At 46.8% G+C, this 284,686-nt stretch overlaps 7 protein-coding genes across 31 annotated transcripts; 4 read left to right on the top strand and 3 right to left on the bottom strand.

Annotated features, from left to right (window-relative positions):
- The first annotated feature begins 44,885 nt into the window (after positions 1-44,885).
- On the top strand, positions 44,886-49,405 carry SLC35C1 (solute carrier family 35 member C1). Its single transcript, XM_054827069.1, has 2 exons — positions 44,886-45,530; positions 47,346-49,405. The coding sequence occupies exons 1-2, from the start codon at positions 44,987-44,989 to the stop codon at positions 47,903-47,905; spliced, it is 1,104 nt and encodes a 367-aa protein (XP_054683044.1). The 5' UTR covers positions 44,886-44,986; the 3' UTR covers positions 47,906-49,405.
- CRY2 (cryptochrome circadian regulator 2) lies at positions 45,472-72,635 on the top strand. Of its 2 annotated transcripts, XM_054827067.1 has the most exons (13): positions 45,472-45,530; positions 47,346-47,402; positions 52,806-52,914; positions 56,440-56,582; positions 63,986-64,170; positions 65,492-65,580; positions 66,654-66,794; positions 67,284-67,595; positions 68,640-68,791; positions 68,932-69,134; positions 69,618-69,707; positions 70,200-70,341; positions 70,828-72,635. In XM_054827067.1, exons 2-12 carry the CDS (start codon positions 47,395-47,397, stop codon positions 70,337-70,339), a joined length of 1,572 nt encoding a protein of 523 aa, XP_054683042.1. In that variant the 5' UTR covers positions 45,472-45,530; positions 47,346-47,394; the 3' UTR covers positions 70,340-70,341; positions 70,828-72,635. The 2 variants fall into 2 exon arrangements, with proteins under 2 accessions (XP_054683042.1, XP_054683041.1); XM_054827066.1 differs by lacking the exons at positions 45,472-45,530; positions 47,346-47,402 and adding an exon at positions 49,673-49,906.
- A 3,940-nt stretch (positions 72,636-76,575) lies between these two features.
- MAPK8IP1 (mitogen-activated protein kinase 8 interacting protein 1) lies at positions 76,576-101,467 on the top strand. Its single transcript, XM_054826872.1, has 12 exons — positions 76,576-76,689; positions 83,731-83,836; positions 90,554-90,787; positions 94,657-94,738; positions 94,959-95,834; positions 97,009-97,084; positions 97,540-97,712; positions 97,997-98,106; positions 98,245-98,367; positions 99,389-99,459; positions 99,854-99,952; positions 100,407-101,467. The coding sequence occupies exons 1-12, from the start codon at positions 76,604-76,606 to the stop codon at positions 100,477-100,479; spliced, it is 2,109 nt and encodes a 702-aa protein (XP_054682847.1). The 5' UTR covers positions 76,576-76,603; the 3' UTR covers positions 100,480-101,467.
- On the bottom strand, positions 101,453-103,437 carry FREY1 (Frey regulator of sperm-oocyte fusion 1). The gene is made up of 4 exons (XM_054826875.1): positions 102,311-103,437; positions 102,035-102,108; positions 101,713-101,923; positions 101,453-101,579 (listed from the first exon to the last, which is right to left on the bottom strand). Exons 1-3 carry the CDS (start codon positions 102,544-102,546, stop codon positions 101,787-101,789), a joined length of 447 nt encoding a protein of 148 aa, XP_054682850.1. The 5' UTR covers positions 102,547-103,437; the 3' UTR covers positions 101,453-101,579; positions 101,713-101,786.
- Positions 103,438-103,589: 152 nt separating this feature from the next.
- Positions 103,590-111,163, bottom strand: PEX16 (peroxisomal biogenesis factor 16). 2 transcript variants are annotated; one of them, XM_054826873.1, is made up of 11 exons: positions 110,992-111,163; positions 109,671-109,706; positions 109,331-109,407; positions 107,926-108,059; positions 107,514-107,620; positions 106,935-107,015; positions 106,343-106,495; positions 105,931-106,003; positions 105,511-105,630; positions 105,237-105,301; positions 103,590-104,108 (listed from the first exon to the last, which is right to left on the bottom strand). In XM_054826873.1, exons 1-11 carry the CDS (start codon positions 111,146-111,148, stop codon positions 104,050-104,052), a joined length of 1,062 nt encoding a protein of 353 aa, XP_054682848.1. In that variant the 5' UTR covers positions 111,149-111,163; the 3' UTR covers positions 103,590-104,049. The 2 variants fall into 2 exon arrangements, with proteins under 2 accessions (XP_054682848.1, XP_054682849.1); XM_054826874.1 differs by lacking the exon at positions 110,992-111,163 and adding an exon at positions 109,871-110,060.
- On the top strand, positions 110,080-135,781 carry LARGE2 (LARGE xylosyl- and glucuronyltransferase 2). Of its 3 annotated transcripts, XM_054826869.1 has the most exons (16): positions 110,080-110,214; positions 116,612-116,766; positions 128,890-129,063; positions 129,367-129,623; positions 130,029-130,111; positions 130,388-130,511; positions 131,051-131,222; positions 131,402-131,506; positions 131,765-131,877; positions 131,989-132,114; positions 132,267-132,422; positions 132,530-132,693; positions 132,977-133,255; positions 133,573-133,719; positions 133,884-134,079; positions 134,202-135,781. In XM_054826869.1, exons 3-16 carry the CDS (start codon positions 128,946-128,948, stop codon positions 134,397-134,399), a joined length of 2,238 nt encoding a protein of 745 aa, XP_054682844.1. In that variant the 5' UTR covers positions 110,080-110,214; positions 116,612-116,766; positions 128,890-128,945; the 3' UTR covers positions 134,400-135,781. The 3 variants fall into 3 exon arrangements, with proteins under 3 accessions (XP_054682844.1, XP_054682845.1, XP_054682846.1); XM_054826870.1 differs by lacking the exons at positions 110,080-110,214; positions 116,612-116,766 and adding an exon at positions 126,677-126,782; XM_054826871.1 differs by lacking the exons at positions 110,080-110,214; positions 116,612-116,766 and adding an exon at positions 128,567-128,770.
- An 8,701-nt stretch (positions 135,782-144,482) lies between these two features.
- On the bottom strand, positions 144,483-274,583 carry PHF21A (PHD finger protein 21A). Of its 21 annotated transcripts, none has more exons than XM_054826500.1 (20): positions 274,017-274,577; positions 261,724-261,849; positions 261,428-261,646; positions 242,121-242,161; positions 237,504-237,639; positions 233,302-233,334; positions 231,185-231,250; positions 172,008-172,208; positions 168,129-168,383; positions 166,244-166,330; positions 163,732-164,028; positions 161,892-161,990; positions 160,758-160,809; positions 159,851-159,930; positions 159,333-159,393; positions 156,728-156,891; positions 150,182-150,337; positions 148,255-148,330; positions 147,823-147,926; positions 144,483-145,940 (listed from the first exon to the last, which is right to left on the bottom strand). In XM_054826500.1, the coding sequence occupies exons 5-20, from the start codon at positions 237,555-237,557 to the stop codon at positions 145,686-145,688; spliced, it is 2,040 nt and encodes a 679-aa protein (XP_054682475.1). In that variant the 5' UTR covers positions 237,558-237,639; positions 242,121-242,161; positions 261,428-261,646; positions 261,724-261,849; positions 274,017-274,577; the 3' UTR covers positions 144,483-145,685. The 21 variants fall into 21 exon arrangements, with proteins under 21 accessions (XP_054682475.1, XP_054682473.1, XP_054682476.1 ...); XM_054826498.1 differs by having other exon boundaries at positions 261,437-261,646; XM_054826501.1 differs by lacking the exon at positions 274,017-274,577 and adding an exon at positions 273,288-273,598 and having other exon boundaries at positions 261,437-261,646.
- Positions 274,584-284,686: the final 10,103 nt, after the last annotated feature.

Raw genomic sequence — 284,686 nt, 5'->3', positions numbered from 1 at the left:
GGGGTGGCATGGAGGTGCCACCAGACCATTTGCCTCTTGGGTTTGGCTGTTGGAAGGATGCACGCAGCAGACAAAATTGAAATTAAATGGGTATGAGTATGAAGAGCTGTCGATCGGGGCCACCAAAGACTTCCTTGGATTAACAGGTCCTTACAAGGTGTTGCGTATTGACATCAAGCACTTGAATTTTAGCATTTTCATCCTATCTAGTGAGCCAGATCCACGCTCCCGGACACACTGCCTTCCTTGTTTGGCTGGGATCAGAGCAAAAAGCCCATGTAAACAAACTTTCCTGTCATCCCAAAAGATCTCACTTCCTTCTCTAGAGGGTTTGTTTGGGTTCTTTTGTTTTATTTTGTTTCTTCCAGCAATGCTTTTTATTGGGAAGGAAAAGAGCTGCTGCCCATAAACCACCCCAGGAAGGATGTGTAGCTCGCACAGGTTCTGTGGTAGTTTGCGACTCGCAACATGCATTGCTTTGGTGAGCAGATGTCTGGGAGGAGGAGAAGGCCAGGAGCTTCCTTCACTTGCATAGCAAGGTCTTGGTACACCTCCTGTTTTGGAGATCACTTTCCTGAGGAGCATTTGGCAGCTTGTTTGTGCAGCAGGAGGAAGGATTAAACATGAGCATCATCACTGGTGCATCTGACTGAAACCCAGGGACCCTTGATATTTGAACTCAAAAGGAGGAGCCGTTACAGTGTGTGTCCCAGGCAGGTCTGGGTGCTCCTTGGTGCTATCCCTCATCATTACACACCTCCGTTGCTTCAGTGCCTTATTCCCTCCCCGGTCCCCGCTTTTCTACGAGGGTTGGGGCAGCCAGCTGTGCCCATCAGCAGTGCTGGCACACACGTGCGTGGCATAAGGTAGGAGAAGGGGCTCCTTGCCCGGGCGGATGGGACGCGGCTCCATGGTGTGCCTGCAGGTGACAGCCCGGGCATCGCACACCCCAGCGGTCAGGGCAGCTGACACAGCACCGCTGTTTGGGGAGAAATCCTGACCGTCCTTGGGTTTTTGCCAGAACAGTTTAATTGAGTTTCCTCGGGGAGAAGCATTTCCATCTAATTTAGCTCTTAATTAACCCTGTGCACCCCAAAGAGGCTCTGCAACCACTTGTAAATTAAATATGAAAAGCATTATTTACCTAGGAATAGCAGCCTAATGGCTGCAGCTCTGACGTTTATAGCTGCTAATGATGATGGATCTAGAAGAGAGAAGTTGGGAAGGGAGTGGAGGGGAAGAGCTTCTTCTTTCTTAAAAGATACAGAGACAGATGTCTAAGGGCCATGTTCCTGGGGCACAAGTGGACTCTTCAATTAAAAACTAATGTGAAAGGAGCACAGGGAGGCTGGAGGAGTATATTCCCAATGTAATAACCTGCATCCTATACAGTGTTTGGTGCGGTGAGCAGTGGGGCTGGTGTTGCAAGGCTTGTGGGAAGGAGGAAAGTAGAATCTGCTCGGCCTTTTTGTGGCTGATAGGAGCCAAAGAGAAACACTAGGAGCCTTTCGACCCTTCTCAAGGAGAGGGTGAAGGAGGAAGGTGTGAAGCAAGGGCTGATGCACTCGCCTCTTGCCCCTGCAAGCCCATCTCCAAGCCCAAGTTTCACCCCCAGCGGGGTGACTGCAGGGGTCAACTCGCTTAACACAGGCTCTGTTTGTTGGCATCAAAAAACCCACATGTCCATGAGTGGACCCACCTCTCAGGGGCTCAGAGGGAAAGAAAAACCAGGAGAGCGGCAGGTCGGGGCTGGGATGCCTGGGGGCTGGCTGGTAAGCGGCCAGTACAGCTGAGGGGCTGGGGTGCCAGGGCTGTGTGAGCCAGCTGGGGCTGAAGCAGCCCCGGGAGCCTCCGGTTCGGTGTCTCATTAAAGCTTTCCACTTCCTATTTCGTCTCCGCTCAAAGGTTTTGTCCCATTTTGCAAAGCTGCCATCATTTTCAGCGGGCGCGAGGGCTGAAGCCAGCTGCCTGCCTTCTGATGTGGGGAGGTTTCTTCCCGGCGCAGGTGGAGGATATTCCCGGTGCGCCGTTCCCCCGGGGCTCAGCGTGGCTGGTGCTGCCAGGGGTGCCGAAGGGTACGCAGCTGTCATTTGAACCAGGACGGGGGTGGGATAGTGTGCATGGGACAATGCGGGCCAAGTTTGGGACAGTTTCCCTGCTATGGGATGCTCTGTGCTGAGAAGCCTTAAGACTGTCAAAATTTTGCAGGTGCAGGGTGCCAAGGAGGAGAGTTTCTGCTCCTGAAAACTTTCCTCGTGCCCCCTTCCCGTCAGACATTCATCAACCTGTTCAGCAGAGCAAAATTAACTCTTGGTAGCAAGGCCCAGACAGGTAGGAGCAGTTTTGCTGCCCCTGGGTTGATGCAGTGCCCCCAGCAGCGGCTGGGGCAGGGTAAGGAGTGAGGCTGGCAGAGCAGGCATGGGGCAGCCTGGTGCCCCGGGGGTCTGGCAGGCACTGGGTAGCTGGACCCCCAAGCACAAGGCTTCCCGTCACAAAATGTTACCGTTAATAGTGATTTTCTGGGTTTTGTTGATATCTGTATGTGTTTATCTAATCCGGCATTGAATCTCATTGAGTTTCTGGTCTCGAACAGCTGTTTCCTGGGGAAAAAACACCGCCATTTAATCTCACGTAGGGTGAAGTGGCATTTTCCTGCCTCGTCGCTGCGTCTCACTGACCACCCTCCTGCTCTCCTGCTAGGCATCAGGGAAACCCAGCTTTTCCCATTTTCTCTCTGCCACTTGTTATTCTGTAAGTCTCCCTTGTGCCTCTGTCCCCGACAGCTATAGTCCTCGTCCCTCGGGCTCCCTGCTTGTCTTGGTGGGCCCCCCCTTGCAACCCTGCCGCGCTCTCCCTGCGGCATCATGCTCGTCCCCGCGCTACTCGCCATGTGTCGCCCAACCCGTCTTGGTTGCATCGAGGCTTCGCCAGCTGCTGCTGCACCTCGAGCAGGGAGTGTGGCCTGAGCTGTTCCCGGGGCAGCCTCGGCCTCCTCTGGGGATGGTAGAGAAACCCTCCCAGGTTTACTAAAATTGCACATTTTATCTTGCCAAGTGCATTTCTTTGTGTTTATCAGCATTGATACAATTTGTCGCTGTGGTACCTGCCCATACAGTATATTTGGGACTCTCTGAAGCTCCTTGCTGTCTCCTGTGCTCGTGAATCACCTGAAGAAGTTTGCACTTGCTCCTATCTCTTGCCTCCACTCCTCCATCTAGACCATTAATAACACCCTTGCACAGCAGGAAGCCTAGCACGCATCCCAACTTCACCCCTGCTAATCTTTTGCTGTTATAAACCTCAACTATTTATCTTCTCTTGTTTGGGACTCCTTGCCAGTTTCCCACGCAGGAAAAGACGGTGCCTTTTGCCCCCGGCTAATTAGCTTTTTTAGCAGCCGTCTGGCCAATCTTTTGTCAGAGGAGCTCTAAATAAATAGCCACTTCGTTGTTCTGCATCTGCCGCTGGGCTGATACGTTCAGGGAAAGCTGGGAGATTAGTGAGACATGATTTTCCTTCGAGACATGCACACTGGGCTGTATTATGAGATGTTCTGTTTTTAATTATCATTCCAATCAATTTGGTGCACACAGATGTGCAATTTACTGATCTGTAATTCCCCAAATTACCCCTGGAGGCTTCATTTTTATTGTCAGTGTAACACTTGCTACCAACTGTCTGTTGTTTGTTTTTTGGGGGGAACGTTTTCTTCTTGTTGTTTTTTGTTTTTACACCTTTAGCCATCTGCTCTCCAGAAATCCATTTTGGCTCATTTTTTTCTTTCTTGTTACCGGCTGTAATTTCTTGTTGCCAGGCGAGGTTTCGATTTCCCCATTCGGGAGTACCCCCATGTGCTGCGACTGAGCTGCAGGAACCTGGAGTCTGTTCTGGGTTCTGGCAGTGATTTGATCTGCGGTCAAACCCTTTCTGCTATAACCCCATCTGGGTTTCCCTGCTGTAGCAGGCAGACATAGATCCCACCGCAGCTCCAGGTATATGGCTTAATTAATTAGTGCTTGTGGAGCGTAGTCAGTAGGTACCGGGAAAGATGAACGTATCTTAAGTGCCCTCTTTACGGAGATAGGCAATCACTCCTTTTGTGGAGCTGCCAGCATGGGACGGAGGCAGCTCATGGGGCTGGCAGCCGGACTGTCCGTGGGGAAGGAAGCAGTCGGCTGTGTCTCCTCGAGGAGACACAATTTCCTCTCAGGAAATTGGAGAGCAAAGCCAAGAAACACAGTGGGATGGGGGAGTTCACGTCTGGCCAGAGAGCCTGCTCTGCCACCTGGGGCACGTCCCCTGCAGGGATGGGTACCGCCCGGGCAGACCCCTCTCCCAGCCGTCCCTGGACCTAGCCGTACCCTTAAGCCCAGGAAAGGCCTCTCTACATCCCAGCTCTGAATCCGTGTCCCCAGGGCATCCAGACCCCAAGCTGCTCTCCCCGTACTCCCCCATGGCACAGCTCACTGGCCACGTGCTCAGCACTGGTGTCCTCCAGGACATGCTTCATCACATGCTGCTGGGACGCCCCGGGGTCCCGTGGGGTGCTGCAGCCCTCCTCTGCATTACTCTGTGAGTGGTTAATTATTAATAACAAATCCTTCCAGCCCCGCTCTGACGTAGGGAGCCACAGATGAGCTTGTAGCCCCTTGGGTCCCCCATACGGGGCTAAGGTGAGGGATGTGGGGGAGCTTTAAATCCAGCCCTTGTGATGATGGGGGACCTGGGCTGCCAGCGCTGCTGGGGGCAGGGGGCTGCTGGAGAGGGAGATTTAACAAGCACAGCGACCTGGCCTTGGCAGTGCATGCTAGGCTGGAGATAATCTCCATTTAATTCTCTTCCAGATAATCCAGTCTCGGATGTGGTCCCATGCTCCCCGACCCATTAATCCTATTGCCACGGAGCCTGTTTAATGGGGAAGCTGGTGAGGGCTCCTGTGAAACGGCTTGGAGCATTCCCCCCCCCAGCTCTTTGTCTACCCCTCTTGCCTCTCCCATTCCTGCCTGGCATGGATCTGACACCAAAATTCCCCCTTTCTCCCTCTGTAGCCTCTTCCTAGCTCTCCTTCCTCCCCTCTGGCTGAGACACCCGCCCCCCCAGTAGCGAGAAGCAGGCAGGGAAGGGGGATCTGGTTCCCAGACAGATTTAGCAGGCAGCTGCGAGGTGATCTGTCTGGCAACACAAGCTAGATGCCGGTTTTGCAAGCCTTGCTCCGCTTTGATGGGCACAGCGGGGAGGGGGAGAGCAGAGCAGCCCTCCCTCGTGCCCCAGCTTTTGGGTAGGAGGCTGGCGCACAGAGAGGCACCTGGACAGCAGTGGTAAGGAGAGAGCTGGGAGGAAATAGGGGTTATAAAACTTAAAGCAAGATCTGATGGAAAGGGAAGTGGGTTTATGGTACGAAATCTCTCAGTGAGTTGATCTGACATGCTCAGCCTCTCTGACTCACAGATCCCCTGGGTCAATACTGGGTGTACATGGAGGAGAGGGGACGCTGGTCACTGAGCCCTTGCCGTGTGTCCAAGGTTCCTCTGGATGAGTGAATAAAGCCAGTTTTCAGACAGATCTTCTCTCTGTTAGGAGCAGTCTGTTGCTTCTACCTTCCTGTAGGGCAAACAGAAAGCAACCATGCTGTGCTGCGCTGCAGCCCCCCTGCCATCCTCCTCGCCAGTGAGCGGGTCACCTGTCCTGGGGCCAGAGCAGAGCACAGCCGCCTGGGCTGGGTCCTCCTCACTTTGGTTGACTGCAAACACAGTCATCCCTCACTGTTCCCACTGGTGCTTACGTGCGTTTGAATTTGTCTTTCCAGGGGAACAGGGTTGGAAACGTTGACCCTGAAGGTGCAGATACATGTTCACGCTACTGAGGGCTACTTGAGGGGTTTCCCTGGGTGCCTGGTGAGCACTCTGCAGCTTGAAACCTTCCTCAGGGACGGGTTATCTCTTTGCGAGGGATCCGCGTTAGCTCGGCCAGGCGGAGATGGCCGTGTCTCCTGGTGACTTGCCAGGGCTTGCTGGGTCGCCGCCAGCCCACAGAGGACTCTGACCCTCCTTTGTGGCCGTAAAAGCTATTTGATCACGAACAAATTGTTCCTGGGAGGCATGCAGTCAAGTGGTGTGATCCTCAAGGGATATGAGCCGTGCCCAACTGACAGCCTGCACTCCTTGTTGGCCTCTCACCGTCCTCCAAAAGGCTGGTGGGGCTTGGATGCTGCCATGCCCCGCAGGTTCCCAGCGGGAGCCTTTACCCCCCGCTGAATTTGTAAGCGAGAGCGCAGATGTTCAGGTCCTTAGAGTCAGACAACAGGGAAACAACCTGTTCTTGTTCCTCTTCATGCTTTCCTGGGCTGACACTAAGGGCAGATTCAATCATTTTGGGCCTGGATAGAAAGCAGAAAGGTGAAGCGTCCAGAATTGCCTGGGAACAGCCGTGTCTTTTCTGCATTGCCCATCACCCTGCGTCCCATCCTCGGTGGGAGCAAGACCATAGAGAAGTCGGGGCCACAGGATGGTGGGTTCAGTGCAGGTTCCGAGTGGCTCCCAAGATGCTCCTTCCCATCGGCTTTTCCTGCAGTGCCTCTCCTTGGCTCTCCAGCAGTGCCCGCAGAGCCGGAGCCCTACAGAGGTGGTGGGTGGCTCTGCTAAAACCATCTTTTGAACCTGAAGTTTTGCAGGGAGAGACTTCATCTCTCACTCTTTTGCTCTCCCATGCATATTCAGCCAGAAAAAGTGCTGTTCCCCTAAGGTGAAATGCTAGGATATTAATTTTCTGAAGTTCTCGATAAGCTATTGAAGATTAATTTTAGGGAAAGCCGGGGGATATGATGGATTGGAGCCCAAGCCTGCTTAAATATGCAATATTAAAAATTGATCGTTGTCTCTCCTTGTCATACACCCTGCCCCGGTGTCTGGGGCAATCCCACAGTCTGACGAAAAGCCAGGAAAATACTCAATAAGCCCCACGCCCAGCTGAGTGCAGATTTTAATAACTTGTGTTGCCATTATTATTTTTAAAATTACTTTTATGATTTTCTGTTTTGTTTAATGCCTGCCTCTGTTGTATGGATTGGCAACTGGGAGCTTGGGAATCCTCCTCTACCTGTCGGGCTGTGAAACATCACCGCCCAGCACAAGCTGCTTCTCTGTCCTCCCCACCAGAACCTGCCGTGGGGCTGATGCTCCAGGCAACCAAGGAGCCATGGTGAGGACAGCCCACAGAGGGGTGGGGAGGGTTGGCTAGGGAAGCCAGCCAGGCTGGTTCAGCCTGGAAGACCTCCAGGCACCATGCAGCATCGTTCACGTTTTAGAGGCTTGCCCAGAGCTTGGCTGCAGCGGGCAGCGCTTGGTGCACGGAGGGGAAGTTGCATCTCTCAGTTTTACCTTGCTCAGTAGGGGCCGTGGGGCAATTAATCCTTTTGCATCACCACAGCATTGTGAGTGTTGACTCTGACATTTCTCAGTTGCAGAGAAACAACAAAATCTTGCCAAAATGTTGGAGTTCATCAAAGCAGCGATGAACTCTTACATGTATTTTTGAGATTGGCTGCAAAGTTAGGGTCCCTCTGCAGTGTAAAGTCTAAGATGACTCTATCAGGGCACTCAGCAGCGAGGAGAAAACTCTGCGGGATTCCTCTTCATCCCTGTCTGGCTCTGGGGAGTCCAGGCAAAGTCAGCCTGATCCACTCTGATCAGAAAGCTGCTGACATTTTTTTCCTCCCCACAGTTAAATGACTGCGGGAGCAAGGATTTGATGGCATTTGCACTTCAGAGAGCTGCGAGGGGAGAAAGCGGGTCCCGCAGAGGGTGCAGGGAGAACAAGAGGCATGGTGTAATCTGGCATCAGGGTCTTCTAACCAAGTTCAGTTTTCTTCCGTTATTGCCACTAGATAAGCAGCGCAGCGATACAGAGATACTGCAGTGACTGATGGGACATAATGCTCTTTAGGGCCAGTTTGACCACTGGCCACTCCTTAGCCATCCATCGGGGGTGAGCGAGTTGCAGCTGGACTGCAGAGGCATGTGTGCAGGGCCCTAAGGGGTGCGATGTGACCCCTTTTGCCACGCATCCCCCGCGATGGGGTTAGCACAAGGAGCCACATTTGAATACAGAAGAGTAGCACACTTGAGCAAAGAGCTATTATTTGCCAAAGGTCCAATCTTCCCTGATTTGCACTTGGGCTGTAGTAGCACTTGTCCTAATGATTCATCCGTGCTCTTCATTGCAGCAGGCTGACAGTGAGGGATGAGTGTGTTTCTGCGGCTCCCAGGGGTGCGCAGGCTGTGCTCGGAGTGCTGTGCCCCTCGTTAGCAGCCCCTGCAAATGGATGTATCCAAAACAGCTGCCCGGCCAGTACAAAATCGATGCCACCTGGCCTCCGTGGCTGCGCCCAGCAGCGGCCATCTCTTCCTCCTCCATGTCCGGAGGACCAGGAATGGGGAGGCCCAGTAGAAAGCCACGACAACGGGAAGAGTGCACCAGCAGCAAGTCCTAGTTTGAATGCACAACCAAAAAAATGATCACGGGCAGTGGTTTCAGGTCACTTTGGATGGTGCTAGTTCAGGACATGGCATTTTTATGGTTACATTTAACAGTGTAATAGAGCACAATGCTCTGCAGTGTGACCTCCTCAATACCCGGCAAGTTGGGCAGGCGTGCTAATGATGTCCTCTTGCACAGATAAAACCGTCTGCAAGTACCCTGCGGAATTACCAACTCCGTCCTCGCATTAGCAGCTGTGGGACTGAGTACAGTGCTGTTTTCCACCACTGGCAAGGCCAGAGAAAGGGAGAAAGACAACAGGAAGGGATGAGGAGTGTTGGGTTTTTTTCTCTCCGCCAAATGCAGTTTTATTTCTGCATTAAAAATTTATGGAGCCCTTCATTTAATATTTATAAAGTGAGTGTCTTGGTGATAAATTACTAAGGAACACAACAGGGCAGCCTTGCTGCTCATGTAGGAGTGCCCGATGGGGACTGGGAGCTCCCCCTGCATCCAGTCTGCCTGTGCCCTTTGTCCAGCATCCCTAGGTGTAGCTGGGTTTGTAGGACTGATAGAGCTGCAGGGCTGGGAAGGAGGCTGTCTCCTTCCCCCAGCCAGCCTTCAGGGTGCCCAGACTGAGCTGGTGTCTGATCTGGACATGTCCAAACAGGGGAGCGAACTGGGAGCCCATGGAGCAAGACCTGAAAGGGCTGCATGCTGTATGGCACCGATAAACTCGGTACCGAGACGGGAATGCAGCTGAGTCTGTGGCTCCTGGGTCCTGGCCCTCGCCCCGGCACAGCAGTGCTGGGCTGAAAGCAGCTGTACACAGGTTAAATGCCCGTCATGATCCTGCTCCTCTTGGCTGGCTGCACCAGTCGGTGGAGACTCTCACTAGCTGGCTAAGCTGCCTCCTGGGCTTTGGCATCTCTGCAGCTGGGATCCCGGGGTCCCGTTGCGTAGAGCTATAGCTCAGCAGCATGAGGTGGTGTCACCGCTGACTGCATTGTCCTGCCTGGAAATGCCACTAGGGACTGGCACCTGTAATCTCCAGTATGGCCCCTGCTTTCTCCCCTCCACCCGCAGCCATGAGAGAGGGGCTGACGTCTCGCTGCAAGCCATGAAGAGCTGTGAGATACCACGGAATGGCATGGCAAAGGGTTTCCAGGCATCCTGCAGCACCCGCTGGGGACAAGAAAAGTAGAGGTCCAGGTGAGACTGGAGAGCAACCGTGAGGAGCTCTGGCTGGAGAGAGGCTGGGCTGCCACGGGCTAAGACAATGAGCATCTCAAGGTGACCTCAGCATCCTTTGAAAACTGGGCTGGATCAATGCAATCGATCCTCCTAATCATTTCCTCTCCATCAAAGCATGGAGTAAAAGCCCTGAGCTCACAGGCAGCCCACTGGCCCCATGCCACAGCATCCCAGGGGCCAGCCAGGAGCCCAGGGACACCCATCTGGGAGAGGAGAGCCCTTCCTGGTGGATGGGGACCTCTGGCACCCCTCTGGCTCCTTGCTGGTGTGCCAGAGCTTGCACCCCAGGGGGAAGGGGTGCGGGGCAGCTGCCCCCAGAGTTGGGGAAAGCACATCCCTTCTATGTTGCTTCCCCCATCCCCAAGATGGGTTTCCTAAGCTGGGGCGGTGGAGCCGGCAGGGGAAGGGAGCGGCCATGACGTTACCTGAGCTCTGTCTCCGATCTCACACAACAGCAGCCGCCCATCCCTAAATTTTCGTCCTGCTGCTGCGGGTGTAACGCCCCCAGCCAGCGCAACAGTGAAAGCACCAGCGTAGGCAAAATATTGGAAACTACCTGCGTTTCAGCTACAGAGTCGATGGCTGCTCTGGACGGGGTTAAATGACACTTCCCCGGAGCATTTCAGGATCACTTGCTCCCTTGCTCAAGCTCCCTAACTAGGCCCAAGGAGGCAGGGAGGGAGTGGACAAGGTGGCCAAAAGCAATTTCAGCCCTTCAAAAGAAATAACTGGCATGTAACAGTGACAGGAAATTGTGCAATTAGTACAACAGGGCAATGTCAACAAGCTCTTAACGCCAGTTGTTATGGCAACACCAGGGAAAGAGATGTCGGTGCTGGAAAAATCGAGAGACTGAGAAATAACAACAGGAGCAGCGGCAGCCAGGACAGCTCTGGCTTTGCTTGCAGGGGTCCAGGGCACGGCAGCACCCCGGCAGCACCGCAGGGCCACGGCCACTGCCTCGAGGCCAGCCCCAGCCCCGTGCAGGGTTGAGGATGGGCAGAGGTAGGGGACCTGGTCCAGCAAGCAAGAAACGGGAGCCATCAGCAGGGAAAGGAAAGGCTTTCCCACCTGCAGCCCCGTGAAGCTCTTCCCTGTGGCACTGCCTTGCAGGAGAAGCAGCCGGAGCAGCCCGCGTCATCCCTGGACATGAGCGTAGAACATCAAACGTCTGAGAGCTGGCAGCCCTGGCTTGGCTTGTCATGCTAATAAAGTAGCATTGAGTGAATTGCGAGAGAGAGAAAATTGAGTGGTTTTCTGCTAGCAAAATTATGGTGCTTTGGGTCTGGCAGCGCGTTCACTAATCCTGGGCAAATGTATGACTAGGCATGTTGACAGGGTGAGTCTCGCGTGGCTTTGCAGGCAGCTGGCTCCTTTGCACCCATGCCGGCCACAGCCGGGCCTTTGTAGCCCCCCGTGTGTCCCCACTTCAGGCTGTCACCTTGCCCACCATAGGGCTGGCGCAGGGGAGAAAAGGGAGGCAGAGGGCTGCCTGGGAGGCAGCTCAGTCCTCGCTCCCTGCTTGGGCTGTGTCACAGCCATACCTGCGCCAGCCCATCCACCTCGCTGATCAGACGCTGCTGGTGTGAACCTGGGCTTGCCTGGTGATGGCTGGGCTGAGGCTGTTACTGCTTGGTGTCACCGACCTGGCTCTGTGCCCCTGGCTCACCTATGGTGAGGTGCTCGGCTGTCTGAGGGGGCTGTGATTTGTGGGGTGCACATCTGTGGTATCTCGGGAGAGAGCCATCAGTGCTGGAACTTAGGGTGTATGCAAGCCTCTGTGATGCTCACCAGTAGAAAGGTGGGGAATTTCTCAACACCCACAAAATGTGCCTCTTGTACCCTGTCCCAAATATGTCAAAATGGGAAGGCTTGGACTTCAGCTTACTGGGGCGTACAGCAGCTCCCTCCCTCCCAGTGCTCCTGCCTGCCAGGGCAAGTCCATGCAGCAGGGTTCCCCCAAGAGCCATCCGGACTCCTCTACAGTCATGCCCTCTGGTTTACCCCAGCATAAGCCAGCGTATTCTCCTTTCTCAGCATCAGTATTGCTCCTTCAGTACCAAATTTGGTGCCTGCAATGCTAAGCAAAGGATTCAGGTTAGTCCCAGCTCCCTTGTGTGTAATAGATCTTTTCAGGGCAAAAAGGCCTTTGCAGTAGGGGCAGGAGAGACCCTGCGATGCTTTCAGAGAGAGCCAGGGCTCCCAGAGTCACAGGGAGCATCATCTCTTGCAGCTCAGCTCTTGTCATTGCAGGGCTTCCAGGTCTTCTCTAAGGCTTCAGAAGCCAGAGGGGCAACCGAGTCTCTGACACAGCAGTAGGATGCCGGTCCAGGGAAAGCTGCTGCGACATACCCATGAAAGCTAAAAGCATATGGCTTCAAAGCGAGAAACATCCTGAGCCCTTTGGAAAGAGCTGAGCGATGGGAGGATCAAAGCACTAGAAAGAATTGTGTTTTGTTTAAAACTGAGGTCTTAACGGCAGCTTTTGAGTGAATCTTAAGAAAACGTAATGGGATCTCTTAGAAAACAGCAATACGAGCCTTGCAGCTGGTACAATGAAAAAGAGCAAAGACCTCCGTGCTATTTGTGAAATGTTATTGTCCTTGTAGCAATAGTTGAGTTAGTCATTCAAGTAATTTAGGATGTTGGTAACTGAGTTTTTGAATGTGAGGAGGTGCTTTTCTGCCAGCTGAGAGCTCTGTGTTGTGCTTCCATCTGACCAGACGGTAACACCTTTCCTCATTCCACAAAGCATCTTGCCATGGGAATGCTCTTATTGATTTTGCTGGAGCCATTTGCAGAGCAAACACTGTAACGTGTCTGTAAGGAGGCACAACTGAGTCCACAGTGAGCAGGAAGCTTCTATAAAGCTAATGAGCTCCTAATGAATGTGGCTGATTACCCGATGCTCTTGCCTGTAAATGCAATAACAGCGTGTGTGATGGTAGATGACTATAGCATCGCTTTGGAAAACCTCTAGCACTAATTCTTCCCAAAGATGGCAGAATCATCAGGTTTCTGTGCTTCTGGGCCTGGCGGGGTGCAACGTGGTTCGTCGGTCCACCATGCAAGTTGGAGCCGGGTGATGGAGCACGATGGTGGAGCGCAGGCAGGTGGAGAAGGAGTTGTGCTGCCTCTGCGCCTCTCTGCAGCTGCCACATGTTTCAGAAAGGAGAGACTATTCCAGGGAGGTAACGGGGAGCTTTGATAAGCCGACTTCCCAGCCCAGCCCAGCTGCTAGGAAACATCTGTAGAGCTGTGGCATGACTTTCCCTCCTGCCCGACTGGCTGGTTCCTTGCTGGGGACCACAGTGAGCATCCCACGTTACCTGTCGCCATTTGATCCCTCACTGGTCTCCTGTCTGGGATCAGAAGTGAGGCAGGAGTGATCCCATGTCTCACTCTGACCCCCAGCACTGTCTTGTCTTTGCCTCCCTCCTTCTCTTTGTCCACTTGTGCCTAGATCCTGAGTTATCTACTGGGGTTATTTAGGACTGAGAGAGGGAGGCTTTCTCCCCTCCCAGCCCATGCTGAGCAGCAGTGGACAGGAGACACCGCAGCCGCTCCAGGAGAGGAGATCTGGCCTGTTAGCCCATTCCTCTCATCCTTGGTCCTAGTGAGGCACTGAGGAGAGCAAGTCTCTGATGCCATAAGCAGCCCTGGGACACCTGTCCCAACCTGTGGGGGAACAGGTCCCATCATCTTCCTCCTGAAGACACCAGGGTTTACCTGCTTCCTGACATCTGTACCAACTCTCTAGTCTTCTAAAGAAACTGGCGGTTTTGGAGCATAGCTCGTTGCACTTTCTGAGATGTCTGCCTTGGGGTAACCTCATTCTTCTCTGGTGGGAATAAGGTGAGATGAGTAGGCTGGAGAACATGCGTGACACAAGCATGGGCCGGAGGACAGCACATTAGCAACAGGAGGCAGGAGTTGTCCAGCAGCAATCCCAAGTACACCTAGTCCCTGGCTCACCTGGGCTAACTTCAGGGAGGAAAGGAGGAAAAACCTCTATCGAGGTGGTTGATTCTTCCCCAGAAATTCCTGCACTCCTGTTGCCTGTGCACCTCTCAAAGGGAGCAACCCTGCAGCGGCCAGCATTGTGTGTGCTGCCAGGACACATGGATGCTGAAGGTGAGTGTGGCACAAGGCACTGCTCAAACATCTAATGTCTCTTTGTGCTTAACCCTAAGCCCAGGAGAGGTCAGAAGCACGGGGCACCTAGAAGGTTGGAAAGGGCTTGCTTCTCTGGCAGGAAAATCTCAGCAAGAGCTTTTGAATATGAACACTTACTGTTTGGGCAGAGGAGGAACATGCAGAGAGCACCAGAAATAGGACATAGGACAGAGCCCGTTGCCCTGGATTTTTTTGCAGGATGATTTTGCACCCTTATGTGAAGTTGTCCAGAGGCTGCGAAAAATCTGCAGATTGCGGGAACCATGTCCATGAATCACTGGCTTCGCAAGGGCCAGGAAACACAAGGTGAAAATTGTGAAAATACACAGTGAAAATAGTGCACCCAGTAGGACTTCCCTTAATGAGTGGTGCAAAGGAGGAGCAAGAAAGTGATCTGATTTACCCATCACAGCGTATTTCAGCATCCCTGCTTTTGTGCCTCTGAGGCAAGCACCTCACCTCCTTCCCCTTGCTCCAGTGGTCAAGGTTTCTGATGTCCTGGCTTTCCTTCTTGCTCCCAGCTCCATTACCCAAGTCCTTTGACCAGCCAGGGCTGACCTCACCTCCTCCTTCATTTCTTTGGGTTGTTACCTAGATGATACCTGCAGGCAGCAGAGAGAAGGCATGCCTTCTCCCAGCCATGTTCCTGAGCGGAGTAAGTTTAGCTCCCTTGGCTTCCCCTCACAGTCTTCTCGCTCCTTGGCCGTACTGAATATATACCATTTCTGTGCTGCCTCCTTTGATTTCTTCCGGGGAAGCCTTTGCCAGCAGTGGATGCGTCTGATTTTTCTCACTCTGCTGTGGCAGCTTTGGAGCCGTCGAGATCCCTGGAGACTCAGCGAGTCTTCAGACAGTCAGAGGAGCTGAGACCCAGTCTCCTGAGACATCTGAGCACAGCACAGCATCAGCTTTTTGATACAATGCTATCAAGACATTTCTCTGTATTTCTTTTTTTGCAAATCAATAGAATGGAGCTGGTTTCCCTCCTGCTGTTGTCAGGGGCTGTTGGAGAAGGAGGTGTTTTCATTTCAGATCTTGAGTCAAAGAATAAAGGAGGAGGAGAAGGTGGGGGAGAGGAGGCAGGAAAGAAATATCAGGACGATAAGGGAGATCTGCTCACAGCTTTTCCATAGGCCTGGCCCTCTCCGGGCCATGGGAGGAGGCAATCAAAGGGCGCTTGCCTGACAAAGGAGATGGTGCTGGAAAGCAAAGGCTGAATGGCTGGAGGTGATAAGAGCAGGCAGAGGGGCTGCAGGGGCCTGGAACACACTGGTGAGCCCAGCGGGGACCTTTGCACCAACAGGCAGCAGGACTGGGCCAGATGGGGCCGAAGAAGCGGGCTGGCTTTGCCAAGCCTCTGACCAGATGCCTTAGGCCAATAAACCAGCGTGGCACAAGCTGATTTCCTCCTGCCACCAGTGCAGGTGAGGTATTGGCTTTACCCCGCTCCCAGCTCTGGGGGGGCACCTTGCTGCACCCGTAATGCCGTGCAAAGCCACACGCAGGGTTTCCCACCAGGCTGCAGGCTCCTGACCCGGGGTCCCGTGCCCTGCCCTACCACCCCAGCCCACCCTCCAGGGACCCCAGCTCCCTTGGCTCGGGACCCACCTCTGCCTGCACTTCCCAGGTCCCAGTCCCCACTACTGCCCTGGAGCGCTCTCCGTCAGGGACTGCCACAGGGACCAAATCGTTCAGATATGGGGATGCTCCAGGTTATCTGGATGAACGCCCACATTGGCCCCAGATAGTGCTGCCAAGCAGCTGAACCCAGAGCAGGATCTAGCCCCATGCTGATGTGGGTTACAAGGCCAATGTATTATTCTCAATCCCCATCAAGGCCCCTCTTCGGGTTGGCCTGTGATCATTAGTATGAAAAAATACCCTGGGCACATGGTGCCCTCTGCAGAAATAATCCTCCTCTCCTGCTTGGATCGGCTCCAAGCTGCTGCCCCACCAACTATTGCAGAGCCTTCTGCAGGGGTCCGCTTTGTCCCAGTTCTGGTTTGCCTGGATTTAATCTCTGCCCCATTAAAAGCACCTTGAACTCAGACCCCTGCTGAAGCCCTCCTGGCACGCTCTGTGTCCATGCAGGTACTGCCTATTCACTCCCCTGGCGTGTCCCTCAGCACCAGTGGGGCACAGGACCTTCAGCCAGGCTGCTGCTTACCCTGTGGGGCATCTCAGCAAGGACCTCGTCTTGCCTTGGAACTGGCTGGAAGTGCGGTGATACCAGTAATGGATCCTCAAAGTCTTGCTGTATGTGCAGGGAGCACGTCAGTTGTTACCACCTGTATTTCCAATACTGCCCATACTTCTTCCCTGCTCCCGTATGCATAATCTCCTCTGAGTTCCCTTTGTTCTGCCCACCGCACGTTCATTTTAAATTCATCTGTGATTTCCTCTAGCAGCTTCGGGCACCCAGACCTCTCTGCTCCATCCCACGTGAGAGGGAAGGGAGCGAAGAAGGATGCGGGCACTTCCCCTCCTGCCTCTCTGCACTTGATCCCAGCATCCTGGGAGCAGATCTCTCCCTATCCTCCCCACAGAGGGTCTAAGAGGCTTTTAATTCCCCCTCACATGCGCATGCACTCAACTCTCTGCTAATCTGTGATGCCATTTAATAGCAGACCCAGCGAAGGCTGGGCGAAACTTGTGAGTCATTAATTCAGCTGGAACGATGAGCTAATGAGAGGAACCTTGTGAGCTTCCCTCCCCACTCCTGGTTGCTCGGTGCATATTAATCTTCCCAAGCGCATGTGCCGGCAGCATCCCCGGCAGCTGAGCACACTGCTGCGTGTTTGCTTTATGGGCCGTTGTTCCCCGTGCCCAAGACCTCTGCTTGACTTGCTATAGTTCTTCCCAGTGAATTTGTTCCAAACCAGATGATTTAGTGGCACACGGAGACCTGGAGATGGCAGGGGGAGGGCACACACATTAATGAAGTCCCTGTTAGCACTCGTGTGCTGTCGCGTAGGCAGGGGCACGGCTAAGCCCCCAATTCCTCTTTGCCTGGTGGGACTGAGTGTGGTCGCTCCTTCTGCAGATGGTGAGAGCCTCTGGGGTACGGATTTGTCCAGCCGGGCTGGATGACGGCAATTCAGCTGCTGTGGGGCAATGCTAGCATCACTGAAGTGTAATTAATTCTGCACGCCACCCGGGGGATGAAGGGGAGTTTGAATACAGAGGCCATAAAACTCTCCCGGGTGAACGCATCCATCTTGGTTTGAGCTTTGCGAGCTTTCCCAGTTGTAAACCTCCTAAAAATATTCCCATGGAGCCACAAATTCCCGTGCAGTAACTGTAAGGCTGCTGACAAGAGGCTCACTTTTCTTAGTTACATTTAGAAATAGTCCACAGCACCCTCGGGGTCCATTGACACACCGCACACACACCCCCGCTGTAAACCACCGACCTGCAGCCTGTAGAGGAGAGAAATGAGAGGGCAGCGCCGTGATTTCCATCCAGATAAAGCTGTGCGCACCGAAGGTGCCAGGGCAGCCTATTAGTTTAAAACCTACTGCCTGCCATTATAAACCTGGCACTGTCAGGCCAAGGGCTGTGTGGTCCCTGGGATGTTGGAGCATCCCAAGGGGAAGCAGGCAGCTGCCCCATCCTCGTCAGGCTCTGGTGCGGGACGAGGCTCGGCACGTGGTGGGCTCCACGTGCACGTTGCCTATAGCACGGTTCTCAGTTTATCTTCTCACTGTAATTGTTTGATTTGTCTTTAAAGGAAAATTTCAGAGGGCTTGGTCAGTAGGGCAGCAGCTGTCATTGCTGGAAGGATTGCTGCTGGGTCACAGCCTGGGCCGGGGGACAGAAGGGAGTGTGGTTTGATGTCATCAAGCGACAACCCAGTTTTAGGTTTGAGCGTGGGAGTACTCTGTTTCTTCTTCGAGCTCGGATGGCTGCTGTTGCCTCAGCCCTAGGAGCAGGATGTATTTAAATATTACTGCTAATTGAGAATATTTTAGGTCTGTGTTTCTCCTAAAAATTAACTCTCTTGATTTGAAACTCTTAAGTCGAGGCATAAAATTACCGTCAGTTAATAAACCCCATGTAAGTACTCACAAAATGCACATTTATTGCTCAAAAGTTAATGCTAAGCCAACAACTCAGGAGGTACCTAAAACCTGGAATGAAATACAAAACCAGAATTTGGCAACAGCAATGGGCTCTGTAAGTGCGGCGAAAGGACTGTCCTCAGCTCAGGGATGAGCTTGGTCACATTTGAGAAGCTGCAAACCACCGAAAGCAGAAAACCTCATTTTCCACCCTTGTCTTAGCAGTGACATCTGCAAGGTTGAAATCTGTACTGCTGAAAATCCTCAAGGACCCCAGAGCCAGAAACCAAGCTGAATTCATTAACTACCTCTAATGCTGCCTTTAATAAATTGTATGGCTTTTAAATACAAACGTATTTTGAGAGACCTTTTTTGTCCTGTATCTAGGACAGGTAAGGCAGGCTTATAAAACCAAGCGTAGATTCTGAGTTTGCACGTTTCAGTTAATTACCATCCAAATTAAAGCTTATTCAACTGATGAATTTTAAAAAAAAAAAAATCAGCTAGTGAATAAATGCAATATTAAGCCTTTCAACACAAAGTGGGGAAAAAAAATCTGAATAAATGTTAATTACATAATGGCTCTAATAAGCTGGTTTAACTACAATGGAAGCTGGCAAGAAAACAAGTACTGGGTTTTGCTGACCAGCACCAGTCTGCTTGCTTTAGGAAAACAGCAAAGTAGCTCAAATGTGAAACAAGATTAGAGTGGATTATTTAAAGGCTTCCTGTTTACAGGTTTAGATCAACTTGAACTGAAATCAATTCATCCTTCCTGCCTGGAGGGGGTTTGCTCAGGAAGACGGCAACGGCGGCAGATCAGGGATCCTGGCAGGTGTGATTCCCCCTTATTCCCTCGTCACTTCTCTCCATAGAGGGGTGTTTCATATAGTTTATATTAAAAAAAACCCCAAACCCCCCAAACCCCCCCCCCCAGACTATGAGATGAGTGGATCATCTATCAGTACTTCTATGGAGGACAGATTATTTAGCAGGGCATTTCCATTGAATGGAGGAAGCCGTAGCAGCTGGATCATGCCACGGAGCCGCACCGCTGGTGATGCCCTTGCGCCGAGGATGCTGCCAGCACGGCACGAGCAAAGGCAGCCCTCGCCTTTGCAAGGAGGGAAGCGGGATGCTGGGCACCTGCCACCGTCCCCTTGTGCCCCAAAGCCACGGAGGAGCGGTGACGCCCTTGCACTCCCTGCGTGCCTGGGCAGGAAAGAGCCCCCTCCTCGCCCCCCCTTCGCAGCGCTGCTGCAGATGGGGCTGGTGTGACAGACAAATCCCCGGCGCCCCGGCCGTGCCAGATGCCTGGCACATCAGTGTTGCTAAGTGAGGAGAAGTTTTAACACGTTGATTAATGCCCTGACTCTGGGTGAGTAATTAGAATTAATGTGGGATATCAAATCAGGAAATCAGGCATTATTAGGAGGAATTAGTGATTTATTTTCATTTTACGCCTGGCTCACCCCAATCCCCCAACACAGACGGGGGATTTGGCAAGAGACGAAGCTCCTTACTTACAGCATGAGGCGGGAGAAGTAAGTGGCGATGGGAGGAGGAGGAGGAAAGGGGAGAGTACAGTTCCTGCATGGTTAATTGCAAAGTCTCGTCGCAGCCTGCGATTGCTGTGGGCGAGATGCAGAGCGGCAATGAGGGACCATCATCGTGACTGCCACTCGGGGTCTCGGCAGCCACGGCTGGAAGGACGGTGTGAGCCCAGCAGCCGCTTGAGCAGGGAAGTGCCATCCTGGCACAAGCCCTGGTTTGCTGGAAGTGCCATCCTGGCACAAACCCTGGCACTTCCCTGCTCTGGTTTGCTTTTGCTCTTATAGACCATGGATGGGAAGAACATTCCAGAGGCAAATCCACGCCCCTACAACAGGGACAAGGCAGCAGGGCAAGGCAAGGATGAACCTCACTGATGCTAATGCTGGGGGTCTTGCTCCTCAGAGGGGTCCTGCTCTGGCACAGCAATGGGGACCAAGCAGTTTCAAGCTGCTCCGGGCTGCCAAGCCCTTGCCCAAGCAGCCTGTCACATCGCAGCTGGTTGCTCCAAAGCCGCTGTCAGTCAGCACGTGGTTGCACGCTGGCACACCTGGCTGACAAATGGCTTGTGGCAGATAGCTTCCCAAGCCGCCGTGGGATGGGAGCAGGCTGGACATCCCGAGCCTGCAGCCTGCCTTTAGTGGTGCATGGGAAACGAAAGGGGCAGGGGAGTGAAACAGTACAATTCGGGACCCACGGCACCCGAGTGGCTTGATAGCAGTTGCTCTGAAAGGGGAGAAGCCAGCCTAAGGATGGAAGTAGAGGAGCCCATGGGACTCCAAGGCCAGCCTGCCTCAGCCCACAGCACGGCAGCTGATGGGGATGCCACGGCAGCAGCCCTGCTGGGAGGGCAGTTACTGCTCAGGGGACCCCGGCAGGCAGGGACGGGGTGCGAGCCCTCCCAGCCACAGCGGGTTCTTCAATCACACAAATAAGAAGATGATGTTTCTCCACGGCTCGTTGATTGTGTCTGAGAGTGAATTTTAATTACACTGCCCAGGCTCAATAAATCACAGGGGCAATTAAAATTGCCGTTTGCACTGACTAATTGCTCTGGAGCATGGATTGTGGTAAGATGTTAAGCTGCTTAGCCATGGTACAAGGCGGAGATGCAAAGGAGCAGGGTGGATTTGAGAGGGAGCAGGGAAGGGGGATGCAGGCAGGGGTGATGGAGCCCACCCATCTTCCCCAGCCCTCGTCCCACATTCTTGGTTGACTGTGTGATTTGATGGCTGGTTAGAAAAAAGCCCAAGGAAATCTCTGCAGGTGGCAGGGCCTTTGAAGTGCTTGGCTCATGTGTGCTGGCTATGTAAACCCGGTGCCCTGGGCCACCTTCTGCCCGCACCTCTCCATACATACGTCCCTTGCAGCTCTAGCAAGCACATGCTAGAGTTCATCCCTTCTCTTGGGGGGCTGGCTCAAGTCGCCCCAGCTGCTGGCTGGCCGGCAGAGGTGTCCTGCCTACCTCACTGCTCTCCCCCTGCGTCAGCATCACCATTCCGCCAGCCCTGGCACAGAGAGGAGAGCGTGAGGCTGGGGAAGGGGCGGCCAGTGGTAACTGCTGCTGAGACCCAACTGCTGCGTAGGTGGGGAGCAGGGGAGTGGGGCAGCAGTAGCTGCACCCCTGGGAAGAACAGCGAGAGCATCACCTGCTTGGAAGAGAGGACCCGCCTGAGCAGCCCTCCTGTGCAGGACCCTGAGCCCATGGGTTTGCTGTCAGCCAAGCCCAGGAGGCCACAGAGAAATTAACAGAGTTGTATGGGAATGTCAATGTCTGAGGGCAACAGCTCCTGCAGGACTCGGTGGATGCCGTTCGGTGGTCTGCTCCATGTGCGCTTATAGCAGATGAAGCTCTGACTTGCTGCAGCCCTGCAGGGTGCCTCCCTCCAAGGAGCTTAAGGAGGTCTTGGCCCCACAAGGAGGTAAAATGGCCTTTGCTTTGCTGTGATGGAGAGGGACGTGGGGAGCAGGGAAACACACGAGCTCCCAGAGTGCCCAGAGGGCCTCTGTCATGCCTGGGACATATCAGCAGAGCCTCCTAGGAGCAGGACATGGCCTGGAGCAGGACATGCTTGCTTGGTGGAGCAGCAATGATGCTGTTTCAGATGGCTTCAGCATCTCCAAATGGGGCTCCCTTTCCAGTTTGCATGACCTCAGGGTTTAACTGCAGTTCAACCTCATTTAGCTGGGACCTAACTGGGCTACTCATGTTGCAGAAACCAAGGTAAAGCTTCATTACAGGTTTGGCACACGGTCTCTCTGCCTGTGCCCCATGGGTGGGAGGTGAAGTGGGTGTACTGACTCCCTTCTCCCCCTGCCCTGGCAAACGTCTCCAGGAGCAGTGCAGATGAGCACTGCTGTTGCACCCAGCCAGGGAGCAGGAGCATCTTCCACGGGTCTCTCTCCTCCTAGACACCTTCTGCTGCAGAGCCACTGCTGCCACATGTTGACCCCCATACAGAGAAACTGGCACATGGCTGATGATTAAAACCTCCAAGACAGCACAGGCAGATGGAGACTCCCCCCGGTTCCTAGCTGCTGGGGAAAAACCAGGGTAAAAGGAGGAAAAGTCTGCCTCTCCCGGGGTGGGGGTTATAGGCTACACCTCGGTACAGTAACACTGCCACTACAGATGATCATCCCTGTTGCGCTTTTGCATCTCAGTGCCGGTCTGAGGGAGGGGAGAAGCCCCGGGGGCTGGCAGCAGCAGCCAGCTCAGCCTTTCTTCCTGGGAAAGAGCGGGGAGCTGGCCGGAGGGAACATGGGTACAACACTGGGGGGAGCTGAGCGCTGCACTGGAGCCTAGGCAAGGGACACAGCCGGGGGCAGCAGCTCTGGCTAGGGGGGCTTTCCCACTGCTGCACACTCACCACCCCAGCATCTTCCGGCAGCATCCTGAGCACAACCCGCCTTGCTTGTCCTCGTGCAGCATCCAGCCCGCCCCAGCAGAGCCGGTGCTCGGGGGATGCCGTGCAGAGCCAGAGTCCATCGTGCCCGGGGCTGTCTGGCATGGGAGGGGATGGGGCTGAGCAAGCAGGATGAATCCACGGCTATTTGAGTCCTGCACGTCTTCGCAGGGACACAATAGCAAAGCACGGGCTGCCAGGCCAGAGGAAGTGCACTGAACATTGTCACCTCAGGCCACCAAAGACTGCAACGGGCACAGAGCTAATGAAGTACAGTGATAGGAGCAGTGGAGGGACCGGGAATGCTTGGAGTGGCATGGCAGGAGGTAAGGAGCCAGCCACAGTCCTCCTCCCTAGGGGGCTGAGCAGGGACCAACAGCTGCAGCAGCACCCCACCAGCCTTTCACCTTCCAAGCTCTGTATTTTGGGGAGAGTTTAAATGCTAACAAGCCCCAAGCTGGTGGTGGAGTGGGAGACCCAGCACTGGAGGAGCCCCACTGGGAAGAAGAGGGGGGTAACCTCTGGTGGCAGTACCCCAAAGAGCTCCCCTCCGTGGTCAGACCCATTTGCAAATTCATCTTCTCAGGCGGGAATTTTAAGCGGGATTTTTTTCACTCTTTTTTTTTTCCAAGACAAAAATGTCATTGGTATAGTTCATAGTACCCCCTATAGTATCTCAGCCATATTATATTGCCTTTGATATATCTCATGTGCAGCATACATCCCGGTAGCAGTGGGAGGAAGCTACGAGAGCGGTGTTCAATATGCACAAAGCTGTCTCTCAAGAAGTTTATCTTCACCAAAAAAGGTAGGCAACCTTTCTATGTCTAATTGCTTTGAGTCTATAAACAGGTAAAAAAAACCCCACTCACTCTCTCTCTCTCTCCTTTCTACTCATTCGCCAGAGAAGCGAGGAAAGCAAATAAGCATAAAAAGAGATGCAGAGCCAGAGTGGCACAGTCAGGCTGCGTAGTGCAAAAACCGGTTGCTCTTCTGGAGTCCCTGGTCATTGCAGATGGAGCCTGACTGGCAGGGCTCAGCCTTTACCTCGTACCTGGGTTTTTCACCCCAGCTGAAGAGGCAGTCGAGCTCCTGCTCTTGCGCAAGGCAAAAGCAAGGCTCAGTCAATGAGATGCCCAGAGAAACCAGTCCCTGCCCTGGCACACAGTCCTGCCTAGACAGGCAAGGAGGAAAAGCTGTATTTGGCAGGGCGTGAAGACAGCAAGAGTGCTGTCTCCCAAGCAGGAGGGCTTGGGAGGTTTCAGCCCCCATTAAGGTTCATTGACCATGCAGCCAACGCTCTCCGAAGAGGCATAAGAGATTACAGAGCTGACTGCTAAAATGCAGCCTGCTGTGAAGCATCACACAGATTTACATGTAGATTTTCATCAGAATTGAGATGTATTTGTTTAATTAGCACCACTGTAACACAGGCTTGGATGGAAAAGCTTCACCAGGGAGTCAGGTTAATGCGGAGCTGGACTCCAGGCACCCCAGGAGAGCAGGCTGCAGCCAGAGACTGCTGCGCTGGGACGGCTTGATCAGTCCTGCACAAGCAGCCAGGAGAGGCTTTCCAACGTGGTACCTAGCAGGGCAATTGGCTCTTGGCTTGGATAGAAGATGCTTTAGCCCGAGGAAGAAAAGCTAGGAGCTATTGCGGCAGTCTGCAATCCCAGCCCAAGTGCAGCAGAAAACAGAGGTTTTTCACCAAAAGCAGCATATGTCACTCATTCAAGTTAAATGAGGCTTAAAAAAAACCCAACAAAACACAAAAAACCAAATGAAAACAAAAAAAACCCAAAACAAACCCAAAGAGAAAGAAACAACATGTCTTAAGAATAGTCTGCTCTCCCAGCTGGTGTCTGGGATGTTTCATCTCTGCCTCAATACACCCCAACCAAACCAAGAGCAGGAGCGACACGGTGAGTGCTGTAACCTCGCCGTGCCAGCCCAAACACCGGGACACCCTCCGGACCGAAACCAGGAGCTGCCGCAGCTCCATCTGAAGGGGCAGGGTTGTCCGGCTGGGGTTGCAATGCTCTCCCAGCTGCTCTGTGGTAGCACCGACAGCCCCGTTACGCAGCCGCACTTGTCAGCCATACCAACAGCAAACAGACACTGAAGATTGTGCCTGTGCCATAAAAAAACGCCACAGATGTCTGCATGCAAATGTTTACCATGTCAGGTGTTTCCAGCCTTGCAGAAGGAAACAGGGCATCTGCTCTGACCTGCTGGCAGAGCAGCGGGATTCCTGAGGCCTGGGCTTGGGTGCAGCTGGTGAGGGGCACCGGTGGCCAGGAGCTGGTGAGGGCGACCGGTGGCCAGGAGCACAGCAAAGCTGGGGCGAGGGAGGGAGGCAGTCCCGTATGGAGGGGAAAGCCCAGCGCGGGAGGATGTGAAAGCACCGATGGGACAGGGCAGAGGGCAAGGGGCAGCAGTGCTGGTCCTGGCTGATGGGTGCCTGCTGGCTGTGGGACCGGCACCGTGTCCTCCTCCGGCTATTTACAGGGAGCAGCAGGGCGGCAGCTACTTTCCCTGGCTACCTGGGAGGGAGGACTTGGGTTTCTGCAGGTGCTTGGTTGCCATGCTGACTCCTGGAGAGGGCAGGAAGGGGCCAGACGGGTTGTCTTGCCCTGTGGGTTTTAAGTAATGAGGCAAGATACGCCTGTGAGCTCAGTGATGGATAGAGAGTGGCATTAAATGGGACTGGATGCCTGTCTTTATCTTGTCTCTAGCCATCGCGGAGGGGGGTGAGCTAAATGCTGAGCCCTCAGGCCTTGGGAGCTGCTCTCTTCTGCTGGCCTGGGGGCAGGTAACGCCAGCAGCAAAGCACAGGAGGGGCTGGGGGCATCGCAGACCCCACAGCCCTCTTTGCTCCACGGTGCTCTGGAAGCTTCCTTCTGAAATGAAATATATTTGGAGGTCTTGTTGCCCAGGCTTACTAAAATCTGAAATGTAAGTCTTCCTATGTGGTCCCAGAAGCCATCAAAAATTCAAAAGGATTTGAGGAAGCACAAGGCAAATCAAACCTAGCTTTTTATCTGGGCTATTCTACCTCATCATATGGGGCTAAAAGAGGTGACCCCTGCCAGTAACGTCCCTGTAACCCCCTCTCCCCGGTGCTGTCAGCCCTGATAGAATAGAATCATGGAATCTGTTAGCTTGGGGAAGACCTTTAAAAGATGTTTAAAAGACCTGATGCTGCGGGGACGGGCTTGGCTCACTCGGGCTGCAGCTCCTCCCAGGGCAGCACTCCGGGGGGAACCCAGCGTGGCAGAGGGTGGATGGGGCAACCCCGAGTGTAGTCCTGAATGCCAGCCCTAAGGCTGGGCTCTGCGGAGCTTTTCTCAGGGGCTGCCATCCCGCCTAGCACTTAGGCTGCCGTGCTGGCTGCCTGTCACCAAGCCCCTCTGCTTCTCCTAGTCCGGGGGCTGGGATGGATTTGCCTGCTGTCGGACACCAGTGCCCTTCTCCCCCTGACTCCTGGGACCTGCAGGGCAGACCTCAGCCAGCCCAAAGCAGAGGGCTGCTCAAACAAATCCCCAAGGAAGGGAGCAGCAAACACCACACGGGGACAGGTGAGGGGGCCAGCACAAGTGCAGAGGTCCCCAGCTGCATCCCAACGCCTTGCCTGCTCCCTGGCTCCGGGATGGAGCCCTGCACCGGCTCCCTCCCGCTCTGCAGAGCAGGGGAGAAGGCACCGCAGCGAGCTGGCCACGGGCGGGAGGCTGCGGGCAGGCTTTGGCACCGGCAGCGGCAGGCACACAGACAAAGCTGGGCTCCACCGTGGCAGATTGATAGGTGTCTGGCGGAAAACGTCCTGCTGATAGCCCGAGAACAAAACGCAAACAGGGAGAAATGACAGCTGTTCCTGTAGCTTTTCCATCATCTCTGCCGATAGCAGCCGCGGCGCCTGTAGCTGCGCGATTGATGCATCTCCAGGGACTCCGGGAGCGCGGATGCCACAATCAGGAAGGATAAAAGAATTGCTGCTGGAACCCAGAGGAGACTTCGGATCCTTATCAGGAACAAAAAGGACATCAATCTGGTGCCAGCACAGGCCTGTCAGACACAACCGCACACTCAGCAGCCAACCCAGCAAGGCTGGCAAGGCACGTCCATCGCTGCCAGGCGCTCCTCCCCACCCAGGACAGCTCTGCTTCAGCCAGGCAGCACCCAGGGCAGCGGCACCCAGACCCAGCCACTGCTTGGCCAAGAGGCGGCCAAGGAAATCCTTGGCAGGAAAGATGGGGAAAACTGAGCAGAAGACAAGCCTCTTTGGAGTGCCAGCTGGCTCTGACACGGTTGGTCCTGCAACCTCACGCAGCTCGACAGCCCAGCTGGCTACCCTGCCTTTCTGCACCACGTGAGCCCCAGCCTGAGCTGCGGTGCCTCGTGGTTTGTCCCCTGCTATCTGGCCCGCTGCAATCCCAGTACCCAAAATGTATGGGACTACTTTATACAGCACCGGCAGAGGTAAGCATCGACCCCTCAGAGACAGACAAAGCCAGCATTTATCTCCCCTTTAGGTCTAGCTTCTTGACACGCGAGGGACAGGGACAAGGCACATAGTGCTATTGGTTGGAAAACACTCAGTTGCCTGTGTAAACTGGTCTTCCGGGGCTTCCAGCCAAACTCTGCTGCGGGAAGCCCAGCTGCTGCACCTCTGACCTGTGCGAGGGGCCTGGTACTCGCGTGTTGTAGCAAACACGCAGCATCCCTTCAGCTGCCACTGCCTCCAGCTTCTTCTGGGGCAGAGCACACCAGCCACTTGATCTCCACGCCGCTCCAAACACGCAGAGGTTAAAGACAGGCTCACAGCACGGTCTGTCCCCTGGCACGGCCAGGTGCCCAGGCTGGCACAGGTGCCTGTGTCATGGGTGGCCAGGACATCTGCGCTGGTGGGAGCTAGTGTTGGCTACGAGGATGGAGGCTGCTAGCAATGGCTCTGAGGCTGCTTTCTGCAGCATCCATGCCTCCCGCAGAGATCTCCCATCCCCAGAGCCAGGCATGGAGCTTCTCTGCTAGCCGGTGGGCCAGGACAGGGCTGAGGAGAGCACAGCTGCTTGCAGGGCCATGCTAAGCCCAGTCACCCACTGTTCTCCACCCCGAAGAAGATGCATGCCACCAGGACCACCATCCCCATAAAGCCAAGGAGAGCATTGCCATTTAAAGAGGTATTGTCCTGTGACAGCTTTTGATGAAAATACAGCTGTTCCTTAAAGTCCATTCCCTGCCTTGCGGGGGGAGTAGGACAGCACATCAGCAGCCTGCTCTCAGCTGCTCCCCAGCCTGCAGGCTGGCTTGGGGACCATGAAATGCTGCGGCGCAGGGGCATCCTGGGATGTGCAGCTACTGCAAACCTCTTATTTAAAGTTTCCTGGTCATGGTGATTGGTAGCAAAATCGTAAGACTTGAGTAGCAATAAGGAGCTCTGATTTCTAGCAACAAAGGTGTTTTGTTTGGCTTGGTGCACACACGTACGTACACACAGCCCTCATGCGTGCACGGCCAAAGGGGAAACTGCGCTGATCAAGTTAAGCATGGCGAGACCTTGCTACGGTGCAGAGCAAATACTAATGCCATGTAAAGGGCTCTAATTAGTTTAGAAGCGAAGCCCAGTAACAGTTTTCAGCATCTTGAGGCCATTTAAATCTCTGATGCTGCTGCCCTCTGGAGAGGGCTGGAGATGCTTCTCCCTCTCCTGGAATAATGTTTGTCTCTGTGATTCTGTTTTGCATGACTACTTCAGATGATGCAGGGCTACTAGAGAGCTGAGCTCCAGGAGAGGAAAGGTTTTCGGGATGGGCTTGGCATGCTGCAGCCCATGCAGGGCAAGCTATGGTGGGGAAGGTAGTAGGACATATTTTGAAAAATCTGAGGATTTTGGGACAAGGCCTTGAGGCTCACGGCAAGCTGGAGAGCTGCAAAGGGTGGATCTGGCCAGAGCCAATGTCTTACATGTGTAGCCCCAGTGCTGTGCCTTTCTCAGGACTTGCTGTTGCTATTGCAAACCCAGCTCCCGATGGCAGGAGATGCTTGCCTTGCTTTTCTCTCTCTCCCACCTCACTTCACTTTTAAATAAGCTTCTATCCCTCACTGCTTGGAGGAATGCTTTGAAAACCTGACCCTGGTGCACCCTAAAAGCTCAGAAAGCAGCAAGTAAATAAAAAGAGTGCTTTCTCTTCTGACTTAAAAAAATCACATTTAAGAAAAAAAATTCCTAACCCTTTTTGCCCTGATACAGGAGAAAATTTTTTCCTCTCTTCTTTTAAGGCTGATGCTTCTGGGAGATTTAGGGTTGCGGTGCCAGTGCAAAAGAAGCCAGTGGGGCTTCTGTGCCCCTTTCTGAGGATGCTCAGTTGCTGCCGGTGGCTAGCTAGTGCTGTCGCCCACCAGCCAGCACTTGGTCGCTGTGGGAGACCATCGCACTGCTCTCACTGACATCCATTCCTGCTGGAGAGCTTCATCATGAGCGTGGGGGACAGCCACAGAAACCATGCTTGTGCCAAGAGCCTGGCCACACTTCTCTGGCCAGGGTGACTTTGCTCCTCAGAGCTATTAGCCAGGGGCTAATGCACTCACCTCGAGCTCTCTAGGTGGTCCCCATCCTAGTCCCAGGCACCTGTCCTGGGCACACCGGTATCTGGCAGAGAGGGCATCCAGCCCTCAGGGCATCCAGGATCCAGGCAAGGCTGGATGAAGGTGCCCTCCATGTCTTCTCCCCACTTCTGCTCGTCAGCTGTAAATGCTGGCAGGAGATCTCCAGCTGGAAGTGGGCTGCGAGCCACTGGCAGGTAATTGCTAAAGCAAGCAGGGCTGCATTAATTGAGATGACGGCAGCCAGCAATGTGCTCTCCGTTAGTTTTGGCTCTGCAGCAGCTGGTGGAGAAGCAGAAAACCCAGGAGGACCAGGGACAGGATCCATTTTGCTACAGTGATGCTCCAGGCAAGGGCCTACAAGGGGGCAGGAAGGAAACCTGCCTCTCCCCCTCCACGTGGTGTTCTGAGCCCTCATTAGCTGCACCTCCGCCGTCCGCTGTGGCTCCACGCCATGCTGGCATGAGCTGTGCCATGTCCAGCACTGGAACTGGCTTTGCTGATGTGCGCTGGGGGATGCCTGCCCCGTGGACTGTCCCGCCAAAGAGATGCGAGAGCCTGAGGCAGGCGCGGGGTGGGAGGCAGGCAGCCGTCTGCGACAGGCATGTGCGTGCCCAGCAGGGAGGGGGGAAGGGAGCTGCAGCCCCACCTTTTCGCCCCCTCTCCTCCCACCCGTGCTAGAACCGTGCCTTGAGGTACGGTGGGCCCTGGGGGATTTTGCAGCACCCTGTCCCCAAACGACTGGTCTGGTCGCTGCACAGGGAAGATGTTGCTCGGGCAACACATGCGAGTGGGAGAAGAGGGGGGCGATGCAGGCCAGGAGTGAGGGGCGTTAGCAGAGCTGAGCGGGGAGCCCAGGGCTGCCAGGCAGAAATTTGGCCCCCCCAAGCCAGAGGATGGCCACAGACCTGGCTGGCTGAAGGCGCAGCAGGATGGAGGAGAGCAGCACAGCTAGATGTGATCCAGGCCCTGCTTTCTGTCACCTCACAGCCTCCTCCCTGTGACTCCAGACCCTGCCTGGGGCCACCCAGCCAAGCTGCTAGAGCAGGGACGCCGTGGCTTGCGTTGCCGTTTCAGGCCACCGCTGGTAAGCTCGGACTTGCCAGCCCAGAGGGCTGAGCCTGCCAGGGCAGGATTCACAGCGTAGACCAAGACTTCTCAGGAGGAACAAGGAGCTGCAGCCACAGCAGCTGCTGGCTGCAAAACAAATTGGAACGGAACAGGCTTGTTGCTGTGGTTTGCCTGCAGCGGCAATGAGATGAGCAGAGCTGTCGCAGGGTGCCCAGACGGTGGGCAGCAGCCAGCCACGTGCCTGTGCCACCCTTCCTGATGGGTGTCACGGGCTGGGGTGCCCTGGAGATGGGTGCTCCTGGAGCAAGCGTGTCCTACCTACCGTCACCACTGCCCAGAGAAGGCTGCCACCAAGATGAGGGACCCTGCCCTCTACAGGGACCAGGAAACAGCCCCAGCTGCCCAACAATGGGTGCCGCAGAGATCCAAGCCACCCTAATCACAGATGTTCCTTTGACCTCAGCCATGATGCTGCCCGCTGAGCTGTAGGGGAATGGTTCAGTCTAGGGCTTTAGGATAAATGGTGCAGAAAACCACCTGGTATCATCACTGTGGGGCTTGAGGGCAAGGGCAGAGCCCCTCCGCTGTGTAAGCAAGAGGCTTGTAGGCAGCAGTGTGGTCCAGAGATGCTCTTCTAGCAGTCTGCCTCTTCCATGCCCTGCACAAATGGGCACGAGGAGGGATACCAACCACCTGCCAAAGTACAGGCACCTCCTCTGACCCTGACCGCAGCAGGGGTTCAGGGACTCCAAAGGCAGACGCCTCAGCTGACTGTATCATGGGGCAGGAAGAGGGCCATGCCTCAGGACAGCTTTACCCACCCCCCCCCAGAGACCTGCTCCTGGGTTGGGGTGTCTCACCCCGCTGCATCCTGTAGTGGGCCAGCCAGCGGGGAGAAGGGAGGAGTCAGATGCGGCTGTTATGACAACAGAAACTCTCAAGATGAAAGGAATGGAAAAGGCACTCTTTAAAGCATGTTTCCATGGCAACAAGCATCTTCAAAGGCCTCTATAAAAAATGAAATTAAAAAAAAAAAAAAAGGAGGTTTCTGTAGAGGTGGGGACTTCTGTGAGCTGAGCTGCCGCAGGTGCTTTGGGAGTTAAATGAAGAACCTGGACCCTCCTGGGAGGGGATGGGGCCAGCCCTGCAAGGCAGAAAGAATGGGGGGAGCTGAGTTTTGCAGCTCAGGGGCTGTGTTGTGCCTCTTTGTTCCCCCATGTTTTGGGGTTTTTTGCCTGCTAGGCCTTTGCTCCATAAGATGGCCAAGTCCAGCAAAAAGGACAGGGAACAAATAATCTGGTGGAAGCCGAGAGGCAAAAAAATGCCTGTGCTCTTGCTCTGGCTGTTCCAGCCTTGCTTTCCCTACCAAGGGGAGGGCAACCCCACAACATCCTTGCTGCAAGGGCTTGTCGGCTCCACACCTCCCAGGGACAGGAGGCTGTAGGCGATGAGCTCTGGGTCAATGCCGCAGCTGGGAGCGTGCAGCGTGACCGCCCGCTGGGGACAGGGATGTGGCAGCGTGGCCACGGCTGATGTGACAGCAAAGGGCCAGCTGCCCATGGGAGCTGCAGCAACAGCCTGCTCTGCCTGGGGGTGCGATCGAACAGGATGGGATGGAGCCAGTGTGGTCAGGCACCAGCTCCGTCCTGCACGATGCTGAACCTGCTTCGGGCCACATGCGCTCCGGTGCTACGGGATCTCTGTAAGGAAAGTTGAAAAGACTTTTCCTTCTTCTTGGCACATGCCCCTTGACTAGAGAAGCATCAGATGCTCCTGGAGGTGCATGAGCTGCTGACAAAGGCTGCAGTGGGCATCATGTGCTGGGGGTGTAGGCTAGTCAGACTGGGCACCGCAGTAAATGCTCTCAGAAAGGGGCTTTGGCCTGCTTTGCATTCTTCCCCCCTCTCTCCACAGGGAGATTTGCTCTAGCTTTCTCTGCTGTGTGATCGCAACCCATGGGCTGTCTTTCCTCGTTCCCCAGGGGTGCTGCCTGGTCTGCAGCAGGGGCTGGCAGGGGTGAGACACCCCCCGCACACTGCCGTGAGCAGAAATGGGTGTCACGTGGGGCTTTAGAGTCATGAAGCTCGTTAGTGGGTACTGAGCTGCAGCCCCTTTCTCTGCTCTTACATGGTACCCAGCTATAACCACCACCCTCACAACCTTGTTACCAGGGACGCCAGGCACCACTAGCGTTGTCCCACCCTAAAAATTAATCCTCCTTTGCTTGCTCAGCAATGCTGAGCACTGAGTTTTCTTTTTTCTACTTTGGGATGGGGGGGCACAGGGGTGGTGGGTAGCAGAAGTGCACACTGATGCTGAACAGGTCTTGGCTGGAGGAGCTTTTTGAGACTGTGGAAAACCACAGGGGGTTCAAATCTGTAACAGTTGTTCAATAAAGCAGATGAAAATACTCATTCCAGATGGCCTATCCATCCTGGGTATTTTCAGTGTGGGATGCACTGAATTTTACCTGATATAATTTCACCTGTGGGCATTCTTCGCCTCAAACAAAAGCACTCACAATTAAAAGGAGGGACAATACTAGTTGCTGGAGCCCTGGCCCTGTGACTGCCACTGTTTTTTTACCAGAGTACTCCCAGAGAGGTGATCGACCACCCTGAGAGGTGATCGACCACCCTACAGTGCCTGGCTCCACATTGGCAGGGGTGTCCTGGAAGAGTGGGGGGCACCGCTCTGCTTTCCCAGCCCAGCTCCTTCTCTGCAGAGATCTGGACTTCTGTGCCTTATTTTAAGGCTGTCGCTCAGCTCGATGACTAACAAACTCTATGCTCAAATTATCCTGCTGCAGAGTAATGCTCCTAATCCTGTCAGTAGCCCCTTGGGATGCTGGAGAACAAGCACTTTCCCAAACCCACGGGCTCCGCAATCACGTACCTCCACTCGCTGATGCCTGATGCAATAACCCTGCGTACACTTCAGTCTCCTGTTTTACCAATGGATTTTGAGAAGTAACCTTACCTGGAGAACCCTTTGAGTGGGTTCCTTGTCTAATTGTCTGCAACAACACAGTATCATTGGCAAGTGGTACAAGGGAGTTCGGCCTCACACAGCATAACTGGCTAGAGGCAAATGGAAAAGGACAAGTCATAAAGCAGAAGTGCATTAAAAGGCCTCCTTCAAGTGTACAAGTGAGGGAGAGATTCCGCACAACCAAAAAGGTGCAGGTTAAAGGACTGTGGGAGCTGGCTGGGTGCAGCAGGGCTGTGCGGCAGAGCGTTTCCCTAGATCAGAGGTGGCAGCACAGGAGCACCCCAGAGCTTGGCACTGACCGCCCGGGTGTCCTGCGTGCCGCAGCAAGGGCAGGAGGCACCACAGCTCTGCTTCGGCCACTCTTAACTCCCGTCAACAGCTCCACGTAGTAAGGCCAGGGTAAGCCAGAGGCTTTGATTACATTTATCAGGCAATTAGAGTCACAACAGCCCTGTTAGCATAAAATGAGTGCTGGGGACCCATGTGCTGGGGAATGTGGAGCTCAGCTGGGGGGGGTGTAATGAGGGGCCCAGCAGATGATGCTGGGGAGACCAGGGTGATGCCATTCCCGGTGCATTGGGAAGCACGGGCAGGAGGTGAGCAGGGGACAAGATGCACACCGGCAGGCCTTGCTCCTCTTCCTCCTGGCCCCCAGCCACCTGCAGTGGGACCGGTTAATGCAGGACCCGTCATTGTGGGACCAGCTGTGCCCATGAGATGATTCCCCTCTGGCCTTTGGTACTTGCTTTTTTCCAGCCTGTCTGCCCTAGCTGGACACCCTGGGGCTCAGGGAGAACAGGGGTGGGGGCTCAGGGCAGAAGTTAAGTGCTTGTGTCTAGTGAGCAGCTGGGGAGGGTCTTCATACCCTGTGAGGGAGGAATAAGTGGAAGCAAGGAAGGGATGCCTGCTGAGGAGGGGAAGTTTTTCTTGCTAGAAAGGATATGTATATGGTTTTAAACAAACAAACAAACCAACCCCCCAGTTGGTTCTGACTATTTGGACCCTGTGCTAACCCACACAGAATGAGGCAGTGGGGATGCGATGCCCCAAGATCTGCCTCAGCCATCACCAGACTATAGGCTGCTCAGAGGAGCCCTGCAGCTCCTGGGTTACGTTACAGCAGCCAACAGCTCCTCTGTGAGGCGTAAGCTGGCCCTTTTCTGCCTTAATCCATGGGATAATTTGCAGGGTGCAACCTGCTCCGTGCATTGGAGCATGGCCAGCAGCCCTCTCGCTGCTCATATTCTGTGTTGTTGATGACCGCAAAAAGATAAAAGGGATTGCTTTTATTGCACCGCAGCAGGAGCGGTGAGCCACCTTCCCGGCCCCGTGCCCGGCCCGAGCCTGCTTCTGAGCCTCACACACGCTTCCCCTCGGCTGTCCCAGGCTCACAGCGGGACAGCCAGCAGCAGCTCCGGGCTGTGCGCAGCCCTCACCTGCTTTCCCTCTGCTCCGAGAGGTTTGGGAGGTCGGGGCTCCTCGCCCCATTTCCTCCCGCTCATTCGTGGGTGCGGGGTTGCCATGGGTCCTGCAATCCCTTTGTTAATATTCTGGGTGTGAGAGCATTCAGCATCGCTCCAACAGGAGTCAGAGGTTAAAAAGTACAAATATAATTATGGTGATAATGCTCCTGTGCAGCCGGGTGGAATGGCAGGAGAGGTGGAGGCTGGAGAGGGCTTTGCCACCAGCCTCCACTCTGCCCTGGCTTCCTCTGACCAGATATTTTTCTTCTCTGCTTGGGGCAATGCATCCTCGGTACCAAGATCCCAGGCCACAGGGAGGCTGAGGGCTTCAACTTACTAGTTTTGGGAGACATGGCACAGGAGCTCGTTTGTTCCCCTGTGCTCCATGCCAGCTCCTGTCCCCCCTCCATCGCTCACAGGTCCTTCAGGAGCAACAGAGCTGGGTGCAGGCTTAAAGCATCTACTTTTGTGTTTGCAGTGTGGTCTTCACACTAACCATATTCATTTAATAATAGCCACGGCCCCGTGTATTCCCTGGCAAGCTTGACCTAAATTCAGCAGCAAGGTTTATTCTGCAGCTTGCACTGCAGTGGATGGGAAAGTCTGCAGCAGCTGGGGAGAAAAAAACAAACGTTGAAAGGGGGAAGCTTGAATTGAATTAAATCTGAATCAAATCACAGCCATCTCCTCTGTGTTTCTTTAATTGGAAGTTCCAATTCAGTTTATTGTTCCCAGCTCCATCATTTTTAGTTTCCAATGTGCTGCAGGATTTGCGATCTCAAACAGCTGTGATTGTTGCGCAGGGAAATTTTGACTGCTGTGGTTGCTAGAAATTGGGCAAGGGCTGTGGTGTAGTTTGGATGATGGTTTATTAGGTTTCAGAGTTAGCCCTGAGCAGAAGATTCCTGCCTCTGTGAGTCATTACGGGCTTCTTCTTTCATCACCTGTGGAAGGTATTCACTGGGCTGATTTATTTTGTGTTATTGCCATGACACTCAGGCATAAAGGGCATAAAAAGGTGGCTTCAGCAAACTCCGTTCTCGGGGAACAAGAAAATAGCCAGGGCTTGATAATGACAAGCTAAAGAGGTCTCATGCACATGCCTTTAACCACCTTAACCCCAGGAGGGTTAGAGCAACGATATGCTTAATCCTGGCTGTTTGGCCAACACTTAACTTTGTTAGTCAGCTCCCTGGAGGAGGAACAAAGCTGCTCACGTATGTACAGCTCTAAGCCATTGGCTGTGCTCCAGAAAACGGTCCTCTCTGCTGCTGGAGAAGTATCCTCACCAAAGCTTTGCTTGTGCTCATTCAGACACATCCCCTGAAGGGATTAATGCTCAGCAGACCCCACCTGCAACATTTAAAGAAAGGGACATGCCCTTCGCTGGCTTCAGATGTGGGCAGGAGCCAGTTCTGGGAGCCTTCTGGTACTGCCTTGTGCTCCTGGGCAAGCTCAGGCTCTGGCACCTTCCTTAGCAAGGTCTTGGGTCCATCTCCACCATCTGCCTGAGCAGACAGCTCTGCAGTGCTGTAAAAGACTGGGAACGGAGCTGGAGGATGAAGAGGATGGCTGGTCTCATATTGCCTGATCAGAGCTTTACTCCAGCCTTGGCGCAGGTGTCTCGTCACCACCCTGTTGCAATCCTCCTGCTCAGCCTTTGGGAAATGCCTCTTCCCTGCTGGACAGACTGCCCCTGCTCCATCACCCCCACCTCACCATGCCATTGTGGCCCCTGGGACCAACACTCACACGCTGTTGGCTTAAGAAACCCAAAGCCATCAATTCTCATCAGGCAGCTCCCATCTCTGCTGCCCAGCACCTCACACCTGCCAAATGTTGAAGAGCTGAGCCCCACCGCACGGCAAGTGCCTGGGACCTGCCACCTCGGGCTGCTGGGGCACCATCCTTTGGCATGCATGGGGCACACCTGTGCTTCAGCTGCCTCAAGGATGGCTCCAAACATCCTCCCCTCTTCCTGGGCATCTCTTGGCGTGCTTTGGAAGAAGGGGGGTTTTTATTTGGCTTTGATTTTGTTCGCATTGCCAGGGAGGAGGAAGGAAATGCAGCTCTTCTGCTCTTCTCTGAGCCCAGGTGAGTGAGCCTCCCTGCCTCCCGTTATCCCCCCAGTGGGCAGGGGATACTGCCTTGCTCCTCAGAGGGACTGGGGTAGGTTCTTAAGAGGCTTTGAACCCTTCATCTTCATCAGGAGGGTGGCCAGACAGCACTGGGGACCCTTTGCAGTCCACCAGCACAGCCCAGATGTGCCCTGGGCCCTGCCAGGCTGTACGAAATGGCTTTTCTGGCAGAGAAAGTCCAATGCTGGTCTGTAAATAACCTGCATTTTGGCTAGAGAGGCAGAAAGGACAGGGATGGCTGCCATGACACTGTGAAGGAGGCAGCAGCTGCTGGATGGAGGGGTCCCACTATGGTGACAGCCCACTCCCAGGGAAACCAGCTGCTCCTGTGCTCGCAGGGTGCAGCAGGGAGGGAGGGAGGGTGCTGATGGGGCATTCTGCAGAGATGACCTGGCTGGTCCTCCCCAAAAACAAGTCAGGGCAAACCTGGGGGAGCCAGACAGGGATCTTCAGAGCCCCATTTGGGGCTGATGCTCTGCCTGTTTGGCCACCAAGGCAAGAGGACATCTCAGCCACACCAGATCCATCTCTCGCCTGAAAAGCCGATTTCAGCCTAACTGCAGAGAATGAAGCCAGAGCAAAGCAAAAGCAGAGTCACCCTTTGGTTTCTCCACCTGACCTAGCCTTAAAAACTCAATTTGAAGGTGGCATTAGGGAAGTAAGATATCGTTTATCAGGAGCGACAGATCCAATCTATAAATTAACATGCTCAGCCTGGGAGTCAGGAGGCAGAGATATCTATCAGTTCCTCCCCAGCAGGCTGACACAGGCACACAAATTTGGCCAGTTCCCCAGAGCAGCATCCAGTCTCCAGCAGGACTGAGGACCCAGAAGAGCTGGGGGGGCACGGCCAGCGATGGGGATTTTATATGGGAGAGCCCTGGAGAAGAACCAAGCTCCCATCTCCACCCCACACTGTCCTCCGTGACATGAGGACAAGAGTGCCCCCAAAAAAATGGGGTTCATGTCTCAGTCCAAGGGCATAGCATATTTTTAAATGCACTGTCAAGGCATTCAATATACGATGAGCTGCAAAACAGTTGCAGTTTGTTAGGGAAAAGCTGGCTATTTTAAGATACATCTACACAGTTCACCTCCACTCTCCAAAAACAAAGGATAAACCATGGAAATAATATTTGTTTTTTATGTAGGACCTACACAAACATAACTTTACGTATACACAAACTACTGTCTCTGTGCTCAGTAAATCTGGGGTTTTAAGGCTGCTCACCTCCCAGCCCTGGGAGGTGCTGGGTGACTTTTGGTGATGGCTGGCATGACTCTGCTGTAAAGGACAAGCAAACAAGGACATTTGCAACCATGTCACGAGGCGCTCGTCTCGCTGAATCCCTTTTCTACATAAAACCAGAGAGGCTGGGCCAAATGGTTGAAATGGGTTTGATTAGGGCCCCCGGCACGGTCTCACTCCCACCCCAGGTAGCCGGATCTCTGCATCAGCCGGTCCCCACAGGGAGGAACAGCCGGCGGGACAGCCGAGGGTACCGCTCCCTCCAAGGGACAGGGAAACAAAATGATCAGGGGGCTCAGATGGTGCAGCCAGGAAGCCTGTTAAAGGCCTCATAAATAAGAGCCCATGTAGACAGCAGGTACTGTGGGGCTTTATAGGCCTATAAAACACCCTGAGCTGCCACTGAGGCTGGAAGGGATGGGTAGGGAATCTAATTTCACAGGATTTAAAGCAGGTGAGAGAGATATAAATGTGTGTTTTTAATAGTAATTAATGCTGCCATTCAGAAGCACTTAAGCACGGGGTTCGGAGAGTTTCCAAGGGCTTGCCTCATAAATCACAGCCCACTACCTGCCCGCCCTGCTCCTGGGGAGCCAGGCTGCTGCTCCCTCGCCTGACCCAGCCACGACAGCAGGGACATTTCAAACCCCATGCGGAGAGCTCAGCATCGCTGCAGCCAGGCTGCTCCCGAGCCATGGCAAGCAGAACTATCCCCAGCCATCCCTCCAAACCAGGGGTCACCCTGGGATGGGTGCAGGGACACCTTCCCCCAAGGTTATCCCCTTTTCTGCAGAGCCAGAGGGACAAAGCAGCAGCTTCCTCACGCCTAGCTCACTGCTCACTTCTCTGCCATGGAATGGCAGTTTTCACCCTGCCTTCTCGAGTCATTTTGGCTGTGCAGGCAGTCAGGTCCCAGCCAGCTCCTTCTGCCTGGTGTGGGTGGAGAGCAGAGGCTGCCACAGCCCACAGGGATGCGGTGGAGAGTGGGGGGTGCACGGGAAACATGCAGGAACTGGGCAGTGTGTATAATCCGTGCTGTTCTGTGTGGTGCCGTGATTTCTAAGTTGACGCCAGGACCCTTGGGGTCTGATTTCATACCTTTCTTGGATGGTGACAGAGACCAGGTGCTTAGCAGAGAAGCCCAGTGTGGGCAGCTGGAGATGCGCCCCATGCCTTAGCATCCCCATGCACCCCAGAAAGCAGTTACAGAGCTCACGGCCTTTGCTGCGTTGTGTGCACCCACTCCTGCCTCCCACGGCTGCAAGTGGGCAGGTGAAGCGGAACAGCAAGGCCAGGGCTCCCCTCCACCCCAGCCCTGCCCCAGTCCTGTCCACCTCTGCCCGGTCCTCCCCAGTGCAGCCCCAGCCTTGTCCCAGCCCTACCTGGGAAGGCTCCAACCGTGTGCCAGCCCTGCCCTCTAGTGTCACTTCTGCCACAACCATAGTTTATAATACAGCTTACTCCCCCAGCACCTCTGGTGCAGATGTTCAGTTGGGTGTAAGGTGTGACTGTTTCAGCCAGAGCTTGGCTTTCACGCCAGGGGAGCAGGGCAGGGGAAGGATCCAGGCTCAGAGATTTGCCAGATGGCGATGCAGTAATTTGGGGGTGGAAGGAACTTGTCCCTGCTCATGGTCAAAGCAGGTCCCAGCCATTTCCCCAGTGAAGGCAGGAGCCCTGAGGAAACCAGGAAAGAACAAGACGGCCAGGAGAAACCTTCATTAACTATTTCTTATGCACTATTCTTCCACTTATGTGCAGTCAGATTATCCAAACTGGGGATTAAGCGTGCCCCAGATGCAGAAACAGTCTGAGATGTGGCCAAGTTAATTAACTGATGGGGCACCTGCACTGCTTCCAGAAGCAGCTCAGGTCTGCAAAGCCCAGGGCTGCTTTGGCGTGGCACAGAGCCCATGCAGAGGTCCTGTTGGACCCCACTGCCTCCATAAAGAACTGAGTCAGCATGACTGCTCCAGGGCCCTGGCACCAGACGTGCAGAGGCTGAAGAGCCCAGGCAGTGCTGGTGTTGATCCAGTTACAGAGCTGGTTTGAATCCAGCTGGGAGTTAGCCCCTTCTGGGCTGAGCTCCAGCAGACTCTGCAGGAGTCCCCCATGTCCCAGGGTCCAGGAAGGTGTCTGAGCTGGGTGCAGCTGGGTCCAAGCACTCTCCAGCTGGTGCCACCAAGCTGCTGGAGGACGGCACGTGGGCCAGGCACCGAAGCATCTTTGCAGCAGCTGCCTGGGCCAACAAGGTTGGTGCTCCATGTTTTTCCACAATGCGACTGCAGAGACATCTATTATCCTGCACAACAGAGAGCTACAGCAGCACTACCCTGCCATGGCCATTTCTCCTACGAACCAGGGAGGGTCTGGAAAGACACTGTATCACAATGGGAAATGCCAGTGCTAGAAACGGATATTGTCTGGGGATGATATTAAGAGATTTCTCTCTTTTCTCACCCCGATTCACGTTTACGACCGAGCAGAAAGAGACTTGATCCAGCTGTTCTGATCTGATAAATCAGGCTTGGATTTTGCGTTGGCCTCCTTCCACTGTATTAATCATCAGCAAATACAAAACAATGGTGTGACAGCTGAAATCTGTTGTTACCAAGCAATATCCGCAGTTCAAACTTGAAACCTTGAAAGCTCAAGCTAATTTTGCTGAGATACACAGCAAACCAGAGGAATCGCTAGTAGGTCCAGTAAAGTAATGCTCCTGTTACAGGTAAACCCTCCTGGGTTGTTAGTCCCTGCTTGGGTGCTGTTGTGGGGTCACACTGACTCTGACTATATGTAGGCTGAGCGCACACACACACGTATATGCGTATGTACAGATATACATATGTTTACATATAAGTTTGTCTATATATGTGCATGTATATAAGCTAGATTGATGTCTTGACTTGTAAGCCCCATACTTTATAAACATCTGCATCAAGGATGTTTGTATTAACTGGAAATCAGATCCCCAAACACACAAGGAACAATAAATCCTTAAATACACTGGAATGACCTCACTGCTGAGCTGGTTTCTTCCCTTGTCCCATTCCAGGTAGCGGAACAAGCCCTATTTCTAACCCCAAGGGCCTCTTCCTGAGACCCAGAAACACTCAAGACTGTCAATGTTTTCTCCTGCTTCATTTGCTATTCTACATGACTTACGAAGGGCCTATTCCCTCACTAACACACCGGTCGGTATGTCCAGGTCTCCTGCGTGGCCAGGAAATGCAATTTATGCTGTCTCACCACTGGGTTTGACCTACACCCCGAAGACTATTGCTATTTTATCAGCCAGGCTGCTGGTTATCAGCTATTTGCTTGCTTTCAAGTAGGTCATATAATTTAAAGGGGAAGGGTAGAGCTCTCCCCTCAGAGAAGCACTGCCTGACATATTTTAAAAGGTTTTCTGTTCACATAGGAGAGGATTAAATAAGAGGCAGGAGTGCACACGTGTGTGTGCGCAGGCCGGCAGGCGTGCCAGCCAGCAGCAGCGGGGCAGGCACCTCGCAGGACATGGGAACAAGGACGCTACCGAGGCAGCCAGATTTCCCAACACAAAGAACCAGTCAAAGCTGCTTATTTTCCAGCCTCAGACCTCCACTAGTGATAATTGTTTATTTTGAAAGCACTCAGGGAACATGAAGCAGCACACTCCTAAGCCAGAAATAATCCTGTGCTGGCTCTTCACGATATGTGCTATCATGTTAATATACAACCAGGCAGCAGGGCAGAAAAAATATCTAGGCATCGTCCGCATAAGGAAGTGAATTGCTGCTGCTATAGCATAACAAACACGTTCTAAGGGAAGTTAAATGTATTTATCTTCTCAAAAAACTAGGTTAAAAAGTAACTTCATCTGCCTGTAAGCACTTGCTTAAAAAAATCAGCAAAGCTGTAACAACATCCAGAGGTTGGAATCTTGAACCAGGCAACTCCAAGCATGAAAAAGAGTGTACATTATTTAGTGGGAAATAATCAACCATCAGAATAATATTGCTACTGTCCGACTGAATTCAGTATCCCTGGAAGTATTTTTAGATTGACTTTTTTTCCTAAAAGACCAGCTTTAATTCAAGCAGGACTTCATTCAGGGAAGCCCAAGGCTGGTGCTGCGCAGGAGATCAGGCTACATGTCACAATGGCTTCAATTAGCATTATAACCTGTTAATTATCACCTTTACTTTGAAATTTCTAAATCACCTACAGCTTTAAATCACCTTTCCCCCAAAGCAGAGCATCCCTGTGAGGCAGGTAGGTAGGCAGGCAGAGTAAGTCTGCAGGTCAGTTTTTGCACCTAGCAAGACTTTATTCAAAGCACTTGTCAAAACCATTGCCGTGCTGTAGACAACCTCTGCCTAGGGAGATTGACCAGCACAACTATCATAGAACTACCTGATTATTTGAGAGTAAATCACTTTTATTTTGGAATACACTGTCAACACTGGGGAGTTATATTGGCAGAGCTGAGAGAGCTATTCTGGTTAATTCTTCCATGCAGACGTGCCATACATGTGTGATAAGGCTGGAGAATAATCCCCCAGGAGAACCAACAAGCATTTTATTGATTGGGATACTTCAAACTTGTGTAGGACAAAGCAATTTTCTATGTGCTGAATGAATGGACAAGATGGGATTGAATGTTGGGTTTTTTCCATCTCTAATTTCTGTGCTTAGTTTAGAGAAGACATTTTGAACAACACACCAAGTGGCATAGGGGAGGAAAAATCTACACCTGGCTCTGATTCTGCCAGAGGTGCAGTCATACTTGCAACATTAGTGGTAGCAGAGGTCATTTCCTTGAAATTCAAGACAAATGTGTGATCCTGAAGCCATAGGTATGTGTAACAGGCCACGGGGACCTCTAGAATCAAGCCAGCACCTCACGCCCAGGCTGTTTGCTTTCTTTTTCTCACCCGACCGATGCCATTTACGGGAGAATCACTGGGCCAGGCACTGGAAGGAGGTGGATGGGAAAGGATGCAGGATAAGAAGCCTGCAGAGAGTGAGTGCGAGCTGCACTTCCAGCAGCAGGATCAAAACATGGCTGAGCTAGAGGGGACACCGGCTGGTAATTTCCAGCACATCGACAGCAGCTTTCCCTGCCTTGATGCCAGCCCGTCTGCAATCTCATGATCTCTGCTGCTTCCATGGCAGGAGCTCTCATGCCTCATGTGCGCTCGGGCAAACACCACGCACCGCTGTGGCTGTCCCGGCTGCCCGCGCAGGCAGGCAGAGTGTGGAGGTTGGTGAGGAGACGAGGCAAAACTCGCTTGGGGTTGCAAGTGCTCTACCAGGCTGGAAAGGCATCTGATGGCCCACCGCAAGGTGCAGGGGTGAGAGCTGACACTCAGCACATACCTAGAGCTCTCTGTCACCCTGGAATGGGCACTTGGGCAGTCCAGAGCAAACACCCAGGCACCAAATTTCTCTGTCCAGAGGGAACATGATTCCCACCAGCGCCCAGGTGCTGTTTACAAGGGAAGGGCTATGAGCAAACATGACTTCTTTTACTAAGCCAACTGATGCAGCTGGGGGAAAAAAAAATCAAGTGCGATCTCAAGAGATTTGAGAAAAGCACATTATGCCTGAAACATTTTCCATCCATGTCAACTGGTCTAATGAAATACATCATTTCTCTCCCCATAACCCCTGCCACGCATCTGTCCTTCACAACTGCAAGAGCATAGCTGCTAAGAGGGCAATTAACATTGCCGACCTTGCCTCCAAAATCCCTTTAATTGTGCTCTCTGTGAGTTGCTGGGCCCCAGGACATTGCAGCCCAGACGTTTTGCAGCAGTCTCAGCTGAAATAAGGAGCGTAGGATCATACCAACCAATGTTTGACACTGAGCTCACTGTTGCCTCCCCCGCCACACGGAATCTGGTATTAATTTTAATTTATTTTGTCCTATTTGAGTTTGGTATTGAAAAGGCTCCTTTGTAATAAAGCACCATTAAGAGAAGGTGGGATCTTTTGTCATGTGAGTATGGGCAGATGGGTCTTTTATACCTGGAATGACGATTTGGGACTGTGGAATAACCGCTTTATCAGGAGAGAGTGTGTGTACATCTTACCCCGATACCCACGCTACCTTGAAAGTAGTTCATTCCTGTTTTGCTTGCAATGCAGCAGAGCGGTGCAGGGTTCAGCACAGGCTGCACATCAGTACCAAAGTAGTTAATGGCATTGGCAGGGACATTCTCCCAATTATATTTTGAAGTAAACGCTGCAGGAAGAGCAATAAGACAGCCAACACTTCCCTGTACTATCCTTATGAGCTGTTTGCAGAGGTCTACTTCTTTCAGGTCGTATCGGGAAGGTTTAGTTTACCTCCACAAAAAAATAAGAATTTTTTTTTCTGTAAATAAGACTTAAACAGCAGAGAGCAGACCTGTACTTTGTGGCGGGCTGCGGGCAAAAGCCGCGTTAGAAAACCACTGGACATACAAGACCCAGATCCCGTTTGCTCCCACCAGCACACCGAGGGCACCGATGCGAGCTGGCAGAGGGTGTTGTTCCCCACACAGGGGCTGCTACCAGTTACCTCCCTCACACCCCGGGCCTGCCGCCCGCTGCCCAGCGCCGCCGGGCAAACACGGTGCCGGGCACCTTGTCTGGCTGCCATCAGCTACCGTGAGCTCCTGCTATGTCGCAGCACTTCCCCAACGGCCCAAGCCCTTCACCTCTGGCTGCATGGGGGAGCATAAGGAATCATGCCCAGTTGATTGCTCCTCGCTAAATTGCCCCGGTTGTTAATTGCCCTCGCTGACCCCAGCAGCGGTCCCCGCCATGCTCCGCTGCCTGCCGCCGCCCGGCCCGGGGCGGGGCAGCGGGGCCGGGCCCTCCCCCGACATGGCGGCGCGGCCCGCCGGCCGGGGAGGCGCCGAGCGGCGCCCGCGGGGCGTGAATAAAGGGCGGCGGGCGGGGCCACAGCGCTCCGGGAAGCGCGGGGCCGGCGGCGGCGGGTGAGCGGTCGAGCGGGGCCGGTGGGGGAAGGAGGAGAGGGACCGGGCGGGGGCTGAGGGCCGTCGGCTGACAGCCCGCGCCCGCCATGACCAGGGCGCAGCTGACGCGGACGGGGATCCTGCGGATGGCGCTGGGCGGCGGGACCGCCGACCCGCTGCTGGCGGCGGAGGGCAGCGGCGGCCGGCGGGCGCCCTTCCTGCTACGGGCCCTGCGCATCGCCGTGGTGGTCTGCCTCTACTGGTTCACTTCCATCGCCATGGTCTTCCTCAACAAGTACCTGCTGGACAGCCCCTCGCTGCGCCTCGATGCCCCCCTCTTTGTCACCTTCTTCCAGTGTGCCCTGACAGCCGCCCTCTGCCTGGGCCTCAGCCTGGGGATGGCCTGTGGGCCCCCCTGCTCCAGCCTGCCCACCCTCCGCCTTGACCTCAAGGTGTCCCGCAGCGTCCTGCCCCTCTCCATCGTCTTCATTGGCATGGTCACCTCCAACAACCTCTGCCTCAAGTATGTCGGTGTGGCCTTCTACAATGTGGGGCGTTCCCTCACCACCGTCTTCAATGTGCTGCTCTCCTACCTGCTCCTCAAGCAGACCACCTCCCTCTACGCCCTCCTGGCCTGTGGAGTCATCATAGGTGAGGGGGAGAGGGAGAGGGCTGCACCCACCCCACAGCCAGCCCTATAAACTCAGAGAGCTGGAGATGGGGTGTCTTCCCCTCAGGAAGCCACCCTTACATGCATGGTGGCTCCCTGGTGAGGTAACTCGGGGCTTGTGCCTTGCTCTGCCTTGGGCAACCCACTTTGCCTGTCTGGAACATGTAGGTAACTTGTGAAGAAAGCAAATTGCTCTTACTTGACCATGGCTGTCTTTTTCCTTTGAGCACTAAAATCTACCTGCTCTCTAATGAAGTTTAACTTGCCTTACCTTTTTTTTTTTTTCCCCCATAAAGGCCATAAAACAGCAGGTGCCTTTCTCCCTCTTCTCACATGCTTGTTGATTATTAACTTTGGTAACAATAAGTATTTATGTCAGCACCATTGGGACCATACAATGGAACCAGCCAATTCAGACAGGCTGAATGGATGTGATGAAGGGTTAGCTGATGAAGCCAAGTGTAAAACACCACCAGAAGGTCTGGCTGTGTGGTTAGGACATAGGGCAGGGCATTGACTGGCTTAATGGGAATTGCTTACAAGTCTCTCATTCCAAAGGCATCGGTAATGCCAGAAGCTACCTACCTCCCACTGGAGGGCCATTTAGATGCCAAGGGTGGTGAAATGTTGACTTCAGTCTGGTTCCAGGTGGACATGTGTTCACTTCGGTGCTTAGACAAGTAGATGGATTTGGATGAAAGTGAGACAAGAGAATCTCCTCTCTATAGAAGAGGTGAACAGGAACAGAATTACTGTTTTTTCCACCCAAGTGATGCAAACAATTGCCTTCAGCTAGTCTTGTGTTCAGATATTGCCCAGGACTGTGGGATCTGCCAGCCTTACAGGGTTTCTCTAAGACTCTGTTCCCCTGGCACCATCTTCTTTTGTTATGGGAGTATTGCCTCTATGCCTGTAGCAGTGTAGCTGGGCATCCTCTGTAGCCTGACAATAAAGCCCTTCTTGCCTGTGTGTTGAACCCATTTGTATTTGGGCTTAATTTAAAGCACGTTAGCTGCTCTGCAGGCAACTTCCCAGATAGCCTCCAACATGAAGCAGCTAATGGAGAGGCAGTGCAGTGCTCCTTCAGTAGCTCATCTACCATTTTGTTTTGCTTATGAGCTGGATGGGGAGAGATCTTCCCCTCTGCCCTGGAGATGCAAAGCCTGTAGCTCCTGTTCTGGAGATGGTTTTGGCTGCCTTTGCATTGCCCATCAAAGAAGTTCAACATGTTGAATATACTGCACTCAGTTTCTGCCTTGTGATTATTTTTTTATCAAGCTTCTTAATATTACATCCATGTGTTCACTATCTTTCCATCTTCTTTTCTGACCTATCTTTCCCTTCCTGTTAATAGTGCAGCAAAGCCTGTGAGGCCTTTTGGTTTTTTTAAACATTGAGGAATATTTATTACTACCTGTGTGTCAGTTGGCTGCCTTTTCAATTAAAAAAAAAAAATCATATGATCTCCTTCTGAAAATGACCTATATACAAAGAGTAGCTTTAACTTCATGGCTTTTTGGAATAATAGTTTCTAAACTCATGCTGCCTGCTCAGTTTGGGAATCACTCCTCTGAGACTGAATGATACCACAGTAAACTACTTGCACTCCCAAAATAAATCTTCCCAGGACACTAGCCATGATGCTTTGTGGGTTACTTAATAGAAAGGGGAAGCCCTTAAGCCTGTCTCCACTTGTGGTTGTGGTTGTTCAGTATAAGGTAGATGATGAATTGCTGACTGTATGTTTTGAGTCCTTCAGCAGTTGTTCAGATAATGTCTGATTTGTTTGGTTGCAGGTGGTTTCTGGCTGGGTGTTGACCAGGAAGGAGCAGAAGGCACTCTGTCATGGACAGGTATATTCTTTGGGATCTTAGCAAGTCTGTGTGTCTCGCTCAATGCCATCTACACCAAGAAGGTGCTGCCTGTGGTGGATGGTAGCATCTGGCGCCTGACTTTCTACAACAACGTCAATGCTTGCGTCCTGTTCTTCCCCCTCATGATACTGATGGGCGAGTTCCGCACCCTCTACCAGTTCGACAAGCTGGGGAGCCCCAGTTTTTGGGGCATGATGACCCTGGGGGGAGTGTTTGGCTTTGCCATTGGGTATGTGGCTGGACTTCAGATTAAGTTCACTAGCCCGCTCACCCACAACGTGTCTGGGACAGCCAAGGCCTGTGCTCAAACGGTGCTGGCTGTTATCTACTTTGAGGAGACAAAGAGCTTCTTGTGGTGGACGAGTAACTTGATGGTTCTGGGGGGTTCCTTTGCCTACACATGGGTGAAAGGGCTGGAAATGAGAAAGGTACAAGAGGATCCTAATGTCAAAAACAGCGAAAGAAACGAGACTGGTGTGTAGGCAGCTCCTGCACCTCTGTTTCTGTGCCTGGGGGGGTTAACCTTTGGTGCTCTTTTCCTCCTGGGGAGAAGAGCAGCAGGGAGCAGGAAAAAAATTGACCTGCAAAGTGTATGGGGAACTGTGTGAGGAACCAGAGCCAAAGACCTGACTGGATCATGTTTTATCCATGGGATCCTGTATTGGAGTTGGGGAGAGCATGTGTTGTAGAAAGCAATCAAGGTTTTTTGTGATTGTTTTTTTAAAATGGATGTTGCTATTGACCTGATCTGGGCAATTTGCATCTCTGGGAGGGTGGGCTCATAGTGGACAAAGACCGGGATGGGAGCTTTGTGTAGTTAGGGATCTAGAATTAACTAAATGAATGCAGTCTGAAGTTAAAAATCTTGAACCTCTGCTTAGGGAAGAGGCAGGTAGCCAGGATGTTGGGGATAGACTCCAGGAAAGTGTTCTGCTGTAAAAGGATTGGCAACAGCTGTTCTTCCTGTTGCCCCATTCAATGCAAGGGACGGTGAAATTCTCTCCCTTCTGTTTCTGTACAAGCCTGAGCAGCAGCAGTGCCTCCAAATCTCCTTTCCAAAGAGTCAGTATCACATCCTGCTGAGGTCTTCTGTATTTCTCTCCACCTCGTTTCTTAGTTCAGAAAATCATGCTAAGAATTGGGAATGAAATGTCTCATTCCTCTGCAACTTCCCTCATTCCCCCCATGAGGGGAAGCATGCTTTCTCAAGTGGCCTTTCTTGGGGAGGAGTGAGCTTGGCCTCTGCCTCTTTCAGCAACAGGCGGGAGAGGAAAAGTTACTCTGAAGCACTTGCTCCTGAAGGGTGGAGATCCCAGTTCATGGGGTTCACAACACTTGTCCTCTTTACCTTTTGGATCTCCTCTGGCATTTGCAGTTTGTCTTTTGGCTTATTCCTTTTAAACACAACCCCTCCCCCCTACCATGGCCAGCTCAGTGAATCCTTCACCCCCCCAAAAATCCTAGTTTTGCTCAGCTGTGTCAATCCCTTTACTTTTGAAACTTGCTGCTGAACACTTAGTTCTGTAGAAATCTCTGCCCCTCCACCTGGTCTCATGCAAGTGCCACCTGAGTTTGCTCTACAGCTGTGACTTCTGATCCCAGGTGTCAACAGCAACATCCTATAGTCAGCTGTGATGTCGCACCAGCTTTCTAAACCCCTAGCCCCTTGATATTTAAAGAGTTTATTTGAAGAGGGATGCTGGGCAGTTGATGTGACTGTTTCCTACCTTGCCCTGTGGATCATGTGTGATGTACCATGCCCCGTGTGTGGTGTCTGCCCACTCCTACAGAAGGATGCTTCATTTCTGCCCAGCATATGTTCCTATCTAATTTTGGGGGGCTCCTGCTCCAGGTTTCATGACCACAGGTACCTTCTTTTTGGTGCAGGGTGCCATTTGGGGTCCTTGAGTATATATATATTTTTTTTTTTTTAGGGGAACTGATATTTTTAATGTTGCATGTACTGACTTGTAACGGCCTAAACCTGCTGAATAAAGTCGGGGGTCGCTCTCTGGGTCTGATGAGGGGTGGGAGCGGCGCTTGCAGCGTGTATCGCCATGGATGGGGGGGGCGTGGGGAGGGACCGGCGACACCCCCCCCCCGCACCTAACTCCGGGGGCGGGGCCGCTAGGGGGCGGCAGAGCGTCTTTAGAGCTCCGCCCCCCGCGCGCCGCCCGGTATGGTCCCGCCGCGCTGATTGGCTGTCGCCGCGCCCGCGGCGACAGCCAATCAGCGCGGCGGGGCGGGACCATACCGGGCGGCGCGCGGGGGCAGCGGTAGCAGTTGGCGGCGGCGATGGCGGCGGCCGCCCCGGGCCCGGCTCCGGCTCTTTGCCGCTCGGTGCATTGGTTCCGCCGCGGGCTGCGTCTGCACGACAACCCGGCTTTGCAGGAAGCGCTGCGAGACGCCACTTCTCTTCGTTGCATCTATATCCTGGACCCTTGGTTCGCTGCTTCCTCTGCTGTGGGGATCAACCGCTGGCGGTAAGTGGAGGCGCCGGGCTCTCAGGCCGCGGGTGGGCCTAACGGGAACCGGGCAGACTTCGGGACGCGGCGGGACCGGAGGTGGGGAGGGTTTCCGCGGTAGCTGGAGGGCTTTAGGTGTCGAGGCTGGGCCGTGCCGGTCAGGCCGCCACAGCAGCGGGAGCAGCACACGCTGCCTTGTCCGGCCCGGTGCCCGTATTGCTCCCTCCGGTCCTCTCCGTGCTGGAGAGAGGTTGCCTTCCGCGATTGGCCTCGCCACGGTTTTCGCAGCGGTATTGCCTGATTGTGTGGGAGGGTGCCTTCAACTTTATGTAATGTCATTAGACTTTCTCCTTACAAGCTGGGCCAATGTACGAGAGCAGCAACCGATGGAGGTTTCGCTTTAGGAAACGCTTTTTTCCTGAATTCAGAGGCAAACGCATAGAGAACCCTGAGCTGCGTGTCCGCACCACGCCTTCCCCTGCCCTTCGGCTGCCGAGTGCGCGTAGGCATGTGCGCACGCCTGCCTTTTTCCCACCCCCACCCCCCAAATTTTTAGGGGAATATGCTTTGGCTGCTGCTAGGAGGGTGGAGATGAAGCTGTTTGGGCTCTATCTGCAAATGGGAAAATGTATAGAGAGTGAGTCATGTCTGGGCAGAGAGCAAGACCTTATGTACCTGTACCCAGTAACATTACATAATGCTGTTGTGTCAGGTCTTGGCTGCCTAAACATTTGGAAACCAAACCCAGGTAGGGATTCTCCTCTGCAAGACTCCCCTGCATGCAAACAAAGCAAATCTCCCCCTGCAGTACCCTATCAAGGGGATTCTGGACAGGACAGCCACCTGGCTAAAAATCCTTTTAGGTGCTCTTTAAAATGTCACGTGGCTGTGCCTTAGGGAAACTGTAGTTGTAACTGATTGCCTCTGCTGTGCACCTTAGCTTCATCTTAGAGGAATGGGATAGTGTGGACAATGTCTAAGCATTTCTAGAACCCACCACGGAGGATGGCTTGCACGTTGTAAATGTGCAGAAATGACCACAACGTGGATGTTCAAATTACAGAAAATTGTGGATTTTGTTACTGCTTAATATCCTGGGAGCCTGAAGTGATCTTGCCATAGACCAGACTTGCTACAGACAACAGCAGATAAATGCCTTTCACGTGCTGCTGTTGTTGCTAACTGTCCTCATTTGGAAGAACCGAAGCAGTGCCCCCAAAAGATTAATTCCTGATCCATTTAATCCTTGTTTATTTCCACCAACATTGCGGAGGGAGGGAAGCAGGTAGTGATTTTATGTTGTAGTCATGAAATATATCAGCAGGTGAAGTTTTAAAAAATCATGTTTTCTTGGAGGTGTTTACCTACTGCAGATGTCAGAAATTAGCACCACTCGCTATCAGGCAAAAATGTATTAGCAAATTACTTTTATTTACTGGAGTTTCATTGGTTCCCATTGGGATACTTGTCTTTGTTTTGCTTTTTTTTTATGCAGTTGCTTTTATTTAGAGTTCTGTGTTCCAAAAGCAAATGTTTGTGTTTACCTAGCTCCCAGAAATGTATCAGATTGAAAATCCCTTATTATTTAACTGCACAGCATGTGTAAGCCATATAGGACTAACTCTTGTTTAATTTTTAGAACACATTGGAAAATTGATATTTCTATTTAATAGATGGGAAGTGGGCTAGGGATAGGGGAGTGGTTTCTTTTGGCTGCCCAGATCTGCTTTTGGGTCTTCTGTACTGTGATACTGTGCCCTTCTTTCCATGAACCCCGAGTCCCTTTCTCCCTCAGGAAGTGCAGAGGAAGCTTGATCTATCTCAAAGCTTCCAGTTAGCATTATGGGCAGTGCAGTTGAGGAGGGAGGAAGTACCCAGTTTGCAGAGCAATTGTAGCTTAGCTTTCCTATTAGCTGTGTGTGGCCTTAAGGGAGCTGATGCAGATACTCATGTCTTTTAGGTCACGCTGCAGAGTGGGCATGTAGGGGAATGAGGGAGAGGTAGAGGCAGGCAGGCTCGCTTACAAAGGGTTGCGAGTTTGCCAGCAGTGCCATGTGCTGTCGCAGAGATTAAACTTTTAAAGCCGGTGTCTTTTGCAGAGTTAGGCAAAACAAAGTCAAGTTACATTGTAGATGAGGTGACTTGCGGCTGTGAAAGCAAAGGTGATTCATTTCATGTTTTATAGCATAGTGGGGGATCAGTAAGTCACACCATTAAATGCAAAGAGCACTTAAGTGCTTTTTTACAGTTTTGGGGTATGAAGGAATAGATTAACATCTTGGCATGCTCTCGTCTTCGTGGTGGAAGATAAATTGCAGTTCCATTTGCAACTATTCCAGCTATAGATAATTGTTGCCTTGGGAGGTCTTGCTGCTCAGTCTGTTGCTCCTGATGAGCTAGGAGTGCAAATTTCTCTGCTGTGACATTGCCTGTCTGTAGCCAAAACTGTAAAACTTGCACAGTTCTTGTAATAATTCATTACTTTCCTTGGAGTAGTGTATCGACATCTGTCTACTTCATATGCAAAACCCCTCTTGCCCCAGAACCCATGAAAGACTATACTGTTGGGAATTACATGGTTTATGCTTTTCTCCACGTCGTAATGTGGAGAGAGTAGCTGGCGGGGGGGGGTGCTGCCAGCTCTGAGACAGAACATGGGAAGGGGGTTGCAGGAAGAAGAAAATCCTGGAAACCTCTTGCATCTGGACAAGCAGAACAGGCATATGACTGGCTGGGAGCTGGCTGGAGCAGTTGGTAGACAGACCAGAGATCAATATGAATTCTTGGGTTTTGTTTCTTCTCCTAACTTTCAGTTTGATTTTGTGATGCAGGTTTGCTGGAGTTCCATGCAAATTCTCCTTGTTGTCTTTTAGCCATAACTGGACTAACACTAACTGCTGTTGTTTCTTCTCTGCAGATTTCTGCTCCAGTCCTTGGAAGATCTGGACAACAGTTTAAGGAAACTCAACTCTCGATTGTTTGTTGTGCGAGGGCAGCCAACAGATGTCTTCCCAAGGCTCTTTAAAGTAAGAGAACAAAGTAATTTTCTGGAACATAGTGAAGAAAAACTGATATCCCAGTGCTATCCTTGTTTTCACTCACTAATGACTTGCTAGTTGTTGGAGATCCCCTCAGCTTCTCTTAAACTATAACTAATTCTTCACTATAACTCTTCTCTTTAACTAACTTTATCCATAAGGGCCAGCTTGGAAGCCAGATATGCTCTTGAACTCAAACTTGCAAAGAAATTTAGTAGTAGGGTGTAATGTAGTACCAGGATGCTTGAGCTTCTCTTTTTGGATGGTGGTCTTTGCCTTTGTTTCTGTGAGTTGGGTCTCATAGGGTTGCGCTGTAACACACTGACTCCTCTGTGCTGAAAGCTTCTTCCCTACTGGCCATTTTCTTCCTGCAGCTTTTACTCGGGCAGACTGCTATGTCCATACACCTTTACAGACAACTGAAAAAGCATATTGATCTGTATGTGAATTGCAAATAGGGCTTTGTCTTAAAATTTCAAAATTCAGAAGCTTTTCTGTTAGCTGACCTTCCTTTTCTTCTGTTCAAGGCTGCATCTCAGTCAGCTCAGCAGCAGAATACAGCTTGGGTCCAAGCTTCCTGCTGATGTACCATTTACGGTGGTGAAATATGCAGTGACCTTGGTGGCTGATAATGGATTAGTGGAATATATTTCTAAAGTGATATGTCAGTGCTGTGGCTGTGGGAGAGACAGGGCTGGCAAGAGCATCTCCTTGAATATCAAGGTTCCTCAAGCAGTATCATTCTTCTCTGTCCTGCTCTAAGATTGTATTTCCTGTTGCCTTTGAAGCTTTTTGGCGGTGTCTTTGCTTGAGTGGCAAAGCTAAAGGAAAAAAACATAGTTCACAATAGTCTTATGAGTTGGGTTTGTCATGTGAACTGTACCTTACATATGATAGAAGTAGTGTCCCCAAAGCCTGCTATAGACCAGCTACTGAGAAGGAGAGGTAAACTTGAATCTATATCCTCCTGCTGTAAGTGGTTCTGATGTGTATTTTCTGGAGGAGAGCAGTACTGGGGAGGGGAATCAGACTACGCAGGTCAGAAGGGGCACTGATATTTATTTTGGCTTCTGCATGTTAACACATGACAAACTATGTGCTGCTTTTGGCCTTTTCAGAGTCTGGGTTATTTTTATCTTTTGATCTGCAAATAAGTTGTGGCTAGTAGTAGTCCATCCTCTCCTCACTTTAGTTCAAGTTATTCACAAGATAATTAAAACTTGGTTGGAGAAAAACACTTGCTTTGGTCAACAAACAAAAAGTATTTGGCAGAGTTTGGGGTTTGGAGAGATGGTTGTGGAATCAGCCAGATTTTTGCTTTTTTGCTGCAGTCTGTTTTGCCTGGGCAGGTGAATTGATGAATATCTTAGATCTGCTGTAACAGAGCTCAAACGAATGCGAGGGGGCGGTTTATGCTATTATTTGGTAAATATATGGCTTTCATGGGAATTCAGGCCTCTCCAGAGCTGCTGCACTGAACACTGAATTAGCAGCAACTCATGCTTTGCTGTCAGCTGCTGTGGAGAGGAGAGTTATGTCACATGTAGTAATGCAACACTTAGACCTAATATAATTTCTGCTCTTGCTGCCAGTAGCTGAGCTATCTTGTCGATAACAGTCACTGGAAAGGCACTATTATGCATGGATATCGTGAGGAGAAGTGTACTTGTTAGCTTTGCGTTAACCTTTGCAGAGGTTTTTTGTCTTACAGATGTTTGTTCAGAGGAAGTAACTTTACCTCTTTGTCCACTGAAGCTTGCTCACAATCCCTTTGGTGTGGGGTTCTTTTCCCCTACAGTTTTGCTTTGCTATAGGCTAGATACTAAGAGACAAGTCAGTCACGACTTTTCTTTTGTATGTTGGCAGCAATTTATTGTCATACAGTTTACTGTTTTCTGGTTGGTTGTGCTCTGCTTCCTGTGTGCTACTGTAGCACATAGAGTGGTGGGCTTCTCAAAACTGTAGGAAATACCTGAATTTTAAGTTTTGTAGTCTTACTTAAAATCTCTGTTAGCCTTAAATGTTTTGTTGTTGGTTTGTTGGGGGTTTTTTTCTTTCTTTCAAGGCAGTAATGTATGTTTCTTCAAGACCAAAGTCATCTTTTCCAAGCCTTTCAGCTGATACAGTCTGTCTTAAAAAGAAAAGTTTAAAAGGAAGCTGTTAAATCACATAGGAGCAGGGCAGGTCCTGGCACTTGTCTGTTTGACCCTTACTCTGAGTTATGGATGCTGTCATGTTCTTATTTTGAAAAAGGAGTGGAGGACTTCTCTGAGATGTATATTCAATGGTATATATCTGTTTGAATTCTCTGTCCTTCCTAATACTGATTTTAGGATTTAATCTGAAAGTTTAGAAGAGAACGGGGCTTGTACAGTTGTTTTCTGCTTCTAAATTCCCTTCCCCATCTTTGGCATTATTTTTTAATGTTTTTTAGTGAACTAATCACATGTGTTCTTTGTCCTTTGTTTCTGGTTCCAAAGTGGAAAAAACCCTGTCCTGTATAGACAGAGGCGACTTAGACTGTCTCACTTGGAGAATGTGGTTCACATCTTAGTTGTGTGAGGCGGTTTTTAAGTGTCTCTATAGATTTCTGGCTGTGTTTGACTAAAGTGTTTGCTAAACAAATCTGCAGGCTGCTGCTCTGCTTGATGGATGTCTCGGGAGGGTCGCTGTGGAAACCATTAAACCTCTTCTCATAGGATTCATTTTCTGAGGAAAACTAGGCCATAGTCTTTGAGAGCAAACTGTGCTCTAGAAAAGCCTGGAAGAGGCTGAATGCTATTTCATAAGGCCTGTTCCATGTAATCTGTGAGGGATCTATTAAAGGTGTGAAGATACAGAATGGGTGCTCGGCTTGACTAGGGTAAAATAACTCCCCAAAGGCAGAACTTTAATTTAAATCTGAACTGCAGTATCATACTCTAGTGTGCTGACCAGAAACATTCACTCAGTTGCCATCCTTTGTCCTGCATTTCTCACTACCCTGTTTTTTGCTGTTTGGGTTTGACATTGGTCCTCTATTATGCGATGGCTTTAAAGAGACATTGGAAAAAAAAAAATTAGAGTGCATTGTTTTTACTTAATGATAGTCTCCACATAAAAATATGGGGGTTTTGAATGGAACTTATATTGAAAGAGTTCTCTGAAATGTTTTCTCTGCAAATGCTGGAACAGGATGGTAGGGTTACTTTTGGACAGCACGTGCAACAAAAGGTGTTGTTAGGCTTGGGGACTGAGCTGTAACCTAAGAACATTAGTAGATAAGAACTGAAACCTTCTCTTGCATGTTTTAAACCTAACATTTAGGAATTTGCATAGTAGATGCAGTGTTTGCTAGAGCTGATGAAATTGTTGATTCTTTGGTTATCATGACTCCAGACTGCTGTTTCTCACAGGAATACTCTAAGTTTCCAGGACTTAACATTGGCCAGGAATTCTGACATCCTCATTCATAATTGTGCTGGTTAGAAAGAGTCTTCTGTTTGACAGCTGTGTGTATTGTTTTTCTTGCAGGAATGGGGAGTCACTCGTCTCACCTTTGAATACGACTCAGAGCCATTTGGTAAGGAGAGAGACGCAGCTATCATCAAACTGGCCAAGGAGGCTGGTGTGGAGGTGGTGATAGAGAACTCCCACACCCTCTATGACCTGGACAGGTACGGGGAGAGCAAGGGCAGAGGTGCTGCCTGGGCTAGGCTGGGATTGTCATGTCTGGGAAGGCTTCAGTCTCCTCTGTTACGTTGATTGCTATATGTTGATCGCTGTGATCCTGTGTGAGCCTAGAAGGTGTCAACAGGATTACTCTGCGCACTCACACTTTTGATTAGAGCACGTCAAAGTGCTGACAGTGACGTGAATGTACAGAAAGGTGTTGCCTCAAGCTTATTAAACTTTGTGCTCGACAGTCATTTAAGTTGCTCATCTGTGTCCTATTGATTGCTCTCCTTGAGCATGTCCTCACTGTGTGGACTGCTTTTTTTGCTTCATTGTAATAAAGACAGTTGAGCTGTTGTCTCAAACAGGTTATGAAGGCAGGGCTTTTAACTGATGGATGTGCCAGGACAGCTGGAAGAAGTAAAACAAGGTAGATTGGGGCAAACTTACCTTATTCTAAAACCTGAATGTCTTGTCTTTGTTGTGTATTTGCTGTGGGGGAGCCTTGCCTTTATGTTGAGTTTTATATACTTATATATGTAATCTCCATATATATATATATGATCTCCTTAAACAGTGGAGACAGTCTTTCAGCTAAGACTCTAAGGTATGCTTGACTTCAATCATGTTTCAATACTATTCTTACAGGTGGCTTGCTTTTTTTTTGCCTTTTTTTTTTTTTTTAATAGAGTCATAGAATGGTTTGGGTTGGAACGGACCTTAAAGATCATCTAGTTCCAACCCCCAATGGAATGTATGACTTGTGCTAGTAATAATGAATGTAGGTTTCCTCCTGTAAATCTTTAGCATCCATAATTTCCTATGGGAAGAAGCTTTACAGTTTAGTACATGCTGTATGGAAATGTTTGTCTTTGGAGTGAGGGGGATTCTTCTTGAACCTGTCTCATAAGCAGACAGTGCTTTCTAATTTTTGCATTAGCAGAGACCATCAATGCTTATTATATCCTCACCCCTTCAATGTCAATGCCCCTCACATCCTTCCTCATGTCATCTTTGTCTTTTCCAAGGTGGAGAGTCCTAGTTTACTTAAGTTTTCAGGTGGAATCTGTTCCATATATCTTCTAAGTTTTGTCACCTTTCTTTATACTTCTGGGTGTTTCTAGAGATGGACAGCAGTGGGGAAAACTAGCTAATGTTCAAAATGTAGGACTGACGTGGATGTGTATAGTGCTATAATGTTTCCTGTCTTCTAATAGTTGCTAGCATTCTTTTTGCTTTTTCTGAGTGCCGCTAAACACTGATCTGATGTCTTGGGGCTTCCTTCCAGAATGGTCATAGCTATTTGAGAGGCTGTTACTATCTAAGTAAGTTTAAGATTAAGATTGCATTGCCATGGATATGGAGAAACAATATGACCAACGTTGCATTTCATCTGATATTTTTTGTCAGCTGGTCATGTGCTGTATGGGGAAATTTTTTAATTGCCTTTCATTTTTAGCTATCCCAGATAGCTTCTTGCGTCAGTAAACTTTATCATCATGCTCTTTTTTTTGTCCCTTCCCAGGTATTTTATGAATAATGTTGCACAGCACAAGCCTTAGCTCAGCTCTGTGTAGGATTTCTCCCTCTGTTGGAAAAATGGATTCCTACTCTGTACGGTATCTCAAAGAATTTTCTGCCTGCAGGGACCTCTTCCTTTATCTCAATTTATCTTGGTTTCTTTTAAAAATTTTCAGTGAATGATCTAGTTGGATGGCTTCTGAAAAATCCAGGTAGAGTACATCAACTGAATCTCCCTTGCCCCAAGCTCCAATGTCACTAACAGATTTTGAGGCACAACTTCCCTTAACCAAGGCCAAATTAACCCTCCAGCATATTGCATATGCCCATGCATTCACGGATTCCATTAGTATTTTCTACCCATCTGCCTAATGCACATATCAGACTCTATTCTGTCATCCCTCTGATGCCCTTGAAATGCTTTTTAAATCTGCAGTCATATTTGCCTTTTTTATTTTCTTTATAGTATTTGTACAGTTTTAAGGCAAGTGTTACCTGCAGCAGCTATTAGTTTGGGTATTTCTTGATGTCCTTTACAACTCCTGGGTGTATCCTTGCTGGTCCTGGAATGCTGTTGCTGTTCAAGCATAGCTTTATTTTGTGGCATTTCTTCCTGACCTCCAAGTCTGTGACGTCCTCTGATATATTTCCTTAAAGGGATTCAGAGTGGCAACCTCCCCGAATACCTCCATAGTGAATACATGTGCAAAAAAAAATGCATGGTTTTTTGCTGTGGTGTTACAGTCTCTGCTTTTTTTATTACTTGATCACCTCTTGGCCCTATAAATATCCTGCAGTGTCTGTAAAGGGATTTTTAATTTTTTTTTACACTAATTATGCTTTTTTTAAAAAGGTTTCTCAAACTGTCATTTGGGTAGGGAGGTGCAAGGAGGCTGCTTTTGTGGCTTTTAATTTAACCTACCAGTTTGGGTTTTTTCTATCTTTATTTGACCTTCATTTTTCTGAAGGATTTTCCCTTCAATTATTTTTGATGATGCTATTCTTTAATTCTTTTGACTTATGTGATCTTTCTGAAATCTCTTTTGATGGGTTGTGTGCATTTGTTGAATTTTTCCCCAACGCCATCTTCAGATCATCTCAGTGTTGCCTGTTGGTGTTTTACATCTCAGCTTGTTCTTTTTGCTTAGCATGCTTCCTTACTTTTATGCAGTTCTCTTCTTGAAATAAAAGCTATCATGGTATTGTTGCACCTGGAAGGATGTTAAATTGATGCATGCCAAAGTCACGGTTAGAGCAGGCAAGTGATAACTAATGTTTTCAGCTATCCCTTAGCACTGCCTAAGACTAAATCATGAATTGCCATTCCTTGTGGGTTCGTGATTATTTGTTCCATGTAGCAGTCATTTATGGCAACTAGAAAATTGGTTTTTGGCAAGCAGCAGGGTGTGACAGCTACCCAGTCTGTGTGGAGGCAGTTGAAGTCTCCAGTTACTCTGACATTTCCTGGTTCTTGGCATCTCTGAGATTTCTCAGCAGGTGGTAATACAGTTTTAATATTGTATTTCTCCTGGAAGCCTCTCTCAGAGTATATTGCTTTCCAGTCGTGTTAACCAGTCTTTTAACTCATGGTATGTCTTGTCCCTCTGCTCAGCCTACTGTTTTGCCTGCATAATTAGTAACCTGGTGGTAGTGTCCTGTTTCTCGTCTTTCTTTAATCAAGTTTCTGATGAGATTGTCAGGCCTGGTTTTAAACAATTTAGGCTAATCTTTCACTTCTACATAAATGATTCCAGCAGTCCTTCTCTTGTTCCCTGCAGTGTATTCCTGGTACCACCACCACCACCTCCTTTTAAACGTTTACAAAGAGCCGGTTCAGTTAGCTTGTGAATTTGACTAGTTTTACCCAGTAGGAAGATTACAATATGCTCCTTGTTGGCATTGCCAGCAATAGCTGTGTGATTATCAGAGCATCTTTCCCCTCCTCTCCTCCACAACAAGGAGAGGGCTATAGAAAATCAGCATCAGTGCTGGAAAATACTCCTAAGAAAATCTAGGAATTCCTAGTCAAGATTAGTGATGTTCGGATTGTAGAAGTCAGAAAAGATAATCTCTTGGGTATCAGCTTAGACTACTCAAAGCCTTTACTTGACAATTATTCTGTCTGACAACTTCCAGCTGACAGGTTGTTTTGTCCCTTCTCTGGATCCGCCTGTTTTCTCCTCCTTAGGATCTAAATCCTCTGTAGTCTGCTTGCTGACGGTCAGCACTGTGGTTTCCATAATCCTGGGCAGGCCTGGGTTATTCAGGGGGAGTGGTTTAGGTCAGAAAAGAATACTGTGAGCTTGTATGTTTGTAGCATGCATTAGGAGCAGCTTTTCCTCAAATATGCTAGTCTAAGGCTGAAATGATAGTTAAATGCATTTTAATAGGAGCATGTACTAACTTAAAGGAACCAAGCGCTGGGGAAGTGTGCATACCTTGGTGGTTCTGCAGTTCATAATTACATTACACCAAAAAAGTGATTTATTTCCATGTAAGAAGGTTAAGTCAAACTTCTGCCTGCCATATCTTGTTATCCTCGTCTGTCTTGCATGGTGCTCTGGTGTCCGGTGTTTTCCCATTGTGCCGACACTTAGCCTGTCATCAAGTAAGTCACTTTTTCATCAAGTAAGTCACTTTTCCATCTTTCATCTGCTCATGTGTGTGACTGCAGAAGTTGAATTGTTTGTCCTTTGTCCAGTTTCTGTTGTGTGGCATATCTGTTGGTTATCTCTCCATCTCCTCTTTGAATCTATAGAAATACCCCTTGTCTTATGTACACATAGCCATACATGACTTCTGGAGCGAGGATTTAAATCAGAGCAATTGCATAAGCTGGTGAGGCTAACTAAATAGTCTGTGTGAATTGGTAGCGGGGTGAGTTGTTGAGCAGCCTGCTTGCTGAATGCTGGCAGCCAGCTCTTCCTCACGCGAGGAAGCAGTGGGGAGCACGCTCAGTCCTTTGCCAGAACCGGGCCCTGTCATTTGCAAGCAAGCTGAGGTGCCAGGTTTTTGAGGTGAGCAGCTTTCCCTAGCCCGGTAGCCATCCTGCTGGGGCACTGCTGTGGAGATGTCAGAAGCTGACACCTGTGAGGGTGTGCATTTGAAGTCTGCAGACACTGCTGTCACAGGTGACTGACTGTAGGATACCTTATAATCCTAGCGGTGCCAGAATTATGTTTGGTCGGGTTTTGGTTGCCTGCTTTCTTAAGGTAAAGTGTGACTGACAGTAAAAAAGACCCTCATAACTTCTGGCATCAAGGTACTACTGTCAGATAGTGCTTGGCAGTATATTGCTAGTCTTGTAGCACAGCCGTTTTTGTGTGCGCTCGCTAACACCAGAAAGGTTAGGTTTTGTATGACGAATACAGTGATTCTGCTCTTCTCTGTTCCATTTCAAGCAAACTAGAAAAATAACTGCCACGTGTAGTCTGTGAGTTGTGTTGGGGGGGACAGATGAAATGGGGGAGTATTAAATCCTGAGGAGGGTCCTCTCTTTTTCTGTCATTGGCGAAAGTCCTGTGAGATTGTACTGCCTGGGTTAGAAGGACAGTAGGAGGAAGGAAAGGACTCCTGCTTTTGGGGGGGCTTCCTGTACAAATCTTTGTACAGAAAGCTGAACAATACCTGCAGTACCCAGTAGGTATCATATAATATCCAATATTGTACAATACCAAATATTTGATACTTCTTTTCATGGCAACATTGTGAAAGGTTCAAATTTTGTTGCATAACGCCAGTGTCAGGTGCTGTGAAATGTGCAACTTGTCCTAGTGCTATCTCTTAAAGACTTGTGTCCCAGATCCAGTAACTGTCTGTTTAGGAATTTAGGAGCTGTACTAGGTAACTTCACTCATATTCACATTCTTGAGGATGTCAAATACAGACACCTGCAAGTCACAGCGATTTGCTCCAAGTAGCTGTCTGTTCCCAAAAGCTTTAGCTGTGGATGTGGGACATGGTATATAATAGCATGGATCTCAGACTGAGCTGCAGCCTGGGCGAAACTGTGGAAGAGGACTGAAAAAAGAGGCATTGTTCAAGAAGTAGCTTCCCCGCCCCCATCGGAGGCACCTTAGGGCAAACACGGTGCTGCTTTGTCACGTTTTCACTTCCGAGCTCTGAACTGCTCTGGAAACAAGGGAGCCTCGCCAGTGCTGTCACTGGAAATGCCTCGCTTCTCTTCCAGCCACAGAGCTGATTTTCTGGGGATCTCTGTGAACTCAGGGTCTTGTTTGGGGGCCCCAGTGCTCAGAGCAAGCCACAGAGAAGATTGTGGTGGGTAGTATCCATCAGAGTTGATAATCTCTTACTATCTCTGGGGTGGTATGCAGAGACAGCTGGCTGAAAAGTGTGTGAGGAGGAGCAGAGGAGATGCTCTCTGGTATGAAGGTACAGGACAGAGTATGTTGTCCGTAAGGCTCCCCTCAATACACCTGCTTGAAGGGGTGGCAGAGAGCAGTGTGCCCATGCTGTGATGATGTTTATAGCCTCACACTAAAAACGTACAGTGTTTTGCACTCTCTGCACATCCTGATTGCCCTCCGTCCTCTGTTCCGTTCATTAGTGTCTTTTTCGCCCACTGTTTACGACTTATAAGCACAAAACCGGGAGGAAACTGCAGGAGGCTTCATTTTTTATCTTTGCAACTGTGCCGCCTGTTCTCAGGGCTCCCCTTCCCTCGGCTGGCAGCGTGTAGGAGGCCCGGGCTCCAGCTCCGCGCCTGGCCTAGGTGGAGGCGGCCGCAGCGGGAGGCGCGGCGCGGGCCCGGCTTCCCACGTTGCCGCCGCTCAGCAGCGCGGGAAGCTGGGTCACCGCGGAGCACACGTGAGGAAGGGCTCAGGGCTGGGGAAGGCCCTGGGGCCGGCATGTCGCTCCTCCTCGCTACACGTGCGGCTTCGGGGGGAAGGGAAGGCACATGGCGTCTGCCGAAACGCTCGGCTTTAAGCCCGGCCCCTTGCATAAGCTGTTGACTGTAACGGGTGGGGAAGGCTGCTCTGCTGCAGCTCCTGTGTGAGCTGTGGGGTTGGCTGCCTCAACTTTATGTAATGCTGGCGATCCCTGTGCTGTCTGCTTTGCTGTTAACTCCTTCCTCTCCCTGCTGGAGAGGGGGTTAAAAAAAGGCATCTTTCACCCTGGGGAAGCTTTCCCTGCCCAGGGGACTTCTCAAAGCTTTCTGTCCTGGGAAAAATAAGACTGCATGGTCCTAGCAGGCTGTGGATGCTTAGTGAAGTAGACGAATGGGGAACTGTGACTCTCTTTTCTGTAGCCTGAGCTGACACAGGTGAATAGCGTGAGACAGGGCTGCTCGTGACCTTATGGTGTGGGGGAGGACAGTGATTTCTCTAATCAGGGGAGAGAGAAATGACGCAAACTGGGATTTGTCTCATCTGGGATGGGTGGAGGAGGGGTCACTAACAGGCTGGGACTTTTTCTGTCAGATGGGGAGGAAGTAAGGCCAGAATCAGGTTAGGATATTGCAAGGTGTCAGGGGAACAGATGCAGGTCTGGGGTTTGCCATCTTGGGGAGACAGAAAGGCAGTAATCAGATTGCTGTTTCATACAGGGGTCTGATGAGGGGCTCTGGGAGAGAGATGTGATGCTAAGCCTGATTCAGCTGGAGCTGGTTTGGTTTTTTTTTTTCCCATGGAGGTGAATTTGTGTGTGGAGTTTTGTTTTCTGGTGTATTTGGGGGTTTTGCTTGTTGGTTTTTAATATCCCTTTGAGGGATGCAGCAAGTGGAAGTTAGGTCTATAAGGATTTCTGTATCCAAAGTGAAAGGCTATTGTGAGCAAAGATAGTGGGATGCAGTTTGGCTGTCATTTCCTTGTGTCTTCTGTGGTAGCGAGGCTGTATTGTTTCACCTTGCTTATTTTGTCTCCAGAATAATTGAGCTGAATGGCCACAAGCCACCCCTCACCTACAAGCGCTTCCAGGCCATCATTAGCCGCATGGAACTCCCAAAGAAGCCGGTGAGCACAGTAATGAGCCAGCAGATGGAGACGTGTAAAGTGGACATCCAGGAGAACCACGACGATGTGTATGGGGTCCCATCCCTGGAAGAGCTGGGTATGTGTCGAGGGTAAAGGCAAGGTTTAACTGCCAGCTGAAATGGGATATAGTGAAACTGTTTCTGATGGCTGGCATGTGCCCAGGACAACTCCAGTGTTCTCATCTGACCTGGGTTGCCTCTAGCCATAGAAGCAGCCTGATGTTTTCAGTGAGTGCTGGACCTCGTGGAAACAGATCGCTGTCCCTTGCACTACTGTCGACACACAGCATCCACTTTAGCATTGCTCTGAAACATTTTGCGTCTGTCCTTATGTTCTCTGCTATACTGAGCATGTAACCACTGTATCAGTGTCTCATGTCCTCGCCAGCTGCTTTCCTCCTACTGCCATCTCCAACACATTGTGTAACAGACCTGAAGAGGTAAACTAACTGTGTACCAGGCTCAGATCATTTCATTCACCAATTTGGGAGCTTAGCAAGACACAAGATATTACAGAAGTTTCTTTCGCTCATCTTGCTATGCCTTGTGGTCCTGTATTTTTCTTGGAGAAGGAGGGTAACTAGAGAGCTGAGGCATGAGGAATGCAATGCCTACATCAGGGAAGTGAATCTAAATGCAAGGGAAGAAAGGATTAATGCAGAATACTGTCTGCGTGTGCGTGACTGGAGGCTCCGTACCAGCTTTATAGGAGTATCACCTTGTACCTTAAGGTGCAGCTTCAGCAGTCATGTAAAAGTGGGGGACTTCACAACAGGAGTATCCTAAGGGTTGCAGCCCTGGGTAGATCTGCTTCCTTTATTGTCTGGCCTAATACAAGACTGCCTGCAACCTTACACTGCTCTGCTTGCTGCCAGGGGAGGCTCCTCTCTCAGCCTAGAGCAGTGTAGGGTAACTGCCTTTTTACTTCCCATTTTGCATCAGTTCTTCATCACTAATTCAGTGCCTTCCCCAGCACTAGCTTTCAGCAGAATAGGAGCCCCACCAGGAGCAGCCAGGCTATCTAGTGAGCTGCCAGTGTCCATGGCAAGGTATTTTATAAGGCAGAGCAGTGGAGCAGATGTTCCTTTGCCAGCTGCTCTGGCCTTTGGAGCGGAGCCCTATGGATAGTGTTGACACAAAAGAGAGAGTGCTGGGTTATGAGCAATGGGAAAAGTCCCCAGACAGCTGCCTGAAGCATTGCAGGGAGAGGCCCTTGTAGTGCAGAGTCATGAGGCTCTCCCCATGTTCCATGATTTGCCTGCTGTAGAAGGACTAGAGCAGCAAGTAAGTCACGTTAGGCAACTGCAGTACGTAGTGTCTTGCTGTTATTAATGCTTAATCCCATCTATACCCTTTGTCGAGGTGTGGTTTCAAATCTTACAAAGTTTTTTCCCTCAGGCTTTCCTACGGATGGTCTTGCCCCTGCAGTTTGGCAAGGAGGTGAGACGGAAGCTTTGGCACGGCTGGATAAACACTTGGAAAGAAAGGTAATCCCTGTTATTTAAGTGGCGATTCCTGCAGGCTGTGCCACCAAGCGATTCCTGCAGGCTGTGCCACCAAACGAAAAATGTTGAGCATTGGCCATTGCCCTGTTTCCCTGCTCTTCCTAGCGATGGTCACAGCATTCATCTCTGGCAGGCGTGCTTGCTATTGTACTCCTGTGATCTTGGGTTGTGCGTGGAGCAGGGAGCTCCTGGGCTTCCTCAAACCCAAAGTAGTAGAGCAGTGTATTAATTATGCTGCTGTTTTGAAGTACCTAGGATTCTTTTGGTTTTACCCCTCCCATTTCCTTTAGAGGAGTGCAAACTTGAAAACTCCCCTTTAAGTTGCTCAGTCCCTGCCTACACACTGCACACCATCTCCTTTGTCTTTATCTGAGGTATTAGTGTGAGTATATGCTTGTAAAAGAATGCCTTCCCCTTGTACATCGGCCTGTTAATATGTTGTCTCACTGGCTGGCATTCCTTTAGCCCCTTACTGAAACACCCAAATTTCTTCTAGGGGGCATGTGTTCTTTATTACAGTGCACAAGGCAAATAATTTCAAAGTAATGCAAGGTGACCCAGCTGCAGAGACATGACTCAATTTTAAACCGTTTGTATCCTTTTAATGCTGGATGGCCTGGTGGCAGATGTAAGGATCAAAGCATAAATTCTTGTGCTGAAGGGGGAATAAACTGTCAACATAACGCTCCACAAAAAGGTCTGAATATCTCCAAATTTTCTTGTTCAGTGTCTGAAATGAGATAAGACATACCTGGACATAAACAGTGACGTTAGCCTATGTCCCTCGTAGTTCTTGGGGTTATTAGCTCCTGCATGCAAAGCAAATTTAGTCCTTTTCTTGTCCAAAATGACTAAGTGATTTAAATCCTGGAGTAAAGGTTTTGCATTTCTTGAATGAAGTGTGAGGGTTGGGATTGCTCCAATGGTGGTTGGAAGTGAATAGAAGACTGTGCTGACAGACCTGAGTAGCTTCGCCACCTGCACAGAGGTCTGTCCTTAGTAGTGTCCCTCAAAGTTGGGAGGTTTTTTGGCTCATTTCTCCTGAATATGTCTAGGCATGGGTTGCAAATTACGAAAGACCAAGGATGAACGCCAATTCATTGCTGGCCAGCCCTACAGGACTCAGTCCCTACCTGCGTTTTGGCTGCTTGTCCTGCCGTTTGTTTTACTATCGTCTCTGGGAGCTGTATAAGAAGGTAAGACAAAAGGTTCCTCTGGAAAGTGGGCTAGTTTTGAGCATAGCACGATGCTGGTTTCCAGACAGTGTGCCAGAACAGCTGCAAAAGTTACCGTTGCCTTTGGCTGTTGGGCTAAGCTTGTTACTACTGCAGAAGAGGCTCTTGGGTGAGCAGAGGTGATTCTCCTGTATATAGTCAAGCAGACCTTAAATCTGCTGAAACCCTGTTCTTCAGCATGGACTTGTGTGTCATGAGCTGTGTAGAGCTTTTTTCCTGTTAGTTGTGGGTCGTTCAAGTCTCTTGTCAGTATACTGAGTGAGCTAAAAGCAGCACTCTAACTTTACCATGTGGGGTTTCTGGTAAACGATGATCTGGAATGGAGCTCCTTTGTGGGGCTTGTCAGTAACTGACTTGGGAATTGTGTATAAACACATGGGTGGCGTACAGTTCAGCTTAGTGAAGCCAGTCCTCCCCTGCTTGTGAATACCCTTGTTCCCTTCTCCACAGGTGAAGCGGAACAGCACACCCCCCCTCTCTCTGTACGGACAGCTTCTGTGGCGGGAGTTTTTCTACACAGCAGCCACAAACAACCCAAAGTTTGATCGCATGGAGGGGAACCCCATCTGCATCCAGATCCCCTGGGACAGGAACCCTGAAGCTTTGGCCAAGTGGGCAGAGGGCAAGACAGGCTTCCCTTGGATCGATGCAATCATGACCCAGCTGAGGCAGGAAGGTTGGATCCACCATCTGGCCAGGCATGCGGTGGCCTGCTTCCTGACCAGGGGCGACCTCTGGATCAGCTGGGAGTCAGGAGTCAGGGTGAGTCTGGCATGTCCAGAGGCTTGCAGGAGGCCATAAGGAAAACAAAGTCTCCCTGGCACTCGCTGCAAGGATGGGCACACAGGTATGGCTTTTGCTTCGCATGTACAAGTTGCCTGGAAGAGAGGATTTGCTTAGCAGGCTCTTGGCCTGCCAACAGCCTGACTTCATTCTGCCTTCTGTCGTGAGGCTCTGACAGTATCGAGAGTCTCCAGTAATCGTAACTAAACGTTAGTGGGACCCACCAGTAAATATGAACTGAAGTTTTGGGGGCTTTTTTTTTTAAAGTTCTCTCAGTCCATCCGTTTTCTTTGCAAGTTCAATGTCACTTTATAACCGGACCTTTCTCCTCATTGTATAATCCATCACCATGCCGGTCAGGGAACGCTCCATGACTGTGAAATCTGAGTCTAGAGTCTCTCAAGGAAAGAGGTAAAAGACCCTCCTTTTGGGCCATTGGAAGGGACAGAGAGCTTGAACCTATCCAGTGTACGTACTACCCTACGCAAAAAGTGGAGGCAGGGGTGTCTTGTCACAAAGCAGAGCATAGCTGAAAGTTGGTGCTAAAAGCACAGTGCCTGTGCATGGATGTGAGCGAGTTACTGCTGAAACCTCTCTGCCTCTCAGTGTGCTCTGGGACCTTCAGAGGGGTTCTTCCTTCTTGCTTTGGTGCTTGTTCTTCTGCGCAGCATCTGCCTGCTTCCCAGGGTTGGTGCTTTGCACTTGTTACGCCTCCCAGGTTAGATCAATACCCAAGGCTTGCTGCAACACTAGGTAGTTATTTAGTGTGTAGCTGCATGAGAGATAAGACAGCACTTTATCAGCGTGAGCAGACAGCGTCTCTCGATGTGAAAGCATCAGGAAGTGAGATGTATTGACCAGCCAGCTGGCTTCAGCCAGCAGATTGCCTCTTTGCTGCTGCTCTGTTTCCTAGGAGCTGCTCTCCCAGCTCAGTGCCTGCCATTTGAAATAGCATCTTGGGTCCTTCCGCCACAATGTCCTGCCTGGGGAAGCTCTCACTGCCTTTTCCTCCAATTGCTGCAGGTATTTGATGAACTGTTGCTGGATGCAGATTTCAGTGTAAATGCAGGCAGCTGGATGTGGCTTTCGTGCAGTGCGTTCTTCCAGCAGTTCTTCCACTGTTACTGCCCCGTGGGCTTTGGACGTCGCACAGACCCCAGTGGTGATTATGTTAAGTGAGTGATGTGACTGGAGCTTCTTTCTTGCTTGTTCTACGGGCCTGAGTCATTCAGGTGCACGGCGCTTTCTGTGCATTGTGAACGCTGCAGTGCTGCACTTTAAGTGGTGTTTGTGCATCTTTTTACTTGTTTTGCAGGAGATATCTGCCTAAACTAAAGGGTTTCCCCTCGCGATATATCTACGAACCATGGAATGCCCCAGAGTCTGTACAGAAGGCAGCCAAGTGCATCATTGGAGTGGACTACCCCAAACCCATGGTGAACCATGCAGAGACCAGCCGACTGAACATTGAACGCATGAAGCAGATCTACCAGCAGCTGTCGCGCTACAGGGGGCTCTGTAAGTATCCACAATTGCAAAAGGGTGTGTCATTAATAGGAGATAGAATGGCAGGAGGAGGGGGTGATGATTTAAAATAGATAGCACTAGTGTCTCTGGCCAGTCCTTCCAAGAGGAAGCAGTCCCTGCCAAATCTGCTCAGTCGGTTTTCAGGGAGAGCTCCACAGAGCTCTTGGAGAGTAAGAGAGGGCTTTGATTAGTTTTGAGAGCTGGTGATGACATGGCACCATCCATATGCCACCAATTATCCATTCGTCACTTTGGAAAAAACATAGGCAGAGCATCCTAAATAAGTATGCTACTAGATCACGGTGTCTGTCTGTGGCCAGCACTGGGTTAGCGCAGCTCTGAACTCATCCTGCTCTGGGATATGGACATGCTGGTTGGTGATCACTAAGGTGTTTCCATGTGAAAAGCTTCTCCCGCCTCAAGTGTTGGGGTTGTTTTTTTTTTTTAAACTTTGATCCTCTTGCCTTTCTCTAGGTTTGCTGGCATCAGTCCCTTCATGTGTGGAAGATCTCAGCGGCCCAGTCACAGACTCAGCTTCAGGGCAGGGCTGCAGCACCAGTACAGGTCAGTTGGAGCTATTTGTGTGCTTCCGAGATAGTTTCACGTTGACTTAAAGGCTACAGGCACCTCTAATAAGAAGAGGGTGTGTAGCTAGGAAAACATAGATCACATTCACCTTCCTTTAGGCTTTCTTCAGAAGTCTCCAGTGAGCCGTCATTTCTAAAAGGGCTGAAGAAAAGGAGTTCATTAGAGTGAATCTTTCATTCCGTGTATGGGATCATATGCAGCCACTTAAGGGAGAGGTATAGATCCCTGTAGAGCTAATCAGGTATAATTAAGCTGTCCTCCATCAAAGGAGGATACTTTTGTGTTTGTTCTGGGGGACTTAAGTATTCTGTTTTTAACAAAATCTTTTCAAAAGTTTTCAAGGAGGCTGTGGTAACATCTCTGTGTGTGTGGGCACTGCATTCTCCTTTCTCCCAGCTCCGTGGCAGGTTAGGCTAGGGTGATCTAAAGGCAAGGGAGACCGTCACAATGACTCTTCTTCCTCTACAGTGATGAGGCTGTCGCAAGCAGACCAGGCTTCTCCAAAGCGCAAACACGAGGGAGGAGAAGAGCTGTGCACTGAAGAACTGTACAAACGAGCCAAAGTGACAGGCCTCCCCGCTCCAGAGATCCCTGGCAAGAGTTTATGATTGTGAGTAGCCCCTAGTGTGATCTGGCCTAAACTTCCTTCTTCTGGCACCTAGCAAGGCTCAATCTGATTTGCTCCCTGCATTTTAATGAACAAACTGGACTTGCTTGTGGAGGGAGATGGCTCCTAACTGTAATTCCGTAACCCTGTAATTTGGCAGTGGTCTGCCCTCTGGTTGTTTTGCTTTTGTTTGACAAGCTGTTAACTCAGTTGTCCAGCAGAGAGCAGTACCCTGTTGCTACAACAATCAGAACACAGTCGTTGATGGGTTTGCTCTAGTGAGGCTGCTTCTCCTTCCACAGAGTGGGTTTGCAGGCAGATTTGCAGATGTGGTGAGGGTACGGGCTAGAGGAGGGGAGCAAGCAGGTCCAGTCATCTGCCTTGAAATGCTCCAGATCCCAGGAGGGAAGGAGCTGGTTGCATGTTTTGCCAACTTTTCAGTATGAGGAGGAGCTCAAGGCAAATTCTGTCTTTTGCTTTCTCCTACAGCCAGCCACAGGCACCTTGCAAGTGAAGAGTGAGAGTGCTGAAGAGGTGACCAGAGAAGTAGGGACTGCTGCCACAGAGGGACTGGAACTTGTCATCTGCGACAGAAAATCTGGGGTCTCATATAAATGTGTAATTCCAATAGCTGCCACAAAAGGGCACTGCATTGCTTGTGCTTGGGAATATTTGGCTTTCTGGTCTCCAAAGAGCCATATATGTCTCTCCTCAGCCATGCCCAAAATCTGCCCACATTTAAGTGGGCAAGAGCCTCCTATCAACTCTATCTTGCTCACTCCTAGGTGTATCTTTCTTTTCTGACAATGGCTCAGCGTGTGTGACTTGATGCATTGATGTAGGGAGCAGCATCTGCGCATCTCAGAAATAGTGAATATCCTTTCTCATCACTAGTACTAGGCGGTGAGGTGCGGTGATTAATCCAAATTATAGTAGGAGTTGAGAAGGAAGCTGCTACAATGTCAAAAATAGAGTACCCATCCTGCAAGAGAACAGGAAAAACTCAGCGTTTCTTTCATTAGGCTAGACTGATGGGAATGTAAATACTTTGAGTAAATCAGGGTGGTACTCATGTGGGGTGGAAGCGAAATGAAGGAGAACTGTAGCACAGGAACAAAGAGATACAAACTGTACACTTGCAAGGCACTTAAAACTTGCCCTGCAGAAGAATCTCTCTGCTGCAAGGTGAGCCATAGTGCTGTTGCCTGGAACAGGCAGCTTCAGAGGGGGTTGGCATCTGGGCAGGAGGGAATCAGAGAGGGAGGAATTCTTCAGAGAATAAGATCATGCCTTGGTATGAGTAAAGCAGTCTCCCGGAAGCTTGCTGGCCCAAATAATAGGGGAGCTACACCTGACAGTATACTCATATACCTGTACCTCACACTCTGTACACTGCTCCTCCTTGCCATTTGCATTCACACTGGTGCTTTGTAGTCTAGCAGGACAATTGTGTAGCTCTCCTTGCTCTTAACCGTACACTCCTTGTCCTGGTCCTGTTATGTGTCATTTCAACACTGTGTTGGCAGAGCACCTCTGGTTGTCTTCCCACCTAAGAGGGCAAGGGAGGGTAGTACTGCAGAAGAGCCTCTCTCTGGCCGTTTTCAAGAGGGATTAGGTCAAGTAGCTAGTCTCATGCAATGGGCTGCTCTTGGCAAAGTTCTCATTTGCTGTCCGAAACCTTTCATCCCTGCCTGGCACAGATAGTGTGAGGCTATTTGTGAGTTTATGCAACTAACAGGAGTTGTCTCCTACTCTGACTGGGATAATCAGATTCAGTTTTAGAGCCCGTGTTTGAACCCAAAGCAACGGGACTGCGAATACAAACTGACTCAAATGTGTCTGGGATACCTGAAGTGGTTGAATTAGGTCTGTGAGTTAATTTATTGAATAGATGAATAACTTTCCTTCCCGGTCATCTCCCTGGGGCATTGGCCCTGGATTCCTTTTCCCAAGGGGAATCCATTGGGCAGACTGACCAACTAAACAAGAATCACTTTTCCTGCCCTTACTTTCTTAATGACTATTCCTAGAGTCTGCCTGGTGGATAACCCAGTAATCAGCAGGTTTTGTCTCCTTCAGTCTGCCCAGACCTTACTTCCCACTGTCTTGAGGGTGGAAAGGTATAAAGAAAAAGAGATCCTCCCCCCCATCTTCTGCTACAGAGAGAAGAAAGGGGAAAGACATGCACTTTGTACACTTAGGTTACAGAAATTGTGACTTCTGTCATTTGCAGAGTTTCATGCTTAGGCAATGGTCTGTAAATATGACTTTTTTATATATAAATGTCTTTAACCCTCTCTTTGCTGTCATCCAAATTATTTCATTTTGGTAAGTGACATTTTTGGGGCTGGATCCCTGGGAGTAAGGAGCCAAAAGGAGGGGAGGGAAAGTCTCCTAAGTGATCTCTTAGAAGGCTTTGTGGGTGAGGAGGGAATCACGTTTGCAAGGTTTCTGTCAGCACCTGTGATGTGGATGGTGGCACCTGGAAGAGCTGCAGTTCAGGTAGTAGAACTGGGGAGGACCTGGAGAAACACAAGGCCAGCCAAAGGTAAGGGGAAAACTTCCTGCAAGAAACCTGTTAAGTAGGCTGGGATTCATCCACTCAGATATCTTTTCCCAGTTGAAACGATAAAGGTGTGTGGAAACTGTGACAGAGGAGTTGGGGAATGATCGTTCGCTGTTTTCTGTAATGTATGGGATCATGTGTGTTGAATTAACTACAAGATGGCAGATTGAACAAGGCTGCACCTTTATGTAGATGTTTTTGTGGCAAGCTCTTCCTAATTTGTGGGTGCTAACAGTTTGACCAGTTCTTTGGGAAAGAAAAAGCTGTCAATAACCATTAGTGAAGATAGGATCTTTGTTTCAGGAAGGAGCAGAGGATTGCTGAAGGCTGAGATAACAAAGAGAGCATCACGAAATGAGTGCCAGTTTGGGGATTTCCATTTCTTGGAATAACAGCTGTTTTCTGGGGCTAGGTGGCAATACCTGACATGATACAAGCACCCCCAAAGCAGGCATGCGGTGACCTCTTCGCCTGGGGAGAGAGCAGTTGGGTTTTGATGCTGTAAGCACAGTGGCTTTCAGGATGTTCCCTGGGTGGTGTGGAGGCTCCTTGAGACAGAGAGGGTGGGCAATGGAGCAGAGAAGTGCTACAGAGCTATGAACAATGTGAACGTTGTTCAGCGCGGGTCTCCTGTCAGTGACTGAGCCTTTTCTCTTGCAGTTCTTCAGCCAAGTCATGAGCTGGTACTGAATACACCATGACTTAGCAGTCTAGTAACTAGCAACGCAGTCGGAGTAGAGTTCTGCTCAGTGCTCCTGTGTAGACCTGTTCCTGGAAAATTTTTTTTATCTTTGGAGAATTACATGTGGTACATTATTTTCTTAGTAACCAGCAAGACTTTAGGAATTTAGCCATGACATTTCTTGTCCAGATTTGGCAATGGGGCTGATTTAGAACAGAAGTTGCTACAGTCTTAGCTGTTGGGTATGTTCAGATACCACCAGCTAAGCGATTATTGCAAACAATCCAACAAAGCCAAGACACAATTTTAAAACATTTTGCGTATGTAAGCATTTAAAATTTGGAGCCTAATTTCTTCAGCAAGTTTAAGATGCAAAGGGCAATTTTTGAAGATGCAAATTAGAGTGTTTCAGAGCAGTGCTGGAGAGAAAAGGGCACATCTGGTCTATGAGGAGAGCAATGTGTACGGCGCGTTGGTTAACTGAGTGAGGGTACAGTCAAGGTCTGTGCTATTGCTGAGTTGTTCCCTTGTCTCTGGCAAGGACCTCGTGGGCTCGAGGAAGTAACACTTCAATGTTTGAAGTGGCTCGTACGTGACAAAAACCTTCTGAAAATAGCAGCCTGTGCCGTAGAAGATGAAGAGTCAGGATGACAGCAAACTCAGTCCAGCTTTCTCTACCCAGAGTGTAATAATGTTAATTAAACCTGGAGAGGTTGGGTTTGAGGCTCCTTCTCTGTGCTGGCCAGAACATCTGTTCTCCCTGTCAAAGGAATGACAGTGATGTGGCTAAGGATAGAAACTGGCTAACCTTGGATTTCTAGCAGGGAGTGACTGCCTGCTCCATGCACTGGTGGTTGGGGAGATTCCTTACCCTGTGTCTCTCCTATCTGCACAAAGAAGGAGCTGGAGTGGCTTCAGGAGGGGCTGGCTGAAAGGTTTGAAACTAGAAAACACACCCGGATATGAAGAGATGGAAGCCAGACCCATGGCCATTGGGGCAGAGGGGAAACTGGAGCAGTGAGAAGGATGAAAAGCAAGCAGAGTGCTAGTCTGGTATCACAACTGCATCAGGTGGCTCCGCTGGGGGAGAGAAGCAGGAAAACCTCTCTCAGCACATAAACTCTCCCCAGGTTTAACTTAAGCCTGAGAATTAATCTGATGGTCAGTTGGACAGTTGGAAAGAGACAAAAAAGACAGCAGATGCCTTGTGAGCAGAGACATGGGCCAGGACAGAAGCATAGTCTCTATTTTGCAGGAGCTGTACCTGCACTGTCCCCGAGGCCATGGGCTCAAACGTGTATAAGGAGATAGATGTGACCGCTAGCAGTGCAGCCAGAAAGGCCAGAGTGGGTGTCCTGCCAGGCCCCCTGAGCCAGAGCTGGGATGAAGGGCCTGATGACCAGACCGGGGGGAGCTCTTGGTGAGATGTGCTGGGGGTGATCTGGCTGCAGGAGGAGGCGGCAGCCTTAGCTTCTGCCCCAGGTCAGAGCCCAAACCACAGCCATGCTGCAGAGGAGTTGTTTTGGTAGCCGGGGTTTATGCTTTAAGATGGATCTGTGACAAAGCTTCCCCAGTCCCTGAATGGATGCCAGTGAGTCTCTTGAGTCCTGCATGTAAGACCATTCAGTCTGTGCATCCAAACTGCAAAGGGGACACCTACCCCCGCCTTGGGAGGCTGCCCCGGAGGTACCTGTGGTGGTGACCCTGTGGGTGTCTGCTTGTTTCCTCACTGGCCCAGGAGTAACATCTCTTTTGAGTTTGTCTGGCAAGAGATCAAGACTGACGAGTGAGAGCAGGGCTGTGTGCCTTGGAGGGCTCTGCTTGCTCTCCTCTGGAGGAGCAGCTGACGTCCTGGGTCTTGGCCAAGAACTAAAACCATTGCCTCAAAGACAGTCTGCTCCGTGGTTTGAGAAATGCTGATGGGACCTGCTGGATCTTTAAAGTTTGAACTGCTAGAACAGTGTCATCCACCCCATCCAGGACTGTCACAGACAGTAGCCAGGAGCACAGTGGGCATACAGGGAACACAAAAAGTTCTCCAGTTCAGGTACAGAAGTGACCTTGGGACCTAAAAATACTGATGGTGTCCACTTCTGTGCACAGCACAACCTGCACGGTTTTATGAAGGAGCCTGCAAAGGAGGAGAGGCAGGGGAGAGAAACGCTGCTCAGGCTGGCGGGGAAGGGTGGCAGCAAATAACATTCACCCAAGATAAGGTGTTCCCTGGGACCCAGCTGTATGCAAGAGTTGGGTCTGCCTGTCCTGGAGAGGAACCTGCAACGTTTTTCCCCCCTTTGTGCCTGTGGAACGTGTGTATAAGTTGACTTTAATGCACCTTACTGTGCTTGCAGCCCTGGCAAGCTTTGGTGGGAACAGGGTTTGCGCTGGTGCTGCCTGACCTGTTGCCGGCCGGGCAGGAAGGCGCAGCTTGATTTGTAGCTGATGCTCCGGCTGCCTCCAGGCATGTCCCTGCCGGAGAGGAGACCCATGGAAGTGGCCGTCTGTGTCCAGCCCCTCGCCGTGGGCTGCTGCCTGCCCGCTCTGCCGGCCCCACTCCCGAGCTTGCTCCCCCGGCCCTGGGGGGCTGAGCCCCGGGCAGGACACCCCGGCCACCATCCGCACCGGGGGCTCTGGGGCTGCTGCCGCCACCTGCGGCACATCTGCCGGGGGTAGCGCTGCCTCCAGCTGCGGGCACAGCTGGGGGGGCGATCCAGCTGCGGGCACATCTGCCCCGCCGGGGCTGGCGTTTCCCGGGGCCCGGGCGGTGCGGCTGGAGTGTGGGGTGTCGCCTCCAGCTGCGGCCGCATCTGTCCTGCAGCTGCCGCTGGGGGCCGCGGGAAGGAGCCCCCGGGCTGCCCCCTCCCCCCGACTGCCCCCCCCGCCCCACCCCCGGTGGCAGGTATGTCCCTCCCCGCCGGCACCGCCAGCATCCCCCTCCCTCCATCCCTCCTTCCCTGCCTCCTTCCCTGCCTCCCTCCCTCCCGCCCGCCCTCCGCCTGCATGGAGAGAGCCACAGAATGGCGGAGCGAGAGAAAGGAGCCGCATCCCCGCCCGCCTCCTCCCCCTTTCTGGGGCTGCACCTCGCCTCGCCCCCCAATTTCAGGTACCGGCCGACCTCCTCCCCCCGGGACCCCTGCGGGGCTGCCCCTGCCCTCGCCCCGGGCAGCGCTCCCCATCTGCTGCAGCCCCCCGCACCGCCGCGCTGGGCCCCCACCTTCTCCGGCGCTTCTGCCTCCTCCCCGCGCATCCCTTCGGCACCCCCACCCCAGACACCGCTGAACCCCCAACACTCTAGGCCTCCCCATCACTGCTTCAGCCCGCTCACCCAATATGTTGCTTCAGCCCCCCTCTCCCGCCCCCCAAGCCCCTGTTGGCCCTCACCCCACGTATCATTTCAGCTCCCGCCAGGCCCCTGCTCGGCCCCATGTCCCCCTCCAGCCCCTCCTTACCTGTCTTATCTCCTCTTCAAACGCCTCTTCCTTGTGAAAAAAAGGTCCATCTCTTTCTCCACCCCCAGGAAAGCCTTTTTCTAGCCCTTTCCTAGAAATCTCAGGTGCTCCCACTTCCTTCCCACCCCTGTGAAACAGGAGCGGTGGGAGAGTGCCAGAATTGATCCTCTCAGCAATACCAAGCGCTCCCATCGATTTGGGATGCAGGGGGCTGTCTCTCCTCCGAAACCCAGCTCACGGGGACTTCCGATGGCACGGGCCAGGCTACGATCAGCTGGAGGTGCCAACCTGCGGGGGCCGGGGGCTTCAGAGGCTCCGGTGCCTCCCCAGGGCAGCTCTGGGATGGGGATGTGCTGGGCGGGTAAGGGAGCGCTGCTCCGGCCCGTGGGTGCGGTGCCCGCCGTTGCTTGCTTGCCATCTGGGGGAGGCTCGATGCTTCTGGCGGCCGTGCCATCGTCAGCCATTGCTCCCCGCTTGCCTCTGGCACCCAGGGGTGCTGTGGGGGATCTGGCTGAGAAGGGGGGATCAGTACCGGCTGCTTTGTGTTGTGAGATTTTGGGAAGGGAGAGGAGGGGCTGGTCCACGCTTGGGGCCACGACTGAGCTTGTGCCTGCCTCTGGCAGGCCCCAGCCCCCGAGGCTTGAGGACCAGCGGGCCCCTGCAAGGAAGCAGGCAGGTGCAGTCGTGCTTTGGTGGTGTTCAGGCAATTTACCCCTGAAGGGCTCCTCTGCTCTCGGAGCCCCTTTTCCCAGTGGCTCTGGGGCTTCGGCAGCTGCCTCCTATTGCAGTGCTGCCTGTGAGAGCTGCTGGGAGCTGTTGCAACATGGCCGGGTAAACCCTGCAAATCGAGCGATTAAATGCTGCCTCTGGAAATGTCCACCATGGAGAAGGGGCTTGGCTACTGAGCAGGGGGCCGGAGGCTGAGCTGCTGTGCAGCTCCAGGCCTGTGAGAGGGTCGGGCTCGCCACCCAGCGCTGTCCTCGGTGCAGCGACTGTTCCTTGGGCACCCTCCCGCTCCCCAGCAAACAGCGATGCCCTGGGAGGGAGAGCGGGGTGCTGCTTCTTGTTATGCCTCAGACCTTCGGAAAGGGAGCCCAGCGTGCTGGCAGCGTGCCCTGGGGAAGAACCGATCTCCGTGGGGGAGGCTGTGCAGCCGCAGAAAGCTGGGGAATCAAGGCAGGGGTGCAAGATCTTCCCCGGGTGCCGAGCTTGGAACGTGAGCCTTGAAGTGGAAGGAGATGTCAGTGATGTTCCTGAGCCTGGGGCAGGGTCTGGCAGACCAGACGCGATGTTGTGGCGGGGAGCGGCGTGAGGAGGGAGCTCTGCTTGTGAAACATGTGTGAGCTGGCTTACGCAGGTCCTGCGTCCCTGCTGCGGGGGCTCAGCGAGGGGCCATCCCCCATGGCTGAGCTGGAGCCAGCAATGACAAGCATGGCTCAGGGTGAGGGCTCAGCCTGCAGCTGGCAGCGAGGTCCTAGATGAGCCCTGCCCTCTGCCCCAGCTTGCTCCCTGCAGGATGAGGTGTTTCTGCTTTTGTCCCCTCTGGTAAGTTCATCTGCTCTTCCAGCTCCCTGAGTGGCAACATGGCGGTACAAGTGTTAGGTGATCGGTTGGCTTGAATCAAGAGAGGACTTGGTCCTGGCCAGTGAGCGGCCTGATGGGCTGGGGTCTGAAGCTCTGAAGAGGCCAGGGATGGTGGTCTGGCAGGTCCTTATTGCCAGCAATGGTTTGGTGTTGTCTGAGAAAAGGTGGGAGGAGAAGGATGGTGAGGTGAGCCCTCCTTTAGCCAGGAGGACCTCCAGAGGTGGCTGCTCACCACAACACCACCATTTTAGGAGATAGCAATAAAAAAGTTCTTCTCACCCAGCTTCCCTGTTGTCCTTAATCCCCCTAAAGCCTCGCAGTGGGGGCTGCACCCCAATGGGGCTCCTTAGCATCTTTCTCTGGGACATGGTGTTGCAGCTCCTGGGGGTCCCGCTGAACAGGGGTTCCTTGGGATGATGCACAAGGGCCCGCTCCCCCGGGGCTGACACGCCGGCACAAGTATTAGGCGATGGGTTGGCTTGAATCAAGACAGGACTTGGTCCTGGCCAGCAAGCAGCCCAATGGGCTGGGGTCTGTAGCTCTGAAGAGGCCAGGGATGGTGGTCTGGCAGGTCCTCATTGGCGATGATGGTTTGATGTTGTCTGAGAAGAGGTGGGAGGAGAAGGATGGTGAGGTGAGCCCTCCTTTAGCCAGGAGGACCTCCAGAACTGGGGTGCAGCTGGGTGCAGGGCCCTGCAGTGCTCGCCATGCTGCCTGCCCCGCTGCCCCCAGGAGTGCAGCTCTAACGTAGCTGGGACCTGGGAGGTCAGTGACTGATCTCCTTGCTCTCCTTCTGGCTTCCCTAATAAAAGCAAAGAGCATCCACCTAGCTGCTGGGGCAGGAAGGCTCCGAGGGAAGGAAACCCTTAGGGAGTTATTTGCATGGGGCAGGAGAGAGGGGGAGCTACCCCGCTCCTCGGGGAGCCCTGTGGGAAAATCACAGCCCTTTCCCGTGCCTGGGAGCAGAGCATGAGGACTGCGATCAACCTGCTCCTGCTCACACACACACACGTGTGCTCCCTCACTCGCAGTTCCCAAGCATCCCGAGTTTATCAGTTCTCGTGCATTCAGCAGGGCTGCTAGCCTCCGGGTGCCTCTTGGCACATCCTTCAGTGGAGCACCCGTAACCTCTGCAGACGCAGGGCTCACCCACCCTCGTGGATGGGGGGGCAACCTCCCGTGTACCTGCAATGCCGTGGTGCCCACCTGCAGTGGCACGCAGGTGGCACGTGTGCCTCCGCTGCTGCTGCTGGTGAGGGAAGTTGGCCAAAATACCTGCATAGGTCCTGCTCAGGCTTTTACTGCCAGTGATGGAGCTGAGGGGAGCCAGAGCTGTTTCATTTCTCTGGTATTTTTTAGCCTCTTTGAGAAGCGAGAGAAAGGCAGGAGTGTTTCCAGCACAGGGAGTGGGGGGGATACCGGAGAGCCTTCCTCGTATCTCCTAGGAAGTCCTGGAGCATCCATGTGAGAGGAGAAAAGGGCTGGAGTAATACAGGGATAGAGATTTCTTTATTCACTGCATTAAGCGAGGAGGTTTCGAGCTGAGGTGCCTCCAGGCAGAGCTGATAGGGAAGATGGAGCCCTGGATACCGTTATCAGGGATCTGAGAGACAACGAACGCAGTATCACGAGTGACATTTGCCGGTGGCATGGCACTGGTGGGGTGAGAGCCAGCAACAGGTTAGCTCAGCAGAGTGCTCCAGGCCACCCAGTGCCCTGGACTCCTGCAAACATCACCCACCCGAATCTGGGCGGGGGCGAAGCCAGGTCCCAGGCAGCTGGCAGTGCCCGTCCGGCTGGTGGGAGGTGCACCCATCACTCACAGCCCCTGGGCTGGGGGGGCAAGGAAAGCTCCTGGGGTGGGTGCCAGCGTGGGGCAGGAGGGCAGTGCTGCGATGGGCAGCAGTGGAGCACAAGGCACGCTGCCAGAGCGGTGTATGTGTAGCTGGTGGGGAGGGGCATGTCCTGTCCCCATCTTGAAATCGGGGTGGGTGCCTCTTTCCCAGAGCTGCTTTGGCTCCATCCCGATGGGGCGAGGGATGAATTGCTCCGCAGAGGCTCAGGATCCGCAGCATGCCGGTGGGCGGCAAGTGGGTCTGAGAGGCGTGGGGGTGATGGAGCATTGTCTGAGGCCACTGTGCCAACAACTTGTCGGCAACACCTGGCACCCCCTCCAGGGAAGGGCCCCCGTTTCCTTCGGCAGTGGAAGAGGGGTGGGAGCTGGCAGAGCAGCTGACCAGGTATTTGTCTGGCCCTTGACAGGGGTTAGAGGTTGGGGAAGCTCAGGCACGGCCCTGCCTGAGGTGGGAGCAGGGCTGGGGGTTCAGCGGGGGCAGACGGGAAGCAGCAGCGCTCCCGGCACTGCTCTGTGCCGACTGGCCCTGCCCCTTGGCAAAGGCTGTCCTCTTGCTTCCCTCCGCTCGGGGGATACAGCCGGCTGCGATGCCGGTCCTGCTGTGCTGGAAACACTCTGGCCTTTGCGTCGGTGAGCGGCCTCGCTCTACCTGGCGAGAAGCCGGACGAATGCTCCTGTCTCCCGCAGGAAGGGATCCCGTCACTGCGGCGGGGGCAGAGCACCTCGTCCCTGGCTTGGCTAGCGATGCTACAAGGGCAGGAGGAGGAGGCCAGGTGGCGCGAGCATCCGTGCCGGGGTAACCAGATCCCCTGTGCCCGCTGCGGGTGCTGGGGAGCGGGTGCTGGAGCAGGACCAGGAGCCGGGCTGGCTGGCTGGCAGGCGGAGGCAGTCAGCATCCCCGGCAGAGTGCAGGGACTTGGCACTGGCTCAGCTGGGGAGGTTATTTTTTTTTATTTTTTTTTTCCCCTCCAGGACAGCTGATTCCATCTATTTTTAATGAGCTTCCCCAGGTTGCGCAGTGAGGAGACAGAGCAGCGCCGGCAGCCACAGACTGCGCTGGGGCAGGCAGAGGGGCAGCAGGCGCCCAGGGCTCGGCCGTCATCTCCCTCACTCCTCCTCGCCTCAGGCCTGGGGGTCTTTCTTGGGGTGGGAGCGTGTCCCCCAGGGAAAGGGGGTCCTCCTCAATGCAGCTGCCCTTGAAAATGGAGTCGAGCACCGAGGAGGAGAGCTGGCTGGAAGATCAGTGGGAGAAATGGTAGGGGATCAGCTGGGCCTCGGGGAGGGGTGGGCTGTCCTTGCGGGCGTGCAGGGGGACGAGGGGCAGCCCCTCACCCCTGGGCACATCGCCCTTCTCCGCAAGCAGTGGCCACAGGACAGGAGCAAACTTGGCACCTAGTCGAGCTCAAAGTTTTGCCGGCTGCACAGGGAGCTGCGTCACAGCCGGGCGCTGGAGCAGCAAAGGTGGCCGGCCACGCGCTGCTGCCCACCAGCATCTGCAGGCAGAGCCATTGCTGGACGCCTGTGCATCGTCTCCCCGTCCCCGAGAGCGCGGGCAGGGCTGCCTGTCCCCATCCCGGAGTGGGGGGCACTGCTGCCCACCCCAGCTGCTCCAGCAGAACTGGGGAGCCCCTGCCAGCCCCTCGACAGAGTTGTGCCTCTCACTGGGACTCCATGGCGCCTGCTGTGCTCCCGCGCTGTGGTGGGTGGAGGCCCCAAGCATTAGCAGCTGATGGTGTCCCACCCTGGCGACCTGCGTAACCGGAGAAGAAATTGATTTGTGCTTTGTGCTTCCTGCTCCGCGTTCCCTCCCGTGGGCAGCAGCAGGAGATGGGTGAGGGGGAGGGATGAGGGGCGTCTGGACACCCCACCCTGTGCTGAAGGCTGTGTCCGTGCCCCCCCATGGCATCTCGCAGGGGCTGCCTTCACCCCAGGGAGCCCACTGCTAGCACGGTCCTTGAACACACAGAGGGGAGATGCCACTTCCCCCATGGGCTCCTCCTGCTTCTTCCCCCCCGCCGGGGTCCAGGAGAAGGGAGGTGTTGCCCCTCCATGTGGTGCCACTTGGTGCCACTGCAAGGGAGGGGGGGGGCACAGTGTGCGAGCAACACTGAAAGCGAGTGTGGCAGCTCTGCAGGTCACAAAATACCCTTCTCCTTCCTTCCCCGCTGGTGAGGGCCAAGATGGAGAGGGGTGCTGAGCTCAGCACGGTGCTTCCACCCAAGCATCTCCCAGCCTGAGGAGCTGGGAGCAAATGGAAACAGCAGCAGGCAAAGCGGCACCCACAGCCAGTCCAGACAAAGCTCAGGGGGCTGAGTTGGTTGGCAGAGGACTTCTGAGCTGCGCTCTTTTATTTACCCCTGTGGTAATGAATAAGGGAGAGGAGCATTGCGGTACCGCCACGGAGAAATGTTTTAATGCACAGAAGCCAGGAGCACCTCACCGTCCCCCCAGGGATGCAAGCAAGGACGAGAGGAGTCCGCTCGTCAGCATGCTTCCAGCCGCTAAAAGGAAATCTCTGTGAACTTTCTGAAGGGGTGTAATGAGCCTGTGGGGCTGACAGCCCTAAAGGACCCCTGAGGCCACGCGGGCAGGCTCGGCAGCACCAATGGCCAATGGCCACGGGGATGCCCACAGTCACCCCAGGATTTGGTGCAGAGGGAAATAGCTGTCCTCTCTTACTGAAGGCACCTGGGCTGGGACATGCCCCCCAGTCATGTCTCAGGGGCTGGTCGTGCCATGGCTGGTGGGTTTGTGGTGCTTGCAAGGTGTGTGGGTCTTGTGGTCACCTGTCCCAGCGGGTCCATCCTCTAGCTGTGCCCTGCCAGGACCCCCAGCCCTTCCCCTCCCTGTAACCCCAGCCTTTGCTCCGCTCAGTGTCTGTGCCCAGCTGGCACAACCCCAGAGCCTTCCTGGGATGGTGGGAGCTGAACCCTCCTGGGAACACCTGGCTGTGCTTTCTGTCCCATCCTCTCCCAACTTGCACATCCCTGCTGGCTTTGGCCAGGTATGGGCTGGTTTGGGGCATGCTCCTCCTGCCTCCCCACAGCCATGGACCATGCCAAGCCCAGCCGTTCAGTGGGGACAGACCCATTTCCTCCGGAAGGAGCCCCCTTCCAGTCTTTCTTCCCAGAAAAGACCGGGAGAATTTCTCCTGGGGTGGGCAGTGCAGCTCCCTGTCTGCAGGCAGCACGCTGCCCTGCACCCTCCTGCCCACCACCTGCACAATGGGTGACCACCCCGTCTCTGCTCCCTCCAGGCTCACCCACGACATCAGCCTCGAGGAGTTTGAGGATGAAGACCTCTCCGAGATCACCGATGAGTGTGGAATCAGCCTGCACTGCAAGGAGAGCCTGGCCACCCGGGTAAGTGCAATGGGGATGGGGACAGGCATGGGAATGGGCAGAGCTCCCATGCAGGACCACCAGGTCCCCAGGCCAGTGACGCTTCCTCAAGGTGCCTATAGCCACGACCCCAGTCCCCTCTGCGCAGCAGTGCCCTCTCATCACTGCAGCACGGCGTGGAACCTTTCTGAGCCAGTCAAACATAGGGGTCGAGAAAGCATCTCAGAGCTGGTGCCTTTTGGTCCCCACCATTCTGGAGCAGTTTGAGTTCATTCCTCAGGGATGAGTCTAAGAGTTTGGGTGCAACTGGGGGCATGCCCCCCAATTTGAGTGGGATGGCCAGCGAGCCTCTGGCACCTGATGGGCATCCTTGGGAAGCAAGGACGTGTGCAAGGTGGCACCGAGGGTCCTGCCCAAGCTGTGCCTCCTGCCCCAACATGCATCCCTGGACCTGCAGGTGCAGCTGGGCTGGTGTGGTGAGAGCCCTCCTCCACTCACACGAGGCGTTAATTCTGGCTGCCTTTAGCAGGAGCCATCCTCAGGTGTTTCGGAAGCAGGACACCTGGCGCGCCAGTGAAACGGGAATGGAGAAAGCAGCTCCAACCCCAGCAGGTGAAATAAAAATGGGAGCCATGAAGCCCGTGCAGATGCTACAGGCAGGTCTCCCATCTGCCTTAAGCATGCTGGGGCACGCTGTGGAGACCCTGATGAGGTTCGCACCGCTATTTGAACTGCCCGAGAGGGCCACGGGAGCAGAAACATGGAGATAAACAGAATTACATTGGATTTGGAAATATGCAGGGAGTCTGTATTTTGCTAAAGTGTTTCATACTAAAGGGATGCAAATGCTGGAGGAGCAACCAAACAGTTTGAGAATAATTTCATGCCTCAGGAGAAATATTTCCTCTGCAAAACTGTTAAAGACACTGTGAGGAGGGGAAAGGCAGAGGAATTTGTCTCAGATTTAAGATTAGGAAGTGAGTTTGCGGTGTCAGGAATCCCTAGTTGCGGGCAGAAGGGTACAGGCAGCCCTCATGCTGGGAGTGAAAGTGTCCTGCCACTCTCCCTGGTCTAATTCAGGACCTTCCCAGCAGAAAGGTGGCTGCTCACGGAGATGGGGCTGCCACTCCACATCTCTACTCCAGCCACAGCCTCCTCCTGCTCTGCGACGTTATAGCCAGGGAAGGAAGGGGAGAGCCCGGGTTCGTGGGCTGTGTATGCCAAAAAAAGGAGGGATAACACTGGAGGCAAAACCAATGGCAAACCCAGTGCTGGGTGTCCACGAGCGCAGGGCCTCGGGAAGATTCTCCTGCCTGCGATAGGTAAGGCAGGCAGGGGCTGTGGGTGCGTTGCTGGACGCTTCCCGTTAGCCGTCCCAGTTCTCTTCTGCTTATAGCACCACTTGGGCTCTTAGGACAGGATTTATTTTTTCTTCACAGAGTGCCAGCCCTTAGCTGAGGTTTGGCAGGGAGAGAATAAGGAGGCGAGGGGACTTGCAGCTCGACTGCTGCAGCCCTTCCTCGAGGGTGAAGAAAAATAGACTGTTTCACCCACTTACAACAGTTTACTGAGGGGTTTCTGCGTCCCTGCGCCGCGATGCAGAGACCTGACCCTTGGCAGAGGGTTTGCTCGGGCTCCAGCAGCGAGCCTCGTGCCTTCCCCGGGGATGGCTCAGAGCTGGTTTGCGCAAATGCCTGGGTGCACTGAGAGCCTGCCGGGGTGGAAGGGGGATGCGAGGCTGCCCCCGGGGAAGCAGTGAGCTATTCATAAACACAGCAAAGGAAGAAGCCTACCAGGCTCAGAAAAAATGCCTACTAAAAATATGTCCAAGTGGTGTATATGGGACACGGAGGATTGCCCGAGGAGCAGAAGTGAAAGCAGTGACAGCAACAGCGGTGAGAGGGGCTTTTCAATCCCAAAAGTCGAAGGCGAAGGCCGGGGAGCTTTCCAACCCGATTGCCGTCCGGAGTGAGCTTGGGGCGACGGGACTGCAGTATCTGCCTGATGGAAGCAGCCAGGCCCGGAGGCAGCAGCTTGGCCGGGTCTGTGTGCGGCACGGGGGCCAGCAAATCAGTAATGACCCGTGGCCGGCATCAGCCAGCTAATTGCATCACGTGGGGATGGCTGACGGCAAGTCAGTCTGACGCTGGGGCCAGGGCCAGGGGGGCCCCCATGCCGACGCCCTGCCTGTGGCGAGCTCCCCGTGCCGGTGCCGCAGAGCACCCGTGGTATGTAGGATGGAGGGTTGGTCCCAGTCATCCCCGCAGTGCCAGGCGGCTGGCGAAAGCCCGGTGACGCAGCGAGGGATGCAGGGTGAGAGCGAGCTGCTGGCCCGCCGGATCGTACTGGGGCAGAGAGCAACGGGGAAGGGGAAACACAGGCTCTGGGGAGCGTGGTGAGCCACGGGGCTGGGGGCATCCAGCCGCTCCAAGTTTCCTGACGCAGCAGCAAGTCTCCAGAGAGAGGGGCAGGCACAGTAACTCAGCGGTGAGCGGGAAACCACTGGGAAGGAGCGAGGGGACAAACCCTGCTGGAGGTGTGGGAAGGCGGCTGCCGGATGGGGACGGCCGGTGACCTTGGCGAGGCAGGGGGTCTGGCCAGAGCCGCTCGGCAGCAAAACCCCGTGGCAGGAACGGGCGGCCGGTGCGGAGGTCAACATCCAAACAGAGGTGGGGTTTGGGGTTTTTTTTTTTTGGTCCTGGAAAAACAAAGATGACTTCATTGTGGGCTATTTTAGCAGCTTTCCAGAAATAGTGGCTTAGACACACAGAAACTGCAAGGAGGCGTAGACTGATGTTTGTGCAAGAGGGAACTCTATCCACCTCATGGACGGGAGACCATGTGCTAAGAACGAGGAATAATCCCAAGTGCGGCTGAAAAACCCCTTAATTTTAACAAGAAGTCCCGGAGGAATGAAAACCGGGAGCAAAGCGAGGGGTGCGCTGAGGAGAGGGCTCAGTGGAGGAGCAGAGCTGCCTTTGGGGGCTGGTGAATGGCAGGGCAGGAGTCCAGCTGGGGAGGAGCGGGGGCTGCTGGGGTGAGGGACACCACCCCTGCCTCACAAATGGCAGCAGTCAGGCGTGTTGAGAGGAATGGCTGCAACAGAAGTACCAGGCCTTTGCTTCAGGTTTGGCCTTGGTTTGGTGCCTTGGAAATCCGGGGTGAAGATCCCTAGTTTCAGCAAGATGGATCCCAGCAAACAGCCAGGCTGTGGTTAATAAAGGCTCGGTGCCTCATCTGCATTCCAGGAGCTGTGGAAAATGGTTAATACAGGAATGAAAAAAAAAAAAAAGACAATAAGAAGTACCCTTCTTGGAAATACCTGAGAGCATGAGAACAAGTGCCCAAAGGAAAAGAGCTGATTTAGGGCTGTGCTGAGCCTTTGTGATCTGCATGAAAAGGCCTGAACCAGCCATGAAGATACACATACGTGGAGGAAAAAACCCCAAACATTGTTTTTCCAGCATAATAAGACTGCTGGAAATGCCAGGCTTCCCCTTGATGTTCACTGTCTGATCCAGCGTGCCGCTGGCAGCAGCCACCCCCGGAAGGCCGGTGGGACTCACTGCAAAGGGGGAAGCAGCTGCAACGAGCCGGCCAACCTGCTGATCCGGGGACCGGTGGGGAGCCGGTTGCATGGGCTGGGAGCAAAGGATACAGCAGCGAGGCAGCTGCTGACTCCGGGCGGCTTTTCAAAGGCTGTCCCGTGAAACTGTCCCTGTGATCCATTGCCAGGTGCGGCTGCGCCAGGCTGGGGGCAGTGAGGTTTCTCCTGGCGCTTTGAAGCTGGGAGCAAAGCAGTCACAGCCGGGTGGTAGGGAGAGGGGACACAGTTGTCTCCGCTGCTTGGCAAGTCCCCTTTGCTTCCTCATGCTCATAAAATGCTTTTCCTAGCTAAAGGTTTTCTCGCTCTTCCTCCGACAGGGAAGGCTGCAGGGGTGGGGGAGCAGGGAAGAGCTTTTCGCCTGCTCGACCACAGGGGGTAGGGACCAGGGTCACTCAAGCATCATCTTGTGTATCACCGCACTCCCTTTGCAGGAGCCTTTCATTCCTTGGGGAGCGAGCAGCACCCGTCCCTTCCTGGGGTCGGCAGCAGCCCCCACACAGGTGGTTTCCCTGACTAGCCTGGTGCTCCCAGCACCTCGCAACTGCAGCAGGGCTCGTGCTGCTCCGGCCCCCCTGGGGCCCATGGACCTCAGCATCAGGACCATCAGAGACCAGCTGCTGGACACTGGTACTTCTTGCCATTGGGATGGCACCGTGTGGGTGGGAGGTAGCAGCAGCAGGAGCACGCTAGCGTTGTGGCCATCCCAGGGACAGACCTGTAATGGAGGTGTGAGCCTCCCCATGACTGCATCGGGATCTGGATGTGCATCTTGTGTACATGCTGCAGCAGGATTTGGGCACTGGTACTGCTCTCCCACGTGCCCTAATCTCTCCCACAGGCTGAAGGGACTTTGAGAAGTCACCTCACCATCACACCTGTGCTGAGGCATGAGCATACTCAGGCTGGCCTTAGGTTACATGAACTTGTTCCTAGGAGTCTCGTGAGGCAGCCTGTTCTGGTGGGGCAGCGTCCTTCCAGTTAGAAAGGCTTCCCAACATCCAGTCCCTGCCCTCGCTTTGCAGATCACTGCAGGTCCCACTCAGACGGTGAGGTGATCTATTGCTGTGTGGTTTCAAAATCATTTTGTTGTGCTACAGGCCATTAATAAGTACCTGCAGTGGTTGTAGCTTCCTCCTAGCTATTGAACTTGGAATGGCGCAGCCGTCCTAGGGTGCACGTTTCTTCAAAACAGGTACTGTTTTGCTTTTCTGCATCCTTTTGGGACTTTCACTCCTCCGTGAGTTTTCTGAGTGATTGCTACAGATACAGGATTACTGAGGCAGCATCATTAGCAGTGTAGGTTGAACATCACCAGCTGACTCAAACACACTTACCTTAGCTAGGTACGATCTATTTAGCCGGAATTTCCTCCCAGTTCTTTTCCTTTGCCTCTGTTTCCTTGTTAAAATCCATGTGATTTGCCACAAGCAACTGGTGTGACCTGCCACAGAAACAGAATTTGTCATATGAAGGCTAATGTTAAAAACAAGGGAGTTAAATGTTTAAAGCCTTGAGAGGACGGGTTGTGGTGGCAGTACTCCTCCAGGTGCTCACCCGGTGCCTGCCAGGACTGCAGCAGAGACACTGGGGTGAAATGGCCCCATGAGAGGGGTCGTACTGTGCCTGCAGCAGGCAGAGCCCTGCCTGCACTGGCTTTAGTCCAACAGTTTAGGAGCTGGTAGCACCGAGAGCTCTTGGAGGGGCTGCCAGAGCTGCTGGGGCTGTTACTTCTCCCACGGCTCAAGGGGCATCCTCCATGCAGCTGGAGACATGGATAGCATCAGCTGCAAAAAAATGCCCTTCACCTCTGCCTGCTGATGAGCTTTCCAGTCACCACAAAGAGCTGATAACACGGGGAATTTAACTTGCTAATGCCGAGTTGCAGCCTTTATTGCTGGCTGCAGCAACCTGTGCATATGCAAGCTCCGGTTACTGCAAGGAAGGTGGCTTGGGAAGGAAACCGCTGACCTTTAAACACCTGCAGCCGTGGGAGAACATCAGTGCCTCTTCGCCCAGCAACGCAGCCATGAGGGCATCCACTCCTCGCAGCCCTCACAGGCCATGGTGGCCACCTTGCTCCAAGGGTGCAAGAGGAAGGAGTGGGGCTGCTCCCAGTCAGAGCACAGCCGTTGCCAGCGGGGGACTGGAAAGCTAATGCCAGGCTGCCGGCTTGTCGGGCATCCCTTCTGCGCGGCTTCACATCCCGATGTGTGCAAATGCAGGGTGTACGAGAAGAGGCTCGCTCACGATGAGGAGGCCAAGGGAGATGTAGCTGCTGTCCCCAGCTGTGTAATGGGCGTTACAGGGAAGAATGAGCCTGACTCCTCTCAGAGGTGTGCGGTGAAAATGTCAAGCCCATAGAGAGAAAAAGTAGTAGTGGTGCAGCACTGGCACCAGTGACCAACGTGGCAGTGGGTTCTCTGTCCATATTCAGGTGTGATGGGCAAAGCCCTGAACAACCTGCTCCGGGCAGGGGTTGGATCAAACCTCTGACCAGAAAGATTGTATACTTGTATAGGCCCCAGGAGCCAGGACAGGAACCAAGAAAGGGCACAGTCTGCCTTGAGAGGAAGAATCATAGGACAGCCCAGGCTGGAAGGGACCTTGAAAGACCACCTGGTCCAACCTGTCGTGGTGCTAGATGAGATTATCCAGCACCCTGTCCAGTTGCATCTTGAAAATCCACAGCGATGGGGACTCTACCACATTCCTGGGGAGGTCGTTTCAGTGAATGATTGTTCTCACTGTAAAAAAAATGTCCTTGTTATGTCGAGATGAAATCTGGGTGTGCACGTTTGTGCAGTTTGTGGTGAATGTGATGGTTACACGTACCTACAGGCACCTGCCGGGAATGAGGTGATGGGGGTGTCCCGTCACCCAGGGCAGCGAGCAAGGACGGATGGTGCCCCAGATCTGCCGGGGGGGGGGGACGGGGGGGGACGGGGGGACGCGGGGCTCCCCGACCTCGGGAATAACATCTCTGCCCCTTTAAAAGGAAGAGGCCGCCGGGTGCCGATGCGGCGGCACTGGCGCCGGCCCCCCCTTCCCCGGCCCCGGCGGGAGGCGCGGCGCGGCGGCTGCCGGCCCGCCCGCCCTCCCGGTGGCCTGATCGCGGCCGCTAATCCCGGCAGGGCCATGTGAGCCGGCAGGGCGGCGGGGCCCGGGCGGCGGGCGGCGGGGAGGCCAGCCGGCTGCAGGCGGAGATGCTCCAGCTCGACCTCATCGACGCGGCGGGGGACGCGCCGGCCGAGGAGCAGACGGCGCCCGAGCCGCTGCAGAAAGACCCCCCGGCCGGGACCACGGATGTCTACAGGCCGAAGAGACCCACAACTCTCAACCTCTTCCCGCAGGTGCCTCGCAGCCAGGTGAGGACGGGCCGGGGGCGCCCGGGGCGAGCGGGCCGGGGGGGGTCCAGGGAGGAGGAGGGATGCTCCCGCCGCCGGGGGCTTTTGTCTCGGAGGGATGAAGGGATGGAGGAAGGGATGGATGGCGGGGCTCGGCGGGGCTCAGCTGGAAGGATGGCGGGGAGAGGCTCTGCTGCCCATCCCCGCAATGCGCGGCGGGGCGGCCGCCCCCCGCCCGGGGATCCCTGCCCGCCGCCGCCCGCATCTCCGGGCCGGTCGCAGCGCAGGCTCGGTCCCTACTGCAGAGCCGGAGGGAGCGGTCTGCGAGCCCGGGAGGCACCGGGGGGGGGGGACACGGGGACGTGCTCTCTCCCTGCCGTGCCGCCCCCTCGCACTCCGAGCCCCTTCAGGCTGTGCCCCCCGCACAGGGCACCACGCTCGGCGGGGGTGGATGGGGGGGCTCAGGGACCGAGTGGGTCCTTCTGCCCTCCCTGCTGCCGAGGTGGGGAGGGAACAGGCCGCGATGGGGCATCAGTGTGGCAGGGCTGAGCTGTGCCGCCAGCAGAGCCCGCAGGGCAGCGGCAAGGTGGGAGCAGGGAGGGGACCCCATGGGGATGGGGAGCAAATCAGGCATGTCGTAAGGAACGCGTGAATGAGCCATCTTGTGCCAGGGCACCATGCCATGGGGCTGGCGAGCCCAGGGGGGCACCACTGGCCAACAGCTGGCTGGGCTCCAGCCCCAGGCCCAGGCAGTGCCAGCCCCAGGGCAGGATGGTGACACCGGGTGCCCTGTGCCCAGCGATGGGGGCTTGGCAGCCTCCACTCCTGAGCAGCGGCGCCCGGCAAAAGAAGCATTAATGTCAATGCCCCGTGCAAAATTTGAGAGACAGAATGGCAACGCCCAAAATGGTGGCTGGGAGGATAAGGGGGTTCTGTTGTCTTGCTCACTCTCAGATTTTGCACGAGGTTTTGGATGGTTTTCCCCAAGACTGCCCGTCCCACACAGCCTTGGGGTTGCTGCTGTCTGAGGGGTGGGCAGCATTTTGGTGGCCTGCACACTGACCCTCTAAGTGGCAGCCAGAATCCCTTTGCCCCGTCTCTCCTGCAAACTTCACGAACCCACGCAAGGTGCGCGACGCGCAGGGCTATTTTTGCCACCCTCCTGCATTCAGCCCATGCCTTCTGCCAAGTAGGAGGATTTTCGTCGCAGTGACGTTCAGCTGAGGAGCATGAAGCGAGAGGCAGGTGTCCCTGTGGGTGACAGATGGAGAGTAGTCAGAGCTGGGTGTCACCAGCCCAGCACCGGCAGCTGATGCCAGCTCTCTGCCTGAGGCCATGGGTGGGAGGAGGAGGAGGAAAAGGAAGGCACAGAGCCAGGATGGGCGCCCTCGGGGCAGCTGGCACCGGGGACAAAGGCAGCATGGCTGGGGAGGCGGGGGAGCCCCACAGAGCATAATGGACAAGGGGACAGCAGCAGCCTTGTCCCACCCTGCGCAGGGACCCTGAGGAGCAAGTGGCACGTGGCAGCCACATCCATCTGGGGGGATGGGGGACAGCAGGACCCCCTCCTGGGCAGCTGGTCCCAACCAGTGTCCAGAGGTGACAGCAGGCCTATGGTGAGGGATTTTGGTGGGGGCTTTGCATAGATGGTGGGCTGGGGAGGTGGAGTTGATGGTCCTCTCACAGGGGGATGCCGGAGGCTATGGGGCCACAGGCATGGCTGGAGATGAAGACATGGGGAACAGGAGGTGGGGGCTTTGCCGCAGCTGGCAGTGGGAGCCTAGAGCCAGCAGGGATGGGGGCACAGGGCTGGGGCATGGCCGGTCAGGGAGGGCAATGCTGTTGGTGGCATCTAGCAAGAGGCAGAAGTGCTGGAGGCAAGATGGCTGTAAAGTGCTTGGGGTGCCTGTTCTGCATGCCTACCTTGGGCCAAAGGTAGACAGATACCCCTGCCCACATGCGGTGCCCCGAGAAGAGGACAGGGTGCAGGGCATCCCTTGAGGATCGACCTGAGATCTGCCTCCACCTGTGCCAAACCCTCCTGCACCCTCCTGGCCTGCCTAGCTCCCACCTCCTGCAGGTGGTCAGAAGAGGGACCATGGCCATGCATCCTCTCTTGAATGCCCAGCCTTGGCACCAGGCTGCTTTCCCGTGCCTCCAGCCTCCTCGTGCTGGGCAGGGTGTGCACAGGCAGGGCACTGTCCCACCCTCTGCTCCAGCTTCTCTTTGCCGGGCCAGGAGCTGGCTTGGTGATGTCATGGTTGCTGCTGGGCTCTCTGTGAGAGTCATCCCAGGTAGGTGGCCTGGGATGAGAGGAGCATCCCCAGCTTCCCAGGAGGGGAAGAAACAGCTGCTGGGACTGGCTAGGTTCATCCTCTGAGACCTTGTGAGTGCCTCTCCAACCTGGCTGGATGTTACTGACCCCAGAGTGCCCTGGCCCTGTGGGCTCGGTCAGCTCGGTCGGCTCTGCCTGCTGCGTCGCTGTCTCCTGTCCTGGTCCGGGCAGCTGGGCTGGCTCATGTGCTGGCCCCGTGGCACTTTGCACGCAGAGGCTGTCACTGCGGCAGCTCGCCTGGCCCGCGTCCCGGCCCATCGTGTCCCTGGGAAAGGCAAGCGGGGACGCGCCATTATTTGCCTTGGCACAGGAAGGGCTCACGGAGGCAGCGTTGGGAGGTCGTCGAAGCTCTGTGGTGGGGGTCCGTCTCCTCCTTGTGCGGAGGCAGGGATCTGGCAGCCGTGGTTCAGCAGCATGCGACTCAGTGGAGCTTCAGGGCAAAGACTTGCTTCGTGTTGGTGGGGAAGCAAAGTAAGCAGGGGGCAGCTCCTGCGCTGATGGTAATAGCTGCAGGCTGGCGATAAGGCTGTGAGAAAATCCAGGGAGTCCCAGCGGGGCTTAGTACTTGAGCAAAAGCTAACGGCGTGGAAAACACCACTGCTGCGGTGGCAGGGAGAAACACCCTTGCGGAGATGGGCAGGGAGGAGTGGTCCCCCATCTGCAGGAGGGCCCTTGTTAGCCAGGGGACCAGTGGCCTTTGGGGCTGGGGAGGGCTCCTCTCCCAGCCCTGCAGACACGAGACTGCTGCGGTTCCCTGTCCCCAGGTCTGACAGAGAGGCTGAGCACACCTTCCCCTGGGCACACACGTGTGTGCACATGCATGGCTGGCCACCCATGGCAAGGCGGGCAGGGCACAGCACCCACAGAAACTCACCCGAGCATGGGCAGCATGAGTGGCCTGATCCCACCTCACCTCTCCAGCTGATCAGGATTGATGTCTGCCAGTGCACTGTGTATATATATATGTGTGCGCGCATGTATAGCTATGTATCCATACATACACGGGTGTGTGCGTATGTATGCCCCTACATACACCCAGTGTGGATGATTCCAGTACCACGTGTCAGTCTATCCAGTAGCTGGCTCCCAGCTGGGCAGCAGTACAACCCCTGGCCCTCGGGACTTCCCCTGCTTAATAACATTGGGTGGTTTGAAGGTAGGCAAGGCCTGAAGGGTGGGAGCAAAGCACGCCTGCCCAGCCCAGCCAGGCTCCAGGCAGGCTCAGGTCTTGAATTTTTGGCTTGGGACCATCCACCCGTGGGCTCCTGCATCTGAGTCTCCTTGGGGCAGATGAGTACATCCATCCAGGTCAGGCTGTCTGCGTCCCGGCTGGCTCCTTGCCTGCTCTGCTTTGGCCACCACACCAGCTCTCGCAGCAGTGGCGTGGTGAGATGTGGGGCTGGCAGGGGCGGGGGGGTCCCCCGAGCACCACGTGCCCAGGCGAGGGGGGAGCCGAGCAGGATGCTGTGGACCCGGGGAGGGATGGGTGCTGCCGCTGCTGCGCCACGCGATGTTTACTGTTTGGGCTACAAGGCGGCTTTGTGCTTCTCCTCAGGACACTCTGAATAACAACTCTCTGGGGAAAAAGCACAGTTGGCAGGAGCGGGTGTCCCGGTCATCGTCCCCTCTGAAAACGGGTGAGTTCTCGGGCTGTTGGCCAGGGGCAGCTCCTTGCACCCCTTTGTGGCTCTCAGGAGCCTGGGACAAGTGGTGCTGGAGCAGGAGGTTGGGGTGAACATCCCACATGGATGCAGGGTGCATGTCCATCTTGAGTCTGGGTGGCATCCCTGGCCACCTTCCCTCGCAGGGAGCATCACCCTCTGTGGAGCTGTCAATGCTGCTCTCCTCCCCCTCCAGGTGAGCAGACCCCTCCCCATGACCACGTTTGCCTGAGTGATGAGGTCAATCACCAAAACAGCACAACCTCCACCAAAGACCGGGGCACGTCCACGGAGAGCCCGTGCCGGCGCACAGCAGCCACCCAGATGGCACCCGCCTGTGTCACCTCGTCCCGGCCACCTGAGAAGCAGCAGGCCACCAGCCGGCCCCCACCTCATGGTGCCAGCGTGGTGGTGGTGACAACAAGGGGTCCCGAGGCCCACCGGGACCGCATCCGCTACCAGACGGACGTGAGGCTGGAGGCCACAGAGGAGATCTACCTGACGCCCGTGCAGAAGAACTCAGACCCCCTGGAGACTGACAAGCCGTTCCTGTCTCAGTCCAGTGAGAACCGCATGTCCATCAGCTCCGACATCGACACCTCCGGCTATTCGGCCCTGGCAGGGAAAACCAACCCCTCCATCAGCGAGGAGGACGAGGTGCTGGACTACATGTCCTCCCCTGACAAGACAAACCTGCCCAGGGCCTCCTGCGGTGGGGGGAGCAGTGGCTCCCGGCCAGGGCACAACCTTCAGAGAGCCTCGGTGAGTTCGGACACCAGCGCCCTCTCCTACGACTCGGTCAAATACACACTGGTGGTGGACGAGAACGTGCAGCTGGAGCTGGTCAGCCTCAAGCAGTGCTACTCGGGCTACAGCGACGAGAGCGATTCGGCCACTGTCTACGACAACTGCGTCTCCTCACCCTACGAGTCGGCCATTGGTGAGGAGTACGAGGAGGATGCGCTGAAGCGTGACTCAGTCTGCCTGTCCGAGGACTCCACCCCCGAGGCAGACATCCACTTCTCCAAGAAGTTCCTCAACGTCTTCATGAGCGGCCGGGCACGTTCCTCCAGTGAGTGCTGGGTGCTGGGGGGAGGTGGGCTGGTGGCTGCCTGCCCGGGCAGCCCTGCCCATCCCTGGTACGAGGCTGAGGGCACACTCAGGGTCCCGCAGTGAGGTGGAGAGCCACCAGCAGGCACCAGCCCCCAGCTCTGCTTGCTGCAGCCTGTGGCTTCGTGTCTGGTGGCCGGGGAGGTGGGGGGGGGGGGGCTTGGAAAAGCCTTGCGACCTGCAGGTGGGGGAAGCTGGAGTACTGCATCCAGCTCTGGGGTCCCCAGTACAAGAAGGACATGGAGCTGTTGGAGAGAGTCCAGAGGAGGGGAACGACATTGATCAGAGGGCTGGAGCACCTCTCCTATGAAGACAGGCTGAGAGAGTTGGGGTTGTTCAGCCTGGAGAAGAGAAGGCTCCAGGGAGACCTTAAAGCAGCCTTCCAGTACCTGAAGGAGCCTACAGGAAAGATGGTGAGGGACTGGTTACAAGGGCATGGAGTGATAGGACAAGGGGTGATGGCCTTAAGCTGAAGGAGGGGAGATTTAGATTAGATGTTGGAAAGAAATTCTTTACTGTGAGGGTGGTGAGGCACTGGAACGGGTTGCCCAGAGAGGTTGTGGATGCCCCCTCCCTGGAAGTGTTCAAGGCCAGGTTGGATGGGGCTGTGGGCAACCTGCTCTAGTGGAGGGTGTCCCTGCCCATGGCAGGGGGGTTGGAACTAGATGATCTTTAAGGTCCCTTCCAACCCAAACCATTCTATGATTCTACGATTCAGGCTGCTTTTTTGGCTAGCCCAAGGTATGGCTGTGCTGAGGGTAAGGCTGGGTGGTCTCACAGGGGGACAGCATCCCTCCTGGAGTGTTCCCCTCCTCCCTGAGCCTGGAGAAGCACTGAGGCTGGTGGCATGCCCCGGCAGGGAGGGCATCCTGCAGCGCAGCCAGTCCCACAGTGCTGGTGACACCGGCTGTCACAGCTGTGTGGGGTGGCAAAGGGAGGTCGTGGTCCCAGCAGGGACCACCGGGCACCAGTGCAGCAGCTCTAGCTCTGCCTTTCTCTTGTGTGGCACTGCGCGGCTTTGTCTTAGCCAAGCCATCCCCCAGGACCATCAGCAGCCTGTTTGGCTTAATGTCCATCCCTTGGTTGTGGTGCTGACCCCTCAACATTGAGATGTCCCCCTCTGCCTTCATCCCCAGGTGCCGAGTCTTTTGGGTTGTTCTCCTGCATGATCAATGGGGAGGAACAGGAGCAGACCCACCGTGCTGTCTTTAGGTGAGCTTGCAGGTGCGAGCGGTGTCAGCCTCATGGAGCAAAGGTGGTGCTGCCCTCCCACCACAGTGGGGCCAGCCCAAACCCCAGTGTTTCCAGCTTTCGGGATGCCCCAGGGACCAAACCACTGCCCATGGCTCATGTCCTGCCCAGGAGCAACATCTGCCGAGGCTGCTGCAGGGGCAAGACCTCTGAGGGCAGCTGGGACCTCTGCGGAGCAGCATGAGTGGTGCATAGGGATACCCTTGCCTTAGGTACCAGGGTGCTGACACCTTTTGAGCCTAAACCTGCTCAGATGCTTTATTCAGCATCTCGGGTCCCCATGGGTAATTACACCTGCCAGGCTGCTGCCTGCCTGGGCCAGCGGCAGGTTTTGTGTTGCCCCTATCCCAGCAGTGTGCCAGTGAGAGGGCCACCAGTGCTGCTGGCTGGCCAGGTGCTAGTGCCTCCCTGCCCAGGTTTGTGCCTCGCCACGCGGATGAGCTGGAGCTGGAGGTGGACGATCCTTTGCTGGTGGAGGTGCAGGCAGAAGATTATTGGTATGAGGCCTACAACATGCGGACGGGTGACCGGGGCATTTTTCCTGCCTACTATGCTATTGAAGTCACCAAGGACCCAGACCACGTAACAGGTACCAAGCCTCTACGCGCAGCCTGCTGATGTCCCCCATCTTGTGTCCACCTCCTCTCCACTGAGAAGAGCCTGGTGCTGAGCAGGGGGATGGAGGGAGGGCCAAGCTGGGCAGCCCGCAGGGAGCAATGGGCAGCTTCTGGTGCGATGCCGGGACCTGGTGCTGCGGGAAGCCTTCCCTGGGCAGGGAAACACACAGGGGTGGGAATATGGAGCGGGGAGGTGGATCTCAGCCCACGTTCCCAGTCACTGGAGATGATCCCCGCCACGTGCTCTATCTTCCAGCTCTGGCCAAGAGCAGCGACTGGGTGGACCAGTTTCGGGTGAAGTTCCTTGGCTCGGTGCAGGTTCCCTATCACAAGGGCAACGACGTGCTGTGCGCAGCCATGCAGAAGGTAGTGTCCCACCCCATCCGTGGGAGCAGGAGCGCCTGGTCCTCCTGGCAGCAGGGCAGAGCCTCAGTGGGGAAGGGAAAGGGTGAGCCATCATCACTGCTCACGAGTGCCAGGGCTTTGTCTGTCTTCCCCCCCCAGATTGCCACCACGCGCCGCCTCACTGTGCACTTTAACCCACCCTCCAGCTGCGTCCTGGAGATCAGCGTGCGTGGGGTCAAGATTGCCGTGAAAGCCGATGACTCCAAGGAGCACAGCAAGGCAGTAAGTGCCCCACTCCCTGCTCGTCTTGTCCCTTCCCTGGCTGCTGGCTCATGCCCCCTGTGCTACAGGTCATGTTTGCATATGGAAATGGAGGATTTCCACCTGTCTAAGGCTGTGAGAAACACCATCAGTGGGGTTGTAGGCCCACTGTCAGGGTCCACTGTGCCTCACAGGATCCCAGCTTTGGGCCGTACCGCCGGCTGATGCCCTCGCAGCTGCCAAGCGCGTTGCTATGCTGGGATGCTGTGAACTGAGCCGCACCGGTAATCTGTCAGCTGCTCCTAAACCTTTCTGCTACTATTTTGAGTGGTGTCCTCCAGGTCTGCCCGGTAATCTCTTTAGCTGGCTAGGGCAGGCTGCTGATTAGCGTTCTGCATAAGTAGCCTAGCAAAGCGTGGCGAGATGCTGGGCAGAGGCAAGCAAGGGCTTTGCAGCAAGCTGTTGGGAAAGCTCTCCTACAGCTGGAGGATAGGAGTAGTTCATGGCTCCGAGTGCTGTGACAAAGAGCTGGGCTGCAGTTTCTACAAGTCTTGCCTGTATTTAGAGGATGCCATCAACTTAGTTGCTCTTTAAACTCATATAAATTATTTCTCATTTCTGGCTGGGACCCTGTGAATACCCAGGCTTGAATGACTTATTTAGTTCTAAGTTATCCATTCACCTTCTATCTGCTGGTATTTCTGAGAGCCTTTTTCGCGAGGGAGGAGGAGTGTGTGTGCTGGGTGAACAGCAGCACTGACTCTAGCCTGAGTACAGCCTAGCCCAGGGTCTCCAGGGAAAGCTGGCAGGAGCTGCTGGAGGCAGCCGGGGTGGGAGCCAGCAGGGCTGCCTGGAAGAGCACCCTGTGTGCGGGTGCTTGGGGCCAGCCTGAAAGCGCTGCTGGTGGCGGCCCAGGCTCAGGCTCCAATTCATTTCACTGCTCAGCCCAAGCACATATTTCCAGGGGCCAGAGACCGGCTGCTCCGCAGAGTGGGGGGAGGAAAGCTTTGACAGTTTCTCTCTCTCTCCCCCCCCCCGCCAGGTAAACAAGTGTAGCCATTTTTTCCAGCTGAAGAACATTTCCTTTTGTGGGTACCATCCAAAGAACAACAAGTGAGTAGTAAGGAGGTGCAGGGCAGCTCTTGACACCAGTGGCTCGGCATGGAGGCTTTGCTGCCTTCCCCCTCCCTGGGGGCAGCATGACTGGGGCTGGGAAGGGGAGGGGAGGCTTCCCAGTGCCCCGGTCCTGAGGGCTCCCCTTCCCCTGTGAGCCCCGCGCTGCAGCTTCATGCAAAAGCAGCGTTTGGATGGGAACTACATCCCAGCTCTGGGCATGGGCCATGGCAGCTGGTGGTCACTAGGGGTTGTGGGGGGGGGTGTGTGTGGTGGTGTGGGGGATGTGTGTGCAGGTCCCCCCCTGCTCAAGGGTGGATACACCTCAGGGATGCTGGGGTACCTGTGCCTGCCTGTCTGCTGCTTCGGTCACACCCGCTCTCTCTGCCCTCAGATATTTTGGGTTCATCACCAAGCACCCTGCTGACCACAGATTTGCCTGTCATGTCTTCGTCTCGGAGGAGTCCACGAAGCCACTGGCGGAGTCTGTAGGGTGAGTCCCAGCTGGGGGGGGGGGGGGGGCACTTACTCCCAAAGAGCAGGAGGAACAAGGCAGCCAGGCTGAATCCTGCCATCTCCCCATACATGTGGTGCTTGGACCTGGCCCCAGGCTCGCACCTCTTCCCTCAAATGAGAGGCTTGGGGCGAGAGCCAGGGCTGCCAGGGCTATGGGCAGCATATTCCTGACAGCACTGGAACAACTCCCAGTGCAAGGCTTTGCAGGCAGATGGCTGAAAGTCAGGCGCTGCGCAGGGGATCAGAGCAAGGATGGAGACCCTGCGGCTCTGATGGCAGCTCTGGGTGCTGATGCAGGAGGGGCCAGGAGCTGGGGGGCTGGAGAGTCAAACCAGCTCCAGAGTAGGGAGCGAGGGTGAGAAGGGAAGTGGGGCTCTGTGAATGCCTTGCAGGGAGGACACTGCTCAGCTTTGCCCGGTGCTGTGTTGCAGGAGGGCTTTTCAGCAATTCTACAAGGAGTATGTGGAGTACACGTGCCCCACGGAGGACATCTACCTGGAGTAGGGGCTGGCACAGGCACCTCCTGCACAGCCAGGGCTGCGATCTCGCCCCTTCCCCGTGTCGTGCATGGACAAGAGCTGCTTTGAGCCTGGAGGAGGAGCAGGCCTGGGGCAGGGCTCCCCGGGGCATGGAGTGCCACCTCTTTTCATGACTCCCCTTCCTCGGGCTGGGGACGGGACGGGATGGGGGGAGGGCTGGACAAATTGTGTTTATTGTACAAAATACTCTTAGTTTATTCTATTGGAGAAGCACCCGCTGGGTGCCCTGCCTGTGAGCAGTGGAGGGGTGGCCAGTGGTGTGCTCGGGCCCTTTCCTGCTGCAGGCTGGGGTGACAGCATCTCCTCCTTGTGACCATGGCCCAGCTTCCCGTCACATCCCTCTGGGGTGACTTTTAATGCAGTGGCAGAGTCGGACTCTCGCAGTATGAAGACACAGCAGCTACAGCAAACAAGACCCACGTGCCGGCTCACGCCTGGGAGATGGGCTTGCCCTGGGCGGGCATCACCTCCCTGCCAGGCCCTGGGGACAAGGCTGCTGGGCAGGGATGACAGAGGCAGCCCCAGTATCTCCTCTGCCAGAGGCGTGCCAGCACCAGGATGAGCTGAGACAGCTCACCCCTGCCTCTGCCCTCATCCCCACCCCTCCCCCCTTGTACCCGTTCCCTGGGGAGAGAGAAAAGTCCCCCCAATACCTCCCTGCAGTAACTACACCCCTGGGAGGGGGGGCCATTCTCTGCCCCTTTCCCCCTCTCCCCCCAGCTGCAGTGGCAGAGGCAGCAGCAGGGCTGGGCCACCCCAGGGCGGTGGGGCTCAGCCCCTGTGCAGAGCTGGGTCCCTGCCGGAAGCAGGGCAGGGAAGGGCTAAAGCCTGCAGGGAGGTGTGCAAACCACCGGGGAGGTAGAAGAGCTCTCCCGGTCCCTGCAGCCAGCGGTCTCTGTGCTTCAGCTGGATCTGCTGTGATGGCAACAACTATTAAATATGATGGTTCATGGCGCAGGGCTGCCGTGCTGTTTGTGTCCCACCGCAGCGGGTTTGGGCCCTGCCTTGTTCCTTCCCTTGGGACCCCAAGAGTAGCTGGAGCTTCTCAGGTTTGGTCCGAGATCCCTGGAGGCCAGAGATCATCATATGATGATCAGAAGGGACCTCCGGGGGGTTATCTGCTCCAGTCCCCACCCAAAGCAGGGCTTACACTTACACCCACACACACTCCCACCCCATTCCTACACTCCACACCTACCCTGTCCTGCAGCAGCAGAGAGCAGGTGGGGTGTCCCAGAGGCTGGGCTGCGGTGGGCACAGGGGCACGCTGGCTCACAGGTGGGCATCGTAGTAGTACTCCAACAAGTCAAGCTCATCACGCTTGCTTTTGCCAGCTCTGCGCAGCCCCGCCGGCCGCTCCCGGGCTGCCTGGGTCCTGAAGCGAGGCTGCTTGGGTTTGATGCCGTAATCTGACAGTAGAGCAGAGAGGCCAGGCTCAGCCCTGGGGCTGGGGACAACCACCCACCTGGAGAGATGAGTGCGTGGAAAGGGGATTTGGAGGGGCGAGGAGAGCACTGTACCATCCACCAGGCCGAAGTGCTCCTGTGGAAGCTCCAAGGGAGCAGAGAAGTCCTCAGGGACTGAGTAGCTGACCCTGTGGAGGATTACCAAGGACAGGAGTGAGCAAAGACCTTACAGTGTTCGCTCATGCTGGCACAAGAGCTCCCACGCGCTGCTTGTCTTCACCCAGCCCAGCCAGCTCTCAGGACTTGGTGCCACAAATGCCAGCCCATGCCTGGGCCAGGAGCCCTGGGGTACCTCTGCAGATACCGGGACTAGGGGGGGAGCGCCATCACCTCTGGCGCAGGGGCTGCATGGGAGCAGTCCCCAGCAGCAGGACAAGCAGCAGGAGCCAGGACTGCATGGCGCGCCCTGGCACCAGCTCCACGGTGAGGTCACAGAGGAGCGACCCCGGTGGCCCTGGGACACCGCTGGGTTGGGCAGGAGGCAGGCCCCCGCCCAGGCATTCCTGCCTACCCCCTCCCAGTACGTGAGCGTCTGGCCCTGGGCTGCCTGGTCCCCTCCAGGCCATGCCAGCTGCTCGCGGCCCTCCCTGCACAGGGTGCACATGCCTCCATGCAGCCACAGCTCCAGGGCTGCTTCCCGGTGCCTCACCACCACCCTTCACCTCTCTCTCAACCTCTCCAAAAGCAAACCCCTTCACCTCACTACCTCCCTGTCCCCAGGAGTGGACCTCCCCAACACTTTCCAGGCTTTGCAGCCTTCAGCATCTTCCTCTGCTTAAAAGCCCGAACACAGGGAGCACAGTCCCTCCCTCATGGCTTTTCTGTGCTGCTGCTACGTTACAGGGCGTTGCTACCAGCTGAGGTGGCAACACAGACCCCACATGCTGCCAAAGCCCTGTGGTCCCCCACTGCAGTGACCCATTGGGGGGGGGGGTATGGGGGTACATCCCCTATTTCAGGTGCTGAGGCAGGAAGGCTGTGCCCCAGAATCCCTCAAGGATGGCTGAGGTAGGAATGCTCCTGTCACCCACTTGAGAGCAACACACCTGGCAGCTTCCAGCTCCCAGGGCTGGCAGCTGCCTGTGGGACAACCACTGCCAGCTGGCAAGCCCTCTGTCCTGGCCAAGGGAGCCCCCACAGCAACTCACTGAGCAGACTGATGCCTCAACTGTCCACCAGTTAGCAGATACAAAAAGATGGCCATGGCTGTCCAGGCCTCTCCTGGGCCCTTTATGAAGTGTGGCACAGCAGTATTTGCTGAATTAATCTCATAATTTCTCCTCTGCCCTTGGCCAAGCCCCCCGAGCACCGGCTGGCAGCCATTCTGCAACCAGCAGCCTGCAAACTGCAGCTCCCCGTACCCCCAGGGGAACCCCAGGAAACTGGGGATCGAAGCAGGCACCTGGAGTTACAGCCACCACAGTCATCAGCCGAGCAACGTGTGGGGCCCTGCCTGACACAGGCCAGAGCAAAAGGCTTCTAAGGGACAACAGCGTTTCCCAGCACAGGCAACTGCAAAAGCTGCTATTCCTGAGGGAGAGACCTGTTGGCAACCAGCTACGAGGGGAGCCCAGGCAAACAGGGGAAGAGAGCTCCTTCAGCTCGGTTCTTTCCGTTCAGTCAGTTTATTTGACAGACAAGCCCGCTCCAAGCAGATCGGCCAGGCACAGCCAACACAAGCAGGCTGCAGGTCAATCTCAGCACCGTGAGGTGGGAGACAATGCTCTCCAAAAAACACTATGCTGCCTGGCTTTATTATAGTGCAGCCGTACAAAAGGAGAAAAATCAAGTGCTTAAAAAAAGAGAGGTTGTCCTGTCACCATCGCTGCAGCTGCAGAACTGTCCAAAGAGGTGGCCAGGGTCTCTCCACGCATGTAATGTCCATCATTCACAGATAGATCTGATAAAAAAAAGTTACATACACCCCCCTCCCCACCCTGCAGAATGGTAGCTTCTCATTGATGGTTTAACCAAAAATTAGACATTATCAACATCCCTCCCCCAGCCTGCTTGCCCTCCTTAGAAATGTCCGGCCACGATCTTAGCAGAGAATAATGGTTGTCTTCTCATCAGCCCCAGTTATAGAAATAGATTTTCTGCCAAGCAGGCAAGTAATCCATCAGTGGCCCTGAAACAAGAGAACATAGGGATCATGCATGTAGAAAGGCAAGAATTTGAAGTTGTATGTATACAGGGTATATGCCCCTTGTTACGATACCCAACGATCCCACATCTCCAGTTACACAACCCAGATGAACCCAGGAATCAAACAGTTACTTTTGCCAAGATAAGAGACAACTTTGGGATGTGGTGCCAGGGATAAGAGCAGGATCGAGCAGGGTGTGAAACACAGTCAGCATGGCCATGGTGTGGGACACCACCCCTCAGAGCTGACACATCCAAACTCCAGGGGGAAAGGGGTTCTACAGTGTGCAAGGGGAAAACCCTCATGCAGCAACTCAGGAGGACAGTGCTGTGGCACAGGAAAGAGGGAAGACAACTCAGCAATAACAAGCAGGTGCAGACAGAAGCAACTGCTGGAGAGTGAAAATGCTTATGTAGCACATGGCTCAACGCAGGCTCCAAAGCCTCTCCAAAAATCACTAACTGGAAGAAGTGGCTCCTGAGCTGGCCAGCTTTGTGAACTCCCCAAAGAAACAACAATCCCACAATGCAAGGCTGATCTAATGCCACATCACTGCAATGAATCACTCCACAAAAGGCTTCACATCAGCAGGGAACAGGGGGAGGTGGAATTCTGGCCCATAATAAAGGGATCCTCTGGTGAAGGACTAGAAGACAGACCTGGTTCAGCCCTTTGATTTACAATCAGCTTCTGGCTGGGTCAATAACTCTAGGCACCTGTTTACCCCTCGTGTCTGCATTGCAGACTGGGGATCAAGAAAAAGAGTTCAAAAACGGGCTGCAAAGCAGGGCTCTGGTGCACCAGCCGAGGTGCAGAAAGGGAGCCCAGAAGAACAGGCCGAGGTGGCAGAGACCAAGCTCAGCAGCCTGGAAGGGCACAGAGAAGTTTACCACTGTGGTTGAGCACCAGTCCCTAATAGCCAGGAAGCAATTCATCCTTTCCTGTTCCAGTTTAAACAACAAAAGCATCAATACAGGGTGCACTGGTGCTAACCATTCCAGGGACTTCCCAATTCCTCAGGTTGGAAAACAATTGACAAACGTTCCGCCCAAGTCCCCTGATTTTTCTCCACCAAACAGAAACAGGAATATAGCAGTAGGGCCCACTTACGTGTGACAAAGCCAACTCCAGGCACATAATCAGCCAACAAGCGCAGAAGGAGGAGGATCCTGCCCCTAGGAAGGGAGAAGGTATGAACAAGTCCAGTGGGACACCTCCTGCCCCAGCTGTTAAATGCACGAACAGCAATGGCAGCTGTTACACAAGGGCTCAGATTAACCTGATTACAAGCACCCAGACCTCTTCAGATCTACTCACCCAATCCCCTGACGCTATTTCTGTTAAAAGAAAAATTTTCAGCAAAAGCCCAGCAGGGGCCCCTTACTCTGAATATCGGTCATAGAAAGGAGATCTCAGCAGATAGTACAGCAGTAGGATGGTTCGTCGCCTCAGCTCTGCTCGCTCTCGCCTGTTCAGGTCTTTCAGATCACTCAGCAAGCTCAGACTGGAAGGAGAAGGACAGAGGACAAACTCATGGCAACAGCAGCCAGCAAGGAAAAGAAATTGGGTTTCTAAATGCCCTCTGTTCTCAGCTCCACACAGAGCGGGCTGCACCAGCTCAGAACAGAAAGTGCTGTACGTGTTGTAGAAGATACCTAAATGTGTCAATCTCCCAGCTAAGACCAGGCCCAGCCCCTGTGCTTATTTCTCTCAGTAGGGCCTGCCCTGGATTGGGGAGCAGGTGGAAGTGTGATGCTCAGCCACCACCAACCTCAACCACCCACAGACTCTTCCTCAGACTGACCTAGAGATGTCCAGAACTGCTGAGAGGAGCCAGGGTTTCCACGATCTCTGGCCCCACACTCCTAAACTCAATACTAGGAACACACTGTCAAGGAATGGAAAGAACTAGAGATGCCCAACAAGGCGCGCAGACAAGCGATCCCCTGGGTACCAGCAAAGCTCTGCTGAGCCCAGGAGGATACACTCTAAGGCAGTGCGGGGGGCCCAGGGAAGGGGCTGGAGGACTTGCCCCCACAACTCCTGTGGCCATCAAGGCATAAAAGCAGGGAGGAGTCCCAGGGCTCCCGCCTAAGCAGAGCAGCGGCAGGGAAGGAGAAGCCTGTGTGGCACTGCCCTGCACCAGGGCTGAGCGGCAGCACCCTCTGCCGGCACCCGGGGTATGGCTGAGCCGGCTTGCAGCCAGGGCAGGATACGGTGGAGCAGAGGACGGGTAATGTAGATGGATTCTGCGATGGTTTCCTGGAGACCTAGAGGGGTGGGAGGCTGGTTCATCTCCTCCGCTCTTTGGCTCTGCGACTTCTCCCTCTGCTGGGGGGACCCCCAGTGCCGGGACTGCAGGGATGGGGCTGAAAAAAAAGCAGATCAGGTCGCTAACACAAATAAAACTTTCCTACCACACTTCCCCACACCACCACCCCATTGCTTTCTGCACTGTGAAGGTGTGAAACAGGAAAGTTTGAAGAACTTCACACACAGCAACTGCTCTGGCTGACCAGCACCCTCAGAGCAGGGAGAGGTACTCATAAGATCCGTGCTCCTCAAAGCATAACCATGCTGAAGGGTTATCTCTGTTGCGCAGGGGAAAATACAATTTAAGTGTTAGCCTAGCAGCACGTGCCTGAATCCCCGTTGCTTTGATATCCCCCCAACCACAGAGCCCAGTGACTGGCAGGATACGCCCCAATACAAGGTTCTGCTCTTTACTGCCCACACCCAGGTCATTCATAAAGGGCATGGAGCAGAAACAGCTCAGGCAACAACAGAAAAACGGGCTCAGTTACTTACTGCTCTGGAGAGAGCGCACAACACGGCTGGAACGCCTGCCAACATAGGTCTGATCCTTCCCTGAGCAGTTGTCTTCCATGTCTGCAAAACAAAACAGCAACAGGGGTCAGGCTGCAAAGGAACATGCTTCACCCCAGAGCTGGCAGCACCCTTCCCTACACTGCCATCAAGAAGACCTGACTGAAAGTTTGATGTAGTGCAAGCTGGACCATCCTGAAGGGGCTAATGCTACACAGACCTGTCAGAGGGTGAAAAGGTAAATCTGCCTGACATTGCCCAGGCCTAGGATCTCTTTCCTCACTGTCAGACCAGGGGACACACAGCTTCAGCCACAGTTCAGCCAGTGGATCCAGGCTTAGACTCTTCCACCCCCTCCTTCCAGACTGTAGGACAACTCTGCCACCACACTAACTTGTGCTCTGCAGAGGGTGGAAAGTTCAACGCAGCTCAGCTTTGCGTACTGAAGCCTGACAGTTCCCTGTGCCTCCCAAGCCGCTGCTCTGATGAGTAATTCCCAGCAGGACAAGACATGTGGCCCAGCAAGGCGCCAAGCCAATGATGACAGCATCGTGGGCTCACCTTGGGGGTGGAGAGGCTGCTGCTGCTCCCTGTTCAGTGGCACGATGGGAGGAGACGTCTGGATGCCGGCTTTGTACCACAGCAGGAGCAGGAGACGAAGGATGGCTCTGTGAGCAGACACATGGAAGCCTTCAATACCAGGCCACGGAGCTGGGTTCCTGTTGTGCTGGAAGGGTGGCTTTCACAGAAGAGGCAAACACTCAGGTCTGCCCAGGGCAACTGGCAAGGCAAGAGGGGTAAGTGTCCCCTTCTGTGGCACAGTATCTAGTGCACTGTGGGGCTCCAAATTCCCCCAGCCTCAGGGACTGGCAGCTCAGTCCTGCTTGGGCTTTTTCCTGGGATACTGCTGAGTCCCCTCCAGATTCCCCTTCCGAGCGCACGCTGCCCCTTCCCCTCTGCCCACGGCACTTACTTAGCCAGCTGGATGAGGACAATGATGGTCCACCGGCCCATCTCCCCCCACACCCTGGCTGTCCCCATCTCTGCAAAGACCTCCACGCATTCTAGCACACTCAGCCAGGTCAGCAGCTTCTGCTGGGGCAGCGACTGCAAAACACAGAGGGGAGGAGGGGGACAGGATGCAGGTTCTGCTTGGGAGTTACACGGGGCAGAACAACAGCCCAGTTTGGTGGAACCCTCAGAAATAAACACCAGATGGCCTTGGAAGTCACAGCCCCAGAAACAAAAAGTGGTGCCTCCACTGCGGCCAGAGTCTACACACAAGCCCACTTCTGTACGTCCAAGCAGGGGCAGACCGAGACATCACAGTATCACACAGAGCTCCTGCCCCAGAAACAAGGCGAACATCACAGCTGTATCTTGGATTGCCTTCTACCCCAACCGACCCAGCAAGACAGTCTCCTGGGTTGTGGCACTGTGCCTGAACTCCATGGCAAAATTGCCTCCTCCTCCTTGTCCCAGAGTTGGGATACACAACGAACCTCCGCCCTCGTTAGAGCTGACAAGGGAATATGCTTGGAGTAGAGGGAAGGAGACCTAGAGTCCACAGTCACAGCAGAGCTAATGCCTGCAGAACACACCATCGCTCTAGATTCCAGGCATGAACCCCAAGACAGCGGGTGCTCTTCCAGCCTGGGTTCCTGCTCCCCACATGGGAGCTTGCTGGTGCTGTCAACCACAGGATTTAACCCACTGAAAAGCATCAGTAAAGACAATACAGCTGAAATTCACTTTGGCCTTTAACAACCAGAGAAGCAAGTCTTCTGCAATTCTGTTTGTTACATGCCTGACACTCCAGCCAGAGAGCTGCCAACACCCAAACCCACACAGTGGGCTGGCTTGCAACAGAAGAGGCCTGTCTGGAAAAAAATGCCCTCCTCCTGATTCCTCAAAGGGTCTAACAAATGCTGGGAGCGAGCCTGGGGCTCTCGCAAGAGACACACAGAAGCAAGATGCTTATGTTTGTTTTGCTCAATAGTATATGCAAAGGAAGAGCCTGAGAGATGGAATCAGAGCTTCAGTGCTCCAGAGCCAGTGCTCTGGAAACAGCGATGGTTATTTGGCAACACCTTTGCCTATCTCAAGTTCTGAGCTTCTCAAAAAAACAGTGGAGCTCCCGGTGCGAGTCAGGGCCTGATTTCTGTGGTCCAGGGAGTGCTCTGGCCACTCCTCCAAGCCAGGAGCTATGGGGCAGGGCTGCTGTTTCTGCATTCAGAGGTTGCCTCTGGCCTCTATATACCTGATAGCAAAGAGAGGCCACAGCAAAGACCTGTTAGTTTCTACAGACACTCCCTGAAAACTTCTGCAAGGAAGAAAGCATGTGTTCCAAATCGTCCTCCCGCACACTCTAGTCTTACCACGGGCAGGCTCCGCTGCAGCTCCTTTCGGAGAATCCAGTCATTTAATAGCACTAGCAGATTGGAGGCAGAGTACACTAGAAAAGGAAAGGGAACGAGAACACTGCAGTTAAGGGACGCACGGTAAGCAAACCAAACGGGGACTGCTGCCTCTTCCCCCAGGAGGGGCTGAGGGAAGAAGGGCAACAAAACGTGCAGATTCTTCCCATAAGCTGCTGGAATATGCAGCCAGGCGTGAAGAAATCAAGGGGTCCGGGGAACGGCCCCGCATGCACCCGCGCAAATGCACGCCACCGGCCCCGGCGCCCCGCGTCCCCCCGGCTCCCCGCTGCCCACCTACCCAGCTCCGACAGCGCGTACGAGTCCGAGAAGCGACCTGCGAAGGGAGGAGAGCGGCTACCAGCCAGCGCCCGGCAAGGGGGGACACCCCCGCTCCCCGCTGGGCCCCAGCCCCCCGCACCCCTCCAGGCAGGTGCCGGAGCGGGGCCCGGCTCAGGCCCCGGCGGGAGGGACGAGGACCCAACCGCTCCCCTCCCGCACCTGGCAGCAGGTAGGAGAGGCCCCGCACGGTGCCCTCCAGCTGGGCCGTGGCGGCCGGGTGCCGCCTCACGTACTCCTGGTAGCGCTGGCACAGCAGCCGCAGCCGCGCCGCCGGGCCGCCACCGCGGGCAAGGACCGGGACCGCCGCCGCCATGGCTCCCGCGGCCGCGCGCTTCCGGGGGCCGCCACCGCGCCTGCGCGCCCAGCCCATCCTAGCCGAGCGAGAGGAGCGGGACGGGCCAGGTGCGGCTGCCGAGCGCCGCGCAGCCGATTGGGCGGCGGGGCGGGGGTTTAAAGGACCGGGAGCGGCGGCGGTGGCAGTGGCAGTGGCAGCGGCCGGGCAGGTACGGGGCGGGCTGGGGGAGCGGGGCTGCCGGCTTTTGTAGGGCCGTGGGGTCGGATTCCCGGCCTGAGAGGGGCCGGGGTCAGCGGTGCCCCGGGGAGGGGGACGTGGTTGCCGCAGGGCGCAGAGGAGGGGTAGGGGTCAGTTTGGGGGGGTCCGGCGGGAGAGGCGTTCCTCGGGCGCTGCAGCGGGGTGGGGGTCGGCCCACACGTGGATCTGGCGCTCCGTGGGCCTGGGAGCCGGGCAGCGCCGTGCCCCGGGGCGGCTGCGGCCGCTGGCGGCGGTGTGGCGAGCGCTGGCCGCCCCCCCCCCCCCCGGAGAGCTGTGTGGGATTGCTCGGGGGAGCTGCTGGGTCTGGCGGCGGCACCTCTAAAAAGTTCCCGGTGGCGGTGGGGAGGGAGCGTGGGCCGGAGCGGCGTCTGCCACATCTTCACCCGGCGGGGACCGGCGTGCAGGAGCTCCTGTCCCAGCCGGGAGGGCCTGTGCCCCCCCCCGGGGTGGGTGGGTGTGCTCTGATGGGCACCCAGGGACCGCGTTTGGCTCCCCCCTCGGCCGGTACCGGGCAGCCGGCTCTTTGCACCCGACCGAGGGATTTATTTGGGGAAGCGCAAGGTGCGACCGAGCGGGCAGGGGCAGCCCCCGCTCTTTTCAAAGGCAGAATGGTCCCTGCCCGCTTGCTGGGTGCGGGGCAGGAGGAGGTGCTGCCCTGAGGGGCCGCGAACTGCGGGCAGGGACTGGAAAAGGTTGTGGGGGGCCTTGGGGACGGGAGCTTGCTGACCTCGTGTTCCTCTTGCATCGTGCGTGGCAGCCTCTCGCCCTGCCCGGGGGAGAAAGGGAGGGAAGCAGAAGTGCAGAGGGGAGGTGGTCAGGGCTGTGCTGTCAGCGCTCCCGGCCCTTTCCCGGAGCCTGCGCGGCACTTGCACAGCCACGGCCATGCTCTAGTCTTTACCGCACTCGAGCGCTAACCCCCGTTTTACAGGCAGAGGCATGAGACCCGTCTGGCTGCAGCCTGTTGCAGAAGAGGGCCCAAACCTGGGTTCGGTCCCATAGACCCTTCTCCTGCCGTGCTGAGCAGTGCTGGGCTGCGCGGACTGTGCTCCAGCTCTGCCTCCCGCTCAGCCGGGGAGAGTTACCCTGCGCTGAGGCTGCCTGGCCATCGCCTGCCCACGGCGCGCTGCTCCCCTGAGCTGGGCCTGGCCCTCGGCACACCTGGCGGTGCAAAGATCGGCAGCGGTGCACATGGACGCAGCTGTGCGCCTCCCTGCTAAAGCTTTGAGGGTGCGCAGGGTGGGTGAGGAGGGCGTTTCGTGGCCTCTCGCAGGTCTGCCAAGTGCAAACAGAGCTCTGCCAAGCTGCCCCTCCTTCCTCCTGTCCAGTTACCTCCACACAATGGATGCAGTGTGTGCCTGCAGCTTCCTCTGCAAGGATTACAGTTGCATGGGCAGGCACTGTATCCTTACTGATCTCGCCTCTTCTCCCCCCTTCCCCTGAGGGTTTGTTTTCCAGCAGGCTGAGTTCAAAAAGGGCACGAGATACTACTGGAGAACAGTCTGGTGCTAAACAAACCTATTTAGTTGGAATCACATGGATTAGACCCAACTTTCCGTTCACATGCAGTGCTATCTGTTGAGCGCCTCTGAATTTCATGGTGGCTGAGCTGCTAGCACAAGTACCAAGGTGGGTGAGATGGCACCTGAAGCCTGTGACAGAGTTCTGGAGAACAGCTTGCTGGTGATAGGTGTGTGCTGCTGGTGACTCTAGGGGCATATCCAGTGCAGACTGCTGGAGCTGCTCTCCTTCAAGGAGAAGCTCTGGCTCTGCCAGACAGCAATCTGAGAGCCGGCTGCCTAGGAGGCTGCCAAGGATACTTTGTCTTCAGCCAGAGGTGAAGCCTGATGCACGAAGTCCTTGAGCTACTCTGAACAGCATAGCTAGATAGTGCGGTTCTGTCCCTGAGGGAGAAGCTTTTTGCCAGACGCTTCCTCTGCATCCCTTGCCCCCAGCCTCCCTCCCACCCGCTGTCTATCCTGTCCCCCTTTCTGTTCATCTCCCTCCTGCGGTGAGCAAGTTTGGAGGACAGTTTGAGTAGCATCACGTTGCCTTTTTATGGTAAGTATGCTGCAAAGGAGCGCTGTAGGAGGGGTGGCTTCTCAGAGCAGCAGAGAGCCCAGGAGACTGGGTAAGACTTAAATTGCCTTGGCAGCAGCGTGTGTGTGTGTGTGTGTGTGTTGGGGGGGGTAGGAGTGGAAAGGCTGGGTTGAGGGGTTAGTTTCTCTCCCGACTGTACTCGGAAAGCTCTCTGAGCAGCTCCTTTCTAGCACTTACTGTCAGTCTCGGTGCCGAGGACTCGTGCTTACTGGAAATCCACTGGCTGTAACTGAGGCCAAATAGTTCTATGCTCTGATGATGGGGGGTGCAGGCTCAGCACTAATGACAGGGAAAGAAGCAAACCAAAAAAAGCAAACACTCTGCCAGCCCATCAGTGGGTACAGTGCTGAAGTCCAGCTTGCTTGGCTGCCAGCATCTTGCTCTTTGCTCAGATCCACGAGACCCTGCCATTTCTGGAGAGCCTGACCCCAGACGGAGCACTGCCTTGAGTCTGAGACAGCTCATCCTAAGTAAGCCTTGCTCAAAACATACCTTGCGGGGTGCTGGGGTAGGTGAGGATGTTTTCTTACAGAGCTTGCCAGCGTTAGAGGTGGGAAGCAGGATGTGGGAGAAGAGACTCAATATATCGAAGCGTGGCTGTGTCTCGGGACATTGGTAGTTGTGGGGGAAGTGGATGTTCTCCCCAGCTGCATTTTCCTGCTGTCCCTCCACTGCCAGGAGGGAAGGAGCCTGGCAGTGTGAGGTCTGGGATGTGGATCTTTCTGGCCGCGGTGGGAAGGGAGCAGTTTGGGTCTGGGATGAGATAGCCTTTCTGACCCTGTCTCCTTGGGGCATCCCTTCCTGCCCACACCATCATGTGGCTATTTTCTTCACTTCTGGATGAGCTCAGCCAATCCTTTGGGATAGCTAGGGATAAATTGTGACCTGCTCCTGTAGACAGAGGCATGTCCAGGGAGTATTTTAGTCCCTGACACATGAGCCCTGCCTAGAATGGAAGGCCTGATTCACTCACGGTATCTCACTGGAGGCCAGCACCTTTCAGGAGACCTCCAAATCTCAGTCCAAATGAGGAGACAAGCACACCGAGCTCCGAGCATGACGTCGCTGGTGGTGGTAGCTCACACCTCTGATCTCTGACAGCCCTCCTGGGACCTGGAAAGGCAGCAGCTGGCAGGGGATGTTGGAGGTGTAGTCCTTGAGTTCCTGAAGTGTTGCTGACAGGTCTATCGCTTGAAGTGGTAGCCTAAGGGGAAGGGAAACCCAGGTCAAACAAGCTTAAGGGGCCTTTTAATGTGTGTTTTGACTTGACGGCATTTTGTTGCTGTTCTCTGTCAGGGTGCCCCTGCCCTTCCCAGCTTAGCTGAGACTTGGCAACTCGGAAGGGAGACTCTCTTTGGCTTCCCAGGCGGAACAACACGTCTGGCAATGTGTGCAGAGTCCTGCTGTGAGATAGTGACTGCCTCCTGCCTCCAGATGCCTTTTCCAGAAAGCCATTTAGAGCCCCAGGCTGTTACTTGGATAACTCTCTCCCCTGATTCATTAGCAATGTGCAGTCTCTCCTGTAATATCCCAAATCTGCCTGTGCTAAAGGCTGAGAGGGAGAGGCCATGTCTTTTAATAACCATGTGATGCAGTTGGAAAAAACTTCTGGACATGCAGTTCTCCGTTGGCCTGGGCTAATGGAAACCTCCCAGGGAGAGATGCAGCTGGGTCCTGAGGGAGAGGGTGCTGCAACTGCTTTAGGGTGAGCAGGGCAACTGCTTGTGGCTTCTGATCTGCCTTTCTCCCAGCCTCACCCAAGCTCCCCTGACCTCACCTGGAGAAAGCAGCAGACCTGGAGATCAGTCCCACCACACTGCGGGTCATGCAGGTCCTGTGTGCGGTGCTGTGTAAGTAACTGTTGGTGGCTGGGCTGTAGCCGTTGGACCTGGGCTTGCACCCTGGAGAGCAGGCTCTGGCCATGTGCGCAAAGTTTGCTTTCCCGGTGACACTGGTGACTGTGCTGTGGTGGATTCCACTGGGCAGTGCTGCTGTGTGTGGCAAGTACATGCCTGGCTCTCCCCAGTCAGGATTAGCTCCGCTGAAGGTGCTTTTGGTTTTCCAGCTCTTTGCTATTGAGACTACTTGGTCTTTTGCTTCCTCTTCCAGGTGGGTAGCAGGGACTTGGCTCTTACCTCCTGAACTGCTCCCTGTAGATGCAGGGCTCTGGTAGCACCAGAGGGAGAGTTGTGACTGCAAAGGTGGTGTGTGCCAGGCAGATTTGGCATCTTGGTTCATACCCTGTTCCTCCTGCTCCAGAAGTATCTGTCCTCAAGGTCCCCCCCTGTCCTGGTTTTGGCTGGGATAGAGTTAAATTTTCTTAGTTGCAGCTGGTATAGTGCTGTGTTTTGGATTCAGGATGAGAATAATGTTGGTAATGCACTGGTGTTTTTGTTGTTGCTAAGCAGTCAAGGACTTTTCAGCTTCTCCTACTGGTGTGCCAACGAGAAGGCAGGGGGCACCCAGGAAGCTGGGAGGGGACACAGCTGACCAAAACTGGCCAAAGGGATATTCCATACCATATGACATCATGCTGCATATATAACGGGGGGACTTGGCCCAGAGGTGCGTGGCTCAGTAACTAGCTGAGCACTGGGGCTGGGTGGTGAGCAACTGTGCTGTGCATCACTTGTTTTGTATATTCTTTTATCATTATTATTTTCTTCCTTTTTTGTCCTATTAAACTGTCTCTATCTCAACCCATGAGTTTTACCTTTTTCTTTTCAATTCTCTGCCCCATCCCACTGGGGGGTGGGGAGTGAGTGAACATCTGGGTGGTTGTTTTAGCTGTTGGCTGGTTTAAAACATGACACTCTTAGACCCCTCCAGTATGAGGTAGGAGCTGACAGATCAGGACGAGCAGAGTAGGGATGATGGAGGGGATACATGTCCATTTACTGATGTGTGGCGTAGTGTTTCCTCCTGTCTAGAGGTGTCCTCTCACTGGCTGCTGCCTTGTAGAGGGATACTGTGGGAGGCTCACAAAGCAGAAGTAGTATCAGGCTTTGTTGCTGGAGGACAGTTTTGCTGAGCAGTTGTGTTGTACTTCTTTGCTGGAGTTGGTGGGTTTGACTGTTCAGGTGAAGAGCTGTTGTAAAGTATTTCTTATCTCCAGCCCTTGTTGGGATTGATGGTGCCTTCCTTGTTTCATATTGTGCTGTGCCAGGCTGATCTGGGGTTTGCTGTGGCTAGAGGGGCGCAACGGGTGCTGTGGCTGGGCTGGTGCCCAGCACACTGCACACTTCCGTCTTTGTTGGGGTTTTAAAACAGGTGGGACAGACCAGAAAGATGGTTTTGGTAGGTTTTACCTCCTTTGAAGGTCCCATTCCTCCTGCATCTCGGAGCAATGATGTGTGGATAGAGGGGCTTTAAATCAAAACTCCCGATTTCTCTCTGATTCCTTTGTCCCAACTTATCTGCGTGGCTCTGTGCTGCTGGTCTGGGATTTCTCCCGATAAGGAGGTCATAATCCCTGTAGCCTCCTGGGAGAAGTGCTCATCCATCCAGCCTGCAGCTGTGGGGCATGGGTGCCCAACTCCATGGGAGCGAGAGGAAAGGGGTGTGATGGCAAGATCCCAGCAGGAGGATGACATCCTCTTCCTCTGAGGAGTGATGCGTGCAGGCTGCTCCGCTCTCTGCAGTGCAAGTTGCCTGGTGCTTTTTGTCTGCCTTCTCTCTCTTCTGCCTGGATCCCTTCTCTCTCCCTGTTGTGCACCTATCTGGACAGCTTCTTTTGACTCCCCTCCTGGGACTGCCCAGGGTATGTCACAGGGGCTCAGGTTACTGGACATGATAGTTAATCCCTTCATCGCCTCACAAGCTAAACACTTGCCGCTGCTATCACTTCTGGGAGGGGTCCAGGGAACTTTCAACTCCTCCCTACCCCAGCCCCTCGTCCTGCTGAAGTCGGTGTGAGGACTCACGTGTGTTGCGATAGAGCACGGTGGCTGTGGCTTTGTCAGCACTTCTGGGGACACGTGTACAGTCCTCCTTGCGTGGGTGGGGAATGTGCTACAGGACAGCGCAGTGATCTGGGACTAGGAACATGCAGCATGCAGATATTCTCCCATGGGCTGTCTGCGTATCCTTGGGTGACACTGAGCTGTGCTTTGTAACAGGCTGGGGGAAAGGGACAGGACCAAGGTGTTGGGCACTGCTGATCTGTGACACTGTTGGCTGTGCAGGGGCCTGTCCCCAGAGCTCTCTTATGCAGTAGTTCTTCACGTGACTGTTTGTCTTTTGGGTTTCAGGTAATGGCAAGCTCCAAAACCCTCAATTACAGCTGAGATGTGTTATCTGCCCTTCAAATTGAGAATTGCTGGCTAAAGCGTGGTCCTCACAGCCACCACCAGGCCCTGCCAGCTTCTCCAGCTGTTCCCAGGTACTCCTGCAACAGCCTCCAAAGGTTAGTTATTTTGCTTGTTAAGTAGATGGTTTACATGTGCCTGCTCCCTTCCTGTCTTAGTGCTTCTGTACCCAAATTGGTAAACTGGGGATAATTACATGGCAGAAGGTCTTAGCTCTGTGGGTTTTCTCTCTAACTGGGTATGTGGATATTTGGGACCTGTGGGGAGGTTCTGGAGACAACACTGGCACTTGTAAAGCCCTGTGACCCTGTTCTCTGGAGGGAAAGACCAGATTCCTTGCATGAATCCTTGGGACAATGTGTGATCCCGTCTCTACAGCTGTTTCAGTTAACTTCCCTTGTATGTCTGGATCCTTCTCCCCAAAAACAACTATGGTCTATTACTTGTTTCTAGTGTAGTGGGCAGTAGGTGACTAGGACCTGGGCTGAGGAGCTGGAACAAGCTCCCCGGGCCAGGGGAAATGGGAAGACCCCCGTCTGAAGGCTGGGAGCTTATACTGGCATTGTTCTACCCCAGCAGCTTCTTTTCCCTCTGTCCCTTACACAAAATGTTTCTGTGGGGCCACTGTTCTCAGTGGCCGCCTCTCTCTCCTCTACCCCTCATTAGCGCAGGGCTTGGCATGTCAGCAGGAGGGAGCCTCAGCATGTCTGCGCCTTGATCGGATTTGTCAAGGCTCCTTCCCTTTTCTTCCTGTTCATTGAGGGCTGAAACAAAGCAAACAGAAGAGAGGAATTCCAAAGAATAGGAGCGAGGGAAGAGAGGGATGCTGGAGTGACAGGCTGCCCCTGCACACATGCACCCCCCTGCCTCAGTCTGGTAAGGCAGAGCGTTTTGGGAGGAGAAGCCCTTCCCCAGCACTCCTGTTCCCAGCCACACCACCAGCTGCCTTGCTCCCTCCTGTCCCTGCTGCCCGGGTCGCTTCCCTGGTGAGGCTGTCCCTGCTGCGTGCTGAAGTGCCAGCAGCGAGGAACGGAGGCTCGGGGCTGCTGCCTCCTCTCTGCACAGGCACGTGGGCCTGAACAGATCTTGAGGGAAATGGGCCGTTATTTGAACTTCTCTGTTTGTCATGGGCTGTGGTAAAAGGTTTCCCTCTCTACCTATGCCAGGAAAGTTTACCCTGCCAGGGAGCCCCGAAGGAGCCCGGCGCAGAGCTGAAAGTCCTGCCTGGGTGCCAGGGCAGCAAGGCACTGGCCCCTCCCCAGCCTGCAGCCAGATAAGTGCTTGAACAAGGCCCTTCTGTGCAGACAGGTCTGGGAAGTGGAGACAAAACGCAACCTGGCTCTTGTATGGCTTCCCAGGGGAAAGGCGACTCAGGAGGGCAGTCGTGGCCAGCCAGGCCACAGGTAAAGCTTCGTCCTCTCTGATGGAGCTCCTTGCTCCCTCCTTTGCCATCCCCAGGCTGTTGCACAGGTTCCTCTTCATCCTGCCCTCATCACTGCTATGGATTGGATCAGAGGAGGTAACAGGATGCTCAGCAGCCCTGGCATAAAGCACTCGAGGTGAAATACACCCCTACCAATGACACCCCTTGCATTTAAGCCATGAGGAACAGCCTTTAAGCCACAGCCTCTGTTTCCTTTCCTTCCTCCTTGTTCTCCCCCTTCTGGCAATCTCTGCACTCTGTGGTTTAATTAGAGAGCGGAGTAAAGTGCTTAGACTCCAAAATGTGCAGATTAGGGGGTTACTAATCCTATTCCTCAACGGGTGCTCACATCCTGCCCAGTCTGTTATCGAGCTTCTGTCCCCAGACTGGAAACTCAGCCAAACTCGAGATCTCTACCTCTCCTCTTATTTGCTGCGCAGAAGAGGAAGGGCGAGGGGGAACAGGAGAGCTGTGGGGGAGGAGGGAAGTGAGCTGTGGGCTTCCGAAATTCGCAAGGTGGGTTTGTAGTAAGCATTGGCTGTCTTTGCTGCTTTTGTCCTGCCTGGTTTGGGTGCTCCAGAAGCAATAAAGCAAGGGTTTAGTGTTTTGGCTTTGGGGTTTTTTTGAGCGCTGTCTTCCTGTTCTGACAAAAAAAATCTGTCTGAGGAAGCAACGGCTTCCCCGTATGTGTATTTATGTGCTGGGTGATTCAGTTCAGGTCTTGTGCCTTCCCTGTGCGTACGCACCTCTCCCCATGTTCCCAACTGTCTGTCCTGCGCTCTGGTTCCCAGCGTACGCCCAAGCGAGCCGTGCTGCAGCATTGCTGAAAGCACAGGGCTCCCTGCTGAGAGCGAGAGGCTGGTGCCTGGCAGTGCTGCGTGAAGCTGGTCGTATCCTCATCGGTGGAGGTTGAGATCCCTTTATAGGACATATGCTGTCAGTGTGAAGGGGAAGGCGGAGTATTTGCTGCTCCAGATGGAGGCACCAGCAGGGAAGAGGGAGTAGGGAGGACGCATGTGGTGGGAAGGATAAGACTCCTCCTGGAGGTAGGAGAGGAACTTGACCCTGACGGTCACAGGATGGGCTGAGCTCTCATGCCTCTGTACCACTCCTGGTGCAGGCTGGGTGCTGCACAGAGCTGGCTGTGGATTGCAGAGGATATGAGCTTTTGTCCTGAGCCACTCATCTGCTGGTCGGTTGAGTTGGGGCATGCTGTTTCTTCCCTGCCTTTGTCCTTTGGTGTGCAAGTTCAGCATTTAGCTTAGCAGCATGAGAAGCCCCAGGGATGGGGACACAAGGAGCAGCAGGAGGGGAGGAGTGCTGGGGAATGGTCAGTAAGGCATTTGGGTGTTGGGAGCATTCTCTTTTCCACCACCCGGCTTTGGGAACCATCTCCCCTCTGGGATCTGCTTCCCCTCCTTTTTGCCCCATCAGTTGCTACCTCATTTCCAGTTTGCAAAATGCCCCATATGCTTTTTTGCAGGTATGTTTGCGATCTCTTAGCTCAGCCAGCAGCTCTTCCTCCACAGTGCTGTCAGAGCCTATTTGCAACGTGTAAGCCTCTCTGTAGCTCAGGTATCACTTCAGGTCTTACAAAATGCCCAGGGCACCCTGAATGGACAGCACTATTGCTGCTTGGGTCTTTTAGAGCCTGCCCTGAGCCTTGCTGGTTTGCTATTTATAGTGCAGGCCTGTTCCTCTGTGGACAAGCTCTGCTTTCAGCCTTGCCTGAGCACTGAGAGCACCAGTGCCAGGAATAGCTCTGGGCAAGGAAGACATGGGAGCGGCTGCTTGAGCACAGCTCCCAGTTTGGGCCAGTCCCTGGTGGAAGAGGCACCAGGCTGCATTCGTGAGCTCTGGCTCTTGGTGAGTGTTGGCCTCCTCTGTGGCACAGCTGCTTTTCATGCAGGGGAAGTGAAGGGATTGCCCTTCCCTGTCAGGTGCCCCGTGTGCACGCCTGGCTCCCCTGTGCTGCCGGGGCTGCCGGAGTAGAGTTCAGCACTGTGAGAGGTGGCATCCAGAAGAGTTGCTCCAATGCCAGGTACCAGCAGGACTAGAGAAGGACCTTGGTGTGGTGTGCTTGCACCTTGGAGGGCAATTTGCATGGGAAGCCCTGCTCCTAGCGTGTCCTTCAAGCAGTGGCTGTGACCTCTTGGTTGTGTATCCTGAATCACTGCCCACCTAGGGCAGGTGGAAGCCTTTTCGGTGGGGCATCTGCCATCCCTTGCACAGGGCCGTGCTCTCCTCTGCCCAGGTGAGTGCTTGCTGGCCTTGAGGGAGCTTGAGCTGAGGTGTCTGAAAGGAGCCTGGAGCACAGAAAACTCCAACAGCCTCTGTAGCTCTGCTGCTTGGGCAGAGCTGCTCCGGCCCTTTGGCTCGTGATGCTTGCAAGCTTGTCTGGACAGCAGAGCTGAACAAATAATTAATTGCTTGATTTAATGCCCAAAATGAAAAGCTAGATGGGAAAAAAAAAACCCCTAAACAGCCGAGTTTGAGGGACCCTTTATCTTTTCTTTTAAATGTAATGCAGCTCAATTTCAAACAAAACAATGCAAAATGAGACTTTTTGCTTGGAAAACAAAGCATTTTGTTCTTGTCCAAAACTTGTTGTGAAGTAGCAAATGGCTCTGAGCTGTCTGGAAACTGCAGTTTTCAATCAATAACTATTCAGCCAAAACCACTTACCCAGCTCTGCTGGTGACAATGCACGGCAGACACCTGGGGGCCTGGCTCAGAGCCATGCCCCTGGCACCTTCCCAGAGGTGGCGGGGAGGATGGTGTCATGCCTCTTGTGGACTCTTCCAGGCAGAGTGCTGGTCCAGGGTTGTTGGAATCCCTTTTCCTCCTTTTTTTTTTTTTTTTCCCCCTGTAATTAACCTAATTAATTTTGCATGAAATGGTGCAGACTCCACAAGCTCGTGTAGGGGTTAAGTCTGGTCAGATGTGCTGGGATATGGTCACCATTGTCCCATCAGGGAGCAGCTCCTGGTGCAGTTTGTTCAAGAGCGTTTCAGGGGAGCAGGGAGATTTTGGGGGGCGGGGAATCTCCTGTCCATCCCTACCCATGGGCACTGCTAGCTGGAAACTTAAGGCATCACTAGTTCACAGGGTGAAATTCCCACCACTTTGCTGTATGGGGCATGACACCTGCTGCGTGCTCCAGCTGTGCTGATGGCCGGGCTGGAGCTGGCACAGGGCTTGCTGCAGAGTGGCTCGCATAGAAGCGGGAGCTCCTGACTGCTGACCCTGCTGTTGCCTCTCAGCTCTGACCCCAGGAACTGCTGTCTGCTGCAAGCCCACGGCAGTGGGAGCGTGAGGAAATGGCAGGGGTGAACAGGTATTGATGCCCAGAGCACATCCGGAGACTGGGACACAGTGAACCTAATGGATTCAGAGCTGGCCATTAGCTGCAGCATGGACGTCAGCAAAAATGCAGATATTAGAAACTTAATCCTGGCAGAAGGAAGGGAGCTGGAGATCAGCCCAAATGCTGCTCCTCTTCTGTTTCAAGAGACAGGCAGAGTCACCCTGCTCCTTGTAGTGCTCCTGCACAGTGCCGAGGCTTGGTCCCTCCTGTGCCTAGGGTATACGTGAAAGAGATTTAGGACTCTGTAGCCTCTGTGTTAGTTTCAGTGCAGCTGTCCTGAGTCAGGCTTATGCTCCATCAGACCCAGAAAAAGGCCAGTCAGTGGCAATGCTTCACCTGCCGAGTATCCTCCTGGCATCCAACAACTTGTAGTCCAGGGAGGTAAAGCTGGAAGCAGTGTGTTGAACAGGTATCTCCTCCATGAGCTTGTTGGGGGTCTCAGCAGCATGTGGCAGGGTTTCATGGGAGGCAGGAGGCACTGGGGATGCTTCCAGGTGCCAGGTTGGAGTGGGGCTGGTGTACCCCAGCAGGCTGTGCGAAAGCAGGGGCTCGGTGGGAAAACCATGACCGGCATAGCCATGCGGGGTGCTCCCTTGCCCTGAGCCTGGCATTGAGGGCACAGGGCTGGCTGAGTGCTGGGGGAAGGTGGTCTGCTCCAGAAACATGGTGGGGGGGTGTTGGATGGCCCTTGGGTGAGGGCCTTCTGGCTGGCAGGGACTGACTTGGTCCCTGAGAGGTAATCCTTACTTCTAGCCTGGGGTGAGACCCAGCCGGTGGTGTTGGCACGTCTGGCTGGGCGTCCTGGGCATCGTGTCTGGTGTGCTGCAGCTCTGCTCACACACAAGCTTTCAGGGTCTATCCTGCTGGTCCCCTGCTGCAGTGAAGGACAAATGCAGCATGTGCAGAGCAAAGCAAGCCAGCACCCTGCTTTCTGCTGCCCTGGTGTCCTCACAGATGTGGTTGAAGGCTATTGCTAGCTGGATCCTTCCAGCTTCTTGGGCCTAACAGGAGTGAAAGCACTTAGGGACTGTGTTGCTAGCTGGGTGGCCACCTCTTGCCTTGCCTCAGAGTTGTGGCAAATTGCAGCTGCCCAACTTGTAAGCATTGCAGGATGTCTGATAGATTTAAGCCTCCTACGCAACACTTGCACGCTCTGCTGTGGCACCGGCCTCCCCACGCGTGCCCTGCACAGCCCTCTCCAGCTGGGGCTCTGCTGGGCAGCTGAATCCAGGGCCCGGTTGTGGACAGGGAGACTGGCTGCAGTGCTGCTCCACAGAAGCAAACTGTCTAGCAGGGCCTCGTGATCAGGGTCCCTGCCAAGAGGAGTTGCTCCCTGATGCATTCCTGGGGTTTCAGACACGGAGAGGTAAGCAGCGAGGCGTGTTCCTGTGTCAGACCCAGCCTGAACTTGCTTGTTTCCTCTGGAAACAAGGAAACAGTCTGGTGATGAAAGTCCTTGCTTCAGCCAAGCTTGGAGCTTCAACTAACACCCTTCAGAGACTGTTAGCTCCTGTTCCCCAAGTGCTACGCTTCTGTCAGAGAAGAGAAGATGGCTTTTCCATGTGACCTTTGTGGAATGAAAAGCTGAACTCTTAGAGCAGCACAACTGTGTGAGGTGATAATCTTATGGGGCCTGAGGAGAGCTTGATGCACGAGAATGAGGCACAGCTGACTGCTGCCCCAGGAAGATCTTCACCTTTCTGGGATTTTTCTCTGCAGCTTGGTGGTGTTGGGGACAGTGGGAAGGTGGGGACACTTTCTTCTTTCACAGCTCACGTGCTGGTATCCAACTCAGTGGCTGCTGCTTGATCCCATCTCTAGAATATGGTGGCTGTTTTGCCACAGGTTGCTCTTTCCAGGGAAATACAAAGGTGAAATTCTTACTTAAGTTTTGCTTATCATAAGACTGGGGAGGGAGGGATGGTGTGGTAATCCGGAGCATGGGGTTTTAATCCTGTTCTCCTGGCCAAATTCCATTCCGCCTCTGTAAATTCCTGCAGCTGCCCTGCTCTGCCCTGCCTGCGTGGTGTCGCCGGCTGGAGCGGCCCCCCTCAAGTGGCAGCATTTCAGCGATGGGGAGGGGGGCAGCAAGGTGACCCCGAATCATCAGGCGCTTTGTCAGGAGGGTGCTGCCGTACATGATTTAAAGGTGACCTGCTGAACAAGGAACCAGCCTGTCCCCTCCCGTCTCTTTGTAAAAGCAGAAGAGATTGTCCCCAGTTGCCTCGGTTCAAAGTGTGGTGTCTTTTCTCAGTTGCCAGTCTTGCTGCGTAGCTCTCGCCGCGGCTCTTGAGCCCTTTCTCACCTCCTGCGAGCCTGGGAAGCTGCCGTGTTATGCTCCTGCTGAGGCAGTCTTAGCAGGTCAGCTAAACTGTTGCTGCTCTCCAAGCTCCAAAAATGAGACCTGGGAGAAGGATTTGCAGTTTCTGTTGCCTACAGCTAGGTAACACAACGGCAGCGTGGCTCTGCAAAATCACTCCTCTCCTGTCTGGGGACACCCTCACCACCTCTTCCCTTGTAACGCCTGGAGGGATGTGGTTGGAGGCCAGCAAGCCTGGGGCTGTCCCTGCCCGTGCAGATCATGGCTGCTGTCCTGTGACCTGCAGATGGTCTTGCTGTGCCCCAGCATCCCCTCTGCAGGTGCCATTAGCTCTAGGAGTGACACCAGGCTAAGATGCCCACCTTGAGTTGGGCTTTGCTGCCAGCTGCGGTGCTGTGGGAAAACAGGGCTGCTCCCTGCTGTGCTTGTGGGGCTGGGGGAAACGTGAATGCGATGGGAACGCTCCCGCTGCCAGCTCTCCCTAAACATTAACTGCTCACCTGATAGTCACTGAGCCAGGGAGAGCGAAGGCCAGCCAGGCCGAGTCATCATGTTACTACAAAAAGAGAGGATCTTGGAGGAGCAAGGAGCACATGGGCAGCTCTGGGGGGGAGCCTGGGGCAAGCAAGGTGGGAGCACTGCCTGGAGAGCAAGTGCTGTTTGTGCACGGAGGGGTAGCTGGCAGGCAGGCAGCCTTGGGCTCCTGCCCACGCCTCAGAGGTTGGTGTGAGCATGTACCCGGTGTTTGTGCAGCTGCCCAGCTCTGCTGGCTTGATACTCCCTGTCCCCTGGCTATCGCCCTGCTGTCACTGGAGGCAGGGGCGTCTAGGCGTGAGGCAAGACCAGGGTTCTGCCTGCCCCTTTTCCAGTACTTGCTGTCAGCCTCTCCCTGCAAGAGAGGGGACCTGGGTGCCTCTTTCTGTCCTGTTTGCCACATCCTGATCCCTGCCCAAGCAGGAGTCACCCTGTTCCCCGGGAGAGCGTGGGGGAGGGAGGATAACCTGCTGCAAACAGCACTTCTGCCCTGCACCCTTGCGCTGGGGTCAGCAACCGGCAGTATTGGGAAACCTCTCATCTTACTGCTGGCTGTGCTTGTCTGGCACGAGCAAGGAGACTGAGGGAGGGTGGAGAGGCCAAGCACCGTGGTCGCAGGGGCGGGTAGAGCTGGGACACTTGCGTGCTGTTCCACGGCTGCTGGTACCCGCTGTGCCCCTTGCCTGGGAGCTGCTTCCAGCCTTGCCCTCCGCTTGCTGTGCCTTCAACGTTTCACAGGGGAGGAGAGGCAGTGTAGCTACCTTCCTGCTTGCCCTCTCTTCCTCACCACCATAGACATCCTAAAATGCCTCTGCCTTGGCTGTGCTCCCCCAGCAGCCTACCTGCTCCTGCCCTGGCCGGTGAGGGCCTGGCACTGGGCCCTCGCTTGCGAGAGCGAGCAAGATAGGGAGGCTGGGAAAAGCACGCAGAGAGGCAGCTGTGGTCAGCTGGGACAGGAGGTGGTTTCCTCCCCCGGAGCTGTGCTGTGGGCAGGAGGCCGCAGGAGGCCTGGGCTTCTTGCAGAAGCATGGGTAAACCCTGTGCAGCTGGCACCTCAGCTGGAACACTTGTTACATGGTGGATACCACAGGGCAGGGACAGGACAGTCCTGGGGCTGAGCTCCACGTGCCCCTGAGCCAGGCATGGGAGCAAAGGGAGGGCTCCTGCTCTGGGGAGCCACGGGGCTCAGAGCGGCACCCCGGAGGTTTCCTCTTCTTGCCGGGGCTGCATGGGCAGAAAGGTGCTGTTGAGGAGCGACCGCCTGTTGTAACGGGGCTCTGCAAGGGCAAGCAAGAGCTGCCTGAGCGGGAGGTAAATGCATCTCCCGGGGCAGTGATTTCAGTGCTGCCTGGGTGGAGACCCAGCCTGCCCCTGGCCTCGGGGGCTGCCTTTGCAGGCGCTGCTCGTCTTTGCTAGGCAGGCTGGGGCTTGCTGCCGCAGCTCGCCTGCGGGGTGGGGGGCAATTTAGTTTTCATCTAAATTGCTATGCAGGCAGTTTGCATCCTAATCCCTCCTGTCTGCTGCCGGTGGCCACCTTCTCCCACCACACCCTGCCTTCTCTGGGCATCCTCCAGCAGGCTCCCTCCAAGGCCAAGGAGGGCAGGGGGCTCCTCCTTCCCCTCCAGCCCTGGTCAGGAACCTGCTGCCTTTCCCCAGCCCTGGGGCCAGGCACGGGGCAGGGGGAGCTGCAGGTAGAGCCTTCTCTGCATAGTTAGCATTCCCAGCCCCGGCCTCCTGCAGCCATCCTGCTCACTCCGGGTGCTCTGGGGGATGCTGTGCTCTTCAGGAAACCCGGCTCTCCTGGGCTGGGGGGCAGCTCCTTCTTTTTCAAACCTACAGTGGTGTTTGCACCCTATCCAGGTGAGGGGCTTGTGCTCACACGGCAGCTGATACCTCTTCTCTTTGGGTAGCAAGGACTGCACCCCACCCCTGCCATACTTGTATCCCAGGCTGGCCGAGCAGCCCCTCTCTGCCAGCTGAGGGGAGACAAAGTGGGCTCTGCTGCCTTCCAAAGCCCCCCAAATATCCCTCCATGTGGACAAAGCCTCCTGCACCTGCCCTGGGACAAGGAGGTGGCAGGTGCTGGGTAGGGGGGTAAATAATCCCAATGCTTCTCTTATCTCAGCAAAGGAGGGATATTTGAGGCCTAGGAGCAGAAAGGGGGCTGGAGGGAGGGCGGATTCCTCCCGACTTACTTTGGGCAACCCCGTGCTCCTGGCGCTGGGGGCTCTTGAGTAGAAAGCGAATTTAATCTCTTGTTTTGTTTGTTCTTTCTTCCTCCGAAAGGGGGGCCAGCGCGGGGCGTGCGGGGGGAGCTTGGGTTTGAGAGCAGGGAGGGGGGGGGGAAGTGTCAGATCTGAAAGGGAGGAGTAAAGGGAGGACGGGGAACGGCAGACCCGGGAGGGAGCAGCAGCAGTGGGCCACCGGCCGGCTGGGAAGTGCCCGGGGAGGAGAAGAAGGGGAAAGGCAGGTAAGGAAATCACCTCCTGGGGGGCAGGTGAGGGGCCAGGTGTGGAGGGGGAGAAGAGATGGTGGGAGGGGTGGGGGTGCTATGGGGGGTATGGATGGAGTCCTTGGGTGCCCCTGGGAGGGTCTTTGCCAACTGGCCTGCTGCTGGTCCTGTCCTGTTCCCCAAAATTGTGTCCCAGTAGCTTGCTAACATGCAGGCAGGGGACGGAGTGCAGTTCCCCGCAGTGAGGCATCCCCCAGAGGGGCCACGGGGGCAAGCGGGAGCAAGAGGGGTGCTGCTGTGTGCCGCTGTGTGCCCCTACCTTCTCTCTCCTTCGTTCGTGCTAAAGTCCCTCGGCTTCCCAGACTGCTCGGTGCCGGCCGATCTCCCTCATTTTGCCTCGCCCCTGCCTCTTGTGCAGCCAGCTCAACACAAAGTTTGGGGGATGCCAGGCCGTGCGGGGGGGTGGAGATCAGCTTGTGGGAAGGGAGGCGGGCTGGCAGCAGAGTGCAGGGACCTTGCCGGGTCCAGCACGGCTCACGGCCGTGGCAGGGAGAAGGGATGCCTGGGGCCCGGTGTGTTCCGAGTGTCAGCTCCTTTTTCCCTGCCATGCTTGTGCTTGGCCCACTCTATAGAGCAGTAATTAGGGCGATGCTGGGCCCCACTTGCAGGGAGCTGTGGTGCCAGCAGGACCCCTTCTCCACCAGGAAAAGGGGTGCAGCCCTCAGGTGCTGTGCCTGCCGCTACGGGGGCTCGGTTGCATCCCCCAGTGGGTTACGGTGGCTGTGCTCCCTCGGGCTGGCCTTGCCCCAGCTCTCGCAGAGCCTGAGCCTGTTGCTGCATGTCCCTCGCTCCTGGCACCCTTGCCATCTGCCCTCAGCAGGCAATTCCTGTAGCGGGCAGGCGATTACACCCTGGTTTTGGGGGCTGCTCAGGATGTGTCCTTCCAGGCTGCCTGGTTCAGCCCCCAAGCACTGGTGGCCCCATGGGCATCTGCACATCAATGGGCTCCAGCAGGGTGTGTGCAGGGGGGAGCAGACCCTAATCCGGTCCATTCATCCCTGCAGCAGCTTTTGTTGAGCCTCCAGATGTTGCGCCGAGGGCAGGGGCTCTGTCTCAAGCTGCAGCAGGCAGGCAGGGGCGCAGAGCGGGGAGAGGTTGGTGTTCCCTTGCGTTGTGGGGTCTTTGTCTGCCTCGGGCACCTGGCTCTTCGTCACCTTGGGGCAGGGCGCTCTGGAGATGGGCATTCTGTCCCCATGTTGGGCCTGGGCGCAGGACCAAGGTGGGGAGCGTGGTGCTCTTTCTGGTGCCGGAGTGGCTGGCCGCCACCAAGGAATGAAAGCAGCGCAGCACGCGTGGCCGGAGCTGCTGCAGCGGGGCAACGGGGGGTCCCCCAGCGTGCCCCGTTGAGCCAGCAATGCCAGGAAGTGAGTTTCACTGAAGCGTTTGGGATTTTTCCACCAAACTTGGTCAGGACAGGTAGCAGTGAGCAGAGGGCGAGGCGCGGCAGACCTGGGTATGGGAGTTCCCCCAAGCCCACCGGCAGGAGGGCTGGGAAGGAGCCGGTGTGCCTGGCGGGGATCCTCGCCTGGCTCCATGTGGGCTGCGCTCCCACCCAGCCGCCGCGTCCTTGAGGCTGCGTCTCAAGAGCAGTCCCGGCCCCTTCGGCCTCCGGAGGCGGTGGGGGAGGGATCTGTGCTCCCTATCAAGGGCAGGCTCCATTAACCACCCCGTGACCGGCCACCCTCCTCCCCCGGGAGCCGTTCCTGCTCTCCCCTTGCCTGTGGGTTGGCAAAGAGCAAGGAACAGAGCTGGAGTGAAATCGCTTGGAACGCTCGTTCCCTCTTCCCATGTCTGAGGGGCCCCCGAGAGCCGTGCGGCCATAGCAGGGTGGCGGGACAGACCACGGAGGGGTCCAGATTCCCCAGCACGGGATGGGAGGGTGCCGGATGGGAGATGCTGTTGCTGGAGTGGTGAAGAGCATCTGTCTCGCCGCTGCGCTCACCCAGGTGGTGTCCTGGAGGGAGCAGGAGATGGGGGATGTCCTGCTGGGGGATGTCGAGGCACCTGGGCGTGGACTGCAGGGCTGCAGGTGACACCGCTCTCTCTGCTCCCCTGCCCCTCACAGGCTCTAGGATGCCGGGGCCTGCTGGGCTCGGGCTGCCCACCTGATCCTCGCCGCCCATGTCCTGCCGGCACACCATGTTGCGCTCCTGGCGTGTGAAGCTGAAGCTGCTGCTCGCCACGGTGACCCTGGCCGTCCTCCTCTCCTGGCTCTACCTCTTTGTGGGCAGCCTCGAATGTGAGTAGGTCCTTCTCTTCCTGCTCAGGTCAAGGGACAGCCCGCAACAGAGGGTGGGCAGGGGAGGCTGAAGTCTTGGGGTGGTTGCTGTGTGGCCACGCAAGTCACTGCAGGTGTATCCGAGCTCTGCATTTCCAAGGGCATTCTTGGGCATCAGGGGAGCAGAGCTGTGACGTTGGCTGGGCACATGTGGGGTGTGCCGGGACCTCTCGGTTGGGGTTCTGCCCCACCATCCGTACCCGGACCCTCCTGGCCAAGCTCTGCCTTGCTGTGCCCATCACATGCCCTGTGTCTCCTCTGCAGACGGCCGCTTCCTCCTGCTGCCGCCCTGCCTGGGCGAGCAGCCGAGCCGGGACATGGAGCGGGAGGCGCTGGCCTCGCGGGTGCGCAGGGTGGAGGAGGAGAACCAGCAGCTCCGCTTGCAGCTTGGCCAGACGCAGGCGGAGGGCAGCGACGGCAGCCCACAGTGGGGGGTCTCTGCCGAGGATGGGGACCCCCCCGGGGGCGAGAGGAGCAACCGCACAGCCTGCCCCAAGCAGCAGACGGTGCACAAGTGTGAGGTGGGTGATGGCACCCGCACGGTGGCCATGGTGGATGGGGGGACGTTGGATGGGAGGCTGGGACCCTGGCTGAGCACGGATGTATGTGCAACCCGCCTGGCACTGCTCACCCATGCTCTGCCCATGCTGGCGCCTCGTCCTGGCTCTCCGTGGTGCTCAACAGGCCACAGCCGGTGGGTGAGGGTGTTTTGCTTCTCCAGAGATAGAGGCCAGACAGGATGAGTGGCAGCCAGACTCCTGGTCCCCACTTCTGAGCCAAGGGACCCCCACCTATCTCTGGGCCTCCTTCCCGAGGGAAAGGGCTGGGTTATGGAGTCTCTCCCCATTGCACGGCTCCAGGGAGGAGCTGACAGGGTCCTGCAGGGGGGGTCCAGTCTCAAAAAGGCTCCATTTGTCTCTGGGCAGCTCCTGCACGTTGCGATTGTGTGTGCCGGGCACAACGCGAGCCGGGATGTGGTCACCCTGGTGAAATCCATCCTCTTCCACAGGTAACGGGGAGGTGCTGTGCCAGAGGCCCACTGGTTTGGGGTTCCCAGATGAGCTGCTGCAGGGGGGGCAGTGCTGTGGGAGAGGGGCTCTAGGGCCTCTCTCTACCCCCTGTGCCACTGCTGAGGTCCAGAAGGGGATTTGGCTCCCCCAGGCAGCTGGTTTGTGTCCACCTGCCCCCTCAGCTGGTGTCTGTCCTCTGGCAGGTGTGGGAGGGATGGGGACCATGTTCTTTCTCCCGCTGTGGTGCTGAGTGCTGCTGCACTTGCCCTTGGCAGGAAAAACCCCCTCCACTTTCACTTCATCACGGACTCAGTGGCCCACCAGATCCTCCAGACGCTCTTCCAGTCCTGGATGGTGCCCTCCGTCCACGTCAGCTTCTACAACGCCGATGACTTGAAGGCAGGCACTTGCCCCCGCTTTGCTATCCCAGCCCAGTGCTTGGAGTACCGAGGGGAGCAGCAGAGAGGGGCGAGCGGGAGGGTGTTTATTAACTCTTTTCCTGCTGGTCCCTCACTCACCTGCTCCCCTTTCTGGACTTGCTACTGGTCCAGCTGAGAAGGGGGGCGCAAGGCTGGTGCTGGAGGGTTGGGGTGGCCCCTTAGGGTAGCACTGCCTCTGCGGCAGAGCTGGGTCCCCCACTGAGCACTGAAACGCTGGGGTTCAGGTGGGCGTTCTGGTGGCTGGAGGAAGAGCCAGGCCAAGGTGAGAGTGAAGAAGAAGGAGATGCAGCCAGCGAGCGCCTGAAGGGCCTGGGGAGAGAGGTGTGCGGCTGCTGGTGGTGGAGCTGGAGGAGATGCTGCAGGCTCGGCTGGCTCCACAGCTCTGTTGTGCCCCTCTGCTGGCCTCCTCTGCATGGGGTGCTGGGCACACACAGCCGTCCTGCCTGGGCAGGGGAAGGGCACGGCCGTGCCCAGCCCTGAGGCCGTGTCGCCTTGCAGCCGGAGGTGTCGTGGATCCCCAACAAGCACTATTCCGGCATCTACGGGCTGATGAAGCTGACACTTACCAAGGCGCTGCCCTCCAACCTCTCCAAGGTCATCGTCTTGGACACCGACATCACCTTCGCCACTGACATCGCTGAGCTCTGGGCTGTCTTTGGGAAGTTTTCTGGTGAGGACAGGGTGCCCCCGGAACCCGCTGGGGCCCTTGGCAGGGCCCCGGGCACTGTGAGCCCACCATCCCTTTGGGGTGGCAGTCCCCGTGTGCCACAGCACCAGCGCAGTGGGTTTGCTTGGGCCCTCTGAACCTGCAGCAAGACAGGCTGGATCCACGTCCCTCTCTTTCCTCAGACAAGCAGGTGATCGGGCTGGTGGAGAACCAAAGCGACTGGTATTTGGGCAACCTCTGGAAAAACCACAAACCATGGCCGGCCCTGGGACGTGGCTTCAACACAGGTGAGCGTGGGCTGCCAGGGTGGGCCCTGCAGCCTGATGGTGCATCCAGCTGAGGCAGCACTTGGCACGGGGAGGCTGGGGAAGGCTGAGGTGAGGCAGGAGAGTCTGGTGGGCACGAGGGGGGTTGCTACAGCAATGCTGGTGGGCGCAGAGAAGTGGCATGTCCCAGGGCCTGAAGGCATGCAGGCTGCTGTGCTCCAACTCTGTGATGGCTGGGTGCTGCCTTGGTGACCCGGTGCCCTCCTCCCCGGCACCCAGGGGTGATCCTGCTCCTGCTGGACCGCCTGCGTCGCCTGGGCTGGGAGCAGATGTGGCGGCTGACGGCGGAGCGAGAGCTCATGAGCATGCTCTCAACCTCGCTGGCCGATCAGGTAAACGGTCCCTCCTCCGGGGTGGTCAACCCTGCTGCGTTCCTGTAGCACTGTGGCACAGGGAGGACATGCCGTCTTCCTCATCCGCCTGTGCGCTCGCTTCACTCCTAGGACATCTTTAACGCAGTGATCAAGCAGGACCCGTCCCTGGTGTACCGGCTCCCCTGCTTCTGGAACGTGCAGCTCTCTGATCACACCCGCTCGGAGCAATGCTACACCGAGGTCTCAGATCTCAAGGTGGGTGGGTTTGCTGCCTTTGAGACTGGGGAGGGCCTGAGGGACAGTGCATACACTGGAGGTCCGGGGGAGTCAGCACGGGATCTGGGAGCCTGGGGGGTGCTGGGTGCTGCTGACTGCCCCTCCGCGGGGTGACACACCACTGCCCTCAGGTGATCCACTGGAACTCACCCAAGAAGCTGCGGGTGAAGAACAAGCACGTGGAGTTCTTCCGCAACCTCTACCTGACCTTCCTGGAGTACGACGGGAACCTGCTGCGCAGGGAGCTCTTCGGCTGTGCCAGTCTCCCCAGCCCGCCCAGCAACCAGGTGAGGGCGATTGTGACTCTGCCCCTGGCCCCAGAGCGTGGGGCGGGCAGAGACCCCATGCAGCCACCCTGGGGCTCCTGCTCTCCCTCACTTTTACGGCACTGCAGCTGCAGCAGGCGCTGGAGGAGTTGGATGAGGACGATCCCTGCTACGATTTCCGCCGGCAACACCTCACACAGCACCGCGTCCACCTGTTCTTCCTGCAGTATGAGTTCCTGGCCCTTCCCAACCCCACCGATGTCACCCTCGTGGCCCAGCTCTCCATGGACAGGTACGTGCTGGTGGGGCTGGTGGGAAGTCAGGTCTCCCCCCTCCACTGCCTCTGGGTGGCTCCCCAGCTCAGGAACTACCAGGGATTTCTAATGTGGGTTCCTCATCCTCACACCAGTGATTTGCAGTGAGGAGCAACACCCTAACCTGGTAGCAGCAATTCTTCCTACTCTGCTACGAACACGGAGGGTGACTCGAGGCTAACTGACCGGCACCGAGTTCTGAGTTTGGCCAAGCTGCCATGGAGCAGGGTTCCAGCTCACGCAGTGCTTTCTGCATTGCAGGTTACAGATGTTGGAGGCCATCTGCAAACACTGGGCAGGCCCCATCAGCCTGGCGCTGTACATGTCAGACGCAGAGGCCCAGCAGTTCCTGCGCTATGCCCAGGCCTCAGAGGTGCTGAGTGCCCGCCGCAACGTCGCCTACCACATCGTCTACAAGGAGGGGCAGTTCTATCCCATCAACCTCCTGCGCAACGTGGCCTTGGCCAACACGCAGACACCATACGTCTTTCTGACGGACATTGACTTCCTGCCTATGTATGGCCTCTATGATTACCTCAGGTAAGGCTTTCTCCAGCCTGCCATGCTCCCCAAGCACCAGGGTTTGCAGGAAATGCCCTGGGCAGCTCTCCTCAACATGCAGAAACTGTTTCCTTTGCGTTCAACCTTGGGGTCCTGCCCTTGCTTTTGTCAGACGCCAGTGGATGAGGAAGCAGCCGTGGCTGTGAGGGGTGCCCCGTCCCTCCTGCCCCTGCATGGCACCACTACAGAGTGTCCAAACTCATTAATACTCTTCTGGAGTGGTGGGTGGGCTGAGGAAGGGGGCTGTGACCACGGCTCACAGCCAAGGAGACCTCACACTCTTCCTACCACCATAGGAACTCCATCCAGCAGCTGGAGCTGCCCCAGAGGAAGGCAGCTCTCATCGTGCCAGCGTTCGAGACCCTGCACTACCGCTTGACCTTCCCCAAATCCAAAGCAGAGCTGCTCTCCATGCTGGACATGGGCTCCCTCTACACCTTCAGGTAGGGACTGGAGCTGCCCCACTGTCCCAACAGGGCTGTCACACCCAGCAGAAGCCAGTTTTGTACTGTTGTGACTGTGGGGCAGCCGGCTCAGAGGACACCCTGCGTCCTCTGCCTGTCTCGGGGAGCTGCCAGTTTTCTCTCATTTCCATCTGTCCCCACAGGTACCACGTGTGGCCAAAAGGCCATGCCCCAACCGACTATGCCAAGTGGCGGACGGCCACTGTGCCATACCGCGTGGCGTGGCAGCCAGACTTCGAGCCTTACGTTGTAGTGAGGCGAGACTGCCCCAAGTATGACCAGAGGTTCGTGGGCTTCGGCTGGAACAAGGTGTCCCACATCATGGAGCTGGATGCGCAGGTGGGTGAGGGGCTGCTCCTGGCACCATGGAGGTACCGGGTCTTGGGGGGTGTTGGCTGGGTGGTGAAGTGTTGGTACCACCCAACCGACGCTGATGGCAGGGGCTGCTGCTCTGCCCCCAGGAGTATGAGCTGCTGGTCCTGCCCAACGCCTTCATGATCCACATGCCCCACGCCCCCAGCTTCGACATCTCCAAGTTCCGCCTGAGCGCGGGGTACCGGGGCTGCCTCCAGACACTGCGGGAGGAGTTCCACCAGGACCTGTCGCGGCGCTATGGGGCTGCCGCACTCAAATACCTCACTGCCGAGAGGAGCCTGTGATGCCCGGAGACAGCGGGTGCAGGGTGCTAGCGGATCCCTTCTGCCCCGGCCCACCGCTGCAGCCTGGCCTGAGAGAACCGAGCCGGCAGCACAGCCTCTTCAGCCCAGCCATGGGATGCCCGTAGCTAAGATGGAAGATGCCAGCTGCAAGAACGGGCAGTGCCTGCAGGTCAAGCTGCTGCGGCATGGCCGAGAGTTTTTTCGGAGCAGCAGCCTTCCTGTGTTACAGGGGACCCCCCCTGTGCCAGGGGCCAGTGGGACGGGTCTCCTCCCTTCCCTGTTTTAGCAGATTTGGATTCTCAGCTTTCGTTAGCTCACCTCACCTTGAGGCCCGGCCCCTCGAGAGGCCTGGGAGCTGTACCTTACCCTGCTCTGCCTCTGCTCTCTGGTCCCAGGTCCCAGTCCTCCGCACACCCCATTGGGGCTTTGGTGAGTGGGAGACGAGGATGTAGAGCATCCTTTTGCATCCTTTGTGGCGCCAGGCTCAGAGAAAGCCTCCCAGCACCCTGGGAGGTGGGGCCAGGGAGCACCAGGAGAAGTGGAGACCTGGTTCAAGCCCAGACCGAGGCTGGCTGGTTAACAGGGTGAAATATTGTCCCTCCCCATCCCTATGGATGCAAAGTCTCCAGTGGGGTTGGTCCAGTACTGGTGGTGTGGGAGTCACCCAGAGCAGGACGGGCTGTATGCTGTCCCCAGCAGTGAGCTCCCAGAACATCCCGGCTAGAAGCAGCCATGCTGGTGACTGGCCCTGTCCTGGGGCTGGCAGGGCTGCAAACCACGCCTGGCAGCCATCACGATGGGCAAAGCAGCAGCTTCGTGGGCCAGCACATGCTTGGAGAAATTCCTGGCAGGGGACCACCCTGCTCCTCCCCAGCTCTTGGCAGCGCAGCTGTTGCCATCCGCAGTCAGGGATGTGGTTGACACTGGAGGAGACCGTAGCCGAGCACTGTGGCAGGGTCCCCACACTGGGAACAGCTTGGCCAGGCACTATTCCACTGCTATCACACACTGGAGCACAGAGGATGCATTGCTTTCCTCACGCTATTTAAATTATTTAATACTTTTCTCATAAGAATTAAATGATAAGGGTGTCTTGGGTTTGTTTTTTTTTTTTTTTAAATCCTTTCTTCCTCCCAGGTGATTTTGCTGGTGGCCCTGGAGGCTCTCCAGGCCAGTTGCTGCTGCAGTCTCTGCTGTTCTCTCCTTAGCATTACTCTGGGCTGCAAGAGCCAGCTCTGTGCAGGTGTGAGGATTTCCGTCCGTGGTGGGAGCAGCTAGGAGGAGCCATATGAAGCGCGGGGTATGGAAAGGGCACAAGCGCCTCTTGCTTATTCTCTCTTCTTAATTTAATTTTTAAATTAAAGCTTTTTTATTCTTTTTCACATCCTTGTTAGAACTGCCTGGTTATTAATTTTTTTTTTTCTGCTGCGAGCTTGCACGTGTTCCCTGGAGGGAAATCAGTGGGAGGAGAGCAATGCAGGGGTAGCCTGAGCCTCACCTGGGGAAAAGCATCACTGGGCTTGCTCTGCCGGGCATGTTTGAAGCCTTTGCCCTTTCTGGCTGGCACAGCAGGAGGGTTGGGGAGCAGGGAACAACAGCAGGCAAAAGAAGTGCCTGTGTCACCAAGCGGCAGGCGCCCCCATCCCCTGCCAGCTCTGAAATGGCTGGTGGTCGCTGACTGCGGTGGGATCAAGTCCACCGGTTCCTGCCGCTGCAGCGGGGTGGTACAAGCTGTTGAGGCTTTTTTTGGGAAAGGGCTGGAAAGACATCGCTGGTGACTGTGAAGCTGGGCACAGCTCCACCCGCCCAGTCCCTAGCAGACAGCTTTTAATACAGCTAAAGCTCGCTGGTATTGCTCTGCTTCCGTGTTAAGCGACACCACAGGTTTAGATCAGATCTAGACAGTAGTTTAGCCGGCTCTGTGCTAGAGACACGGTGGTGGAGCAGTGCCAGGACGGAGCAGGCCTGGGTATTCGTTTGCTAGATAGATGGCTACAGAAATGCTGGCTCTGCAGTTTTTTGGGAGGTGTACTGCTGTGCCTACACCAGAAGGACTGTGTGCCATCATTTTCAGGTAATCCTTCCCAGCCTAGCCAGTCCTTAGCCCAAAATGTGCCTACAAGGCTTTAGGTACCTGGAGTAAACCCAGCTCAGGTTTCAGCTCCACGTGCCCTCTGCCAGGCGGCATTAGCTGAAGGCAACCACTGAGTCAGAGCCTGCAGAGACTTTCTTAACTGAGCGCAGCCCCTTTTAGAGCTAAAATTCATTTCTACTAACGCAGCACCCTTCTCCCTGCCAAGAAAGCAAGCCTCGAGCCATCGTGGAGAGCCACGCTTGGAAACCTCTCCCGGAGCTGGGGACTTTCTGCGGGCATCATGCCATCCCCTGTGCCTGTGGGACCGGCTGTCCCCGCCTGGTACATACAGCTAAGGAGACGAGAGATTTTATTGTGTTTTATTTAGTAAAATGTTAAAATAAATAAATACAAATTGATCAGATGCTCTGTAACCCCTCCCCCCCCAACTTTAATTTGCTAAAATCTAAACACATTTGTACCAAAACTGAAACCACAAGGGACTTGAAGGCAGCAAAGAGACTGCAGATCACTATGAGCATCAGGCTAAAAAAAATAGATATTTAAAAAACCCAAACCAGCTCATGAGTTGGTGTTCTCATGATGTGATTCTGTGACAACAGAGCAGTACCGGTCAGAAAGGGCATTTTACACCAGGGCCTGCAAGGACGGGAGATTGGCAGGAAGAGGGGCAGCACAGGTGGCACCGGCTCACGGAGGGCAGAGTCATGGCTTTGCCATGCAGAAACCCAGCCGGGAGGGAAGCTGCCACCGTCCCTTGGCAGCGCCAGGCCCGCAGCCGTGGGGGGCTGCGCCACCAGAACTGGGGGCTCTTGACAAAAAGTTGGGCAGGCTGGGGAAGGACCGGGGCTCGGACACGGTGCCCTTCAGTGTCACCTCCTGGTCCAACCCCAAGCCAGGACGCCTGCTTTACAGCTTGGTCTCAGTAACGTGCTGGGGGTGTGGGACGAAGCATGGCACACAGGCGGGGTGGTGGCATCGACAACTCTACTGAGATGGTGCCGGCACGATCGCAGGAACGTGAAGCTGTGATCGAGGCCTGAGTAGTTTCTCTACACAAGCAGAGCTGCCTTCACGACCTGCCTACCCTCAGCTGCGGACGACATGGTGGGCGTTTGCAGATTCGAGCCAGTCAGCCCCAAAAAGACAAAACACCGTGTGGGAAGCCACCCCACTGCTGCACCAGACCTCCCAGCCAAGCAGCAGCTCACCACCACTTCTCTGCGCCACGGGTTCCACTGCTGTTGATGCAGCAAAGTTGTTTCCTTCCTCCACAGAAGCCTGAAGAGGCTGGCGCCAGCAATGTCCCCCCAGTTACCTTGCTTCATCTTTGCTTAATGGAGTTTGCAACACCAACCCGTGCTTTGCTTCTGTGGGACCATAAGAGGTGGCCAAGAGGGTGCCTGGGGGGGCCCTGCAGCTGTAGTGAGTGAAGCAGCCCATGGGGCATGACTGCCTGTTGGCTCTGGTTGCGTGGGGCCGCCGGGAAGCTGCCCGAGCCTCGGGAGTTTGTGCGGTAGCAAAAACCCTCCTTATGGAGGGTCTTGGCTGCCTGTCACAGATGGCATCAGGAATGACTCAGAGACAATGTACCTTCTGGAAGGGAGAGCTGATGGTAAGACGCTACTCCTGGCTCTAGAGTCAATCACTGCTTTGATGCCAGTGATAATTAAAGAAACATATGAGACTATGATTAGAAATTACACATTAGCCCAGAACAAGCAGAAACATGCAGCCAGCACGGAGTGCGACTGTACCTCTTCTTTCAACAGTGCCTGCAGCCCATGAAAAACAGCTCTTGCAGTGTCAGAATGGCCGGTACCCGCTTTACAGAGGGGAATGTGAGGCACAGAGGGATTCTTCCTTTCGCTTTTAAACAAGTGCCATCCCCCCCCTTAATTTTGGCATGCCCCGCCTGATAGATCTGGGTAACAAGCAAGGGGAGCCCCTGCCTTTGCTTGCACGGGCGCAGCATCTTCCCAGCGCTGCTGCAGTATCAACCCTCGGCGCTGGAGATCCAAAATCAAGGGTGGCCACTGAACACAGCGCTGGGAGCCAGCCTCTGCCAGTGCTGGACCTGCATAAGCCACTGCCTCCCTTCCCCGCCTCAGCTACACCCCCAAGGCCATTTTGGTTGCTCACTAAGAAAAGCGCTTTCTCCAAGCTCAGAGGCAACAGTACTTCATTTCTGTTCCAACACCACAGATAAAAGGCAGCAGGCGACGAAAGGGCAGGAATTGGTCGAGGTCTACATTTTCCAGTGTAAATTTAGGAGAAAGAAAAAAAAGATGGAAATTCTCCAGGTGGTGAAAAGCCTGCTGGGTGCCAGCAGACTCATACCTCTCACTGCTGGCTGCTTTCTGCTCCTGCCTTCCCGTGCCACCTCTCCACCCAGGACAGACAGAGCCAAGCTTACAAGGCTTTTGAGTTCCCTGGGCCCTCCTAATAGTAAACATGCTCTTAAGTACTTCTTCCTTCCTAGATGTGGACTGGGCTGAGTTTCTCTGAAGCACTTGACACCTGCTTGGATACTATGGAGTGACAAAGAACAGACACGGAGAGCTTACCACCCTGCTACCACACTGGAGCCAGCACAGCCATTCTCCCATGGGCTGCTGCTTAATGTAGCCTTGACGCAGGCCCTCAGCGCAGCTCCCCAGGCTCAGCTCCTGAAGGTTACGTTAAACTAACCACATGCTCCTGTCTAGCTGCTCTGGTGAACTGCTTTTTTTCACACGTGTCTCTAAATAAACCAGAACCTAAGAAAACAGGGAGACATTGCTGCACAGAGAGGTTTTGGCACAGAACGGCCAGATGTGATGGCCCAGAGAACAGGGACCTTGCACAGATACTCCAAGAGACAGCTGAGAAGTACCTGCCTCACAGGTCCTGCCTGGCATCATCTCCTCCGGCTGACATTGGTTTCAACTAGGCTGATCATGACACTTGAACTAGGAAGGTGCAACCACACTGGCGAGATGAACCTTTGGCTAGTCCCGGGAATAGTTCTAGCCAGGGAAATTTTTAATTAATTCAGTCCAGATTAAAGCAGGCTCTGGATGCCCCAAGGTCTGCTTGATCTGCCTTGTCCCACGTTGTAGCACAGAAGTCAAACAATGCTCTGGTCAGGATGGGATGACCTGGCAGCAGAAGCAGAGCTAGGGATGACTTAGTGCCCACTTCCTTCCCCATCGGCAGCCAAGAAGCTCGTCTCCCACCACACGTGGTCCTTTTGGAATACAGATCAACCCAAGTCAGAAATCTTTATCCAAGGTAGGATAAAGAGCCTCTTCGTTCTAGTCTTTCCATTGTACTTTCAAACCCTGTAACTGCAGGGATACCTACCTCCTCACAATGGAGCCCTATTTCGCTCCTGGATTTTTCCTACCCTCACTTTCCCTCCTTCTCATCTCTTTCCAGTTCTCTCTGCTCTGCTTTACCTCACATAATCTTCCTTTCTTTTGCTCCTCCTGCTTCCCTTCTTCCTTTCCCCTGTCTCCAGCCCTGTACCCCTTGTCACTGCCCCTGGGTCTCCAAAGAGGCTTCTGTCCTTTCCTTTGTCCCTGCAGCACCCAACTCTGGCCAGGGGACATGAGAAGCCCTGGCCCCACTGGTCTCGTGTGGCACTCCAGCACAGCACCGATTTTCACAGCACCAACACTCTTGGTGAGGCCCATTTTCCATTCTCTACTCAGGTAATTTAGTAATACTGACAGACCCTCACACAGGTAAGGTCTTGGTTTTCTGAAACAAGCCCACATCTTAAATTAACCTCTATGAGAGGTGTTTGTCTTTTTATGGGTCTATAATTACCAAGCTTACCAGTGCATGGTATAAATAATTTTCTTTATTGGCAAGTTTCAACTATGTGCTCAGCCTATACAAGACACAATGATGCAGAAAGTTCTTGTCCCAGATAAAAGATAAACATGGGAAAAATGGGAGCTAAAGGTAAAGGACAGAGAGAGTCATATTTTTCAAGTATTACATTCCATTCTGTAGGTGTTACAAACAGGACTGAGGCTTAAAGAAGGAAGGCAATAACCTGGAGACAAGACGTCTGCAACTCTTGTGTTTTCCTAATCCCACCTGATTTTTAAGGCATTCCCTGGTCCAGGTCTGACCACTGACAACAAGGATCCAACAGCGTGTTGCTGCGAGGCTCGCTCGCATGCCCTCAGAGACCAGTACCTAGCTGGCTGTTGGAGGGATTCTTTGAAGACCTTTTGCCTTCTGAATGCCAGAAACTACAGAATCCACATAGTGCTTGGGAACGGCCTTTGCTGAGGTAGTTTGTTGGCCAGGCAAGCCTAAGCGCCAAATGAAGAATTAGCTGCATGACAAAACATCTTCCTCTTTCTCCAGGTTCCTGACTCTTCTGAAGAGTTTCTACACACTTGTCAGAAAACTCTCTGCAGTAACCCAGCAAGGCTGAACATGCCCTGGATCTTCAAAATCCCAAAGGAGGACAAATCAAGGTGAAGAAGGGTCAAAAACAGTTCTGAAAAGACACAACAAATTCTGCCCAAAGGGGCATGGTCTGCAAGGAAGTGTAATATCAGTATTTCAGTGGTTATCTGAGCAGCTCACCGAGCGAGGCCCTCAGTAAAAGAGTGAATTTTGGTTTAACAACTGAATATGATATTTTAAAAACATGTTTCATTAAAAAACATGTATTCATCATTAGTGCTTCAGAAGTAAAGAGGGCAGGGTGCAACCCAGCTGGGGAAAAAAATAAAGAGAAAATATGTGCATTGCAAATTCATTAATATTTTCCACTGTATCCACGTGGGAAGTAAATTTCAGAGTTTACTCCCTGTATTGTAGGCTGCCACAGCTTGGTGGGGCTAAGAGGGATATTTCACTCTGGGTCCTCCCGAATGCTGATGCTGATGCTTTTCAGGGCTGTCTCTGCAACAGTACAGGGAAGAAGATGATTTGAAGCCAAGGAGGTCAGAATTAAGGTTCACATTTCTAGACAGCTGGGATACAGATGTGCTTTTTTTAAGCCTGGTCAGCTAGGAAGGATAAAATACAATATTGTTTTTTCTACCAACAACAAAACCAAGAGATTTGCCCATAAAATTATCACCTCTTTAATTTCTAGATTAGCAGCTTTTAATTCATATCCCCACTGACAGAAACTTGCTTGCAACAAAGTCCTTGCTTTGCTCATGCAAACCATTAGAGTTCATCCTACCAACATGGTAACTCCTGGCTATCAATGTCCTTGAAGAACCACCCATGCTACTCACCCTACCTGCCAGTCATCCCTAGAAGTATTGCCTTTGCCACATTTTGTACAGCACTAAAACCACTGCTGGCTCTAAATGGAGATAATGAGAATACTAATGATAATGCTAATTCTGGCCAGGTCACATGCTCGCTTTCCCACTCTGACCACAACGCACCTTTCCAGCTGTTTAAAGAACAGATTGCAAGGAGAAGGGAAAAAACCTTCTGCAATGCTTACTCCATTTCTGAGCAAGGAAGCAGGGTGACTTCTTAAAGCCCTTAGCACTGGGCTGAGAGCCAGGACTGTCTCTGATAGGAGCTTCCTCTGTGGTCTCATCTCCTTCTTTGTAACAGAGATTTAAAAGCCACTTATTTCCCCGCAATGACAAGCAATGACATAAGAATTAGTTAATATCTTGATGGTGGTTTGGAAATACAAACCGCCAGTCATTATGACAGCTTCCCAAAGAGCAGAAGTTTTAGTACAAATTCACTCTATCTCAAATATCACATGAGAAAAAAACCCCAACCATCCAAACCCAGAAGACAAGCTTGAGCTTTAAGCTGTCAGAGTTTAAGTTTCCCCCTTGATTGGAACCTCTTAGAGTAGCTAGAAAAAAACCATTTTCCTCTGTATTTAGCAAATGCCAATTCCCCTTCCACCCTATTGTGTGTCTAATTGGGCAGAGATAACCCCAATTTACTTGTGTATATGTAGCAGCATCATTGCCAGTGTCAGTGCAGCCCTGGGAATGCTCCTTGCCTATTGACAGATACTGCTGCAGAGCCAGGAGGGAAAGCATCCAAACAAGATCAGCGAGAGAGAAAACTACCTAGCAGCATCAAAAAGTCTAAGTTAAGATCATTTCTCTGCCAGATAATGATTAACTAAAGGTGTCTTTTTACAGTCTGGAACACAAATGCTGTAACAAAAGGGACATAAAAGTCTATACTTATCTACTCAGCTTCTGGAGACAAGCAGATACCTCAGAAAAGCAGTAATAGCTGTTTTAACGTCCCCTGGTTGGTTAACCGCGCTCAAATTTAAATACAGCTACCAGTGAATTTCAATTCCATCCCCTCCTGAATTGGCAAAGAAAACAGAAGGACTATCAAGTCTCCAGGCATAGCTTGCTACCCCCAAATAGTGCAGTGCTTCCAAGACAGCTCAGAAGATAACACCAGAAATCAGAACATGAGAACCATGAAGCCTCAGCACACCTATCCTTACAAGATCGTCTCTTACCAGGACTGTAATTGATGCTTCAGAAGATGATGTGAAGAATTACCCAAGTGGCCAACTAGAAAACAATCTGGCCAAAAAGGCAGTTTCACCTGAGTATCTGGCCATTAGCTGCGGGCTCATATTCTAAAGAAAGAGGGCTCATGTTTTGTTTTTTTCTCTTCATCCCTTGAAATACATAGTCCTTTGTTTAAATGCTATGGGTTGCTGGCTCAGTGCTGCCCTATGGTAATGACCCCACTGGTAACTGGGTTGATGCAAGGACATTTTTAGTTTGATCAGTTTTGACGTCGTCTGCCCAGCTGTCTCCCTGCCACTTGTGCTAACTTATGCTTCCAGCTCTGCTAGTTCCAGAACAGAACTCAAGCATCAAAAGACAGAGCCAAGGTTATCACAGGTTCAGCTGAGAAGTGCACGTACAAGTCACTTTCCCAACTACAGACAAATGTGAGAACTCGGGATATCAGTTCTGAGCTCAGAGCTGAAAATAGTGCACACTCCTATAGAAGGAATAAAAGTCCTTAAAGGTCAGAAGGGCAACCTAAAGGAGAGGGAGGAAAACAGCTCCAAGAATCCTGCAGAAGCATACTTGGCTGTGGCAGCAAAGAGACTCTCTCAGGCTATGTAGTGTCTTGAGTATTCACTTCTTGCTCTGAAATGCATTCTTGAAATCCAAAGCTTTTCTCTCTTCCACTGGAAACAGCTGAGCAGGTCTGCCTCGCCACCCAATGCGTGCTCTCAAGGGCACCACACCAGGGACTCTGCCTCACGTTGTGTGTGTAGTCGCTCAATTCTGCTCCCACTGGAAGTAAAGCGAGTTTTCCCAGTGCTTCCAGTGGAAACGGGGTTTGTCCAAATGTTTATATGCAGTAGTGAAACTAGGCAGCTCTGGGACACAGCCGTAAGTGACCAGAATCAGCACTCTAAGCTGAGACAGACCCCACACTAATAGGAAGCACGAGGCAAGCTTTGCTATCTAGAGTGAAAAGATTATACATAAGAGATGAACTTCTTAAACAAGAGGATATACCAGAAGGCGATTTCAGTCCGACCAACTCACTGTCTTTCATTCTCAAGCTCTAATCAGTCCGTATCACAAAACTACAAAAGCCTTAAACAAGCGCGCTGCCAATTGCTTTCCTCTGGGTTACAAACACATGAAAGAATGGGGGAGATATGGTAACAGCAGAGACAAGGCTGGCAGATCCTCCAGGTGGGGTGAGATCCAGCACTGTAGGATTTGATTCTCTTTAGAGTTTAGCCAGTAGCATGTATGGTATAATCTATGAAAACTGTCCCATTGGATTTTAAAACACAAACACAGCAGAATGTCATCATAAATAAGCAAAGTCTGTGTTAAAAAATTCTAAGTACACAGCATTTTCTCCAGTTCTGACACCTTTTTAATAGAAATCACTTGTTTAGGAAACAAATAGCACTTTTGTAATTTTTTTTACAATGTTTCTTACCTTGATCTTATTTTAAGTAACACTAGGAAGACCTCAATATCTTTTATTCTCCTTTTTAATTTAAAAAAGTTGGTTTTTTTCCCCCAGATACAAAGATTTTGCCCTTGCATAAAAAAACAGTGCCCAAAACGATGACACAAGGACTCACAAAGACTCACTGTATCTCACTGACACTATTACTTCTAATCTATACCATGCAAGGTCCCATCTACCTCTTTAATTAGACTGTCAGCCTGAAAAACAGCTTTTCTATTCCTTATTTAGTTCTTGTTACCAAAAGAAGAGAAAGGAAGTTGAAAGAAAAGGACATTTCTCTGTTCAGTTCACACATCTGGGTCATGTGCTACTTTGTTCAGGATACCTTTGTTGTTTATAAATATAGAAAAGGGTTGGAATCTCATTTTCAAGTAATCGATGCACATTTTCTCTAGGGACACCTCCGTCTAACGCTCCAAGCTGACCCTGGATTCTGGCCCTCTATTTTCCCATTCCCAACACAGGCTTTCTGGATGAGTGTGAGGACCCAAACCAATTCTGCAAAGCATGTCTGTTGTTTAATGTGAAGAAATAGGATTAACCGAAAGCTGTTGGGACAGTAGATCCTCAGCCTGTACATGTGCTGGTTACTCAGTGAAAAGTCCATCTCCTTTCCTTTTGTACATCTCCTGTCTAAACAATAGTAAATACTGCTTATTTGATAGACTTGTCCCTTCTGGGCACTGGAATTTGATAATTTATATTTCTGTTTTTTTGGTTTAATAGTACTGAGAGTTTAGAAACAGGAAAAGCCCACAGGCTCTTTGGACTTGTTTTTGTTTTCCCCTAGCTAAACAAACTGTTCTGCAAATAAGGATTTGAAACCTGCTCTCCTCCCTCATCCCTGCTCCTCACCCCAAACAAAAATAAAACAAACCTATAGTGGCTGTGGAGGCTGCTGCAGGCACACACTGGTGTAAAATATAGAGAGAGTAAATATATTATTTCACTTGGCATGGTGCTGGCAAAGAACCCCCAGCTGGCACTATTCATGTAACATGATCCAAACTTTGCATGTACACACAGAATAAGAAGGATCAATTGGCAAACTCCGGTGCCGCCTGGCACAAGCATCTTCACGCTCTCTCTGGAACCAAAGAACTAAAGAATTCTGCACTTTCCAGAAGAAATCCGGTTTTAATAGAGTTTCATTATTTTGCTCTTCCTCCTCGCCACCACCTCCCTTGCTCCTTCTCAACTTCACTGTGTTATTTAGTCTCATCGCCCTTGTTACAGTTCACCATGCAGCTCTGGGAAGGGGAGGGGGCTAAGGTGGAGGTGGCAGCATTAGTATTGTTAGTGGAGTCCATGCCATTGGAGATGGCTACTGAATTGACCTCAGAGTTTATGGGTTTTGAAAGGTCGATGCCTTGGATGAGGCGGATCAGCTGTTTTACCTTCTCCAAGGAGCTGTGCATCTCCTTCTGTTTTGCAAGGATGGTATTCTTCATTTCCATGCATTTCTGCAGCAAAACAGAAAAGCGGTAATAAGTTCAAGCTTATGAATGAATGAAAGAAGGCAAGAGAAGGAATACGATGTTCATAGATCTAAATGTAAGCATGTAGAAAAGACTGCTGCTACAGTTCCACTTTCCCAGCCTAGAAGAAAAAGAGTCTCAGGGCTGTGTTCACAGAAGAATTCATATTTGCAGGCTAAGGAATTAAATTGCCAGTACGTAGCCATCACCTGCTATGGCCCCCTTTCATCTCAAGGTGTTCTGCAAATCCACACAGACAGCTTCATCCTTTTGTGTTCCTTTTGAAGGGAAACTTCCAAGTAGATGTTCTTATTATTTTTCTATTAGGATTGCATTGCTGAAATTTCTTTACCTCAGATCTGCAAACTCAAGCATCCTACTGCAGCTGACTGCTGACAGCGTGTGTGCGTGCCGCTAATGGGATACAGCCTTTGCTTTCACATACATTTTAGCAGGAACATCACTTCCTCCTCTCAAGACATAAAGGAGCACTTGAAAAACAAGCCCTTCTTCATGGGAAAATTTTATTTTGTAGCCATTTCTTTCTCTTAGAAGCAGCAGTAACCTAGCTAGCTCATCAGTTACAAGTCAGGGTAAGATAACTTTAAAAAAAGCCCACAAATGATGTTTCAAGGGTGAAAAACTGCTTATATCTATGTTTGAAACTCTGAAAAAGGAGATGGTAGCTATTTTATGTCTGTAGCATTCAGTTTCTTGCATGAAGATGGCAACCTTGGTTTCAGCTTTACTACTTTCATACACAGCTCATGGCATCACAAGAACACCACAAAATTTAGATCTAATGTGTCTTTTTTGGACAGTTCCAATGAAAGTATAAACGATGACTTGATCATAGAAAATAAACCATTCTCCTCACCTACTGTCAATCCCTCATGTTAAAGGCTTGCATCTGCCTGGGTACATCACAGAGAAACAGTGTTAGTGCTCTAGTGCTGCTCAGGTTATGCCCAGCTACTGCTAAGCACAAGATGACGGTCTCCCGAACTGCTAGCCAGCACCTCTCTCCACCTGTTTGCTCACAATTGTTTTAGTTGTATGCTTGGCATTTAGGGGTCTATAAACATGGGACACTTACTTTTGCTCTAATAGGTAAAGACAGGCAAACTGGAAAGTGCATTTGTATTTAAAAATAAAAGTCTGTACTTATGTATCCAGCCTTACAAGAGATTTCAGTATTTTTCATTCTGTGTTACTGACTATGGCTACACTAAGTGAAGGGTTCAAACTTTACACTGGCAATTCAAGAGCCTGATTTGCAAATTGAAGTGAGAAGAGAGAGCAAATTAATATGTATGCTCCAATTACTGCGATAAACTAAGGTGGAAACTACAGCTTCTGGTTAGAAGTATGACATCGTCTAAATAATATTATGCAGAGGCATGCACAGTATCCAGCTGCTGACATGTCAAGAGCCCGAGAGCCAGTCATGAGTACATGGTCACTTTTGTATTAGGAAGGTCTGGAAAGCGCACCAAGACTGTCACTCTTATTAGACACAGAAGCCCAACGATTCATATTTAAGTGAACCCCTGGAGAAGCTGACTTCATCTACCGCCCACAGACAATAATGCTCTGGGTCACATTTGTCACCTGCTGATATGATAGGTCACCACACATCTACAATATACATCAGCATGGATCACGTATAAGTGACTCCATCTAAGTATATGTTGCCTGTATTTCATTCCTGGTCCCCAAGGTCCTAAAAAGCAAAGGAAAGCGCTCACCCAATTCTCAGTAAATCCAGTGGAAGACAGGTCTAGTATATGGACTTGCTCTACACTTTACTCTCTGCATTCTGGCACCAGAACACAGGTGCAGAGCTATTTGGGAGGACAATACTCACCGTTATCGAATTGCTGAGCTGTTTGACCTTCTGCTCTAGTTGTTCTCTTTCCTGTTTTAAATCTGAACTCCATTTAAGTAGTTTCTGTTTTTCCTCTTCTTTTGCTACAAAACAGAATATTAATCAGAATATTTAAACTGTTCCTGTTACAACAGTGGACAGAGGCTCTAAACTTGCTCATGTAAAGAGGGTAATTGTGTTTAAAGTCAATTCAAGTACTTGTGCACTAAATCACACCTAAAATTTCACCTACATACTCAAGCATCACAGAAAGCTTCACAAATATTTAGACTGCTATTTTCAGTTCACTAGTGATTAAGGTTCCTCCCTTTTTATTTCCTTTTGTAAAGGAAGTACCATTCTATCCCATTCCTGAAAGAACATCTTCCACAATAAAAAGTGAAATCAAAGTATCGTTCTCCATTTTCCTACCTGCTTTATATGCAATATATGAATGAACAATTGCTAAAGTTCCTGGCCACGGGATTGCTTCTTCCTTCTTTAGCATCTGAAAGAAAAGCATTTAGAGATTTAGCTGGTACACCATCTACCTCTAGGAAAGCAAAAAGGAGAGAAAGAGGGAAAGACCAAGGATTTTCTTTTATGGCTATCATTAGTTTCAGCCTTGTTAACATGAAGCTTCACAGACCTGTTCTGGGATTTAACAGAGGGAATTACTCACAACTGTATCGTGGCTCCCACAAAGCAGGCCTGTTTCTTACAAATGTCAGCATTTTCTCAAATTCCCTCCTACTCTACTCTACTAATGAAACTGAACAACTTAAAAGAGTAATGAAAGGATAACATATCAACTCAAACTTGCCAGGAGACATAAACATTATTTCATGGTTCAGACAAATTGCTGATCTTAGTTGTTCTGGGAGAAAACTTTTCACAGCACAGAGCAGTCTCCATACCATATATTCAAACATCCCACTTCCTGGCTAGTAAAACACAAAACCGTCCTATCACCCCTTCTTAGCAGAATCATCTGTTTAGACTGGATATTAGGAAAAATTTCTTCACCGAAAGAGTGATCAAGCATTGGAATAGGCTGCCCAGAGATGTGGTGGAGTCACCATCCCTGGAGGTGTTCAAAAAACATGTAGACGTGACACTTTGGGACATGGTTTAGTAGGCATGGTGGTGTTGGGTTGACGGTTGGACTTGAGATCTCAGAGGTCTTTTCCAACCTTAAAGATTCTATGATTCTATGATCTTAACAGAGTTGTCAAACCCTCTTTATGAGGGTAAGCACTATTTGTGTCTTTCAGATCCTTCCTACATATTCCTTCCTAACAAACTTTATTTTGAGAGGAAAGACAGGTATTGTGTCTTTTTAGTAACTGAACAGGAGGCATGCCTCAGAAGATGGAGGACTCGGTCACTCTTTAGTGAAATAATTCTGATTTTTTCCCCCCAATTTTCTGGGAAGCTATAATAGAAGTATGAAGAGGAAGGATAAGGTGAGAGTAGGCAAGAGCAGGAGCAGGGAAGTGGTAACATCCCCTCCTTACTTGCAACTACTGACCAAGTTATTTGAGTTTTGCATTTTCTTTTTTCTAAACAGCATACTCTGAACAGTCTGTTTTCTTACATTACCATCTGGCTAACCAAAGGTCACATGGGCGACCAAGCAATATGTTAAATCCGACAGAACGCTAACAGTTTCAGGCTGCTGATTATCAGCAATCCTTTGCAACTTCTGGAGTTCCATGTAAGGGTTAGGAATACAATAGTTTACTTCTTTGTCTTGTAATCTCAATGCAATTATAAACAAAATATTACCATATCATCTGTTCACTTCAATTGTGTACTTTCAGAAAGGGATCTGGAAGGAAGAACCACCAAACTGTTCGCCTATCCTCGTTATACTGATACTGGATGACATTATTAAAGAGATCACTGAAGACAACCTCTCTGATATTTGATTTATATGAGCAAACAGGGGCTTATATTTGCTCTATCTATTGAGGTAGGCTTGTGCAAATGCTTTATTTATTTGTCCAGAAGAATATATTAATAACTTTTGAAGAAACAATGAGCTTAAGATGAACAGGAAAATTTCTATGGGTCACAGTGAACCTTTCTCAAATATTTGTGCAAGAAAAAGAGTAAAAACAAGGGTAACAAATAAGGACCCCAAATCTGGGAGCAAGTCTTTACAGTTTTGTATTTGCACACATCCCAACAGAGGTAATTTGATTAAATTCACACAAGCCTTATTACAGATCAGAAAGATTTTTTCAGTGTCAGACTGTCTCGATTTAAGTAAACCAAGTGATCCGGTTATTTTCTTTAATGAGGAAAAATCTTTATAGTGCATTGTGTATAACTCTCCCTATCTGTCAAACAATACCTGGTCTTGACATTTGGGACAGATCCACATGCCCTTGGGAATGGTTTTCAGAGGCGGGTCCAGACAGTCCAGGTGATAAACACGTGAACATGTGTCACACATCAGCAACTGCCCGCTTTTTCTGCAAACACTGCAAAAATCCTCATGGATATCGCCCTATAAAATTGAGGGGAAGGGGGGTGTGGGTGAGAGAAAGAGAGAGAGAGAGAAGACAAAAAGTGAACTTTGACCTTTGACATCTACATCCTAGTTGAATGCAAAATTTACAGCACAAACTATGTCTAAAGGGATTCCAAATAGTCAAACCTCTTTTAGGACATGAAACAGGAAAACCAGGCAGGATGTCAGAAACACTGACATCTGTCCTCCCAAACACTCCCTCTGTCTTCCCAAGGCAAAAGTAAACACTTGTTACCATAGCTTCTCTTAACAACTGCTACCTCATAGACTGTCTTCAAGATTCCCCCTTTACCCTGCTTTTTTTTTTTCTTTTTTTTTCCTGAAGTGATGAGCTACCCACTTTCTTAACCCTTCTCATTTCTGGATTTAAGCACAACTCTGCTTCAGGAACGCTGATGAAGCTGTCTCTTGCCAGTAATAGTATATAAGAAATCCCAACTGAGTGACTTAGAAACACTGTCAAATATTTAGGTCACCTTTAAAAATGAAACTGGAAGGAAAACGTGTTGTGCTTGTAAGTGAAACATAGGCTGAGAGCCAGGATGAGGGAATACCAAGAGATTTTCTAACTAAGGATTTTTTTTAAAAAAAGAATTGAAAACATTACTGGCAGTGTCTCTTAAAAAAACTAGGTTTAGTTACTATTGCATCATCATCAGAAAGAATTTTTTTCTACAGCCATTAACTTCTCAAAAAGGTAGGTCTGATTTTTGTCACTTTTTCTTCTCTCTCTCTCTTCCTGTTACTCCCATCTCATGCTTGGGGTGGTGGTGGTGTTTCTGTTTGGTTTTCTTTGGATTTTTGATATTTCAACAAAGAGGCATGAAAGAAAGATGGCTCAGCATCCACAGAGGAGTAGAGGAGCACCCCAGCCCTTTCCTCTCATCACCTACAGGCTGTCCTGGCAACTTGACATATTCAAGGCCCCACCTGGAGCCTGAACTTCTCACCAACTTCAGTCAAGGTTTCACACACACCAGATGTGCAAGATCACGATCCTAAGATGTGTGTGCTGAGCCAAACTGCACGTATACACTCCCCCGGTATGAAATATCAACGTGTGCAAGGTTTCATTTTGACCCGTACAGTCTTTTCATGTAAGTTCTATCAATTTAGAGGGACAACAGACTCGGCCATGCACTCACACATTAAGTCCCCAGGCAAGAAAAATGACACTAATCTCTACTATGGATAAAATATTAAACATATTAGAAGAATGACACACAAGCAATCTGCTCAGGTTTCTACTCCCCGTCTCTACTGCTGATGAGGCCTTTCTTCGATGAGAAGGCTATTCTTCTCTTAATTCCCAAGGTTAGCACTGATGTCATGTTTTGTAAAGGATCAATCTTTAGTGAATTTTCAGTGCCATGTTTTGGTTCCATAACTACCAGGGATCACTGAGAGCCAAGTTTTGGTCTTATTTCATCCTTTAACACCAAAGAGTTCCTCAGTGTTAAGTGAAGAATTAAATGAGTGACATTTCATGCCTCTTGTGAAGTGATCTGTGTAACCAGGCTGGGAAGAACAACTTTTCCTCTATCATACATTCTGCAAGTACAAGGAAAAGAAGGCAGGCAGGAGATGTCATATAAGCTGAAACAAAATACTCCGCAACCTACGGAAAAATTTAAGATGAAAATTCTCACATTTTAGAGGAAAATTCTCATTCTAGAGAATTAAATGTATTAAGATGCTTTAACTGCCACAGACTGCATGATGGCACTGGGTAACTGGCTCAGGTGCAAAGTTATTGGTGTGCTGAAACCCAAACCTGTTTTGCCTAATACCCTGCAGAAAGAGACCTAACACAAAAGACACATGCATTTGCTTCTTGAGGGGCAGACATTTAGAAATTTGCACCCAGAACCTTCTAAATTCAACTGAACACTGCAAAACCTGAAGTGACATAGCGGATCAGCGTACTGTGCATCTGAACATGCTGAGATGACAACACACATGCACAAAATCCATAATCCTATTTTTGGTAATGCAAAATTCAGGGCATTTCCTCAGAATTAACAACTGGCTTTACCAAAATCCCAGCCACTGTTTGATTCCAAAGAAATGCCCCAGGTTTTATGGGCAGTTAATAAATATATGCATAAAGGGGGGCTGGATTTGATGTTCTGACATGCACCCCACTAATCTCAGCTTCTGGACCAGCTCTGTGAAGGCTATAGGCAGCCAACTTAGGCTAGAGCGGAGCTCGCTGAGGCTACTCTAACACATGCTACAGGCTGAAGAGACTGAAGAATAATTTCAGAACAGCGACCATAAAAGGTGATTTAACGCCACTTTTTGGTCTACTTCCTCTGCACCAAGAAACCAGGAAAATAAATGAAAGCTTTTTGGACAGCTATCAGTTTTCCTTAGTTTTATAAAGTGTCTAGAGCAGCAGGGCCTGGCTTTAGGCAATAGAACTGAATAATACAGTATCAAATCAGAAGTATATGTAGTTTGTGTGTTTGAATATGTAATATCTATACTAATATGTACATTTCACTGGAACAACATGGGAAAACTAAATATTCTGCACAGGAATTGTTCGTGACAATATTAATGAAGATGATCATAATGTATGATCTAAGTGAATTAGGTTACCAGAAGCAGTAATAATCCTGTCATTTCCTAACTTTTATGGGCTTGACTTTGCAACCGGAATGTTCTCTAATGCTCCTCTCAATTGAAATGTTGTTTTGATATAAAGAGTTTACTAATAAAAAGGTATTTTGTGACCACAGATTCAAACCGTCACTAGAATAGAGATTTTTGCCCTATTCTTACTGCTGAGTAATTGACTGTCAAAGGCAATTGCTATCTTCCAGGTGAATATGCCACTACTGCGTGAGGGAGAATCACACATAACCAAGTGGTTCACAGCCAATCGCCAAATAGAAAAAAGAGGAAAAAAAGAGATTTTAAAAAAAAGTTTTGCTCAACCCTGCCTACTGCATTATTTCCTTCCTTTTTCCAGATTCTATTTCTACTTTCTACCCCTCCATCCTTATCACTAATCCCATCTCAAGTTCCTGCTTCATCCTCCCTTCAAAATTTATCCTTGTCATTCAGAGGATGACAATGCAGGAGAAAGGCAAGAAGGCTGTTCTGGGCCATGGTGCCTAGTACCAAGTGCTTGGCCTGATTTGTAATTTTCATAGGTTGGCTAAAGACAAAGATTACTCAAGCGCTAAATATCAAATTTCCATTCTAAAGCCTATAGGAATTAGACCTTCTCAGCAAATTAATGCAAAAATACTTTAAAGATGGGCAAATCTGCAGTTTTCTTCTGTATCTGTCTGAGGAACTGCTCAATTGTTTTAACTGAAACTTCTGAAATAGTCTTTTACTTAGGCATGCACTTGTTGTGTTTTCATTTTTAAGTGCCCAAAAGCTGGAGGCTGTAACTACAGACAGCATTTTCTGCCCTATCTAGAATAGAGAGACCTTTCTATATTCATATCATCTGCTAACAGTGTACACCCTCTTCAACGTGGCATGGCTGGCCTCACTGCAAAAAGAAGTGATCCTGCCTTCTCTATATGCCCAGACATTTATTTCTGTCTCCCGCATGAGGCTGGCACAAGAACACGTGTATCCATAAAATTAACTGGATTAGGGCACGATCTTGGCTAAGACTAAGAGTTTTTAGCTATACCCATTCCCTTATGCAGGTCACAATGTGGCCTCAGATACCTCTGCACTGGAACAACACCGGAGATATTTAAGGGATGAGAAAAGACTGCTGGTGACAGGCAGGACAGTTCTCAGTGGTAGCACCAGTCATAAACTGTGGCACGAGTATTTCAGTATATACTGTATTCTATATCTAATTAAGCTGCAAGCTCCTTAAATGAAAACACTCTTCCTCTTTGTCTTCAACTCCAGCACAACTCGTACTGTTGGTGTTTAAATATATAGTACTTTCCAGCATTATATAGCACTTTTCCAGCCAAGGAAGCATCCATGTAAAGGGTTTTACAAGTATTGCTAAGTTCTCAAAACTCAGATATGAAAAGGAAGCACCATGCCAAATGTATAAACGGGGGATGCCAAATCACAAAAAAGGGATGTGACTGCACAAGCTTATACAGCAATTTTATGAGAACATATTAACAGAAGACTACCTTCCAGCTCATGGGAAACTATTCCTCTCTTTATGATTAGCAAGTAAGAATTATAACATGTAATGACAGAAGAACAGATTTCATATTTACTTCCTTTCCAATATTTTGCTCTGTCTGAAGGTTCAAATTTTGTTTAATTGTCTATTCTTAATTGCAAAAATATTTTTATGAGCACTTTGAAATATATTTTCTGCTTTTACATGTATTTTATCTTATATGGAATGCAATACCAAATATTTCTGAAAAGTCTACCAAATTAACCCAATTCATAGCGAATATGCATTGAATGGGACTTTGGGATAAAATTCTTTCAAAAAATTAAACCCACAAAAATGTCAGTGCTGTTGCATATGTATAAACTAAACAACTTGTCTGGAAACACGTTACAAGAGATTTATATATGATTCTAAAGGGGAAAGAGTGCTACTGTGCTATAATATGCTCAGGTAAGAGAGAATGTTAATTACCTGCTGTGTAATCTTCCATTATCTCCTTTAAAATACTGCCATTTTCATTAAAACCTAGGCCTAAATACCATCCAAATTCAGAAAATTCAGGGCATTCAGAACTGGATTTGAATGCTACAGAAATTCACTATTCTTGATTTAGCTTGCTGCCACCAGGCACTGCAGAAAACAGGACAACAACTCATTATACTGTTTCGAGAGCTCTTGCACAGTGGGAAAAGACTCTGCAGTCTACACACCCAAGTCAGAGATGGAAAAGACCCCCACCACATTATCCAGTCCTTCTCTTGGGGCCAATGTAAAAACTAGCATGTTTGCTAGTTGATTGTACTGCTTAGTTTTAAAAGTCCCCAGAGATGAAGCTGCCCCACCTTCTCCCTGAGGGGCTGTTACACAGTCCCATTCATTTGACTGCCAGGAAAGTGTTTTTACAGTCAAGTGCTATTCTGCTCTCAAAAGTCACTATATAAAAGAGAACCTTTTAATCTCATATACATATTCCCTGGGTATCAGAATTGCATCTATTTATTTCAGTGACTCAGACACACTTGTACTATTTCTATTCCTGTTACCTCTGCAGAACAAATACAGTTCAGAGGCAAGAAGTTGGTTTCTATTCCCTACTGTATGTGGCCTGTAGAGTTGGTCTGTCAGTCTATGTACTTACAGTGGTGCAACTGCACAGATGAGAATAAAGTGGCCATACTCTTCCTTAAAGCCCATTTTCAAATGGTTGGGCCTGAATTATACATGCTAATATGTTTAAAAAAAGGTGGGTGGGGGGGAAGAGACTGCTCTGACTCAGATTGCACGAGTTTGCAGCATTGGTATGAAGAAATAAGCAAGCACCTTTCTATTTTTAAACTGTGCTCAGTAAGTACTAGTCATTAAAGTGCAAGCACTTTACTGGAAGTACGCTACAACTCCTGAGAATTTTGTGCAATGAATTGTTTCACCCTGTGAAAACAGTCACAGTACACTTTCAGACAAACCATAGTGTATATAGTCCCTTCATTATGTCATTCTGGACCTACACAGCAACTCAGTCTAATTCTTCCCACTCTATTTATCTTCTGAAGTTTATGCATGACCTTTATTTTTTTTCATCATGTTTTTGCAAGAAGTAGAAACAATGAAATAACTGGATACTTCTCAGCAAATTAAAAAAAGGTTTGCTTTGAGTAGCAAATCTTATCTTTGAATTAACTTAAAATAAGGACACTCGGTTCTTCATAAATTATAACAAAATGACCAGATTTTACTCAAGACAGATTTTGCGATCTGACCACAGGGGCGATGTATTTAGCCACACCAGTACACCAGAACTGCCATAACCAGTGCTGTGAATGCTGCTCCTGGCTGTCCTGGGTGATCCAAGCAGTTTCCCTCCTTCCCTTATTACAAAAACACCCTAACTTTTTGTTCGTCTGTAAGCAATACTTTTCATTCTTCCCTTCCCCCTTTTTCATGGATGACAGATTCAATTCAGCCAGACAAGATCTCAGACACTGCACAAAGGAAATGAGCTCATCTAGCATGCCTGGTGCCTCTCAATGTTTCAATCCACTAAAGGAGTTATAAATAAAATCTCTACAGGATAAGAACATAGGTGCAGGAGGAAAAAGGAAGGGTGTTAAAAGAATGCTGGACCGTTTCACTGCACTGAATCAGGACAAATGATGAGTGAGAAAGAAAGAAATTCTCAACGACTTTCCTTGTAGCTGTTTCTGCGTATCTTTCTAAAAGTAACCCCCTCCCCAAGCGTTACTTACGTCTGTGGAGCTGGGACTAGGCAGGGACACAGGCTGAACAGCTGCGGGAAAAGTAAATGTGGTCTCTGTCTTTTCATTTTCGGGGGAGTCAGGATAACCGGACAGAGGGGACGTGGGGGTCAAAGCCCCGAACCCCAGCACCGTGTTGTATTTAGGTGGACGACCTACATATTAACAACAGGGAACACAAAAAAAAAAAAAAAAAAAAAAAAAAAAAAAAGGGAAAAATGATCTTACATACCTTTGGCCAGTGGTCCTCATTGGCTAGCATGAAAAAGGAAATGATGTAGCACAGAGAGGAAGTTAATATAAAAGTTACAAGTGGAAGGACAGAAGCAAAGATTTAAACATTTTTTTAGAAATCTTTAAGTAGAATTTTGCAAGGAAAGAACATTTAAAAGATGTATTTCAGAAGGAAATAGAAATAAGCTCTGTAGAGGGTCAAAGAATCATTCCCACAAAAGCAGTGTGGGGACACTTGCCGCTTCTAGAAATGAGGCTATTCAGTTTTTAGGGAAAACATGTTGGCATCAAAGCTAGAGAGAAGCTACAATGACTACTATTAAATCCTTTCTACTGTTATCCCACACCTCCCTATCTTTCTAGTGCCAGCATAAATCTACACAAAGGTTAAGTCCTTTATCAGAGGCCAGCACTCACCGGCCCCCTCCTTTTCTTCCCCTTTTTTTAAACCCACTCACCCACAGATCAGCACTTTCTACCCTACTGGTACATTTTTTAAATTAGGCTGGTCCTGTTGTCTGACCCATAACACCAGCACTACCACTTGTAACCTAGAGCTGGCCTTCCACTGTAATTCTCCTCAAATTCTGTATTCCTTCTTAGACTTTCTGTCACGTATGTTTGCTTATGCACAACTCCTATATGCTCCTTTAAACTAGCAGAAGTGCAAAATGTGTTTGCAACAATTTTCATGAAATTACATACGCAAAGCAAGACAGCAAAAAACCACTATGTAACCATCATTTCTGCCTCCCTTCTCCAGGGTAATTTATGGATATGTAAACATAAAGGAGTTAGGATCTAGGAATAATTCCCCAGATCTTATGTTTACAGATTGTCAGTCTATACCTATTAACATGCTAAACCTTGCATTTAAGGTCTGGATATGTTCCAGAACTAAGTATGCCCTTGGAAATGGATTTCTGATAGGGATGTCCATGGCTGAAATTTCTGACATGCTCAGCACCATCTAGAATTAAACTAAAGCTCTCAAGGGCACATGCTTTCATAAGCTTTTCACCTAATATATTGCTATATTAAATCACAAAACAAATGTATACATCCAAATCTTTTGTCGAATGAAAACGTGTGCTACTAATTTGGTGCTGATGCAAGGTACAGGCTCACAACAGGGTGTGAGGGAAAAAAAAGAAAGTATAATAGCAGTCAGTGTGCAAAACCAGGCTAAGAGAGTATCAAGTACAAAAGCATGCAATCATTTTCATTGATACAGTAATTGTTCACAAGGAGTTATAAAATAAAATTAAGAAATCATTACTAGAAGAAGGAACATTTACTTATCCACAGAGTAAATGCAAAATTCTCTCTCTCTAAAATCTACATCATATCATTTAAAAAATGTATTTAATGTTATTAGAGGATGGCAGTAGAGAATGATGCCTTTTATTTAGAAACAGCATAGCTGCAGAAGTGTCAGCTTTACCATGTTGCCTGCTGTACTGAAGAGGTATATCAAGGAGAGCACATATCAAATGAATATTTGACCTTGCAGCCAAAAAACAAAGATAATGGAACTGGTCAGTGCTAGGTTGGACTGTGGTTTTTTTAATCTGATTGATTACTTTTTTTTAGACAGCAAACTCAGGGGTAAAGAAGGTATTTTGAGTCTTTAAGGACTGCAGAAAATCATCAAAAATCAGGGAAAGATTGTCATATATGTGTGGCAGATGCCATCCACAAAAAATGGTATCATGTTCTCTCCTATGCTGTTCTGACTCATCTGTTTCACCATAATCTAAGTGTTAAAATTTCACCTGATCTACAGAAGGATTTCTACTGAATAATACCACACACCTCTATGAAAGATCATGTCTCATTTTAGGACAAGTGGCACGCTGGTTGCAGAAAAGTGCTCAGTAGAGGCACGATAGATTTCTTGCTCAAGATAAATTCTTTTGAAGGACCCATCTCTACTCCCAGTGGGGAACGAGGCTTTTGTCACACTAAGTTTCCTGTCCAATTCAGGGCACAGACACTTTTTTCCATAACCACCTTCTTCTTGACAGTAACAACACAATTTAGTTATTAACAAGAGGATCCTGACAGCAGCTTTATACCACTAAATGATGTTCAAACATCTCACCTTTCACTTTGCTCTATCTATTGTACTTTTTTTTTTTTTTTTTGGAGAGTGAAACTGAAATGAAACATTGAGCTGCCTAATAAAACCTGCTATGCTAATCCGTAGAAGTCATGATCTTTGTCTACCTTGGAAATTTACTGGACAAATGAAGCACTGTAGAGTACTTCTTTGTTTTGCTCTTCAAATCAACAAGGGGATTGCAAATGCAAGATGGAGGAAGAGGAATATAGCAGGGAGACAGGTCTAAGTATTCCTCACCTCTTTTACGTGTCCCAGGATGCATTGTGCTGTTCAGGTACGTGACTGTACTCTTCTTGCGCTGCAGGGAAGAATATAACAATTTTTGTTGGCTAACATTTTTGGCGACAACTATATGCAATACCTGAGGAACAGCACAGTAGTACTAAGTGAGATTACTGGCTGCTCTGTTTTCTGAAGCTGTGCTTCAGAAAGGTTGGCTTTTTTACATTACTTCTGACACCTGGACTGCTTCAGGCTGATACGCAAGCTGACCTAATGGTCAGACTAACACACACTGCCATTTAACGTCAGCTTTACATAGAGGAAGGCAGAAAAAGACCTAAGTATTAGAAGAACATCCCAATGTATTTACTGTTTCAAAATCTGAGGGTCATATTGTTGCAATGGCCTTTTGAGTTATAAATGATAGCTTGCCTGTCTAGTTAGAACTGAGATACCTTAGGAGGCAGCAACATGGCAGAAAGACACAGAAACTCAGAATGAAAATACCAGTTTCCCCAGCAAAAAATTAATACCTCAGGCTCAAAAACGGCTCCACTGTACACTGGATTTGCTGTTGTTCTTCTTTTCCTCTCTTGTCGCTTACTTTGGATTTCTTGTAAAACAAAGCATTCAGGTTAGAAAACAACGGGTCTCAGAAATTATGTAAAGTCCTCAGAATTCAGTTTGCATGTGAGGAGAGCTGTGAAGATTTCTACAGAACACCAGTCATGCTGAATATAGGCAACTTTGTTATACTTCTTATTTCTGAAGGTTTGAAAACTAAGAGCTGACAAGGAGTACAAATACACTGCTCAACTAACTAATGAAATGACTGCCATCTTCTTGTCAAGTAGTCTGTGACTAAGACATTTTAAACTCATGGTCAGCCTAACTGGGATCTAAACCAAAAAGCCTATGGTAACCTTGTTGATACTTAAAAATAAATACAGTACAGAAATATGCAAGCCAGTGAAATGTTAGGCTGCATTTCACTGTATAGGATTAAGTTGTTCAAATTATAATACCAATTATAACCTATTAACTCATTCACTACAGATTACAGTCCCATGAAATCATGAAGTAAATGACAAATCCAGATGTGGGTTACAGTAAAACTATCCATGATGTAACTTTGCAGATACAGGGGTTGTCCAGAAAGCAATGCGATTTTCACAAATGTCTTTCCTACCATCAGAGCATACACTTTCTTCCCAACCATTGATCTCAGCTGCATAAGCAACTGCTTTGTATCAGTATAATAAGAAAAATTAAAAGGTATGTACAACAAACTAAGTTAGATCAAGAGTACAGACATCCCAAATGTACTTTTGTGCAAAAAAAATACTGCATTTAATATAGAAATATTTTTGACCTTTACTTCCAATTCAGAATGGCCATGAAACAGGGAACTCAAGAACCAACTTAAGACATTTTTCCTACCTTCCAGATGGTCATGAGTAACTAGTCCCAGAGACACCATGAAGGCAAGTTTCTGTGAAGGGAGAGAAAAAAAAGATCGTGACAAGTTCAACCGTTAGGGTGAGCTATGTCACTTAGGCCCTTTAAAGTCAGTTGACAGGTAACTAAGCAACAAAAATGTTATTAGTAATACGTCTATAAATCACTTTTCATTCATGTATGTCAAACTGCTTTACAGAGGATAGACAACAGTTCCATTTTCTAGATGGGAACCTAGGCTGAGATACAGTGAAATGCCAATCGCTCATGATCACAGAGTTGGCAGAGCTGGGAACAAGAAAGCAGTTTCCTTACTTTCAGTCCAGCACTGAACCGACTGTGATTGGCTCTTGGTAAATACCAACACAGTTCAACTGCCAGCAAAATATTGCTAGTTGAAGATCATTCTCCATATATTGCAAACTACAAGGAGCGACTCTGGTTTACATTTGCCGTTCGATAAGGGCTATGGCTCTTCTTAAAGGATTCTAATTTTAATGCAGGAAGTGCACGGACATGTAAAAATCAGAATTTGTACTGACAAGAGTGAATGCTCATCCAGTAGTCAGTTTGAATCCATCTACAAAAACAAATCAGTTACAAAGCTCCACGTGGCAGAAAGGCTTTAAAAAAGAGCCATTCTGGCCACTCCTTCCCCCCAAACCCAACTGGACCTAAACTGGAATAAAACTCAGGCAGAATGTGAACATACATGACTCACTCCAACCTGCTCACCAGAGCAGAAATATTTTATAAAGCAAAATAAAGACATTTCTCTAGCATTAAAAATAACTCCAGAATTCTAAAACCTCAAAGGAATGGAAATCAACACTGTAATAGAAGCCTCCTGGTTGAAGGAAATATCAGAGGGAAATTATGATCTTCTAACTTACAAAAGACTCAGAAGTCAAATGCATTCCAGAACTGAAAAATGGAATGCGTTATATTTATTTAGATTTCTTATTCTGTAGCCTTATCAACTACTGCTGTCCAACAGGAATGTATGGAATGTTAAAGTTAAGGAGTCTTGAGGGAAGAGAGGGAGGAAAAATATTTTCTGAAGGACAGAGTGGGGTTTTTTTCCCTTAAAAGAAAGCTCTGGGTGTGTTCTGATACCTGTGGATTTTCTTCTCGTTTTGGCTTCGGTGCAGCAGGTGGAGTAACTGTACGACTTTCTGTTTGCTTCTCTTCTGCTTCCACATGCGGTTTAATAGTCTGAAAAGAAACAGTGTTTCTCTCTTTCAGTGGTAAGAATGACTTTTTTTACTTTGACTAATAAAGCAAAACAAATACTTTCACAGATACAGGAGAAAAACAGTTTAAAGCTGGCAGTGGACTAACAAAGACTTAATTGAGGAATGTTATGTGAGAGGAATGTTAAATAAAGTGTTTTCCTTTAAGAAAGGATGCAACAGCCTTACCACCATTCCATTAACCCACGCAGCCACACAAGCAGTAAGTCAGCTTAAGAGTTAACTCCATTACAGAAATCACTAAATGGTATGGCAAAACTAACAGACACTTTAAGAAAAAAGCATCCCATGGAAGACTTCCAGGTAGAAACCATTCTGCACGGCACACGCATTTCGTACTTCTCACTCCTCAGTCTTCGTATTTCATAGAATTATGAATGGCTCAAAAACTGTCTCTCTGATTCCTACGATCTCAGATGTTTCTGAAGCTTTTTTCTTTTCTTAAGTCATAATCTTCTGCAATGGTATCACAAACCCTGCATGACAATCCTCAGCCCATCACACAGCTGCTGAGGCTACAAACTGAGTGAGGAAAGCTACAGAGACACAAACTTTTCCCCTTTATGATACGGAGAAAATATACAGAAAAATTCACGTATTATTATACCACCACCATTCTTCTGTATGTTTTTCAGCAGTTGAATTGCCAGTAATTATTTGAAGAGCAAATGAATATTGCTGACATCAAAAGGAACAGGCATCAAAAGTATAGTATTGTAGTAAGTACAACTTCAAATCATACAAAAAGGGCATAACTCGTGGAGCAGCCTTGAGGTACACAAGAACCTACTCAGGAGAATTCATAAGCAGAACTGAATGAGCATGAGCATATCTTTGATGCACATGATTTTCACAGTCTCCATAGATGACTTCAAGAGCAGACTGTAACTTCAAGGCACATTAGTCTATGAAAGAGTTATAAATGAAATATATACTACCATTTATATAAATTACAGAAATATATATTATAGATAATGTATAAAATATTAAAGATTTAAAAGTGAAACAGAAGATTGCTTTGCTTGAACTGAACGGCAAGGACTCTCAGTTGCAATCCACACTGACTAAACTCATGTTTTAATTTACAAGTCTTTTCTGGAGACACACTTTAAAATTAAACGCCTGAATTCCTCTGTTTCTGAGGGTCTCCTTTCCACTCAATCAATCCACCTTAGTCACAGGAAACTATTGGTCTTCAGAAGCTGAATGAGACTATTTTGCCTCCAGTTCCAAGACTGCAAGACCAAGGAAGAAGTGGCTACATTTATCATATGAAATACCCCTACAATTTTGCATAATTTTTGCCTTTCCCCTAGCCACCCTTTGAAAAACAGAAACAAAGAAAATATTTTTCTAGTGCTTCTTAAAGGCTTGATATTAACATGGACTTCAGTTTGTACGTGGTCTCCAACATAGCAGTACAGCCCTGCGATGTAGCTAGCTTATAAATTACTGAAATTAAGACAGTAGGGGGAGTATAAAAACACTGAAGCATGAGAAAAAGATTCCAATGACCCGTATTAAAGAAAACGGTAACTTCTGCCCTAAGAGTTGCAAGTCATTCCATAATTGGTACTGTTGTTGGAACATGAGGATCTCCAGTACCCACTGAAAATTTCTCCATGGTTGTCATCCTCTCCAAACTGGCACAGTAAAGCAATAAAGCCAGTACGTTGCATTAGTAGACACTTTCTTATCTGTACCTGTTTTTCAATGTTTGGTTTGCTGATCTGTACGGTCTGAGGTCCAGCGAGCCTGGTACCCGGTGCTGCTATCACAATGCTGGTGAGCTGTGCCATAGGGAAAGTTTTGGCTATGGTTGCTGTCTGCCCGTTAACTACACGAACTGGATGTATGGAGTTCTGAGAGTTGGGTAAAGAGGTGGGTGTGAACTTTGTTGTCAACATCACAGGCCTCTGAATAAGCTGAGGAGCTGCAAGCATTGGAGGAGGTGCTGGAGCAATAGGAATGTTATTCTGGGCAACTGGTTTAGGTCGAACCTACAAAAAAAAAAAGAAAAAAAAAGAGACAAATTTGTCTATCAATATCTCAGATGTACCTTCTAACTAAGTCTTTCAATTCAGCCTGTATAATCTGCATAAGGTTACTTGATTTTTTTATAGAACATAATTCTTAGCATATTGTCCTAAGTATGCTATGAGAAGGTAAAGTCACATTTTCAAACCTACTTACATAAAACCCATCTATAACATTTGCAGCCACTGTCCCTGAAATGGTATTTGGATGCACAGACACTTATATTGCATGCTTATTGCCAAGTGTCTTATCTGTATCTAAATCAACACATTGGTTTGGCAAGCCAAAAAATGCATGTAATATCTAGAGGCACAGCTGAGGCTCTCATGTTAAAAGTGTATCTCAAGGCTTTATACTGAGCCTCCAAGAAATCATGACTGTGCCCTGAAAGAAATAATTTAAATTTTCACCAAATCCCTCTTACCTTTGTCAATTCTATATATTATTTAGACACCTGCACAACCAATCTGCTAAGCAAAAAATTGTCAAGATTATACATTAATCCCTCATTGAAAGTACTAAAGGCTACAGGTTAACGCAGTCATTACTCTTTTCTTCTTTCACAAGAAAGAAAAGAGCCACAAGAATCTTCCAATCCTCCACCACCAATACTTGCTTATTTCTTGCCCATTGTTAAGTTTGTACTTATCACATCATTAAAGAGTACAGAAGTAGAATACATCTCTAAAAATAAATTCTTTTTCCTTATTTAATTTCTATTGTCCTATCCACCTTTAATACTCCATAACGCATCTTATCATGGAAAACTAGGTCACATTCCAACAGATCTCACCATCCTCAAATCTTAATCAGATACTAGCCTATACTCCCTTTTTTTCTTTTGTAAAAGATTTAGACTTTATTCACAGCACCACGTATTTCTTACAAATGAAACAGTTCCTCCAAGATGATTTTTAAATGAAGAAGCAATCTGTGTCTTTCCCAAACCATGAAAAAAAGTAAAACACAAGTTTTACTGCTCAGCTGCAAACAGAGGTCATGCTGTGGCAATAGAGAAATACTTGGGAACAATCTAGAGACATGTCATTTTTCCTTTTGTGCTCAGGAGCACCAAACAACAATTAAAGCAATTTAAGGCCTTGGGTGAGGCTTCGATTTTCTGACACCTGTTCTGTGGGTTCATTTCATTTGATGCAAATAGGATCATATATGATCATCATATGCAAATTTCACAATCACAGACTTCCAACTCACAGGTTGGAAGGCAGCTCAGGAGGTCTCTAATTCAACCCCCTGCTCAGAGCAGGGCCAACACTAAATGCAGACCAGGTTGCTCAGGGCTTTGCCCAGATGGGTCTTGTAAAACTCCAAGGACAGAGCTTCTACAACATCTCTGGGAAGCCTCTTCCACTCCTAATTGTCCTCAAAGAGAAAATTGTTTCCTTATATGCAATCTAAACTTTCCCTGTTCTAATTTATGATTATTGTCTATAATTCTCCTGCCAAGCACCTATGTCTCCATCTTCTTGTTAATTTCCTTGTCGATATTGGAAATAAGGCTGCTGTTAGGGTGCCCCCAAAACCTCTTCTCCAAACTGAACAAGTCCAGACCCCTCAGCCTCCCCCTGCAGGTCATATATTCCTGCCCCCAGCTATCTTAGTGGCCTTCCTCCTCTGGATTCATTCAAATTTATGAACTTCTTTCTGGTACCAGGGGGTCCAAAACTGCATGCTGTATATCAGATCCAGTTTTATGATCGCTGAGGAAAGGTGGATAATCTCTTCCCTTAACCTACTGGCTGTGGTCCTGTTAGCACAGCCCATTATGCTGCTAGGCTTCTTTGGTGTCGGGGCACACCACTAGTTTAGCTGTTGTACACCAATATCTTTTAAGCAATGCGGCTCCCCAGCCAGCCCGTCCCCAGCCTGTACCTATGCAGGGCGTTAGTCCATCCCAGGTGCAAGACTTTGCCTTTTTCCTTGCTGAATCTCATGGGATTCCCGCTGGCCCATTCCCCTGTCTAGGTCCCTCTGACTGCCCTCAGGAGCATTGACTGCACCCTCAAATTTGGCATCATTCACAAACCCAATGAGGATGAATTGTCTCCTCTACCACGTCACCAATAAAGACTGACAACAATTATGTTCATAGAGAGTATCTCCTATCTATGCTACAATAAAGTTCCTTCTTCTATTGCTTGTTCTCTGTACACTCACCTGTGGAAGAAAATTTGGACGAGGAGTGAGTCTGGGAGGAGGGATGAACTGCGGCACTTTTATGGGCTGAGGCGTAGCCTGAACCTGCTAGGAGAATGCAAAAGAGTTCAGTAAGAAAAAAATAGCTTTGAAGTTGTTCACCAAAATCAACACCCTGAATGTATTTCCAGACCTGATGTTCCTGGTTTTCCACTCTAAATAATTTTTCACAGTAACAGGTTCTTCATTAGAAATTTATTAAAGACAGAGCTAATCTTACTTTCTAGTTCCTACACACCTTGCTTCATAGCTTGAAAGTACCTTTTCTTTTAGTTCAATTGTACTAATTATTGTGCTCTGCAATCTAAAACCATTCCATTTGAAGATAATGAAAATGCCTATTTGTTTTAATAGTTAAAAATTGGCTGTACAACGGACACAAAATAATAACAGACTTTGATGTCCAGCTATATGAACCATTGTCCTTTCACTGAATGGCATACAGAAGAATGAGAGAATATCTCACGCAAAGATGGAAGATCTGGAAGTTACAACTCTTTTAAGCGATATTATTGACACTATGAGGCGCTTTAAATACACAACTTGAAATTTTCAAAAGCAAGCCACTCACTTGAAACAATTAAGATCTGATTTTAAGGCATCCTAAGTACTTCCCTGTCTACCCGAAATCAGTTGGATGGAGCTGTCACATGATAAACTCTGAATAGCACTAGTAGCTACCCTGAGTTGAGTACTCATTGAGATTCTCTGAAATTAATGTCCATGTTAGTTCCCATCCTTCTGTACTTCTGCCCACCCACATAAGATTGCAATTTACTTCAAAAAGGTCTTGTACTGATTAATTAATGCTTGGGAAAATATTCTGAGATTTTTGATGAAAATTGCTAAAGAAACATAAATCATGGACAGTTATTAAAACAGAATCACCTCCCCAAACCTAAGTAAGTTTATCAGCAAAGAAATGAAGCACAGATACAAAAGACAGATGAGAGTGGTGCAAGGGATGACATGGGAAGAGAGAACAGTAGAAAAAAACTCCACTCAAATAGTCTTCTCTATTCTGATTACAAACATATACCTCATTAGGAAGCAAAATTACTTCAATTTGCATTATTAAACTATATTTTTAAATAAAGATAAATTGGATTTATGTTTAGTGAAGCCTTTACCTTTATTCCAGAAGTAAAATTTCCCTGTCACAATGCTATACAATGCCTGGTTTCCAGACCAAGAAGTCTAGTCTATATAACCCGATTCTAAAACATTGCTTCTTTTATTTCTAGGCAGCTAACTATTCTGGAAAAGACTGTGTGATGTAATCAAAGCACTTTCCAAAATATATGCTTAAAGAAACAGGATCTGTATATGCGTATGAAAAAGTGGTCAGTGAAGACATGGTAGTGGGCAGAGTTAAGTGATGTGCCTAACACCAGCGACTTTATCATGCAAAGGGAACGAGAGAAATTGACGCAAAAAAATCTAAGATGAAAACCCAAACTCATCAAATGAAGAAAGTCTGACACCTCCTTTGCCAAAGAAAAGAGTCGGAATTCTGCAGAACACAGCCACATAGATTAGGTAGGGGCGAAACAATCGTTACTTCCCCACGACTAACAATTACTAACAGGGAAAACTTTACACAGAGGTAATGATAGCACTAATTTAATTCTGTAAAGCAAAACAGTAATAACAACCCATGTAGACTGCAAATGCTTTTCTCTTAGACTATCATTTTAATGATGTCAACTAGTGAAGACTCGTGACATGTCCCTACTATTCTCCTTTCTGTGCAAAAACCTGACTGCTAATTTTTATTTTTTTTCCAATAGCCCTCTTGTAAACTAAACCCACACGTATCTGCAGGGCAAACACACGAAACGCTTACCAAAGTTACTGTGTTTTTTGCCACTATTTGGACTGCCTCAGCTCCTGGCCCAGTGACCTTATTTGTTGTCTGGAGGTTGACTGGTGCATTCTGCGCATCAGTGCTGAGGACTGCTTTCTGATTGTTGTTGATAGCAGTAACCATGGCAATGGTAGGTCTCTGACCCACAACAGAGGCAGGCATGGTCGCAGTTGCTGCTTTCAAGACGAGAGGTAGTGTCTTAGTGGTGATCATAGAAGCTGTAGTTACAGTTTTCTAAGGGAAACAGAAAATACACTGTAAGAGACAGAGACACTTCTTATCAGACAGGACGTGGGTTGGTTAGTCAGAAACAATAGACAGTAAGAGAAAGAAAAGGCAGCACTGAGTCTATCCACCTGATGTCACACAAGCACATTATCTAATGCCTCTGAAAACCAGATAGCTAGAAAGGTTTCTCATTTGGGGCACCTGTGGGGTCTATTGTAATCATGTGCAGCATTACAGATTGATTCGAAACAAATTCCTGAGAAAATGACAATCAAGCATCAGTAGTGGCATATGCATTTTTGGATCTTTTAGTTTCATATTACTTCCAAATATATACTGTCAATACCAAACCTATAAGGTGGAGGTTTATGAAACATACCAGCAAACTAGCTTCTCACCAATTAAAACTCAAATTTTCAAAGGGAAACTTTATTTACAGAGATGCTCACAATCAGAGGAAGAGGGAAAAAACATTCATAAATTGGTTTCTTTAAGAACAAAAACATATTTTGATTTTGGCTATCCCAAACTTCAGGTTTAGTCATACATACAGTTATTTAGCCCTTAACTTACTTTCCTAAAAATATCAGTAGGGCTATCCTGAAGTTCTAAGAGCTGGCTGTTAGTCCTTCCAGCTGCAGGCAGTTAAGTTTAATTTCTGTGGAATGGGGTGGGTTTGGAACATATATGTGACACCAGGATTGCTATCAGCCCGTTTTAAAGAGAGTGGTTTTGAATCACTTAATGCCGGCATTTATCTGAAATGCCTGAATACGCTATGCCCACAAATTCCAAAGTTAAAACAACTATAATTTCATATTTTGTTTTAAAATGTACTAAGACGTTAAAGGAAATGGACAATTACGAATCTCATTCAAAAGGCAACGAGGCAAGAGAGTCTCCATATAAAACCAGAACACAATGCACACAGAAAACTCATGACAAGTGACACTCACAAGAATGGCAAATGAGCTTATTTCTTTTCTCTTTGGTGTAAAAAATCCATTGTACCAATGGCACTGCATCTTCAAAACAGTTATTGGCATGATCAAATGCTCTTAGTATGAAATAACAACTATTCCCTCCTGATGTCAGCACTAGGCTTTGTGACAGGAAAAAATGGGGAACCAGGGATCAGGAAGCCTTTCTCATGTTCTAAACATGCCTCATTTAGACTCCTTGATTTTAATCACACAAGACCTTTCTCTTCTTTCTAATAAAGTAATATAAATATATTTCCAGTTGGATTCTTCAGTATTTTCACCAATATTATTTCCTTAAACAAAAACATAGTTTACCTTCACACCTCTAATTTCCTAATGCTTAAACCACATCCCCTAACTGCTAATTACGCACAAGTACTTCAATTTTATACATTTATATAAAATCCAGACATAATTAACTTTTCCTTGTCACAACATGAACAATTCCTTTAACTTTTTATCTGAGAATCAAGAGCTTTTTATTAACCTCTGCTGCACCTTCTCCAAAGCAAGAGGCTCCACTCCCCTAATACAGTAACATTATTCAAGCTTTTCCAATAAGATGTAACATGGTATCATTTTCACAAGTATTACATTCATCCATAAACATTTAAAAGGAAAGTGTAATCGATCACGTAATACAAGACTCTGACTCTTTCAAGGGGTTCTAGTAAGTCTGTAAATATTAAGAGTATAGTTTCAGTCAGCAGATCGCAGAGCTTGAATAATGCTGAGCATTAATTACCTTGGTTATTCTAAAAGTTTTCAATGCATGAATTTATACTGAAGTGGCATTCATAGTAAGTCTGCATTATTTCACATAATAACATAACAATAACATGACCTTTTAGCAGGCTTGTTGCTTTATGAAAATTTTAAAACCCCTTCTTACGGGACCATATTAATTATGTTAAAATGTCACTATTAAGGCAGCATATATACCTTGATTCCTAAATCGAATTACTCTGAAAATAACCATTGAAAGCATTCTCTTTACTGACGCAGCCTTGAAAAATGTATTTTTTACAAAAGTAGGCACAAAAAAACTTTCTAGAGAGACAAAATATTTGACTTTTCTTTGCTGAAAGAGATCAAGGGGCAACAGGACAGAGGTACAATGTTAGATGTAAAATGTGTACAGAAGTGAGGTTACCTCAGAATTATACCAACATAAATCCAGAAGAGTGTTAAGGATAAAAGCTGGCTTATTTATTCAAATGAGAGGATGACCTGCCTTTCCAAGTACAACTGTATCACTGATAGAAGGGTGTAGCAGTTTTTTCACTGTTTCACTAGAGGGCTCTTTAACTTTGAACAAAACCTCAATTTTTACAACCCAGGAGATGACCTGGAAGTTAATGCATGAATGCAAAGTGTGGAATACAGAGAAACGCACGAAACGGCTTTTGCAGGCATGTTTCCTGACTGAAAAAGAGAGACCAGTGATATAGCAAAGAGTGATCCATTGTTTGCCTGTAAATATTTTAGGACACAGTCATATTTATTTCTTTGTTGTGTTTTAGCTTTGATATTGACGTTGCTTCTCAGAAATGTCTTTTCCTTAAGTTTGCTTCATTTCTTCAATATTCTTTTCTCAAAAATACAATTACCTAAGCCACACAAATACATTTTTAGAGCTCATCTGAAACAACTTGTTGAGTTAATGAGAGAACTAACAGCCCAACCATTTCTCCCTCCTCTACTTCCAGGAAAAGGGAAGGAAAGAAACACAATCAGTGAAAGCTATGGTTGTGATTCACTGCAATGTGCACAAAGTAAACTTCATGGGTGAATTCTGCCATCTGCCTATCCACGTAAACATGAGCTGCTGAGATTGCATCAACAGGAAAAAAGACCTCACATATGCTTCTTTTTACAAAACACTTCCCTGCACTTACTAGCTGTTTTACTTGCACACTTTTGGGATTCTAAGTATTTGAAAAGGAGAAACTTGGAATTCTCCTCTTAGTAGAAGCAGACCACTTTCTCTGGTGAGATCTGGGACTATGTCTCTAATCCTAGACTGTACTGAAATTCAGTGTACCTTCCCAGTAAAGACATTACTTTCTAAAACTCAAACTTTGCAATTTACACTGTATACTTTTAGATGAATCCCTGCAAACTCAGGTAAGTATTATTTGATACGAGTTACATCTGTTTAAAAAGAACCAAGCAGAAAGAAGAGGGAACTCTTTCCCTATATTTTGTTCACACATTCAACGGGCACTCTGTCAGTCTTTTAAAAATATTTTTTTAATCATACACCTCACACAGAGTGCCTGTAAAGTCTTTACTGTTTCTTGAGACCTACTGGGTATGGACAGACAATCATTCATGCACCTATGAAAAAGACAGGTTCATTTGCTAAACTTTCATTTATTTTTAAGAAAGGTGATACTGCCGCCCTTCTTTTCTGTGAGGTTATGATTCGACTTTTAAACACTACATAATTTTCTCTACTTAGGAGGTTATTGCCCAAAAAACCCACAAGACCCATACATGCATATGTATAGAAAGAAATTCGTATCGGTACACTAATGGGCATAAGTGAAAGTTCATAATTTTCTCTCTGCACTTTTCTTTGAATTTTTTTTTTTTAGTGAACTTCACCTTTAGCAAGGAAAAGAATTATTGTAGAGATTTTTACCTGTGATCCAATCACGTTTGGAGAGGGTGCAGTAGACTGCTGCTGCTGTTGATGGTGATGTTGCTGTAGCTGTTGTAGTGGTTGCGGCTGTGGTGTCTGTAGTTTGTTTTCTGACTGTGCCAACGGCTGTATTTGAAACTTACTGTCTGGCTGTTCTTGTTTCACTATCAAATTCTTTCGAAGCTGTTCCACCACTCTTTTCTACCAGATAAACAAAAACATAAACAGAAACAATGACAGTTATTCAGCTGCACATATTAGAGAAGATAATAACACCTAAAGTTACATTTACTTAATGTGAATAAAGAACTGCTCAGTAGCTTAGTGGGATTTCTCGTTTTGGAATTTTAAATATTGGTGTTATCTAATGGGCACAGCGCCAAAATAAGCCACAGAGTACCACTGCTGCCCAGCAGGGTGACCTTGCTGTCCTTGCAGAAAGCCACTCACCAAAATTCAGCCTATTCACAAACCACTGCAAGACTCATGAATCTATATTCACTTGAGACTTGTTAGCATTGAGATTCCAAAGTTTCTGTCTCCTTCAAACATGCACCATTCCTACACAGTGACGAGAAAAGGACTTCAGGTTGAAGCCTCAAGGCTGACTTCAAGGCAACGGGGATGCCATTTTGCACCAGGCATCGAAACTGAGTGGAGAGACAGTCAGTTTGAGTGAAAAGTGGGGAATAGGAAGGTCACGGATGTGTAGTCATTCTGTTCAGTATTGCTGTCACCTGAAAGAAAATCAGATAGGGCTACCTACGTGGGAAGGAAACTGCACAGATTTGTCCCAGCTTATAAGGCTTCCTATTACATTATAGCTTCCATGAGTTTGAAACAATTTAAAAGAGAAGTTTCTCCTCCTGGTAGCCATTGTGTATTGTCAACAGATCTAAGAGTAGACCAGGTGACCTGCAGGGTAAGTAACCATGTCACCGCATAGGTAATAAGGGCTCATAATTTATGTTCATATTATACTTCACTGTAACAAGGACGAAAACATCATGAGACTCTTCTACTTTCTGTGGGCATGATAAAAAATGGGCATTTTTTTCCTACTCCAAACACCCCCAAATTAGCACAGCTTTAAAAAGATTTAGATATATACTTAAGGTCCCTTGATCAAGAGCATGTGCATACAGCAAGGTTGGCTTTGAAGGAGGACAATAAGGTCAACAGACATGGTAAGGGCTCAATTGACAAAGCTCTAGTGGAAACACAAATGGTCAGGAAACCTCTACCAGGTGCTGACAGAGTGGGCTGCCTGAAGCAGTTCCACTTACACCGAAAGGAAAAGAAAAAAAAGCATTCTGACAAGTGTTTTTATTTTTGGTTTGAAGCATTAGTATTAAGACACAGTACAAAACAGAGAGATGAAATGAAAAAAAAAATCCAGCTATTTACAACTGAAACAATTTTTTCTCACTTTTTTTTCACACAGGATTATGAAATTCTGAGCTAACAAAACATCTGTTCTCTGCATCGTTCTCGTTGATATACTTTAGACTTTTGATTCTGAGTATCTTGCTTATGAGAAGTTAAAACTGTGCTGTGCCTCACACACTGAATGTGTACCTCTAGCCCAGAAGAAGATAACAAAAGTTGTAGGGTCCCAAACTGGCAGATTTGAGAATTGGAACTTTAAAAAGTCAAATAAAACACACAAACAGAAGAACCACCCGTTTCATAAGGTTGAAGTGTGTGAGCTCACATGACTGACCTTTTTGCAAAAGACTGAATTCAGCGACCCAGAGGTGTACAGAGGGAGGACTGCCTGGCTTCTACAACCCCCCCAGCCCTGGCTGGGGATGCACGCTCGGCTCTGATGACAAGAGGAACACAGGCCCAACCTCACCAAAAATTCAGGGAGTTGGTAATGGATGGCAGCATGAAAGAACTATTTTACACTGCATCCAGAAAAGTGCTAAAAGCTGTCAAAGCCTAAAAGCTGTAAATTGTTTGTTCCCTTCTAGAACAAGGAGAAAATAATAGGAATGTAGAAGGCATTTTTCTAATTCAGATATTTTACATAGTTTTAAATGGCCCATGTCTATCAGCTCCCTCGTATATGTAGTAACTGAACAATCATTTAAAATTGCTTTCTGAAAAGATCAACCACGTTAACATGCAAACCAAAGTGCCATGTCAGCAAGCAGACAGAAGGGCTGAAAAAACATTTCCAGAGAGTAACCCCATAGGGAGGAGAGGAGAACAGAGCAAAGTAGGAGAGGAAATAAAGCAACATGCCTATGGAATACCTGCCAAAAAATGGACTGCACATACACTGCACAGGAGGCTAAAGAATTACTGTACCCGGCATGAACAGGGAGTTTCTGTCTTCCACAGCTGCCTGTATGAAATTCAGTGATAACGGTGCTCTTCTACTGATTCCCTAACTGGAAGAAATCAGCAGCAATGGCCCAAGAATTCATTTCCATCTTGTTCTTTACAATGGGAGGGAACATTAATGAAAGGATTAAAAAAAGAAAAAGTGAGAGAGGAGAGGGAGAGGCAGGCTGGCAGACCCCTCTGCCATACTGCTACGGCAGGGCAAGAGCCAGCAAGGATGGGAGCAGGGGAGCAGGAGTGAGGTGAGTCACATCACATTCACATGCCACCTATTCCACCCCCGGGCCCGAACCGTGGCGTGCAGAGCTGGAGAAAAACAGGACCGAAGCACAACTTTTATTAGTGCCTTGTGCAATAACTGAGGCTCAGCATATTTGGCACAAGATGGATAACGTGAGTGGAAAAACGCCGTTGCTCTGGAAGTCTACGCTAGCCTGTTAGAGGCTGCTGAGAGCTGCCTGGCAGCAGCATATCCTGCCATCCATATCCATTATGCAGATATTAAATTGGAAGAAACATCTAATTCTTTTAAGATTCAGAGAGTAAAACTGAAGTTTGCAGTGCATGCCAATTGCTTACGCAGTTTATTAAGCTGCTTCTACCAACTGTCAGTAAAAATACCACACTGAAACTACAGAAATAATTTTACTATTTGCAAGACTGTTGGGATTATCTGTTTGGTAGTACTGATCAAGAGGGACTCTGAACAACATATTCCAAAATTACTTCACTTAATTAGCAAAACCAGACAAGAGTCTCAGGGTTGCACCTACACAGGAACTAAGAGCAGATCTACGCCCATTTTCAGCACTACCCTCTGCTGCGTCTTCCTCTGCACAGTCTCAGCCCACACCATCGGTCTGACACCGTACAGCTCCTCCACGGCGTCCTGCTGGAACCGCTGTTCTGCAGCCGCACAAGAGCCCTGGCACGTGTCTGTCTGCAGCAACGTTAGCAGAGCCTCGTTTTGTAGGGGATTAAACAGGAAGGCAGTATGAAAGAAACTGTTGTCTACAGTCAGGTTTGATACTTCATTAAACCTGTATTTTAAATTTGTTCTTCAGTTATTTGACTGTTCTTAATCAATTTTGAAGGCAGTTTGCACTGCAGAAAGTACAATCTGTATGACTGAAATTTGCCAAGGCTGGTATAAACTCCCAGCTATGTGCCTTAGAGATTGCCAGTAAGACTGAGGTTATCTAAAAGTACCACAGAACTCTTAAGAAATATTCCTAATTCTTTACATGTAATCATTGCCATTTTCCCTTCCCACTCTTATTTAAGAATATTTAATTTAATTAAATTCTTACTAACAAATTCAAAATTTTAAATTGAGATTCAGTCATAAACACATAAACATAAACACAACATAATAGCTTTCTGCACATCAGAAAGCTCTAATCCTCCCCATATTCCTAAAATAGTTTCTTTTCCTGCAACACTACTAATGTACGAAAAGCATTTGTCTTTCAAGTTTACTGAATTTTCCTCAAAGCCAAATGGCAATCCTTTCCTTACATCCAGAACATGAAAGAAATTAATAATCACATCCCTTCTTCCAAACTGTATTCCACCCAAAAAGTAACTGCTAGCCCTCTGCAATGGTTACTATCAGACGACTTCAAAACCCATTTTCTCGAAGAGTGCCCTGTAAGCATACTACATAATCTCATAGCTCTTGCTGTCTTGACATCTTCATTGCCGATCTCATCAAGAACTGTTCACACCACTGAGTTCACAGAGCCCCAGACATCTGATATGACCATTTCTTAAAGGTAATAATTGTAATCAATATTGTGACATTTAGCGATACTTTTTTCTCATTCATACCACAGGCCCAATCCTAACACAGCATTAGAAGATTATTTTGGTTTGATTAAGCGGAAAATCTGCCTCTGTGTCTTGTTGGCCATAGATCTGTGCCAAAAGGTGTCTTCTCTGTGCTCATATAAAAAACTATCAGGAATATGTTGCTATAAAATAGGGAAAATCCTTGGAGCAAACTTAAAGCTTAGTAAGGTCTAAGTATAACGTTATTAGCTAAGCATTGTTTCCATTTTAATCAATCAATCAATAACAAAGTAGTGACACATTTTCTTCTTCATCCAGGAAACACATTCAGAAAAGCATATGTATCTAAAGAATAGGCCTATTTTTAAACTTCAAAAATCTATAAAAATTAAAACATAAAAATCTTCTAAAAATGAGAGAGAAAAGTAAAGTACTAAACAGCCTTGCAATGCATATCTTTTATATCACGAAAACAAAGCTGACGTGGTTTGAATTGCTCAACTGCCTGCTCGTGACCCGCTTTCCTGCTCCACCAATTCCAGGAAGTCAGCTATTAGGGATCCTCTGTTACCTGTTCCCTCTAATGACCAAGACATGGTCTCTGGGATATAAAAGTTGCCAACTGCTGGGAGTGAAATGGTAAGAGAAAGTACTGATTTGAAATAAGCTCTAACTTGGGAGTGGGGAAGATGGAGGGAATTTTACCGCTCTTCAATCTTCCTTTCCAGCCTTCCTCCCCTCTCCTTGCCAGCCCCATCCCCTGCCGCTACCCAGAGAGAAGTGAAATACCTCTGCGTTTCGAAAAAACAGAAAGATACCAAAACTTCCATGGCAGAAAGAAGTGAAAAGATTTTGGAGCCCTGGCACGGTTAGTCTTTAACCTGCAAAGAGGGTGCATTTTGGGAGTGGAATTTGGAAGCGGAAAGATTGCAAGCGAAGAGAATAATTGTATACTCATCTGCTGCTTTAAGATAGTATCTGAAATTTAAAATAGTGAAATCCAATTATAGAAATTGATGACGCAGAATCTACACCAGTGAGGAAAAAACTATTGTACAAAACAACTCGAATTTAATTCCATTGAAAGAGTTATCAAAGGACTACAGAAATATTTTCAGCTTTCTGTACAAGTTATCCTGTATTTTTATGAAATTTTGCACTTCTGGCTGTGCTTGACTCATACCCAGATCTTCTTATCAACAAAAAGAAAAAAAACAACTAAATTAGACAGAATTTTATTCCAAGAAAAAAGTGCGGTATAATTTCCTACTTCTTGAAGGTGATGAAACTGGCACCTATATCCTTCAGTCAGAAAAGACTCTCTGGGGGCAGGGGTGCTTGTGTGCTGAAGGGGAACGTAGCAGTGGGACTGGGAGACAACCTCCACCTCATCCTTCAACACCTTACTCGGCATGATTGCTGAAATGGGCACTATTTCTTTTTACAGTTTAAAAAACCTAATTTATTTTTTTAAGCTTTTCTTAAATACACAGATATCTTAACCATACCCAGTCAATGGCTCCATTGCCAACACTCCAGTAACCTTCCCAAAGAGCACGTGCTGCATTCAGCCCACAGAAAACATGGCTAAAAGCTGCACAAAGATACAAGGACTTCTCCTGCGTGTCTAAAAGGGGCTGCGGAGCATGTTAGGGCAATGGAATGTTTCTCCTCTCTCTGCCATGATGGTCCTATGGGATAAGCTGAGCAACACACTTATGATGCTGATGAGCACTAGAGATGGACCAAGACAGTACAGTTAATTTTGGTATGCCCTAAATTCATGAGCTTGCTTTGCAGTCTTAATATCTTTAATATGATTACTGAATACAGCACAGAGTACCTTGTGTAAAACGGTGTTTAAATAAAATCTTCATTACATAAAAATCTACTTTGACATTTTGTCAGATAAATATTGTTATATAGCATTGGCATGATGTGAAAAGTATTTTTGTCATTAAAAATACTGGTAAACTTATTACACTTCATTATATTTTAGACTATTTAAAATAATTACTACAGGTGTGATTCTGAAACAAGTAAACAGTTCACACATGAACATACGTACTTTGAAATACAATGTGGGATTTTTTCCTTTATGATGGAGGAACACTACCTGAAGTTGCTAGAAATCATCCAGAAGTGAATTATGTAAGTTTTGAAAATAATGTTCATTCTTTCATTCTTAACAGGGGAGAATGCTTATCATTTTTTAAATTTTATTTAAAAATATAGCTAGAATTATAAATGAAAATGACCAAAAATAGCTGCTGTGCCATTCTGCTTTATGTGACTTCTTGATTGCTTTATTTTCAGTACTGTGTCTTTTACCATTTGCAGCACCACAAGACCAATTAATTTTTGGAAGGGAATGTTGTACCATAAAATGCCTTATGCATCACTGTCTTCCCATTTTAGAATTTTTACTCTTGCAAAAGGTAGGGAACAGAGACTGAACTAGTAGGAACAGTACACATACGTTTTCCCGCAGCTCATATATTAAATAGATGTAATATTTATCTTCTTATCCCAGTACTTATGTTAGCAGAAAGAAACTTGCAAGAACAGCTACAATAATTAAACAATGAAGCAATTAATGAATGGAGAATTAAGTGTATGACAACAGGCAAAACAGAACAGGAAAAACAGTTAAGTGCAGTACTTCGAATGTAATTAAGGAGGAATGGAATGAAAGGAATGAAATTAATTTCTTTTTAATTTGACAAGGTTTGACAAGGTTTGTTTTGGTTTAGGTTTTTCTGCTTCCCAGAAATACTCCCGAGTACAAATACAAACTGGTAAAAGGACGTGGGGATCACCTCAACATGAAAAGGCTGAAGAAATGAAAAAATTAAACTGGTGACTACCATGGAAAATTTTATCTTGCCCATCTCCGTATTGTTCTATCCCCATTTGTCTGTTTCAGGGAGAAAAATCTCATTAGGGAAAAAAAAGCCACCTAGATTGTGCAGAAATGAAACAAGGGTTCTTTTGTACTTCAGCATAAAGTATGTTTCTATGATCTCTGACTGAACCTAGCTTTCCAGAAGTGTATAATGTGGTCTTGTAAAATCTGTCACGCACCAAAGCTTGGGATGTAAAATCTCAGCACAAAAAATAGTGTGGATTATTATTTCTATGCAGGAGAACACACAGGAACAACCACCCCCATGGGAAAGCAATTCCCATCTATACACAGTAGCCAGTTGCCTAAGCTAAACACCTCTGCCAGGGAAGTCCTGCTGCTTCTCTTCTCCTACCTCTGATTTACGTCATAATATGACATCCTTTAAACTGAATTTGTCTGAATTAGGCAAGCACAGTAGAGCAATTGAAATTAGTAAACTTATTTAATGTTTTAGAAACGATCAACCTAAGTAAACTCTACTTTCTAACCTGGTAACTCCTCACATTTTTGAATAACTCAAATAGAAAGGACAGTCATCAAGTAATTTTACAGCGTACTGCTGCACAGTAACACAGTCCCTTGACTAAAAATTAATCAGCTTCAGCAGGATTCTTGTGCATCCTACAGCTATTCCCACGACCAAACCATTGGTTTTATTTCACCACAGAATGCAAACTTGTTCTTTTGCGAACAGAGAGATCTGGATGCTCAAACTGTATTGTACAACCACCTGTTGATTACTCTGATGTTAAGAGCATCTAATATTTCATTTCCACAGTTGCTTTACAAACATCACAAACTACCAGCAGTAGACAGGCTTTTTCCCTGTGTCATCAACCAAGTACTGTTTAGCGCCAATTCAATTAAACCCCATCACACAGCAATTCATTGTTGATGTCTACTTCATAGGCAGAATGAGTTATCAGAGCAAAAAGTCATAGGTTCGCCTCATGCAAATGAGAGATTTTATTTTCTTCCTAGACACTTGAACAGTATATCAAATACAGATATTCTGTCCAGCTAAATATACCTGCTGTACTACTCCCTTTAGTTAACCAAGCATGATCAAAACAAAGAAAAATGCCTGCTTCCCAGAGAAGACATCAAATTAAATCACTGCAGAAGACCCAAATTGCTGTTCTTCAATTGTATCAAGGTTTGTGGATCAATCAATGGTGACTCTCTGAAAAACAGAGCAATGGTTCTTCCTTAGCCTCCTGATTTAAACTGCAGGGGGAGGGGGGACTTTGTCCCTGTGTTTGTTTATCTCAGTGCAAAAAGCCCTTCACTAAGTGAGGCTGAAACCACTCAACAACTGAAGATTCGGTGAACTTCCACCTCTCTTTAAAAACACCCAACAACAGGCATTTTGCCAGAAGAATGGAGAGCTAACTATTTCACAGGGGAGGCAGAGGTACTGGAGACAGTTCAAAGGGAAACCACAAACATAATCAAGGACCCAACAAGGCTGTGCAATGTGAGGCTTACTGGAGCTCAGCATATCCAGTTTATTGAGAGGTGACTTCTCACTGAGTATAGGTATTTATACACGGAAAAGAAATCTGATGATGGGAGGGTTTCTAGTTTCTCTGAGAAATGTAAAATGATGATTCTGTGGCTGGAAGTTGAAGGTAGACAAATTCAACCTCGAAATAAGTTGCAGAGATGGTTAAATGCTCAACAGCCTAATATGAGAGGTAATGGCCTAGCATGGTTTGAAGTCTTTAGGACAAGGTTATATAGCTTTCTAAAGGAAATGCTTAATCTAAATTTTGCAGGAGATTGTACGGTACACCCAAGGGGGGGCAGGCCCTGGAACATGGGACACCTCTGCTCGTTCCCGTCCCTTACCAGGGATGGTGCAAGTGCCAGCACTGTTCCCAGCACGCTTCTCGAGCACTGAAGCTCCACATAAAGACAGCCTCACTCTTCAGAATGTGAGTATGTCCAGCGGCACAAACCACCAGACATACTCAGGGTTGTTTTTTCACCTTCCTCTGAAACACAAGATACTGGCCATGGCTAGAGAAAAGAAGCTAAGCAAAGCAAGCTTATCTTCTTCCTTTGATGCCGTTTATTGTATACCTTCTTTACATATTTAGATTCTTACTGATTTTAGAGTTCGAATGGGAAAAAACTTCCCCAGGTCAGACTTGCTGGGATGTTGGTTTTTACCCTTCCACTGCAATGCAGGATGTGGACTGCCTGCTAGGATTAGCTGGGCAAATTTCCCCTAATCAACCTGCTGACACTGCAAGAGCCTTCAGAATAACTGGCCGCCCAATCCACCACCCGTTTTCTGGTACACAAAGGCGTGGAAGACAAAAACTTAGTACCCTGATAACCAAACTGTCTTAGTCTGCCTGAAGTCAGAAGACAACACACGGGACGACTGGGGTAGAATATAATGACCTCTAACACGCAGGAAGTTAAAATGGTTAATCTCCATGTTCTTTTTGGATCTGATGTGTGGTGGCTTCCCTCTGCTTCCTAGATACAATTTCACAACTGAGGTTTATCAGTATTCTTTTAAAGAAAAAACCCACAAAACTGTGTGCTAGATAAAAGACAAAAAACACTTTATGAACATGATAGTTTTCAACAGATACACATTATACCTAATATAATTAACAGGATCAGGCATTAGTATCTAATCTCAAATTATGTATCTAAATCTCAAATTTCAGTTAGTTCTTAGAACATAAACCACAATAGCTGTTCTTGCTCCTGCCAGAACTCTTCTCCATGAAAGCTTAATTCCTTGGCATCAAAAAGCCTTAGGAAGGTGCCATCGCTTCATCCTGCAAGGTAACAGTTACGTGAGGCACAGCCACGAAGACGCCACGCATGGAACACAAAAGATCTTTCTGGCTTTGATGGACACAACTCACAGGAAAATGCATTTGAGACTTGTTATATCAATATATGAACAATATCCAACATGAAAAAAAGTACTAACAGAGACCACATAAGGGAATGTAAACATTCCTATCCATAAGTTCATACTACTTCTTCACAGTGTGCTTGCTTGCTTGACAGTTATACTGTCATAATTTTACACTGTTAAACCTCTGCTCTAGGGTTTAGAAAAGATCAGAGCACTTGTCACTCTCAGAGCAGGTAGAGTGAGATAGAGTGGTTGAGCAGTTCATTTTTCTTTCTAATTACACTCCATTAACCTTCCACATGAGAGCTCCCCTGCGCTTTCATACCAGCAGCACCAACTGGCTGTATTTGATAAGGCTCAGCAGAGTCTGCAAGACCAGCACGTGTAACTAAAGGAACACTTGGGCACTGCAGGCTTAGCAGAAGCTGGGCTGAAGCTGTTACTGAGCGGCAGTCATATTCAGCTAAATTATACGCAGACGGACACCAGCCTCACCCTACCCACTTCGTCACAACTCTACTCCTTGAACTTCATAGATACATGATCTAGCATTTGAAAGCCAAATGCAGAACTAGGGAGTTATTCACTACAGGGAACTGAATAGTTGCCATGCTTTCACCTCACTGCAGAGACCTGCCAAGAGAAATGCATTTAGAGCATTAAAGCATGCAGGGCAATAGAAATGAAGTTGTCATTACAATATAATTAGATCACGTTAGCGTATGCAACCAGAGTACAGAGAAGGAAAATTACTTTTGAAATTTAAATCTTTTTTTAATGCACTTTCAGTATCTGGGGTTGTTTGTTGTATGTTCTGAAGACCACACTGTTAACAAACAGCATTATATTTATCTATAACCTTCTCAACGGTGACCACATAAATGATAGGCTTTTCTAAAAAGAGAGACTTCTTTGATTAATAATGTATTCCATGGGAGTTTTAAACTCAGTGCCAGGAAAGCTATTTTCCATGTGCATGAAGGTAGATTAGCATTTGTGTATACTGAGCAACAGTGTCGGCACATGCTTACACAGATAAAAGGGAAACAAATTTGGAAGGAGGGATTGTAAACAATCTGGAACAGAATCCAAATTATTTAAAAAATAAATGAAACACTACAAAATCTGCACTTTCAAATGCCATTTTATACTATCCGTTGGAATTTTTAACTGTTTCAAATTATTTCACAACATAAAGTTGTACACAGAACCGGCCTATATAAGTGAGTGGAGGTGATATTCTTTTTGCTATTACTTCCATTATCCTTTTCCATCCCTCTCCTATGTTTAACGTATTGTGATACTCACATCTGCATACATCTCTATAAATAAATATAACTTACTTCTCTTCTACGGTAAGTTTCCCAGCCTTCAGCTAATATTTTGAAATGATCTGCTGTTTTCCAAGTCTTGGTAACTTTGAAGTGTCTGAAACAAAATCTGTTTGCACTACAAGCCAAGCTGTGGATCCAGCACCATCCTTGTTCAGAATGGTACAGGAATTTTATTTCAGAGTTCTGGTGAATGTTGCCAAAGATCCCCTCCAATACAAAGGAAACAGAGGTGGCCCTTAGAAAGGTAAATGCTGCTACTGAACCCACCTAAAGTACCCTGAAGAGACTTGGTTTTCAGAGTGATCATTAAAGGCTCTTAACATGAGACCCACTTTCTATGTCTAAGTAATCTTCTAATAGCTTTTGGACCTCCTTTCCCAAATTTGATCTAAAGATGCCAATTCAAGTCTTTAATGCAATTTAACTTGTGCCATCTAAGCCTGTAATACATGACATAAATTCCGAATTCATGGAGTGACCGAACACAGTGATTCCAAAACTGTGAAGCTGCTGAGGTTGCTTCAGGAAAGCTGAGTAGTCAGAGGACAGTTAGTTCTTCCCTCCAAGACACGCTTACTCAAAGTGCAGACACAAGTACCTTTGTAACAATCATTTCTTGGATGAACAATGAACGCTGTTGTTGGGATGCATTTGATACCAACTAAGACACAAGATGAATTTTGTCAGATGTAATTTGTCTACTAAAGATGATGCTCATTCTGAAACCTAATACATTTGAAACAAACCTGATTAGGACATTGAATAAAATTATCTAAAGCATCCATATCTCTTGTTTTGTAAAAATGTATCTATAGTACTTCAACACTGTAATGCAATGAAATCTTGTTTGAGCTAGGATTAAAATTTGCCAGGACAGTCAGGACAGCACTGTGAAGGAAGGCAGAACCACATTTTTGTGCAACATTTAGCTCTTACTTCTGTAAAACAGAATTTTGAATTTATGTACACACAAATCGTACTTAATGCCTCCATAACTTGCTCTCTCATCTTTTTCGGAGTACATACTAGAATCATGACTGAAAGCTCTAAAATTCCTGCCTGTAAGCACTGAATGTTGAAACTGCTTTCAGAATAAAGCATCGCAGAGGTGCTTCTGCTTCCTAGAGCAGTCAGCCTTTGCTGCTAATACCATTTGGAACACTGTTTTCTGACAAGTAGGCCAAGCTCACCTCTGAAGAATGCAACATTGCAGTTGATGGGACCTTTTTTTAACCCATTGCCTGAGAAATGCACCTCATCAGAACTTTTTCATAATGTTCTTTTCCCAACACATCTTAGGAAATATTTCAGAAGGAAATATTTTGCTCTATACTGGCTCATCATTCTCTTTTTTGAGAAGACCTGTCAAAAATAATGCAAGTACTTTCCTTTTTTATTACATCAATAAAGAAGATCTCTTGAGGGTTTTGGGGGCCATGAGGTAGGTGAGCAGATCTTTTTACCTAACACATACAGAAATATACAGTCTGGTGAAGGACTCCTGGAACAGAATTGCTGAGACTTTTTATACTGTTGTTGTACTAATTCTTGAAGACTAAGGGGCTGTTGATATCACAAATGTGAAAACCCCATTTTAAATGGTAGGGAAAGAGTCCTAGTGCAACTGGCTAAAACTCTCCGTATTTTGGATTTTTTGGGGGAGTATTTTTGTTAATAGTATTTTGTTCAAACTTTTAAAGATGGATTGTAAATGTTACAGATGTAAAATGAACTCTGAAGAAGCCTTTTATGAATTTCTGTAATTCTCCAAGGAGTTGTCTGTCAAAGAGAGGTAAGAAACAGAAAATAAGCTCTCTTGTAATTCCTCTTTATGCAATACTAAACATATATAAGTGTGCTTTTAGGGAGAGACCAAGATTTCTTCTTTGCCTCTGCAGGCCCATATTAGATTTAAATGGCAAATTAACTTTTTTTGTAAAAAGGATTAAACAAAACCTACTGTATATTTTCATTACATAATGAAGTGCAAGTTCTTTTTTGAGACCATATGCTTGACTTGCTACTTATTGCAGAGAACATGAAATATATTGCCAGATGAACACATTTCATGCAACAAACCGGTCTGACCAGCTAAACTTGCCCTCAGAGGTATCAGACAGCCTTAGTGAAACTCAGAAGTATTATTTCATTGGCCCTCACTCTCCATTTCTTGTGTGACAATTCAGCTGTGAATATGTTTGGAAACATTAGCTCAGAATGCATGGACTTCTAAAAACAGCGAGTCTCTCTCGGGTATCTCTAAAGACACCTATCATGCTGGTCTCTAAGAGCTGTAAATCACAAAACAGTAGTTTTCCTCCCCATGGTTTCGCACTGATGGATTTTTTTATTTTTTTTTTTAAAAGGAAACACATGTTGCGCTGTTGAGAAAGGCTGAAAGATTACAGAAACCTAGCAACTGAAACACAGGCCGTTACAGCAAGCCATCTTGCTTTGTGTCCTCAGGTCTGGTAACTTTACTCACACTGGGATCTCAAGCTCTATTATTAACCTAGAGAACTACCTTAAAGCTCCACTGTCTTTGCAATCAGAGCCTAATTAAAATTTCATACTTATAATGTGTATCCTTTTAAATTCTACTCCATAAAAAATAAGCCCTGACATAACCCTCTTTCTCAGATAACCTCCACAAAATAAGAAGCATGAGGGGAGCTTCAGCATTACAGAGCCGGTTCTGTGGGCTCTGAGGTATGGGGGGCATTAGAGGAAAGAAGGAGCTGAGAGAACATTTTCCCTCATATTACCTCTGAATTAAACAAACTGACACTGAAATGCAGGGGTGCTTTGGGGAAAAAAGCTTCAGGGTTTCTTTTCTGTTTTCTAACAAATAGGACATGGCACATATTCAAGAAAATAGGGCATATTTATTCGTTCGCTTCGATAAAACTATCCTCTATTGTATTTCAACTCAAGTTGGGGCAGGATGCAAGCAGAGGAAAGAAGCTTTTAAAAGATCTATACCACACACCCACACACTTGTATCAGCAAATACATACAAGCATGTAAGTAACTAGCGATCTAACTTTACTTTACAAAAAGAAACACCATGACCAAACATTGAGAAACTATTAACCAATTGTAATAAAAATGTCAATGTGTGGCAGGTGTTGCAGAAATTAAAAAAAAAAAAGTAAAGATTTCAATGTGCAAACAGAAATACTTGACTTCACGCTGTATAGGCAGTATTTGGTACAAGCAGAGTAGGATTTTTATGGTAATTGTTTGGAGGATCATATAAATATGTTCGTATCAAAACCACACAATCCAAAACACGTTTATCAGTCTGCATAGGAAGACAGTCAAGCTGTCATTGATTGTGAGGAAGCTCAGAGGAAAACAAAAAAGAAGCTCAAAAAAAAAATCAGAAAACACAGAAAGGAGTAAGAAACAGGTTCACACAAGCAAAGGGCAGTCAGAGACAAGGTAAAGCTGAGCCAGAAAGTAGAGAAGTCTGACAAGCAAGTCTCACTGGCAGGCAAAGCTTGGAGGAGAAAGCATTGTATTTTATCAGATTGGCTTGAAAAAAAGGCACACTTCTGGTCACACAAACCCCTTTTAAAGTCCTTTCTCACTGACACATCGGGCCTATGCCCAGAGGGATGTCTGAGGTGACACGAGTAGTGCAGGGCATACTGTGAGATTTTTTTTCAAGGTATTAGAAATAACTATCTCATTGAAGAAAGAAAGTTCATACTTCATATACACATATGCAAAAACTGATCAGCAAACCATGCTGGATTTAACCCTACAGACCCACATTCTTTTTCCTCATTGTTTTTCCTCTTTTGTTTCCCTGCTGGTAGGTTGCACAATTAGATTGTACGTTTCACAGGCCGAAAACCTAGCCTGCAAAAATCTTTTAAATATTTAACACATACTTGTACTATATAAATAGTAATAATAATTCAGTGGCCTTTTCCTGCTCTGCATTTCAAATGTATTTATTAAGAGCTAGACAAATAACGCTTGTAGCGTTCTGCCTCCACATTCCTCGTCTTCCTCTTCCAGTTTACCAGAGCAATGACGAAAGAGGAGTTTTTGCTCCAAGCCTTTAACGCTTTCAGCACAGATTCTCACACTGTGTAGCTCTCCGAACTGGAGGACCCATCTTTTGCACAGGGGCAGAAACTGATTTCCTTAATCGATTTAAAGAAGATCAGAAGCCTGCCCAGTGACCCGCATTGCTCAAGAAACCACACCAGCAGTGGAGGCTATAGAGGCAGCTGCTTTTAGGCCAGCAACAGCATGCTCAGCATGAACAGACTGTACTAAGATTTTTCTCCCACACACAAAACCAAACTGTTCCTGTGCCCCCTTTGTGCTGACGGAGCCTGTCTCTCGGTTGATGAGCAAGTCGCTATTTAGAAAATAATTTCTCAACCTATTTTGGAAATCCACAGTCACGTACAATTGGCTGCGTTGGTTAGTATTCAGCGGCGATTTCTAAGGTTCTTTGTCCTGGGGAGGAGATACGACCATTCACCAGCATGCCGGCAGAACTGCTGAGTACACAGCTGGAGCATATGTGGGGGAAGGGAAACAGTGTGTGATTTTGCAATTATATCTGTGAAATCCATACAGTTTTGAAGAATGATCACTTGGCATTTCTACTATTTTGCAAGTGAAAAACTTTTAACACGCTTGCCAGAATTTTTTGGCTGTTTTTTCTTGTAAGAGGATAGAGGATCAGTGCAGAGAAACATTAAGTCACACGTACGTGCTACATAATTGGTTCTTTCAGCCACTTGCAGCGCAAATGATTTGCAGTAACATGCTCAGCACCTCCTTACTAGTTAGCAGCCCAATCCAAGACAAATAAATCAAGAAAAGATAGAGAGGAAAAAGCTGTGGACAAGATTAACCACACAAGCTTGGCTTTTTCATGATGCTCACATTTTTTCTATTACCCAGCTGCCAGATATTCAAGAAAAAACAGGGTGTACTATAAGAACTGCTACAACAGGCCACAAGAGCGTAAAACCAATAAGAAACCTTTCTGTTTGGCTCTTCACAGGCCTCTCACTTGTACTAGAAAAACGTCACTTTGATGCCCTGTTTGCATTCCATTTCCAACAACAAGGAGGAGGATGGAGGTCTCCGGTTTCCATGGCAACCCAGATGGGCCACAATACAAGATACTTACAAATGTTCAACTGCGGGGATGCCAGATCAAATTAAGCTAGAGTTTACACTACTTCATAGAAACTAAAATGAAAGAAAAAACCCAAACAAAACATGAATGTCAAAGGAAGGATGACATTTCCTCAGTACATTCCAAAAGATTTCTGAAAGTAGATGATAAAGAAAGGAGGGATTTTTCTCTACAAAAATAAATAATAATGTCAACACAAACAAACCGAAACCCTCATTTACATGAGTAAATGTTTTCATTAAAACTAGACTACTGGAAAATTACCATCAGACATAGCAAAAAACAGGTCCCCAAAATAACATGACTTTATTAATTTGCTTAACTCATTATAAACCGGCAAATTTGTCATCCCACTGTTTTGTATGGCTTGTTTAACGCCATGAGTTATATTTTGCGATACGGTTTGTTTTTCTGTTGTTTACCCCTGATCTGGCCTTCTATGATATTTTGCAAAAGACACTCGGATGTAGAAAATAGTCCGTATTCTACCTGAAGAAGTGAAATTAGTAATAGCAAGATATTTTAGTAACACCAACAAAACTGCAAAAACACTTAATGTGGTGTTCCTTAAAAGGTGGGGTGAGTTTACTTCTGAAAGGCATTGATTGACTCAATGTGCTGGGAAGGCAGGTAACTGTAACAGGCAAGCCAGTTTAGGCAACATGAGTGAAACGCCTTCTGAAGAAACACCTGTAAGAGCTTTTTGTAAGCTTTTCAGATGTGACAAACATAGAGGTGGTTCCCAAAACAAATCAAGCTAAAGAATTTCTTGATAAATGTGTACTTTAAGGCACATTATTTTTAAAACGTGTGGGTTTTAAATCTTCTGATACAAGCTAGGTATTGTCTGTCTTTTTAGTGTCCTATTTCAAGTTACTCTCTTTTCTTTCTTTCAACTTAATCACAAGGTAGTTAATAGCCTTCATTAAATATGTGATAGCCAGCAAGGCTCACAGTAAGACAGATAACCGTGGACTTTTAGAGGCTTATGTTCTTTGGGGAGAGGAGAGGCAGAAGAGGAGAGAAAGGCTTAACAGCTGTGCCTAGTCAAAATAATCCAAAATTAGAGGGACTGTAACATTTAAAATTGGAACAGAGAGCCTTAAAATCTGGGTCTGTGCGGATATCTTTAAACACTTTATTAAAAACTGCAGACACTCATTCTTCATAAATCATTCCCCTTTGCAGCACCACTAACCAGTACTATTTACGCCAGGACTCATAAGCCTGTCTTGGAAGTGCCACCTCATTGCTCAGGAGCACCCGGCGCTGCCAGCTGAGAACAACCACCCCTCGCACCGGTCAGCTGTGCCTCCCGCTGGCGTCTGAGCCTCTCCCCGTATTTAACATATGAGCTACAACCTGGGGACCGTGGATTTAGAGAACATACAGGTTAGCGCCTGCCTGTCACCTACTCCCCAGCACTCCTCTTCCTTCCTCTTTCACCTCAAGCTTTCCTGTTCAAAGCCGTCTCCCCTGAGAACATCAGAGCCCAACGCTGCGAGGGCTCTCGCCGCTGCTGACAGGAGCATGGCTGGCACGTGGCATGGCAGGCCGAGGCTGAACAAAAGCAGCCTGCTCTGCTGTGTTCCCTCGCCCCATGCAATGGCGAGCAGAGCCAGGGAGACACGCTGCGGTGACAGTAGCAGCATCTCGGGCAGAATGCTCCGGGGATTTGCAAGGAGCTCCTGCAGAATGACCAGCGTGCCTGAGTACTGAGGGGTGAAGAGCTGAGGGCTGAAATTAAACATCTGTAATAAAAATTAAAATACCTGATGACTCTGCTCAGCTACTGGGAATTAGCTGGAAGTGACGAATTAGGATGGAGAAGCGTGACTAAGGACACAGCTGGGCATGATTAGCTTTAAACTTGGACTACACTGCTTAAACTTCAGCTATACAGCTGGGGCTGTGCAGTCACGTAATGTAATTCCTACCTCTGTTTTGCATATAAAGCAGAAGACAAGGAATGGAATAATGAAAAAGAGAAACTTGCAAAGTGATCATGCTTACTAGAATTGTAACAGTTTAATGGGAAGAACAGAATGAACTGGAAATAACGGTAGGAAGGAGCTGCAAGTTGCAAGGGATGGTAGTGTGGCAATGAAGAAGTTGCTTGACGTCACACAGTTAAAGTTACTCTAATCATAATTTGGTGTAAGTATCAAGAGACCAGGACAAACAACCAGGCCAGTGGATTCCTCTCACAGACTCTATTGCCAATCACTTATCCCAGACATTTTAAAGCAAAGAACTTCCACTCCACAGTGATAGGGCATGGAAGAAATTTGTCCTTGTGAACTGCACAGCATCCGCTATTTGACTGGGTCGTTCAACTATCAATTTCATGCAACCACAACAGCGTAACTGGTTACTGACCCCTACAAGAAATTCTTTCTTAACAGGAAAAAAAAAAGAACACTCCCCCCTAAAAAACCACCCACGGACAAACACCAAAGTTTTAAGGAAATTCAGCAACAAAAATTTTTATTAACAAGGAGTTATAGCTGCCTGGTGCTTTTGCCAACTATCAAACTCTGTGAAACCCAAGTATCTGAAACTAAGAAAGTATTCAGGGTACACATCCATGCATATTAATTTTGTCCTTTTGGGATCCTCATGCTCTGGATATCATCAACACTAAATGCAAAGTACTTTTTTTTTTTTTTTTTTTTTTAGAAGTAGCAGGGAATGTATTTGTGGCCTTTCAGTACCTTAGCTGACCACAGCAGAGTTATTTTCAGAAAAGTCATCTACACTGTGTACCCAGGATGGTATTCAACTCTTCTAATACTGTAATTAAAAAATAAATCATCCTTTGCCTCCATGTATAGTCAACAGAAACAGATGGATGGTTGAATAAATAATGCTTGGCATGTGCCCTGTCTTCACAAATTCCGGACAGTTTAGACTACTTTTCACACAGCTGACATTAGAAACCCTGAGCTGACTCCCTAAACAGAACATCTCTTCCTCAACTCCACAGTACCCTCTTTTACTGCCCCATTACTTGTATGCATATATCACTGTTTGATATTATAACTTAATCTGTCCATCATTAAAAACAGCAACCACACTCATCCTCCACTTTGTTGTTGACAGCGGCAATCACTTACAGATTCGTATCCTGATGGTAACACAGGCAATCCAATGCAGCACCTCTGCCCCTGCTGACATTCACTCTGCTTCACAAATACCACCCACCTCTTCATCTCCGACTGACAGTTTTCAATTAAAACCTCTGAGTGACTGTTCTCAGCGTGTTCATAGCTTGAAATGCGCTCTTTCCATTTTGCAACTATAAAAGGCTTGTGTTCCTGATTGGGAATAATTTATTTGAATCAAAGATATTACCACTTCCTACAAACTTTGCCACAGTGAAATGATTCACAGCAGATCTCCCTGGGCATATATGCATCTTGCTTGTTTGGTTACGAACACAATGGAGAAACAGAGGGGTTACCTCATAAAGCATCTAGGAAATCCCCTTAAAACAGTTCTGCCATATGATCCAGCTAAATATTTTTAACTTAACGCTGGTTTGACTGACTTTGGGTTAATACTAAAGTATTTGCAAATAATTCCTACAGACTAGCTCCAGCATCAAAGGAGCCCTAACACTGAGTTTTGCTGATCTTAACTTTCTGCAAGGGCTCAAGATACTATTGGGAAACCTGTGTTAAAATTTCTAACACTGTTCATATTTTCAATATATGTATCATAACATACTGAGTTTCAGCCAGAATTGACACACTTGGGGGTGGGTGGGATCAACAGGGTAGATAATCTCTCCTGGATTATTAAAACCCATGAGACTAGAGAACTACCAAGGATCACTAGACTTAAAGCTTTTCCATCATCTTGGCTTTATGACTATACTGAAATACAGAAAATAACCTGCACAAGAAACCAAAGCAGTATGTTTTTTAGCAGCTGGTAAGTGATAATTTTAGAACTGAACCAGCATTATCGGTCTTGAAGATGCACAAACAACGAAGTAAATAAGACCACTGTTAAATTCACATTGAATAAAAACACATTAAATACAGCAAAGTTTGCTGAACAGAACAGGATGAAGCAGATGAAAAGCAGATAACTTACCTGCTTCTAACAGGCTTTTTAGAAACAAAATCAAAAGATATTAACATTTATAAACCCCAAAATACTTAAAAGTAAGCTTTTACAAGCCCAAATATTTAAGTGGTTGCATCTGATACCAAATTGATGTTCCTGTTTTCACTTATGCAAACTCTTGACAACATTGAGTGAATAAGTATTGCTATAACACAGCTAAATACTTTTGCTGCTGTATTTTGTTTCAAACCCAATCACAGTACCAAACTCTTCTACCTATTGTTTCCTGCTTTTGTACTTTTTTTCCAAATCAACTCAATTATACTATGTATGTGCACGCAGGAAAAACATATGTTCTCAAAAATTTTCCTCCGCAAATGTTTCTGTATTAATTTTCAATTAATTAGGGTCTGAGTGGTCTTTAAAAGTAAGAAAGCTGAACGCTAACAATCTGTCAGTGTAAAACAAGCACTAAAGATAAGCTCATGCTGTTCAAAGTACTTGCTGTTCCGTGCATCTGAAGAATTTGCACTCATCAAGTGTGTTTGCACAATCAGACTAAAAATTACTTTAACAGAACATGGAAGTTGTTTTAGTAGCAGGAACCCTGCCATCCTCAAGAACTGGTCTTCTAAGAAATGACCTACTTAATGCACATAAATAGGTATTTCACATTAACCACACACACCCCTAAAAAAACCAACCCAAAAACTTGCACAAAGTTTTGCATTCTTTAAAATGAGCTGAAACTGCTACAAAACAATACACTCCAAAACAAAACTTCACAAATTTATCTCTCTCACACAGAATTAGAAGTAATGGAGAGTGGGAAAAACAACCCCCTCACAAAACCAAAACAAAAAAAAAAATCCAACCAAAAAAAACCAAACCCCAAACCAAAATAAGAAGCATCTCTTCTGCTTCACTTTTCTACTGGCCAAACCACCAAAATGGCTAACAAATCATTTAGCTGTTAATTCAGTTATTATAAAACTTTCTTTTTTCTTGGAAGATACTGAGAAAATTCCTGTTTCAACAGAGACTGGCTACATTCTACCTTCACTTTCAAAAATCATAACAAATCAGAGAGATCAGAAGCTTAGCAATCACATAAATCATTAAAAAATACTAACACCGTTACAAGTGTTTACACACAGTAGAAGTACATACGGCGTGCACCACCACGCTATTCTCATTCATGCGCTACAAAACGCGGAGGATGCAGAAATCCATATTCTTCTCACAGAGGAAAGGAGCCGTGCCCGCCTCACGCCGGCCCGCCCGAGGGCTCACTGTCACCGTGCGGCGCTGGAGCCGGTGCCCCGCGCTGAGGTCGCTGCCCCCCGCTTCGTCCTTCCTCGGGAGCCCGGAGCGCTGCCCGCCGCGCCGGGAGGGAGCGGTCGCCATCTAGTGGGGCCGGCGGGCGGCGGGGACCGCTCTTCATTCTCTCCGGGGGTTCTCATTAGGCATCAGTGGAGATGAAAATTTGCAGCAAGATTAAAACAAAACAAAACAAACAACAACAACAACAAAAAAACCCCAAAACCTCACACCGCTGTTAAGCTTGAATTCCTAAGAGATTTTTCAGGCCTCAAAAAAAATCTAAATCTGTAATGAAACTGAAGCATTACTGTTACACTATGAAGTTTTCATTCAAATCAATCTCCTATCCCCTCATCTCCTAACAAAGTTTTTCCTAGATTTAGCTCCACAGGTAGCACTGAACCTCTCTTGCGTGATGTTATTTACTCCTAAATCGCAGTATTTGCAAAGGCTCTAGCTGAAGATCGAACAAGACTTTAGAGACTTCCATCGCCAATCTCGCTCCAGCTGCTGTGCGCTGTTCCAGTGGCTCAAAGCAGCTGGAAAGCCAGAGGGAACAGCAGCCCGGGCCCTCCACCAAGGCAGAGGGCCCTCCCCAGATGTGTCACAGCTGGCACACGAGTTCAGGCACTACTCCCTGCTGGGCACAACCAAACCAGGACTTTACACTGACTCTCAGATTTAACTGCCCTCATGGCCAATAGAGCTACAGCTGAGCACACGTCCAACAAAAGGCTTTCAGGCTCCTCTAATTTACAGCAAAGCCTAGCCCAGTTTCATCTGTCCTCACGTGAGGAGAGCATAACCAAGACACACACACACATATATATATAAGGAATGTGAGCTAATATTACAAGAAATCTGGTTCTGCATTTCTGTCAGTTATGGCAGAGTATGATTTAAATGTGCTCTGCATTACATACAAAGTTGGAGATGCCTGAAAACAAATACTAATTTCCACATGCCCCTAACAGCAATCTGTCTAGCCACATCTGTGTACACAAAAAGGTTTTCATGTTCAAGACCAGCAGATACTTCTACTGCCAGCCTGACAGCCAGGCCTCTAGTAAGCACTGTTCGGATATGTGTACCAATATCAGCTGTCCCACAGGCATTCCAGACCTCTCAAGCATCGCAGATTTCAACGTTTCAGAGCTTGACTCAATCAATCTCCTCAATGCTCATCTCTGCTAAGCAGAAGTTGAGAAAAAAGGTGTTCTACAAAATATACGGCCTTAAGGAAGGTATAGTGAACTATAAGGCAAGGAACACTCACTGCTCTTCATGTTTTTGTCAGTTCTAACATTTTATTATTGAACCTGCCCCCAAACCATTCAACCTGTAAGGGTGACAAACTATTTATTTTGCCTTATAAATGAATTAACATAGATTGCACAAGGGTATTTCTGCAATATCAGACATGAAACACAGCCCTAAGACAAAAGACTCACCCAGTCCAGCCTTTAAGATGATGTGTCAAATCCATATATTTGACTATCCTGCACACAACCACAGCTCTAATCAGGTGCCTCTCCTCAAAATAGGAAGAGATTCAAGGAAATCCAATGCACATTCAAATGTTACTTTAAAAATAGCTGTGCTTTTGGCAAAAACACCAACAAACTGCTTTTGTTACTTCTCCCGGTATTCCATTAACTCAGTCAAGAGTGAGCTGTACTGAGAGCTAACGAAAGGTCCTTGTTTCAGACATTGTTATAATCCACTTGCATGGGGACCAAAAGTAACATATTTATTATGGTAGCCAATAGCAAAATCTGGTTTTTTTTCCCTAGTTTTCTTTCATAAATAACTGATTCAATTCACATGAATATTTTCTTCAAAAAATCATCATTGACAGAAATACCATAACTGAAGTTACAAGGACATACAAACAGAAGACAGGTGTTGGAAATTTCAGTCACTTCTCATATATTTTATGTCCCACACACCGTATGTCGCAGCATGTGGAGGCTGAGACGCGCCGCCCTCCACTGTCCCAGCAGCTCTCTGGGAGCAGAAGCCCAAGAAGCTGATAGGTCAGCAGAAACTCCAGCCTTGTAGAGAACAAGAACTGGTTTTTCTTAACTTCATAGATCTGAGATAAATCCGCAGCTCCCAAACTTCATAAAGGACTAGTTAAATGTAGCCACACACTTTGAAAATAATCCTCCTTTCCTCTCTCCTGACATTTTTGCACTGTTTTCAGGGAAAAAAAAATGAACTTGTCTCTTCAATTGTTTAATATACTAAGACTTTAATCTTAACTAAGTCTTCTGGCTGTTTACATTAATAAGCAAAAATAAGCCTTTAACAGTTGGAAGAGCTGAGCTAAACTGATACTGGTGAATGCAAAGACTGACAACATTAAACTTTGTTCCCTTCAACCTGGGTTTGAACTCCTAAGGAGGAACATGCTACAAAAATTTCTAGATAAAATTAGAATCACTTGAAAAGGAAGTTTAAATAAGGAAAGTACAAGGATGAACTTAACTAAAAATAACATCATAGTAATAATAAAGAAAAAAAGTATCAGGGCATGTGGAATCAAACAGAAATGTAACAATTTTTCTCTCATCTCCAATCAAGAACATCTCTCTGCTTAAAACAGAAGCGCTTTTTTAAAAAAGCACAGAAACAGAAAAAAACAGAGGTTTTAAAATTGAGAATGCCAGATGTTGAACCTAATGCTCTACTATATTGTTTTCCTGGATACTGCTGGAAATCACTGATTGAAGAACCTTACTCCGAGAATCTTGTTTCAGGAAGCTACCGTTTTTGTTCCAGTGCATTACTGACTTTCTGAGGTGTTATTAATAATTAAACTTTTCTTTTAAAATTATTCATTAATATTAACTTTGTCTGAAATCTTCCTGGAAGCTAATACTTTTAAAGGAAATAAAACAGAAAAAATATACTAACCACAACAGTTAAATAAAAGAAAGCATTCAATTTGAGAAAGGAAGCTACTTCTTGTAAATTCACTTTCCACAATTCATAGTCAGTAATACAGTAATAATGCTGCACAAAGGACGTTTTCAGGTGTCACTTTTTACACCTATGAGAAACTGAAAAGCAATGGCAATTTACCAACCCAATTGCCTTTGCTTTTGATTCATCTAAACTAATAGAAGGTAAAGATAGAACTAATAATAAACTAATAGAAGATAAGAAAATAAAATAATGTAGGTGAAACCATTGTATATGCGCCTCAGAAGCACAGCAGGCTACCAAAGTCCGTTTGACACCACTTGCATGTGAAATGTGAGGAATAACCATTAGTACTGAATTGGATCCAAATGAGTTGTCTTGCAAGAAAAGCCACTTCTCTAGTTCCTGAAGCTACTGAGTTCCAAGTTATTTCATTCTTATTTTTAACTTTTTTTCCTACTGGCTAGCGCAGCTCCACATTGTGGAACCAAGTGCGTCATCCCGGCAATGTATGCCACGCAGACTCAGATGACCATGCTGGGCCACCTCCGTACCTTATGCAGTGCTTAGGGAGAGTGAACACAAAAGAAAGATTTACAACATCTAGAGTCCCATTAGTCCAATCCTGCCTAAAGGAAATCCTCAACAGAAAGAACGCCTGAAATCCCATCTCTTCTGCACACTTAGGCATCTACCCACATTACTCCAGCAGTGCTTGGCTGCACATGTCCTTGTGGTTGGAGTACTTGCCCAAAAAGTGACAGATGACATTCATTTCCCCTTTCAGCTCGAGATAACACAAAAGTGCATCTCTTTTTCCCAAGAGCTTTCTAAGTGCCTGGTAGTATGTGAAGTTGGGCCAGGGACACTTCTAATCTCCCCTTCTTAGCCACAACGTAGAAAAGATTCCAAGACTCCCAGGGATGAGTGAGAAGAGAAGAGGGAGAATAAAGAGGAGGGATTTCCCCTGAGAGAGAATGCTGGTCCCCGCACCAGCATCTGTTTATTTTACTTTTGCGTTTGAAAACACCAGACACCATACATATGAAGTATTCCCATATAGTCCGCCTTATTGGGACCCCCCCTCTCTTCCACTCCACTGCACATGAACTATAAAATTCCACTTCCACAATCATTCAGTCACTGCCACGTCGCCTCCCCCGGAGCGAACAAAGCTCTGCAAGACATCCCAGGGGCATACTGCTACCCAGATTCCACCGAGAATCACATGCAAGGGCTTCTGCCGTGTTTTGATTTAGTGGGAAGACTGTGTCTTGAGCCTCTACCTGGAAAAGCTGTATGTCACCTACAGGTTCTATCTGCTCCATTAGAAGAACCAATTAAGTCAATATTATTCCTAGGTCTTGTTTGGATTCATTTATTAACTTCTGTATCAAATATTTCTGGTCTGTTTATTTTACTTTCCTCTTGAAACACTGTATACAAAGTAATGAAAAAAATGCCTACGGAGTGTACTGAGGAGAACTGGGTTCTCCTCTAACATCACAACTCAGAAATTCTGGTCTGCAAAACCACTCTCTCCAAACTACAAGCAGAAGATGACTGTGTTGCAATATGCACAGCATTAAATTGTTTAAAGCTGTTCAAATAAATCTCACAGCCTTTTTCCTTAGAAACATTTTCTACCCTCAGTTGCCTCAGAAAAACAAAAATGAGGTTGTTACTTGGGTGTAATTATACCCTAATTCTACAAATATTCCCCCCACCCCCCACCCCATTTCTTAAGGAGAGGAAAAAATGCTATAAAAGATGACAGCTTCCAGCAAATAGGTGCTGTCAGATGAGTCCAACAGGCTTTCTCATTTGCATTTTGCCTGTAACAGAGTCACTGAGCACTCTCACATAACACACGCCGCTAACTGCTGTGTGTCCCCCCACTCCAAAGACCTTTCCAAATGCAGAAACCCAAAGTATAAGCAGTCGCTTTAAGGAGAAGCTGCTGATAAAATTATGAGGCCTGTCTGTACGGGGTGGCTGACTAGCAGGTCACAACAATTCCCTCTGCCATTCAAGCTGAGCAGCAGCTGCTGACCCTTCTCAATCTGTACAAAACTTCTCCTGAAATGTCTATCATGTTCATTAATATTTTTAAACCTCTTCTAAAAGTAGCTTGTCAAGATCATTTTCACGTTAAAGTGAACTCCAGTATCAGGTCCATACAGCACAGCATACAGAATCCATTTAAGTCAGCTACAAAACTCCTAAACACTTCTGTGGACTAGGAAAAATTCAAATGCTGCCTTTTGTTAATTTATAGTACTTTCATTGCACATTTTGGATTCTGAAACACACTGTAATACCACACAAAACTGTAACCTCAATGATTCACCTGCATGGTCAAACTCGGCCAATGCTGTCACCAACTTGAACAGCTTTACCTGGCTTTAAAAGATGCCAGCGGAGGCTAGAAAGAGTAAAAATTGTATCATTGGTTTCAGTTGCAGCAGAAATTACTACAGTTCCCCAGATAATGATAATGAATGCTTGTGTACCTGTGTAGATGTTCTGTGTAACTTCAGGTAGACAATGTGAAAGCAATAACAACAGTACCTGAATGTGTGATGGCAGGATGACGTAACACTTTCCTTTTCTTCATCTCTAATAACCTGCGGGTGTCCAAGCCTACTTCTTACAGAGATGACAAATTATAGTAACATAGCTCAGTGCAGGGCACTAGCAAAAGTTACAGGACTTTTTGCAACAACTGCAAAACTAACGTATATCACTTGTATCTGTAGCGAAAGCCCATCTTCACTGTGACAGGATCTTGGTTAAAGCTACAAAAGAACAGGAAGACTAAGGAATAATTTGAAACTAGACTTTTAGGAATATACAGAGGCCAATATTACCTATCTGAAAATCAGCTCCCTCTTTCCAGAGGGAAATAACAACGTTTTGAAGGCCTAGGCCTATCAACGGGTATGGAGACATTTTCTGAAGTTTGACCTGGGATACATCAACCCATTATTATTTTTTAAAATACCTGGTTTCAAAGTTCTTCACATAGTATCAGCTATGTCCTTGACGATTAAAAATTAATATATTTCCTTCACATGCACACTATGAGATATACACTGTATTATCGGAGGGCCTGCAATTTCTCATTTTAAATAGTTGGCTTCTGCTTTAACTTCTTGAATATACAGAGAAAAGCTACTTCTCATGTTTTTTAAAGCCTTCTAAAGCATTTCTGGGGTGTCAGCATTCTCATTTGCCACTAGAAGCTCTTTCTGATGAGCTCAGGACTTCAGCTTCAAATCAAGTTACATCAAAATGACATCAGCTGAATATTAATCAGGGTGGCATGCACAAACAGGTGTGACTAAACCATGCTGTGACTAAAATGTGAAATTCTAATTCATATCAAGCCCTCAACAGACCCTTCATTTAAGTCCATCCATTTAAAAAGACACAAAAACTTATCGAACATATTGAAATGACAGAACTGTTCACCAAAAAATTTGTGCGCTGTAGAATCATCCTCTTGAAAAATCAAACGGCAGCATGTAAACTATCAGGTTAGTGTAATTCAAATATGGAGAGTTACACATTCACTTCTGGTTGCTGATGGCAAGGCTGTGATTACCTGCTACTATTATACACCACTACATTACTGATAAATTCAGCCTTTCTGGAGGCTACTCATTTCTTCAGCCCTGCTGGTTCAGCTGCGGCTGGAATAAAGCACACACGTGGCACAGGGAAGGAAAAGAGGTAATCTAACACCCAACACAATAGTAACAAGAAACTGCTACCTACAACGTTGCAGCAAAAGCATGATGCTGTTGACCTTTGCTTCTAACACACCTCTCCCACCAGGTATTCAGATAAAGAAGCGAACATCCACTAGTGACATTATAAACAAAACAGATCATATGGATACAAAGAGAAAGACTCTGACAACGCTGTCATCCTCCATGACTCCTAGACACAAAGATCTATAGGTACCGCTACATTATCAGGTGAGTTAAATCAATTAAAATCTAAGGATACATTTTATCCATTAGGGCACACAGGGAAGTTGGCTTTGATTTTGATTTTTCCTTTGAACAGGAAAATCTTCACTTAAACAGCTGGGTTTTAGTCTTTTCTGAATTTGTATTTAACTTTTTAGAAAAAAAGCTGGTTCTCACTGGCAATGAATCTGTAAAACAATGTAACAAACACAGTCTCTAGAATTTTTACCTATTTTTGCTAACCAGAAAGTAGCTCAGATCAACGTAATTTTAAAGTAAAAATAAAGCTAAACATACATTCATTCAAATTATTCACATATACATTACTATGTTCAAATATGATTATTTCATGTTACTAGAGTTTTATTCTTTTAATCTCTTACTATAATTTGCGGCAAGAAAAGTATCATTGTACTGGAACACTATACAGTTTAAAGAAGATCAGTACAAATATATTGAATGTGTTGTGTATCTGAGGGGAATCGAAGCTTACCAAGGCATGATTTGCATTTAAGACAGATGTAATAAACAGAGAAGGGACATCTGACAAGGCAAAATTAACTGGTTTCAGTGAACATGTCCTTCAAGGTTTTAAAATTAGTAGATCTTGTGCTTCTTCAGCTGCTTTTTACTTATAGATTAAGATAGAAAAGTTTCTCCATCATTGTTTTTCAGCTCTTTATGAAGTAATTATGAAACTAAATTAACTGAATACGCCTAAATGAGGAAATATGTTCTTTACCTGCAGAAGGGACTGCTACTGTCACAATTCAATTTAACACATACACACTAATTCAAGCAGTGTACCAAGTGATTTCCATGAGGTCATTCATTTGAGTTCTTTAAGATGTCAGAAACCACCTCATATTGTTTAATAGTATCTTTATTAAAATCAGATTTATTCAAATTGAAACAGGGCATGACATTGATTTGCAATAATTTTAAGTAGCTACACTTTAAAATAAAGAGAGGAATTTGAATTAACAATCTTTTTTTTTTCTTTTTTAAACTATCAACTGCTAACTACTCATCATTGAATGTTACACATTTACCTATAGGATGACCCATGGAAATACCTAATAAAGCACAGTAATACTGCTGGCAATATTCAGGCCCTTATATAATGTTTACAGACATAATTAATCTTCATAATAACCTTGTAATGTCGGTAGGGAGTAAAGTATTCATTATTCTTTAACTTCACATATGGGAAAACTGAAACAGAGATTAATTTAAAAGCCAAAATGCAAGTGTAGGTCCCCCAAATGTAATGTCAAGGCCTAAGCAAAAAAAGGCTAATTTTAAAGGCACTACAACCAATAAAAGCAGATGGGGCTCTGAGCTTGTGAAAACAAGTTTTCTCCAGGAGTATAACATTAGACACTTGACAGTCTGGGCTAACATTTTTATTACAGTTTATTTTTTAAATTTTGTTACATTATTTTCCATAATTAATGAAATGGGTGTCCAGTTCTGTAGCAAGATTCAGCAGGTCCTGTTAGAGCTTCTAGCCCATGATCTTGCCCACCTTTTTATAATAATTAATTTCAACTAAAAATGCATATTACTTCTCCTGATATAGACAAACACAGAGAGACCTTTATTTAATACTATGAAGAATGAGGAATCGTACACTGAGTCAATGCCACCTTCATCAGAATTAAAGCAACCAAGTGCCAGCCTGGGCCCACTTTTGCTTTGGTTTTAACATGAAGCAGGAAAAAGGTGGCTCCAAACTTACATGGAGAGGATACCTTCCTGCATGTATTTCTATCATACAGAAGTAGAAAGACTGCGATTGTCTCCTTTGGCTATTCTGATTATTCACCACAGGAAAATGGACTGTATATACTAAGCCATATCAGTTCAAGGTAAATAACTTCCTAGCAGGACATTGTTGCTCTTAATTTGGCTTCACTTCCCTTGATGGCACAGCATTTTTTTCCAACACAATTCTTAACCAGTGAACAAACTTTCTCTCACCTGACATGTTACACATACATTTTGATTTTTCTGAGCAAAATCTGACACTGCTTTGGGTCGGCACTTTCACTGAGACTTTCACTTATCTCCCCTCCCCACCCCCCATCTTCCCCAGCAAACAAAAACTTTGTGAAAATAATTACAAAAGAAACACTTCTCCATGGGTGCTGACTGGGGACTGGTGAAAGGAAATATATTCCGACGTGCAGCGGACATGTGTGAGCAAATGAAAAATATGTGTGCTTGCCCAGAGCTGGTCTGGTCTTTGTTCCTGAACTGGAACGGATTCCTGCCAGGGACACAAAATCCAAGGAGAAAAGATGGTGCAGTAGCAGGAAGACGACACAAGGTGGTGGTCACTGAAGCACAGAGGAAAGGAACAGGAGCGGAAAGCCTGACTGGGGAAGGCCGTGAAATGGGGATGTTGGCTCCAATCGTGGTATCCGACTGTCAGGCAGGGGATGCTCTAATGGAAAGCACTCCCTTTGAACCTAAGCCAAAAACTTAAAAGCATCACCACAGCTGCCTGCATTGTGTTACTTTAGGTTTCAAAGGGGAAGGAAAAAAATCCAGATCTACCCCACGGCTCAGTTCACAAGCTCCACCAGTTTCTCCGATTAAGCCTGGAAGCTCCTACGGACACACAACATGGCTAACTGGACATAAGCATGTACGAACACTGCCCAGAGAGGATCCCTTCAGGAAAGGGCACTTGCTATACACCTGGACTTCCAAACACTAACCGCTAACTTAAAACTTCAGAAAAATGACCTGGGTCAAAAGGCTTTACCAATAAAAGCAGGGAAACGAAAACCCTGATACCTACCAGAAAGCCTTTTACCAAGCAAAAAAGACTCATAGAAAGCATAACACAAGCAAAGAAAGAACCCATACAGAATAGAAGCAAAAAAGTGAGAAATAAACCAATTTCATCAACAGTGTGATTGAAGAGGTTCTTAGAGGCAAACATGTATCCTTCAAAAGAGGAAAATTCACCCCTAACAAGCCAATAGCAGGAAGTATCAATTATGACAGGTGAAATGAAAGATGGCAATAAGGAGACACGAGAGGAAATGTGAACAGCAAATAACAGAGTTGTAACAGCAATACCAAGGCATTCTTGAAATGCATCAAAGCAGGAAGCCACCAGTCTGCTGGGCTGCTGAAGAATCAACGTACAGCTACAGTCAAAAATTTGCAGAGAAAACAAAATTATGTCTTTGTATCAGGTCTACTTTGCAGAAGATGAATATATGCCTATAACATTACTTTTCATATATCTTGATATTATAACTGAGATGCCAAAGAGAGGATGTTGGAATCAAGATAAAATCACAGGAGAAATAGTCACTGAGAAGATATATAAAGTATCTTGAAAAGTATGAAGGAATTTAATATGAAGGACTTCAGCAACTGACAGAAACGGGTATTTTATAAACATCAGTGTATTCAAATGTAAACACTACAACTATCTTAAAGACGCAAAAAGAAATCCTAGAAATTACAGCTGAACCAGCTTTACTTCAATGTAAGGCTCTTTGAATGCTTACCACAGACAATCTGGTCAGCAATGACATAGAAAAATCAATCTATCAATACATCTGAAATTAAAAATTTGGAATGTTTCTTCTGGAATTTCAGTTTTACACAATGTGGAAAATTATTTTTTAAGAAACAAAGCAAAGAAGATGTAGTACACAAATGATGCCGCACTATATAAATTAGCAGTGGGCCTAGGAACCTGAATATGTATTTTCCCTAATTCTGTTCTCGGAAACAACCAAAATATAACTTGTTTAGTAAGAGGCAACACAAATAAACAGAAGACTTAGAACAATTTTCATGTGAGAAAAAAAAAATTAGGCTTATATAATTGATTCAGATGGAGTGAATAAATGCTACAGAAAAAAGAAAACCCCCTTAGTCCTTTCAAAAATTGAAGAGCAAAGGAATATTAAAAAAATTGAAAGTAAACAGTTTCAACTGGAAATAAATGAATTTTAATAACTTTTAGAATTCACAGCTACAAGGTAGCATGGTGAAGATCTTACATCCACATTTATTTAGGTAATGACATCATTATGTAAAGAAAAGACTCCTCCTAGCCATTGTTTTCCCCTTTTCTCCCCCAAAGCACAGAAAATCTAATTTTTCCTCAAGATTTAAGGTACCAAATCAATTACAATCTCATAGCATATTTTGATAAAGAAGGAAAGTTAACTACATTATCTCAATATGTAAAACTATTTAACTACCTCCTTATCAGGAACACTCCAAATGGCAGATCAGGTCAAGATGTAATGCAATACTATTCACTGCTTAGTTGTGCATCAGCCTGGTTACAATAATCTTATCATAAAACAATTCCTAATGTAAAATTTAAGATTTTTTTAAGATTTCTGAAGCTTGCCAGAGTTACAGAGTAAAGGAGCTGAGGGTACTGGGGAAGGTGAAATGCTAGAGGGAACTGACCTTTACATGAAATCAAATCAATTGGTAAAACTCCTGCATCTGAGTAGTGAAATAAGTCACTTGGGCTCTATGCCCTTGTGTGTTATGCAGACATCTAGCCAGAAATCACCTCAAAGTGGAATGAATCCCTGCCTTTATAATTCCACGTGGCTTATGAATGAAATTGCCCTAATATTTAAAAAGGTAATTTTAAGATAATACCACTGCATGTGTTTAAAATGTCAATTAAAAAGAAGCTAAAAAAGGCAAATCGTGAAACAGGCTGATAACTATTACAGACTTATTTTCATACACAGCCAAGATTTGTGCAACGCTCAATCTCACCTGACATTATCATTTGAGATGGCATTCAGGACATGTAAACAAGCCCTACTACCTTAACATGTTTGATTCATGCAAAAATTCAGTAACAAACTGTTAAATAGAGTTTCCTGATATGAAAGTACTACACCATTCAAAACCACTGAAAATACTGAAAATTTCGGTTGGTCCATCTATTTAATTTCTTTAGAATGTGAAAAACATGCATTGCTTTAAAAAAATAAAATGCTTAGTGTATACATACAAACAATCATCACTGGTATCTGATGTGTTACAGCCAAGCACAGTAATCTAGCTACCAGCCTGCCCGATTATAAATAGGCTGCCAATCCGGGCAGCAGCAGCAGCTGTCTCTCATCATTCTGCTTTCTCCCTCCATTTCTATTAGATTTCTAACATGATATAGTGATTTCTGCATATTTTCTCCACGCTCTGTAATAGGTGTGACAAGCACAAGCACAAATACATTTGTTTTTAAGATTATTCACAATAAACACAATTCTATACTTACCTGTTACTGTTTACCTGATTTATATATGTGTACAGACTAACTGGCCTGCACACTTGCGTTGTCTGCTATAAATTAAACATTTAGTATTATAATTCAGTTGTCTTTAGAAAAACAGCTAAACTGCCTGTCCTACTACTAGACACTGGGAAATAATATATGCACCTGAGCACTGAGGCCTGCAGCAACAACCAGAAGGCACAGTCCAGTCTGTGCCTCTATCATGCAGGCAACACAAACTACCTAACTCGTTGAGGTACTTACTCAAATACCAGCATAATGAAAAGCATGCTCAGAAGTCTGCCAGCTCATTTTTAAACCACATACAAACTAAAACTCAAAATTATAATTAAACCCAACTTATTTCTGATGTTATACATAGAAATGCCATAAAAATACTTTATCATAATTAATATTCTGGAATGATTATATAAAGGATTACTCCCAGAGTACAATTCTTTTTACAAAAACTGTAATAAGTGATCTCTGGTTTTGTATTCGCAACACATTAAGTCTTGACACTACTCCCACTTGAACACTTTTACTTTCTGTCCTTAAAGTATTTTTTTTGACCATAGGAAAATTACTTTGTCAGATAAGTATTAGTTTTTATCTCATCCTTTTGGCAAAACTGGATGTTCAGATACCACTATATCAGACTATATCCTTACAAGTAGTACCAGTATTTTTAAGGCAAAGTACACAAGTGAAAATGTTCGTGAACGGCTGTTAATGGTTGTAATGCTCCAAGTAATTAAGAATGCATTCACAGTTCTTCTACATGCTACGTGGCTGAAAAGTTCCAAGTCCAGTTAGTTCGGTGGTTATTTCCAGCAAAGGCGCATAGTTTCATTTCAATACACCCATATTATATTACACAGCTTGTATTTGAGAATTTTCAGTGGGATCAATTAAAGCCTACCTTTCCTACTGCATACTTCCTCTAAAATATTGAAATCAACACGTACACTGCACTTACTGGTGCTTAAAGTAAAGTTCAAGAAAGCTGGAAGCAGATGCTCTCAGCAAAAGACATCAAGTTACAGAACACTGACATTGATCAGGGTTAATCTTATGTCTTCCTTCTTTTAGAGCAACACAAGAGAGATCTGTTTGCTTTAGATTTTTTCAGACAGGATCCTACACCTAGAGCCAAACCAATGTTTACTGATAAATGTGTCCCACCCCAAACCCAAGACCCAACTACCTGCACTCTTAATACAGTGCTAGCAAGATCATGCTGAACTAAAATTTTGAGTAGATGCCTAGATTTTTCCAAGACTGCAGTATTGATATAGGTAACACAGACATGTTAAAAAAAAAAAAAAAAAGCAGAGCTTTTCACTTGTCCTTCAACTTTTTGTCAGTATTAGCATGTACAGATTCCTATTCCTGCCCAGGCACTTACTGATACCACGCATCATGCAGAAAATCATTAGTAATCTTTGCAAGCACAATGCAAGCTCTGAAGCTGTACCTGTTTAAACCCGTTGTACAGCACTGATACACAAACAACATACTAGTTGCTTTCCAGACAGCTTGGGCTCTAGATATCACTTGTAAGTCTGGCTACAACCCTCTTAGAAGTTACTCCAACTTCTATGTTCTATTCCTCTGTAAAGGAAAACTTGAGGCCGCTTTGCCCCAGGTTTGGTCACTATCAGCTTGTAAAACATTTAAAGTATTTGATTAGCTGAGGTACAGAACACTTAACTGCTGCTGGTAACGTCTTAAATTATTCCAGACATTTTGGTATCTGTCTAGGCACTTAAAGGGAATTGGTAATATGAGCAGCGTACAGTTTATAGATACAGCAACAGAAGTTACAGAAAGAGGAATAATAAACAAGAAAGATTATGTTTTATAAATAACATCCAACTGAGCTCCATAAAAGCAGCAGAGAAGAAGTGTGCTTTTAAGTGGGACTTAAATGTGGACAAGCTGAGCACTTCTACAGATGAGTCCTGGGAGGTCACAGGATGTATAGATGGTAACATGGAAGATGACATAGAAGCAACTGCTCAAGAAGTGACAGATGGATGTGTGGGAACATTAAAGAAGTGGAGCGGGTGGGGGAGAGACAGGAAACTCAACAAGGGAACATAAGTAAGGGAGGGCAGAATTATATAGAACTTTGAAAGTACTGAAAGGAACTCAAATCTGATGCAAATATGGGTGGTGAACAGTAGGGGGAATACAAAAATAAGAGTGACAATTAAATCAGCAAGCAGGAAGGATTATTTTAACAGCTACATGTTAGGAAGTGAAAGAAGTCTCTATTCCTTCTGTCATAATAGACATGTCTAGAACAGAGCTGAAGACAGTGCAGTGGTTAAGACATGGCATGAAATGAGGCTTGCCCATGGGGATACAAAAGAAAAAAGCATGTCTTAAGATGCTAAGAAAGCAAGCACCAGATTTATAGCTGACCTAGATGACAACCACCAATGGAATGAACATACTAAAAAAAAAAAAAAAATTGCACACCTGAATAATATAGAAATTGAAATCTGTATTGTTGGTAGCAGAAAAAGACAGAAAACTAAGAATCTGGGACAGAAAGAGGGCAAGAGATGAAACTTTGACTCCACTGAAATAAATAGCAAAACATGTAACGGCTTCATTGGTATCTGGATTTTACAAAAGGAGAAAATTTTTGGCCATTTTTCAGCTGATGGCATGATATCTGAGAAACATTATATGAATGACTGCCTAATACTGGAAAGTGGATCTGGAGATATCATGGAGAAACAGAATAAAACATAGTTTATGAATGCATTCATATTAGTAAGATCTCATGAAATAACTGGGGGAGATTCTAGAGGTTATGAAAGGAGCTGAAAGTTTTTTCTGCTTTCCACCAGCTGAGTACCAAACCTCAGACCATATTCACTATTCACATCCTAATTTAAAGAAGGATTACTGACAGTTTTAATTAACCCATTTCACCAATGTTTAGAAACAAACAGGACTGCATTTGTATTGGTCCAATAAAAGACACTGAAAAATTTGCAAAAGGTCTGCTCTATATTCTATTCCAAAGAACTCTAGAGATTGGCTGTAATTTTATACTCCATTACAAGTGCTGCAATCTTTAAAAAATAATTTGAAAGTTAAATAAAGACAAACTTTACACAATGGTCCAAATGACTACAAATTTGGTTTCCATTTGCAGGTGGTGAGTAGGGACTCCAAAGTCTGCACCTTCACGAAAGCCAGCAAGTCCTAATTTTGAAGATTTACTCCATGGTTCCTCTCAGATATTAAATGTACAAAGCCAGGCTGACTACAAATAAAATATATTTGAGGGAGAACTAAGACCTACAAAAAGCAAGATTAACAACTCATTTCACAATTTAAAAACCCCACTATTAAAAGCTGTTTTGTTTGGACAGCAATTCCTGTGTTCGCAATACATATATTATAATCAATAAAGATGATCAGAAACATGAATTATCTTTACACAACTAGGATGTAATACTAAAGTTGGCAAAAAATATAGCAAATAATGTTATTTCATAAATTGCCTGGTTTAACTACTCTTAGGGCTGTTGATGGTGTGTTTCAAGGATTTTTCTTTTACTTTCTCTTCTACATATGGACTAAATCCCTGAGCTACTCACTTGTTTCTCATTCCCAATATTCTAAGACAATTTCTCACCAATTCAGTGGGTATTCACCCCAAAGAGCACTTCAAGAATTGGCTCTAATTTTTAATTGACATCTTTCCAAATGTGGTTGAGAGTTTCGTTTTTGAGTAGGTGAAAGTTGAGAGCAGGACCAATAAAACAGCTTAAGAACACACCCACTTCCACTAAGAGCCTGCATTTTTACATTAATCAAAGAAATACACTACATAGTTAATTCATGCCTTGCATGCATATCTTAAATCAGATCATTAACAATAATAATTTTAAAATATTCATAAAGTTCTGTGGTTGGTGTAATGATTGTAAGTGCTATGAACAGTCACCTTTCTACTATTCAGTATCTTTAAGAGTAAGCTATCAATACTGTCCATGATAACAGCTGAGAATGCTGCTCTGAAGGCTGCTTTGCATAGGCTGCCCATGGCTGGAGCATGTTTCTGGTTTCTCCTCTGGCCTGTTTCCATTTCATGATCAATTGTTTCATTTTCTCTGACAACAGAGGTAAATTTACTCTTTAAAACATGAAGGGAGACTTAGAGTTCAATTATTTTATTTCTTAGTGATGTTATATATTAATATTCAGAAAATACAACAGTTTTCTGTGGGAGGCTTGATTCTGTACCAATTCAAGTGAACAGAAAAATTATTGATTTTAACTGATGAGAATTGATCCTGGGGAGGGGCTGGAATATGCTACACATTGTACTAAAAAATTAGCAATACCCACAGATAAACTCTTTGACACATTACTTACATAATGTAATGTAAATATTCTGGTCCATTTAGCAGATCTGACTTTTTGTAAATTATAGAAGTTAAATAAAAGTTTTGTAAACTTTTATTGTTAAATACTGCTGAATCCAGCCATGTAGAATTTATTCAATAAAAATTACATATTTCAGTTTCATATCAAGTTAAATTCAAACAAACTTCGAAAGATACTGTTCAATAATTTTGATCTATTTTTTTCATCTTCTGTCATTTTACTCACCCTGCTTTAAAAAGCAGGGAAATATTTGTTGAGACATTATATTTTTTTTTGGTCCAGAATTTCTCCTCCTAAACCGAAATCAAGACAACTGTTTTTAACAAAAAAATTGGGCTGTCCTTTTGTGAGATTAGCTCAGCTTAACTTCTGCAGTAGCAGTACAGAAAGACATCCTTACAATTGATCGGAAGTGAATGTTCAATAGTTACCAATGACACAAGGGCAGTAGAGAAGGTGTAATATAATGGTGCTTGTGGCAACTAACTCCCCCACGCATACTGTGACACATGCATAGTGTATTTATCTCTTCCATCATACACACCAACAGGTAAACAGGTCAGACTTTTAATCAAAAAGCTTTGAGTATCATTTTCTGTGCCATTTTTATTCTGAACGTTCAGGAGTGGTCCGGAATGCACTGAAATTTCCTGAATGAATAATGTAAATTGATGCACAAGTTAGCCATTTGATGCACTGCACCTACTGACCTACTATTTTCCTGGATTTAGTTTAGGAAAAATAAATCAGTCAATAGAACAGAAGATAACTTTGTTCCTCGACCAGACCTGTTCAGTCTGGTATCTTGCTGTATATAACAACTTATTAGCAGGAGTCTGAGATATGATACAAGACTGAACTGGTGTAGTCCAAGCATGAATATGTTCCTTCCCTCTACTGACAGGGCAGTAACTTTCAACAGAGAAATACACTGGCTACCTTAAGGCAGAGCCCTACCTGTATAGCTGACACTTTTCTTTTTCTGTCCTTCCAACATAAAATGATGAGAGCACCCCCTCACTAGCAAATAACTAAAATCTATTACCACATTTCCATTGTCTTCTAAGAGTTTCTCTCAAAGCAAAGGAAAACCATCATTAAAGAGTAACAGACAAACCAAAAATAAAGAACCACTGGAGGATATAAAAATCTGTTGTTTTTTTTTTTTTTTCTGAAGAAGCTCAAAACTTCCTAAATAAGATTAAGTAAATATGTCAGAGTGAAGATTACCAGGAGTAGATCTGACTCTATTTTCTTCCCTTCCACACTTAATTTCATAGCAAAATGAAGCATGAAAGTAGGTTCCAGATTCACAGGTAAAATTACTGAACACTAAGACCTTGTCCTAAATAGGTGTTTACATTTGTAGGCTTGTCTACACAGACGGTTCTCCCACCTACACACATCTAGATGGTGTCCAGACACTATGACATAATACCAAACCAACGGTATTATAACAGAATGTGTCCTTCCTCATGTATGAGCAACCAAAGTATGTTATAACACTATTTTGTCCCTATTGCTTATGAGGCAATTTAATACTTCAAAGCACCACACAAACATCAACAAATTGATCTAGAGAGTCTTTTATGAGTTATTCTACAGAAGTAAATTCTACAAAGTAGAAATTCTACATTCTACAACTCCACATGTTGGAACAATTTTTGTGCTTTCATTTCATGCACTGGGGAATAAAATCTTCATTTACATGACTTCCAGCATAATTACTTCTAAATGAATTAAAGCGAATAAGAAAACAGCAGAACAAGGCAAACGGTGTCCATACTACAAGACATTGCTTTTTCCCATTTGCAGCCTTCTTCACATGGCTGTGAACAAGCCCTCTTCTCTCCGTGTGGGGGGCTGTCAAGGTAGCTAAGTTTCAGCTGAATACATCTACAGACAAACACTGCCACATAGTTCACCAGTTTTGATGTAGTGTTACATACACATAATGAAAACTGCCAAAAGAGTCTTTTTTAAAGAAAATGACCCATTTTCAAAAATCAGCAGTTTTTTGTTCCAGGTGAAATATGAATATTTATATCTAAAAGTGATGATGCCAGAAGCAAACATTCCAAGCAGGATTACTGATGTGAGCATTTCACTTCGGCATCCTGGAGGACAATCCTCTAATAAATTTTCCTAGCCCTCAGAACTATAAATTGTAGATAGGGTGGCTACATGTGAGGAAAACAATGAAAAATTAATCTCTTTTAGAACCTTAAAATGTGCATTTAATGTTTTATAACAGGCTATTTAATAATTGAATTTGCAGTAAATCAAGGGAACTGGGCAAATTTGGGTTTGTGGTTAACAGCATTAAACCTATTTCTCTCTTTGCCATACATTAACAAAGCTTTCTCATTGGGCATTATGGTTCAGGCCAGCATAAACTTATCACCATGACACTTATCCAAATCCAGTTCAAACCCGAGATCAGTTGCTCAAGGACAGATTGATTTTGACAACTCTTAATACAGCATACTTGAAAATAAGCCGAGAAACATTACATCCTATCCAAAACCCCCCTACATCAAGACATTCTTTCTATCTAGATTACGCCTTCTTGAAATTCAACAGAAAGTAAAACTATTTGCTACTCTTTGATTGGCCTTCTTTGGCCTCATCATCCTGCTGCAAGGAGCTTCAACTAAGCTTAAAAACCCCCAGTTGATACTGAGGCATATTTGTTTTCCAAGTAAGTATTGTTAAAACGTTGCATCTTACAATGTTTAAATTTACAATTAGCTTAGAGTTGTTTTTAACTGCTTTTGTGGGGAGAGGAGCAGGGGTCCTGCAGAAGCTCCCTTTCTTCCCTTCCTTAAATGTGCTATTTAAGCAATGCCACTCCACAGCACTTGCATAATCATTACTGCCTAATGAAAAAGCTTTTATTGCCTTGTGCATGTTCTTCCCTGAAAGACCACAATACATCTGAACGTTTTTCCACATACAGGAAGGATTTAAAAAACATAATCCTAAAAAAGAAATCTTTCAGAAAATTAGATGACATACTGGGGTAACGTTTATACATAGCTATAGTCTATATGGACAGCAGGGTGCTTCCATGTCCATGCCCACACGTGTAGTATCAGTTCCCTTATACTTAACAGTAACATAGCTCTCCGCGTAATCTAGGTAATTTGTAAACAGAAATTAATGTATCTTCAGTTACTTAGTTACTATGATGACATACTCTGAGCCATGTTTAACTGATCAGGGATCTGGCACAGAGAAGCAAAAGGCTTTTGTAAGTACATCCAGTGAATGACAGGAAAGTAGGAATTAGAATTCAGAGCAGTTCCTAACTTCCAGACTGTGATTTTTTTTACCTACTCACTGAACAGAACGTGCCACAAAAGCATTCTGTAAAGAGAGAATATGGTGAAATAGTAAGGGGAAAATACAGACAGTAAACATCTTTTTTCCTCCTCTTTTGATAAACTTCACAACGAAGATGACCAAAACTGTAGTTCTCCCCTTCCCCCCTTGCTTTCAGGAGTACTTTCTCAGTTTCTTCCTCCTCCCAAGCAACTGAAAATCATCCAGTGAGCAGCTGGGATGCTTTAGGGTGAACAACAGGAATCAGTGTATCATAACTGTAATTAAATTTTAAACCAGCCTTTTGGGGACTCTAGTTAAACAGAAAGCCCACTATTTCCTTTCGTATTTTTATCATTTCAACAGCACTAGAAATCTCAACTGTTAGTATCCCTGCTCTGAAGTTTGCCCACATTACAGAGCATCCATGTACCCTCTCTACAGAGCCGTAAGTGCGCTGATATGCCCTCTTTCACAGCATCTGTGGCAATACCTCCTGGCTCTTTTTACTGAAACTCTTTTGACTCCTTCTTAATCAACTGTGCAAAATCTGGAAGCATTTGCAGATGGGATAAAGAAGCATGTGAGTTAGAGGAAACCATCAGAGATCTTATGTAATTTAGTGTGCATCCTTAACTACAGACTGGCATCTGCCAGCTCATGGTTAAGCAAAATTCGCATTTGAATCCACATCTCCAGTGGGCAACCTAGTCAAGAATTAAATCATGTCACACAAGATGTATATGCAAGGACTGTAATAGGACTTGGAATAAACTTTTAAGTTCAAGGACCAAGCCACATCTAGGTCACAAGCCCTATTAGAGCAGGACAGTCCCTATAGCCAAAGGTACACAAAGGAACTGATACAATCAGCAGACACAGCTGCCCAGCATGAATGATCAGGTAGTCCCACTACCAACACAGCAGAGACCAAAGGGAAAGTTTTTGGTGGGAGTTTGAAGCAAGGCTAAAACTCACACCTCAGGCTGGACATAAGAAGGGCTTTAATTTCTACACCACCACACCCCTGAAGGCAAGATAAGCACGTTGTATATTATCACTGCAGCTTGCCAGAATGACTGGCATCCATATTCAAGCTGATATGCGAGCAGGGACACTGCATTGCCATATCCCAGTTACTATCCTCTCATAGGTAACAAACTACCTACAATTTGCTGTTAGGATTTCAGGACCGAGCACAGGTTGCTTTTGTGTTGTATGCATGAAGTGGTATGTCTTTCCCAGTTTTAGAACTTGCCTACTCTTCCAGGTACACGATGGGAAGAAACTACAAAAAGTCTCACAATGCAATGACTACAATGTTACTCAGAAGTGGCTGATTAAAAGGATAAGTGTAAAAATATACTGTTCCTGCTTAATACAGGCTCCGAGCTGCAGCAGCAAAGGTGAGCTTCAAATCATGCCAAAGTCAGTGAAAGTTTGGTGCATGCATTTATATAGAAGTTTGTATAGAAATAGGAGCGTGAAAAATCCTGAGAATAAGCCAGGTTAATTCTGTAATAAAAACACACACTAAAGGAAAAATTTTATTTCTCTTTCATTAAACTTCACAGGCAGCTTTACTATTTTACTGATTTTCCAGAGTTTGCATCTTCTCTTGTTTTAGGATTGCATGCATCTGTGGTTTAAGAGCACAAGTCAGTCCTTTAACAGTTACTCGTATAAGGTTATGTAGTTACTCAAGAGTTTTCAAATGCCTGAAATACTGAAGAACATTTCTAGGTTATTGACGCTTATCATCTATTATGGTTTGCTCCTAAAGTAACACCTTAAAAACTGACTAGGTGTTACCATGTAAGCCGTTTCTGTAGTCATCTGTAGTAACTGAAACCCCCAGCTTTTGCAAGCTTTAGCTAGCATTCAGCATGACAGATTACAAAGCCACATGCTACCCCATCATCTTTCTGTGTGTTTCTTGGAGGCTTTCTCTCCCTGCATACGCCTGCACCAAGTGTATGTTCTTCAGTCAATTCACACACATCACTGAACAGCAAGAGGACAAATCTAGGACCACAGCAGGGGGGTTAATTAACTGTACAAGGGACAGAGCTAGCTCTAGAGCTATCTTTTACATGTATACAGAGAATAAACAGAGCTGACACTCAAGGGAAAATGCAGTAAGTTTTGCACTCCTCACTTCCTCATAAAAAGACACTAACTAAAAAAAAAAAAAAACCCCTAAAAGTTTAGCAGCAGCTCTACACTAGACTTGACTAAGAAAGATCTGAAACACTGATGCTGGAACACTCAGTTTAAGACTCTTTTCAGACTGGAATAAGACCTTGCAGATGGACAAATGAAAACATTTATCTCCTTGTCATAGCGCCTGCTCAGATCTACTGCAGTTAATAATGGTTGGATGCACAAGAGAAAAGCACTGGTTACTTACTTTCACGTTAAGAGTTAGCAGACAACACAGTAACAAAAACCGTTTGCATAGAGCACCACTCCTCTTGGTGTTAGTGCCAGCAGAGCTGCAGCAGTGTTAATGCCCTGGAAGAGTTTCAGAAAAACGGTGTTTTCAAAATATCTTCCTAAAATGCTACAATGGAGAAAGTTTTCCAGCCCAGGAAAATAAACTGTCAAATATATGTGTGCACATATTAAGACTGATGGCACATGCATTGAGTTCAGACAGGGATACTAAGTAATACAAATGGCAAAACAAGGGTTCTACTTCTATTCAAATAATGCAAGTCCAGGCCATCAATCTCTTTTGGGAGACTGGTATCACTTGTACTCATGAAATACATATGTGCTTTGAGCAGGAGGTTGGACTAGATGACCTCTGGAGCTCCCTTTGTACCTAAAGTTTTCCATTTACCATACCCTATCAAAACACCAATTATGGTATCTGCCTTGAATGCACATTACAAAAATAAAACTTGCATTACATGCTCTTGAGTGTACCCCATGCCTGAACTTCTCCGGTTTTTCCACTTTCCTGTGTCATAACAATCTTATTTCTTATCATTGAGGCATAACTCACTTCTGAGAAGCATCCTGTAGGAGTTTCTCTGTCTCTCTAGAGTTGAGCTATGCACTCTATTAACAGTACACTTCGGGGGGGACACAGGGGAACAGGCTGTAACAAATGTATGCTAGGGTCAAAGGATGTTTCCTACTTCCTCCATGTAAAAGAGCCCTGCCTCTGCTTACTGTTATTGAGCATCTCAGAGTTTCTCACTCTTCAGATTGTGAGGATCAAGGCTGACGGTAAGAGGAGACACTTTTCTTGGGAGTTTCTTTTTTCGTTGTATTGGTTTTCATAGCTTGGTGGGGGAGAAGGAAGGCTGGTTTTAAGCTCCATTATGTCAGTCTGTCATTTAGAATTCCTTTCTGGCTGACCTGGCTGCTGGTTTGTCCAGAAACAACCTGACTGCATCAGCACACCAGTGAAAAATTACTGAACAGCATGTTAAAGTTTCACAGATGTCTTTGCTCTCAGACATGCTTACTCATCACCCTACTACCATATAAAGCAATTATGACGGAGAATGTGCAGGGGGCAGAGGAACAGAAAAATCAGAGGCTGCCCTGCTTAGAAAAAGCAAAAAAACCTCTTACAAGTGCCTGCCCCAAATGGTATTTTTTTTTTAAACCCACACCTGTGACCAACTAAATCAGAGTGTCTGTATTCTTATGCTTTAGCATTCTTTGAGTTTCTTTAGCATTTTTTAAATGATCAAGCGGTAAGTTTCTTAAGAATAACTGCTATGTACTGATCCAAAATATAAACATGCCCTACCAGCATCAGACTGAAGTTGTCCTCTAGAATTCTTGATTCTGAAAGTGGTTTTGTGTAAGTCATACTGCCAGCTTTCTGTTACAGACTCAACTACGCTTTGAAACATGAGTGCAGAAAAGTTGTCTTCCTTAGTAGTTCGATCCCTACATACATTTAAAGTCTAAAAAAAAAAAAACCTAACAAAAAATTTTACTATTATTTTATTTATGTTGTATCAACTCTGCAAATCTCAGAAGGAAAAAAAAATTGTCTGTATTCAAATTCATGCACTAAAAAGGCCAACCCCACACTTGTTAACCAAGCTCCAAATACAGGGCAAATTTTCACTGTAGCTATACCTGTGTAAGACCACTGAAAACAAAAGCAGCAGCAGAAAATTCACATCCTTTTTGGCAGAATTTAGAGGTTTCCTCCTTTTTCATAATTGGGCAGCAGGAGTGAGGATACCCACAGTGGACTATCATTTGGGTCTGATTTTCTGTTGTCCATGAATAGTTTTATTCAAAGCCAGAGATTAACACATGAACAAGGGTTTTGACTATATGAGATTTCGAAGACTCCTCACTGCTTTCTGCTTGGCCTCAGTGTATATGATCTATATTAAAACGCTCAGGACTTGCAACAGAAGTTCTCAGGCAGAATTTAAAAATTCTGTCTCCGACCAATTAAGTTTGAAATTTGCTAAACAAAAATCATAATTCCTTAGAATTCAGGTTGCTCTTTGCTGTCAAACAGCTTCCGAAAAACCTTCTCAGCTGTTTTTCCTATGTACAACTCAAGTTATACAAACTCAGCTCTTCAAAGAACACTCAAGATCCATTTTAGATTTCTTTTTGTGCTTCATCTTCTTACTTCTTGCGTTAGGCTATACTGAAAATAGTATCAATGGTGACAAAGAAAATGCAAAGCTTTAACAAAAATTTTCCATGTGCAACTGTTACAATCTCCATCCTCTGTACTTAAATCCCAGTCATTCCAGTTTACTGTCATGCGTGTTATGTCTGCTTCACATATAGGGCTACTGCGTGGATTCGCTATTCCAGTGGGAGAAGCAAGATAGACACAGCCTTCCTTCCTTCCTGCCATTCAGGAGCTGCAGGTACATTTACCTTAACTGCACCCCTGAAAAAGGAGACGACCAAGCTACAGAGCGGGTTCAAAGCTGTGGTTACACAGCTGTTTAGTCCAGGATAAATTCAAGCAACTGTCAGATCAAAGCTGTTTCACCCTTCCTTTGTTTCAGCCTTTCCTTTCTGCCACTTCCCTTATGCCAAAAGCAGCATTCATTCAACTGCACACAAGCCAAGTGAGCAAACTGTATTGTGCTCAAAAACTAGCACATCTCAAAGTTAGACTTCAGGCAGACAACTTTTTGACTCCAGTTACTGTACAGCAACATGAGCACTAATTCTGGCATAAGACAGTGGCAGAAGTAAGCAGTTAGACCAGACAGGAAGGCAAGTAACTACTTTCACAGCAGCAGTCTTATTTGAAGCATAATCAAAGCAGCCATATAATCATAACCTACAAAATCACAAGGTATGGGACTGGAACCACTGGTTCCAGATGACGACGAAGAAAAGAAGTGCAACCTGACTTTCCTCACTCCTGCGCAGTGCTTCAGTAACTCCAGATAACGACACTGCTAAGTGTTACCATCAGCCCAACCACAGGATGTTCTTAAATAGATATTTCTTCAGCAACCTGCTTACAGTCTTTCAAGGACCATTAGGAAAAGACAAAGAAAATAGCAGTTTTTTAAAAAGCAGGTTTGGGGGTTATTTTTAGTACAAGATTAACATTTATTAAAAAAGCAGGTACTTCTCTAGTCTGAGTTACTAAAGGTCTGTTGTAAAAAAAAGTACAAAAGCTTCTTAAAGAAATGTTTGGCTTTTATAATGGGCAACACAGACAAACTCTTTCTATAAATTATATACCACACATCAATTGATTAAATGATTTATTGAAATGCCCTCAGCCCTACAAAATAAAAGACTGCAAAATAATCTCTATTTTTAAGATAGGTAAGGTAAGGGAATGCATGGCGGGGGGGGGGGGGGGGGGAGAGATGACTTTTAAAGATACTTTCTTATTACCTTGTTTCATACAGACTTAACTGACTCCTTACCAAAGCAGTTTAAATACAAACAGTGAGTTACCCAAAGCCTTATAATAGGCAATTTTTATTTCTTATGACACTACATTTGATGCCTACTGTCTTCACAGCTTTCCCAGCACAATGAAAGCACGGGCCTGCTTCAGGGACATTACACAGTTGCAAACCACCACAGCGTACGTCAGTGCAAACTGGATATGCACAAGCTGCACCATCCTTTCAGGTGATGTATCCCATTCCTCTCTCTGCAGTTTCTACTCTTTGCTGACCTCCAGAAACAACAAGTGGGCTGCAAAAAGGGCTTCATCTCTACGGACTAGGAATAGTCCAAGTAGGAGTGAGGTAAACACATGGCACAGTTGGACAGCTTTCCTTAAAAGCAGGTATGAAAGCAGTAATGGACACTGGGAAATACTGGGCAAATTGAGACTAGATGGGCAAACAGGACTGCAACTCTTCTGAGGAGTTTAAAGTGCTTTTGGGAGCAACTGCTCTTATAATCCAAATCCATGCACCAGAGGCAAGCTTTTCTCTTGGCATCATAAACATCTTATCTCATGACTTCTTCAATAGGGGAGAGTAAGCTACAGTCAGAGATACAAACGCTGCCTCTTCCCCCTTCCCCAGCAAGGCAGACAAAAGACCATCTGAGAATGGGCCAAGCTCCTATCAAGTCTTCAAACAGAAGTACACATACCCCATACCCAAACCCACTGATAAGAAAAAATACCCTAGTAACGCAACATCAACCTTAGTGCAACTTCTCCTCAGAACTGGCTGCAAGCAGTGCCCCAGGGCTGCTAACAGTGCTAACCCGTCACCCAGGGCCTCTGCAGTCCTGCCTTCCTCTTACTTTTGGTTCAGAGAGACACTCCTGTCTCCATTCCAGTCCAAGTTAATAGCATTCGTCTTTTAGCCTGCCATGGCAGTAGTGATCCCAGCTCTTAGTGGAGAGTTTTATCAAGTGAGTCCAAGATTATTACAGAGCCCAGTATTTCTGCATGGCCTTAGAATATGATGCAGTTATTAGACACTGTTAGAGGAAAATTTAACTTTATAGAAATTTATACAACTAATTTTCACAATATTAGGTGGGGAGGGAGGACTCTGTTTTCACAGATTTACTGGCTATCCCAGCCAGTCCAAGATAGCACAGACACTCTATCCTGTGGGTTGTAGGAACAATTGTAACAAAAAAAAAAACCCAACCCAACAAGAAAATACCACCCCCCTGCACAACTCAGACTGGGGTCAAATTTAAGTCCACAACCCATTTCTCCCCTCATACAGAAGTTTATGAGAGATTATGTGATCAATTAGTCAAACTCTGTCTTTTCAAGGAAGAGACTTCAACTCAAGAGGTCATAGAATATTTAATATGGTTTGAGACATGTAACTAAACACAGAGAAACCCTGAGTACCATACGTGGTAAAATGAACTTTTTGTCTCAGCATTTTCTAGTCTTAATCAGCATATTGCATGAGCAGATCATTAATATTTTAAAGGCAAATAAAGGATGTAATGAAATTTTGGAGACATTTGACCCACTAAAATATTTTTGAAAGCTAAGGCTCAAGATGACTGTATGTGTGTCAGTTAAGTGGGTCTCCTGCTAACGCAGGAGAGGTCAGAAGGGAAGCTGACTATCTGCTAAATGCCATAATTCACATACTGTTTAAAAAACACATTCCTAAAGAGAGAAATTATGTATATTTCGAAAGCTAGCAACACAGCCACCATTCAAAGATATAAATAAGCAAACTATGAAGGCGAAGGAGAAGAATCTATCACCTGCAAGGCTTTAAATAAGTGATTTTCATTTAAGAACTTCTGAATAATTTGGAACTCAAAGATTATTCTGAGAAGACATACATTGAGTTTAATTCCACATAGCTAAATTCAAATGATGTAAAACCCATTATGAAAAGATGGAATAAGAAATGTTTACATCACTTAATACAGCAGAAAGAGAAAAGCAGGATAAACAAACAGGAAAGGGCAAAACTTGTTTATTTACCCTTTACCTTCTAACAGTGCTACATAGATTATTTAATACGCACTGTACGCCAGCACCAGTGCTCTGAGAGCACCTCTGATTATTGTAGAGGATGTACAAGCCACATGCAGGACCTTGCACTTGGCCTTGAACTTCATGAGGTTTGCACAGGCCCACTTCGCAAGCCTGTCAAGGTCCCTCTGGATGGCATCCCTTCCCTCCAGCACGTCAACCGCACCACACAACTTGGAGAAACACCTACCAAACCAGCCTTCAAGTGCATGATTCCTGCATATTACAGAAGACAACATGTTGAAAAAGTAGTTCTCATGTGGCAGACAGAACTAAATCCTGGACAGCCAGTAAGCCATTCTCATTTGAAAAAATGCAGAAATTGAAAATCATCTTCTGTTTCTGAGTTTCAGAGAACACAGTATCTTTAGGCCACACAATTTCAACTACCCAGCGGACAACTGTTAGGAGCTTAGTGTTCTGGGCTGCTGTAAAACTCCTTCCCCCAAACAATTTGCTCAGAGAATAGGATATTTCTGTTTCTTGAGAGATACACGACAAAATTTAGAATAAGTTGGAGAATTCAAGAACATAGTTTTGTCCAAGTTGATCGTTGAAGCATTTGTTACCAGCCCAAAGGTGCGTGTGGAGCTTTTGACACTAGAAAGCTGCTGACAGTCAGGCACTTCCACACTGCTCTGGGCTGGCTGCAACTCTAAAGGACAAAGCGCTGCTCTGAAAAGCTGTCATACTAGAACGAAAATGAAGCAATTTATAAAGAGAGCGCGTGGATATGGAGCAAGACTCCACAGGCTTAAATACTGCCAAGTATTCAAATTTTCAGAAGTCTAAAATAAAAGGATAGCCATGCACTGTTCTGCAGGACATTAAGCAGCTCTAAAGCCTATGTCTCAAAAATTCACATCACATATTAAGAGTTCCTATGTAATTTTTCTTTATTTTTAAAGGAAAAAGGCAAACAAGTTCTACCTTATACAAACAGTACAAACACCATCACTGAGTTTTTACTTATCGGGTAAGAAAAAAGCTGGCTCAGGGAAGCCTAGGTCCAACTCTTTTACATGCTAGTATCCATTTGCTATTGCACATTGCCAACATTTTGCTGAGGAAATCTTAAGAAAGAAGGAAGGAAAAAGAGGAATCACAACTACTTAACCGTTTCTAACTCACCTCACCTAACCTTCTAACCTTGAAGGGAGCTTACAGGGCAAAGAAGAAATGCTCATCACAACTCAAGGGCTTTCTCTCTGCTAGCTTTCAAAAGTCTACTGTAAAAAGACACTTCAAATTTCTTGTTATTAAAATAAGACTAGAACAAGAATTCTTTTGCATAGAACACATCAGACAAGTGTTGTAGGGAAAACAGGTAATGAACTCACAGAAGTTAACCAAAGCCTAATCTCCCTACAAGTTTTCTATAGTCAGTGGAGTGAGGGGTGGGCCTTCACAAAAGCAACACAAAATGGTAAAAAATAGGTTCCCTTGTCTGAATTGCCTCCCAGAAAGTACTCACTCTCCACCTCTTTATTGATCCCCATAGTAATTCAAACTTCATTCCAGCAAAATTTCCATCAGAATTCTCCACTCACCACTGCCTAAATCTACCTGTTACGGTACAATAAGGGTGGGGAAGTTGAGAAAGACACCTTGCACATCAATACCAGTTTTGACAGACTTAGCATGAAGGAGGAAATAAGAAAAGCTCAGAGAATAATGGACCTAATTAAACCAAAAAACACACCAAGAAAATCTACACGCTATCTGGCCTCCACTACCTATCTTCCCTAACACTGAAGTTCCCTGTCAGGTGTCTCTGCTAACTAGTTATTGCAGTGCAACAGCAGGGGGAAAGTTATCTAAAGTGATTATACACTTTTTGGAGTTTCTAAAAAGTCAGAACAAGTATTTTAAAAATTAACCCAGAAATGAGTACAATGCTGAAAGAAACTGCCTATATATAATGCCCACAAATAGTAGTTCGCATTGACCTGACCCACATTTTGAAGAAAATACTCTTAATTATTTCTATGGACAGAAAATGTATACCAGGTTATAATTTCAGTGAACACCAATGTTTCCTGAGGATGAAGACCACATTCCTTCCCTACAACAGTGTCAATATAGACAAGAAAGCACAGAGATATAGTGAAACCCCATCAAGGGCATTCTTACCCCTTAATCCTCAAAGTTTGCTCTCTCTTTAAGCCCTTCAAGGCCCAAGCCTATCAGAGTCTCCACAATGAAATGAGAAAAAACCTCATAGTGACTAAAGCAATAAGGGCAGATAACACTTGCTCAAATAGAAAAGTCAAACCCTAAAATAAACTTTTACAGATACTGTACATACATTTGGCCCTTTCATGCTTCCTTAGTATGTCATCTGCTCTTTAAATCACTTCCAGAAAGGCATATCTCTTTATCTGTCCAGTGTCCATCACAGTCCACCTGTAAAGGCCAGTACAATTAACAGAATCCAATTCCAAACTGGCACTACAGAAGCAGTGTAATCACATTCATCGCAGTCTTTTTCAAAAATAAGCGTGAGGAATTGAACTGAGTGGTTCCACAATGCGCTGTGAGGGTGTAACATGTAACCTCAATGTTGGAAAATACTACCTAATGCTGACTACTCTAGTCAAGTCTTGTTCTTGGTGTAATACCATTAAATAAGATAATCTTTACTAATACATTTTTTTAGCCCATAGCTGTACTGCATTCAGTAACTCGTGTAAAAAAGTACAATCTCAGGAAGTGGCTTATTTTCAAATCAAGTAACAGGCAGTAGACAACAAACAGCAAAGACAAGTTTTTGCCTGTATTCTAAGCATTAGACACGCTTTCTCTCTTCTCCCTTCCAAAATTCAGTTTTCAGAAAAGCTGGGGACCAAACAACTCCAATAGGAACTAAAGATCCATAAGGCTCTGAAAAGCAGATCCCTGGATTTGATTCCCCTTCTAACACCGATACACTTGGAATAAATCAGAATACGGTTTCTGTGGCTGTGAGGTTGTTCCACTGCCTCATGCAGAACAGAGGAGAATGGGCTATTTTCATCTGGTTTCACTTATAAAAATTCATTAGCAGATTTAATCCCTTTTCCCAGCCTCCAACTAAGACGCCTTTAAGGGTGCTATACAAAACATTCTAAATCCCAGTCATCACAATCTGATGTTTCGCCTGTCTTTCCTCCAAGTACAAAAAGGAAAAGGGAATAGTAGGCCTTGAAATAACTGCTGATGTGTGAGGTTATCCAGCCAGTCAAAACATGCAGGAGCACCTAGTAACCAACTCTCAGCAGCAGCAGGGGATTTTCAAGGAAATACTGTAGTTTAACCGCCCATTTTCGATCTACAATGTTGATTTTCAAGCAGAGCAGGCTATTTTGGAGTTATGCCCTGGCTTATATGAAGATGAAAGATGTATCCAACTAGGCTCAATTTAAAAAGTTCTCCAGCTGCATCCAAATCTGGCTTAAATACAGCATGAACTCAAAAATTAAAAGTTGAGCCAGAAAAAAAGGAAGTGTAGCAGGAGGAGGGTGTGGAGGGTTTTTCTTCTTTTTAATGATCTCATGAAATGGTCACTTACATTAACACTGGAGTAACTTAATTTAGGAAATGCATATCAGATATGCAAATATTAAGTTCATAAACCAACGGTGAGATGTGGAGTTACATTAAGAGCAAAAAAAGGAAATCGAAGTTTAGATGCCAGTATGGGTTTAATCATGATTGAAGTATTACAAAAGCTTAGCAATATTTCAGTCATATGCAAATGATTATAATACCAGCTTTGCAAAAGAGTTTGGGGCAAAAGAGGCAGCAGGGAGAGATGCATGCACTCTGCCTCTCTACAATCACCTGTACAACATTCACAATTTGTTTCAGCCAGTATATCTTGAGAATATGGAAGATGATAACTTAATGAGAAGTCATTATATTCACATTTTCACACAATATTTGGATGCAAATTAAATAAATACCAAAGATTAAAATAGTAAGCTCATGCAGATTTCTCAAACAAACATTCACCTTCTAAACAGGTGCTGTTCACACTGATCAGAGGGTTCAAAAGGGTCTGACTATTCACAGAGGCAGTAAACTCACTCCTCCTTATGTCCAGGTAGACCAGTATCTTTTTGACAGGAAAAATGAGTGACTACTTCAGTCTAAGAAAGGAATGTACAAATAGTCAATTATGGAAGGAGGCAGAGCTAAGTGTGTCACTACAGGGTTTCATTATTAAAACCAAAGTCTGGGAAGATGCAATATTGTTTTTCATATATTTTAAGACTGCTTTATAAACAGCTGGCATAAATGGATGCTTGCAGTTACATGGAAATTAGTATATCTTTATCATTCATGCCATTTGCTTTAAAAAGATAGGTGTTCAGTAATACATACAGTTCCAGATAAACAACTGGAATTGAAATTAAGCACCACCTGCCTCAAGTTATTAGGTACTACACGTTCATATGGCATATTTGCACACTTCCTCCATTACTGACAGCATAAGTAGCATTTTAATATGCCCTTGATAGATCTTGGGGAAAAGAGGGATTAGAAACTCCAGGCAAAACTGGCAGGAGTGAGATGTGAGCAACTTCATTATTTATTTCCAGATTTTGAGGCCTGAAGTTCTCATGGTGTTCATTAGGTACACAGGGTATACATACAGGCATATCTTGCCTACATTCTTAGGCAAAAGCATTTCTAAGTGCTCTTTCCTACCCATTAACTGTATCCAGTTTCCTTCCTGCTCTCCAGCTTTCTTGTGCTTACTTTCCTCTCACCAAAACAGCGCCTTTCATCTTTGCAGAATATGATGGAACATGTTTCGGGTACAATTTTCAGATAATGTGTTCAAAAAGCATCCATAAAAATTCACCTTTACTATGGATGACAAGCGTTCACGAAGAACAGTCTCACAGGATAAATGTATGCACATTATCAATCTTTTCATTAGTTAGTTATGGTACCTGTAATAAATATAGCAAGATTAATGCTTAAACTTGTTCCTGACAGTTTTTGAGGACTTAAATAGTAAGTTTCCTCTGTCAGTCTAAACTACATGTTTACATTTATTCAACTCTACAAAACCATGGTTAAGTTACACTACCATTCTTAAAATCCCCCCAAATATCCTTTCCCATTACTTGCTTTTTAGTGGCAAGGTTAAAAGGAGTCTCACCCTGAACATACAGGATTTAGAATAACCTCAACTACCTTGATTTGCTGTAAACTTTAAAGACAAGCAAAAGTCAGTAGATCTGCCTATTCATAATAGAGATAAGCTCGCTTTTATAGTGTGCATTTTTTCTGATGATATTCTACAGTTTCAACTATATTCTTTGCAGCAAAGTATGTTAAACTTTTTCCCCTGTAAGAAAATCACAAACATCCCTATGCTAACAACTATTTTGGAGTACATTTTCCTACAAGTATATACAGCTCTTCAGAAATCAAAGTAACAAAGGGATCCACTTTATTCTTTTCATGTCAAGAGCAAATGCATTAGAATACAAGTCTAGTTTTCACAAGACACTTTTCTTGAAGATTCAATGAATTTCACTGCAACTACAGTAAGAGATGTTTTAATTTTATTTTCATATATAGGAGGAAGAGCCATGCAATTTCTTTAGCACATGCTTATCACCATCATCTTTTTACCATAAGGTCACAAGACTATTCCCGTAAGCTTTCTTCCACATTTAAGACAGAATGTTACTCCAACTTTTCCAAGAAACTGTTGTAAGGACAGACATAGAAATTCCTCTGTATTTGACATGATATTGCTAAAAAGCATTTGTTTGCTGCCTACTTCTTTCTTTACATTTCTTTAGTCAAATAAATACGACCTCTTTCCTGTCACTGGAAAAAAGTACTGTTATGATACGTACTCAATGATATATCTGCAAGATCATATTATTATTTTTTAATTAACTATGGAGGGAAAGAAGCAGAAAAAAGGTGTTACTTCAAGATTATATCCCTCCTGCTCCTTTATGTTAGCCCTGCTCTACCTCAGTCTTTCACTAGTGTCACTGCTAACAGTCTCCACCCCACCTCCTCAAAGTAAAAAAAGTACATACTGGTAAACTTCCTCATGGAAAAAATCAAGAATACATTCTTTAGGGTTTTTTTATTGTAAGGAGTGTATTTAGCCCAGACAAAAGCTGAGTAGTGATAGGTAATGGTGGGTAAAAGTCTACAAAACAGAACACCAAAGGAAGACACTATTGTGGAATACGAAGTGAAGGAAAGAGTGCTAAAACTATTACTTTCTTAGAGATGTGAAAATGTAATAAAAACCAGTGCTACACAGCAACAGAATTAATTCATATTTAAAACCCAAGCTTAGGTTTAGCAATTAAAACCATTTCACAAAAAGTTACTCTTGACTTCTCTATTGAGGAGAGGGGTGGAGGAAGAGAGAGGAAACAAGTTTTAAATCCAATGCATTCAGGGTTTCCAAACTGCAGCACTCATAGCTGAGGAACAAGACTGTTAAACTGAATTCACCTTATTTTTCTAATCTGGGGGCAATAAGGTAAGCACAGTTTAGAACTCCACAGTAATAACATAAAGAAACTAGCAGAGGAAAATAATCATCTGAAGGTTTCATGTTTACTGTCCTTTAAATGCAAATTATCTTAAAATGATTTTTTCTTTTTGAAGTTTTTCTTCCATATGATAACACAATCAGTACGCATTGCTCCATCATCTCTCAGGTGAAACAACTCAATGCATTTATTTTCACCTCTTTGACATTTTAAAAAAACCATATGAATATATGACATACCTTATGCTGTAACAATTTAACCCTGCATCAGCTAACAAATTTCTTTAGGTTTAAGCCTACACACTGCACAGCCTACTTGCTTTCTTTTTGTACTTTGCCAGATCTCTTCAATTTCACAAACTTCTGAACAGAGCTGTCATCATTAATTCTCAGCAAGAAACCTAAGCCACTATGAATCACTGCAGCGACTGGCAGCAAGTGTCGGCACTACTCTCACAATGCTTCAGAAACGGAGAGAAGTCCTAAAGCAACTAAAAGCTTTTAGCTAACCTACCACTGACTTGGTTCTTGCACAAGTCTTTATGCAACTTCATTAACTAAAAGAGCAAAGAAAAAAGGTACATTAGGCAGACATAATATTTCAGAAGCCAGACATATTTCAGTATTCTGCCTCTCTAACACCAGGGTCTCAGCTCTACACCACTGTCTCCAAGTAGGGACGCTGCACAGACACTGGAACTTTTGGATTTTCATACTTCATTAAAAGCTTAAACAGTGACAATTATGCCTCCCACAACTGTCCACAGTGGAGTTTATTCATCAGACATTAAGACTACTTGGCTCTAGAGAAGGGTACAGATAACACATGTTGAACTCCTCCTTAAGAAATGCACTGCACAATGCAAAGCATTTATTTACTATGCAAAATTGCATGTTTCTCCACGCTGTGTTAAAATTAAATTGTTGGATAATATTGTCTCCATATAACAATTATTTAATTGTTATATTGTTAGGAAAAATAATAATTATTTTTCCTAAAGAGAAATGAAAGTGAGAACAGAAAAAAGGGCTTTGTTGTAGTCTCTAAAATGCGACAACTCCTGCATTGCTAAGACACCGATGTCTATACAACAGATTCCTACAAATAAGAGGGAGTGAGCATTTCTCTGCATTGCAAAGTTGTGGAGTTTTTTCCTAGAACTCACATTTGCCGTGCCAATTGCATTTTAGCAGCCATACTACTTTAACAACACTATCATCTGTGACACTGGCAGCTCTGTGGTCCAGTGGCAGATATAACAAAATATTTCAACTTCAACAATCATAGAGAAGTTCACTGTAGTACTAATAATTCAAAACCATAAAAATACAAAGAAGGAAACTGGACTGTGATTTCATATTGACTGTATTCACTGTGTGGTGGAACTGAAGTCAGAAACTTATTTTTCAAAATCTTTTGGAAACTTAGCCCATGTTCATCCCATGAACAAGTGCACTTTAGTACTTTGAGCTGTAATTTTCAGCAGAAAGGATACAGCTGCATTTCTGGTGACAGGTAATGTAAAATACATGGTAGCATAGACATAACTTTAAAGAGTTATGAATCCAAGTTTAAAAGTTACAGTAAGATATACTTACTTCTTTCTTACCATCTCACTGCCTGTCTCTGCTGACGATGTGAACTGGTAGTCAATATGACTTGCTTCGTGGCATCAAGGCAAGCTAATTTTGAAATTACCACGGGCCTTCAGAGCTTACCAGAGAATTCTGAAGCTGCTTGCTGTGAGACATAGCCACATGCAGAGGCTCATGCTGGTTTTAGAGAATAAATCATCTTCAAGAGAGGCATGCCATCACATCAGCAAAACCTCAGTTTTTGTTGAATTGGTATTCCATTTAAAAAAAAAAATAATTTTCTTTCTTATCCTTACATGTTCCTTCCTAGACTCACTGTTCCATGGCTAAAGTGTACTGTAATTTTTTAGTATACAAAATTTCTAGATAAACGTTAATCACTGTCTGCCCATCTCCTTAGGAAAGGTAATTCTCAAAACGGAACACATGCAGATAATAACAGATGAATGCAGGTATCTATATGTGACACTGATATGTAATTATATTCTTACCTACACACACATTATAAAATGTTTCCCCTCTTCAAAGGTATTATCTGTTGACCTAATTGGGTTCCGTTACTGACACAGCACCAATACAATTAAGGGACTGCTTAAGTTGGTTTAGGTTTTGGGGGGCAATTTTGTGTATGAGGGGTTTTTTTTTTGTGTGTGTTCCTGTTTTGCTTTTTTAAAAACATGAGAACAAGTTTTGCAGATCTCTCAGTGTTACTTATTTTTCTGCTGTTTACCCACAAGATGCATCTTCAAGTTCCACACTCTTTCTATTAACCATTCAGTCGCAATTATCACTCATACTTTAGACCTGTGAAAGAGAATTCCTACCAAATGGCAAACATAAGACAATTGTGGTGTAATTTATCAAGGTAACAATACACAACTAATTTCTAAGTTGTCTATTAGGTAGCCATAGCTGACATGAATTTAGTTGGTCTAGACATGAAGAAAAATTCCAGCACACTCATCCAGATGTACAGTGTGGACCAACTAAGACAAAAATTGAAAGATTTGTCTAAACCGGAATGGTTTGGTTTAGAATAAGTTTCAAGATAATAATAAAGAAAGTGACAAAATTAATTTTCCCAGCTCCCTTAGTATAAAACATTAGTTTTGACACAAGAAAAATTGGTGTAGTTTCCACTGATTACACTAGTTGCTTGTTTGATAGACTCACAATAACTCATCCTATCTTTTGTTGAGAAATCAAATAAAAATCAAAAATGTCTGGTTGCCCACGCTTATTTTTGCACTTAAAAATTTAGCAGCTCTCTTGGAAGCTAGGAAAAGAGACATCTTTAGAATAGGGTGTTAAAAATACATCTTTGTTTCCCTACCTGTTTCTCACTCAGAGCTGTGATTTTGGCTTGAAGTTCATGAAGCTGTTTCTTCAAATCAGCGTTCTGATTAGAAAGAAAAAATATCTGTGAGAAAGATATTCCATTTGTTAACATAGAATAGTAGCAGGAAGGGGTTTTTGTTTTGTTTTTTCTTGTTTTTTTGCATAATGTACTACAAGCACAGCACTTCTGGATGTACAGCCAATACAATTCAAGAGGCTCAAAGCCTTACTTAAGTCACTGAGTGCATCAATAATCAGAGGACCTTTCCAGCACTCAGAGACAGCCCAGCTCAGAACGAAGATTCCATTAAAACATCCATTAGTGCTTACTGCATTATAAAGCACATTTATACATTTCATCAAGCTTACAAATTAAATGAGAATTGTTTGTTAATACGTAATACAATAGTATCATATTGTATACAATAGTATGCTGTGGTATGTTACCTAAAGCATTCTCACCTATGCTACTTATGCAGACATTGTCATACATTTGACTGTGTAGGGCATCGGCAAACATATCTATTAAATCCTAATTGACACACATGTCAAATGAAGGCAAACATATCTAAGTCTTTACTTCCATATAAGTTTATGCTTTAGACTATATTTAAGAGAATTATATTTGCCTTAGCACATCATTCATATCAGCACTTTGCTTACAATAGCACTTTCTTAAGTTTAAGATTTGAAAGCTGTAAGCATCAGTATAAAGATGCAGTCAGAAAACTTTTTTTTTTACTATTTCTTTCCTACTAAAAATAAAATAAATCTATCTTCAGTTTAAAGCCTGTAAAGCTCTGTAGAAACATGACAGGGAAGCAAGCTTCTCTGCGTTTTTCTTTTTCCACTTTTTTGTTCTCATTTATGCTGTAAACTCTTTACATTAGACTACGCACGCCTGCTGTGCTACACGGAAGTGTTAAAACATAGGACTAATAAGATTACAGGAACTTCATGCTCAAGACAACTTCCCTATTTTTATATTCCTCCATACAATTTTGAAATGCATTACTGAGGATAGTCTTCTCCAATATACACACAATTCTGGCAAAACCAGGTATCGACCAGTCATCCTCCCTTCTTCTAAATTCCACTTAATAATCTGGGACAAAAACACATTAAGAGCATTGGAAGCAGGAACCCGATTTACTCAGCCTGGCTCCAGGAACTTTGCATGGCTGCTGGCAACATGACCTGACTTTCAGCATATATGAACCGAAAGCAAACTGCAGACTTGCCCAGCAAGTAGCAGACCTTACCCAAATCCCATTAGAACAACGAAGTTCTAGAAAGCAAGTTTTCTAATACCACCCTAACTCCCTGCTCATCCCACCCACTCCACTGAGCTCAGAAAAATATATTGTCAGAAAAATTACGGGGCATTTAGTACTGTATGGGGACACAAGCACTTAATAGCAATCCTCAAGTAAGTTGCCTTTATCCCTCTACTCAACATTTCAGACTGGTTAGAGAACTCTGCAAAACTCCTCATTCAGCACACTGGAGTGCTTAATTGCTGTACAAGATAAAACCCAGTCTCCTTACACAGTCATTCCAAAAGGGATGACTTCTGCTTTCTACACAAGGAGTCTAGCTATCCAACTTGAGTAGCTCTGAAAAATTCCAAGGCCAAGTGCCCACTCTTTGGACACTACAGTGCTGAAGTTGGATACTTAAGACAGACAATCTGAACACAGCCTTAAGGTTCATTGTTTATTTGGACAAAATATCCTATCTCTTCTTGTACAACTGTGAACTGTCTGCTACTCAAAAAGAATATAAAATCTGCCATTAGTAGCATTTATTAAGAGCAACTTCTAACAGAATCGGAAACTTACTGCATGTTTGAACTGCACCATAGCCCGCAAGTAACTTGATTTAAAATATTAAGAATATGAGGAAAAAGGCTCCATAAAGGCAAAAGTTTTGGTTTTGTTTTAAACTATCCAACAGTCATTGTTTAAAGACTTGTTCATAATGGTTTTCTTCTAAACATTGTGTTAGCAAGGAAGAACATGATCAAGAAATAGCTAAAATTGTCAAGCTTCATGCACTGCTATTTCCCATATTTTTAAGAGTAAATAATGTAACATAAAAATAAATAGTTACCTGTGGATCTTGCTTCATTTGGGCAACCAATTTCTAGAAAGAAAAAAGATGCAAGAATACAATGAAGATTTTCATTACGGATCTCGTTGAACAGTTTAAAATTCAACATTTTTTAAGAACCTTTGTAAAAGTAAAATATTCCATTTACAGCATCTCAATAGCAAGGCCTGGAATCCAGTATTATATCATTTCCAAACCCGTTCTTATTAATATAGTAAAACTACCACACTAAGCCACTACTTTTGCTCCTTCTCCTAAACAGCTCTTGAACAAGTGATGTCTTTTAAGGACAATTTAAGCCAGCTGGGTAAGACAATCTAATAGCTGTGTCTCCTCCTGAACTGCTGCCGCCTTTGCTTGCAGTCACAAGAAACACAAATCACAGATAACTGCTGCAGGCACAAAAGCTGTTTGTATATTCAAGAGCAGAACGTTTCAAGTACTAAGGGTCTGCCTGTGTGTTGGTTTGGCTGGTACCACATGGAAGACCCATGTTCAGAAGTATCTTTGCCACTTTTCTCCCTCAGAGAGAGATTGAGATAATTTGTAGAAGAGGTGCCCTGCACATCCAAAGGAAAACAGACAGATGGTTACCATTCACTATTCTTCCTCCTTCGCTTTCTTCAGGCAGCTGCAGGAGAATGCTGTCTATTGCTAAGCAAGAAAAAAGTTACCAGGCTGCCACCAAAGAAAACCAGAGCCAGAATGAAGAGGCAATATACACCAAAAATTCCCAATTTCTTTTTTTTTGTTACAGACATGTTTAATCATCACATTGCCACGTCCCTTCCATACATGCAAAGAACAATATGAAGTCTGTACTTTCTTCCCCATTTTCTCATCAGAATCGGGAAAAGGAGAAAAAAACCCAGAAGGACAAGGCAAGCAAGAAAAACGTATGTTTCATTCCACCTGCATTGATACCACTCAGAGAATTCAGACTTTTTCAACTAATTCTCTTTAAAAGTTTATTTCATTTCTCAAACTAAAAATGGTATTAATCAGAAAAAAGCATAACAAAGATAATTCTGTGTCAGACCACACGTTTACCTGCTGCATTTTCTTTCTAGTACTAGCCAACAGCTAACAGAGGCATCAGCACGATGTCTATGCTGGACAGGCATAGACTGTTACCTCCCATCTTTTCGAAATTTACATCTCTGATGTCTTCAGTGATTATGCCTTAGGTTTAATAGCTAGTTACACACTTTTCTTCCATTAATCTGCCTTAATTGCTTTTTGAACTCAGGAAAACACTCAAGATTCTATGACAATAAGTTCCAAAGTTAAACTCCAGGTCTCTTAGGTAAAAAGGACTTCCTTTTTCTTTTGAATCTGCCTCCTGATAATGCAAGCATGAGAGGCAAATAAGATTATGGAAACCAGTCTTGAGTCAAGAGGAAGTGGAAGTTGGACTCCATGATCCTTATGGATCCCTTCCAACTCGAGATATTCTATGATTCTATGACTGTTTCTCTATTCATCTTCTTCCTACATTTTTCCACACCACACATTCCCCCATCAGTCACTGCTTCTTCAGATTGAAAGACTTGTCATGCACGAATCATTCCATTGCTTTGTTCACTCTTAGCACCCTTCCCTGTATTTCTCCAGTTCGTCTCTATCATCTGGAGACAAAGTTTAAAACGGCATGCAACATTTAAATACTCTGTACCACAAGAAGTCCTTCCTCAGTGCTCATAGCTAATCCACAGCCTGCTATTGCAGATGTGAAACTGGGATTGTTTTTCCAAAGTGCATCACTTGGCATTTATCTACACTGAATATTATTGTTTTGTCTTGCTGCCATTCAGTGTCACGGGTGCTAAGGTGCTATGTTACCCTTTTGCTTACATGCTTAGTTTATTTTTCCTTGGTGCCTTCTGCCATATCAGAGTTTGACAAGCAACAAATCTGTTAGTTTTTATACAAAGTGCTTGTACAGACTCAGTCATAAGACAATACAGTAAACTGTAAACTGTTCATAAAGTATTGCTAAATTTATGGAGCACACAATACTGTGTCACCCAATCATAAGAAAAAAAAGCTATTTTGCACTGACCCCTAATGCAAGCTAAATTTAAGATATTTTAAAACCTACTGATCTTTTTGCTACGAAATGAGAGAAGGAAAAGGATGTTTTTGGTTCTTTCCACACATCAGCTCGAAGAGTCATCCCTGAAGCCCAACCCTTCTGTGAGAATAGCTAAATATAACTCCTTTAACACCTCTTGTGATCAAAACTATGAAGAGCAGACTGTTTCAAAATAACCTTAATTAAGTCAACACAGTAGCAGAATGAACTACTTAGATTTGATGCATCTCTTCTCAGGACAAGCAATATAGCTTTGACATGGAAGATACTTGAATATTCAAGTTGTACTCTGATATAGCAAGACCTGGTTAGACTTCATTTATGAAGGATTCTTCGATCATCAAAACAAAACAAAGTAGCTTTTTCTAAACAACTGAACATCTCCTTTGGGTCCTTACTGGCAGTTTAAGATACACTTTGACAAAGCAGCAGCATCAAAGCTTTAGACAGAGTTCTGGAGGTGAACTGGAATAGGTAGGAAACAAGGAGCTATTCTACAAACAAAAACAGCCTTAATTATGGGAATATACAGTATCTTGAGAAAGGGGACAAAAAAAAAAACAGACAGACATTCTTGTGATATAATGGCTTGTCTACTTTCACCGACTAAAACCAAATTGAATTAAAGTTTATTTCAGTGCAGAGCTCACTTTTAATGAGGACTGGGCAAAGCTAAGGTAAACAGGGTCAAAAAACCTTGAAGTTGTTAAAAAAAACAGTCATTGGACATTTTTCAGTCTTCATCCATGTTCATCATCATCATTACGAACAGATGCTAAATATTATTCAAAATTCACAGTCTTAAAAATTTTTCATTAGCTTAGGCATAAAGGGGAGTAAAGATACACACACGAGGTAAATGCTTTTATACAAACACAAGTGTGACTAGCATTCTGATCACCATAGAGCAGATAATACTTGAATACTTACTGGCCTTAAACATTTTAATGTCTGCAGCAATATGCCATAGGTAATTTCTGAATTTCCTTACCCCCATAACAAAACTTCATTGAAGTTTTTGAATGCAAGTGTCTTGGAGTTGGAACAAAATTTGCAAGTATTGGAATAAAATACTTGTCTGTAGTTCTGGAAATTCATTTTTAGCTTTTTCAAGTTTTTCTCCCTTGTTGAAAGTTGTTTTTTTTGTTAAAGCAGACATAGCATCATGTTACTAATCCACCCATTCAAGTTCTTGCACTATACTCATCATTGCAGCAACTAGTGAACAAGTCATCTAGAATGCTTGTTTAGACAAGACACCAGGTAATTTGGAAACATTTTTCAAATTTTATATTATGGGTTTCTTTTATCCATTGTGTAACAGTTGTGAGTGTCACATACCCAATAGAAATACTTGGAGAATTGTCTTTAGAAATGGTCTCATTGATAAATTTAACATTTCAAGTTGGCAGCTACTCTGTGTTTATGGTTGTAAGAATTTTGCTCCAAGAATTAATGTGCATATGTCCTCTTACACTTGCTAAATTAGATTTTATTATTATTATTTTTAATATTTCTCATTCGTATTGTAACATAATGAGAAACTGCAACTCAAGTGCCATGCAGTATCGGACAGGCTACCAGTAAAAAGACTCAACATGTAAAAATTTCCAAGCCCAAGCACTACAACGTTTTGGTTAGCAAAACTATACAATTAAAGCTTAGAAGGTACTAAAGTAGAAGATGCTCCAGAAGAGAAGCGTCAGATGAGACTGCACCACTATGCACATTTCACTTGAAAGTTCCGCTACCATATTCTTCCATTGCCAACTGAATACTGAAATTACCTTCAGAACATTATAAAAACCTTCCAGAAGTTGCTGAACAAAGAGTTTTTAGAATGTTTTTATCGCTGCTACAAAATAATAATAATAAAAAAAAATCCCCACCCACAGCCTGATATGCAGATTTTTCACATTTGCTAAAAAACAACAGGTGGTGGGGTCAAAATGCAGAGTAGAAAATTCTAAAGTAGTTTCGAGCTCATAAAACAATTATTACTATGGTTGTAGTGCTATTACTTAATGCTACCATTAGTAGTAATACTATCAGCAATACTAATGCTGCTATTACTGAAAAGTATAAAGCAAGAAAGAATACAAATTACCTGGTGAACCTGAATTTCCACTTTCAAAGCCTCCTGTAGAGTCTGCAGCTCCATTCTCTACCTTCTCCACTTTCTCTAGAAGTGTCTTTGCTGATTCCAGTGCCTTTAGTTTCTGATTTCCTCTACAACACCAGTGCTACAGAAAAAAAAAAGGTTTTCTTTTGGTTAGTGAAGGAGAAAAGTCTATTTGAAAAAAGGAGATTATCACAGGGCAGGAATTTAGTAGTGAACTATGTTCAACTGCAGCTTTCTAGTGTAAACACAAACAATGTTTCCAACACAAGAAATCTACAGGCTGTACAAAATGCCTGCCGCAGAGTTGTTTAGCCAAATTCGTTACTTCCCACATATCCCAAAGTTCTCATACTTGTCCCTTATCTTAGTTTGCAGGCAGCTACTTCCTACCAGTATCCTATTGCAATTGCATATTAAATTAGAAAATTTAACTACTGAGAGTGTTTTAAAAATCCGTGTGGATGAGAAAATATTCTGGAGACTAAAATTCTGCAACCCAAATGTCATTGTTAAACGGAATGTAAGGCATTAACATACTTCCATGATACTTTAGAACTGTTCTTAGATGGGATGGTCTGCATGCAATTTGACAGAACAACATTACTATAGTAATAACCCACTGACTAAAGTTTGTGCTGAGCTAGTCATTTCAGTTGAAACCTATTTTGAAGGAACACAAGATTGATATAAAGAAGCTTATTCAAAATCATTAATTTTAAAATCTTTTCCTTCTACTGGAATTCTACTTGTAGAACATGAGTACAAGTTTACTATTTTCACTTGTACTACAAACAAATTAATCCCCCCAACCTCTGACATAGAAAAGCATTATCAGCCATACTTCTAAAAGCCTTGAGAGTTGGACATGAGATTTTTGTTCAGAATTAAGTCAAAAGTATCAGCTTCTGAAACAGGATTAAGATTCCTGTTTCCATCCCATATGCTCAAATCACAATGGAATCTGTGTAAAAACTGGATGAAAAAACATCTATAAATACATACACATAAAAGCCATTGAAAACATTACATAGCAATCTTTCTAGTCACTTTTCCATGCAGACACCGCACATTAAAGAATTGCTATAGTGTTAAAATAGTCCCATTTTTAATTTTTTTTAAAATTGCTCACAATTATTGTACAGGTATTGTAGCCATCTCAGAGGCCTTCATTGTTTTCAAAAGGATATTGACAGTTTAGATTAGACATGTAGGCTGTAAAAACAGAATAATTCTCATAAGTTAAAGAGTTTTATTTTAACTTTGTCTCGCTACAATACACTGAAGTGCTGGACAAGTTTGTGAACTCCTGAAAATAATAAGTTTGGGGGAGTGAGGGGGGTGTAGGGTGTTTTGTTTATTTAAATTAATTGTTTCTCTTTCCTAACAGAAATGTTACCAAAAGAGAAGACTATAAAGGGGTTTTAAAAAGCATTAAACTCATTCTTTGTCAGTGCTGTCTGCTGTTAGCTTAAAGTTACTTATTTAAATAACAAAGGCCTGATCAGACTTCCTAGTCAACACATGGAATGACCTTCTGCAAGGGCCTCTCCCACATGTGACAGAGACGAGCGAAAACAGCTGCCTTTGCAGCACTACTCTCTATAAAATTGTAATTTGTATCAAGGGATACATGGAAATTACATATAGTTCCCTGTTCTATTACCACAAACAGTAATGAGAAAACAGAATCCCGGATTATTACTTCCACTCACTGACAAGAACAACTATAGCCTGCATTAAGTCCCTGCCACTGCAGTTTCAAAAGAAACCATGCTTCAGAAAACCACATGGGAAACTGCCTAATGAAAACTGGAACCCACTGCTGAGGTAAAAAGTCCTTCATAAGCCTTGGAAATTCGATTTTGGGGTAAAGCTACAGGCAGATATGGCCATAGTTTCCTTCTCATTCATTGAAGATACACTGAGAAGGCACTCATGACGAATACCTAGTATCACTCTATAACTACATATTAACTTCAAAGTTAAGTGCAAAACAGCACAAGAGACTATCTCAACTGAGAATGTAAACAATATCCATAATTTTAATACATGTGTCTGTAAAGCCCAGTAGTTGTTCATGGGAAAAATGACATGATACTTCTGTAAAAAAAAAAAAAAACAAACCAAACACCAACATATAAAGATTGAGCAACTACTATTAATGCACAACTTAATTTGACAGATAGAAATAGTATTGATGGTTCAAAAAAAAACTAATCCAACCTAATTTCCTAGATGCCTTGAACAGCTAGAAAGATTTTTCAAAGTTAATTTTTAAGATGTTTAAGAAAAAAGTGATAGTGCTTTGCAGAAGCAAGTGGTTGCTCAGCCTAGCCATGTTTACAGGGGTGTAGACATGAACAAACGTAATTCACTGTCCTGTTGAGGAACATATATTGTGACAAGTAAAAAAACCAAAACAATTCTAGTAACATACCAATCATTCAGTTCCATCCCAAAATATTTGTTACAATTTCAGATTTTTCTTTCATTGTAATTTAAAAAGTTAGATTTTAAGATTCCTTAAAATTTATTCCTTCAATATATACAAGTTTTAAATAGGTGCCATACTGTAACATCCTGAAGAATTCATTTCTGTTCATAAGATGGAGGCTTCCAAGAAAAGGCAAGAGAGATTAACAAACTTTTGACCTTTTTTTTTTTTTTTTGGTAGGTTTTCTAACTCTTCCTACTTCCCCTCCTCCAGCATTCCCATTATAGCCTCAGAGCAACTTGCTTTGCAGTATCATTTACTTCCAGTTACCTTCTGATGGCAAGGTTACACTGAAACACATTTTAAACACAGGAAACAACCTCCTCGTCAAAAATTAAGTGTCTGATATGTAAGGAAAGAGAAGCTAATGCTGCTCCATCAGCAAAGACCACACAGTAAAGAATGATCTTTTGCAATCACCTCTGCCAGCTGCTGTACTTGTTGGCTAGCAGCACGTGTGCTCCTTAGTAAAAGAAGAATCAGGACAAGCAATTATGAGAATTTTGTTAAATTACAAATAAGATACCATATATTTGGCATAGCATCCCAGCTGAGGCATTCATCACCATCATCACTTTAAAGACAAGGAAACAGACAAAGGACAGTGAAGAATTTATTAAGAGGTTCTGAAGTGTTCTAAGCATCTAAATCATTGGTGGGGTGGGAGAACACATTAAATAAGATGTTCTTTTAAAAATTTGTTCAAGTTGCTGACTTCTGAATATGAAATATATACAGTTGTTATTTAGCTGTACAACTTTAGAACTAAACCACTCCAGAACATGCCCTTGTAGCTTCCCTCCCCAAGCAGGAATAGCTATCCAAAGTTAGCCCTGTCCAAAATTCCCCTGAAGTACCTTGAACACTTATTCAATGTTAATTAAAAAAAAGGAAAAAAGTGATCATTCCTTATATCCAAATCCTAGACTGTATTTTTTTGTTTTATGCAGAATAATGTCTAGAAATATCTATGAGGGCAGTTTGTTAAATATCACTAGTATTTCCTCTGAAAGCTACCTAGAATACCAAATCTAAAGATGTATAAAACCGTCCCTGGATTAATCATAAAACATACTGCATTTTCCACTTTACTCTTACGACAGTAGAAATATTTTAATTAAAAAGCTTGTAGGTGATTGAAATTGCATGGATGGGTTGGTCTGCAAATGTCCCATTAGTTTTTAAAGGAAAACATGCAAATGCCTTATTCAATGCTAGAATCAGTGATTTCCAAAAGAAAAGCAGAGGATTGTGGAGTAGATGCATCTCTTGCACATCAGACAAACTTCCAAGCTTCAGCCAGGAAGAACACTGAGAGCAAGAGGTAAATTTGCCATTCCTTGGATTCATTTCAACTATTGGAGGCAGCAGTCCTCCATTCAATTTCTTGCTGGCACGCATTTGTTATAAATAATCCCTTATTTCTTACGTGGTTGCTTCAAGACTTAAAATTTCATACTTGGATAAGTACCCCAACACATCACAGTTAAGGTAGTAGATGTTTATATACTGTATAAATATTCAGAGACTGAATAAAACCTTAAACTCTACAATAATGACATCCATTAGCACTTCTCTATTATTATCTCAATTAAAACCAATCCACATCAGAACCTCTAAAATATCACAAAGCTATTTAAACTATGGCAATTTGGGAAAGTACAGTAAAAACACAGCTCACAAGGTATTTATATATAAAAAAACCAAAGGTAGGATCCATACAAAAGCCATGAATGCCTTCTGTGTGTACAGAAGGATTCTAAATAACTTAGAATTTTGGACAGAAGTCTTTCTGCAGCAAAAATCCCTTCAAATAAATTTGGTTTTCACTTTACACAGAAAAAAAAAGTTAACATTATTATTTTTGAATAGATGAATTTAAATGTCCACTGTACTTACAGACACTTGGGCCCAAATCTCAGCCCTACAGTGATTTTATTTATAGGACTGGGGCTTCCATCAGTAACATTTATTTTTTAAGAATTAATTTCTGAACATAAGAAGGATTTCAGTTTCAGTAAACATCAAACTTTTCCAGGAATGGATGCCAGCTCTTTGTATCATCTATTCTTAGGTAAACCATCTTAGCCCTGGGAAGAAGTACTTACCGGTTTTGAGAAAGTTATTCCCTTCAGCTCTCTACCTCCTCCTACAAAACAAAAACAAAACCAAAACAATTACAAACAGCTTAACTGCATCTTGAAACAGAAAAAGAAAATTCAAAGGTGTGGAAACTTGGGGGGGTGGGTGGGAGTTGTTTGGGGAGGGGTTTTCTGTTTGGTTTTTCAGGTTTTGGCTTTTTTTTTTTTTTCCTAAATGCAGAAAATAACTATAAAATACCACTAGGAAAGAAAATCTGTTTGACATGGCAGGAAAAGTCAAGGAGATCTACAATTCTAATCTGGATTAAAATACAAACTATTACTGTCACTAGGAGAAGAGGAGATTACAGGTACAAGCTTTTCTAGTTCTGTGCGAGACCTGCGTCCCCCTCCCCTGGGGAAAATATCTCCTCTCCATCACATTTATTAACATCTAAATCACAAGCCCTGTCAGTTGCCACAGCTAAATATGACAAGGTTAGCCGCCCCAGACATTTGCCCACCATGTTTGCTGAAGATTATACCAACACAACAAAGATGGTAGCGCAGGTGGTGTGTCAGCGCAGTCACTAGAGCTCAAATCCCAGAGTACTAATGTAAACTGAAATCAATGGCAGTTTAAGCTAATATGCTAGGTCATGAACCGCAGAGGCCGAGAAGATACACTGCCCATCACACTGCCTGTGTCATGGGAAGATCAACATTTAACAGTGGAGCAAGGTAGTACCTCTTAAATCATCCTCATATGAATCAGAAAAAATTCGTGAGTCAGAGTCCTAAAGAGATAGCTAAAATATAAATGATAACTCATTTGCTCAATTACTTTGCCTGATGCTAAAAAAAGCCTCCAAAATACTCCAATTTTCTAGTAAAATACTAAAATATTAGCCTATTTTAAGCTTCAACTCCACAGCTAACAAGATCTTCGCAGATACTTTCCTATCCACACATAAGTCATCGCAGAGCTGAAGTTTAAGCCCCAGCTGTATAAATAGATATGGCAGTAGAAAACCACATAATCATCTCCCTCTCAATGGAAACCAGCACAAGTGGAGGAGTTTACATTTACTAACCAGCAGAACCAGGGTGCTGATGAACACCAAGAACAGAAAACAGGAAGCCTGCTGCTGGTAGTGACTTCAACTACTGATGCACTCCTAGACTCAAATTTTATTGTGCATTCTGAACAACAAGATATTACAGAAGATAAGTTGTCAAATTAATTTTTGAGCTATTTCAGGTTAGTTTAAACAACATCCAACTGTAAGATGGTAGCATATGAACTGGGGAGGATGAACTATTTTGAGGCTATATTCAAATTCAGTGCATTTGCTCTGGAAGCTACAGAATTTGAAATACCCTTATTGTTGAGGGTGCTGAAGAGACAAGTGTGATTCTCAAACTCTTGTTGTTTCTTTGTCAGTATTAAAACCTTAGTTGTCACCTCCACCTCCCACTATCAATCAGTTATACCACTGGCCTAAAAAAAAAAAAAAAATCTATAGAAGAAGGTCCTTCATCATGCAAGCACTAACTGTCCCTTTTCAACAAGCAACTACAACTGCATCTCCACCCTATTAATAAAAACATAAAATCTCACTGCTGTAGATGACTGACTCTGGAAAGCTAAACAAAATGGTCAGTACTACACACCTGCAAATACGGTCTTAGAATAAGACAGCATGATTTTTATTTTAAAAAATAAATATATCAATTTACTAGTAGCACAAGTACACAATACAAACTGAAGAGAAAAATGTCACTTAAAAAATAACAGCATGATGAACTGTTCCTGCCTTCCTTTCCCCCCCTTATATAGAGACTTGCCTCCATAACAGAACCCTAGCTTCATCAAGACTGAACTGTGCAGAAAAAAACCGCACAGTTACAAATCTTCAGATTGCATTTAAACACTCTGAAGGGCTGCAACCCCAGGCTGAGAACCCAGGGGCTCCTGAGGACAAAGTTAGGAACACCAGGAGTTTAATCGTGACTAACCGAGTGATTTGCTGTGTTGCCTTGGAGAAGTCACTTACAGAGGACCTAGACAGGGAATGGAAATACATTTGCATCCTCTTCTGCACGTAATTTACTACAGGCTTTTTCTTAAGTGTTTAGAATAGGTTAATGTTTGAAAGTCAAGCCTTTGGAAATACAAAATACTTTAAATCTGCCCTCATGCAAGTATAGTATTTTTACTGGCATCTCTCTCTCATTTAGCAGAGAGGACAAGCTTAAAGAATGAACTATCAGTTGAATAATTTCTTTTCATTCTGAGTTTTCAGTTTGCATATATTCTTTTAATTCAACATCTAAGCTCTACAGCAAATAAAGAATTGGTTTCATCATAAGCAGCACACTAACAAGAGCCACAGAAAAACTTGTGCCTGATACAGGCAAGTCTTCTTAGAGAGGGAATTGAGACAGAGAAATGAAGAACAAAGATCCAAGGTTGGTAACCCCAAGTATCTTAAACAGACTTATGTTTTTCATTGCTCTTAACATTCTTATAATAGAGAACAGTTTATGACCAACTAAATCTATAGCTTTGGTTCTTGACAATTCCCTGCATTTGTGGCTACTGGGAACCAACCTGGAATGGTATTAATGAAAAAGGTACCACATAAAATCTGCTCTATAGATGAAATGAGATTTTCTTTTTCACAGCAAGAGTATGTAAATAAACTCACACTGCCTCTCTCACTACAAAACACATTAGAAAGTTAAGATTAGACAGCTCACAAACACCCATATCAACAGAGAAGTCTGAAGAATTTAGCATTTTGCAGGTTTTCTTAACAAAAACTTCAGGAAGTAGAAATGTATCACAAAATCTCAGCTATTCATTTTACTGAGGCTGCCTTTTGAAGGCTCTAGAAAAACGTGCTGTAAGCTGTCCGAGGTATGAGTCTGCATGGGTAACTCAGATTATAACAGTATATTCTGCAATATTTAGGGGTTTTAAAACCCCAGCTCTGGGAATCATATTTCTATATCCACCTCTTAAGAACACCATTGTCTTCCCCAAACATACATACGATCAGAAGAAAAGCTTCAGCTATGCTTACCTATGTTTACTACAAGCTAAAAACAAAAAGCAATTAAAATTAGCATTAACCAAGTAAAACATCAGAGTTTTAGAAATACATTTTTCTTAGTGAAATTGACTGTTGAGAATCTGATGTTAGTGTTACTAACAGGAAGGGTGGTTTGATATATACATACACTTAAAGAAGTAACACCCACACACACACCCCCCAAAAAATAAAGGCTCTTAACCTTTTCAACAACTCTAGACAACATACGTAAGGAAAAATACACCATCATTACCAAAACAATCATATTCTGCAGATCAACTTTAAACTTCTTGTTGAAGTTTGTAAATAAGGAGAAAAGTTACTCATTTCATGGGACTGTTAAGAAAACAAAGACCTCAAACACAGAACTCCTATGTTTAAGGCTTGGCAGCCCCTGAGGATATCAGAAAAACTACAGGTGGTGGTCAAACATTTTAGCACACAGCACCTGAAGGTTTAAGACTATTTAAATGCTAAGTATCTGTATATTAAGATGTTTGGTTACACCAATCAGATGCTTATTATTACTTTTAAGTCATACAATAAAGCTTATGCTACTGTAACCAGAGACTCATCTGGGAAAAAATGGGAGAAATGAAAAGTCACATTTGGCCATTTTTAGTTAGCATTTTTCCTAACTCTGGCAGCTAGCACACATTTACTGTTAAACCATGTAACTTTAATCAGGAACTTTACGTGTACATATCACATTACACTATTTAATTATGTATTTTTTACTTTTTTGCCAATAGGACCTCAGTCTTGTTCAGTGCACAGGACGGACTCAGATGAAAAAGGAGTAGTTGTTGTGCACAGGCAATTATGAGCCTGACATTCTTTCACATTTCAGAGTGTTACTTGACAATATTAAGGGTAAAGCATTAATTAAAAAGTTAATTTTGGGGGTTTTTTGGGGTGCAAAATACACTGCACACAGAAAGGATTAATAATTTTCTCTGGATCTCTGCCTTTAGATGTGTAGTCCTCAAAGCAACAGCTCTTCTTCCCATATTGGAAAGGCATCCTGTATATAGAGAGTACTCTATCAGTATCTTCTAGGAAAACAAGTCATAAGTTACTTTATTGTGATTTTCAAGTCAGAAATGAAACAACTCATATTCATTAACAGAACAAGATTTCTGCAGTCTCAAGAAACAGACAGACCAAACACAGCCCAGACAGGGGGTACACAAGCTATTTCAAGTTACATTATTATAAGGCTCACATTTCAATGACCATTGTTAGCAGCGCTGGTGCTGTCGCTTCTGTGATTAAAACCCAAGCCTCCCATGTGCCAGTGCAGGGAATCTGATCTTGCCGTTGTGCTGCAGCTGGGAGAACTCCCAGTCAGCCCCAGTAACACATGCCAAGCAGGTGGCAAAGGGACTGACAGGATTGCCCAAGATAACTGAGACTGCACTGAAGTGTACCAGCCATGCCTTCCAGTTTGTCCATCTGCACAACTCCTTTGTAACTTCTCTCTCTTCCTTCTCCCTATCCACAGACAATACTAGTGGGTAACTCCCACTAAAAAGGTCAAGGAGCTTGGATTTTCTATTGATGCATGCAGACAACTTCCAGGATTCAAACTACAAGCTTCGGTTCTGCCTTCAAGTTCCTTCTGCTGCTAGGATTAGCTATGAAACAGATGCAATTTGCAGTTTAAGACATCAGAAGCTGATTTCATTTAGGGATAGATTGCTTCACCTTCTCTAAAACAGTGTATAAAACCATCAAACTACGTTTAAATGGAAGTGTGTGACACCATCATTCGTCTTTGCAGAAGCAGTACTATATTTAACACACAGAAAATGTGCTAGAAGACTCATCACAGCAAAAAAGACCATCCCTATTGTAAAGGCAAAAACCACTTCACAAACTGATTTTTAAAATACCAACCAAAACTTGCCATGACAGTCGAACACATACAAGCAGCTGAAGACTACTCTCTTAGCTCTGCTTGTCCTATGACTACAGCTCTGATAGGCATTAATAATTCTTCCTGAACACAGTCTTTCCTGGCATCTAGGGCGTGGGGTGGGGGATGATATCATGCTCTCTAGCAAAATGAAAAGCCACATTTGGCCTAGTGGAAAGTTAGCACAAGTATTTTTTAAAATCTCAGGATCATTTCTCCCACCTGAGCAGATTTAAGGCTTTGCACTTTTTACCCACTCACAAACCTCTCTTCTTTGAACAGTCTTAGTATATTTCTTGAATCAGAGAAGCACGTCCTAAAGCCACTTACACTTGAAAGAGAAAAAGTTTCCATAATTTAACTCGCCAAGGATTAACCACTTAAGCCATCTTTAAAATAAAACACTCATCCTCCCACTTCTCACACACATATACCTTCCCTCCTTCTAAAGGAAAAAAAAAAGATAAGATTAAAGTACTGCCATTTAAAACAAAACAAAAACAATCCACAACAAATTCAACTCCCTGCTTTTCTATTTCCTTTCATATGATAAGGCATTCAGGGAAACAGATTATTTTTTTTTTTTTAATAAAAACTAAACTAGAAAAATTACAGGAAGACTGCCTCTCTAAACTATGGCCATTAGTAAGCCTGGCAGAAGTTCTTCCTGACTTGATACCAAGGGCTCAATGTATTCCCCATCTAATCCCTTCTAACATTCATAAAGTTATCATCAGTATAATTCTGCTTTTTTTACCCAGAAACCAGTGTACGGGGATGTTTTACAGCATTGTTGCATTCAAAAGTTCTGGTACAGCAGAGAGAGAAAAATTAACAAGAACACTAAGCCTCACTTTGCTCAGTGAGTTACCATTCACCAGTTTCCAAATAAACACAAAACCATCTTCTACGTAGCGTGGCTAAACTCCTACTCATGTAAAAGGCTGGACGGCCTGAACTTTTATTTTAGTGAATTACTTTGTTATTTAGAAGGATTGTTTATCTGTACATACACTAAGAGGAAATGGCAGTCCTAATTAAGTCTATAAGTTTAGTTATGCTTTACTAACAGTGCAATAGCAAAGTTTAGTATTTGAAGCAGGGAGCCAAGGATTTTTTTGCAAAAATTAAAATATTTACATGATATAAAGATATAAAACAATGGAAGGCAGAATTCAGTGTTTGTTTCTAAAAAATTTTGCTGCATTCTCACATATTCCATTAAGTTGCTAGAAATGTAGGGGTTTTTTAGAAAATAAAGTTTAGCAATTAAACTTCAAAAAAATGTCAGTTAATCTGTTAAGTCTTAGAACTGGAATTTTTTTGGTTTTTTTAAATGTTATTTTCAACTTATTTAGAAAGTATGCCTACAGCTAGGAGGGAAAAAAGATGAAAGATGAGTAGAAAACAGGAGTTGCCTGCTCCCAGCTCTACTAGCTCACTGTTTTGTCTCAAAATTTATAGGAGATTCAAAGGTAAGTTATTTGTAGGCTAGCGTTTTGTTTGGGGTTTTTTGTAGGGTTTTGCTTGTTTTTTTAAAAACATGCCCAGAAAAATCAGTTCATTAACCTCTACTGTTCTTAAGGTGTGTTGTAAATTTCTCATTCTGGTCATTGAGAAGTTTCTGCCCTGCTTTCATACTTCAGAGACAGAGGACTATTTGTGGAAAAGGAGACAGAGGAGAAGGAATTGCGAGGAGAGAAGGCTACTTTCTAGAAAAAACACACACAGGAAATCCTAGTAATTGATTTAACAACTGAAGATGCAAGGAACAAGGAAAAAATTAAGAAAATTCTACACTGGTACTGATTAAGGTATTTTTTCCCCTCGAATTCAACTTCTGTGATCTCTGATTTCTTCTTTTATTCTTTTAAAGATGAGGAGAAATTTCATATTGAGTGCCAAACTATCTTTCCCCTTCTAGCAATCCACTTTATCTTGGAAAGAACTGTCTTGCAGGAAGGATGTGTTAGTGAGGCAGAAATGCCTTAAGAGTTTTGGGAAGAGGTCCAGAGTACAAAACGAGATGATTTGGGTAGTGCTGCAAGACTGCAGGCACGAAATGCAAAACTAGAGGAATCTCTGATTATCACTGGAAGTGCTACTGCACTTCTGATGGGGAGAACTTCAGGTATGTGCACATCCTCTGCTTGTACAAACTATTCTTTGAATTTTATCTATTTACCAGAGACCTTCAGAGGGGAGGGGGAAAAAAAAAAAAAATCAGAAAGCAGCCGATGCCTCAACCACAAACCAGTGACATTCAAGGACAACTACGGCCTTCCATTTCCACAGCAGAAGTGCTATTAACTCAATCTGCCAGCAGGGGGAAATGCCAAACAAGTGAAAAAAGTTAAAAGAGCAAAACACTAAAAGATGAGGAATAAAATTAAACAAAACAAACCAATCCCTCCCAGATATCCCCAGCAGTTAAGGAAGGGCAAGATCCTACTCCTGGAGAGGGGAAGCAGGATAAAGGAGGTATATATGACTCAAAATAACTGAGTATTTTGCTCATTCTTCCAGGCTTTAGAGAGGAAATAGTGAAAGTGACAGTCCAAAATATAAGCATTTAAGAACAGTACCAGCAAGCAAAAACAAGCTTTCAGTTTCAGTGTTAGCACAGAGTGACTGCAAATCAATTAGAGTTTTCTTAAATCTAGCATTTAAATGAAGAACAAAGTTTTGTGATTACACAGCTGAGAGAACTGAGGTCAAAGAATATGAATTTTTAAAGGACTATCCAACACAAACGTATGAACTAATTTATTTAAAGTGAATATATATATATTCTAGAAAATCATTCTGCATTACAGAAGATTTCCTATTACATTTATACAGAATCCCAACAGTCTGGACTTTTTTTTTTGCTGAAGAGATTTCAGAACAGCAGGGGTCCCATTAGATACCCTGTTTTTCCTTCTACCTTATAAATATTATCAGTACACCATTTCCATGGTTACAAAGTATAGTGAAAACTACTTAAAGGTGGTATCGGTTAAGGGAATAAATCCCTGTTAAACACATTTTGATGAAGGGCAACTTGCATGCAACAGACAGGAAATAGACATTACACAATGCATTTTAAAAATAAGAAATAGAAAACCAAAATGTGAGAATTTGTTGAACAAAGACATTTAACATGCATCTACAATGAAAAAAAAAGACAAGCCCTGCAATCACAAGGACTATAGTTTAAAGCATCACAGGCTAAGAACCACAAGGAGCAATGGGGAGATTTTCAGTGACAGATTTATGGAGATAAGCTATGCAAGCTTCTACTGATGTTACCTTCCCACAAACATCAGACAGAAGCTAGGTACACAAAAGTAATAATAAGCAAACATTAAAAAATGCAGATGAATTGTGATTAGTGATTATATGTTAGGGCACCTTACAACAACATGCAATCTTTCATACTTCCCTAGTTATAAAGCTCTTTCAAAATCAGATACTGTCCCTTCAGTAAAGCTCTTCACTCCATGCGTCCATGAAACCTGCTAACTGAATGATAGTTCTTCAAGCACGCACAAGGAAAGATTAGACCAACAGTACATCAGGAGGTTTAAGTAAATCCCAGTTCTGCTCAGAGTTTATAGTTCTACCCCCAGTTTCTCCACTTTCATTTAAATTATGCTGCAGCTGGAACACTCCCACAGGCAGCTAATCTATCTGACCAAGGCTCTCCTTTATGTTCTCTTCCAGCTGTGAAGTCCTACCACCATCAGTCCACACTCTTTTCTTGGTTTGGTTTTGGGTTTTTTTGTTTTGTTTTGTTTTTTTTTTTGGGGGGGGGGGGGCCCAGTGTCACACTCCGCAGAAAGTTGAAGTGATTCACAGATCGGTCTGGGGAGCACCAAGCACAAGATTAAGCAGCAGAAGGGAGACTTCCTTCCTTCCTTCAGCAGTCATTGAGTTCCAAGGGTGCTATAGAGAGTAATAGACTGAGCACTTTGATGCTTTCTTTTTAACTAAAGCAATCATCAAGGAGTCATCTTTCACTTTCCCCACCTGGTCAGAAGTCTGACTCATGAGTTATGTTTTCAGTGATCCAGTCATGTAGACATGTTCTTTTCATTTTGTGACTGGAAGACCTACAGGGGGACTGGGGAAAAAGAGGCATCTGAGTTTGCCAGGCACCTGATTTCTGTACATTCTGCTTGTTACTTGAGCAGAATAGAAATCACTATTATTTTCTGCTTATCATCATTATGGCACAGGGAATAATAGTTCTTGTTTATTGTATTGTCCAGTAAAATTAAACCAACCTGTGCTGTTTTTCCTATGGGTCAACTTTCATGTCAACATACTGGAACAAGTCCTGCTCCACACTTCCTGTCTGGCACAGTTCTTATAATAAACTGGCCTCTTCAATTTAATTATTTTAGCACATGCATTAAAAAATAAGCCATTTCATGTATATATAAAGTACAGCAGCATAAACTTGAAAATCACCTGCTAGTGTACATTCTTGTGTTCTGTATTTTACGATGCTGAAAAATACTTAAAAGAATATAGAAGCTTATTTTATCTTTTGTAGAACTTTTGTTTTAACAGGAAGCAAGATGGCTCAAAATGAGAAACTATAAATTCTTGCCTTTACAACACTACAGATCATTGGCCCTAATATGTCACAGGCTTCTGAATAATTGTCAGAAGACAATATGAAAATGATTTGTTAGTGAACAGACGTTCACGTGACAAAAGTATCAAAGAACAATTGTTTCTTAATCTGTCTTCAAATTTTAAGAACAAGATGGAAAAGGCAATGCTTCTCACCTGCTAGAAGGGATTTTTTTTCTAGAAAGAATTCTGGCAACTTGATTTCACACAGTTCTATGCAAATAAGTCTCAGACTTCTGTTGATTTTATTGGGTGCTCTGAACCCTGTAAAAGGCGGCTGGGACCCTCTGCTGCAACCAGAAAGGTATCACATTTTCCTCTCCTCTTGAATAAATACAACACCTGTTCCAAGTACAGCCTTCTAACATTTACTTAAAAAAAAAACCCAAACCCAAAAAACATTCTCATTCTACATTTGAATTTGATCTGCTTTTTAGTCAAACTTATTTTGTTTCACCAGCTATTATTTCATTGTACTATTCTGGCATTCCTGATCTCCTGAGCACAGAGACTCACTAATTAAAAAAAAAAAAAAAATCAACTTAAGAACCTCTAACAATAAGTACAGTATGCTCTGTGTATAGATTAAATAAAGAAAATAAACAGCATTAGGGTTTTCATGAGTTTCTAGTTTTGTATACTGATAAATTATGATAGAGCACTTAAAGGCATCAACATGCTTTACAAGTAGTCTAAACAAAAAGGCAGTAAACAGAATTAGGTAAAACATGCTTGTTTCAAACTCTGAACTAAACAGAATATTGAAAGCTCCTTTCTCTCCCCCTCCATCCCAAAATAAAAGTGTGAGTGAGAAGGGATTTCATTACATTCTTAGAACTGTTATAAGTGAAGTTAAATCCAGCCACTTGCATTTAGCATGCAAGCTGTACACACTCCCAAGTACGTCACATTGAGAAAACACACTTGCCGAGCTATCTGCCTTCCCAAGGCCTCCAACGCAACTGTCGCTAGGCCTCAACCAGGTAGGTTCTGTGTGCAATGCTGCTGCAGACGAGCAGGAGTCCACCCCTTTTCCCCATTTCCCTTCAGATTTAAGCTACCAGACCATTCCAGCATCAGCTTTTTTTCCTCTGTTTCCTTTAGCTGTAGTGTCTGTATTTAAAAAGATGAGGGAATCGCAATTTACTGTGCAAGATTTGGCCCTATTTTTTTTCTTCTTTACTACACCAGCTACCCTGCAGCTTCTGAGCCATCATCAGCTGTTGTTTTTTGTTCCTTGAATGCAACAGGACTTAGTCTGCCAGGCTGCATCACTGTTTTCGCAGCATACCTCTAAGGGGAAAAAATCCTTTCCTCGCTTCCTTCCTGCTGGGCTCTGTGAACATTCAGATTTCCCCATTCTCTCCACAGATAGACAAGTCCAACAGTGGTTCAATATTCACACATTTTTCTCTCTCAACACCAATTCCTTACTCCTCTGTTTATTTTCATACAAAAACTATTAAATAAAAGTGCAATTAAGTGGTGGCCCGAGTACCTTAAGTGTTCTCTATAAGAGAACTTTATTTCTCTGCCAGGTTAATCCCATTTGCCAACTACTTTAAGGCCTTTTACTTTACCTAATTCAATATTTTTCAGCTCTTAGAATTCCTGTCTACCTTGTAGCTTTGCAACACCCAGGTTAAAGACAAAAAAAAAAAGTTTTGTCTCCTTATAGCATGAACTTTCTCATCCAGGCAAGATGGAACAACACTGAGATAAAAACCACATTTTTTAACAGCTTTAACCTGAATGACATTTTGGGTAAAGTACTTGATGCAATACAGTCTCATGAGACTGACACAAAACTACTGGAGAAACACGACAGCATGAACTAAAGATGAATTCTCAAAATTCATGTTCCCCAAGCCAAACAAAAAAGGGGTAACATTCTGGAGGTCAAATATTTATCAGAATACTGCATTAAAAAAAAAATAATCTAAGACCACTAAGACTTAGAGGTAGGTAAAGAAACTCACACTTTACCTGCATAGTAGAGGCAAAAATGGTTTTGTTGTACTTTTTCTTTAAAAATAAGAAATCCACACCAAAAAAATCCCCACAAAACAAAAAAGCCCAAAACAAAACCAGCCTCCCCCCCCACCAAAAAAACATTTTGTTTCTTCCAAGGAACAGTCCACAGCAATTAAAAATTAAAATATTTCCCAGACAAACCGGAGTATATGCAACTTTTCTTAAAATATATGATTATTTAAACAGTGATTTAACTAGCTCCTTGCAATGGAAACCCTGACAACACTTGACACATAAAACATTTATGACAGAGTCCGAAGGAACTCACTATTAGACAACAACCAACAAAGAGAAGATGGAGAAGTGAGAACAAGTTTATATACACACCTTCAAAAGATTTATTTTCTCTTCCCCATTACAGATTTGTTTTCTGATCTTGAAATCTGAGCAGCCATTTCCCCCTCTCTGTTCTGCACAATACACCTGAACTAAATTACAAGGTTTATTTCAGTCCCTTGTCTTCCAAGAAAGACCTGCCCTAGAAGGAAGGAAAAGCAGGAGGACACCACTCTCCACACCCTTTTCAGCCCGCTCTGCTGCAAGGTAACATATATCCTTGTACCAGGCAGGAGGTATTTCAGTTCCCAAAACAAACGAACACATTTTAAAGAATTCTAAAACAAGAGGCATTTAATGTCTCGGAAGTCACTCCTAGTGAATAATAGTCCCTATTGTCATTTTAAACGGTGCTAAATGATGTATTTTCAAATCATCTATTGGAGAAACATTAAGAATTTCAATTATTTCAGCCCTTTCTATTTTCTCAAGTTGCATTAACAAGCACATAATATCTGGCACAGGTTCTGTGGGGGAAGTGGCTTGTATATCATCCTTTCATACACACTACAGGCCCCAGTCCTGAAAGAAGGCAGGATGCTAAGAAGTACTTTTTTCCTTAAGAGGACAGGATAGTTGTTTAGTGAACAGACCAAAGGACCCTGGGATCAGGAGTAGCACGTGTTGCCAATTTCAGAACTAGTTCATTTGAACAGCCTCTGTCAAGTCACTTGCAGTGTTTCATCTTCCAAATACAAACCCACAATAATGAGACCTGGTTTATAACAATGTAAATATTCATTTCTTGGCTTCGTATCTTTTTAGAAGTGTCTGAATAAAGTTCACTAATACACAAAAAAATGTTTTTTCCAGGTAGAGACAGAGAACCGAAGCAAGCTTCAGCTGCTTAGGTTACATGTGCTACAAAACCAAAACACATTATTCAGACTTCTCATTCATGAGCATCTAAAACTGTCAGTCTTACTTTTTCAAAATCTGCATAAAAGTTCTTATATGAGCAGCCAAGGTAACAGTAATTTTTATGAATTAAACTTTTTTCAGTTATTAAGTTCCTGCTGCAGTCACACAGTGCACTAGAAGACTATTCAAGTTCCACAACATATTAATACTAGCCTACCAAAAAAATTTTTTTCCACAACTTGCAAAGCATCACAAGTATGCACCCACACAAGAGCACAAGCTGCTAAGAGCTTCCAAATATAATAATGTAAAACTATAATTCAAATTACCAAATGCACAAATAGCAAGGAGGTTGAAAGAGGGTTGATTCCCCCAACAATAATCTAAGCCACCTAGATATCTGAAAATTTGCACAATCCGTACACATTGAGCAAAGCTGAAGTAAAGGATGGAATTTCTTCAGCAGGTAAATTGTTACAGTCCGGATGTCACATCTGCATGTTCGTACATGAAGCGTTAGTCGCCTTGTCCTCCAGGCTAGAAGTCTTCTGGACAGAAGTGTCTGTCATAGCCCTTCTTCCTACCCCTTAGATATAAGAAAGGACGCATGTACTACTCTGTCAGTCTAATTATTTAATCCCCAATCAATACTTAGAGCAGCAAGGAAAAGGTAAATTCACATGTAGAAGCATAATAATCAAAAGCAGCACTGCTTTCTAGCAATATTTCTTCTCTGAAGAGTGTCTGTTCCCACTTTCCTAGAAGTTCAACTAGTTAATACAAAGTCCTCCAAAATCAAACTGAGATGTTCTAGTTAAGTGAGGATTAAACCTATGGGAGTTAACACCTGCCCTTTGCCTGAACAGTCAAATTGCCTTAAAACCAATCACAATATCCCTCATTGAGATCAATGTTGGGCAAGTGAAAAGTTTTAGCTTTCAACTCTGTTTCAAATAAAAGCTATGAAAATCCTACTACGATGACTAAAAGAGATAAGCAGTGGATTCTTGATATTTATGCAAAAAATAAACTTACAGGTGGTCATAACAAAAACATGACAGACTTGGTTAAAAAGGGAAGACAGGGACTTCCACAAACTGGAAGAGGAAAGAACTGAAAGACAGAGGCAGGAAATGCCCCTACCTACCAGAGGTGATATATTTTATGTTACTAAGCTTACAAAGCACTGGCCGTTTAAACTATTAGAAAATAAAAATAAAAAAATGAAACCACCCACATCTCCAAGTAACATTCTCTTCTAAGCATTCATATAGAAGATTGCAATCTTAATGAAATGAAGTTTTTGGACATCCAACTTCAAAGCAAAAGAAAAGAGACACTGGAATATATACATCTTGAACAGCAAAAGGTTCAAACACCATGTTGCAACAAAACCAAAAGGAAGGTGAACCCATTTGTACATTTCACACCACCGTAGAGCAAACTATGAGAGGACATTCCCCCTTCTTAAGAATATATTAAAAGACTGAAAATAAAACATTAAACAGTCCAAAAACTGGGAAGTTACCATCAAAAGGATCAGGGTTCAGTCTGTGAACATCATTTTAACTGATCTGGCAAAAAGGGAGGTTGCAGACATTATGATGCTTTCCATTATTCCAGATAGTTAAAATTAAAGCAAACTTCAAAGAGTTATAGAGGATCTGATAATACTGAATGATTGATTTTCATTTGTCATTTTATTATCCTGTGTCAACAAGTGCAAAGTAACATACTTGGAGGAAAAAATAACCCTAGCTATAAATACACAACGATGAGTCTAAACTAGGCATTACTACTTACAAAAAAGATTTTGAGATTATTGCAAGCAAACAGTTCAACTCCCAGCAGCAAAAAGTCAGAGAAAATCTCAGAAGGTATTAGAACAGAGAACAAACAGGGAACATTCTGCTGTGATGCACACTGCACTGTAATTCTGGCTGCTCCACCTCAAAAAGGTGAGAGCTAGAAATGGTACAGAGAGGAATGACAATTGGGGAGCACATTTAAAACAAATGAAACTATTTTTCTTGCATCAACCCACCACGCACACAGAAAATGCAGTTAAACCGTGTGGAACTTGCTGCTGTGGAACACTACAGAAGCCATGGATATAAATGAGTTCAAAAAGGCAGCAAATTCACCTATAAATAGTTTGATGTTGCTGTTCACAGTGCAATAGCTCAAACGTAGCTTCCATCTCAGTCAGCAGCTAAACAAGTGTCTGTCAGAAATTTACTGTTAATATTTCAGCAGCTGACAGAATTCAACCATTTCCTACGCCGTTCAGTCAGCTGCTGCTGCTGGCCACTGATAAAGGCAAGATGCTGGATTAGATGGACATTTGGTCCAGCACAGTATGTTAGTTCTTACATTTAATCACGTTGAGCAGCCATACCGGTATATGTCTTGGGTTGGTTTGGAGGTTGGTTCTTCTGGTAAATAAACCAGGCTATAGTTCAAGCAGGTAATGTTAAAAGGAGAAATTGTAACTTCTGAAGCAGTAATCAAACTGGTTTGTTCTTATTGTGTAACATAATGAAACACTGAAATAAAGACATGATCAAATATTCAAGGGCATTGGTGTTTTTTTTGTTGTTTTTATATAACTCATCAGAATGCTGAAAAATTCTCCTATAATAAGCCCATCACTAATCAGGATGTCAACCCAAGGAGATTCAGGCAGTTAGTTTCTCTTAACTGAGAAAGACCCAGAAAGTTGGAAAGCAGCACTAAACATAAGCCATGGATGTTTGCTGGAAAAACTGCCAAGACCCATTTAAGATTGGCAACAGTTTGGCTTCCTCCCAGCTGACCAGAGGAAAGATCTCCTGAACCAATGGATTGAAAGGAATATGTAGATGAATGTCTGACTCCTCTCCAAGAAAACTGAACTTGCCAAAGTCATCAGGTCCTGTCTGACCCTGGAGCGGTACTGGATGCTCTCCTTTTTTTAATAAGGAGGTCTAGCTGAAGAAGTACTACTGTCGTAGAAAATGCATAACCTCAAGTTGAGGCCCAGGACAAACATCGAACAGAATTCTGCTATGAAGTACTGCTAATCCTGCGAGAAAGTACTGCCTAAACAATTTGGTGAATGTCTGCTTTCTCATCACTGTCAGCTTCCTTCTCTTCTGACAGATGAGCTTTTGAAGATAGCCAAGCTGAAAGCCATGTAGGATAAACAAGCAGGTCTCAATCTGTGAGAAACACAGAAGTTTCATTTTCTAGAGCACAAATTACAACGGGTCTGGAAATGAAGGGTCTGGAAAACAAACCAAGTGCCCAGTATACACCACCTTTCAGTACTACTGTAGGCGGTAAGATGAAGATGGATGTACCCAATAAGCTTATCGTCCTTATCAGGAAAAAGCAACTATCAAGGATAAAAACGTATAAGAAAGAGCAGAAGTTTAGTGATCAGTTTCATGAAGATGCAGACATTGCCTCAACAAAATTATTGCTCAGCTATACTGGTGAGAAAGCTGACCATGATGCAGTTTACATGAGAAATCTCTTAAGTCACACAAAAAGACAACAAAATAAGAATTTCGGGCTGCGTTACATTTTGTTTTCATTTCACATAGGGGGTAGTATCATTTTGTTATTTAAATAATATTCTGCCTATGAAATCATACAAGTTGGTTTGGGGTTCTTTTGTTTTGTTTTGTGAGGGGAGGTTGTTATACAGGCCAGTAATAGCATTGAAATTGGTCCCGCTGAAGGAAAACAGCAACATAATGCCCTTGTCACCCTAAAGATCATTTGTGCAAACTACACAGGCGACAAATAGCACTACAAACTAACAATTCAAAGAAATTGGCATTTGTATTTGTAGTTGGGAACTTCAGATTTACTAGATCTTTTCTCACTCCATGCTATCATAGGCTGAATGTTTCAGGTTGAATTTGCTGGCATCCCCAAGAGAACAGCAAGAAGATTTAATAATAACATGTGTGTGTGTACCAAGTTTATTCATCCTTCAGTGCTTCTGCTGGTCATCCATGGGGCAACATTTCTCTTCTCCATCCCACCAGTAAAGCCCATCACAGATGCATAATTTGTCTTCCAGATACATAACTTGGAAAGTTTTCTTCTGAAGTCCCCCATGTCTCACTGAGAGCAAATTCTAGTACCAAGCAAGGTGTAACAGAGCTCCATGCAGTACCAAGAAGCCTCGCAAATCTCTTTCACATTTTTTGCTCAAAATAAAAAAAAAAAAAAAAAAGCTTATTCTCTTGCTCTCCTCCTAAGTTCCAGGGGAGTTTCTGTTTTCCCCCGTATCTGCTGATACTTCAACTACTACACAGGAAAACTCAGTTGATTCCAAAATATTCCCAAATGCAGGCAATGATTTTAATGCATCTTCTTCTCTTCTCACACATTAGGCTGCATGGAGGTGGAGGAAGAACTGGACAACTGTATGGATGTCTCCAGATCTATGCCCATTTGCCTGCAATTCCAAGCCATTGGTCTTAGTGATGATGCAGGCTGACCCTTCCGGTGCAATACAGTTCTCATGTTGGTTTACTTCACATTTCCATGACACTGGCATACAAAGTAGAACTGTTTCTTTTGGCAACATGAACAATAATTGAAAGTATTCTCTCTGAAAAACACAGTGCCAGCCAACAATATCTCTTTGGATCTCAGGCCTTTAATGCCAAGGCAATATACCTGAGAATTATTTTAGAAACATCATTTCAGTAAGCAGTAGTGATGTAAGTGGGACTGACAGCACATGAACAGGAGAAGCATGCCAATCACTAAATTGTTAACACAAGAAGATACACCAGGAAGTTTCATTACAACCATCCATAAATCAAGAGATCACCAAAACCAGAATTCTACTTCATAGAAGTCACATCATAAAGTATGAGACGCAGTAGTTACTGAAGTTGCCTCGTATTTGGCCTTGAAGCTGTCTCCAGAGTTACAGAGTTGAGAAGTCACAATATAAAAACATTTCAGTAAAGAGACTGTACTAAACCAGCTTACTGCCAAAAGTCAACCCCAGGCTTATGCAGAACCAGAATCTCAAACCATGAACAACTCTAATGAAACATTAAAGGGGCATATGCCAAAGTTCCTGATCTCCACGAATACTCTAAGACACCAGCAGACACCACAAGCAGTGCCATTAAGAGATACTCCAGAACATGGTGTAATATCCCACCAGAGCCCAAGAGCCTAATGCCATGGGTAGTCACAGAATCAATCACATGGAGTTCTAAACACTAGACTCACACCTATAAGTGAGCTATTTACAGTAAGACAGCAAGGCACATAACAAGAAGGGAGCCATATCTTTCATGTTTGCATTGGAATATAGCGTCCCTATTAAGCAGCACTAAAAGAGCTAGTGGAAGCAACGCTGGACCCAGCCAACTGGGACAGATGCAGAAATTTGGTTATTGCTGACTCTACTGATTTTCCACTTGGAAAAGGGGTTTGTCCAAATTAACAGAACAAGATATCTGTCCCTCAACAGTACTCACTTGAGAGGACTGGAGCATTCTGCTCACATAAGCTATACACAGAATAGTTTTAACAAGTAGTTAAGACTTCAGCACCTGACGAGACTAGTTACTCAGTATTACTTTTGCTGTGCACTGAACCATTCCACGCAACTAGCTATGTTAAGTCCTTTGTACCAGACTCTGAAAGTATGATACAGAAACAGTGATATTATGCAGTAAAGATACTGGAACCTCATTCACACACTAGTCACAGACAAACTACATTCTGGAGGTGTTTCAATTTGGTAAATGTAAGCACTAAACCTTAAGTCTGACCCTCTGGATACATTTAGGATGTATGCGCCCATGTTGTAACAGTATCTGTAAAAACATAATCATGCCTACATGGTAAAATGCAATTTCTTGTATTAACCGTAGTATAACGCAAGAGAGCCAGAAAGGTAAACAGAAAAATTTCAACAACAGCTGCCACCATCTTTCTTCTATATTTTTTCAGGTTCTGCAGAACTTAGGACTGTTTCTTGGCACCAGTGCTTACCTATGCAACTCAGATTTCACTGGATTTCAAATTCGCATTTATTAATCATTATCTATGCATCAGGTCTCCCATCCCCATTCAAACATCCACTTTTCCTTCAACCCAAGGTAACCTCATAAAAAAAATATGTATGTCCAAAACTTCAAAAACAAAGTACCCTATTTATTTTGTACAGTCAGTTTCACAAGAGTCTCACCTCCTTTGGGGCAAGCACTACTTATTGGTACCACCCATACTTAATCAATAAATCATTTTTAGGCTCGTTTTTGCTCACAACATAGCAAGATTCAGGACTAGAAGGAAGCAGGCAATTTACTGGATTAAACACACAAGCGAGGGCCTCCGTTCCTAGCTTAAGGTCTCCAATAAAATTACTGCAATGCGGAATAAATCAATTTCTCTCTGCCTCAGTTTCTAATCTGAAACATGGGAACAATACTACTTACCAGACTGACCTGTTATCTTTCAAGTGGAGCAGATTCTCAAATAATAAACAGGCACACCTATACTCAAGTGAATAAACTATGCTGATTCACAACAGCAGATTGCCTGGGCCAAATTCCATGCAGTATTAACAAGTCAACAGGAAGCACTCCAAAATTATTTCACTGATGTGCTCTGATCTTCCTTCCCCTACGTTCCAGTCAGCTGGCTCTCGCTGCTCCCTGTAAATACACAGGCACAGGTATCAACCTCAAATTCTGTCTTTCCCTTCCCCTTTTATTATGGTCCCCCTCCTTACCCCTTAAAAGCCTTTTTTTTTCTTCCTTCTCAAAAGCACACGAATGGGAACTGTAGCATCTGGAGAATGGTATTTGTAGCTGGGGTAGTCACACTCAGTGTGGGAGTACTGATGGTAATCACTAATCTGAAAGGAAGAATTCAAGTAACCATACACTTAATACAAGTTCCTTTCATCTCAAAACCATGATTATTCAATATAAGTAAAAAGATTTACATGCTATATCACATAAACATAACACTGAATCACTGTGCCAATCTAACATGGAATCACATAAGTATACAATTAGTGTTTAATAGTAGAAAAGCTGAGTGCAAGACTGCCGTACAATGAAAGCAGACTTCAGCTACAAGAAAAACAAAGTGTCCAAAACATTTTTACTTGCACTGCCATGGATTTTTAACTGATTGTTTACTTAAAATAGAAAGGCTAAACTGTAGATTCATCCATTTTTAGTGGCTACTATAACCAACTGAAAGGCAATACCATTTTCAACTTTCACAATGCCAACAGAGTGTGAAAGGGTATCACAGAGTATGGTATGATTATGCTTTTTAAAATGATCAGCAGTTTGAAGGAGGCTGCTAGTGGCATTCAATTTTCCTTCTCCATGAAATTATTTTTATTCCCAAGGAGCCAGGACCTACTCCCCAGGGGCTTCACCCAGAGAAGGCGGCAGTAACGTGCTGGTGAGGGACACTCTTTCACATCCCCTCACCAACATCACCACATCCTTCACTTGCCCTCCTGGGACCAACTGATTCCACATTCACAACAGCCCCTCTCCAATAGCATCTGAGGAAATGGAGACAGCCACCACACAGCAAGAAGGCTTACTGTAATGTCTGCTGTCTGTAACAGCAGACATTAAGATGAGACAAAACTGTGCAGGGCACTAAACTAGTACTGCATATGCCACAGTAGCATCCAAGACCAACACTCGCAATGATATGTTTACAATCACAGCACTACTGTGGTATCAGTGTAGTGCCCATCATTACAGTAACTTCTTTGCAAAGTTACTCTTTAAACAAATTGTAATCTAAAATTTAATGCCCAGATTTATAATGGTCCTATTGCTGTGCTAGAAAAAAAATGTTTAAGCACATATCTCTCCTCACACATACATAGAGAAATTCTCATGCACTCCTTTCATCACATGGTCCTTACATATTCTTCTCCTTGCTGTTTCAAAGATGGCTTTTTTTTTCCTTTTAAAACCCTTTGAGAAAAATTCTAGCTTCTCTCAGTTTAGACTCTGGTTATTACACAGTAGAGGTGGAAAAAAGCCATATGAGGACCAGAAACATACATGAAAGTTTATTGCATGATTTTAAGTCCCTTCTAATACAACTTCTGATCCTCAAGAAGCCCATACAAGTCTTACTGCCTACTGGACTACCAAAGACCATAGCATGGAAAGCACTGGAGAGAAAACAAAAACCTAATCATAACACAATGGAGGTTGCATAGCTGAAGGCTTAAAATGTATCCTGCATATGTGGGAAAATGGCAAAAATTATGGAAAACACATACAGATTGTATTTACCACTTTTCCTGTATTATGTAAGAGTTCCTGAAGAAGCTGCAGGAGTTTCTGATATATCCAAGAGAAAAATACAGACATGTCTCACATATAGTACTTTCTACATACAATCAACAGGGATTTAAGAGATACTTGTCCCTTTCCTTAGTTTAAGTTTTCAAAAGTCTGAGTAAGATGGCTTATGATACATGATGATGAAATCATCCATCACATTAACAATATATTTGGCATAAGGAACAAAAAAAAAATCAGCATATTTGGACAAAAACAATCACGGGCAGAGAAGGGTAGATTAAGTTAGAAACGGGAAACCAGAAAGAAGGTCCCAACTTTTGAGGAATCATACATGTTTATCTTACATCAGGAAGGAGCAAACCTAAGATCAGTATTTTTCGCTCACGCAATTTTGTGGCAATGACATCAGTGCAAAACAACAACTTGAAGTACTGGTATTCACACAGTCATAGACCTATGTTGAACTAATCAACTCTGCAGCTGAGAAGATACTGTTACTACAGCGAGGAACTAACCTGGAGCATGCATTTAACAGGCCAACATCAGGTTTTGACTGGCTGCAAAAAACTGCAGCTCATCATCACAGGAAAAAACATTTGATTAAATTATACACTGCACAATCTATTAGAGTTCTGCATCAACAGCCAGGCATCCAAATATAATTCTTGCAAGAAGTAAGGTGGGAGAAGACACTGAGTTTTAAGCCAAGAAGAAATTGCCATACAGAGATGAGAATTATGCGAAGGGGGAGATTTCCACGTTTACTTCAGAGGATGAAATTCAAAGGAAAAGTACAGCTGGTAAAATATGCCAAAATGCAGGTGGGAAATGGAAACTAAGTCTCTGATTCTGAAACAAGTTTCATGGGGACAAATCCACTGATTTCAGCAGGATTGTCTTCAAATGCAAAATAAGGGGCATGGTGGGATTCCTCCTTGGGAGCAGGATTGTAGTGGACTCAAGGGCAGGTACCTGGTATTCAGAAACAGCGTAAACCTTGCTAGTGCTTCCCAATTTATTCTTGACCAGAATGTACTCTCAAAGGGTAATAAGGGAAGGTCAGGTAGCCACATCCTTTCCGTTTGGGGTCGCTGACAAGAACGTCCTTAATACCACAAATTCACGCTACGCACAACAATAGATTTACATGATAAAGATGCTTATCAGAGACAATTACTGCAAGCTAAGCAGCAGTGAAATAGTAAGGTATCTGGAGCTCCAGCTAGATGCAAATTAGCAAAAAAACTTTGTTATTAGTAATATAGGCCATTGTAATCCTTTTGCAAAGTTATGGAAAAGGTTTGTTAGTTGGGGGAGGTGCTAGGGTTTTGTAGGGGCTTTGTTTGGTTTGTTTTCTAATCCATCACAAGTCAGGTTATTCAAATTTCAGACTCAACATCTTAATTGGGGTAGTTTTGTCACACTGGCAAGAAGGAAGAGTCAGAGACAAAAAGTATTCCTTGGATACATCAAGAACTAATTTCTGGCTCTCATGTAAAATTTTGTTGTGTTAGCAAATTAAGCAAAAGCCCTGAATAAATAGATTCCAAGTTCTTACAAAGCATTACAGGGGCTCAATATTATCCACTTCTTAAAGGAACAGCAAAGACACTAGGAGACAAAGTACTTGGTGCAAGATCCCCCAAAGGCCAGCAGCAGCATCTTAAACAGACACCAGATTCTTCAAACTTTGTCAAGTGCTTCAGCCCTGCAAAATCCACTTAAAACTACCTTTTTGAGGGAAAAGAATGAAATACTGGTACTCTTGATTCAACTGGGAAGCTTCTCATCGACTTGCACAGGGCCAGGATTTCCTTCCAGATCAGGACACATTTGCTCTTCCGAGATAAGAAATACTTATAGAGGAGTTTTTCTTTACAACTATGCATCAAACCCTTTTGTACATCCCTGTTACCCACATTCCTTATCTAAAATACCCTGATACAGCAGTGTTACAAAGGGCACTGTCGCAGGCTCTCTACAGAGGGTAAAATGTCCTTGAAGGACAAGATACATCATCGTTCCGCTACATATAGATTTATCTTGGTTTCTTCTCCTGCCTGTTGTGTAGGCCCAATCAGTCAATGAGAGGGAATTTCATCCTTGCACAGCAACAATGACAGCCTTTCTAATCATGTCAATATACTAATAGTAACTATTTCAGCTAACCATGTGTCCTGTCAGCAATTTGCTCCACATGGGCTATGAAGGGGTTGGGAACACTTAAAAGAAAACTATATTACTAACTGTTTACAAACTCTATTACAGTTACAGCATATGTAAGGTTTTAGATGAATCTCTGTATAGATTTACCTTTTTGTATCAGTTTTAAACAGAAGTGTCAGCAATGTACAGCGTGTACAATGCATCAGTGCTGACAAAATACATTCCCTGCCTCAAAGAAGCTATTACCACCTAAGTATCTGTCATATTTATAATCTGTACAGGTGAAGGCGAGAGCAACTCTCTGTTGGGGTTTTTTTTTTGTTTTTTTTTTTTTTGCACAACTATGAAGCAAATATGAACTCAATTTATAATAAGTGGAATTTCTGGGCACTTACTAAAAGAATAATTTTGCCACACAGACCTAGATATAAGCTAATTGTGAATACAAAGAAGCTACTTTCCAACATTAATAGTTTGGAGGCCTTGATCCTACTACTACTTATATAGGTTCCATTTTTAGGCATTCAGATATTCTCTCTGATTTCTGCAGGACTTAAAGTAAAATACACATGACTTTTTGCAAGACTGGAGCTCTAATTAATTCTTCCAAAAACATCAAAAAGGTTTATTTCATATTGTTCGGCAGTTAAATATAAACCTTTTTTTATTATTATCTCACACAAACTGAAGAACAAAGTAATTGACTGGGATCAGTTAAAGTTAATTTTTAAGTGAGCAAACACTTAAGACAACTGCAGTATCCAAAGCATGGTGCACGAGACTACAGCGAATACTAAAGTTGCTACTGGCCTAACAACTGAAATGAACGTCCACCTTAACTCCAGCAAATTCCACTGAACATTATTAGTTAACCTCTTGCATGAAAATACACAAATCTTATGGATATAAAAAACCCCAAGCATTCTGAAAGTTACTATTCCTCTACCCCTACTCCATAAACACTTCACCTTCTTTGATACGAGTCCAATTCGAGTTCAAGCATAGTGGTCAGGGCTCAAACACACCAGACAACAACTGCCAGATGTGCTCTGCTTCTGGTCGTACCTGCCACTACCTGAGTTTGAGACCCTGCGTCTCCTTGGTAACCAGCAGTGACGTCACTAACCCCCACAGCAGGACACAAACGGCCTCCCCTGCTCTGTTGCATAAGGCAGCCACGTCACTGCTCAACCCCAAGAAACAGGGCAGAGAAGTGAGACCTCAGCAGGTAAAAAGCCACTCAAATCCCCTTTCACTTTGACAAAAGCCCACTGTGACAGTTGGGCAGCAGTTTGAAAGGAGAACATGGCAGCCATATTGCCAGTAACGGAAGCCTTCTGCTGAATGTTTCCATCCATAATGCTGCCTTGAAAGATTAAGAGTTTCCAGAATATCAAACAGGATACTCGCAATCGCAAATGAAGGTATTAGTGCAGTTATGAATATATTCTTTGTACAAAAACACACAGGCAGTTGGAAGATTTCTTTCATCGACTGCTTTTCCCTAAACATACTACCCAACTATAAACTGTCTTTGACTTGTAAATAAAAATACGTGCTGCTGCACAGTAATAGCAGCACAGGTTTAAGCTGACCAACTAAGAACTGCACATGGTATCGGCAACTTGGTCTCTAGAACATTATAGCATCTTTCACTTGTCACCCCGAGTCTCCAACTTCTGCTTATGAAAACTACAGGTCCCAGGATGCATTAGTATATCCCAATCCAGGCAAGCTATTCAGATAAAAACACAGCACTGCATACTGGGGCCTGTAGTTTCCACGAACCACATTCTTACTGAAGATGAGACCAGATGTAGGCCATATTGCACGCTTCCACGGGCCAGCAAACAACATACACACACTGTACAGGGAAACCACTGCTCATAATCATCAGGTAAGCTAGATCGATATCCAGTTCTCATACAAAGTTAAGAGGACTAAGATTTCAGTAAAAATAACAAGTCACCTAACCAATAATTCCTAAAGAATAATCAGCAGTTTAGCTACTTTCAAACATGCAGAATGGGTTGTGGCTTTTTAACATCTTTATACTAAAGTGCAGTAAGAATTTTTTTTCCCCCCAAGACAGCCACATTTATTAACATTGAAGAGTGCTCTTCTGAATATCAATAGGAAAAGTATGTTTGGTGAAGGGCATATTCTCCCTTTCCAGAATTTAGTAATCTGGAAACAAATTACTCTCTTCCTCCATTTCTAAATCGTACCAAAGCAGGAGCTTGCCTCTCTTCCAAAAAGAAGCAGTGTTTAGGTGAAAATTAAATAGCTGTATCTCAGCGTAGGCCTCAGAGAAGAATACGCTGTACTTCAGTAAAGGGAAGGGCAGCTCCCCCTACCAGTCTGTTCTAAGAAGGTTTTAATCGAGGAAGGAAACAACCAGGGATCAAAACAAGTAAGTCCTCCTTTCTTTTCCCTTCCTTTTCCCTGAGCTCTGGATTATTATTATTATTAAAAAACAATAATATGCATATATAATTCCATCTAAGTACTTATATGTTTCATTAGTCCTTGTAGAACAAGACAGTTTGTGCAGCATTTCCAGGTTAGCAGGCAGCACCCGCAAAAACACGCAGAAGAAAAAGGACCAAGACTCTGACCCAAGAGAAAGACAGCGTCCCATTGCAACAGAAAGGCAAATGGTGACGCTTCAGTCACCTGAAAGACATCCTGATGCATTTCCCTATAGAGGCAAGAGGCCTCGGGAGCATCTAAAGGTTTTGTCAATACAGCAATACTGTCCATAGGCCAAAGACAGCTGTTGCCATAGTTACTATCAGCCAGCTTATCAGAAAATAATTATCGCGATTACTCAGAAGTTTTGTTAAAACAATTTAAAGCTTCAACAGGATACCACTTGATCTCTTAAATTAACTATTTGCAACTACGCTGCCTTCAGGATCCGCATAGTTAACAACACTTGGATCTGCAGGATTAGAGAGGAACAAGGGAAGGAATCAATGTTCCTTCTCCCTTTCGTACTGACAGCTTGTATTTCGCAGGCAGAAACAACAAGACCAAATGGACCGTAAGCTCGGCTGCTCTGCTAGAGTTCTCCTCTTGCAGGCCTGGAGGCCAAGTCCAAGCACAGGCCATCTTAGAGTCACAGCCTCAAATCTCATTGTTTTAACCATTCACATATCTGTACTCCCATTCAAGAAACACATCGGCTACATTTTCAAAACGTATTTCTAATTACACATGCAATGGTAGAGTCCCTCACTTAAGAGGCACGCAACACAATTTCTGTAGCAAGTGAACTTGGTAACATTCCCTTTTGTCCTACAAGCGCAGTACTGTCAGGTGGAAGGGCAGAATTTGGGAAACACACATTTTAAGAAATCTGACATTAAAAAAGGCATAGAAGCTGTGTGAACATGGCCTACAACGAGCTCAAATTAAGTAGAGCCTCACTCCTTACGGACTATGTATAAATGCATTCCCACCAGTAACAACAAACATTAGGCTAGGGCTGGGGGGAGTGGGGGTGTAATAGTATTGGGGGGGGGGGTGTTTAAAGCATGCTTCAAGTGTACAGTCTCTAATCAAAGGGTGAGTGTTTGCAATGGCAGTGAAAAAAATCTCATGTAAGAGGGAACGAATAATAAAAGTCAAACCAGCAAGGCAAAGAGCTTTTAAGGCACGGGGTACTTCATAATTCCAAAAGAAATAATAAAATTAAGTAAACAGTAAAACAGAAAATAAACGCTGCAGAGAAGCCTATACCAAGTACCACATTCCTTCCTCAAAATCCTGGGATGATCAGAGTATTAAAACAAAAGATTCTGTAGTGAAGTTGGGGCTTTGTTAGGGCAGTAGGCATGGCAATCCCCTCAGACCAAAGGAAGGGACCTTTCAGAACTTTCTACAGCTTTAAAAATTATTTTAATGACAGGTGATTCTGATTTTAAAGTCTGATTGTCACGCCAGTGCACCTTTCCTCAGTACTACGCACATTTTTTAAAACTCTCTTGATTCTTGAACGTTTTATAGCCATTCTATATCTACATTCGCCACTTTGCTTTTGTGAGGTTTTGACATAACAAAAGCAGAGTCAAACAAACTTAAAATCATACTTCACCAATTTTAATCCAGTGAGGAACTTGGTAAGGTGCAGGAGCCATAAATTATTTAAAACTTATAAAGGAAACACAGGGGCTTTTTTTTTTTTAAAAAAATGAGACTGTATTTGCAATAAGGTAAAAAAAAGGAAAATAAGAAAATACAAAGTTCCTCCCCCCTCAAATGTAAATAAACTTCTTTTTTGCCTGCATAATGCATATCTCTACCACCAGCACAAGCCAGACACTGGCTTTGTGCTGTACTGAACATGAAATATTAATGTAAGATACCTATAAAAACTATCCTTCAGTTCACCCTCTATTTACAGGGTACAGAAGTAAATATCTTGCCCCCTGCATTCGGCAGACTTCTCAAAATCCTTTTGCGCACTGCCCCACCTTTCCAGCATATAGTTTGTTCCTAAATAACCTTTGTGCAGTTAAAATACATCAGAAACAGGATGTGAGCTGCTTTCTGGCACAGAGTAATTGAACAAGGGCAATTCACGAACGTACAGGAGCCAGGCCTTTTGTGGAGTCTTACACTTCTAGTCTACAGCTACGCATGTGACTGCACAGTTGTGAGCATAAAGGGTGAAGAGGACAGTAAAGAAATACTATTAGAAGCTTAATAATAGGTTTTTAGCGCTGCCCCTTCTACACAAGGAGCCTCTCCTAAAGGCTGGTCTGCTTTATGGCTCACATCACCATGCCATGGCCCTCCAAAAAGCAAAGCCCTATCACACTACTAAGTTCTTTCTGGAAGATTTTAAACAAGCAAAACCAACAAACAACAAACCCGAAACAATACTAAAAAGATTAAGTCACCGACATGTGTTTCTCACATGATGTTCACCTTGAGTTTCTGGTACCTGTGCAAAATGCCCGTAACACGTGAAACAAGATAGTCCATCAAGGTTCTTACAAACTGGTATTGAAATGAAAGAGAAATCTCCATTGTAAACAAATTCCAGTAGTATTAATTCATTTGACTGAATAAAGTTCTTCAGGGCTCTGAGCATAAGTATAAAGGAACTGAACAGCTACGATGCGTTCAGATGCAATTATGACCATTATAAACAAACTGCATGAACAATCCAAGTGATAGCCAGGCTCACTATTAAAGCTTTCCAACTGCACACAGAATTTCACAACTTTCCAAGGCGCCATTAAAACATGTTTTATTTTCCTAAAATAAAATTAAAAAAAAAAACCAAAACACAAAAATGCATGAAAATTGCCTCCTTTGTACAGATTCAGTCCAAGGATTTTTATTTTGTTTTAAATCATAATTTTTACAGTGATGTTTAACAGACACACACAAAACCTCATCTCTACAAAAGAAGTAAAGTTGGAGTACGAACTATTTAGGCCAAATGCTTGAAACACAACTGAAGCTGAATGGCCTAGGGTGAAGAGAGATCTTTACAAAACCTAAACTGAAAGCAGAGATCTTAACTGTTGAAGCTGGAAAACACAACACCATTTTTTCTCCGAGCAGCATAAGCTTCAGTTTCCTACTTTTGCTTTAAGTTCTTTGAAGGAAAGTTTTGTATTTTCATTCCCTAAAGGAAGAAAAACCACTTTCAAATGCCACCTTCTGCCTCACAACAAATCCAATTCAGGATGCACACAGAGAAGAGCAAAGATTAAAAGCTTTCAGGTAGAAATCTTATGATGACTAATAGTAAAATAATTATTAATAACAAAATATTCCTTAACACAACATTTTGAATTATACATCATATTAGCTTTGTTAGTTAAATGAAAACTCACTAAAAGTCATAATGGGATCCACTCCAAGTTTCTTGTCATTCAGGTTAGTATAGATAAAAACTGTGGGTATGACATAGTTGACATCCAGCTGGTGGTAAGTACTCGGTGAGCAAGCACCTACCTTCTGCTGGACAACTGGTCTCTTAAGACCTTGAAGTGATACTCTATACATGCTACTATGCAACATGAAATCAATGGATAAAGAGGTTGCTTCATACTCACTCTGCATCAGCTCAAACTTCTAGCTGATGTAACTATCATAAAATAATCTAATTTATCTACCACAGTGAAGTTGAAATGTTTAAAAACATGCGAGAAGCGTTTCAGTTATTTTTTTTAATACATTTTTAAAGTTCTATTTACAGAGCTACAGAACTCCTTTCTAGAAAATAATAATAAAAAATGCCCCCAAAGAAACAGTTTCATTCAGCTATCGTGAAACATGCCCAGATATAAATAAAATTCCCAAAGCCTGGGATCTTTCTACTAAAGTGTGGTAATTAACTTCTCCAATTAATGTGGGTAGTTATGCACATTTTTTTGTTTCTTTCTTTCAAGATCCTGTTCTTACTAGTAATTTAATGTCACTATTTAAAGTTATATAATACACAATCACTAACAAGCTTGATGTAAAAGTTTTAGCATTACACGTTAACCAGGTAGAAGTCATGAATTGTAGATTTCTAGGGTTGTTGTGGGGGTTTTTTTCCAAGGCTTTGAAAAGCATCTTATTTTCTTCACAAAAATAAGCCTCTCTTCAAAGTTAAACATTCCCCTGCTACACAGCATATCCAGCCTCACCAGCTAGCTCTGGGCAAGCACAGGAAAGCCATAGCAAGCTGACTTACAAAACTGAAACTAAGCAGGTGTCTTCATTGTTAGAAGTGAGCACAATGAAGGAGAGAAAAAAAAAGTAAACAGCCAAAATCCTTTTTATTTTTGATACCTGAAAATCCACAGCTAAGTAAAAAAAAAAAAAAAGACGTATCTACCTATCCATATGGGTATATAGGAGTATCTGTCCTTTAACCTGATAACAAGCAACAGTACATCCAGTTCAGAAAACTTCACTGGCCCAAACGAGCCTACCCCTTACTGGAGCCCTGCCATTACTGAGCGCACGTCCCCACCTGATTTTTCCATGCTCAGACCTACCGTACATCACAGTACAAAACTTTCTCGCGACACACAAGTTATTACCCCCAGTGGGACGTTTTTACATGCAGTCTCCACAGTGAACAAAAGTTCATTGTCAAGCTCAGCACTTGGGCCCAAACAAACACCCAGGGGGTAGGAGGGGGAGAAAGAGGGGAAGTGCGCCTATCCACAATTATAAGATTTGCAGGCAATCACCGTTACTTACAATTAAAAAGTAGGAACAGGTGTAGCAGATATCATACTTTGATAGCTGAACAAAGAATATTACAGCACGTGACTGAAATGTGATGACATTTGTTCACCAATCGAAAACAAAAGCCACTCTCCAATGGCACTCTTTCCTCCACCCCCAAGAATTAGGAACTTGGAAATCTCTCCATATTGAAACACATCTGTTCATAGCCTCATTTTTTGACACTTGAGAAGAAGTTGAATGAAGAGCTCCATACATTAATCCAATACGAATTCACCTAAAAATCTCAGCATACAATCCGCCAGCTCCCACCGAACTGCAGAGGTGGTTGGGAGAAAAGCTCTACCAACAGCAAAGCTCGGAATAATAAAAAAAAAAAAAAGAAACAAAACAAACCAAAACACACCACCACCAAAAAAAAAAAAATCCCGCAGAAAGGCACGTGAAGAAAGGAGCATGCACAAGAGGACTGTACCAAATGGCAGAGTCCCACATAGAGCCCCACTCCACCTACACAGACGCAGGAGGGAGGGAAAAAATAAAAATAAAGAAGTAGCCGTCCCCTATGCCGGCAGCCGTGCCGGAGCAGGAGTGGGAAACCCCGGCGGCGCCCCGGCCCCGAGCTCCGTACCTGTGCGGGAAGGGCAGCCCCAGGGAGAGGGGGACAGGCCCGGCTCCAGAATAACAAGTTGCAGAAGAAACGGAATTTTCCCGGCGCTGCTCGGGCCACAAAGACGAATGAAAGGAAGGAGGGGAAGGAGGGGAAAAAAAAAAAAAAAAAAAAAACCGCAGCAGCAGCTTTACTACGAATTATCCATCACCGAAAGCGGCATCATTTCCCAGATAATAATAAAACTTCCCCGACAGCATCGCGGCGAAGGACCCGACCGAGAGAAAAGGGCCTGGAAATAATCATCCTGAAGGAAACCGGAGGGGAGGGGATAAGCCTCCCTCCCCCACCCCATCCCCAGTGCAATGTGTCATCTCCTTCCCCTGCTCCTCCCCCCAACCCCAATGTGTCACCTCCTCCTTTTACCCCAAGTGTCACCCTCCTCCACCTCTCCCGCTCCCGCTCGCAAACTTCTGCCGGCGCCCGCCGGGGAGGCCGGGGGGCCGCGGCGGCGCCCCGGGACGCTCCGCTCTTCCCCCCCACCCCCCCGAGGGAGGGGCCGGGGGCCGCGGCGAAGTTGCTGCTCCTCATCGCCAAGTTGGCCAGAGAGTGTGGGGCGAGCCGCCGCCATCCTCGGCGCCCCCAGCCCCGCGGCGGCGGGGGGCGCGGGGGAGGGGGACGGCGCCCGGGGGGGCAGGGGGGGGCAGGGAGGAGGAGGAGGAGGCGAATCCGAAAGGTGGGATACTACACCCTGCTGGCGGCGGCGGTGCTGCTGCGGGCCGGCCGGGGTCCCCCTGGCAGGACCTCTCTGTGAGGGGGAGGACTCTTCTTCATAGGGGGAGGGTGCCGGCGCCGCCGCTCCTCCGGGCCTCCCTGTCCCCCTCTTCTGGGCGCCTCTCTCTCTCTCCTCCTCTCACTTTCTTTAAGCTAAGCGGGGAGTGGAAGATGGTAGGTTGCTCCCTTCTCCTCCTCCTCTTCACTCGCTCTCGCCTCTGTGGGGTCCTTTTCCTTCCCCCTCTCCGCGGGGGGCTCCTCCTGCGGCGGGGAGGAGGGGGCGGGCGGGGAGGGAGGCACGAAGCCGAAGAGGCGCAGGAGGAGAGAAACTGTGACACAAAAACAAGCCGAGAAGCTGAACTCTTCTTCAATCCCATTCACCCGGCCCGGCCGCAGCACCGCTCGCCGGGATCCCTCCGCCGCCGGCCTCCCTGCCTGCCTGCCTGCCTGCCTGCGGCGCGCTCCCGACACGCCGCCGCGCGCGCCCCCGCCCGCCCCGGCCCGGCCCGGCCCGTCGCCGGAGACCCGCGGGGAAAGCAAGGAGAGCCCGGGCCGACGGACCCACGCCACCCACACACACCCCGCGACGGCGGCGGGGCGCCACCGGCCGGGCCCGGACCGGGGAAGGGGGGGCAGTAGAGAGAGCGGGAGGGCGGGCTCGGCGGCTCCTCCTGAGGGGGACTACTTGACGCGTCGGTGCGGCGAATTTATTTCCCTTTGCCTAAGGAACGGGCTGTGCTGCGGCACCCATTGCCTAGGGAAAAAGCCCGGATGTAAAGTGAGTGAAACTAAAGTAGAGTGAAGTAGGGCACCAAACTCTGCCGGAGCGGCGCCACCGCGGCCGGCGGCGGGGGGCACCGGGCGGCCGCCCCGCCCCACCGCCCCGCCGCTGCCGGCCGGGGGCGGGGGGGGCGCGGATGAGGGAGGGAGGGAGTGAAGGCGGGGGGGGCTCGGCCGGCGTGCGCGCCCCCCACCCCCCCACCCCCGCCGCTTCCCCTCCCCCCGCCCGGCCGGCCGGCGCGCGGGGCTCGGTGGGGGCGGCCGGGCGGCGCGCGCGCGCGCGCGCGGCCAAGCGGGCGCGGGGCCGCGCGCAGGAAGCTGGGGCGGGCGGGAGGAGTCGCGCGGGGCCCCGCCGCGAGGGGCTCCGCACAGGAAGTTGATGCAACAGGGCCGCGGGGGGGGGGGAAGCAGTGGAGGGGGGGGCAGTGAGGGGGGGGGCGCGCGCAGGAAGCTGCCGCTGCGGCGGCGGGGCGGGAGGACGCGCGGCGTCATCCTCATCCCCATCCCCATCCCCATCCTCGTCCCCATCCCCATGCGAGGGGCTTGGCTGATGCGCCACGGCCGGCCGGGCCCGCGCCCGCCCAGGAAGAGCCGCCCTGCCCTCCTCCTCCTTCCCCGGCGCATCGCCGGCCCTGCCATGTTATTCGCAGAAATAGCGCAGCCGCTCGCCGTGCGGCCGGGGGGGGGGGGGGTTTCCCTCCTCTCCTCTCCTCTGCTCTGCTCTCCTCTGCTCTCCTCCGCTGGCCTCCGCCGCCGCTTTCCGCCTTGCCGTTCGTGCAATGGGGTTTGCTTATTTATTTATTAACTTACTGCTCCAGTGCCGGGTGATGCTGCCATTTGCTTTCGTGCGAGCAGCGGGGAACGGCAGCGCATCAGCTTTTCCTGCCCTTCCCCCCCCCCCTTTTTTAATTCCTCTCCTAAAAGGAAAAAAAAAAAATCGTGGCGAGTCAGAAAGTTTTATAGGCAGGTTCAAAGCAGTGAAGTTATATATCATGAATTTTAACGTTTCTGCGGTGCCTGTTGGCATGAAAGGCAAATAAATGTGAATTTTAGGGGGGGGGAACGACTGTTTGGATGAAAATATTAGGGAAGGGACTGGGTCCGCATGAAAAGGCACCTCGGGGACCAGCGCTCCCCCCCGCAGTTTCCAGCCACAGCACCATGGGCTGCTGGGCGCTGCCCAAACCCAAACAGCCAACCCATGCAGGGTCAGTCCTTGTCTGCGATAAACTGGCTGAAGTTGCAGGCATGGCATGCACCGCCTGTGCATCTCCGGCTTCTGAAAGTCTCCAGAGTCTCAGAAACACTTAAAAGCTCGCCTTTATATCAGAGCCACCATTGCTACAGCAGTGGGACATGTCCTGGACACGGCGGAATTTGCTTGAGCTTGCACAGAAAGCCAGGGTTTGATGCAATGCAAAACCCGATTTTTTTTTTTTTTAACAGCCTCTAGCATCACTTTATTTCTTCAAAACGTTCACAAGTTGGGAGGAAAAGTAAGTGTTTGCATTATCTCTGCAGATGCTTCAGGAAACCACGATGAACTCATTATTATGTTGTGAAACTAAATCCATAAAGCAGTCATGATGAGTAACTCAGGGACTCGTCGTAATTGGGCAGTAATGCACAGTTTTATCATCTGGAGGATTCTGGTGTGCTCAACGTGAGCAGGGATTTACAGCAAGGTTCCCTCTCAACTGTCAAAAAATTGGGCTACCATGCCATTCTTTATTTAATTACTGCTAATTTTCTACTTCTTTTTCCATCGGTTGCCAAGTTGTGTGTGATTTAATTGTGAACTTCACAGCATTTGGTGCCTTTCTTAAAGCTGTAGCTCCTGGACTCATACAATTATGCAAGAAACTCGGGGTTTTTTTTTTTTTTAAATTAACTTTCTAGCCTGTGGGTTTGTAGATATGAGCTTGAAGACACAAACCTTAAAGGCACAAAAAGGAAAAGGTATGAAGCAAATAGTCATCCAAAAATGCCTTTTTTTTTTTTCCACTGCCACATTGTTTGGCTTTTTCTTTTTGAGGCAATCTCTCCTCTCCCCCCCCCCCCCGTTTTTTTCCTCTTTTTTTTTCCTTTTTTTTTCTTTTGTTTTTTCTTTTGCAAGCCCAGGTGTGATTCTGAACAGCAGGGTTGATGGAGTACTAAAAATATAAACAGCAAATACAAGGTTGCTCATCAAGTAATAGGTGCACCATCATCAAGTAATAGGTGCAGCATTCATGGGTTAACAGGTGAGGTCATGTGCATGGGAGTACCAAAAAATCTAACAGCCATCACAGTTGGTTTTCTAACATGTCAGACTGTGACAAGAAGTGTTACGGTTAGTATAATAAAAATATGACACTTTTTTTAATAAATGTGTATTTGCTTTTTATACTTCTTTCTACTTTACAGCCACTCAATAGATCGAGTAATACAGGGATCAGGTCAGTTACTGTCAGATCTGCACTTCAGTTTGCTGAGATTTCTCTTGGGGCTGGGGGACTGTCTAGTCCCCTCCCTCCTCTCGCCCCTCCAGTCTTGAATCCATAACCAGTTTTTAAACCCCTCTGAAAATCCCAGCCCTGATACTCAGATTTTTCCCCCCCTCCACATAAACTTTTACTACCAGCAGTTCAAGTCCTGGAGGCAGAGTGTTACAACCCAGACAACAGCCTGGATTTTAGTTTTAGTTAGGGTTTGAAGCAAGAAGAGGAGTCAGCTTACTCCGAAAACAATCAGACCAGAGTTGCTTTTGTCCTTCAGAGTTTTTGATAGAGGCACCAGAAAAATAAATACCAAGTAAAGCCTATTTATTTCAACTGGTTTTTATCTTTCTGGTTAACAAGCAAGTTAAAAGAAGGTAGAACAAGTGATAAAGCGTTATTAGAGATTCAGCATGTTTATTCTGCCGAGGAGTCAATATGCGCAGTTTGACTAAAGTTTGTTTTAGAGATGAACTTTGGACAAAGTTCAAAGAAAAAAAAATCATTAGCTGTTACCGTAGATGATGTGCAAAGAAATTTTACATGGTTTGTCTTAGAGTCTGATGGGTATCTCGCGATACCGGTTATATTCAGTGTACGCTACCCACGGTGATCTTCGGGTCACAGCCGGGTAGAGTGGCTCAGACCATTTTATACCTCGAACTCCGCAGTTAAAGCCACAGATCCTGATTATCACAGACATGCTGAAAGTTTTGCCTTTAAAAACAGCGCACATGCACCACTCCTTTGTTGAGACTTGCGATGATGAAGAGGAGTCGTCCCAGCCTCCGTGCTGCTTAGCTTTGCTTCCACGTCAGCAAAAAGGGTCTCCATAGGTGTGTGTGTAGCGTTCACCTTCTAGTAGCATTAGAAGTGGTTTCATCTACGAAATTGGAAGCAACGGTACTGTCAGATGTGCAGCTAAATGCTTGAATAAACTGGCTGCTTTTGTTTGTTGGCTTCACGCTTTCCTTGCAGTGAAAGGAAACCTTGCTAGAAGCCTAGGAAAAAAAAATCCCTCCTTTGCTTTCTGAGTCTTTGCACACAAAGTTGCCCTCCCCACCTCTGCCTCCAAATGTGGTCTTCGTACTGCTCATCAAAAGTCATAGTTTGGTTTGTCCAGATTTTCCTCCTTCTGCCTGATCACATCACCCCAGATACTCGCCCCGTCCCCTTTGCGAAGTTTGTTTCCTAAGAGCGCTGACAAGTACAAGGCAAATCCGAAGCCTCTCCAAAATTAGTGGAAAACTCACAAAAGTCCACAGGCTTTCGATGAGAATTTGCAAGCAGCTGCTTAATGATGATGTTTCTCATCGGATGATATTTCATCGGTTTGGGTGAATTTTGGAGAAGGAAGCATGGTCCATGTAAAGTATTAATGCAGGGGTGTCTCAAGAGTAACCAGTTGTCATTACTGACAATTATTGTAATAAGTGTTCAAAATAATTAGTTACATCATAACGTGCTAGCTTTGCTATATCCATCTTACAGCGCTGTTTGCTGAGAATGCTTAAAGCCAAATCTGAGAAGACGCTAGTTAATGTGCAGAAATGGTCTTGTAGCAATTCATGTTAAAAGGAATTAGCAGCAAGCGCAAAGGCTCCTAAACTACAGGTCACAGGTTAAGTTGACAGCAGAGTAGCCACATAGCAGCCATGTAGCACTTCCTCTGGTTTTCAGCAACAAAACTACCTTAAAAAATAAAGCAAGAGTTAGTTACTTGCCTGTTGCTGGTTTTCACTGTGCTTTTGGCAGGGACGCTGGATGGCTGCAAATAAGAGGGGAGATGATAGCCTGTGCAGCCGTGCTTAAAAGAGAAAGCCACAAGAGCATTTCAGGCAAGACATACCCCAGCCTAAGAAAACAGTCGGGAACCAGCCTGTTTTTCTCATCGGTGTTTGAGCACGGGGTTATCTCTCCAGCAGGATCCAGGCAAAGAGCTCCTTCTGCAACAAATACCTTCCTTTTTCCCAGGATCGGGGAAGGATAGGGCATCGCTCACTTCCAGATGATAAGGAAAATGAAGCAGACGGTTTAGACCACCGGTTGGGGACGGAGCCTGAAAACATGACGCACAGGAGACACTCGCTATTCAGGACATCAGCCTAAGTACAAACTGTGTTGCTTAACACAAAACTTTGACCATGGATTATTGCCTTACATAGGGGCTATTGCTTACAGCAGCCAATGAAGCAGACCCCTGCTTACCCCGGCTCATCCGAAAGGACTTGCTCGCTCGGCAGCTGTCGGTCAGTCCAGCCGGGAGCGGTGCAACCGCAAATCCTTGCTCTTCTGATGCTCTGCCTGGGAGGCAGCGGTTGACTGGGTGAGCTAAAAACATCCACAGGAGTGCATTGGCTGGGATCTATATTCCAGGAAAGGTAATTCAGCCTTTGGGCTGCCCTGTTCGTTTTGCAAAATTCATGTTCTCCACGCTGCCCCCAGCAGCAGAGCCAGGGAAGGCCTGTCAGCGCAGCACAGCATCGTTTCTCCAGTGGGATTTCACGGGGGACGCGAGCTCTTCCGAGGTTAGCCTTGAAAGGATGACTCTGTCTCGCTTTCTCTTCTCCTGATCGCTTACTGTTTTGCTTACCGGAGATACCGGTTATTTCATACAGCAAGTGGAGGACTGTAGCTCAGAGGGGGTAGCCTGGCCTGTTGCACCAGAGAGCAGGGAGGACCTGTGAGAACCCACCACCTTCTTGTACCTGCCAGCAGCTCCCAGAGCTCTTCTTCCTTGGCTGCCCTCAGTGTGTCAGTCATGTTAAGGTTTCAGTATGTAAAGTCAGGAAGGTTGGCGGCATCTTATCGGATCCTTGCTGACCTCCAGCAAAATGCTGGCTATTTCAACTAGTAATTCTGTATCAGATCTGCAATTTGGGGAGGCCAGAGTGTACCTTACCCTTCACAAGCCATTGCTCTGCTTCTGGAGGTGCATCTGCTTTCAGAGAGTCTGGTGGTCTGGCCACTTCTAGATTGAAGAAAGATCTGAGCAGCGATACTGTCTCTGGGAATCAAGAGGAATGGGGTTCCTTGCCCCTTATTTTATCTTTTCTCCTTAAGTAGATGTGAGCAGTCATAAAAGGAACATTGCTCATGGCTGTCAGGTGGCTGGCCAGGCTGACTAAGCATGCTTACGGATCCCGTACGCTCTTTAGAATTACAATGAGCTAAAAATTGTGTGGCAAGATGCAAACGGTCCAGGGAACAGTTTCTCATTTCTAAGCCAGCAGTATGAAGTATCCTAGGAGCAATTGCAGCTCCATTATCAGGTAAAAGAGGCTCTTTTTTGGCTCACTGCCCTTTTTGTTAAACAACGTAATGCCTCCTAATTCAGGCTGATTTGTTGTAATGTTAGTCACCCCACTAAATTCTTCAGCTGGAGCTTGTTGGACCACTAGTGATTAGGGATATCTAGTCTCCATCAAAATACCCTTTTCCAGATGCCTTCAGCAAAGTTCTCTCACTTTTCTTTTTGAGGAGCTTGGAGGGAAGAAAGTTTAGTAGAACTGGAAAGCTGTGGATAGAAATGAAACCGTTGAGTAAGTTTTCAAGTAAATGACAACTTCTGTAATGGAGCATTTCAGTGTGTCACTAACCTGATAAGCAAATAGAAGTGCAGAATGGAAAACCAAGGGCGCAAGCCGTAGACCATGACAGCAACTACCAGGTTGTAATGGAGGCATATAGACATCTCCACAGGTAGACCTCCCACATGCACAGACATCAGACATTGTGGCAAACAGCGTCTACAAAAAAATGTCCGTTCCTATAAATGGTACAACACCAGTAGACAGGACGTCATGCCTTTTTAGTTCTTTCAGGTGTTAATGGTCGTTTTGGCACCTCTCAGGAGAGATGCGATAAAGCAGAGCCTGCCCCAAGGAACGTGCTATTTAAAAGGGCATTACAGGGGAGGGGTGGGGAGCCAAGGTGTCTTAGGAAAACTAGATGATGATGATAATTTCAGGATGTTAAGTACTTGTGGTTTTCAAAAATATTTGCATAACTTTGACCCCTTTTGATACCTAAAGAGCCTGGGGTTTGAGTGGATGGAGCACCTAAAAAGCAATTCAGTTCTCTTGAAGTATTTAACTATGCATATATTTGATCTGCCAGTTTGGGACTACCAGCTGAGCAGCATCTTCTCCTACAGAATGATACAGCAAGAAGAGTATCGGTGTTTGAGAGCAGTGCAGAAGTAGTAAGCTTTGGGAAGTATTAAACTAGTGGAATCCCATGTATTTATTACACGTTGTCCTGCCCTAACTGTACTGAAAAGTACCCCAGCACAGGGACAGGGTCAGTGGAGGGGAGAGGAGCTGTGAAACAACTGCTATGAAGGAGGGATGGGGAGGTGGAATCCAGGAGCGAAGCCGTGCCTGGCTTTGCATGCGAGAATAAGAGAGTTAATGGTGGACAGAGAGGTCAGTGCCAGTGCTGGGATTCAGACTGTGTTTTCATGGCCTAGCAATAAATAGTCAACTCCAGGTTATCTGGGATTGAGTGTGTCGTGGGTGCAGGTACCCCCGAGGCAACCGATGCTGTTGTGCTCACGCAGTGCCGTGCCACACGGCATTGCAGCTTCTGAGGAGCTGTGGCCCCCTGCCCTTCGCATCCTCTGGAGTCACCGATCCTTCCCCGTGGCGTGACACCCACTTCTCTGCGCTTCCCGGGCAGGTCTGGCTATTTCTGGGTTTCTGCTTTGGCTGCGTTATCTCGTCTTGCCGCTTTCTCAGATAATCCGGAGTTGAGTGCGGCTGCGTTTTGAACGGAGTGGGAAGGGGGAAAGCGAAGATCAAAAAAGAGTCAATAAACCTGACAGACATGGAAGGCATCTGCAGAGCGAGACAATGCCCTTTTTACTTAGTCGTGTCTTACAATACATCTACCGCATCATAAATTCAGAGACACATGTATGGAGAGAGAGGTGTACACAGATATTTTATGTGTAATTGATTTTAATATCTTCCACTCAAATCTTCTGTTGTTTGAGTGATAGGCAAGTTGCAAAATATATCACTCAAGAGTTAGGGAATTCGGAAATTAAGCCTGTTTGTGCATTCTTTGTGTTCGAAATTGATTAATAACAGTAAGATACACCAACATTATGCTTTTCAGCTAAAAGACAGTTAGATAATGTCAATATATTCACAAATCCCATTGGCATCGCTTCCCTATATGAATAGTACACGTAAGGATAAACATTTTTCTCTCACTAGGAGGGACAGAATGAAAAGGCTGTTTCTTTCAAAACTCTATTAGGCAATCAGGTGGAAACATGACATAATTTGATTAGTTTCTCTCGCAGTGGACTCGGAAACACCATAGTGAACTTGAGTAAAAGCCTATGATACTTTGAAAACATTGCAAAGTTCCTGTTCACCTTAGTCTCGCTGGTAATACCAGTGGGGCTCCTGAAACCATCGACGCGGTGCTTGCCGTCAGCCAGATAGTTAAACAAGGAGTTGGGAGTTATCCCAAGTCTATAAAATTCAATGGAACCTTGTATTTTGCCTATTTATCGCAAGCCCAACCCCACAGACCATGCTGAAGGACGTTGTTTCAAAAAAAAAGATAGCTAGAATTAGAAAGGCAACAAAAGGGAAAAGGAATAACTTTCACCTTGAGAAAAAAATCCCCAAACTTAGGGACTAGGACTTTTCAGTTGAAATAAGAGAAAACTGAGAGGGAACATAGGAGACCTGCTAGATGGAGAGCGGCATGGAGAAGGAGAATAGGGAGTGATTGCTCACCATTCCTCAAGATGCAAGAGTAAGTGGCACTGAGTGAAATGGTTAGACAATGTTTAAACCAAACAAAACCCAATACTTTTTCACTCAATGCGTAATTACGTTTGGAACTCATTGCTGCAAGATTTCGTGGAGCCTGAAAGTATAAATGGGTTCAGACAGGCGTGAAACAAATCTACTGAAGGATGCCACATCTGACTCAGCCCTTTTACCACTGATAGCCAGAGGCTTCCAGGAGGAAGATCCTTCTGGATGCACCCCATTTCTTACAGTCCTCCTTAATTACCTGAGTCAGGACATTATCAGAAAAAGGCTGGGCTAGATGATGCATCTTTGGTCTCCTTCAGTATTGTCACTTTTATGAGTTCAGGAATAAAGGAAGTGGTAATATTTTGGTGGAGGAGAAAAATAATCAGTGCAAGAGGCTTCTTCTCTATTCATGTGTGCCGATAGCGTATAGACTTTGCTTTTTACTTGAATAGAGTGAAACTTCTTGTACTGTGGGTTGGGGTTTTTTTCTTCTGAGAATGAAAACAGGCCTTACATTGTCATTCATATCACATTTATTGGTATGGGAGGCAGTTTATCTTTTAATAAAAACAGATTGTGCGAACGGGAGTCACGTAAGGGGGCTGTTTGAAGGCCGTGGAGGAACTGTGCTACACGTCCCTACAATCCAAAACAGCATCCTGTCTCTCCACCGCTTGAAATTCTGTTTGCAGACAGCCGGCGCCAGGCAGAAGCCAGCTGGGGGACTGCCCGGTTGTGCCCGGTGGTGCCCGGTGTGGCTCTGCTGGGCCCCCGTGGTGGGTTTGCAGCCGCCCCCGGACACATACCCATCCCAGCCAGCCTCTTTCTTCCCTGGAGAGATGGAGACTAGGGTCAACCCACCCAGCAGCTTCCTAGTAGGGGCCAGCGCTACAAAGAGGAGGAGGAGGAAGAGGAAGTGGAGAGGGAAGAGTTCAGAAAGCATGGCAGTCTTGAGGTTTTATTTCCAGGCATGAGGACATCTGTTTGTAAACCACTTAGCAAATGTGTATGAAGAACTACACTTTCTGTTGAGGTGCTGTGGTGGCTTGACCCCGGCTGGAGGCCAGGTGCCCAGCAAAGCCGCTCTATCACTGCCCTCCTCGGCTGGACAGGGGAGAGCAAATATAATGAGAGGCTCCTGGGTCAAGATAAGGACAGGGAGAGGTCACTCACCAATTACCATCATGGGCAAAACAGACTCAGCTTAGAAAAAAAAAAAAAAAATTCATTTATTACCAAGCAAATGAGAGTAGGATAACGAGAAATAAAACCAAATCTTAAAACAGCCTCCCCCCAACCCTCCTCTTCCCAAACTCAACTTTACTCCTGAATTCTCTCCCTCCTCCCTGATGGGGAATAGGGGTTGTGGTCAGTTCATCACATGGTGTCTCTGCCACTCCTTCCTCCTCAGGGGGAGGACTCCTCACACTCTTCCCCTGCTCCAGTGTGGGGTCCCTCCCGCGGGACACAGTCCTCCACCAACTTCTCCAACGTGAGTCCTTCCCACAGGCTGCAGCAGTTCTCCACAAACTGCTCCAGCGTGGGTCTCTCCCATGGGGTGCAGACCTTCAGGAACAGACTGCTCCAGCGTGGGGTCCCCCACGGG

This window comes from Grus americana, chromosome 5 (assembly GCF_028858705.1).
Source record: "Grus americana isolate bGruAme1 chromosome 5, bGruAme1.mat, whole genome shotgun sequence".
In the NCBI taxonomy this organism is placed as follows: domain Eukaryota; kingdom Metazoa; phylum Chordata; class Aves; order Gruiformes; family Gruidae; genus Grus; species Grus americana.
The sequence above is the reverse complement of the archived record's forward strand: the minus strand, read 5'-3'. Positions and strand labels throughout refer to the sequence as shown.

What these genes read in the sequence shown, in the direction of transcription:
- SLC35C1 (XM_054827069.1), top strand. Translation starts at nt 44,987, where the DNA reads ATGACCAGGGCGCAGCTGACGCGGACGGGGATCCTGCGGATGGCGCTG. An exon ending in GGCCTGTGGAGTCATCATAG is followed by an intron (nt 45,531 to 47,345) that starts GTGAGGGGGAGA and finishes GTTTGGTTGCAG; the next exon opens with GTGGTTTCTGGCTGGGTGTT.
- CRY2 (XM_054827066.1), top strand. Translation starts at nt 49,719, where the DNA reads ATGGCGGCGGCCGCCCCGGGCCCGGCTCCGGCTCTTTGCCGCTCGGTG. An exon ending in GTGGGGATCAACCGCTGGCG is followed by an intron (nt 49,907 to 52,805) that starts GTAAGTGGAGGC and finishes TCTTCTCTGCAG; the next exon opens with ATTTCTGCTCCAGTCCTTGG. An exon ending in ACCCTCTATGACCTGGACAG is followed by an intron (nt 56,583 to 63,985) that starts GTACGGGGAGAG and finishes TTTTGTCTCCAG; the next exon opens with AATAATTGAGCTGAATGGCC.
- MAPK8IP1 (XM_054826872.1), top strand. Translation starts at nt 76,604, where the DNA reads ATGGCGGAGCGAGAGAAAGGAGCCGCATCCCCGCCCGCCTCCTCCCCC. An exon ending in GCCTCGCCCCCCAATTTCAG is followed by an intron (nt 76,690 to 83,730) that starts GTACCGGCCGAC and finishes TGCTCCCTCCAG; the next exon opens with GCTCACCCACGACATCAGCC. An exon ending in GGACCCAGACCACGTAACAG is followed by an intron (nt 97,713 to 97,996) that starts GTACCAAGCCTC and finishes TCTATCTTCCAG; the next exon opens with CTCTGGCCAAGAGCAGCGAC.
- FREY1 (XM_054826875.1), bottom strand. Translation starts at nt 102,546, where the DNA reads ATGGCCTGGAGGGGACCAGGCAGCCCAGGGCCAGACGCTCACGTACTG. An exon ending in ATGCAGCCCCTGCGCCAGAG is followed by an intron (nt 102,109 to 102,310) that starts GTGATGGCGCTC and finishes AATCCTCCACAG; the next exon opens with GGTCAGCTACTCAGTCCCTG. An exon ending in GCACTTCGGCCTGGTGGATG is followed by an intron (nt 101,924 to 102,034) that starts GTACAGTGCTCT and finishes CTCTACTGTCAG; the next exon opens with ATTACGGCATCAAACCCAAG.
- PEX16 (XM_054826873.1), bottom strand. Translation starts at nt 111,148, where the DNA reads ATGGCCGTGGCTGTGCAAGTGCCGCGCAGGCTCCGGGAAAGGGCCGGG. An exon ending in CGATGCAAGAGGAACACGAG is followed by an intron (nt 109,707 to 110,991) that starts GTCAGCAAGCTC and finishes CTCCCTTCGCAG; the next exon opens with GTCGCTTCTCGGACTCGTAC. An exon ending in TACCCGTCCTCTGCTCCACC is followed by an intron (nt 106,004 to 106,342) that starts GTATCCTGCCCT and finishes GTGTGTTCCTAG; the next exon opens with TATTGAGTTTAGGAGTGTGG.
- LARGE2 (XM_054826869.1), top strand. Translation starts at nt 128,946, where the DNA reads ATGTCCTGCCGGCACACCATGTTGCGCTCCTGGCGTGTGAAGCTGAAG. An exon ending in ACAACGCCGATGACTTGAAG is followed by an intron (nt 130,512 to 131,050) that starts GCAGGCACTTGC and finishes GTCGCCTTGCAG; the next exon opens with CCGGAGGTGTCGTGGATCCC. An exon ending in CCAGCCCGCCCAGCAACCAG is followed by an intron (nt 132,423 to 132,529) that starts GTGAGGGCGATT and finishes ACGGCACTGCAG; the next exon opens with CTGCAGCAGGCGCTGGAGGA.
- PHF21A (XM_054826500.1), bottom strand. Translation starts at nt 237,557, where the DNA reads ATGGAGCTGCAGACTCTACAGGAGGCTTTGAAAGTGGAAATTCAGGTT. An exon ending in AACGAGAAGAAAATCCACAG is followed by an intron (nt 160,810 to 161,891) that starts GTATCAGAACAC and finishes CTCCCTTCACAG; the next exon opens with AAACTTGCCTTCATGGTGTC. An exon ending in ATATATTGCATATAAAGCAG is followed by an intron (nt 147,927 to 148,254) that starts GTAGGAAAATGG and finishes TCTGTTTTGTAG; the next exon opens with CAAAAGAAGAGGAAAAACAG.